Raw genomic sequence first — 288,358 nt, 5'->3', positions numbered from 1 at the left:
TAAAAAAAGGGAATAATAATATAGTAAAAATGATGATAATGTGTTAATAAAGAATAATAGTAGTAGTAATAATAAAAAGATAATAGTAATAAAAATAAAAATAAAAATAATAGTAATAATGATAATAATAATAATAATAGTAATAAAACAGAGGGAAAAAAACAACATAACAATAAAAGTAATAATAATAACTATTATAATAATAACAATATAAAATTAATGATATAATAATGTAATAATAATAGGCAAATAAGTATAAAAAGAAAATATAATCATAGTAATAATGGTTGTAGTAATAATAATAACAGTAATAATAAAAATAATATAACAATAATAGTAATATAACTAAATAATAATAATATTGAAAATAATAATAATAATAATAATAATAATAATAATATAGTTAAAAATAATAGTAATAGTGTTAGAGGTAATGATAATAAAAAATAGTGATAGTAAAATAATGAGATTGGTACATAAATATAAATAGAGATATAATACTTTAAAATATAATAATAATAAAAATATAGGAAAATAAATTAGATAAAATAAATATAGATGAAAATATACTAATAGTAATAATACCATAGTAATAATGATAATAATAATTATAGCATGTTAAATAATAGTAGGAATAATAGTTATAATAATTATAAGAACAATAATGATAATAAAGATAAATAATAATACTAATGTTAATAATAATAAAATAAAAATTATAATAATAGTAATAATAAGAACGTAATAAAAAGAAAAAGAAATGATAACATGTAAATAGAAATAATATAATAATAATAATATATGATAGTAATGACAATAATAGAAAATAATAAAAATAATAAAATAAAAAACTATGTCAATAAGGATAATAGAAATAACAGTGATAATAATAATAATAAATATAATAATAGAAAACAATAATGAAAATAATTAATTTGAGAATAAAACAGCAAAATAATGAAAAAAGGACTAAATTGAACTTAAAGTAATAGATCGGGGCCAATTTAAAAATAAATAAAGACGAAAATGACCAAATCGAACCCGCAAACAACGAAGAGGGGCCAAATCGGGCAATAGACCCTCTCTCCAAAATGCTCAGCATCAAATAGGACCCGATTGAAATCTAAGCACAAATTCGGGGCGAATTTAAAAGGAATCAAAACTTAATTGCAAAGTCAAAAAAATGAAAGGACTGCGCACGTAAATAACCCAGAAACAAAAAACACGCCGATCCCTGGAGCGGGTCGGCTCAAGGCACGGGTCCTAGGTGAAACAACGTTGTTTTGGGGCTTATGGACGCCAACCAAAACAGCGTCGTTTTGAGTAGCTATTTAAATTAGATTTTTTTTTAAAATTACATTCTTTCTCTGTTTCTTAAAAAAAAAGCACCCCTCCTCTCATTTCTTTCTCTGCAGTAGCCCTTAGTCCGGCGAGAGTCCCGATCGTCAGCCGTCGCGTCGACCACCGTTCCTCGGCGCCGGTGCCGCCGTATGCGGCGGCGAAAATGCCAAAAATCCCCCTTTTCAACAAGATCGAAGGTAAATCCCCCTTTTTTACTTTTTACACACTATATATATGTATATTTATTTAAAAGGAGATTCAAAAAAAGAAGTAAAAGAAAAAAAGAGATGAAAAAAGAACCTTTTTCACACTGTTTTTGATCTTTTTTTTTTCTTGTTTGTTTGTTTGAATCTATTTCGAATTGTATTCCAAAAAAGAAGTCCTTTACAATGGATTTTTGAAGGCTTTTTATAGCCTTCTTTACACGATTTTTTTATTGTTTGTTGTCTCTTCTCCTTTAAATCCTTGCAGGTGCAAGTGGCGGTGGCAGGTGGCTGACAAGCAGTGGAGCAGGTGGTTGACAAGGCTAGGACAGCGGCTGCAGGCAGTGCAAGTGGGGTTAGGGTTTGGCATTTTTGTTTGACTATGGTTTGGGTATTGGGCTGTTAGGGTTTTTTTTAATTTTGGGTTTATTTTGGGTTTTGGTTATTGGGCTGTAATGGGTTAGTTGGGTATTAATGGGCATGGGCAAATTTGGGTACCTACAATTATCATTAGAGTTCTTTAACAGGTTTGTGCTAAATGGTAAAATGTGTTTGAGCTCTATAACATATATTACGTCTCTTATGTAATGGTGATTTATTAAATTGAAATTATGACTTGCCTTATAGTTTTATTCGGTTATGTTTAGTTATACCTACTTACATGTTTATATATATTTAATGGGTGTATTAGATAGCCTTAATGTATGACCTATGAATAACATAATAATTAATAAAGTAATGCCACATGAATAAATAAAAATGAAGATAATGACATTTGTTTTAATTAATGTAAAATTTGTGCATACGCGTGACATTTATAAAACAAGTCAATATTCAATAATGAAGTTATGGATGTGTTCCATGTTTTGTATATGTATAAAATGTTTAACTTATATATATATACATTTTGGGTCATACATTATTTATGCTACGTTGTGCATGTTAATTTTTTTTTTAAGATTTGATATTGGATTGAGTTATAAGCATATATGTGATCTGAATCTCGAATTGCAATTTATAATGAACATTTGTATGAATAATAGTATGACCGGTAATACCTCATAACCCTAATCTGGCGACGGATACGGGCTAGGGGTGTTACAATTTGCTTTGATGATTTTCTTTAATTTTTTCTCTTCAGTAGTACCATGCATAACTTTTGTTTAGTTGATTTTATTCTTGTCTTCTTATTTATTATTATTAGAACTTTGTTTGGAAGTAGCATTATGTTGATTAGTTTTATCTGTGCACAATTACTTTCTTTCTTAGTCCATTTGATGAGCTAACTTAGATTTTTTATTAGCTTGCATTGATTATATAGATTCGTTCATTTAATTTATTTTATTGCTTTATTGCAGGCACACCATGATAAAAACTCGTGGCAAGCCCAAGACTACCGTCCCCGCTTCGAAAAAGCGAAAGACCCATGGTGCGACTTCTTCCTCGAGTGCTTCCGTCGAGGCTCATCACCCCTATCTCTGATTTTTAGCGGGCTCCTAGGAGGAATTATATCAGCTCCTCCAAGAACAACTACTCGACCTTGGCCACTATATTGATTAGGCCGCATTGGAGCAGGTCCGACTCGCTGATAATATTCGCGCATTCATTACCATAGCTCCATGGGATAGATTTTTCACCATCGTCGAGCCCACCTATATGGAGCTTAAATTGGAGTTTTGCGCGACATTTCTTGTAAAATAGGTCATGACGGTTCATGACGAGCCAGGCACCATTACATTCTGACTTGGTGGTTTGGTGCGTCAGCTCAGTGTTCCCGAGTTCGGCGCTACTATGAGACTTTACACAGAGGATTTTATGAGCTTCAAGAACTTCCTTCGACTTTATCGACACATCCATTACGCTCCATCTCGTTGTTGGACTAAGCTTACAGAGAGTCAGACACCATATGACGCGAGCCGCTCAAAGGTGACTTCTCTCTCTCCATCATATGGTACATTCACGCACTTTTAACTCACACTTTGACAGGTTGAAGAGAGAGCGCCGGAGTCATTAGCACTCATGACGCCTATTTCTTATAGAGCATCGCCACCGGGCATATCTTTAACTTGGCGTACTTCATTGCCTTAGCCGTTATGTGACTCGCTTCGCTCGACACTTCGGTCTCTTAGACACACCAGAGCAGTCCTCTACACTCACACTATTAGGCCAGATGTCCCCTCAGGGAATCTCGAGCATGATACACATGAGGATGATCAAGCGGAGTCGTGGAGTGGACCCCCCTCAGTATCGATTGTTTCATTCTGATGCTCAGAATGAACCAGAGGACTTCACTGATAATGTTCCTTCCTATCACGAGGATCCACCACAGCCTCCACCTTCGAGTCACCGACCTGCTCCTTCTGTTGCCACTTTAGCAAACCTCACCGAGCAGTTCACTAGCTTCCATCAGTACTGCGATCAGAGGTTTCACAGTATTGACGCGACATTTCAACAGATATGTCAACATTTTTATATTTCCCCTCTAGCACCGACGACTCACGACACCAATGTGTCTGATGATGAGGACCATTGAGTCCACTTATTTTATTTTCTTTTAAATTTATTTTTAGTTTTAGTTTTAGTTTTATTTTTATTTCTATTTTTTTTGTTTAATGTATTTTCGTAGGCTTCTTTTGCTTTTTTATTTTGAACTATATTTTATTATGGTTGTTCTAATCGAGTTAGTAACCCTTTAATCTTCTTCAGCATTGTGTTTATTTTCTTATCAGTTGCTCAGAATCATTCATTACATCTACATTTACATACAATTCCGCTTTTCACTATTTTGGGGATTTCATCCAATATTCAAGGCAGTTTCAATTCTCTCCCTCTCTTATGATATTCTATTTATACTGTGTCTATTTTTTTGTATGTACGTTGAGGACAATGTACATCTTAAGTATGGGGAGGTTATTTATATGATTATTAGAAATCCCTGAATTATGTTTTGTGTTCAAGTAATTTTTTGATATTACTATTAGAATGAATTCTTATTGATTTATAATTTCTGTTGATGTGCTTTAGATTAAATTGATAGGTAATTGTGCATTGATTGTTTAAACTTTAAGACATGAGAGAATCAAGCATGATAAGTCTATTTTCAGAATTAAAATTTGTTAGGTTGTTTCCCTAAATTGAAGTATTACCTTGAAGTTTGAGATTTGCAAGATTGATATCAAAACCATAATTTTTTGTGAGATTTTGAGCCTTTAGAGCATTCACTTTTCTTGCTCATTTTATCATTGGTTGTGAGTGTGTCAATATTGATTTGTTATTCTAGAACTTGCTTCGATTATGCATGTCGAGATCATACCTTTGATTTGATATACTGAAATGATAAAGGCACTTAGGTTTTAACCCACTTATCCCATAAAAAGCCTATCTTCATAATTAACGGTTAGTGAACCCCTTTGAGCCTAACAAACCGTTTCTTAATTTACCCATTAATGTTAACCTATAACTCTTTTTTGATTCGTTGAGAATTGTTCCTGTTTTATTGACTCCCTTTTTTTGTCAAGATTTGATTTGGTCAGTTGCCTAACTATGTTCTTTTGTTTCAATTGTTAAATTATCTCTTATTATCCATTGTTCTAAAAACAAAAGTGAACAAAAAATAATAAATAAGTATATGTTGATTATTACTAGTTCTATGTTATTTGAGCTTAAACAGTTAATTTCATTTTTTAAGAAGAAGCTCGTGTTATTCTTGATAAGTTTTCAATTGATGTAATTATTCAACATTAGTTTATTTTTCTAGTTTGGCAATTTATCAATTTGATTTTGATTCTAACCCTCTTTTTCAGCCTTTATCCACACTTTTAACCCAAGCCCCATTACAACCTGTTAAATACCTTTTGATTTGTGTATCATCTCATTTTATAATGGTGGAGATTCAATTTTCATGCAAGCCTATGGTAATGACTTTTCATGTTTGACTATTGAGTGCTTATTTTTGAACCTTAAACACTTTGAGTGATTTGAGTGAATCTTTAGTGAGGATATCAATTCGTGACGATTTTTGAATTAAGGGTAATTACTTAGATAAAGGGAAATACCTATGTTTTCGTGCTTTAAAAATGTTCGACTTAGGTTGCTTGTGCCTTTAGTGCTCTTTTAGTTGAATTATCAATGTGTGATTATTTGTCAATCATGATAAAACATTATCGATGAGAATTATGAGTTGGGAAAGATTAGTTTTAATTGTGAGTTCAGGATTTTGCTTAAGGACAAGCAAACGATTAAGTGTGGGGATATTTAATAAGCCATAAAAGTAACATGTTTTAATCTCATTCTTGATGCGTTTTTGGATGATTTGTTATATAATTGAGTGAATTTGATGCTCCTAATCCTTTAATTTCATATTTATATACTCAAGAGAGCATAGGGGAGCAAAAGGAGTGGAAAACAGGCCAAAATCAGACAAAGCGAGCTATTTTCAAGAACCACATGGCCGGGCATTCCCACACGGACTGAGAACACGCCCGTGTGAGCCACACGGGCTAGCCACACGCTTATGTGCTAGCCCGTGTCACTATCGCTCATTGTTTCCCAAACACGTGAAAAAGCTAATTTTTAGGGTTTCTAAGCATTCTAAAGTTTATAAATACACCCTAGAAGAGGATCCAAAGGAGCACGCAGAGTAGAACGAAGAAATTACTCAAAGAACGCCGTTGGAATCAACTCAAAAGCAAGATCTCCTTCAAGATTGAAGATCTCCATTCAATTTCTCTAGAAGTTTTTGGGTTTCTTTATGTTTTGTTGTTTGCCTAATTTTGAAATGTTTTCCTCCCAAAAGTATGAACTAAATTCCCTAGATACCTAAGGAAGATGAAACCTATAATGGATCTTATTATTTAATTTTCTGGATTATATGATAAATATTTGTTCTTGTTCTCAATTATGTACGCTTATTTCTTGCTTTAATATTTTCAGGATATTAATTTAAGTATGATGTGCTTATTTTAGTGGAGCAAAAGTTTCTGTTTAAGAGTAGATCTAGCATAATTGAGTGGAGTTACATGCAATCCTAGAAACAGGACGACATAAATCTACCGGATTAGAGTAAAATCTAATATGAGAATCTATAGATCGAGTTAATGCGACAATAAGGGTTTTAATTAGAAAGAGATTTCAATTAATCAACCTAGAGTCAGTTGTTCTTACTCTCGAAATATATATTAACATAATTTAGGGATTTCTACGGATCAAGACAAATGAATAAATCGTCTAATTTAGATTCAGAATAATAAGTGAATTTTAGTTGGATTCTTTCCTGGGTTTTGTCTTTTCCTTTGATTATAATCAAGTATTTTCTCATTCTATTCTCTATCGCATTCTTAATAATTAGTTTAGTTGAATTTAGATTAAAAACATCCCTTTTAATTTATAGGCTAGTAATAAAAAAATAGTAATTACTAGTACTTTTAGTCCTCGTGGATACGATATTCCAGACTCACCATAGTTATACTACTATACAATAGGTGCGCTTGCCTTTATCGTGAGTTTAGTTAGTTTAGTGACGTCATCAGATTATGTGAGGGCCGCGGTGGAAACAGACCAGTTTGGTTGGCAAGGGGATATAGTAGATTACGTGCGTTTAATCGTTTGTATATAGTAGATTACTTCAAAAGACGCGGTAAGAACGGGTGGATATCACTTGGAGGAGTAGTACTTTGCATTACAGGTGAGTGCTTCCAGCTTTTACTTTATATCTTTTTGTTGTTTTGATCCCTTCCCTTTTACGTCTAAATTGTATGAACATTTGATGATAGGAACTGAGGCTATGTTTGCTGATCTGGGTCACTTCAGTGTTGGAGCAATTCAAGTAAGTTATTTACTTCATGCAACCAGTGGTTTGATAGGAAACTATTTTACATATATATTATTCAACACGCAAATTTATTTGATTTAACTTATACCTTATGATTTTGGTTTTAATTTCTATAACTTCCTTACTTTAGTTTATTTTTTAATACACAAATTTATTTGTAGTATAATTATTATTTATTAATATTTACATATTTATTCTTTCAAATTATTCACATACAAGACTGTAATGTAATGATTCATTTATATTAAATTATAAAAAAGTGTGGAACAACTAACATAAATTAATTCTACAGTGATTATTATTTAATTTTATGATTTAATTTCTAAAAATGTTATTTTTCAAACGGTATAAATTTTAAAATATATTTTAATACATTAAGATAATATTTTAAAAAATATTTTTAATACTATTTATATCTTAATAAACTTTTTTTTCATAATATTTAAAATATTACAAATATATTATATTCTAAATAATTTATATACATGGTAAACTTGTGCATCGTGTAGATAAAAAAAAACTAAATTATATATATATATATATGAATTTGGGAAAAATTTAAAGTGATATTGATACTATACATTAAATTGAAGTTGGATCTTAACTTGAATAATTTTGGATTGACATTAATGTTATATCTTAGCCTGGATGATGAACATCTTTACCTGACTGTTCATTACCATATCTATGGCACCTTATTTCCTTTTTTCAGCGATCGAAAGTTTACATTTGGAGCATTTTTTTTAATATATGTTATAAATTCTTATATTTTTGTATTTTTTTTATTTTTAAGATTTTATTTTTTATATTTTAAAATTTAAGTCTGATCATTAATAATGTTAAAATTATTTTATCAAATCTAGATTTGTTATAAAATCATTTTTTAATTACATAACTAATAAGTGAATATTTTTTTTTTACTTTAAAATGTCACATTAACAGATTTAAAAAAATAGTGTTAATAACTAAATTTAAAAAGACTAAATTTTTAAAAATAAAAATATAAAGAACATAAAGACTTATGGTATAATTTTACCCTTTATTTTTCAAATTTGGGAAAAGAAATACTCAGAGGCTTATACCATCTCGATACAGAAAATGATAATAATTTAGTTCAATTATTATTGTTTTTTTCTATTCATTTTTTATTTATAGGGTGGAAGTATTGTATACCCTTTCCAACGGTAGAGGTGGTTGGTTGAAGTGTACAAGTAAAAGTAAAAAAGGAGGTTACCTACGGCGACGGTATAAAGGAATCACTACTTTATGCAAATTTAAATCAGAATGGCTAATTACATCATGCTTACTCTAAAGTCGTTCAGTTTACACTTAAAAATTAGTTTCATTCCAAATCTTTTCAGAATAGAAAATTAATATAAGATATTTGTTAACGCAATTAAGGTACAATAGTGTTATGTTTACAGAGTTTTGCCCAATGAATGATTTTATTCAGTAATGGTCTATATCACTTATCTGTTTAAGTGCAATCTACACTTTCACAAAAGAATAGTTGCAACCTTAATACCATCCCAATCGTTACAAATCACTCGCTCAATATTCCTCACAATACATTCAATAAATCTCTCCAAACAATGCCTAAAAGATTACCACAAAATAACCATAAAAAATAACAAAATAAACAAAATTGTCAACAAAAACACTAAAAAAAACTGCTTTCAGCACAAGAAAGAAATAAAGGCTGATAATGAAAAAAACTCAAGAAAGCGAAATATTTCAACTCTCTGTCATTATTTACCAAGGGAGAATGAAACCTATTTATAGACTATTATAATAGCAAGATAAACTCCGGGATAGATCCTTAAAAAACTTCCTTGAATAAATATGATATTTATATCTAAAAATTAGTTCTTTAATCATCAAGATATAATAAGATTTCCATGCTAATTAAACCACCTCAAGGAAGTCTTTTGAGAGATTTAGTATCCAAGTCTACTTATGTTGTGTTTTATCAAATATATTACACTCAAGTGGACCGAATTAATTTAATCGAAAGATATAGAAGGCCCAGCACGATAACCAAATAGAGAAACAATTTTATTATAACAAAACATGAAGTGAGTAACAATAATTTCCCAAGTGAATTTTACAATTGTTTTGATTGGATATATATATTTTTAACTTTTTCAGCCAAATTAATACCAACAATTCATAATTTTTTATCAATATTTTTTAAAAATATATGTTATTTTTAATCAATATTACAGATTCCATACATATAATAAAATCATGTATAATATTTTAAAATAAATATGCTTAAAATTTTAATATTAAATTAAATTTAAAATATTAACATAATTTTTTTTAAAAAGTTAAAATATTTTTAAAAGGTTTAACTAGAATATTTTAAAACAACTTTATATTTTTCAAATTTTATAAAAGTTCACATAAATGCTTTAAATGAGTTTAAAATAGGTTAAAACCATGCTACTATTTGTTAATTAAATGTATATACATATTAAATATATTTTCTATTGTATTGTATTTAAATAAATATTCCACTTAAAACTTATTTAGATAAAATTTTCAAATTTGTTTTAAGAATTTTTAAAGCTTCATTTAAAAAATTTATAAGTTATTAAATATATTTTAAATTAAACACACTATCACATGAGCTAAAAACTAATTATATTATATTATAAATAAATTATATGAATTTAATTATGGAAAATATATTTATATTGCAATTGGATAGAATAAAAAGAGAGGAAAGAATAATTCCTAAGTTGCTTCAAAGAGTTTAGTATGTAATTTAAATTTAAATGTTTTAAAAGGATATTTTGATTAACCACATTTACTAGTTAATTTAGACTTTATACTTTGATAGATAGATATTACAATTGAGTATAGAAAGGAAATAATAAGTACTAAACTATTTCTAATATAAAATTAAATGTTTTAAAAGATTATAATGTTTGAACACATGTCATCCAAGATACCTAAGAGCTCTAACTATTGTTTCAATCAAGATTAGTATTTGGTAGACCAGTTATGTATTTTTTTTATTCCACAATAAGCTTTAAAAATTTTTCATGTATCTATTTTTTTATATTTTATTATACCCTTATAGGACACTTGCTAACTCCCCGACTCTCCTTGTGGAGTTTAAAAATGTCACAACCCAAAATTTAGGGGGTTAATTGAAATAATTAATCAAGAAATTGAATTGGCTTGATGGTTAACTAGTTAGTGCCTTCCTAGAGATCTTAGGTTTAAGCTTCACTCCCCTTATTTTCTTTTCATTTTATTTTTAGGAAACCATGAAAAAAACCACATTAAAGCATATATTGTTCGGAATAAAAACTAAAAATAAATGGATAGCAACCTAATGGTTAAGCATGAGTCTCTCCCCTTTGGTGATCTAGGTTTGAGCCATTCTATCCTAAATCCATTTTATTTTTATTTTCAACCCAAAACTTTGGGATAATTACCCTTGTCGCCCTAGGGTTTCCAAACCCTAAACTATTTAACCCTTCTTTTCCCAATTGAATTAGATTTTCCCCTTTTCAAATCCCAACCAGACTTCTTTCCATCTTTTTTATTTCTCCTCTTATTTCTTTTCTTTTCTCTTTTTTACATAAAATTTTACATCATTTTTGCTGTTGAACATTTTTGCTTACCGAATCAAATCAATCCTCGTTCAACTCGTTTTTCTTATCGGTTGGCAATTTCACCATTGATAGCATACGTTTCTTTTCATCAAAAGTTCGATAAGTACATTCGATCCAATTTGTAGAACTTGTATATTCCATATAACACCGAACCACGTTAATCTTTGTATTAGATTATGATCTTTTGCGATTCTTGCTAAAATCTTCCATTAATCTTGATTGAATCTTGATAACCAACGTTAACTCATGTATAACCATTGTTTGAAGGACCTGTTTTAGGTGCATCATATCAGATTTGATCGTGAGGGACGTCGTTCGGGCTTCTAGTGAAAGGTATGTGTTCTTTTACAAGCGAATGGGGACAAATCGTGCCTAGGATAAGGGCCACACAGGTGGACCACATAGTTTGTTAGACAGTCATGTACCTTTGAACCCTAGAACAGTTTGAATCTCCCACAGCCTACCACACAGCTTTGTCTCCCTTGTAGGTTAATTTTTGCAATTGCCACACAACCATAGTCTGTTACACGAGCTAGACATATGGTCGCATGCCCTCTGTTTTACAGTTTTGCCCAAAAATTTAAGTTATGTGCAATTCAGTCTTTGGATATTTCCTGAACTGTTTTTAGTGTTTTATTTCATTCAATTGAGCCCTTTACAATATGGAGAATGTTTGAATCCATGTTTTGATTAACTAAATTACTATTATATATGCATGACATGTGAAAAATATATATGTCATTTGCATATGTATTTCTAATAAATTATTACTGTATACGCATGATAATATTACATGCCATTTTCATCAATATTTATGAATGTATGTTTAGCATGCTCAATGATACTGTTAAACCAAACCTATGATAAACTTGTCTTTGCTACTGATTTGATTAAGTTAAAAGCATATCCAATATTGCTGCCATATTAATATGTTATAAGCATACCATATTGCATTACATGGGGTAGGACTCTTTGAAGGGAGGAAATTTTGACAGTTTAATAATATGCAACTCTGGTGGTACATCCACAGATTTTCTTGACAGATCTTATCTACAAATACGTTGTTCATTCACAACCATCTGACAGTATATTAACCTGCAACACTGGTGGTTCATCCACCCATTTTCTAGCAGCTCTTATCTACAAATACATTGTGCATTCACAACCATCTGGCCGCATATTAACCTGCAACATTGTTGGTTCATCCACCCACATTTTGGCAGCTTTCATTTGCAAATAAGTTGCGCATTCACAACCATTTGTTAGCATATTAACCTACAATTTCCGTGGTTTATCCACAACCCAGTATGTAGGTATGAACGAGTTCTAGGGAACTCTTATTATAATGTGTAGTGGTAGGGTAGGATTTTTTTATTAAATGAAAATTGTATTGCATTCATAAAGCATGTGCATACAATACTGAGATGATATATATATGTATTGTTGAGTGATCTGAAATATCAGTATTCTGAAATTGCTATTATGAGTTAGTCTATGTGTCGTGATCCAATATGCTTAACCGTTTGCACTGATTTTCTTGTCATGAAACTCACACTGAGCTTCATAACTCACTCTCCTTTTATTTCTATCTCTACAGATAACCTACTAGGTTAGGATATGGCCATGGCATTTGGAGGGACTCGACTCGGTTTTTTTATTTAAATATTTATATTTTTTATTTGATATTTTTGTTATTAAGAGACTTTATTGCTTTTTTTTTCCAATTAGTGGTGCAAGACTTAGGTTTTGAGTTTAAATAGCATGCATGACACTTAATTTAATTCTAGGATGTTGAAATTTGGTTTTTAATTATTTATACATAAAATTTGATTTTTATTAAATTCTAACTACCTCGAATATTACTTTTTCGCTGCTAGATTATAATTAAATTGTGAGTAATAAGTAAATGAAAAATTAACTAAGTTTTCTTAAAAGTAGTCATTGTTACATAGGAAAGTTAAACTAAATTGGTTTTTGATAACTCGTGAACTTTTCTGAAAAAAGACTAAGTTTTCTACTATAATAAAATAATAAAAAAGGTGTTTAATATGACCGTTTTATAAGTTTCGATAACTTTGCTAGGCCATTTCGGTGGCTAATGTAATCTTCCTATTTCGGGCTTAACATCTAGACCGAGTTGGGGAGGTTACAAAAAACTCTAGTGATAGCATACCAAATATTATTCCAACTTTGGTTAGTAAGACTTCTACAACATAAATTATTGGTCAAATCACTATTTATGGCCTTAACTTGGCAATTACTCCCATAGTGGGGTTTAAAAATTTTTTTTGTCCAAGTCAGTCCTTAAACTTGACAATTGTCCTCACATGGGACCTAATCTTTAGGGTTTTAAGAAAATATTGGTGAAGCTTGAACAAAAAATGTTAAGACCCAAATGTAATAACAATTGATAAATTTAGGCTCAAAAAGTGTATTAACGCTATAAGTCATTTAATACTACGGAAGGTGTTATACATAGATTATGTTTTTTATTAACTATTTAAAGAGTAAACTATACAGACAGTTACTTAACTATAAAAAAATTTCATTTTAGGCACCCAAAATAAAAAGTTACCAATTTAAGCACCCATATTACATAGTTCGATCAATTTGGTCACTCCCGTTAAAATCACAAACAAGTTGATGTGGTAGTTAAAAAACTCAGTATAATAACAAATTTAGTCTTCAACTTTTACATATTATATCAATTTATTTATAATTTTAAAAATTTATTTCTGGTTACCACTATTCTAGAGCCATGTAATTGGGGGTTCTAAGCTTGTGTGCCATCTCTAAGCTAGGCAATCAAATTCCTAATAGTAGATATGGAATACCAATATCCCCTAGAACAACTTAGTCAGTTTCATTAAGATGAAAATTTAAAAGGTTTAAGGTTAAGAACCAAAATCCCTTTCGAGTGCAATTCCAAAATCCCTTGCATCAAATTGGTCCCATAAATGTACACGTTAGATATATCAAATGTAAATTAATTACTCAGTTGTTATCTTAAGCATTAATAAGAAAAAAAATTACATAATGTTCCATCTATTAAGTACATCCCTTCAAAACGGAAGGCAACGAAAGCTCACCAAGGGTTTCCTCATAAAATTTCATAACAATACATATCTGCAAGCAAAGAAAACAAAACTCATTTCATAAAAAGATAATCAACTTTTGTCTTGAAAGCAAGATAATCTATATTAGCTGCAACACCCACATTTCCACATATAATAGAAATTTCCTAAAAAGAATAAATATTAATCACAATTGGCACTTGTAATATAAATCATCAATCTTATCCAGCAAAGTCCTCATATCATCCGGCTTAACGAGATGCAGCATCTTGATGGCAACTTCATGGTACTAATCATATTCGTTAGTCAAATGATGACAAGTTGCTAACCAAACATCGGCAAAAGGCCCCCTTCCAATTATATGCCTAAGTTTCAATACCAAATAGCCAATTCTTAAAATCAAAATTAAATCGATATAATATGTAAAAGTTGATGGTTAAATTTGTTACTATACTAATTTTTTAATTGTCGCGTCAGCTTGTCATTTGTAATTTTAATGGGAGCGACCAAAATGACCGAATTATGTAACGTAAATGCTTAAATTATAAACTTTTTTTTATTTTGAATACCTAAAATAAAAATTTATTATAATTGGGTGGCTATTAGCTTACCCCTAATTAAATCATAATTTAATTTATGCTCATCATTATTACCCAATTTTTGCTTATATTCTCTTGACTTAATTCCAGTATCAATTTTTTTTTTTTTGTTTTAGCATTATATTGAAATTATAGACATAAAGTCTAAATAGAAGAAAACAAAATATAAAAGATCATATAACATATGGATGCCATAAATGTGTTGTGCTTAACAACTGTGTGTGTAGTAACATTGCAATCTTTATTAACCCGAAGCAAAGATATATTTTATTGAGAAATTTACCACACTATACTTACATATATATTATATGTAAACTCACTCGGTATTTCATCAAGTCCTTTAAATCTCGTATGTCATTCCAACCCTTAGAAGTCTGGTTTGTGGTATCATCATCACTTTCTCCCCTTGCCTGAAGTTTCTCCTCAGAAAATTATAGCCATAATCCACAATCATCCTCTTTGTGTAGGAAGAATTGGGTTTAGCCATCACTTCAGCTTCTCCTAGGAGGTATATAATTCCTTCATCCTTTGCTTTCTGAACAAACTGAATCTCTTCTTCAGCTCCCAGTAAGGGTGGTGCTGCTGATACGATCCCACTCGACGAGTTATTTAATTTGGCCACATTGAATGACTGGATGGAGGCTGAGGAACGATGAGATTGGTTGAGTTGGTTCAGTGTTTCCTCCACAAAAACAGCCCTTCTACTACTTCCTTTATCTTTTCCTTGATTTACTAGAATATTGGAGCTCTGGGGCGGGTTCTCTACAACTGCGGCCTCTCCTTCAGCCATGAAATATTCATGACGAATGAATTCCTTCAGCTTCTCAACCAGTTGTTGCTCAAACTCTACAGGTGTTCCCATGAAATCCTTATAACCATATCTTACAACACAACGAAACATTCGATACTCTCTTGGTTCGACATGTCTGAAGAGAAAACGCTCCTCTGGTCTTACTTTACTGATTGGAAGTTTCTTAATGGAGACAAAGACTAGAACTGAATGCATGGAAGGAATGCTAGAAATGAAATGAGGAAATATGGGAGGTATGCCTTGAACCAACTCCGAGTACAAAAGACCGATTCCTGGTACCCGGTTGATCCTTGGATCGTCCACCAGTTGCTTAATGTATTCCTTTGAAACCTTATTGTTGAGCTCAAATTCGTATCTTTTTTGGTGCACGTAGTGCCATATTCCCATGATTGTCATTAGGATAAATGAGAAGGCCAGTGGAAGGTAGCCACCTTCAACGAATTTATACAAGACTGATGAGAGATATATGGCCTCTATAGTGCCGAAGAACACACAAAAGAGAGCGATCCATAATATGCTTGTCTTCCATATAACAAGCATGATAAGAGTAACCATACATGTTGTGATCACCATTACAGCTACAACAGCAATTCCTGTAAACCCAAGAGAAATGAAGTGTTATCCTTGATATTAATTTCACTTAACTACAATTCATATACCCAAATAAACTTTAGAATAAATGTTAAGTTTTGCATTTTAAATTTGTTGAAATTTGGGTTACAAGCTTAATTACCATATGCGTGACCGATGTTTTCTGTGGTTCTGAACCCAACAGTGACTGCAACACAGGCAATCATGAGCATGTAGTTGACTTCTGGTATATAAACCTGCCCCTCATACTCAGTGGAGGTGTGGACCACATTAACTCTTGGAAAACATCCCAGTGTTAACGATTGAGAGATAATTGAAAATGCTCCTGATATCATAGCTTGGCTTGCAATAATGGAAGCAGCTACAGCTACTACAAATGTTGGCCAATAGATTGGATCTACATAATATCCAAATAAATTACATTATTCATTACAGAACTTGTTTTCGAAGCATCCCTTTTCATACTCGTCTTAACAAAAGATGTTTACCTGGAATAGATTTGTAGAAAGTGTCCCCAACGTGTTCAGGGTGTTTTGTGAGGTAGGCAGCTTGGCCACTATATACAGTAAGTAAAGCAGGCAAGGTAATAGTGGAGAAACTAATCTGCAAATCCATGCACAAACAAATGTTGAATAATATATATGTACAATAGTTTCCTATCAAACCATCCTATTTTCTACAGGTTGCGTGAAGTAAATAACTTACTTGAACTGCTCGAACATTGAAGTGACCCAGATCAGCAAACATAGCCTCAGTTCCTATTGTCAAATGTCCATACAATTTAGACATAAAAGGGAAGGGTATCAAAATGATAAAAAGAAATGAAGCAAAAGCTGGAAGCACACACCTGTAATGCAAAGTACTACTCCTCCAAGTGATATCCACCCATCCTTACCGCGTCTTTTGAAGTAATCCACTATATACAACGGATTAAACGCACGTAATACACCCCAACCATATGTGAAGAGGTTGTACAAACCAATGCCACTTAGGAAGGTAAACCACAGGCATATGATTGGGGCAAATGAATATCCCACTTTGTCAGTTCCAAATCGTTGAACGCAGAACAGGATGACCAGAATTACCACAGAAATTCCCACCACAGCGTCTGAATATTATTCAATCATTTTACATCAATACGTGTATTTATGCAGGCAAAAAATGGTTGAAGAAGTAAGAGTTATACCTTGCCCTAAGGAATCGATGCCACCAACCGCAGAAAGAACTGTGGAAAAGAAAGAATATTATATTACTGTAAATGAGTTATAAGTAAAAGGTGAATAAACTCACTATCTTGATTGAATTGATGGTAGTGACAAATTGTGAGCAGATATGTAGGGAATACCTGAGATAGATGGGGTCAAAACCCCATCACCTATAACCATTGAAGTCGCAAGGATAGTGACCACGAAAATAGTAAGTTTGACTTTTAAACTGTTCTCCATCTTTCCTCTAATTTTATATGCTCGATTCAACTGGCTGGATGGAGTGTCCAACTGGTAGTTAGACAGCTCTCTATCCTCCGGTTGTTGATTCGGAAGTAAGCTCAGTTTCACATGTCGGCACAACAAAGAATACAGCGCAAATGTTCCACCTGATCATCAATCATATAAATTAACTATGGTAAATAGTGCTGACCGCGTAGCTAGGTAGGAATAACTCTATTTAATTTTACCTTCACCGTTGTCATTGGCTCTCAAGACAAGGAATGCATACTTGAAAAAAGGGATTAGAACTATGGAGTAGATGATGAGGGAAAGAACCGCAATAAGGTTATCTTGGTGACCAATACCGTCAGTGAAAGTACTGGCGTATACATAAAGCGGAGATGTTCCAATATCTCCGTATATCACTCCAATAGACTGAAATGCTAAACTCAACGTCCTCATCCAATCCACCTGTACAAAATTACATAAAGTAAACAAAAGCTTGTAGGTTTAGGCAATAAATAAATGAGTGTAGTCCGGAGTGAGAACCTTGGAATGGGGGGACTTGGTTGAAGAAAATGAAAGTCTGCCAGCCTCCAAATTGAGAGAATCCACACGGCGCAGCTTGGCCCACGAGAACTTTCGTTCTTTTAGTCGGTTTTTATCAGCTTCTGCTGCTGCCATCTCTATCTCCTCACCTTTCTCCACATTCTCGGCCATACCTGCTTTGTTCTCTTCCATAAGTTGCGATGACGGTGAGAAATGAAGGGTTGGCAATTTATTTATAGGCATTAAGGTCAAACGATCTGGATTCAATGTAAGCTTAACTTAATTTAATGGATTTATAATTTGATTTATGAATGAATGGCATAATATGCAACATGTGAACAGCATTAAAAAAATTATTTACAAATAGGAAAATTCTTTTTTTTTAAAAAAAAAACTTAAATAAGGATTTTAATTTCTAAGTCATCTCAATTTTATACCTTGATTTTCATCTTGGCATAGAAGTTAATTTGGAGTTTTTCTCTTTAGCATTTCTTTTTTGGAATATTTTATTATTTTAACATTAAATAAATAATTAAATAATAAATTATTTTGGTTAAAAAAATAAAACTACCATCTAATAACGCAATAAGATAATATAAAATAAGTTGATACTATCTTTTGAATTTACATGGTGCTGCAGAAGAATTTACTTATATACATATAAAATTAATATAATTTTTCACATCAATTAAATTTATCATAAATATATTTAAATATTAATCATATAAAAAATTACAACAACATAAATAAATGTCTTTCCAATAAAATAAATTACATTCAAACAATTTTTGTCAGGAGAAAATTATTAAAACTCAATAATACATTGCTGATGTATGCCAAGTCTAAAATAAAAATATAATAAATTAATTTCTTTTTTCCTTCTCTTTCCAAATAAATGTACAACGTTAGACATATTATTTTAAGAAATTAGTGTTGGAAGTGGTGATCCTACGTATGTCCTACGTTGTACCTTTAGGCTTGGAAGGGAAGATTATGTTATCATAGGATCTATTAAAAATGGCTTTCATAGAATAAATTAAATTATAGGAACATGATAACATTGAATAATAATATTCATACTTTATTTGATGCAGGGTAAGATTTCCATATGAAATAAAAATATTTCAAAACCTTTTTAGGGGTTGATATTATTATAAAAAAAATATATTATATCCACCTTTTAAAAGAGAATGTTGGAGTTAATATTAGAAGGAGAACCAAATAATATTAAAATAATGCTAAAAATACAGACATTGACTTTAAAAGCAATACGTGAATAGAAGCATCATCACCAACGGGGCCTAAGTCATTGAAAGAGAGATGGAATGAAAAAAAACTAATATATTATCCTGCATTATTGCAATAATTCTTCCAACCATTTTATATTCCTTTTTTTCAATACCACTACAAGACAAATATAGCTGAAATTCTCAATCTCGAATTTTGGACGGTTATACCTATTTTGGAGACTTTGATTAAAAATATTTATAATTTAATTATTTAAGTATTTAGGGGTTTTTATTTAAATTATTGAATTATTTAAAAATTTTTATTCAAGTTATTGGACTGTTAAATTTTTTTTTTTTAAAAAGTTTTGCCAGCAAACTCTAAGTCATAATTCAACAATCAATACGGTCGATCAATACCGATCGACGAGTAGAAGAATATAATTTATATCCAAGTTGATCCGATGATTAGTATTAAAGATTGGAGAACAAACTATTTAAATTTTGATTTGTAAATTCGTGACGTACAAAATTGTTTCATAGAAAAAACTGAACTGTAGAATAAAAGGAGAAAAAGAGTTTTCAATAAATAAAGCCATATAGAAGTTCAATGACTTAAACAAAACTTTTAATAATTTAATAATCAAATAGAAATTTTCTTTAACTAAGTGATTAAAACGAAAATTTACTCATAATTTAATTATTAATAATATAAATTATTTTTTTTCCACTTTGCTAGAGAATTCAATCAGTTTAGCAACCTCAAAAAAAAATCATTTTGTTCACCATCTTGATGGCGAATGACATTGACTTCTTAAAATTACAAAATAAAAAATGTAAAGTCAACTGAAGAAGTACGAAATTGTTGGAAGGTGCTGGGCAGTTTCCTCACGGGTCCATATCATATTTTTTTTTAAATCAAGAAATTTTTTATCGATAGTAGTGATTAATGTGAAAATTGAATATCGATAATGATAATGAATCATAAAGGAAAAGAGAAAGAAAAAAACACACAGATTTTACGTGAAAATCCTTTTGAGAAAAACCACAGATAATGGAGAAAAAAAATTCACTAACTGTTGAATTCAAACTTCTAGCAAGAAATATATCGAAGGGTTAGTGCTAGGTTAGCCAAAAATCAAAGTTTATCATAAGTTTAATCTAAAATTCCTGAAAAATTAGCCTTTTATGATTATATTGGCAATTATCCGGCAAAAGGAAGATTATTCAAAGCGAGTTCAATGGACAACAGGGATGGAATAGCCGTTGGATGGTTAGGGCACCCTATCTTTAGAGATAAAGACGGGCGTTAACTTTTTGTAGGTCATATGAATCCATCTGATTTAGAAGAGAAGAATTTACAACAGTATCTCAATTTCAATTCAAACATGGGTTTGATTCACACTCCATGTCTTGAGAAATATTTACCATTTGAAAAGCGGAAAAAACGGAGTCTTTGTTTAAAGAAATGCATGAAAAAGGATGGATGTATAAAACCTTTCAACGAGATAGTGCTTTTTCAACTCTCTCAAAATGAAATCTATTCCAAACATATATGCCATGGTTCCATATTTCCACAAGGTACAAATATCTAAATTTGATATTTTTAGATACTTTTTCAGACCTATTGCGGATACTAAATAGCAGTAAAAAATTTGTATCAATATCCAGAAAATTGCATCAGTCGAATGATACAAGAGGAGAGGTAATTACATCTATTTATAGGTTTAAAAATATTATTTTAATCAAAGTCTAATTGAAGCAATGCAATAAGGTTGAAACACCTTATTCAAATCAATATTAAATAGAATAATTGTACTTATATACAGATTCCACTTGCGTAGTCAGCTCTTGGCCTTCACCCCATAAATCCTCCTATCTTGCCATTTTTTTTAACAGGAATTTGAGTTACATAACTCTAACAATTAATCTTTTCATTACGAATATTCTTCAAAACTTAATTTAGTAATTTATCGTTAAAAACATATTTTATATTGATATTTTTGCTATACATTAACCCAAATGTTTGAACACCTTTTAACAAAATTTGAAGTTTATAAATATATATTGGTGAATTATTACAATAAAAAAGCAAAGCTCGAATAAGAAACATGACTTGCGCAACTCGAACCTAGATCACACCTGAGGCAGTGAATACCATTGACCATTAAACCATCACATGGGTTCAAAATTTGAAATTTTACTTGAATAATTATGCATTGATATTAATGTTATACATTAGCATCTTTCATTACCATTTTTATGGCACCTTATTTCATTTAACTTATTTCCCTTTCTCAGCGATCAAAAGTTTGCATTTGGAGCATTTTATTATTTTCTTAAAATATGTTACAAATTTTTATATTTTTTAAAATTTAAAATTTAAAATTTAGTTTTAGTATTTTTGTTTCTAGGATTTTAGTCTTTTTATAGATTTTAAAATTTAAGTTTAACTATTAATACTATTAAAATTATTTTATTAAATTTAGATTTATTATAAAATCTTTTTTTTAATTGAATGACTAACAAGTGAGATTTTTTTTTACTTTAAAATGTTGCATTAACATATTTAACAGAAAAAAAAAAGCAGCGTTAATAGCTAAATTTAAAATTTAAAATCTGAAAAGTAAAATAATTAAATTATTAAAAATAAAAAAAAATTAAAATAGCAAATACTAAATACTAAATTTATGAAGAATATAAAAATTTATGGTATAATTTAACCATTTATTTTTTAAAAAATTTATGGTATAATTTAACCATTTATTTTTTAATTAGGATTAAAATTCCTTCTCCAAATTTAGGAAAAAGGTACTGGGAGGCTTACATCTTCTGGATACAGAAAATGATAAATAATTTATTTCAATAATTCCACAAATATAAAGTATGGACGCCAAACTCAATTATTAATGTTTTTTATATAGTCATTTTTTATTGATAGGGTAGCAGTATAGATCCTCGTTTTTGTTATATACAATAGATTGTATACACTTTCCAACCCAACAGTAGAAAATCTTTTATGGGTTAAGAGTGAAGAGGTGATTGAAGTGTACAAGCAAAAGAATATGCCAAGGATAAAAAAGGAGGTTACCTACGGCAGCCAGATTTGATGGTGTTAAGGAATCATTATTTTATGGAAATTTAAATTAGAATGGCTAATTACATCATGCTTACTCAAAATTAGTTCCATTCTAAATATTGTTGGAATAGAAACGAATGGATAGATTAAATTCAAAATAATGTAATGAGTAAAGTAAGGAGAAAATTAATATATGATATTTGTTAACACAATTAAGATACAACGGTCTTACGTCTATGGAGTCTTGTCCAGTAAATAATTTTATTCAACAATTATTTGGATTATTTATCGGTTTTGTAACACCTTTTACCCGGTCTAGGCGTCGGACTCAAGCAATAAGGTGCTACTAACAAACACAAAACATTTACAAACAATTTATTGTTCAAAAATCTTAAATAGATATCAATTCATCACATATGAGCAATTATGTCATGTAGTTTAATCAATTTTGGGTTAATATCGAGCTTACAAAAGCTTAAAACTAACCCGACAACAAATAGTGATCAAATTGAAACTAAAACAAAAAGATGGGAAAAATTTGTAAACAAGAGTCACATGGTAGTGTCCCCTAATCGTGTGGAGATGCTAAAGCAATGTGAGATGGGACACACGGTCATGTAGGCAAACCATGCAACAAACTGATGTCGTGTGGGGTTGAAGTCATACGGCCGTGTGAACAACCGTGTACACTCACCAAGGTTGTGTGAGTCAATAGTGTAAATATTCGAAAATATGTCACACGGTCGCGTTGTTGGGCAGTGTAACAGACTGTGACCATGTGCACCAAAAATCAACCAAATCTTACAAGTCATACAATCGTGTCTTAAGCTGTGTAAGGCACACGGTCGTGTGTACCTAAAATTACCTTCCAAAACAAGCTATTCAACCTACATACACTTAGGCAACAAGCAACTATTCAAACCACATCCAATCCAATTCAAAAGCATCAAAATCAAACCAAAATCATCATTTATAACAACCAACCTAAATGCCTAGCCAATATGTCACAGTTGGCACCTCAATTAACAAATTGAAAACTAATCAAAGACCATATTCATACCAACCTAATAAACCTTCAATGGCACTTTCAGTATTACCAAATCAAGCATCTAATAACCATTCAAGCAATCTCATGTTTTAAGCATCAAACTTATCAATTCATTTCCAACACATAACCTAAGCATACCATCCACCATTCCATAACCAAGTATCAACCAAACCACATCACATAGCATAACATTTCTCAACCATTAAATCATTAGACATATGAACCAAGCTACCTGACAAGACAACAACATGACTATTTCCATCACATACATATACATCTATATACATAATCTCCAAAATGCCAACGAAAGACAAAATGATCATTTTAACCACAAACATCCTAGGTACCTGCCAAGACCAAAATGATCACATCACCAACATTTGAGTTCGGGATTGCCACTAGATGCTGAGTCGATGATCGAGTCATTACGTACCTAACCTACACACAGGAAAATAAAATCTTACACTGAGTACAACTCAGTGGCATTTCTATAATTTGAATATAAAAACAAAACATAATACATTTAAAATGCTCAAATTAAAATTAAATGATGCTATGCAATTAACATGCCAAATGCGCAAGTTCATTTATTCATTGATCACTTGAAATACATTTACTAATATTGCTGTTGAAACCTTTTTTTTTAAATCGACTTGTTATTATTATTTAAAAAAAACGAAGATGGAGTTGCCACCAATCATTTTTATTAGATGTGATTGAATCACCTCAAAATTTGATCATTTTAATAAAAGGTTAGATTTACTAAAATGATGATTTTCGGTCTACGAAATCCAGGAAATGAGTTCGGGAGTCGGTTACATACTAGGAAGGATTAGCACCCTCATAACACCCAAAATTGGTACCTAGTTGATTACTTGATATCTTAGTGTCAAGAATTGAGAATTCAAAGAAAATTTAAGATATGATCCTCTTTTTACATAATGTTATTTGATGACGCCTAAATTAAATTTTCATGAGGAGGTTTTCTTATTTTGGGTCGATCAAGACTAAAAGCCATGTCTCGTAAGTTAGGGCACAAAATCTCGAATTCTCAAAAAATAAGAACACTCATCGTTTAATTATTAACTAAACCTTATGAGTTTTCATTTTAAATGGGATATTCGATTACTTCAGTTCAAGGAGAAAGTCATACTCCGTAAGTTAGGAGCATGACCCCTCAGATTCCCCAAATAAAGAATACTGCCTCGGTCTTAAATTATTTCTTATGTGTTTGCGCAGAAAAACATATGAATCTATGTAACAATATTTACAATACACAATGATGGCAAAATTATGACATTAACAAAATAACAACATAAATAATAAAATAAAACGATAATAATATAATGAATACAATAATAAGAAATTATTATTATTCAATTAATAATACTATATAATAATAATGATAATAATAGTCAAATAATATAAAAGGTATGATGATAATATAATTATATCCAAAACAAAATAGTACTAATAGTATTAATAGTATTAACATTTAAAAATAAAGGACCAAAATAAAATAATCAGGAAATTCAAGGGTAAAAACATAAATTACGCAACTTAAAAGGGTAAAAATTAAAATAACAACAAGTATAGGGACTTAATTAAATAAGCAGGGACTGAATTGGAAGTGCAATAAAATTTAAAGTATGAATTAAGAAAAAACAAAAATAGAACATAAAGGATCAAATTAAAATAAAATAGAAAAGTACAATGACTCAAAGTGAAATTATACCAACCCATGTCATCTCCTTAGTTCAACTGTGGGTCAAAGGACTGATTTGCAAGGAAACTAAAATTATGGGGTAAAAATAAAAAAATAAAAAAGGAATAGGACGAAATTAAAAAGGGGTAAAAAGCAGAAGGACCAAAAAGGAAATTAGACCCTCCCCTTGAAAACACGCAGATCCTAGATTAATCCGGATCAGGTCATCGGGTCGGTTCTTAAAACGACGTCATTTTGGACATATGAAGCTAAGTCCAAAATAATGCCGTTTCAAGTGGGTTATATAAGTAAAAAAAAATTAAAAAAATTCATTTGCATCCTGTTTTTTTATTTTTTTTAAAATCTTTCTTTCTCCTGTTTGTTTTCTCTCAAGCCATCCTTAGGCCGGCCATGAAATCCAGTGAGCCTCCGCTGCAGCCACCAATCATCGACGACTACAGCTGCCGCCTCCAGTGGCCAAAAATTCCAAAAAAGTCCTTTTGAAGCCTTGGAAATAGATCCAAGCACTATAGCAAAACAGGTTTTTCGCAGCGTTTGTACAAAAAACGCCGCTATTGATCAAGCAAACAACGCCGCAAAATAATTCATCAACACACCGTCGTTTTTTGTTGAGCATTAGTGACATTAGCGGCGCTTTTTGAAAAATGTCTCTATAGATCGAGCATTAATGGCGTTTTTTAAAAAACGCCGCAAATTAATTCATCAACACGCCGTCGTTTTTTGTTGAGCCTTAATGGCATTAGCGGCGCTTTTTGAAAAACGCTGCTATAGATCGAGCTTTAGTGGCGCTTTGTCAAAAAACGCCGCAAAAAACCTTTTAACTATCTATTTATTATTTAAATGGTTTATTTATATTAATTAAAATGCAATTAAATTTTTAATTGAATATTTAAATTCTTCAAAAAAAATAATGAAACGTAAAAAAAATTGAAAATAAAAACATATAAAAATATATGTTAAAAATAAAAAATTTAAAATACTATTATTTAAAATAATTTTAAAGCTTTTTGGGTATATGACTGATTGTTTGTCAATTTATATATTAAATAAATTCTTATATAATCTTAAAAGAGATAATATTAATTTTAAAATATTGAAATTATCATTATAGTTTAAGGTTTATGTTTTAGGGCATATCTTTTAGGGTTTATGGTTTATGAGTTAATATTTTAAGGTTTATGGATTATGGATTATGGGTTTAGGAATTATGGTTTATGGTTTAAGGGTTGGGGTTTAGGATTTTAAGGTTTAAGGATTTATGATTTATGGTTTATGGTTTATGGTTTTAGAATTAGAGGTTTAGGGGGTAAGGGGGTAAGGGTTAAGAGGACAGGGGTTAGGGGTTTAGGGTTTAGGATAATTAGTGTAAAAAAATATATGTTAAAAATTTGAAATACTATTATTTAAAATAATTTTAAAGTTTTTTTTGGGTATATGACTGATTTTTTTAATTTATATATTAAATAATTTCAAATTTTAAAGATTTCAAATTTTCAATAATTTTCAAGATTTCAAATTTTATCTAATTCTTTTAAATATTAGTTAAATTTTAAAAATTATTTATTTAAATGAAAAAAATTGAAATACTATTATTTAAAATAATTTTAAAGTTTTTTAGGTATATAACTGATTGTTTTTTAATTTATATTGTTTTTAATTTATATATTAAATAATTTTAATTTTTAAAGGCATTAGCGGCATTTTTATTATAAACGCCGCGAAAGGTATGCAATAGCATTATGTTTTAAACTAAATGGCGTTGGTTTATCGGATTTGTTAGTGGCATTTTTTGTAAAGCGCCGCAATAGGTTAGGATTTAGCGGCGCTAGGGTATAAACGCCGCTAAAGATTATTTTGTTTAAATCAAAACGTCGACGTTTTATTGGTTTATTAGTGGCGTTTCGGTAAAACGCCGCAATAGGTTATTCTTTTAGCGGCGCTGTGATAAAAACGCCACAAATGTTAAATTATTTTGGGCAAAACAGCGTCATTTTGCTCTCTTCTTTTTTACCCACACGATAACACTTAAACATTTTTCCCATTCTCCTCAGTTCATTTCCCCTCTTTTCCCTAGCCCCAAATCCCTAAAGTATTATCACCCCTTTTCCCCAATTCAACATCCGAAATCCCTAATGTAATAACCCCTTTTTCCCCAATTTGAAATCCCTAAAATTCACTCTTCCCACCTGCCATTGATTTCCCATCTATACAGGGGCGAAGCCAGAAAAAAATTTTTGGGGGGGCCGAAGGAAATTTTAATTTTTTATAGTCTATATATTTATAATTTTTAAAGGATTAAATTGAATTTTTATAATTTTAGGGGGGTCAAAGTGTAATTTTACCTTTACTAATTTAAAATTTTAAAAAAATCTAAAGGGCCTAAATGAAAATTTCCCATTTTAGGGGGGGCCGGGGCCCATGCCTACCCCCCCTGGTTTCGCCCCTGCATCTATAGAAAATCGGATTAAGAAAGGCAAGGGTTTCAGAAGTTGGGTTTGGGGTTGAAGAAAACAGTTCAAGGTAAGAATTAGGGTATTTACTAATATTTGTGTATTAGCATTAGTTTTTGTTATTTATTTAGCTATTTTTTGATTGGCTTTTTTAATTTGTTATAGTTTTTGTTACAGAGGAAAGGCTCGCTGAGGCTGCAAGAATTAGGGTAAAATACCCAGATAGAATTCCATTACTGTTGGACGACGGTAAGCTTTGATTTTTTGTGTGATTTAATTGGGTTTTATCAATTTGCATTTGCGTAAAATGGAACTTACGGACTACGTGATTGGTAATGTTGTAACAAGGCAATATTAATGATTAAATACTTCTACTTTTGATAAAACGAAAAATCGATGATGGATTTAGCTTGAAAATATTATATTTCACCTTAACCCAAGACTGCATAGATTGGAAACTCAAGTGCAGCATCAAGGTTCTTAAATACTGTCACATGGGTTTGAATATAAAATGAGATTTTCCGTATGACATCATGATTTGCAGTTATTTCTATCATATATGGATCATCATAGAGCAATGATATCTTAATGTTAAAAAATTCCATGAACAAACTTTTCTATCAACTACCTAGTGGTCCAGCAGTGATTATAAATATATAGGATTCTCCCTTGGCTGCATCAAACTCATTCTTAGCTCTACGCGCATTACCATTGAAAAGAAACAATCCTTTTGTTTTTAGAGGAAATGGAGAAAATAAATAGAATAATGGAGAGTTCCTATCAATTCACTACTGCGATACTCCTCGTGGGGTTATATTTTTCCACTAGATTTAACATAGCAGAAACTGCTCCAGTTTGGTTGTTTTCTAGAGAATTACTAATATATTTAACTTCTTGTTTCTTGATGAGCAGTTGGATGGCCAGATATTGAAACCATGTCATGTTGGTAACTTAGCCTTTTGTTTTGATTTTTCGGTTTTAATTTTATATATGAAATTTATATTTGATTATAAATAACTAACAACATTATCGATATAATATGTACATAAACAATTATATAAATTTGGTTTTTATCCTTAAATTAAATAATTTATAACTTTTTGCTTTGGAAAATTCGTTAATGGATCATGTTTTTAATTCTTATTTAATTCTTGTTTATCCTTGGATTATTTTTTAATTTCATAGTTATTCATTGCTTGCAGGTGTAATTTAATTTGCTGGAATCGACTCTACCATCCAATTTACAATTTCTAAGAGGTATGTATGTTTAATTTTGCTAAATCTTTATTTGATGTCTCTCCATTGTATGTATAGTTAAAATTCACAATTCAAAAATAACATATAGAAAAAAAGAATTCATTTTTGTGCCAACAAGTTTATTGATTCTTTTCTAAGTTTGCTCAAAGTGAAATTCCTATATGACTACTAAATTTTAACTGTTGAATGCCATGTGCTTTGATCTTTAGCTGCACTATCTATTGAAAGAACTTGTAAGGAAGCTGATTGCTGAAACACACGATCTCAGGTTTTTATTTTTTCTATATTATATTGATTACGATTTATATATATTTACTATTTAGAGTTAAATCTGTTTGGACCAAATGATAGTAGTTAAATCTGTTTGGAGTTTTATTTTGCTAGTTGCTACTAATTTCTTAATCAAGTTGCATGCAAAATGCTTATTTTACCTTACAAAATACTATGTTATAGTATTTGTAACTAAAATTAATATTATATTATAAAACACTGTTTATACAATGTTTTTTTTTTGAACAAAACTATTTATCCAATGTTTTGTCTCTTATTGTAGGGGAAATTTTATATTATTTCTGTTTATAGTATCTACTATATACGTAATAATAATTTCATAATGTAGGACTGTGAGCGAGTTGGAACAAGCAGCAGGCAAAAACAAAAATTCATGCCTATAGCAGGGTCGAAAAGTTTTGCTTGTGTAGCTGAGGCCGAGGTATTTTGAATTTATTAATTGTGTCAAATATTAATTACTTTCTATTAAATAATATTTTTACTACTATATTGTAGGAACTCTGGTCCGATCAAAAAATTGGACACCTTCAGCTTTTTGACATTACACATAGGAAAAAAGATGGATCTCCAATGACTTCAGAAGCTGGAGAAATTATGGTATATTTACTTAATAAAATTTGATTTATTTTAAATATTTATAATGTTTAATTATAATGGTTTAATTTGTCGTTAGTAGTTTTAAATAATGTTAAGTTATGTTGCATTTGTTTTTATTATATATTTCATTTCTAACTTTTTGATTTATTTATTAGGAGAAACTAAAGGATAAAAAGGCGGAGCATGAAGCGATTGCTTCGAGTGATAGTTCTATTAATCTTGAGGACATTGATAACAAAATTATTATTGAAGTTTTGGGTCTTAAAAGGTATGGTCGAGTTCGAATTCAAGGATCTGGTGTTAACCCAACCCAATATTTTGGATCCAGCTCGCAACAATACATACCTTCGAGGAGTCAAGCTCAAGCTGAAGTTCAGAGGTTAAGAGATCAGATGGCTCAGATGTAAATGAGCACAGTTGAGCAAATTGCTTAACTTAAAGCGGAGGCAGCATCACTTAAAGAGGAGGCAGCAGCGAGGGAAGTAGAGTAAAACAGAAAATACAACAAATTCCAACTACAGCTTCAGAATATGATGCAGATGTTTCAGCAGTCCCACAAGCCACCATCTTAGACGTTTATTTCCTTATTGTAAGAATGTTTTAACAATATAACTTTTAACATTACTGTAAGAATATTTTTTTATTTCATTTATAAATATATCTTTCGTTGAATTTTTAAAGTATCATTTAGATTTGCTGTTATTGGTTGGATTTGATGTTGCAGGAAGGATTGTATATGAATGAAATTAGGATATTAGAAATCTGCTAAAATTAGTGGCCTTTTTTTACCAAAAGCGCCGCAAAAGAACATACATTTAGCGACGATTCAAAAAAAAGCGCCGCTAATTCTTTAGCAACGTTTGCTATAAAAGCGCCGCTAAAGAACGTAACCTTTAGCGACGTTTTGAAGAAAAGCGCCGCTAAAGGTCAAGTTCTTTAGCGGCATTTGTACAAAAAGCGCCGCTAAAGGTCACGTTCTTTAGTGGTGTTTTTACAAAAAGCGCAGCTAAAGGTCACGTTCTTTAGCGGCGTTTTCTTACATAAACGCCGCAAAATGTTAGCGGTATTATTTTTAGCTGTGTTTTTTGTGGCGCTTGTAAAAATGTCGTAAATAGTTTTAACGGCGCTTATAAACGCCGCTAAAGACAAAAAAATGCCGCTAAAAACCTGTTTTGCTATAGTGAAGATTAAAATACCAAAAAAAAAGAGGCTAAAATAAGAAGAAAAAGAAAGAGAAGAAACCTTTCGATTTCCCCTTCTCCGTCAAGGCCGTCGATGAACCCTAATGGGTTCAAAGACCCTTTTAATCGATAGAGAGCCACCCATAACGATGGTGGAAGATGAAGCGATGAAGTAAAGTTTTTAAAACTTGCTTTTTATTTTATATATATATATTGAAATAAAAAGTAAAAAGAATGACTACCTTTGTTTTTTTTTTCTTTTTAACTTTGCTTCTTCTTTTTTTATTCTATTGATTGATGATACTACAAAATTGTTTGTTTTTTGTTGGCTTTTATAGCTGAATACCATACATTTTATATTTGTTTTTTTTGTTTTCTCTGTTTTGTTTCTTTCTCTTTTTTTGTGCAGGCATCTGTGGCGGTCTTTGGCGATGTGAAACTATACCTTGCCATTTTGGTGAAAGGACGACAGACCTCGAGTGGTGCGTCTGTTGACATGGCAAAGGCAGTGGAGCTGCGACTGCTGGAGGCTTAAAGGAATTAGGGTTTTCTGTTTTAAGTTTAAGGTATTTGGGCTTGGGCTTAGGTGATTGGATATTTAGATTTTGTATTTGGGTAATATTTGGGTCGTTTTCATTGTAAATGGACTATTAGGGACTTTTATTTGTTTTTTTTTATTTTATTAGGGTCGGACAAAATTAGGTCCTTACATTTGAAACATGGCAATCTATTTCACAAATCATTTGACATCTTAATTCAGAAGATGATACTGATAGTCACGAAACTAACTAAAAATACGAAAAAAGGCAAGTGCACCTATCGGTAGATAGTATAGCTACTGTGAGTAAAGATATCGTATCCACGATGACTAAAAGTACTAGTCATTATCATTTTCATATTATTTAACCAAAAAATTGGAGTGATTTATTTAAACTAAAATCTACTAAATTAATTAACTAAAGAACTTAGTAAAGAATAAATCAGGAATTTAACTGAATAATAACCAAGAAGCTAAACAATACCCAGTAAAGAATCCTCCTAGACTTCATCTATCATTATAAATTTGAATTAAACGATTTGTTCACTTAATATCTTGATTCGTAAAAATCCATAAATTATGCTAATATCCCTTTCAAGATTAAGAGTAAATGACTCTAGATTCATTAATTGAAAATTATTTCTAATTGAAACCTTTATTATCACATTAACTCAGTCTGTTGATTCCCCTATTAGATTTGGCTCTAATCAAGTAAATTTATGTGGTCCTATTTCTAAGATTGCATAAAACTCCACTCAATTATGCTAGATTTACTCTTAAACAGAGACTTTTCCTCCTCTGATTTAAGCATATTAAACATGAATTAATATCCCCGAAATATTAAAACAAGTGATAAACACACATAACTAAAAACAAGATTTAAGTATTTATTGCGTAAAACAAAAATTAAATAACAGAATTCATCATAGGGTCCATCTCCCCTAGGTATCTAGAAAATTAGTTCATAATGGTAAATAAAAACATCTCTAAGACAGAATAACCAATAACCACAAGAAATAAACTCATAAAAACTTCAAAGAAATTAAAAGAAGGTCTTCAATCTTGATGGAAGTTTGCTTCAGAGTTGGCTTCAATGGTGTTCTTCAACTTGTTTTCTTCAATACTCTTTGATGGTTCCCTCTTCTCTTCTTCTATTTGATATTTATAAGTCTTAGAATGCCCAAAAATCTTACAAATTGCGTTTTTTCGTGTGTTTAGAATACGAATCGTGAAATCGACAAGGTCTAGCACATGGCCGTGCAGCAGACCGTGTGGCTTTTGAAATCTGCTCCAAATGTCCGATTTTCGCTCTTTTTTTGCTCATTTTTCTCCCAAATGCTCTCCTAAGTATAAAAACATGAATTTAAATGTTTACTTGTCAAATATCCCATACTTAAGCGTTTTCTTGCCCTCAAGAATAATCCTCAACCCACATTAAAGTTAGTTTTTCTCAATTTGTAATTCTTCATCAATAATGCCTCAAAATAATTCGCAAACAATCATGCATTGGCAATTCAACTAAAATGATGCTAAAAACTCAAACAATCCAAGTCGAAAATTTTAAAGCATAAAAACATAAGTGTCTCCCGTTATTTAAGTAATTACCTATAATTCAAAATCAACAACAATTGACATCCTCACTAAAGATTCACTCAAAGCACTCAAAGTGTTTAAGGTTCAAGAAATATGCATTCAACAGTCGAACAAGAAATGTCATTACTATAGGCTTGCTTAAAAATCAAATCTCCACCACTATATAATAAGATGACACACCAACCAAGAGGTCTTTAAGATATTGTAATGGGGCTTAGGTTAAGGGTATGGAAAAAGGCCAAAAAAGTTGGTTATAATCGAGATTGAGTTGAAAATATCAATCAAGAATAATCAACAACAAAAATGAGCTTTTCAACACGAAATGAAACTAATTATTCAAGCTCAATCACAATTTTTTTTTATCTTTTTTATACTGAGAACAAGAAGAAAAAAAGAACATAGTTAGGTAACTAACCAAATCAAATCTCAACAAAAAGGGAGTCAATAAAACGAGACAAAGTCACAACGAATAAATGGGTCATGGGTTAACATTCACGAGTTAATCAAGAAAAGGTGTGTTAGGCTCAACGGCGTTCACTAAAGGTTAATTCAATAGGTAAGCTTTTTTTACATGTTAAGTAGGTTAAAACCTAAGTGCCTCTATCATTTCAGTATATCAAATCAATAGTGTGGCCTCGATATGCATAATCGAAGCAAGTTTTAGAATAACAAATCAAGTTGAAACACTTATAACCAAAAATAAAATGAACATGAAAGATATATTCTCTATAGGCTCAAAATCTCACAAAAAATCATGGTTTTGATGTCAAACTTGCAAATTCAAAACTTCAAGATAATACCTCAATTCAAAGAAACAACCTAAAATATTAATTTCTAAAAAAAAACTTATCATGCTTGACTCTCTCATATCTTAAAGCTTAAATCAACCAATGCACAAATATCTACAAATTAATCCAAAACAGCATCAATAAAAATCCCAAATCGATATAAATTCACTCTAATGGAGGATGAGAAAATTACTTAATCACAACAAATAATTCAAAGATTTTCTAATAATTATATTAACAACCTCACCACATTTAAGATGTACATTGTCCTCAATATACAAACATATATAAGCACAGAATAAGAAAATCAAAATAAAAATATAGTGCAAAAAAAAAAACTAAAGAAGCCTAAAAAAATAAAAAAACAATTAAAAATAAAAAAAAAGTAAAACTGAAAAGAAAATAAAGAAAACATATAAAAAAATAGATCAACGATTGTCATCGTGAGATGCATCGGAATCGTGAGGTGCAGGCAAAGTAGAAGAAATGTGGAGATGCTGACAGATCTGCTGCAAAGTGGCATCAATACTGTCAAACTGCTCAAATTAGTGCTGCTTGAACCGAGTGAACTGCTCATAGAGGTCCACTAGTGTAACAACAGGGACGGTAGTAGGGTGACTCGGAGGTGAATGATGAGGTGGATCCTTATAGTGGAAAGGGACATCATCAGAGAAGTCATCATGCTCATCTTGAGGGTCTGAATGAAATAGTCAGTATTGAGAAGGACCTACTCCATGCTGGCATTCGATCATCCTCATATGACTCATAATAAATAATCCCGACAGGACCATCTGTCCAACCAAAGTAAAGGAGGATGACTGCTCTAGAGTGTCGAGGAGGCCGAAATGTGGAGCTAGACGAGTTACGTAAAGGCCTAAACAGATATGACCTTCCTACTATGCTCAGTCTGGTGGCAGCAAGCAAGGGCGACAAAGTAAACAAGATTGAAGGTCCGTCGCGTTGCCATACTCCAAATAAAATAAGCGTTGAATGTATCAACAACTCCGATGCTTTCCCTCTGACCAGTCAACATGTGGGCCAAGATAGCATGAATATATCGCAATACCGGAGGTAAGGAAGTCGTTTTTAATTGACTTGGGTTATATGGCGTCATACTAGCAGTAAGATTTATCCAGCATAAAGATGGTGAATGATGGATGTGCCAGTATAAGGTAAGGAACCCCCATTCATGAAATCCTCAGAGTAGAGTCCAATGGCAACTCTGAAGTCTAGGACGCTCAGATAACGCGTAGTACCACCGAGTCGGAACGTGATAGTGCGCAGCTCATCATGGCTCGACATTACATGCTGCAGGATGAAACAAAACTCTAGTGTAAGCTCCACATATGTAGGCTCGACGATGAATAAGAAGCAGTCCTATGGAGCTGTATCAAGTAGGGCCTGCACTCTATTAGCTAAACGGATCTGTTCTAAAGTTGCCCAATCAATAAAATGGCTCAATCCCACCACTGTCTAAGATGCTGATATAGGTCCTCTTGAGGACTTTGTGAAAATCATACACACGAATGGCATGCATCGTAAGTGGGGTTTGAGGAAGAGGTCGCCCTTGGTGCCATCCACCTTTTAGAGGCGGGAACTATGGCCTTAGATTTTCCTCTCGTGTTCGTCATGAAAGACCTAAAATAAAATAGAATAACCACATGTCATCATCAAATGAAACAAACAGATGAATCAACACAATAGGGGCAATCCAATAACCCACACAATAAAAATCAAATTTAAAGTCAACAGATTGATGGATAAAAAAAATGACATTGAACATAATAGAAACAAGAATAAGAAAATAATACTTGTAATAGGTCATTTTTGCTCGGACCCAACCAAATAACAAACCAATAAAAAAATAAAAAAATATTAAATGAGTCTAAAGTCCAAATTACAATACCAGCCCAAATTCCAAATTTAAAACCTAAATTACAAACCCACTACCTAGGGCCTAACTGGCCCAAAACCTTAACTACTTTCAGTAAAACAAAAACCCTATCCCCTTTTATCGTCGCAGCCTTGCCACATCGGTAGGCGTGCCGTCTGACACCCCTCTACCACCACTGCTGGCTTTGCTCTCTTTCGCCGCCGCCTGTAAAAAAGGACAAACACGCAATGGCAGCAAGAATAGTAGAAAAATAGATAAAAATAATAGTGTAATCTTGCTATAAAAAAGCCTGAAAACCGATTGTAAAATGGTTCCCTTTTTGAAAAACACAAAAAAATATACAGAAAAAAAATTGAATATAAAAATTACTAATCGATTCGAAAACAGTAAGGTTTTTTTTTACATTCATTCTTTTATTATTTTCAAAATATATATAGTAATAAATAAAAACAAAATCTTTTATCTTTTTGCTGGCGTCTTGCCCTTCGTCTTGGAAGACTGACGAACCGTTAAGGGTTCGTCAAATGGTTGTGACAGAAGTGAGCAGAAACGAAGGGTCCTTTGTTTATTTTTATTTTTGAGGGCTTTTCTTTTTCCATTTTAACCCCAAATCAAGGTTCTACTCGAAAAAAGAAACAAAAAGAGAGATTTTTGGACTTTCCGGCCACCGTGGACGGCGGCACTGTCACCGACAACCGATGGCCGCCACGGTGGCCGATGGTTGGAGCCAGGCCGGAGTTGGTTTTGTTTGATAGAAAAAAAGAGGCTTTCGTTTTTTTTTAAAACAAAACGCTGAAATAATTTTTTTTGTCAAACTTGAACTTATATACCCATATGAAATGACGTCGTTTTGAAATTCAAGTTCAGATGCCAAACCGGCATCTTTTTAACGCAACCTGTGGCTCAACCCAATCCATCCCTTAGGATCCACGTGTTTTAACTTGGAGGGGATATTTATGCTTTCGATGATTCGACTTTTATGGCCCGTTGTAATTTAGTCATATTTCGTTTTTTCTTTTAATTTTACCCTATAATTTTATTTTATTTCATTTTAGCTCCCTAGGGAACGACTTCATTTTGGGGACAGGGAATAATTTTCCAGTTAGTCCCTGCACTTTCACGTGTGCTATATTTTAGTCCTTTTGGGAAATGGTGTACATAAAGACAAGAAATATTTTCCTATTCGGTCCCTATCTTTTTTAGCGCGTTGCACATTGATCCTTATCAGTCTATTTTTTATTATTTGCAATTTATGACCCCCTAATTTCATTTAAATTTCAATTAAATCCTTTGTTTATTTAATTTCAATTTTATATTGTTTATTTATTTTAATTTTACCCTATAATTTTATTTTATTTCATTTTAACACAATGAGGAACAACTTCGTTTTGGGGACAAGAAATAATTTCCCAATTGGTCCTCGCACTTTCACGTGTGCTATATTTTAGTCCTTTTGGGAAATGGTGTACATAAAGACAAGAGATATTTTCCTATTCGATCCCTATCCTTTTTAGCGCGTTGCACATTGATCCTTATCAATCTATTTTTTATTATTTTTGCAATTTATGACCCCCTAATTTCGTTTAGATTTCAATTAAATCCTGTCTATTTAATTTCAATTTTATATTGTTTATTTATTTATTTATTTATTACTTCTTCTTTTTTTACACTTAAAAATTAAATTGTTTATACCCTCTTATTTGTGCATTTGTTATTTATTGTCGTTATTATTTAATTTTTTTTGTCTTGTGTACTTGTTACTTTATTATTATTTTATTATTTTTAATATTTTCATGTCATGTGAAAAAAACTCTCTGCAAACCAAGAGTGCTTTCTAAATAGTCCTAAAAAAAGCAGTAACTACTGTAGCTTGGGATGGAAGACAGCGGTGGCGATGACAGGGAGAGGAGAGATGAGATCTCTCTACTGGTAGAAGAACTCATCCAATTATCAGTTAAGTGGTCGATGGTACCGAATGCAAAACCTACCCTTATATGTTCAATATGGACAAAAAAGCCCTACAATCTAAAAAGCCTTTAGGGTGCAGATGAAAAGCACATGGAAAACTAAGAAAAAATTCGAGGTTCAATTGGCAGGTCAGAATCTTTTTTTAATTGTGTTGATTTAGAAGAAAATTAGGAAACAATTATGGAGGGACGTCCATGGTTGTTTAGGAAATACCTAGTTTTATTTGATCGGCTAAGTAAACCGATAGAGAGAAATCAAATCCGAATAGGCTCGTGTCTACCGAAATTCGAAAAAAAAATTTGGTGCATGCCATTGGTGTTACTTTTGAAGGAGTAATTAGATCTGAAATTATTAATGATTTATGTCGGTTAAGAATAAACCTGGATGTGCAGAAACCTCTTTGAAGAGGTCTTTTTGTTTCAAGCAATAATAGCTTTAAATCGTGGATTTCTTTTAAACATGAGAAGTTACCGATTTTTTGCTTTGGATGTGGAAGAATGGGACATAGCATCAACGATTTTCTTGTGCTAGATCCTACAGAAATAATTAAAATTAAAGACGATCCACCATATACTGCAGCACTAACAGCTGAATCAAATTTAATTGGAAAGGAGTATAAAATTAAATGCTTTCCCAAAGAAGACGGGGGTTCAATGCTCTTATATAGGGAACTTGGAAATAATGCATAATGGAATTAATAGATCTACTGAAGGAAATACGCATAAGGGACCAAAAGATAGACTTCAAGTGATGGGTTTGGAGGCAATATTAAAGAATCAAAAGGAAGGCTATACTATGATGCAAACTGGTGAGGAAAATAATAGATCTAGTAAGCTAGGGAAAAATTCAACTATAATGAAGAAATCAAGCTGAAAAAGAATAGCTCCAGGGATTTTGGTAGATAAAATAAAGGATGAAAGCATTATAGGGAAGTGAAAATTTCCAGATTTTGATGAAGGTGATAACATCGCAGAATTTTCATACGAAGATGGAGTAAAAAGATTAAAACAAGGAGGAGTAATTGATCGAGCAGAAGTTCCTATAGGTATGATGAATGAAGCTTTGGAACAAAATGATGTTCCCAACAGTTTTGGATCGACGGCTGCCAAATGGCAAGTCGACCGGGCACAATGAAAATTTTACGTTGGAATGTCTGTGGGTTAGGGAGTCCATGGTCTGTACGGAGGCTGCAACATTTGTTAAAGCAGCATAATCCCCATATGGTCTTCTTAATAGAGACTAAAATTGATAAAAAATACATATGGAACAGGTTAGAAGAAGGTGTTGATTTCTAAATGGGATTGACATTGAAGTTGAAGGGTCTCGTGGTGGACTGTGTTTAGTATGGAAAGGAGATATCACGGTTAATTTGAAAAGTTTCTCCAAGAATCACATTGATGTAATGATAAAAGAGGATTCTATTAAAGAAGATTGGCGGTTTACAGGGTTTTATGGTTCACCTTATTCGAACAAGAAGAATTTTTCATGGAATCTACTAAGAAAATTGTGGCAAGAACAAAACTATCATTGGCTAGTAAACGGTGATTTTAACAAGATTATGTACTCCTTTGAAAAAAGAGGAGGAATTCAAAGAGATCAAAGGAGAATGGAAGGCTTTCAAAAGGTTTTAGAGAAACGCCGACTAATGGATATAAGATGCTCGGGGGTTTGGTTCACATGGGAAAGGGGGAACTTGCCAGAAAAAACATAAAAGAGAGACATGATAGGGGAGTTGCAAACGAAAAGTGGATAAATTTTTTTTCGTTGGGAAGTATTCAACATTTACCTTATTCAATGTCGAATCATTGTCCTCTCCTTTTAAATACAAATAGTGGAATCATGTACACAAGGAGTCCAAAATTTAAATTTGAGGCATGGTGGACCATGGAGGAATCTTTTGAACAAGAAATAAAGCTTTCATGGGAATCATCAAAAAGCACGTTAATAAAGAAAATTGAATATTTGCAGGTTTGCTTAAAGAGATGGGCAACCACAATCAAAAGAGGCAGAAAGGGACTAAAAAAAAAGTTAACAAGGAACTTGCAATTCTGTTAGGAAAAGAAAGGGATGATGAAACAATGGTTAAAACTATTAATACTAAAATTCATCTTAATATGGAGATTGATAAAGATGAAATGTACTGGGAACAAAGGGCAAGAGCAAATTGACTTCAGCTTGGGGATAAAAATTCAGCTTTTTTTCATAAATGCGCCTCAATTCATAGACGATCTAATATGATTTAAAGGCTATAATTGGATGACGGAAGGGAAATCACTGACGATTCAGAGATTAAAAAGGCTGCTACTTCGTTCTTTTAGGAGCTTTTCACAACAAATGGAGTTGAAGATCCATCTCATCTTCTTAAGGGTATTGAAAACAAAATTTCTACAGAGGTGAATTCAACTTTAGTATCTCCTTTTACGGTAGAAGAAGTTCTGACAACTTTCAAAAGAATGGGGCCTAATGGCTTTCCATTTTTCAATGATACTAGCACATAATAGGTAAAGATGATGAAAAGTATTGCTTAGGCATCCTAAATAGGGACCATAATTTTGACTCTCTAAATATGACAGAAATAGTGCTCATTCCAAAAGTCCAAAGTCCCACAAAATTAGTTACCTTTAGACCTATTAGTTTGTGCACCGTCATATATAAAATTGTGGCAAAAACAATAGCAAATCGTTTACAAGAAGTTATTTGTAGCTGCATTAATAAAGCACAAAGTGCTTTTGTACCAATGAGACTTATTCGTGATAATGTACTTTTAGCATACGAAATTCTGCACGTTTCGGCAAAAGCAAACAAGAAAAAAGGATATATAGCAATAAAACTAGATATCAGTAAAGCTTATGATAGAGTAGAGTGGAATTTTTCATAAGTAATGTTACAGATGGGATTCGCAAATGGGGTGAGATTAATTTTGAAATGCATTACCACAGTCTCTTATGCAGCAAATATCAATGGAAGGAGGGGAAGAACTTTTCAACCTGCTAAGAGGCTTAGACAATGCGATCCCTTTAGTCCGTTTCTTTTTCTAATATGCAGCAAAGGACTTTCATTATTGATAAGATTAGCAATGGGAGAGGGTTTGATAAAAGGTGCAAAGGCAAGCAAAAGCGGGCCAAAGATATCTCACCTACTTTTTGCGAATGATTGCATTTTGTTTAGTGAAGCAACAATCAGGGGTGCGATAATTTTGAAAGGGATTCTCAAGGATTATGAAAGTTGTTCAGGGCAATGTGTGACTTTAATAAATCAACTATCTTCTATAGCTCGAATACAACAGAAGATAAAAAAAAAAAAGAAGTCTCGACACTGCTAGGAAGAAGAAGCTCAACAAATCTTGAAAAATATTTAGGTCTCCATAATGTTGTAGGCAGACGAAAAAAAAACTTTTCAGAATTTAAAAAAAAAAGGGTCTCTATTCAAATTGAAAACTGGAGCACTAGGTTTCTATCGCAAGGGGGAAAGGTCTTCATTAAATCAATACTACAGGCAATTCCTACTTATCGGTCTTGCTTTCTTTTACCAAATTCATTATGTGGAGAGATTGAAAATATTTGTGCTAGATTTTGGTGGCAGAAAGGCCATGGAAAAAGGGGAATACATTAGTGCCAGTGGAAACATTTGTGTCACCCTAAAGAGGAAGGCAGAATGGAGTTTAGAAGTATGGGCCAATTTAATATTGCATTACTAGCAAAACAAGGATGGAGATTCATAAATTACCCAAATTCGTTAGTTGCACAAGTACTTAAAGCGAAATATTTTCCATAAGATGGTTTTTTAAACTCGCGATTTGGAAATAACAGCTCTTTTGTATGGAGTATATTGGGTATTTTGGAAGAAGGATATTGCTGGCAGGTAGGTTAAGGCACGAGCATTTCAGTTCATGACAATTGGATTCCAGATTCAAGAAATTTTAGACTATCGTCAAGTAATTTTAATTTCCCAGATTTTAAAGTTGCTGAGTTAATTGATTCCAACGAAAGGAAGTGGAAGAGAGAGCTAGTTGTCAATACCTTTCCAGAAGTAGAAGCTGGAAAAATCCTTAGCATCCCGTTGGCGCAAGAACCTCATGCTGATATCCTGACGTGGAGCGGGGAACTTTCGAGAGAATATTCAGTTCGAAGTGCCTACAAACTACTACAAAATTCTAATCCTAGAGCTTACGCTTTACAAACCGACTATAAGTATTTTACAAAAAATTTTGGCTCCTAGATCTACCTACCAAAATTAAAGTTACAATTTGGAAAATCTCATGGAACTATTTGCCCACACGGGCTAACATGGTATACAGAAGACTAATAAACAGTTTCGCATGCCCCCGTTGTGGTGAAGGAGCAGAAACAATGGACCACCTCTTCCGCGAATGTCCTGTATCAGCATTAGTTTGGAGAGCGTTATCAACCTCGAATTTTATACAGTAATCTAATATAGCATTCGAACAGCGGTTTACCAGGGTTTTCGCTCAACATCCTTCCAGTCTCTGCAGAATATTTTGCTGCGCACTATTGGCCATCTGGGGAGACTGGAATGCTCGTATTCATAAAAAAAACAAACAAATCTGGTCAGGAGATAGCAAAATTTGTCCACAACTATATATCAGAGTTAAATGGCGTTGGACAAAGAACACCCAAAGGTTTAAAGGAGGAAATAAAATGAAAATGCCCACAATGTCAAACAGTAAAAGTTAATTTCGATGGAGCCTACGACGAGAGGAATCAACAGTCGGCATCTAGAGTTGTTGTCAGAGACAGTGCAAGGCTCGTCCTCCTATCATGCTCAGAGATTCATTAAAGAGTGCCCTCAGCCTTCGCTGCTGAAGCCCTTGCTTGCCTTAAAGCAACCCAGTTAGGAATCGACATGCAATGGCCAGAAATAATCATTGAGGGTGATTCTTTATCAATAATAAAGAAATGCAAGGCTAAAGGGTATGATAAATCGCAGATAGGGGCTTATATCCATGACATTCATCAGTTAAAGACTAGATCCAAGAATTTAAGGTTCGAATATACCCCAAGAATAGCAAATTTTTTAGCCCATATTTTAGCAACAGAAACTTTGAAGAGGAAGGAGGAGACGTACCTGGTTGAGAATGTCCCTGGATATGCCAAAAACCACATGGAAAATGACAGTATGAGAGAACCGGATTGAATAAGAAAGGAGATAGAGAGAAAGTAAGGAAGTTTAAAGATGAACAGTTCAAAAGTCATGAGGATTAAAGCTTCCTTTGGAAACGGTGGCCATTAAAATTGAAATGACAAAATGATGGAAAGACAGGCGTTAGAATTTTTCTGATTGGGCATTAAGTTGGTGGCATTATTACACTTCTAGAATTTTCTGTTTATTTTTAGTAGCTAAGATATTTTTATTTACGGGCCATTTTGAGTGTTGGGCCTTCAGTATTGTTTTATATTTTAATTGTTATATAAGCCCAATCTGATTATTATTTCTAAAAAAAAAATATTTTCATTTTATTTATCTTTTTAAGTATATGCATTTCCCATATTCATTTTTATTTTAAGTTACTCTATCATTTTAAATACACATCGTTTTAAATATTATATTTGTTATTATTCAAAAAAGATATTTTTAAAAATAGACAATGTTTCGTATTTAAAAATTCGAGAAGTCATACCTTAACTTACGAGGTTTCGATTTTTCCGTTGAACCTAAATGGTCGAATATCCTTTTAAAATTAAAATACATGAGATTTAAATAAAAAATAAAAAGACAAGCTTATTCTCAAGGATTTGAGGTGTCGTATCTTAACTTACGGAATGTGACATTTTGTTACCTCGAGATGAAAGGGTCTTTAACATAGTTTCGATTTATTCAAACAATTTTTAAGTAAAAATAACATTAATACAAAGAGGGATTGTATTTTAAACTCTTTTCAAGTTTTCAACTTTTGACACTAAAATATTAATTAATCAACTAGGTACCAATTTTGGGCATTACGAATGTGCTAATCCTTCCTCGTGCGCAATCGACTCTCAAACTCATTTCTCAAAGTTTATAGACCAAAAATTGTTGTTTTAGTAAATTAAATTGTTTATTAAAACAATCAAATTACGAAGTGACCTAATCACACTTTATAAAAAAATAATTGGTGGCGAATTCTATTTTTATTTTTATTTTTTTCGATTTCAAAAAAATAGTTTCCACAATACTAAAGTCAAAAAAACCAAATAATAATAGAAAGAACCAAATAAGGAACAATACTAAAAATAATAATATAATAGGAATAATCAATAACAGTAATAATAGTGCAAAGAAAATAGGTAACGACTTACTTGAAAATGAAACTAAAAGCTCGACTTACTTGAAAATGAAACTAAAAGCTTGAAAACCTTTAATGGCGTCCTCCCCTTTTTGATTTTTTCTTTTTTGGATGGTTGGGGAAGATGATAAATCCCCTCTCTGTCCACCAACTTCATATTTATACATAGATTAAGTCTTTAATTAGTTAATTAATTATGTTTTAATTTTAATTAACTTTAATTTATTTAATTAATTCACCATTATCATTACCATTCAATAACTTTTATTTATGCATGGTCTAATTGCTATTTTGGATATTTATTTAATTACAATTTAAGTCCTCAAGCTATTTCCTAATAAAGTAATTTATAGTGATTAGACTTTACAATTTGGGCTAAATTGATCATAAAAATTTAATTCTCCTATATAACAACTCCGTAAATATCCTTATTTAATATTTACAAACTTGGTTTACGAAAACGAGGTCCCAAAACTGTAATTTCCTATACCACTGGAAATTGTGCCGTTACAAAGAAAATGCGTAAAATTTATTTTATAGGGACAAATCTTAAAATTATACATGAACTTTGATTCAATGTGCAATTTGATATAAAAACTTTGATTTGGTACAATTATACACATCAAATTTTGACTCTGATTTAAATGTATACATAAAACTTTAATTTTAATTTAATTATGCACATTTAAAAAAATAAATACTCCAATTAATTTTTATATCGGATAAACATAATTATTTGTATATGCAATATATAAACATAAAGCGATGATATATCAATAATTGTGTGAATAGTTTGTAAAAATTAGATCAAATCAAAATTTCATATATAAAATTACTCACAAATTTCTTGATTTTTGAAAGTGAAAAATCAAAAGAAAATGAGTTTTTAAAAGAAAAGATTTAGGAAATATTTAAACCAAAGACAACTTATCTCCATAATTTAATTTGATTTTAATATTCACAAATGTGCATTTGGAATTTGGATTGAAATTTATAAAACATTTTGGAGGATTGGTTTGATTGATATTCAAAGAAAAATATGTGTGTTTCTTTTGAAAGAGAAAATTACCTCTTAAATTTATATCAAATTAATAAATAAATAAAAGGCAGTTGGGTAAACTAAATGTAAAATTATATGCATTTTAATATTGCATCGATCAAAATCATAGTATTATTATATTGTACAAATTAAAAGACCAATTAGAAAACTAATAAATAGATTAATAGGGACGTTCACCAACAATGTTCCCTGGAGGATCATAGTTGCAGGTGACGAACCACCAGCCACTGCTGCACTTAACTCTAGCACACCCCAGGCGGGTTGAATTTCGCCAAACCACCTGCGTATAATGCAAACACTCTCCACCAACACATTGATTGGCGTCGTAGTTGTAGTGAGGCTTCTCGTCCACCCACAATGTCACTGCTTCCGCACCACTTAAGGCGTAGGAGGCTTCCGCAAGGTTCTCACCATAGGGTCCAGTTGAATGAATCAAATCACAGTCTGCAATCCTTTTACTAGCATATTGCTGTGCATAGGCAGCGACAGTGGCATCCCAAGTCATTGGTCCAACCCCAACCTCTGCACGAGCTGCATTATGGACGTTAAGGTAATCTTCATTAGAGGGGTTTTGGGCAAGGGATACACAAGCAAGAGTGAAAGCCATTAGGCAAATAGCTACTGAAAATTGGGATCCCATTTCCCAATCTGTCTTTGGAAAAGCCCAGTACTGCTGATTGCAATTTTTAAATAAGACATGTGGTTTATAAAAGGACAGTTTTAATATTAGTTTATGAAATGTTTATTACTTTCCATTAGAGGATGCGTAATATCAGACCTTGATTATAAAAGGTTTAAATATCTTATTATAAAAAAGGATTAATTATCTTAATAATGCATAACTTACCATATATATATATTTGAAAGAATTACCATGTATATTGATGTACTATATCTTTTTTTTTGTTTAGGTTCTAATTATATTTGTTCTTTTTTACGCTTTTTAAATTTACTTATAATATTTCTTCAACTCATAAATAGAAGGATAATGCATCTTAGCATACTCGAACCCACTTCTTCCTGCATTAGCAATAACACTCATATTAATCGAATTAAAACTCAATCGGCTATCTCCACAAATTCTAATTTCCCTGACCACAAAAAAAACTCATTTTATAGCATCTATAAGCGTTGGTAAAAAAATAAGAAAAAAAATTTACTATAAATTTCACCAACAGTCCTTTAACCATCGATTGACCACAAGTGCCTGTAGGCTGTAAAATGTTAGTATTTGCCCATAAAAATTTTCATTTTAACTCTTGTAACATACTTTTCAAGATATTTTGAAGTACCAATAAAAATTATATTTAAATTTAAATGTTAATATACATATATTTATAGAAAAATTTTGAAACATTTATAAATGTTGCTAAAAATTATATTTACATGCTATTTTCATAATTCCACCATTGTTATTTGCTTTATCCGAAAAAGAAAAAAAAATACTTAAACAATAAATGTACCATGATATTTAAACATGTAAATATTCATAACAAAGTTGTATGGAAGATAACATACAAGAGAAGAAGAATAAAACTAACAACATCCAAGCTGAGATTACAAGAAAATAAAGGTTGTTGCAAAATACAAAATTTGAGTTGTTTTTTTTTTAAACAAAATTTGAGTTTTAAGCATTATGAAGAACATTCTAGCCATGTGAAAAGCTTTCATCCTTAGTTATTTGTTTGTATTAACACATTCAAATAAAATTTAATATGATTAAGATTTAAAGATGATCAATTGGAAATAGATATATTTAAGTCATATTGTATATAATTTTTATGTTACACATTTATATTTGATATATATAGTTTATTTGTGTTAATATACGTGATCAGTGATGAATTTAATTATGATATATGTAAAAGAAGTCTTCTTAGTTCTATGTCAACGTGGCTAATAGATGCGATTATTCAGGATACCTTCTAATTATAATAGTAAATTTTTGAGTTCGTAAGCTTATGATAAGATACAATTATAAGGTGATAAGTGTATATATATATGTAGTCAAAGTGGGGGATATTTGGATATTTTATGTACATAACATATGTAATAAGTAATAATTGTATGTATTTTACTATCATAAAAATGTTAGTTTAAATTAAAGTGATCTAATGTAGTTAAGGTTAATTGGGCTTAAGATATTTAATAAATTATAGGTAACTAATTTCTAATTGATGATGAGTTAATTATACATTAAAGTTAATATGCAAAAGTTACATATTAAGGTTATGGTTCTCAAATTATAGGTAACTTTTCTGATATCTCATCTTAAAAAAAGAGGGAGTCACCTCTAAAATTGTGTGCTAATTCAAAAGATCAAAACCATTAAACTTGAAGATTTCAATGTATTGATGGATTCAAGTAAGTTTTCACATTTTGTTTTTGTTTTTAATGATTTGACATGACATATTCTAATTTATCAAATTTTATTAAAAAAATTATGACTCTAACATGCTATTAATGTTAGAGTAAGGGTATAAATGAGATATTGGCATTTGTAAGCTATTTGAGTCTAATTTGAGAAGAACTTGAACATGATTTGGTAATTGTTGAGCCAAGCTCGAACTATCATTTGAACTGAAAAATACTCAACTCAAGCTATCATTTCAGCTAAATGATACTTGGCTCAAGCAACTTGGGAGCCTTATCAATCATTTTATTTTAATATATTATTAAATTATATTATTTCCATTGATATCTATTATTAAAATTAAGCTTATTTATTGAGCCAAGCTTGAGTATTAATAATACAAGCTTAATCAAATACAAATTCAAGCTTAAATATGAAGAATGATATACAAACTTAACTAAGTTTGACCACTAAAAGCTTAATTATATTTCCAACTAAACTCGAACTTTAAAAATAAATATTTGATTGAACTTGAATTTAGTATCAAATTCTAAATTTCGAGTCGAGCTTGGGGACTTGCAAACCAAGTGTCGCCAACTCGTGATTTCCTTAGCTCCCGTGGCATGCAAGTTGTGAATACTTGCCCTGACTGCAACCTCTAATTGGAGACACATTCTCAGACATTGCTGCCCCTCATCCTCTTTATGGACTAAACTTGGAATACCGCAGTCCATCAAAGGCTGCTTCTTCAGTGTTCCCTTTTCTGATTGGTGTGGGCCAGCGCAATTTCGAAAAGTTTGATGTTTTCTGATTGAAGTTGTGGAGTGTTGCAAAATTTAACTAGGCAAGTACAATACAAGAAATAAGTTTAATTATCAAAAAGAAGGAAAGAAAAATCATTAAATAAAAATACTTACTATAAACTAAAAGAATTATATAAAAAATAAAAAAAATAAAAGAATGATTCAACCTTCACTTGAATACTAAAAAAACTTATACATTTCCGCTTTAACTACTATAAATTATAAAAGTTTAATAAATATAATTAAAATACCCTAAAAAATTTTAGGGTTACAGGAAAATGAATTCTTGATAATTATGATAATTATATAGACATCCATTTTACAACAATACCAAAATTTTACATGAGTTTTGGTACATATAGCCATTCATATTTTTAATTCCTCTTTCTTCTATAACTTACAAGGAATGAAAGAGCAGAAGAAGTAGAACAGTGATGCTTAATAAGGACGCTGACCCTCAACATTTCCAACAGTATCATAACTACAAATAACGAAAACCAACCCGTTTGCACATTTGGCTCTAGCACACCCAAGGTTAACCGATTTGCTCCAAACAACCTGAGTATAGTGTAGGCAATCATCACCGCCGACTGGAATTGTGGTCATAGTCAGGCTTCTCACTAGCCCACATTTTTACGGCGTCGACGCCATCAAGGTTACTATGGCCCTCAGCAGGGTTTTCAGCGTAGGGTCCATATGAAGGCTCCATCTTGCAATCACCGATCCTTTTATTGGCATAATTTTGAGCGTAGGAAGCCAAGGTTTGGTTCCAAACGAGCGGATCTACCCCAGCCTTGGCTCGAGTCACATTATGCGCATTCACGAAATCTTGTAGAGAAATTTGGGCTCGCGAAAAATGAGATACACTTCAGGCCATTAAGCATATAGCGACTAAATGCTTGGTGAACCACATTTTGAATAGTTTGTAGGCTAAAGAAACAGAACAGTTTTTCTACTTTTTTTAGTGCTTTTTGATGTTTTGTTTATTTTATAATTTATAATGTAAAATGAGTGATGGCTTACGGTTTTATAGACAATATCTGTAGAAAGAAATAGGTTAAAAGGAGTTGAAACAACATGAATGTGTGATCGAAATAAAATTTGATTTTTCTCCGTAAATATTGCCATGATTAGGGCAATATAATATAGAAAAATAGATTTAGAGAGGGTGAAATAGAAATATCAATATATAGGTAATAAAAACTACTTTTCATATCAAAAACTTCAAAATATATTTTAAGTTTAAAATTATATGTAATATTTATTTTATATAATCTTAAATTTAATCTTTGGATAACCTCTGCCCGTTCTTAACAGAAAAAAAAATCAAGACAATACGAAGTTAAAGGGATTGAACCGTTGCTTCTCATCTCTACATCTAAGGGGTTGGGGCTCGGCCCCTCCCCAAAACGAGAAATTATATTTTTAGCATTTTAAAATTTGTAAAATTTTAAGTTAGTATACAATAAAATTATATTTGTATCCCTAACAATCATAAAATTTTTATTTAACCTTTTAAAAAATTTTAAATATATAATATATCTCTCAAAAAAATATTTTTTTGAGTAAAACATCTAGATCTTACATTCAATAAGACAAAACAAATCCAAAACAAATATCCCAAAACCAAGCCGAACAATCCCGGGCCAAAAAACAGAAACAAAATAAAACAACAAAAGATCCAGCAAAGCAAGACGGGTAGCTTTAGAGACTTCTTTAGCCAGCTGTAAACCATTTAATAAACCTATCCCTCAAAAGCAACAAAGCCACCTGTGAATCGATGCAAAACATAAATGCTTTCTTTAATTCTCAGCAAGAGCCATCATTTCCACAGAAAAACTTCTAAACATCACAAATCATCCTGGCTTTTCAAACTTCATCCTAAATCTTTCCAACAGCAAATCCAACGATTCAGTCCCCCAAAGAAACCCTCCAACTTTGATCGGCCACCATAGCTTCCTTCGCTCCAATCAAAACCATGCCCAGCAGATAAGTTGATTTGTTCTTCTATAATCCCTCTTTCGCTATGAAATGAGCAATTTTATTAGATTCTCTAGGGATAAACCGAAAAATACAGGATTCAAAGCCAAGGCTCAGATACTTTGAATCTTTAATGAAAACTTCGATTTCTGATCTGTCTTCCTTTCCTTTTTGCAGTTTCTGAATCACCGATCGCGAGTCACCTTTAATCTCAACCTCTCTCAACCCAAGAGATAACCCAAGATGGACCGCCTGGAGATATGCCATCGCTTCCGCAGCAAAAGCAGAAGGTATATTCTTATGAATAACTGATTTTGAGCAAATCACCTCTGCCCTAGCATTCCGTATTACTAACCCCGAGCATGACTCATTCTTCTTCTTATTAAAAGCAGCATCAAAGTTGATTCTAACCTACGGGTTAGTCGGCACGACCCATCTACCCGTCTGAAACCATTCACTGGTAAGCGCATACTCAACCCATCAAGTTCTTTGATGTAGTTTGTTATGAAATCTGCCATTTGAGTCCCAGATTGTTCTTAACCTTCATGAATAAACTTGTTTCTTGATGTCTAGATCACCCACATAGCAAATGCAATCACCCTACACTTGTTCAAAGAGTTTAACTCAAAAATACATTTAAGCCAATCTTTAAAACCAGTACTTTCCCCAAAAGTAGGCCAGTTAAAGCCTAACTTTCCCCATGTCTCATTTGTAATAGGACACTCCCTAAAAACATGCTCCTTCATTTCCGTCCTGTTTGGGCACCTTCGGTAAGTTGCGGATGCCATCATTCTTCTGTAATATAGATGTTGTAGGCCAATTTAAACACATTTACATCAAAACCCAATTTAACCTTACCTAACCCACCAAAATTAAACCTAAAACCCAAAATCTTAACTACTCAAAGCCTAATTTACATCAAAACCCCAATGGCCCAAACCCTAAGCCCAAATCAAAATAAAAAAACTCCATCCCACAACCTAAACTTTTCTCAACTAAATCCTAGCCTTTGCCACCACCAACTCCACTAGCCACACTTGCTCCACCACCTACTCCACTAGCCACACTTGCTCCACTACCTACTCCACTAGCCACACTTGCTCCACCACCTACTCCATTAGCCACACTTGCTCCACCACCACTTGTACCTACAAATGAAGACATAAACAATAAAAAATATTTGGTAAATAGCTATATAAGCCTTCTCATATTTTGTATTTAGGGGAGGAAGAAGTTTTGGGGGAGAAAGTTATTGTAAAGGATTTTTGAGAGGTTTTTTTTAGAGTTATCAAGGAGAAGAGTTATTGTAAAGGCTAGTTTTTGGAGAGGCTAGTATTTTTTTGGAGATTAATCAAATATCAAAGCAAAAGAGGTTTTTTAGTCTATTCTCGTTTTAAGTTCTTTTTTTGCTTATTGTTTTCCTTTCAGTTTTATTTTGTTTCTTTTATACGAAAGTAAAAATAAAAGGAGGAAGCTTTCTCATTTTTACCGAAAAAGTTTTTTGAGGTCCAGCTGCCATGTACGGTGGCCGGCCTTGTGGCCGGAAATCACCCACTCTCTCCCTCTCTTTTTTTTGTTATTATTATATTTTTTAATATTATATTATATATATATTCTTTTAATATATTAGGTATATTCTAAATTCTATATTACGTATATATATTATACTATTTTATGTATATATCTTTAATACTATATTATTTATATATTTTTTTTCTACATGTTATATTATGTATATATTTTAATTATATTATGTATGTATTTTTTACACTATATTATGTACATATTTTTTTATATCTATTTCATACATATATATATATTATATATATCTTAACATTACTAGTTATATTTTCACTATTTTATGTATATACTTCAAACACTATATATAGTATATTTCTAACACTATTACTATTTATAAATATATATATATTTTACGTACATACTCTTAATATCTTTATTATGTATATATTCGTTGTTTTTATTTCACATTGGATACTATTATTACATTTAATATATCGCATGCATTGTTATTGTTTTAATATTGTTGTCATATTTATTATTTGTTTCAATGTATTTCCAACTCGTTTATTTTTGTCTCCCGTCTATTTTATATCATTCTGTTCATTACTTTAAAGATTTTTATTCATGTTTTTACTAATTTCAATAAATAAGGCAATGTTTCGCATTTTGGAACATCGAAGAATTGTGCCCTAACTTACGGGGTTTCGGTTCTCTTATTGGTTCTAAATAGCTAAATATCTTTTTGAGTTTTGAAATGCACGGATTTCCAATTTAAATTAAAAGACAATCTTGTGCTCGGGAATTCATGGTATTGTGTCCTAACTTACGGGATGTGATACTCCGATATCTCGAGATAAGGAAATCTTTAAACAAATCGATTTAAGCTAATTCAAGAATTTTAAAATCAGTATTAATAGAAAAGATCGTATTTCAAGTCCCTTCCCGATTTTTAATTTCTGATATTAAGACACTAACTAATCAATTCGGTACCAATTTTTTGGGCGTGTCGAGGATGCTAATCTTTCCTCGCACGTAACCGACTTCCGAACTCATTCTCTCAAGTTTCGTAGACCAAAGGCCCTATTTTAGTAAACTAAAATTGATTTATTAAAATAAAGGTGATCCGATCACACCTGATAAAAGATTGGTGGAGACTCTCGTTTTAATTTTCACTTTCAAACAAAGTCGATCCCCGTTTTCAAAAGAATGGTTTCGACAGCTTGGCGACTTCACTGGGGACTTCGAGAGTCGAGCCTTAAATTGATTATTTTTTTGTCTTTTGTCAAAAATTGAAAATCAATTTTAAATTTACTGCATTGCATGTTGTCTGTTATTTTCGCGACTCTCTTCATAATATGCTTGCTTTAAGTGGTTTAATTCTTTGAGGTATCTTTGCATATCGCATCGCATTATTGGTTGATTTCACCCTCTTAAGTGGAAGTGAAAAACTACTCCTTCGTGAGGTATTCACCTCCGTATAGGATAGTGGATCGCTTTCGGGATACATCCGTACCTGCGTCTTCATGGGGTTTTCACCTCCGTATAGTCGTAGGAAAATGTATTCACCTGAATCGAACTCGGTCTGTATGAACCTATAATGGGTGAGGATCGAGGAATTTGCTGGTTCAGGTACCTTTACTTTAGAACCAAACTACATGTAATGAGCCCTAGGAGCCTAGCCTAAGTAGAACCACACCAAACCCTAGTGGTTACCTGATTAGGTGCTTATTTACTCACTATTTGTTTTGAATTCTATTCTTTGTATATAATATTAACTTGTTGTATTTTGATCATTTTTGCATGACATTTCATCATAAAAGGATGTTGATTTACGTTTGGTTACTAATTAGAAGAGTTTAGCATGAAAAAATGATTTCTTGATAGAATGGAGGATAATGCGGCCGTCCGAGTGTGGTCTGAGAGAACGCAACAAGAGAAAGGAGATAGTTTGACCGAGGGATATGAATCGGAGTTGTGGGATTTCACTCGCATCAGTGTGACTCAGAACGACCTGCAAGAGTTAAGGGATATATGGAATAGTCGGAATGGCGAAGTCAAACAACTCTTTTACTGTAACTACGATGACCTACCCTATTTACTCGATGTAAAGGTGGACAAGTACTTGTTTCGGGCCCTCGCGCAATTTTGGAACCCCGCTTACAGTTGCTTAACTTTCGGAGGAGTTGATTTAGTACCTACGGTGGAGGAAAACATGGCGTTACTTAATTGCCCGAAGATTCAGGCCGATAAGGCCTATTCAAGACCTGTTAATGTCCCTCTCTTTTTGAAGAAATTGATGAATATCACGGGGATGAGCGAGCAATGGGTTGCGACCCGCATCAAGCAAAAAGGTGATAGTAAATGTATTCATTGGAGGAATTTGAGGGATTTTATTCTTGCGCACCCGGATTCGAAGAAAAGGGTTGATGTTTTTGCCTTAAGTCTCTACGGTTTGATCGTCTTTCCTAAAGCACTTGGACACATAGATGAAACCGTCTCAGATTTATTCAATCAACTTGATAAAGGTACCACACCCGTCCTGACAATCCTAGCAGAAACTTTTCGATCCTTCAATACATGCCGGAGAGCGGGCGAGGGAAGATTTATTGGTTGCACACAGCTTCTTTTGGCTTGGTTCTATAGTCATTTTTGGAAGGTGGAGAAGGTCTCCTATCGGGTATTCTCTAAGGATTATTCCCCATTAAGAGAATTAGTGGCCACATCGAGGCGGGACAACATCTCCGAAGAGAGGTGGATAACTATTCTCCAAAATTTACGGACCGAAGACATTGAATGGAGGGCTCCGTGGTTGATTCCTGACGAGATCTTATATAGGTGCGGTGATTTTGACTGGGTCCCTCTGGTTGGAATATGGGGAGCCATTGGATACGCTCCACTGATGGTGTTAAGGCAGTATCAATCAAGGCAGTTTATACCGGTGACACAAGGGTTGGCAAAATGTGAGTTCCCCTATAAAGACAACAATTATAAAAAGAGGGTTCGCGAGATATCAGATGCATGGAACCAAACTCGAAGAATAAAAGTATTCACTGCAGGCCCGATGACGACCCCCGAGTATAAATGGTGGTGGGGTAGGAGAGTCAACGACAACATCCCTAGGCAGAATCAAGGGAACACACAACCGATAGAGGAGCATTTACGGGTCATCCCATTCGAGTTAGAGATCATTAAGCAAGATTTTGAGAAAAGAAACTCGGAGTTGGGGAATAAGATAGAGCAGTTAGAAGAATATAAAATGAAGTTGGGGTTAGACGTCGATATCCACAAGCTAGAGGCCGAGAAGTTAATGAAATGAAAGAATAAGGCCGAGGAAGATTTAGATAGTCTGAAAACCGATTACAAGAAGCTTCGTATAACAATAAAAATTGTCGGATTAGGTAAAACGTCGGAGCAATGGCGTCAAGAGATTAAAGAGGAAAAGACTAGAGCCGACCATTGGGAGAAAAGATTTCAAGATGCCCGAGTACGAGAGGACACTCTGAAGAAGAGTTTGTTAGAAACCCAAAATGAAAAAGAGAAGTTACGAGCTCAGGTGGCTGAATTGGAAAGATTACTTCAGCAACATCATAGCCATAATTCGATAATTAAGCTAAAGGCTAGTCTGAGCAGGATCTAAGAGTTGAAAGGAAAAATAGAAGAACTCGAGACCGCACTGCAAGATAGCAAAATTTGAGTGGAACTTTTTGAGACAAATAATGACCATTACAGAGAACAGCTTCACCACTCTCAAAACCAGATTAAAGATAGAGACTGTCATGGGCGAAGCTATAGCTCAGGTTCGGGAGATAACTGATCACTTGCAAACCTTGGCAGTTCAGGCTGATATATTGAGCTTAAAGTACGATTCGGAATCAGACCGAGGCCGAAGCTTAGCTTGGCTTCTTAAGAAAGTTAAGACTTTGGGCATTAGGGCGAAGTCGTATATGTAATCATCCGTTCTATGTAAAGAAAATTTTCTTCTAGTGAAGTTCTAATGAAATTGAATTGGAATCAACGCCTCTTTTTGCATCCATTCATCCATTCATTACATATACATATCCCATAATCATTCGCTAAGGTTAGAATCATATAATTCGCAGTTTTAACACTTCAAATCTGGAACCACACCATTCGTATAAAATGCGTCGACAAGCCAGAGCAATGGAGGCTGAGTTCAATGAAAGAATCGAAAGGATGGAAAGAGTCCAGAAGGAATTACAAGAACAACTGGCTAAGTTACAGTAAGAAACGAGGGATTTGATAGTAAGATCTCGGGAGGAATCACTTGAATAAAATGATCAAATGGCTAGAATGATGGAGATGATATCAGTTTTGGTTAAAGGAAAAGGACCCATGCAGAACCCCTACAGTATGGAACCTCAATCAAGAATTAATCATGACCAGGATCCACTCTATCCCCCAGGATTCACTCCACCACATTCTCACGTATCACAAAGAGGGTATACTCAAGGGGAATCCACAGGCTTGGAACAACGACCTATGCCATTTGCTCATCTAGTGCAAGGAACATTTAAGTCAAATCCCGAAACAACCCCTGCCAATCTTGTAGTTCCAGATTTAGATGATCCAGTCGAAATAGCCAAGTTGAAAATAGATGATCACGAGGCTCAAGAGAAGTATAGGAATTTGGAAGAAAAACTCAAGGCAATAGAAGACACTGAAGTCTTCTCGGTACTAGGTGCTAAATAACTCAGTTTGGTACCTGACCTAATCTTGCCTCCAAAGTTTAAGGTGCCTGATTTCGAAAAGTACGATGGGACAAGATGTCCAAAAGCACATCTTGTCATGTTTTGCCGAAAAATGACCAGTTACGTGAACGAAGATAAGCTACTTGTACATTGTTTTCAAGACAGTCTAGTAGGATCGGCTCTTCGGTGGTACAACCAGCTCAGTAAGGAAAAGATTCGATCTTGGAAAGACTTGGCGTCGGTATTCTGTGAGCAGTACAAGCATGTATCAGATATAGTGCCTGATCGGATGACTTTACAAATGATGGAGAAAAAATCGTCAGAAACTTTTAGACACTACGCGTAGAGATGGAGGGACATCTCAGCCCAAGTGGAACCCCCACTAATGAAAATGGAGATAACCGTCCTTTTTATCAACACCTTAAAGACGCTGTTTTATGACAAACTAGTGGGAAGCTCTACGAAGGACTTCGCGGATATTGTAATATCCGGTGAGCTTATAGAAAACGCCGTCAAGAGCGGTAGAATGGAAGGTGAAGAAAGTTCAAGAAGGGTAGCACCCATGAAGAAGAAAGAACCAGAAGCCCACATGGTGGGAATGGAAAGTCGTTATGCCCCTAATCCATATCCAAACCAACCCCGACCTCGAAGTTATCCACCTCTAAATTTCTATTATCCCCCTCAAACCCCTTGCTATCAAGCACCACCTCCTTCCTACCCTGTATACGCCACGAACAACCAAAGACCCGTCACCACATTCCCACAAAACACGGTACCCACTCAAAGCCAGCCTAGAAACGAACTAAGACCAGCAAGGCCTAATCCCGAGAGACCGCAATTTACTCCTATCCCTGTGTCGTATGGGGAATTGTACCCAAAACTTCTAGAGAAACAGCTGATTTCTCCCCATTACATGGCACCCCTTAAACCTCCATACCCAAAGTGGTACGATCCAAACGCTAGTTGTGCATACCACGCGGGGAACCAGGGGCATTCCACAGAGAATTGCCTAGCCTTTAAGAGGAGAGTTCAAGGACTCATTGACGCGGGTATCCTACGGTTCGATAGTGCCAGTAACGCAACTGGGAACCCATTCCCTAACCATGCTGAAGGGAATGTGAGCATAGTGGGGAAAGATGAATGGAAAGTCAGAAGATGTGTTTCAGAAATAAGGACGCCTCTGCAGAAAATCTGGGAGGTACTGGTTAAAAAGGATTGCTTTGTCACCCCGATAGAATCCTCGGAGAAGAAGGTCAAAGTTTTTGCAATTTTCATGGAATTGTAGGACACGACATTCAGTCGTGTGAGGAATTTAAAAGGTTGCTTCAAGACCGGATGGATAATAAGGAGATTAAGGTCCTTAACAAGAGGGAAGAGACCAACGAAAGAGAAGTATGCACCTCTGACAACCAGTCATCAGGTCTCCCTTATATCGCGGATCGACCGTTAATAATTTATTACGATGCGACGAAAGAGCCGGTGAAACCAAAAATGATAATCGAAGTACCGTCTCCTTTTTCGTACAAGGACGACAAAGCTGTACCATAGAAATATGACATCAATATCGTCACACCGGAAGATGAAAAGCTCAAAGCCATAACTGGAGATGTTGGAGAGGTAGGTCATTTTACCCGAAGTGGAAGATGTTATTCGAAAGAGGTCGAACCAGTGAAGAAGAACAGTGACTGGAAGCAAAAAGGGAAAGAGTGATGCATGAGGCCGAAGTCGAGCAAGAAATTCCACCCGTGCAAGAAATTAAAAAGCCTGTGGATGAGGAGGAAGCACAGGAGTTCTTGAAATTTATCAAACACAGTGAATACAATGTGGTGGAACAATTGAATAAGCAACCAGAACGAATCTTGATTTTATCTCTGCTGCTAAATTCGGAGCCACACCGGAACGCTTTGCTGAAGGTGTTGAATCAAGCTTACGTGGCAAACAATATATCCGTGGAGAAGCTGGACAGATGGGTGAACAACTTGAATGCGGATAATTTCATTTCTTTTAGTGATGATGAAATACCACCCAATGGTAGAGGCTCTGTGAAAGCACTACATCTTACGACGCGTTGCAAGGGCTACATAATACCGAATGTGCTTATCGATAATGGCTCAGAACTCAATGTCATACCTTTGGCCACGCTTTTCAGAATTCCGATAGATCTGTCTTATTTAAGGCCCTGTCATTCCACGGTAAGGGCATTCGATGGGACAATGCGTGAAGTTATGGGAAAGATTGATATCCCTTTAGAAGTGGGCCCTTACATTTACAATGTCGAGTTCCAAGTCATGGACATCACACCCTCGTATAACTGCCTTCTGGGAAGGCCCTGGATCTATTCTACTGGAGCAGTTCCATCCTCTCTCCATCAAAAAGTAAAGTTCATCATGGATGGTTGTTTGGTCACTGTCGAGGGAGAAGAAGACATTATCGCATCTATCTCTGCTGATGCGCCATATCTTGAAGTAAGCAAAGACGCAGTAGAATGTTCCTTCCGATCTCTTGAATTTGTCAATGCCACTTTTGTCGCTGAGGGAAATAGAATTTTGGTGCCAAAATAGTCGAGAAATACCAGAATGGGTGTCAAGTTGACTATAGGAAGGGGAGCTCGAGCGAGAAGAGGTTTAGGGAGATATCTGCAAGGAATAGTCAGGGCTCTAAAGCCAGTACACCACAAGGCTCGATACGGTTTAGGGTTCCAGCCGGACATGTGTCAAAGAAGAAAGCAGTGGAAGAAAGATCAAGAAAGAAGGATCGCGAGAACATTAGGCCGAGAACCAGAATGGGAGCCCATGAAATTCCCTCATTTGTCAAGAACATTTACGTCTGCGGGAATGATATACCCAGGGCAGTATAGTGCACAAAGCATAATGTGTTAATGATCGAAGAGGGTTTTCAGAATATCAGTATAAATGTCATTGACAAAAGAGCTGATGCGAATAAAGACGTCTCAAAGATACGCCCTTGTCCCCCGGGTTTCATGTTGAACAATTGGACTGCCGAGGATCTTCTTATAGTTTAAAAGTCTTCAGAGTAATGCTCAAACGTTAACATTCTGTTATGTCCTTAGATATAATAGAATTCTTTTGTAAGAGCTTGCATTCGCTCTTTATCATTTAAATGAATATTAATGAAGATGCATTTTGTCACGATTTTTCGCATTATCACTAATTCCATAATCATTTCATAGCCTATCTTTACATTTGCCTCATGCCATACCATAACATTTAGTTTGTTGGTTTCAATACTTGGATGCCCCTCTATAGTTTCCTTTTCCATTCAATTTTCAGGTGCTCAGATATCAATTGCCGAAGAAAATACTGAAGACTATGTCTCGTCTCCTGACTTGCTAAGAATGGTGGAACAAGAGGATAAACAGATTTTGCCTCATCAAGAATTTGTTGAAACAATAAACTTGGGAGCTGAAGAAAGGAAGCAAGAAGTGAAGATTGGGACCTCTATTTCAAGGGGCACCAAAAATAATTTGATTGCTTTGCTCCGTGAGTACAAAGATGTATTTGCATGGTCATATCAGGATATACCAGGATTAGATGAAGATGTAGTGGTCCATAAGCTTCCATTGAAGCCAGAATGCAAACCCATTCAACAAAAGCTAAGACGGATGAGACCTGAGATGTTGAAAATAAAGGAGGAAGTTAAGAAGCAATTTGATGCTGGCTTCCTACAAACCTCCAAATATCCAGAGTCGGTGGCCAACATAGTTCCGGTACCAAAGAAATACGGCAAAGTACGAATGTGCGTGGATTATCGTGACCTGAATCGAGCAAGTCCCAAAGATAATTTTCCCTTACCACACATTGATACGTTTGTGGATAACACAGTAAAAATTCATTGTTTTCTTTCATGGATGGATTCTCGGGGTATAATCAGATCAAGATGGCCCCTTGAGGATATGTAGAAAACTACCTTCGTAACAATGTGGGAACATTCTGCTACAAGGTGAAGCCATTTGGGTTAAAGAATGCTGGGGCAACATATCAGAGGGCTATGGTGACGTTATTCCATGACATGATGCATAAAGAAATAGAGGTTTATGTCGATGATATGATTGTTAAATCCCGAGGGGAAGAAGAGCATATAATGAACCTGAAGAAGTTGTTCGACAGACTGAAAAAGTTCCAGCTAAAGCTCAATCCGGCCAAATGTACGTTTGGGGCTACCTCAGGAAAATTGCTTGGCTTCATTGTCAGTGAGAGAGGCATTGAAGTTGATCCAGATAAAATAAAAGCCATTCAAGAGTTACCACCTCCGCGTACGCAAAAGAAAGTCAGAGGATTTTTAGGGAGATTAAACTCTATCGCCCGATTTATCGCTCAACTTACCAACCAATGCAACCCAATCTTTCGACTCATTCGAAAACATAATCCCAGAGAATGGAACGAGGAGTGCCAAGTGGCTTTTAACAAGATAAAACAGTATTTGTCTAGTCCTCCAGTGCTAGTACCACCAATGTCGGAAAGACCATTGATATTGTATTTGACTGTTTTCGAGAATTCAATAGGTTGCGTACTGGGGCAACATGACGAGTCCGAAAAGAAAGAAAAGGCGATCTACTACATCAGCAAAAAGTTCACTGAATATGAGGCAAAGTATTCGTCCATAGAAAAATACTGTTGCGATCTGGTTTGGGTAGCTCGAAGACTCAAGCAATATATGTTGTATTATACGACATGGCTAATTTCAAAGTAGGACCCAATAAAGTACATGATGAAATCACCTGCACTCTCAGGAAGAATGGCACGATGGCAGATCTTACTATCAGAATATGATATCGTCTATGTGAGCCAAAAGTCGATAAAAGGGAGCGTAATAGCTGACTTCTTAGCAACTCGAACAACGGAGGAATACAAGCCATTGAGATTTGATTTCCCAAATGAAGACTTAATGTGCATTATAGAAAAAGAATGTGAGTCATCAAAAGAAAAGTCATGAAAGATGAGTTTTGATGGTGCATCGAATGCATTGGGGCATGGGATTGGAGCAGTCTGAGTATCACCAGAAGGAAATCATTACCCACCCACTGCCAGGCTGAACTTTTCTGTACCAATAACATAGCAGAATATGAGGCTTGTATCATGGGACTTCGTGCAGCAATTGGATGAAACATCAAAAGTTTAAAAGTATACGAAGACTCAGCCTTGGTGATATACCAAATCCGTGGCGATTGGGAAGTGAGAGATTCGAAACTGGTCAAATACAGTGATCTAGTGGCAGAGCTGATTAAAGAATTCGAATAAATAACTTTTAATTACCTCCCACGAGAAGAAAACCAATTGGCTGATGCCCTGGCCACTTTGGCTTCAATGTTCAAAGCAAACAGAGAAACAAAAATAAGGCCTCTTCAAATGAGCATATATGAAGTCCCTGCACATTGTTTCAGCATTGAAAAAGAGCCAGATGGACGGTCATAGTTCCATGATATCTTAGAATATGTCAAGAACCAAAAGTATCCCGAACAAGCAAATGAGAATGACAAACAAACAATCAGAAGAATGACAGCGGGATTTGTTCTTGATGGGAACATCCTGTACAAAAGAGGAAAAGATCAAGTGCTCTTGAGATACGTAGATGCTATTGAAGCTAGAAAAATACTTGAAGATGTCCACGAGGGAATTTGTGGGACACATGCCAATGGTTTCACTATGGCCAGGAAGATTATGAGACTCGGTTACTACTGGCTGACGATGGAAAGCGACTGCATTAGTTTTGCAAGAAAATGCCACAAATGTCAAATTTATGGTGATAAGATTCATGTTGCCCCTTCGCCCCTTCATGTCATGACTTCTCCGTGGCCCTTTTCTATGTGGGGCATGGATGTTATAGGGCCAATTTCCCTAAAAGCTTCTAATGGACACCGGTTCATTTTTTTGGTTATTAATTACTTCACAAAATGGATAGAAGCTGCTTCGTTTGCCAATGTGACAAAGACTGCAGTTTGCAGATTTTTGAAAAAGGAAATCATTTGTCGATATGGTTTGCCTGAGAGAATCATTTCAGATAACGCCTTAAATCTGAACAACAAAATGATGAAGGAAGTGTGTGAGCAGTTTCAAATAAAGCATCATAACTCGTCACCCTATCGCCTGAAAATGAACGGAGCTATTGAAGCAGCCAACAAGAAGATTAAGAAGATTATTGGGAAAATGACTGAGACATATAAAGATTGGCACGAGAAGCTACTATTTGCTTTGTATGCATATCGCACATCTGTACGGACATCTATGAGGGCAACTCCTTTCTCTCTGGTCTATAGAATAGAAGCTGTGCTACCTATCGAAGTTGAGATCCCCTCTTTACGAGTCTTAATGGATTCGAAACTAGAGGAGGCAGAATGGGTTCGAGCTCGATATGACCAGTTAAACCTCATCGAAGAAAAACGTTTAAAGGTAATTTGTCACGGACAGATGTACTAGAAGAGAATAATCGCGGCCCATGACAAGAAAATACGACCAAGATAATTCCACGAAGGAGAACTCGTGCTGAGAAAGATTCTTCCAATACAGAAGGACTTACGAGGAAAATGGGCACCAAATTGGGAAGGACCATATGTCGTAAAGAAGGCATTCTCGAGCGGAGCTTTGATTCTCACTAAGATGGATGGGAAGGAGTTACCGAATCTAGTGAATTCAGATGCTGTGAAGAAATATTATGCTTAAAAAAGGAAAATCAAGATGAAAACCCGAAAAAGGGCATCTTAAAAAAAAAAGAAAAAAAAAAGAAAAAGAGAGAGGGATTAAGGTGAAAACCCGAAAAGGACATCTTAATTAACACAAAAGATTAGGATGAAAACCCTAAAGGGCGTTCTAATGAAGCAAGCACTGGCTTAAAAAGTAAGGCGTTTTGAACGATGGGTCAAACAGAGAGACTATAGTATTTGAAGCATTTTTGAAAACTCGAAATCTCTTACGCAAGAAAGCCATGCTTGAAAAGATTCTTGATTGAGGAACATGGAAGAGTTCATGCGTTGAATATCTAGAGCATTTGTATTTGTTGAAATGCGATCCCCTTTCTCTTTATGACACTTTTTTTTACTATCATTGATTAACTTTCTTTGTTTGCTACATTTGAAATGAATAAATGTGAGGTATTCTTTTGTCCCTACTTGACCATTTTCATGCATCTCATTATGTGGTTCATTTACATGATAAATAGTGAAATGACATATTCTAAACAAAAGAAGTGCTAAGCATTACTCGGACAAGAATTTGATAAGTACAAGAGCCTCAAAGCAAGGACAAAGTTCAACCAGGGGCAAAAGAACGATATCTGAGAAACGCAGATTAGTCGTGAAGCTAGAGGATGGGTACAGGGCCTGAAGAGAAAGTCAAGAGTCAAAGCAATGAACGCAGATCATCAAAAATCATGACGGAAAATGACATATGACAAGCAAGCCCAAGGCACATAGCATGATCATAAAGGCATTTAAGGCAAACATGTGCATTTCATGATAACATCATGCATGACATATACATGTATTTCAGCAGAACAAGACATTTCGATGATAGCTGTACTGAATCAAAGGAAAGGACACCTGAGTTCCACCAGATGACATCTTTTGGTGTTTTGATGTTTTTATTTCTATCTTTCAAAAAAATCAACTCATATTGCGAGAGGTGAGTTGGGCCTCAGGTCACACGCTGAGGTATTTTCAATTTCTGTTTTTTCAATTTATGCTTTTCAAAAATCAACTCATATTGCGAGAGGTGAGCTGAACCTCGGGGCACGTCGAGGTATTTTTAATTTCTATTTTTCAATTTCTGCTTTTAATTTGTTTTTCAAAAATCAGCTCATATTGCGAGAAGTGAGTTGAGCCTCAGGGCACGCTGAGGTATTTTCAATTTCTGTTTTTCAATTTTTGCCTTACAAATTCTGCTTTTCAAATCAACTCATATTGCAAGAGGTGAGTTGAGCCTCAGGACACGCTGAGGTATTTTCAATTTTCGTTTTTTTAATTTATGTTTCTAAAAAAATCAACTCATATTGCGAGAAGTGAGTTGAGCCTCAGGACATGCTGAGGTAATTTCAATTTTTGTTTGTCAAAACTCAACTCATATTGCAAGAGGTGAGTTGAACCTCAAGACACGTTGAGGTATTTTCAATTTCTGTTTTTCAAAAAAATCAACTTGATCCTCAGGACACGCTGAGGTAATTTCAATTTTTGTTTGTCAAAAATCAACTCATATTGCGAGAGGTGAGTTGAGCCTCAAGACACGTTGAGGTATTTTCAATTTCTATCTTTAAAAAAAATCAGCTCATATTGCGAGAGGTTAGTTGAACCTCAAGACACGTTGAGGTGTTTTCAATTTCTCTTTTTCAAAAAAATCAACTCATATTGCGATAGGTGAGTTGAACCTCAAGACGCTGAGGTAATTTCAATTTTTGTTTGTCAAAAATCAACTCATATTGCGAGAGGTGAGTTGAGCCTCAAGACATGTTGAGGTATTTTCAATTTCCGTCTTTCAAAAAAAATCAGCTCATATTGCGAGAGGTGAGTTGAACCTCAAGACGCTGAGGTGTTTTCCATTTCTGTGTTTCAAAAAAAAATCAGCTCATATTGCGAGTGGTGAGTTGAGTCTTGACTCACACGCTGAGGTATTTTCAAATTCTGTTTTTCAAATTTTGTTTTTCCAAAAAATCAACTCATATTGCGAGAGCTGAGTTCAACCTCAGGACACGCTGAGATATTTTTAATTTCTTTTCAATTTATGTTTGTCAAAAAAATCAACTCGTATTGCGAGAGGTGAGTTGAGCCTCAGATCACACGTCGAGGTATTTTCAATTGATTTTTTTTATTTTTTTTTCAATTTATGCTATGCAAAAATCAACTCATATTATGAGAGGTGAGTTGAGCCTCGGGTCACATACCGATGTATTTTTAAAATCTGTTTTACAAATTTTGTTTTAAAAATCAACTCATATTGCGAGAAGTGAGTTGAGCCTTGGCTCACGTGCTGAGCTATTTTCAATTTCTGTTTTTAATGTTTAGTTTTAAAGAGTCAATTCATATTGCGAGAAATGAGTTAAGCTCAGGATCACATGCCGAGTAAAGAATAAAGACTGGAATTAATCGAAGACACAGATTTTATATCCCTAAAGTTATAGTGAAGCTAATTGAAGTTGCAGTGGAGCTGATCGATGATATCAGATCTTACCTTTCTAAAAGTTGCAGAAGAGAAGACCACAAATTTTATCTGACTAAAGCGATGGAAGAGTCGATTAAAGCTGTAGATCTTATCTTTTTGAAGTCACCTTGGAGTAAATCGAAGCTACAAGACATATATCAGAAGATGCAGTGGATTTGATCAAGACAACAAGATACAGTGGTTTGGAAAGAGACTACCTGGATGAGAAGAGCACCAAAGAAGTCCATACTTAGTAAGACCAGACAAAATTGGCCTTTCTTTGTGTCTTTACTTTATTCCCGTTACATGATAATAAGCAAAGAGGGCCAGCTGTTGTAGGCCAATTTTAACCCATTTACATCAAAACCCAATTTAACCTTACCTAACCCACCAAAATTAAACCCAAAACCCAAAACCCAAAATCTTAACTACCCAAAGCCCAATTTACATCAAAACCCCAATGGCCCAAACCCTAAGCCCAAATCAAAATAAAAAAATCCTAGCCCACAACCTAAACTTTTCTTAACTAAATCCTTGCCTTTGCCACCACCAACTCCACTAGCCACACTTGCTCCACCACCTACTCCACTAGCCACACTTGCTCCACCACCACTTGCACCTACAAATGAAGACATAAACAATAAAAAATATTTGGTAAATGGCTATATAAGCCTTCTCATATTTTGTATTTAGGGGAGGAAGAAGTTTTGAGGGAGAAAGTTATTGTAAAGGATTTTTGAGAGGTTTTTTAGAGTAATCAAGGAGAAGAGTTATTGTAAAGGCTAGTTTTTGGAGAGGCTAGTTTTTTTTTTGAGATTAATCAAATATCAAAGCAAAAGAGGTTTCTTGGTCTATTCTCGTTTTAAGTTCTTTGTTTGCTTATTGTTTTCCTTTCAGTTTTATTTTGTTTCTTTTATACAAAAATAAAAATAAAAGGAGGAAGCTTTCCCATTTTTACCGAAAAAGTTTTTTTTGAGGTCCGGCTACCGTGTACGGTGGCACCGACGGTGGCCGGCGGCGGTCCAGTGACCGGACGGTGGTCGGCCTTGTGGCCGAAAATCACCCACTCTCTCCCTTTCTTTTTTTGTTATTATTATATTTTTTAATATTATATTATATATATTCTTTTAATATATTAGGTATATTCTAAATTCTAAATTCTATATTACGTATATATATATATTATACTATTTTATGTATATATCTTTAATACTATATTATTTATATATATATTTTTTCTACATGTTATCTTATGTATATATTTTAATTATATTATGTATGTATTTTTTATACTTATTATGTATATATATTTTTTTATATCTATTTCAGACATATGTATATATTATATATATCTTAACATTACTAGTTATATTTTCACTATTTTATGTATATACTTCAAACACTATATATAGTATATTTCTAACACTATTACTATTTATAAATATATATATATTTTACGTACATACTCTTAATATCTTTATTATGTATATATTCGTTGTTTTTATTTCACATTGGATACTATTATTACGTTTAATATATCGCATGCATTGTTATTGTTTTAATATTGTTGTCATATTTATTATTTGTTTCAATGTATTTCCAACTCGTTTATTTTTGTCTCCCGCCTATTTTATATCATTCTATTTTTCATTACTTTAAAGATTTTTATTCATGTTTTTACTAATTTCAATAAATAAGGCAATGTTTCGCATTTTGGAACATCGAAGAATTTTGCCCTAACTTACGAGGTTTCGGTTCTCTTGTTGGTTCTAAATAGCTAAATATCCTTTTGAGTTTTGAAATGCACGGATTTCCAATTTAAATTAAAAGACGACCTTGTGCTAGGGAATTCATGGTATTGTGTCCTAACTTACGGGATGTGATACTCCGATATCTCGAGATAAGGAAATCTTTAAACAAATCGATTTAAGCTAATTCAAGAATTTTAAAATCAGTACTAATAGAAAAGATCGTATTTTAAGTCCCTTCCCGATTTTTAATTTTCGACATTAAGACACTAACTAATCAATTCGGTACCAATTTTTTGGGCGTGTCGAGGGTGCTAATCTTTCCTCGCACATAATCGACTCCCGAACTCATTCTCTCAAGTTTCGTAGACCAAAGGCCCTATTTTAGTAAACTAAAATTGATTTATTAAAACAAAGGTGATCCGATCACACCTGATAAAAGATTGGTGGCGACTCCCGTTTTAATTTTCACTTTCAAACAAAGTCGATTCCCGTTTTCAAAAGAATGGTTTCGACAGTAGATTACCAAAAGTAGGCAAAAAATTACAAAAAAACCTCTAGTTTGTAATTTTAATTTTTAGAGTTAGATCAAGGCTCCACAATCTTTTGTAAAATTGCTCGTAATCTATTTGCATTTGATTCTGCTTGTCCTATAAAAGTAATTTATGCCCACTACAAACCATGTATTCCCCTGTCGGCTCTCCTTGCCAGATAATATGGTCTTCCTGCTAGTTCATGGACAAAGGAATGCATAAAATTCGCTCCACGTCCTTCTCTAGGCAGGTACTGTGTATCAACCCTGCTTTCCATTCTTTCATATTGTCATCAATTAAATCAGATACTGTGGACAAACTCAAATTGGCATTTAAATTTTGAACTCTGAAATCGTTACTTCCAGGTACCCATGCATCTCCTCAGATGGAGACCTTCTTCCCATCGCCAATCCTCCAACCCAATCCCTTCATATTGAGTCCTTTTGCAGACCATAGACTCTGCCAACTAAGAGAAGGTAAATTTCTTAAACTGGAGTTTAAGAAATCTGAGTTTTTAAAGTTTTGGGCTTCAAAGTACGCGCTAGTGAAGAATTCGAGTTACGTAACAAACGCCAACCCTACTTTGCCAATAACGAAATATTAAAAGAATTTAGATTTTAGAAACCCATCCCATCTTCATCTTTCGGAACGCATAATGATTTCCAGTCACACCAGTGCAATCCTTTTTTTCCATGACTATTTTGCCACCAAAAACCCCCAATTATATTTTCCATCTCTAGACATAAAGTTTTTGGAAGTAGAAAACAAGACATTGTAAAGGTAGGAATTGCTTGTAAAACTGCTTTTATAAAAACCTCTCTTCCACCTTGAGAAATATGTCGTATACTCCAACTATTAATTTTCTACTTCAATCTGTCCTTCAAGGTTTGAAAAGCCAATTTCTTACTTTTTCCCACCATATTCGATAATCCCAGATATTTTTCTGGCCCAGTCGAGCAACGAACATGGAAAGTCTAAACCACCAAGTTTTTATCTTGATCGTGTACATTTGAGCTAAAAAAAATCGTGAACTTTTCAAAATTTACACACTGGCCCGAACAAAGTTCATACTCTTTTAAGATCTCTCTAATCACCTGAATTCCCCCATCCGAAACCTCTCCAAACAGTATACAATCATCCGCAAACATGAGATGGTTGATTGGTGGAGACGTTCTACAAACCTTAGCACCCGAAATTTTTCGTTCCTGGTAAGCAAGTCTCATCAGCGCAGATAGCCCCTCTCCACAGAACAAAAATAAACAGTGACTTAAAGGATCTCCCTGAAGCAGTCCTCTTGATGGATTAAATTTAGGCCATTCTTTACCATTAAATAAATTTGAAAATTGGACAGAACTGATACAGTGAAGTATAAAATCAATAAAAGGGTCAACAAAACCCATTTTTGACATCATACCTTTAATGAATGGCTATTCCACATGGTCATAGGCCTTGCTCATATCCAGCTTAAGAGCCATCAAACCCTTTCGCCCTGTTCTTTTGTTCTTGAAAGAGTGAAGTATCTCGTATGCTAGCAAAACATTGTTTGTTATGAGTCTACACAGCACAAAGGCACTTTGAGAGTCGTCAATACACTCATCCAACGCTTTTTGTGGACGATTAGCAACTATTTTGGCAATAATTTTATAAATTACCAAACAAAGGCTAATCGGGAGAAAATTCTTCAAATTAAAGGGGTTCGAGATTTTTGGTATTAGAACCAATTGTGTTCTATTTATCTCATCTAAAGATTTTCCATTATTCAAAATATCCAAACAGAACATGCTAGTATCTTTACCAATAATGTGCCAATACTTTTGGTAAAAAATTACCGGAAACCCATCTGGTCCTGAAACTTTTGTAGGCACTATTCCAGCCAATGCCGCAACAATTTCCTCTTCCGTATAACTAACCATCAAGCTTTGGTTCATACTGTCAGTTATGCAACGTGATACCCCCGACAAAATATGGTTAAAATTTCCTATTTCACGAGACTCAAAAAGATCAGCAAAATAATCTCAAGCAATATTCTCAGTTTCATTACAATCTGTGGCAAGAGAACCATCATTCCTTTGCAAACCACAAATTTGATTTGTACGCCTTCTTTGAGAAGTGAACTTGTGAAAACAAAGAAGTGTTCTTATCCCCCAATTTCAACCAATTTGCTCTTACTCGTTGTTCCCAAAATCATTCTTCATTTTCTATCTCCATATTTAAGTGTAATTTGACATCAACAATCTCGACCATTGATTCCTCCAAGCGTTCGGCACAATTCAAAGCCTCTAATCTCCTTGTTAAACTTTTGACCACATGACCTCTATTAGCCTTAGTAATGTTTGCCCATTTTTTCAGTGACTTAGCAAGTATTGCAATACGATTTGGATAAGAACCCGAGCTGCCCACCCACAACTTTCAAATTTCTTCCTCACATGACTCCTCCAAAACCCACCACGCTTCAAAACGGAATTGTCTAGTTCTGTTACCCAAATCGCCTACTTCCGTCTCAATAAGTAAAGGACAGTGATCCGAAAAAGAGTGAGGAAGGTGTCTCAAAGAATACGATGGAAAAAGTTGAATCCACGCATCCGTGGCAACACCCCTATCAATTCTTTCTCTTATATTATTTTCCAATACACGATCCCTTTCCCAAGTGAACCAAGGTCCAGAGAAGCCAATGTCCACTAACTGACAATCGTCCAAAGTTCTGCGAAAAACTTCCATTCTGGTCTCATCCCTTAAATTCCCACATTGCTTCTCATTAGCAAAAAGAATATCGTTGAAATCTCTTCCAACCAACCATGGTAACGAATTAGTCCGCCCCAATCGTCTAAGCAAATTCTACGTGACAGCTTTATCTCTTACATCTGGAGCTCCATAGAAACCCGTGAATCGCCACCTTAGTGTCCCATCATCTTCTTGAATTTCCACGTCAATATGATTATTGGAGAAATTCTTCAAAGTTACCAAATGACCACCATTCCACCCAAGGCTTAATCCCCCTCAAGTCCCCTCCGCAGAAACATCGATACCGTTAAAAAAACCACAACGCCTCCTAACATTATCTATACTGGTAGCATTCAATTTTGTCTCCATAAAGAAGACAATATGGGGATTATAAGTTTTCATCATATGCTGAAGATGGCGTATTGTTCACGAACTCCCCAATCCACAAACATTCCAGCATAAAATCTTTATGGCTTCTGGTCGGCATACCCACAAGTAGCCGCCGATACAATTTTTGGGTGAGTTGAATACCCACCACTTATCTCCAACGAATCCTGAGCATTGGAAAGCTTGGAAATTAAAAAGTCAGACCTTTGTCTTTTCTTTCCCTCATCATTGGAAATTGGGTTCTCGTTTTATACATCTTGCATATTGTGAAACTTAGTTTAAAAAAAATTCCTTGAAACTTTCTCACATAAAAAGTCAGTAAAACACCTTTGCAAAAAAAAATATTTATTGAGCCCTAAAATTAAAAAATTACATCAATTAAACTTTTGATTAATAAAAATGTTATTAGTTGTTATTGTATTAGTGTGACTATTAACAAAAGTTGACTCAACCGTTATAACGTTGATGTGGCATTTTACGTCAATAAAAAATTCAAAAAATTAAAACATTTATAAAACAAAATTATATATTGCTAAAATATTATAAAAATTTTAAGAAATAAATTTATTTTAAAAATATTCAAAAAAAATTTAAAATATTAAAAATCAAAATTTTAAAAAAAGTATAACTATTTCAAAAAAAATTAGAATATTTAAAATTTGAAAATCTGAAAAAAAAAGAAGAAAAGGCTTAATAATTTTAATACAATTTTATAAAAGTTCAAAAAAATATTAGGAAAAATATAAATTATTTTAAAAACTCAAATATTAAAAGAAAAATTATAAGCTTTTTAACCCAAAAATAAGAAATGAAATGTGTGGCTGTAAACCGGAATAGACTAGATTTATACATAAGCTAATAAGATTAAAAGCACCCACAATGAGTTAAAACCCACAGCCACATGATTAACAACCTTGTGCTCTACCATCTATGTTAGACAAACTTATTACTAGAAATCTTGTTCTTTTCATTTACACAGTTTTAGTTTCTTCTTCTTCTTTCTTCTTCTGGAAATATCATTTTAATTGGGCTTAAGAGCTTGTGGTCTGTTGTATCAATTATTTATTTTATTTTATTTTTTATAAGGAGGGTAAAAGTTATTACATAACAATTAATCTAGAAAAAGATAAACCAGTAACATCATCATATAACACATTCAAAGCAAAATTAGGAGGTTGGGACCAAGAGTAAAAGACAATAACCATTCATTCTGCAGTTTTTCCTAAGTAATCAGCCATCCTATCGCGTTCTCGCTATACATGCCTAATACTAATATCTCAATCTCAACGCAACAGGTCTTGGATGGCATGAATGACATACGAATCTAGCTATTGTATCATCGGAGTACCCTTAACATGATGCAACGCTTCCAAAAAATATGTTTGTAACAACACATAACGACAATCATGGATTATCTAGAAAGATTATCAGGATTATCTAGCTGACAAGTCACTGATTCAATCCATTTAGACAACAATGAGCCTGAAGATTCGGCACGACCTTGTTTTTTCAGCATTTTAAACCCACATTTGGTTATCTCATGCATAGACGTACCAACCTCTTTATTGCATGCATGGGATCTTTTGAAGAAGAACCAATAGAGTGGCCTACTATGGTGTTGTTGTCATCAATGATCACAGCTATGTGATTCAATTCTGGTAAGGTAGTAGCACTAATAATAATCGAATTGAAACCAGGTGAGATCTGAGGCCCATTTCCTTACTTTCTCCTACCCCTACCTCATTGGACTGGTCTTTCTCAATAGTAGATTGTGACTCTTTTCCATTAGCCTTCGTAATTGACCCACTATTAATTTTTCCTTCATACGAATCCTTCACCAACCCCTCAGAATTTGATCTCTTTAAAATTTTTCACATTGATTCTTTCTCTTTCAACTTGGTTTTGTTTTTCATTTGAGAATATTCAGCTTTCTTATTTTTCATTTGATAATATTTAGTTTCCTTATAATAATAAAAAAACAGCTGCATTCTCATCACCATTATTTTCCAAGATTTGGAAGCGTGATTTGTTCATTTCTTTAACTAATGATTGATATTGTTTTCCTTTCATAATAGACTTTCCCAAAATATTTTGTCTTCGTCTATGGGTCGGAGCTTGCATCCAAGGTCTATATAGAGAAATCGAATCCTTCGTAGCACCTGCAATTGTAGCTGTTATAGTATCAATAGTCAGCACCACCGTTAGCTCTATCAAGCCCACTTTTTTTTCTCATTCCCTTGTTGTTTCGGACAACTCTCCTTAGTGTGCCCATAGCAACCACACTCATAACAAGTGACAAGCAAGCCTTTGTACTCTACATATTTAACATTACCATCAATACCAACACAAAAAATTAAAGGTTTTTTCAGATCAACACCTCTCTTCACTTCGTTGTGTTATAATAAACTTTTATAATCTTTCCCATCACTTTGGAGAAAATTCTCAACAAACCTTTAGTATAGTATCAATATGGAAGTCAAGGAAACCTTACCCAGACCACCATTTTCGAAGGATAACTTTCTTTTTTATTATTGAGTTTAACTAGGAAAAAATTGTTATTAAGGTCAACCACCTGGAATCTCCCAGTTAAACCTCATAAAGCTTGTAGACAACCTACCAAAGCTTTGTAACCAATTTTTTTTCCAAAGAGACGCGTTAGAACTGTCTTAGCCAAGCTCCTATCAATCCATTCATGAATCCGCTCGAAAAAAGTAATCTCAGGATACTTGCCTTCGGTACTAATCGTGTAGTCTTCTTCTTTTAACCCCTCTATCCTCAACATTCCCTACAAGTTTGTCTTGCCATGAAACCTTTGGGAGACCCATCTTTCATTACCACATCCTCTAGATCAGAACCATCAGGGGATTTATTCTTAACTTTCTTTGTGGCCCTCTCAAAGCCCGCAGGGACTAAGGACCCTAGTTGTTCCAACGAGACAAAAGAGAACAACTCTTGCGGTAAAGGAGAACCCATATCAAAAGATTATTAAAATGAGTTGTTTGACTTATTTTAATTTATAAGATGACTTAAAAATTTTAAAATAAGGTTTTCAATCAACTTTTTAAAGTGTGTCATTTTAATTTAATTACAAGTAGTAAAGTTAAGGGCAAATTATATTAATGGTCTCCTAACTATTAGCATGTTTCTATTTTGGTCATCCAGTTTTAATTTTTTTTAATCAGTAATTGTAACAGCCCAATTTTTAGTGGTGTCAGAAACAGTGATTCAAGATCACTAAAGTCGACGAGTGAGTTGAAAATTTAATAAATTAATACCTATGAGTCAAGTGTGATTATAGAAGTATTTTTTGTAATTAGTGAATTTTGTGATTTAAAAGAATTAATTAGGTAAATCGGGTTGAAACCAAGGTATCGAGACCTCAGATTCATAAACCGAGCCATAAATATTTTTATAAATATTTATGGAGTGTTATTGAGTTAGTATTAAAGTTTCGTTAGAAAATTTTAATGTTTGATTAGTCAATTAATTAAAAGGAACTAAATTGAAAATAGTGCAAAATTTGGTAAAGTGATTAAATAGCTTAAGTGACTAATAAGGAGGGATTTAAAAGGATATTAGACCCAAATTATATGGGCTGGACAGTTTGGGCAAGAAAATCAGCAAAAAGACAAGGAGAAATAAGGGCAAAATTAAAAATTTTGCAACTTAAACATACAAAACAAAGACAAAATTGAAAAAATCTAGAGATATCATCATTTTTCTTCAGCAAAAACGCCATAGGAGGTTTGGAAGTTGCTGGTTTTTCATATTTTGACATATGTGAGTTTAATTTTTACTTTTTCTTAGTAATATTTATGTTTTTGTGACTTTTACAATTAGGTCCCATTATCTAATTCATTAGTTTTTATTTTATTTGTGACTTTAAAAGTTACCATGAATAAGTTCTGTATGATTATGGTGAATTATTATGGAATTTAAGTTCTTATTTTATTATATGATGATTTTATTAAGTGATTTTGATAGAAATTAATTTTCGGACCTAATTGTGAAAAAGTTGTGAATTAAGATTTGGTACTGAAATTCTGATTTTCAAAGGTTTTATAGTAGCTTATAATGAATAAATAAAGTGTTAATTGAGAAAATTTAGCTCAATTGATGAGTTAATTGAGCAGGGATTAAATTGTAAAAATTGTTAAATTTAGAGAAAAAGTGTAATTTTTGAAATTAAAGGGTATAAACTGTAAAGTAGAGTAAAATTGAAATGAATGCTAATAAATAAATAATTTTACAATTATAGATCAAGAACCTAAAGTGAATTGTGAAAAAGAGAAAATAGCCGATTAGTCCCTGAACTTGTATGGCTTTTGCAAATTTTCCCAAGTAAGTTCTTACGGTTAAATTATTAAATTTTAATATTATTTTATGAATGGTGATTAATATTTATGTATGTTTGTAGATAACCAATTTTGCCCGGGCCCAATTAATTCATTTGCAAATAATAAACCCGAATAAATAAGTAAAATCCAAAGACTAAATGTCCAGTAAAGTCCCTTTACAATGCATGTACCAAAATAATTCATAACCCAACAAATGTTAAAACCCAATTCTATAAACCTAGGCCCTAAATCTAGCCCAAACCCGAAAAAGCCCAAAAAAGAAGGGTATTCCAGCAGCCAAGTATCTGGAACGTACTAGAACATTGCCAGGAAGTTGGGATTTACGAGCGAATTCCTCGCACGGTTCCGTTTGAGCATGCTTCTCTCCGTTTCTCCGTACGACCATCGCTCCATACCTGCAAAAGAATGTACGAGAAGAAGTATTAACAGAATACAATAGATGACAGCCAAAATGTATTTTTATTTATTTATTTATTTTTTCCTTTGCAAATCCGACTATAAAAAGCCGAGAAATTGTACTTTGGACACAGACATTTTTTGTACACCTGTAGAAATATACGCAAGCGCGCATAGAGAATAGAAAATCTTGATTAGAAAAGGTGATTTCAAATTTCATATTCTAGATCTAGTGTATTTTTTTTTCTTCTTCTCTCTTTGATTTAATTATTATTTTTTTAAAATCAATACCGATGAGAGCCCAAAAAACCTTGAAATACAGAGGCAAGGGCGAGGGATTGATTATTTTCGAAATGATCTTTGAGTCATGGATTGTTTGCTCTGTTAAAAATCATGAGATTGGAATTTTATTTTCAAAAATAAAGGAAAATATAGAAAGAAATACTTACTGGATTCTTCAAGGTATGGGTAAGCTCCATCAGTGGTGTAATTGGAGCGTTTGTTTGCATGCAGTTGGTCACCAAATGATGGTGATTCAACAGAGGCTTGCTAATAGAACCATGCTGTTTGTTTTTAAGGGTTTTTGGCTTTCAAAAGGGAAGAAAATCGGCTGAAGGAGAAGGAAAGGTTAAAGGAAGGCTTGGGGAAGGTTTCGAAAACGGCGCCGTTCCAAACAAAGAAGGTCCACGCGTCGACCCGCTGGGTACCCGGATCCGCGCCTTCTTTGTTTAAATGGCATATTTGCACGTTAGATCCCCCCTTTGCATGAGTCTTCGATTTGTGTTCAGTTGGCTTATTTTTTATTTCGCAATTTAGCATGTTAATTTGTGCCTATTTTCATTTTAATCCGCGGTTCAGAAAAGCGTTGTGGTGATGGGGTATTTTTAATACCAATCCCTGCACATTTCATAGGCGTGACACATTGACCCTATTTTGCAATTTTTTTATTTGTAAATGGATTCTCTGATTTTAATTTTGTTACAATTAAATCTTGTCATCATTATTTTATTTACTGTACATAAATCTTAGTTTTACAACCATTGGTTGTGAGATTTTGTATTATTTTGGTAGTTGAGCTTTGTAATCTTTCCCTTTTAGTCTGTCATTTTAATATTTAATGTTGTATTTGTAGCATTGTTTACTCTAGTTTATATATAATGTTTTTAGAAATTCATTGATTTAATAGTCATTTAAATTATTAATAAATATATATTTTATATTTATATTTAATTTGTATCTATTATTAAGGATTTTTAAGGATTTGATATCTTTATATATAGATTTTAATAAACTTGTAATTAATTATATTTCTTCATTTATGTATATAATTTATAATAAAATTAAGTTAACCTTATAATTCATATTTTAATTAAAAGTTATTTTGACATATAATTATTTCTAACATTTTTACACGTATATGGCATATTTTAATTTATTTTTACTATGGTATATGTTATTATTTTTTCATATAACTTTTTGTAAATATATCTTCTTTTTAAAATTATTTATGTGTATAATATTTTTAAGAACTCTTTTAAATCATATAATTTATTGTATTTCTTATTTTCCTCATGTTTTTTTTCATATATATATATTTTGTTACTTATAATTCATATATTTACTTCATTTTATGCATCATTAATTTTATTTTTTTATAATCAATATTTATTTGTATATAAAGGTTTCATAAATTGACTTTGTATATTATTTTATATCATATATTGTTATACTTTCATATTATATTATTTAAATCATTTTGTGAATTATTATTTTTTGCATAATTTCGTGTTTTAAATATTTTTGTATAATTTGATTTGAACTTTGAGATTTATAATAACTATTTCAATAAATATATATCCCAAGTTTTATGCAAATGTGTCCACTTATATATGTTATATAATTATTCATTTTGTTTCATACATATTTTTGTACATCATTTTACTTTGTGTTATGACTATGTACGATATTTTATATTAATTATTTATTATCCATGCTTAAAGATTTTGTTTTGATTGTTAAATAAGGTTATTTGTATTTTGAGTATATTGTTTCATGTGTTTTTTACAATGTATTAAATATTTCATCAATTTAAAAATGAGTAAACATGTTTTTAAGCGGATTTCTAAGTTTTTGTTATTCAAAATTTTGAAATAAGGCAATATATAATGTTTGGGGAATTTGGGAGAATCATGCTCAGTCGTACTGGGTATGACTTTCCTGGAAAACCAAATATTTAGATAACCTCTTTTATAATTTTTAATTTTCCAAAAGTCGAAAATTGATCACATCTTAAAGGTATAAGGATCATATCCAATCGTACTGGGTATGAAACCGCATATCTTTGGAACGAGAGATTTTTATCACCAATTTGAGCTATTCAAACATTTTTTATATATTTCGGAAAATTTTTTCTTTTAAATTTTTCAAGGACAACTTCAAATCAATTTGGTACCATTTTTTTGGCGTAATGAGGGTGCTAACCCTTTCTCATACGTAACCGACTCCCGAACCCGTTTTTTTCCTAAACCAAATTTACTTTTTTTCATTAAATAAATCATTTTAATAGGTGATCCAATCATACCTAAATCAAAAGATTGGTGGCGACTCTACACTCGTTTTTTAAAGTCGATCCCCATTACTTTCAAAATAAAAAAAAAGAGTTTCGACAATGTTAATTGTTCAAAATAAGTAAATTATGTACAAAAGTTACGAAATTGAACTGAGTATTTCGGAGGAACAAAACGCAAGAAATAAGTACGATCGTTCAGTAAAAAAGATGAATTGAAGGTAAATTACCCAAGTAAACTGAGATTCAGCATTTTTTTTGAATTCTCGTGTTTGCTTTTCATTTAGCTCTTATGAGCTTCCGTTAACTCATATGAATTTCAGTTAAGCTTTTTGGGGTTTCAGTTCAGCTCTGATGAGCTTTAGTTAGCCTTCAGGCTTCCGTTTAACACTTGTGTGCTTTAGTTAGCCTTCGGGCTTCCGTTTAACACTTATGTGCTTCAGCTAGACTTCGGGCTTCAAATCATGATGTACTCAAATCCATAAGCCGTTCCTTGAATGGACAAATTGGTAAGTCGTAAATGTAACGTGTGGAAAAAGAAATGTAAGTAATGTTATCATTATTATTATTGAGCTAAATTAAGTAATTTTTTTTTAAAATGAGATTATGACTTACATGATGAAAGTAACTTACTTGAAATGTCCATATGATTTGAATTTTGAAAAACTAATATTCGGTAAGATTTATTTTTCTATGCCTATGAGCTTACTAAGCTTTCATAAGCTTACTCTTGTGTGTTAAATGTTATTTGTAGATTGACGTGAAATCGGTGGATCGGATCAACACATCAGGGCACACTATCCAGATTACTTCGGTAAATTTTATTGTGCATTTTAAGGTTTATATGGCATGTATATGGTTTAATTGAAAGGAAGTGAATGTGTTATAAACTTAAGTTATCAACATTTTTTACTAAAATAGTTTTTGGATAGCAACAGTAATCCAACTTTGAAAAATCACCAAATATTGTGGAAATCTACTTAGAGGTTGAATATAATATGAAATTAAAGCCTATTGAGTCTAGTTTTACATAGAAGGAACGGTGTAAGAAAAAGAGTCTTATTTTATGAGATATTTGAATTTTTGTGAGATAGAGTTAGAATGATTTCGAAATCCCCTATTTTGATTTGGGAAAATCATTAAAAATGATATAAAAATAAATATGGGTTATAATTTATATGATTAAAATACTTAATGAGTCTATTTTCAAAAGAAACAAACAAGAATATCATTCGAATTCCGTATGAGAAGATAATTAATTTTTAGTAAAGAAAGGTCGAAGCTATCAAACAGCATAACAGGGGTAACTTTGAAGAATAAACTATACTTATTAGCTAATCCAAAATTCTGGAACTTTTATGGTAAGAAAATATGTGAGTCTAGTTTTAGGGAAAATTAGAGGATCTTAATTTTGGAGTTCTGTAGCTCCAGATATAAATAATTTAGTAACTATAACTTGAGAAGACAACTTGACTGGAATATGAGAAAATAGTGGAATTATGTGTAATTATTATGTAAACTCTGGTAACATCTTGTAACCCTGTTCTGGAGACGAATGTGGGTTAGGGGTGTTACAGTAATGTTATCGAATTTAATATTTTGGTAACTCATTTTTAAAATCACTAACGAAATATTCACGTGGTGTTTTGTCTTATCTACATAATAGCAAATTTAGCCCTCTAATGTCTACAAATTCTATCCATTTAGTCCTAATTCTACAACAAGTTTAACCTTCAACTTTATACACACTGTAAAATTAGTTTTGATACGGATTAGGGGTATAACGGCTTCCCATTCCCACCATATGGGTTTCTGGTTCTTTCTTCTTCATGGGCGCTACCCTTGAACTTTCTTGACCTTCCATTCTACCACTCTTGACGGTGTTCTCTATAAGCTCACCGGATATTACAATATCCGCGAAGTCCTTCGTGGCGCTTCTCACTAGTTTGTCATATAATGGCGTCTTTAAGGTGTTGATAAAAAGGACGGTTATCTCCGTTTTTGTTAGTGGGGGTTCCACTTGGGCTGAGACGTCCCTCCATCTCTGCGTATACTGTCTAAAAGTTTCTGACGGCTTTTTCTCCATCATTTGTAAAGTCATCCGATCAGGCACCATATCTGATACATGCTTGTACTGCTCACAGAATGCTGACGCCAAGTCTTTCCAAGGTCAGATCCTTTCCTTACTGAGCTGGTTGTACCACCGAAGAGCCGATCCTACTAGACTATCTTGAAAACAATGTACAAGTAGCTTATCTTTGTTCACGTAACTGGTCATTTTTCGGCAAAACATGACAATGTGTGCTTTTGGACATCTTGTCCCATTGTATTTTTTGAAATCAGGCACCTTGAACTTCGGAGGCAGGATTAGGTCAGGAACCAAACTGATACCTAGTGCAGAGAAGACTTCAGTGCTTTCTATTGCCTTAAGTCTTTCCTCCAAGCTCCTATACCTCTCTTGAGACTCGTGATCATCTATTTTCAACTTGGCTATTTCAGCCGGATCATCTAAATCTGGAACTACAGGATTGGCAGGGGTTGCTCCGGGATTTGACATAAATGTTCCTTGCCCTAGATGAGCAAATGGCATAGGTCGTTGTTCCAAGCCTGTGGATTCCCCTTGAGTATACCCTCTTTGTGATACGTGGGCATGCGGTGGAGTGAGTCCTGGGGGATAGAGTGGATCCTGGTCATGATTAATTCTTGATTGAGGTTCCATACTTTCGGGGTTCTGCATAGGTCCTTTTCCTTTGACCAAAGCCGACATCATTTCCATCATCCTAGCCATTTGATCCTTCTGTTCAAGTGATTCCTCTCGAGATCTCACTATCAGATCCCTCGTTTCTTGCTGTGACTTAGCCAGTTGTTCTTGTAATTCCCTTTGGACTCTTTCCATCCTTTCGATTCTTTCATTGAATTCAGCCTCCATTGCTCTAGCTTGTCGACGCGTTTTATACGAATGGCGTGGTTCCAGATTTGAAGTGTTGCAACTGCGAATTATATGATTCTAACCTTAGCAAATGATTATGGGATATGTATAATGAATGAATGAATAAATGTACAATGAATGCCAATCATGAAAGAAATGCAAGAAATTGGTATTGATTTCAAGATAGTCCCTATTTAGGCATTTCATTAATCAAAAGAGTCTATTACAAAACGTTTTGGTCATTTGTGTAATTGACTCCTTCATCAGAAACCCATTTTTGGCGATCAATCTCTAATCGACATTTTCCTAACAAGATGCCTAGTCGTTTGACTTTTGTCGGTTCCCATGTTAATTGAAATAATTTTACCTAATTAGGGTCCTTTTTGTGAATATCTAATGCATGTGATGAAATGCAATGCAAATGCAAGGGATGAATGCAAAAAGAAAGAGAGGCGTTGATTATGAATTCAATTCCATTAGAACAACTTTTCTAGAAAATAAATTTCTTTACATAAAACGGATTACATATGCAGTCTTGCCCTCATATTCCAAACGAAGACACCGATCTTTTTCTTCATATCCGGATGTTTTGGTCAAATCTTATGAATTTTTCAAAAGATGTCTCTATTATCAATAAATTTGTTATAATCCACTTTATCAAGAAATTCGTTTTCTTATGACAAACTGTTCTATTTAGTAATCAAATATGAATCAACACCTCCTTTCTATGATGATGTAATGCAATGCAGTCATAAAAAAACAAAACTCGTTAGTACAGGAGAAATAAATAACAGAGAAAGTACCTATTTGGGTGACCACTAAATTTGGGCGTGGGTCTACCTAAGGGTGAGCTCCTAGGGTTCTCTATATGTGGTTCGGTTCTAGAGAAAGGGTACCTGAACCAGCAGATTCCTCAGCCCTCACCCATTATAGGCTCATATGGATCAAGTTCGGCTCAGGGGAATACATTTCCCTATGCCCATGCGGAGGTGAAAACCTCACTAAGACATAAGTACGGATGTATTCCGGAAGCGATCCCCTAGCCCATGCGGAGGTGAAAACCTTACGAAGGCATAGTTTCTCACTCCCACTTAAAAGGTGTGACCACACGGTCATGCGATATGTAATGCGAGGGGACATAAAACATAGAACTTAAAAAAAAAGAATATAAATAACATGATGAAAACCATAAAACCCACGAGATGCAATAAAAGTATCGTATGTTAAAAACCAAATTTTAAATTTTCAACAAAAAGACAGAAAATGATCAATTTTACGGCTTGACTCTCTTTTGTCCCCAGTGGAGTCGCCAAGCTGTCGAAACCATTTTTTGAAGGATGGGGTCGACTTTGTTTGGAAACAAAAATTAAAACGGGAGTCGCCACCGATCTTTATTTGGTGTGATCGGATCACCTTTATTTTAATAAAACAATTTTAGTTTACTAAAACGGCATTTTGGTCTACGAATTCCAAGAGAACAAGTTTGGGAGTCGGTTACGTGCGAGGAAGGATTAGTGTCCCCGACACGCCCAAAAATTGGTACCGAATTGATTAGTTAGTGTCTTAATGTCGAAAATCAAAAATCGGGAATGAATTTAAAATATGATCTTTTCTATCAATATCGATTTTAAAATTTTTGAATTAGCTCAAAACAATTTGTTTAAAGATTTCCTTATCTCGAGATATCGGAGCATCACATCCCGTAAGTTAGGACACAATACCATGAATTCCCGAGCACAATGTCATCTTTTAATCTAAATGAGAGTTTCGTGTGTTTTAAAACTCGAAAAGGATATTTAGCTATTTAGAAATAACGAGAAAATCGAAACCCCGTAAGTTAGGGCTCAATTCCTCGATATCTCAAAATGCATAACATTGCCTTATTTGGAAAATTTCGTTTTTGAATAGTAGCGAATGCAATATTTAAACAACAAGTGTTATTTATTTAGGTTAACATAAGGTGATTTATTGGATAAATACATTGGGGTTTAATTTGAGGCAATGATATGGAATGAAGTATAGTGCGATATGGAACGATTATTCATGCATAAAATATTCCGCAAGCGTATGGCAATAATATGAATACGAGTAAGCAAATTTACATACATGCAATAGCAATAATTTCACAACATACATTATTTAACATTAAGCTTAATAAACATAGAAATGAAATAATAGCATGAAACAACTTAAATCAAATAATAAGATGATCTTAAATATGAAATATATATGAAAAAAGTTTAAGATAAATACTATAAAAGCAACTTAAAGTAAATGATAAAAAATAATTTAAAACCATTAATGCAAAGTCTAAAATAAGTAATACGTAAAAATAAATTTTAAAAAAATAATATACATAGTATATATAAAAAAACAACTTAACATAAATATATGTATATAAAGAATAAATAATGTATAAAGAGTTTAAGATAAAAACATAGGGAAATTCAAAAATAAGTGATCCATACAAAAAGAAGTTTAAGAACAAACGTTCTATGAACTTAAAATAATAAGCTATTCAAAAATAATATATAAAAAGAGTTTAAAATAAATAAATAAAAAGCAAATGTAAAGTGATTAACATATATATAATAATTCAAAATGACTTATGTAAAAAAGGGTTTAAAATAAATGATATGTAAGGTGATTTAAGATGAATAATGAAAATAAGTTTAAAATAAATATCATGTAGTGAGAAATTTAAAATAAGTACTATACAAACATTTTAAAAATAAATGGTATATAAAAAATAGATAATGCATATAAAAATTTGAAATTGATAATACATATGGGAAAGAAATTAAAGTAAACAATAAAACAATTTAAAATGAATAATACATAAAACAAGTTTAAAATAAATAATGTATAAAGCATTTTAAAGTAAAAGACATAAAAAGGTTTCAAATAAAGAATGTATAAAAAACTTAAAATAAATAATACTAAAGAAGCCTAAAATAAATAAATACAAAAGAAATTTAAAGGTGAATAACATGTAAAGTAGTTTAAATGAAATGCCATATGTGAAGACTTGAAATGAATAATAATTTAAAATAAGGAGTATATGAAATATTTTAGAATAAATATAATGTAAAAAGTTTTAAATAAAAAAACAGAATTGAAAATGACTACCAAATAAAATAGTATATCTAAGTAGTCATATAAAAAAATTGAGAATGGATAATATGTATATTAGACAATTTAAAATAAAAAGGTATTTAATAGTTTTCAAAATATATACTATTTTAAAACAAATAATGTATATGAAAGTTAAAAATGAATAATGGCCCAAAATATGTAAAAACTTAGAATACATGATGATAATAAAAATTTAAAGTACATAATATAAGAAAAAACAAGCTTTGAATAAATAAATAATAAAATAATTTCCTAAAAAATGAAATAATAAATAAATAAATTAAATAGATTAGGACTAGGCTGAAATTGAGTTAAAAATTAAGGTAAAAGTTGTAAGTAATGAAGAGAAGGCCATCATGGATCGAAATGAATCACGCTGAAATAACGAGGGACTAGCTGGGAAATATTCCCAGCCTTTTATGCCCAGTGATTCAAAGGACCCAAATGTGACCCAAACAAAATCTCAGAGCTAAATTAAAAAACAAAAGAAAATAGAAAATGGGGTCTGATTGAATGGAGTTGCAAAGGAGAAGGACTAATCTCACAAATCTCTCATTTGGGGATAATGCACACCCCCCACTCTACCAAATGTGCCGTTTCATCATCATCATTTAAACCAAAAAAAACTTTCCTTTTTTTTAATTCCATTACCAACCCCCAATTTTAAACAAAAAGAACAGATAGCTTCCCTGGTCTCTCCCCCTCCCCTCCCTCTTTTTTACTTGTTGGAGACTCGTTCCAAAAACGAAAGACAAGGGTTCAACCCCCTTTTTTAGACTCAACCACGCCGAATGGAGGGGAGGGCTCCGACAACGCGGCGACAGGGCAGGATCTGGTGAGAATCCTTCCTCTTTCCTTTTATTTTTTTTTGTATATTTGTTTAATAGATTTGTACAAAAAATAAAAGAAATATTAAAGAAGCAAGAAAACGAAAAAACGAAAATAAAGAGAACAAAATTGGAGATCAACCTTCTGTGTGTTTTTTGTTTGATTCATTGAAAAATATGCGAGTGATACAATTTTTTTGGATCCCCCTTTTACAATAAGTTTCATTTTGGCTTTATAGCCGATTCCCATATTAAAATATTGTTTGTTCTATTCTCTGCTACTGCTTGTGCTTCTTGTTGCCATCTTTTCCTCTTTTCCAAATGTTTGCAGGTTATAAGAGTGTCAGGCGCATTGAGGAGGAGGGCATGCGCGGGGTGTGGTGGCCCGAACAATGGTGGTGGCGCGCGTGATGGCCAAAGGCAGAGGAGGCATGCGGCTGAACTTTGGTGGCTGCATCCTGGGGAGGGGTTTGCTGCTGAAAAACCTTAAGCAAGTGGGCTGTTATTTGGACTAGGGTTTGATGTAAATTGGGCTATTTATTTTGGACTCTTTTTTTATTGTTTTGGGTTTTGTTATTTTTTATTTGTTTGGGCCAAAAATTGGCCATTACAGCATCTATGGGTTGGTGATTTTTCCTAGGGCTTTAAGACATGTTGATGAGGCAGTAACTGATTTGTTTGATCGTTTCGGGAAAGGAGTCACACCTGTACCTGCAATACTGGCTGAGACGTTTAGATCTTTGAGCATGTGCCGGAAGGCCGGGGAAGGTTAATTTATTGGCTGCGCACAGTTGTTAATGGTATGGTTTCATGGGCATTTTTAAAAAGTAGATAAGGTATCGTACCGAGTTTTCTCCGAAGGCTACTCCCCGTTAAAAGAAGAGATAGCGATGCAAAGGAGAGATAATATTTTAGAAGTGAAATGGAAGGAAATTCTCCAAAATCTCAAGAAAGATGATGTAGAGTGGAGGGCTTTTTGGATGGTTCCTGATGAAATCTTGTATCGATGTGGAGATTATGATTGGGTGCCATTATTAGGAATTTGGGGAGCTACTGGATATACTCCTTTACTTGCACTAAGGCAGTATAAGTCGAGGCAGTTCATACCTACGACACACGGGTTGACTCAGTGTGAACTTCCATATAAAGGAGACCACTATAGGAAGAAGGTTCGAGAATTGTCTGATGCTTGGAGGCAGATGCACAGGATGAAAAGGTTGACTGTTGGCTCTACGGTAACACCCGAATATAATGGATGGTTTAGGAAAAGGGTCAATGACAATATTTCTGGACCGATTTTGGAAACCGCTCGACCAATGGAGGAACAGTTACAAATTGCCTCGTCGGAGTTGGAAATTATAAAGCAGGATTTTGAGAAAAAGAGTTCTGAGTTCGGAAAGAAGATTGAGCAGTTGGAAGAAGAAAAGATGCACTTGAAGTTAGAAGTGGAGATTCAAAAGTCAGAGACAGAAAATCTACAAAAAAGGAAAGGTAAAGTTGAGGAAGATTTGGAAATTTTGAAAACAGATTATAAGAAGTTGCGTTTATCAATGAGAACTGCTGGGTTAGGAAAGACTTCGGAACAATGGCGCCAAGAGGTTCAAGAAGAACGGGCTAAGGCAGATCAATTGGAAAAGAGGTTCCAGGAGGCTCAAGCTCGGAACGAAGCTTTGGAAAGAGGGCTGTCAGAGAGTAAGAATGAGAAGGATGAACTAAGAGCCAGAGTGGCGGAACTTGAGAGATCTTTGTGTTTATACCAGAATCGCAATTCTGTGACAGAGTTGAAAGTAAGCTTAAGTAAGATTGAGGAGATGAAAGGGAAAATAGAAGAGTTAGAGACGGCCTTGCAGAGTTGTGAAATGAGGATTGAGTTCTTGGAGGCAAACGAGGAGCAATGGAAGAATCAGCTTCATCATCTCAAGACCAGGTGAGAAACAGGGACTACATCATGGGAGAAGTTGTAACGCAAATTCAAGAAGTAGCTGACTACTTGCAGTCCCTGGCAGTACAGGCAGATGTATTAAGTGTGAAGTATGAGCTGGAGTCAGACAGGGGACAGGAACTAGCTTCATTACTTAGGAAAATTAAAGCCCTGAGTGTTAGGGCGAAGTCGTATTTGTAACTCAGTTTTATGTAAAGAGTTTTATTTTCTAGTGAAATTTTCTAAAAGGAATTGAATCAGAATTGATGCCTCCTTTGCATTCATGTATTTGCATTACATTACATCATATGCATTAAAGATTATAATAAGATTCTAATTAATTAAAAATTATTTCAGTAATCTAGAAACCAACTAAAATACACCAAATACGCATCCCTACGGTACGAGGAAAAAGACTAAGTCAATGGACAAAAGATTGAAAAAGTTAGAGCAAATACAAAAGGATATGCAAGAGCAAATGCAATTACAGATGCAAGAACAGCTTGATAAGATGCAGCAAGAGATGAAAGAACAGATGATGGAGACACAAAGAGAGATGATGAGTCAGTTGTCCCAATTGCTGATGGGAAAATGGATAAGGGAAAAGGTCCAATAGATAATATGGGAGAAAGTAATGAAGACCCCCAATATCCTCCTGGCTTCACTCCTGTTCATGTGTAGACACAACCAGAAATTAATTTGCAGAAGCCATCTGTTACAATCAGGCCTCAGCAGTTTCAAGCCGGGGTTTGGGTTCCAATGAATTTTCAAGCTGGTACAGGTTATAATCCTGGTAATAACTCACATAATCCAATAGTCCCTGATTTGGATGAAGTTGCAAAAGAGGAAAGAGCAAAGGCAGAATCGCAAAGGCAGTTAGAAGAACGGTGCAAATGGCTAGAGGAAAAAGTCAGAGCAATGGAGGGTAGTGATAGACACCCTGGGATTGATGCAAAAGATCTGAGTTTGGTCCCAGACTTAGTACTGCCATACAAGTTCAGGATGCCAGAATTCAAGAAATATAATGGAACGAGCTGTCCTGGAGCTCATATCACCATGTTTTGCAGAAGGATGACAGGATATGTTCATAATGATCAATTACTGATTCATTGCTTCCAAGATAGCTTGGTGGGAGTAGCTGCTAAGTGGTACAATCAATTGAATCGAAACAGAATTAGTTCATGGAGAGACTTAGCACAGGCATTCATGAAGCAATACAGTCATGTGACAGATATAATTCCCGATAGAATTACTCTGCAGAATATAGAGAAGAAGCCAAATGAAAGCTTTAAGCAGTATGCACAGAGGTAGAGGGAAATGGCTATTCAGGTTCAACCACCGCTATTGAAAAAAGAAACCACGATGCTCTTCATTAATACTTTAAAGGCCCCGTTTATAACTCATATGCTAGGAAATGCTACGAAAAGCTTTGCAGATGTGGTCATGACAGGAGAAATGAATGAAAATGCCATAAAAAATGAAAGGATAGACGCGGGAGAAAGTGCTAAAAGGTCTGTACCACGGAAGAAAGAGAATGAGGTGAACAATACGAACGTGGGATACTCGAAGTCTATTACTGTGAGTCAACCAAAGGGAACAACTGCTAGTCAAGGTTCATCACGTCAAGAGTCAAGGACTGGGCAAAATAATGAGAAGATTCAATTTACACCAATTCCTATGACATACAAAGAGTTATATCAAAGTTTGTTCGATGCACATGTGGTGGCACCTTTTTACCTAAAGCCCATACAACCTCAGTTACCTAAATGGTATGATGCTAATGCCCAATGTGAGTATCACGCAGGAATTGTGGGTCATTGATAGAAAATTGCACCACTTTTAAGAAGCTGGTTGAGAGGTTTATCCAGATGGGTATTGTGAAATTTGATAATGCGCCCAGTGCTGAAAATCCAATGCCTAATCATACTGATGGCGGGGTAAATGTGATAGAGGAAGGATTTGGAAAATGGATCAAGAGGGATGTTTCGGAAGTAAAAATTCCTTTGAGGCGAGTTTGGAAGGAGATGGCAAGAAGAGGATTGGTTATTTCAAAAACAGAAGGAGAAGATAATGGGATAAAGAATTATTGTGAGTTCCACCATGAAGAAGGACATAGAATTCAGAAATGTGAAGAATTCAGAGCTGTAATTCAGAGCCTAATGGGCAGCAAGGAAATGGGGTTTTATGAGGAGATCAATGAGGAGGAATATATATGTGCGTTAGAGTCCACATCCAGTCCAAAAGTCAATTATCCTGTGGTTATTATTTTGCGTCCTAAGAATGAAGCAGGAGTTCAAATGGCGCCAAAGATTATAATTCAGAAGCCTGCAGTTTTTTCTTACAAGGATAATAAGCAAGTCCCCTGGAACTATGAATGTAATGTGACTATTTCAGGAAAGGAAAATTCAGCTAGCCCGTCAAAAGAGGATCAAAATGTAGGGTCTCACACACACAGTGGAAGGCGATATGATACCCGAACAGAACTGGTGAAAGAAAGAGAAATAATGGTTGAGTAAAAGAAAGGAAAAGCAGTAGAACTTGATGTACCTATTAACGAACCAGTGGAAGAAGAAGAAGCTAAATAATTCTTGAAATTTATGAAACATAGCGAGTACAGTATAGTGGAACAGTTGCGTAAACAGCCGGGCCGCATATCTATATTAGCTCTACTCTTGAGTTCAGAGGTGCATCAGAGTGCATTGATGAAGGTGCTAAATGAGACATATGTAACCAACGATATTTCTATCAGTAAGCTGGAATGGTTGGTTAACAACATAAGTGCAGATAACTTTATCTTTTTCAATGATGACGAGATTTCGCCAGGAGGGATAGGATCTACCAAACCTTCAGGTGATCAACTATCAGGTGTAAAGGGTATACACTGCCAGGGGTATTGGTAGATAACGGTTCAGCATTGAATGTGTTACCTTTGTCCACACTGAAAAAGTTACCTGTGGATAGTTCTCATATGAAAGGATGTCAGAACATAGTACGAGCATTTGATGGCACAAAGAGGAGAGTCATTGGGAGAATTGAGGTACCCTTGTTAATTGGCCCAACCACGTATGAGGTAGATTTTCTAGTAATGGATATTAAGCCCTCTTACAACTATTTGTTGGGAAGACCTTGGATACACTCGGCAGGGGCAGTACCTTCATCATTACATCAAAAGTTGAAACTGGTGTCAGAAGGGCGGTTGATAATGATAAACGCTGAAGAAGATATTATTGCGGCTGTAAGCAATGATGCACCATATGTAGAAACAGATGAGGAAGCCATTGAATGTTCTTTCTGGTCTTTGGAATTTGTGAATGCAACATTCATAACTGAGGGAAGTAGGATCCTGGAGCCAAAAATGTCCAAAACTACGATGATGGGTTTGCAGTTGACGGTGGGCCGATGAGCTATGCCAGGAAAGGGACTTGGAAGATGCCTTCAAGGAAAAATTGCAGCTCCAATGCTAAAAGACAAAAATGATCGCTTTGGTTTAAGGTTCAAGCCAGATGCAAGGAAAAGGAAAAAGGAGCTAGAAAGAAGACAAGAAAGAAGAAGAGCCCGAATGAGTGGTGAGGAAATCAAGTGGGAGCCCATGATAATTCCTCATATCTCAAAGTCGTTTGTATCAGGTGGCATTATTTATCCTGAACGAGGAATACTAGAGAAATAAAACATGGAAGAAATATTGGGAAATGTGTACATCAATGCTATATTTGAAGAGACAATTGAAGAGGGGATTTCGTCAAATATTCGTCCATATGAGCCTGGGAGTGTTCTAAACAATTGGACTGCAGAAGATCTTCCTGTAATTTTTAGAGCTTACTCAGAGTAATGTTCGAAACAAACTTGTTGTTATAAGCCTAGAAACAATAAAGATTTCTTTGTGAAATAGGCTCATGTTCAAACATCATTATTTCAATGAAGTACATTTTTTGCTATCATTTTGAGTAAATATTTTTCTTTTCACAAGCAATTGTGTTATTCTTTCTATCTAAATAATTATCTTAATTCTTTCTTCAATTCATAAACATATCATACAAAGAAATAATTACCAAATTCATTCATTCTTTGTATATTTTTGTACCTTAAATAGGTCCCTAGATATCAATGTTATGAGCGATGCTGTTACTGACTCAGAATTACTATTTGAGCGAGACATGTGTTTAGAGGGATCTCAAGATTTTGAAGATGACAGAGACTGCGATTTATCTCCAGATTTGTTAAGGATGGTAGAACAAGAGGAGAAGTAAATTTTGCCTCACAAAGAAACCGTAGACATGGTAACTTTGGAAGAGGGGAAAGTTGTAAAAATTGGAACATGCATAGCTGAAGAGACAAAGCGAGACCTTGTAGAGTTATTTCAGGAATTCAAAGATATTTTTGCATGGTCATACCAGGATATGCCCGGTTTAAGTCCTGACATTGCGGTGCATTGTCTTCCCATAAGAGAAGTTCAAGGAGGAAGTCAAAAAGCAGTTTGATGCGGGATTCCTTAGGTGATCAAGTACTCAGAATGGGTAGCCAATGTTGTGCCTATTCCTAAGAAAGATGACAAGGTGCGAATATGTGTGGATTATAGAGATCTAAATAAAGCGAGCCCAAAGGACAACTTTCCTTTGCCTCACATTGATACACTAGTGGATAATACGGCTGGTTACTCATTGTTTTCCTTCATGGATGGTTTTTCGGGGTATAATCAGATCAAGATGCATCCTGAAGACATGGGAAAGACTACTTTTATAACCTTGTGGGGCACATTTTGTTACAAGGTGATGCCATTTGGGTTGAAGAATGCTGGAGCGACGTATCAGAGAGCCATGGTGACTTTATTTCATGATATGATGCACAAAGAAATTGAAGTGTATGTTGACGATATGATAGCCAAATCTCGAACTGAAGAGGAGCACATCCAAGTGTTGAGAAAGTTGTTCATGAGATTGAGAAAATTTCAGTTAAAGCTTAATCTAACAAAGTGTACTTTCGGGGCTAGATCCGGAAAGCTATTGGGCTTTGTGGTCAGTGAGAAGGGAATTGAGATTGATTCAGACAAAGTCCGGGCTATACAGGAGTTATCTCCACCACGTACTTAAAAAGAAGTTCGAGGTTTCCTTGGTAGATTAAATTACATTGCGCAGTTTATTTCCCAATTAACGGAGAAGTGTGATCCTATATTTCGTCTTCTTAAAAAGCATAACCCATGGGAATGGGATGATGAATGTTAAAAGGCTTTTGATAAAGTTAAAGAACATTTGTCAAGTCCTCCAGTGTTATCACCCCCAAGTTCAGACAGGCCGTTGATATTGTATTTGACCGTGTTTGGTAATTCAATGGGATGTGTGCTTGGTCAACATGATGAATCAGGAAGAAAAGAAAAGGCGATATATTACCTCAGTAAGAAATTCACTGAGTGTGAGTTGAGATATTCGCCAATTGAAAAATTGTGTTGCGCTTTGGTTTGGACAGCACGAAGATTGAGGCAATATATGTTGTATCATACAACCTGGCTAATTTCAAAACTAGATCCTTTAAAGTATATGATGGAGTCAAATGCTTTGAACGGAAGAATGGCTAGGTGGCAAGTTTTGCTTTCTGAATTTGACATAATCTACACGAGTCAAAAGGCAATAAAGGGGAGTGCAATAGCAGATTTTCTAGCCAGCCGAGCCCAAGAAGATTATGAGCCCTTGAATTTTGACTTCCCCAATGAAGAGATAGTGTATGTAGCAGTTGCTAAAGAAGGCAATACAAAAGGGCACTTTTGGAAATTAAATTTTGACGGAGCCTCAAATGCTGTGGGTAATGGAGTTGGAGCAGTTCTAGTATCCCCAGATGGAGATCATTATCCATTTTCATGTAAATTAGATTTTGATTGTACAAATAATAAGGCATAATATGAAGCATGTTTCATGGGGCTCAGAGTAGCTATAGAACGCAGGATCAAATTGTTGGAAGTATATGAAGATTCTGTATTGGTAATTTATCAACTTCGAGGTGAATGGAAAACAAGAGATTCTAAGCTAATCAATTATAGAAGGCTGGTGTTGGGGTTAGTTGAGGAGTTTGATGATATTACTTTCAATTATCTCCCGCGCGAAGAAAACTAGATGGCAGATGCTTTGGCTACTTTGGCTTCCATGATCAAAGTAAGCCGACAAGAGGATGTGAAACCTATTCAGATGAGTATTTATGAGGGCCCCGTCTTATTGTTATAATATGGAGGAAGAAGAAAGAGATGATCATCCTTGGTATCAAGATATATTGCGATATGTGAGAAATCGTGAGTATCCAGATCAAGCCACAGAGAATGACAGAAGAACATTGAGAAGGATCGTTTGCGATTATGTTTTAGATGGAGAGATCTTATACAAAAGAAAGAAATATCAGGTACTTTTGAGATGTGTAGATGCCGTGGAGTCCAAGAAAATTTTGGAGGAAGTGCACGAAGGGGTTTGTGGAACGCACGCCAATGGGTTCACAATGGCCAGACAAATTATGCGGTTTGGATATTATTGGTCTACCATAGAAGGGGACTGCATCAATTATGCTAAGAAATGTCACAAATGTCAAATTTATGGTGATAAAATTCATGTACCTCCTTCGCCCTTGCATGTTATGACTTCTCCATGGCCATTTTCCATGTGGGGCATGGATGTCATAAGGCCAATTTCACCTAAGGCTTCAAATGGGCATCGTTTCATTTTTGTGGTCATTGATTATTTTACCAAGTGGGTGGAAGCTGCTTCGTACGCCAATGTAACTAAATCGGCAGTCAGTAAATTTTTAAAGAAAGAAATTATATGTCAATACGAAATGCCTGAGAAAATCATATCTGATAATGCATTGAATTTGAACAATAGTACAATAGCAGAGGTCTGTAGCCAGTTTAAAATCAGACATCATAACTCGTCACCATATCGTCCGGAGATGAATGGGACAGTGGAAGCAGCTAACAAAAATATCAAGAAGATTGTGGGGAAAATGACTGAAACTTGCAAAGTTTGGCATGAAAAGTTGCCATTTGCTCTTTATGCTTATCGAACATCTGTCAGAACTTCTACTGGGGCAACACCGTTCTTATTGGTCTATGGAATGGAAGCAGTTCTGCTTATTGAAGTGGAGATACCTTCTCTTCGAGTTTTGGCAGAATTGAAATTAGATGAAGCAGAATGGATACAGTCTCGTTATGATCAGTTGATCTTGATTGAGAAAAAGAGGCTAAAGGCTATTCAGCATAGACAGATGTATCAAAAAAGAATGATGTGGGCTTATGACAAAAAGGTTCGCCCAAGAGAGTTTCATGAGGGAGATTTGGTTTTGAAGAAGATTCTTCCCATACAAAAAGATTTCAGAGGTAAATGGATGCCGAATTGGGAGGGGCCCTATGTGGTGAAGAAAGCTTTCTCTGGTGGTGCGTTAATACTGGCCGAAATGGATGGAAGAAATTTATCTAATCCAGTGAACTCGGATGCAGTCAAAAAGTACTACACTTGAAAAGGGAGGGAAGCCAAAGTGAAAACCCGCAAAGGGCGCTTTAGGGCTTTCGGAAAAAAAAGAGAGGCTAAAGTAAAAACCTGCAAAGGGCACTTTAGGACCAAATAAAATGGAAAGGGCCAAGGTGAAAACCCGCAAAGGGCACTTTGAGACCTAATAATAAAAAAGAAAAAGAGAAAAAATGAGAGGCCAAGGTGAAAACCCATAAAGGGCGCCTTGTGACCAAAGGGGATTTGAGTTGAAAACCCAAAAAGGGCGGCTCAAATATGGATCCAAAGTGAGGAGGCTGTGATCTTGATATACTTGAATTAACCATGAAGGGAATATGTTGCATCTTGGGACATTGGCAAAGCGCTTCTGATCTCTTAAACACATGTTGAGTTTGAATTAGGCTTCAAGAAGTTTGTACAGAGAAGCTCAGGTTGCGATAACATGGGTGCCTAGTCTTCATTTTCAGTAAATTGGTTATTTTTATCCTTTCTTTTTCAAGATATACATTCATAAATTAATGGCCATTGTTGTTCTTTTGATAATTTACTTTAAATTTAAAATTAATTCCATTCTTGTTTATTATCACGATTTGATTGCAAGTATGTTTCATTGACATAATGATGAATGAACTAGTGATGTTTTCACAATAGAAGTTTTGCATATTACTCTAGAAGTTTCTAGATAATGCAAGAATCTGAAGTAGAATAATTGTTTAGAATACGCTCAAGTTCAATGATATATTTGGATAAATTGCCTTTTTGAGATCTCTGTCCAAATGATAATAGAGAAAATAGGCAGGATATAGTATTGATGATGCAATTTTATTCTCGAGAAAAAAAGAAATGACGTTCATACAGAGAGCAGAAATACACATTTGGCTATAGCACCTGAGAAGTGAGGTAGTAGATTAAATAAAGGGAAATTCAATTATGAGTTACAATGTCTTGCCTCAAAAGTAGTAGTAAAAGGGACGTTGGAATTACAGTGGGGCAAGTTCGCCAGACGAGATAGGTTGTTTCTTTGGGATACTCCTTCAAGATGATGGTTGAGCAAATGCGTCAGTAACAGCATATTAATGAGCAACGAGTGACGATACCCTAATTTGTTAAAATGGAATCATCCTCATTTTTGCATATATTATTCATAACACATTTAGTTAAGTGCATTGGGTCATTTCGATCATAGCATCCTAATTATTTGGGCATAAGCATGTGCATATAAAATGGAGTCTACAGGATAGGTCCCCTGGAGGGCAATGTAGCAACATTGGTAAAGATTAAAGATTTTATCTCCCTGAAGTTGCAGTGGAGTAGATCTTCACAGATGGTGAATCTTATCTCCATGTATCGGCAATGGAGCAGATTTTACTACCAAGCCTCATCTCTCTGAAGTAGCAAGGGAGCAGGTTGAAGAATGAGTTTTATCTTCCTGAGGTAGCAAGGAAGCGGACTGAGAATTGAAGATTTTATTTCCCTGAAGTTGCAGTGGAATAGATCCTCGCAGATGGAATCTTATCTTCATATATCGGCAATGGAGCAGATTTCACTACAAGCCTCATCTCTCTGAGGTAGCAAGAGAGCAGGTTGAAGAATGAGTCTTATGTTCCTGAGGTAGCAAGGAAGCGGACTGAGAATTGAAGATTTTATCTCCCTGAAGTTGCAGCGGAGTAGATCTTCACAGATGGTGAATCTTATCTCTATGTATCAGCAATGGAGCAGATTTTACTACCAAGCCTCATCTCTCTGAGGTAGCAAGGGAGCAGGTTGAAGAATGAGTCTTATCTTCCTGAGGTAGCAAGGAAGTAGACTGAGAATTGAAGATTTTATCTCCCTGAAGTTGCAGCGGAGCAGATCTTCACAAATGGTGAATCTTATCTCCATGTATCGACAATGGAGCAGATTTTACTAAGCCTTATCTCTCTAAAATAGCAGGAGAACAGGTTGAAAAATGAGTCTTATCTTCCTGAGGTTGCAAGGAAGCAGACTGAGAATTGAAGATTTTATCTCCCTGAAGTTGCAGCAGAGCAGATCTTCACAGATGGTGAATCTTATCTCCATGTATTGGCAATGGAGCAGATTTTACTACCAAGCCTCATCTCTCTGAGGTAGCAAAAGAGCAGGTTGAAGAATGAGTCTTATCTTCCTGAGGTAACAAGGAAGCAGACTGAGAACTGAAGATTTTGTCTCCATGAAGTTGCAGCGGAACAGATTGAAAATGGAATTTTATTTCCATGTATCGGCAATAGAGCAGATTTAATCTCATCTTCTTAAAAATGTTTGGAAAAGAGAAGCACTAAAAAGCCAAAAAGTTGAAACTCAACAAGACCGAGCAAAATCGGTTCTTTTGAAGTCTTTGCTCTATTTCCGTTACACGTCAATGAGCAAAGAGGGGCAGCTGTAGATAACCAATTTTGCCCGGGCCCAATTAATTCATTTGCAAATAATAAACCCGAATAAATAAGCAAAATCCAAAGACTAAATAGTCCAGCAAAGTCCCTTTACAATGCATGTACCAAAATAATTCATAACCCAACAAATGTTAAAACCCAATTCTATAAACCGAGGCCCTAAATCTAGCGCAAACCCGAAAAAGCCCAAAAAAGAAGGGTATTCCAGCAGCCAAGTATCTGGAACGTACTAGAACATTGCCAAGAAGTTGGGATTTACGAGCAAATTCCTCACACGGTTCCGTTTGAGCATGCTTCTCTCCGTTTCTCCGCACGACCATCGCTCCATACCTGCAAAAGAATGTACGAGAAGAAGTATTAACAGAATACAATAGATGACAGCCAAAATGTATTTTTATTTATTTATTTATTTTTTCCTTTGCAAATCCGACTATAAAAAGTCGAGAAATTATATTTTGGACACAGACATTTTTTGTACACCTGTAGAAATTGAGCTTTGTAATCTTTCCCTTTTAGTCTGTCATTTTAATATTTAATGTTGTATTTGTAGCATTGTTTACTCTAGTTTATATATATATCATTGATTTCACGTTATTTTGTAATTTTTTTTGTTGATGTTTTTAGAAATTCATTGATTTAAGTGTCATTTAAATTATTAATAAATATATATTTTATATTTATATTTAATTTGTGTCTATTATTAAGGCTTTGATATCTTTATATATAGATTTTAATAAACTTGTAATTAATTGTATTTCTTCATTTATGTATATAATTTATAATAAAATTAAGTTAACCTTATAATTCATATTTTAATTAAAAGTTATTTTGACATATAATTATTTCTAACATTTTTACACGTATATGGCATATTTTAATTTATTTTTACTATGGTATATGTTATTATTTTTTCATACAACTTTTTGTAAATATATCTTCTTTTTAAAATTATTTATGTGTATAATATTTTTAAGAACTCTTTTAAATCATATAATTTATTGTATTTCTTATTTTCCTCATGTTTTTTTTTTCATATATATATATTTTGTTACTTATAATTCATATATTTACTTCATTTTATGCATCATTAATTTTATTTTTTTATAATCAATATTTATTTGTATATAAAGGTTTCATAAATTGACTTTTTATATTATTTTATATCATATATTGTTATACTTTCATATTATATTATTTAAATCATTTTGTGAATTATTATTTTTTGCATAATTTCGTGTTTTAAATATTTTTGTATAATTTGATTTGAACTTTGAGATTTATAATAACTATTTCAATAAATATATATCCCAAGTTTTATGCAAATGTGTCTACTTATATATGTTATATAATTATTCATTTTGTTTCATACATATTTTTGTACATCATTTTACTTTGTGTTATGACTATGTACGATATTTTATGTTAATTATTTATTATCCATGCTTAAAGATTTTGTTTTGATTGTTAAATAAGGTTATTTGTATTTTGAGTATATTGTTTCATGTGTTTTTTACAATGTATTAAATATTTCATCAATTTAAAAATGAGTAAACATGTTTTTAAGCGGATTTCTAAGTTTTTGTTATTCAAAATTTTGAAATAAGGCAATATGTAATGTTTGGGGAATTTGGGAGAATCATGCTCAATCGTACTGGGTATGACTTTCCCGGAAAACCAAATATTTAGGTAACCTCTTTTATAATTTTTAATTTTCCAAAAGTCGAAAATTGATCGCATCTTAAAGGTATAAGGGATCATATCCAATCGTACTGGGTATGAAACCGCATATCTTTGGAACGGGAGATTTTTATCACCAATTTGAGCTATTCAAACATTTTTTATATATTTCGGAAAATTTTTTCTTTTAAATTTTTCAAGGACAACTTCAAATCAATTTGGTACCAGTTTTTGGGCGTAATGAGGGTGCTAACCCTTCCTCATACGTAACCGACTCCCAAACCCTTTTTTTTCCTAAACCAAATTTACTTTTTTTTCATTAAATAAAGCATTTTAATAGGTGATCCAATCACACCTAAATCAAAAGATTGGTGGCGACTCCACACTCGTTTTTTAAAGTCGATCCCCATTGCTTTCAAAATAAAAAAAGGGTTTCGACAATGTTAATTGTTGAAAATAAGTAAATTATGTACAAAAGTTACGAAATTGAACTGAGTATTTCGGAGGAACGGAACGCAGGAAATGAGTACGATCGTTCAGTAAAAAAGATGAATTGACGGTAAATTACCCAAGTAAACTGAGATTCAGCATTTTTTGTGAATTCTCGTGTTTGCTTTTCGTTTAGCTCTTATGAGCTTCCGTTAACTCAAATGAATTTCAGTTAAGCTTTTTGGGGTTTCAGTTCAGCTCTGATGAGCTTTAGTTAGCCTTCGGGCTTCCGTTTAACACTTGTGTGCTTTAGTTAGCCTTCGGGCTTCCGTTTAGCACTTATGTGCTTCAGTTAGACTTCGGGCTTCAAATCACGATATACTCAAATCCGTAAGCCGTTCCTTGAATGGACAAATTGGTAAGTCATAAATGTAACGTGTGAAAAAAGAAATGTAAGTAATGTTATCTTTATTATTATTGAGCTCAATTAAGTAATTTTTTTAAAAAATGAGATTATGACTTACATGATGAAAGTAACTTACTTGAAATGTCCATATGATTTGAATTTTTAAAAACTAATATTCGGTAAGATTTATTTTTCTATGCTTATGAGCTTACTAAGCTTTCATAAGCTTACTCTTGTGTGTTAAATGTTATTTGTAGATTGACGTGAAATCAGTGGATCGAATCAACATATCAGGGCGCACTATCCAGATTACTTCGGTAAATTTTATTGTGCATTTTAAGGTTTATATGGCATGTATAGGGTTTAATTGAAAGGAAGTGAATGTGTTATAAACTTAGTTATCAACATTTTTTACTAAAACAGTTTTTGGATAACAACAGTAGTCCAATTTTGAAAAATCACCAAAAATTGTGGAAATCGACTTAGAGGTTGAATATAATATGAAATTAAAGCTTATTGAGTCTAGTTTTACATAGAAGGAACGGTGTAAGAAAAAGAGTCTTATTTTATGAGATATTTGAATTTTTGTGAGATAGAGTTAGAATGATTTCGAAATCCCCTATTTTGATTTGGGAAAATCATTAAAAATGATATAAAAATAAATATGGGTTATAATTTATATGATTAAAATACGTAATGAGTCTATTTTCAAAAGAAACAAACGGGAATATCATTCGAATTCCGTATGAGGAGATAATTAATTTTTAGTAAAGAAAGGTCGAAGCTATCAAACAGCATAACAGGGGTAACTTTGAAGAATAAACTGTACTTATTAGCTAATCCAAAAATTCTAGAACTTTTATGATAAGAAAATATGTGAGTCTAGTTTTAGGGAAAATTAGAGGATCTTAATTTGGAGTTCTGTAGCTCCAGATGTAAATAATTTAGTAACTATAACTTGAGAAGACAACTTGACTGGAATATGAGAAAATAGTGGAATTATGTGTAATTATTATGTAAACTTCGGTAACATCCTGTAACCCTGTTCTGGAGACGAATGTGGGTTAGGGGTGTTACAGTAATGTTATCGAATTTAATATTTTGGTAACTCATTTTTAAAATCACTAACGAAATATTCACGTGGTGTTTTGTCTTATCTACATAATAGCAAATTTAGCCCTCTAATGTCTACAAATTCTATCCATTTAGTCCTAATTCTACAACAAGTTTAACCTTCAACTTTATACACACTGTAAAATTAGTCTTGATTCTTAAATTAAAAAAATAAAAATATTTAAAAGTTCATTCTTCAATAAAAATACATACATAATTATAGATAAATGATTGCCCATTTTTCTCTTTTTCTAACATGAAATTTATTTATTAAAATAATAATTTTCTAAAAAAAATTCCACAAACAAAACTTAAAACATATTCAAACTTTTTTCTCTCTCTCTTTTTTTTTCTATTTTTTACTCCCCACGGAATTTGTAACACCTAAAACTTATAGAGTTAGAAATTATTAAATTACCATGAGTTGAGCTATAGTATTAGTGGTTAGTAGTATAATAAAACTTGTAGGGAACCAAGGTTCAAATCCCACATATTGCATTTTTCCTCTTTATTTTCCAGCAACTAAGGATGAAAACCAAGCTAGCTTAAGTATTAAATGTCGTGAAAAATGATCAAGAATGAGCCTATTAGTTTAGTGGTATCCAAAGTTCTATCCACTTATTTCCCTCTTTTGATTTTTCCTTTAATTTCATCCATAAGGTCAAATTGCCAAAACAACCCTTGAATTGCATTTTTCCTCTTTATTTTCCAACAACTAAGGATGAAAACTGTAATGACCTAAATTTAAGGTTATTGGAACAGTGGTTTAGTAACCGCAAATCCGATTTAAAGAGAAATATATTTTAATATTTTTGCATGAATATTGATATGATAGGAAAATCGTATGAAAATATCGATATAAAAATTTTACCGATTTAGTGGTTAGTTAGAAAAAAAATTATTGAAGAAATTGGGTAAAAACAAGGTATCGGGACCTCGATCTCGTAAAACCGAGTTGGAAAAATTTTTATAAATATTTATGAAATTTTAGTAAAGTGGTATTAAAATTTTGTTAGGAAATTTTAATGTTTGGGTAGTGAATTAAATGAAAAGGACTAAATTGGAAAAGGTGTAAAAGTGGTTGGGATGATTAAATAGCTTAAGTGTCTAATGAGAAAGGATTTAAAAGGCAACTAGACCCAAAATTTATTTGGGCTGGATGACAAGGGCATGAAATCAGCAAGAAAATGGATGATTTAAGGGCAAAATTGGAATATTGCATAATTAACTAAATAAAATTAGGACTAGTATGGAAATATCTAGATTTCTTGTGATTTCTCTTCATTCTCATCAGCCAAACGCCATAGGAGGGGTTCTTTAAGCTGGTATTTCATACTTTTGCAGCAAGTGAGTTAATCCTTGCCTTTTTCTTATAATTTTTGTGTTTTTAAGACTTTTACAACTAGGTCCTACTATTAAATTCATTAGTTTTTGATTTCATGGATGAAATTGAAAGTCACCATGGTTGAGTGCTGTAAGTTTATGATGAAAGCATGAAATTGAAGCTTTAATTTGTTTATGAGATGATTTTATTAGGTAATTTCAATAGAAATTGATTTTTAGGACCTAATTGTGAAAATGTTTGGAATTAAAGTCTAGAGCTGAAATTATGATTCCAAAAGGTTATAAAGTAGTTTAAAGTGATAGAATAAAGTGTTAATTTAGAAAAATTAGCTCAATTGAAAGGCTAATTGAGTAGGGAAGAAATTATTATTTATTAAAAGCTTAGGGGAAAAATGATAATAAACATCTCGCACTAAAACAATTTTGAACAGTAGTAGTAGACTAACTTTGAAAAATCACCATAAATTGTGGAAATAGAATTAGAAGATGAAAAAAATATGGAATTAAAGCTTATTAAGTATAGTTTCATAGAATAAATGGTGTAAGCAATGGAATTATAAATCATGAGATATAATAAATTTTGTGAGATAATGTCAGAATGAATTCAGGTTCCCCTGTTCTGACTTTGAAAAATCATAAAAAATTTAATAAAAATAATTAGGGGCTTAAATTTATATTTTTACGATCTGAATGAGTCTATTTTCAAGAAAAATAAAGTAAAACATCATTTGAATATTTTATGAGGAGATAATTAATTTTTAGTGAAGAAGGGTCAGAACTGTCAGACAACAGAACAAGGGTGACTTTAAAGAATAAACTGTACTTATTGGTTAAACCAAAAATTTTGAAAATTTTATGGTAAGAAGATATGTGAGTCTAGTTTTAGGGAAAATTAGTGGATTTTAATTTGAAGTTCTGTAGCTTAAAATATAAATAATTTAGTGACTATGACTCAAGTAGACAACTTTGAATGAACTATAAATAATAGTGGAATTGTAGAGAATGTTACATCTGAAGATAAAATGTATTAAATTGACGATTAAATTTATTTATTTAAATTCATAAAATTCAAACACGAAGCTAGATCGAGGAAAAGAAAAAGTTCGGGATTAGTAGATTTTTGTATACGAACAAGTATCGAGGTAAGTTCGTGTAACTTGAATTATATTCTTAAATGCTTGAAATGTATGTTATTGATGTGAATATAATTTCAATGTTCATTGTATGAAAATTGATGAAACATTAAGGGGAAGAAATCCCGGTTGAATGAAAGGAAAATTTGATGGATCTCTGAAAAGGAATTGACGGTAAAAAAAATCTATCCCGGACGGGTGATCCTATCCTAATATAGCCTCCCGAAGAATATGTGTAAAATGGATTTAGCCCGGACGGGTAATCCGAATTAGGGTTTGAATTTAGTCTGGATTGGTAATTTAAATCCAAGCTCATTAGAGTAATTGTCGTTGCAGGGGATTTAGCATGAATTGGTAATCCCGCTGTAAGGATGAGGTTCGCGGGAGTGTGCTCTCTGAAATGGAAATATGCGCACATGAATATGAATTGACGGACCCGGAATTGTACAGTAAAAGTGTACCTCTGAAAATCTATTGAAATTCTCAGAAATTCAACGGGATAAATATGGAAAAATAACAAGGGAATGGAAATCATGGTATTGATGAGCTCATCAATCATGATATATATTATTGATACATGGAAATTATTGGACTAACTTGAATGTTGAGTTTGTGCATGTTAGGGTAATAATGCATTGAATGGTTATTTGAATGTTTATTGCATTATATTAAAAATATTAGGTAAGTATAATTCTTGTTACATGAGCTTACTAAGCACAAAGTGCTTACCCTGTTTCCTTTTCCCCTGTTTTATAGTGTTAAGAGCTCGGAGGTCGGATTCGGTGGGAGACATATCACACTATCAACCTCAAGATTTTGGTATATAAAGAAACTTTATTTTGGAAATCAATGGCATGTATAAGCTAATATAGTAATTGTTAATGTGAAATGATTGTAAGGTCATGATATGTGATATTCGTGACAGGTTTTAAATATTTATAATGAATCGTTCTTGAAACTAACTATTATCACGATGAAGGCAAGTGTACCTATCGAACAGTAGTATAGCTTTAGCAAGAATAGATTATCGAACCCAAAGGAACTAAAAGTACTAGTATTAACTTTCTTTTTATTATCGAGCCTGAAAATAAAAGGGTTTTGTTTATCTAACTAATTAATTAAACTAAGAAATCATAGAAAAGAAATTTGGGGAAAATACTTTTTCGAAAATTCTATTAATTAAGACAATACCTAAGGAAAAATTCACCTAGACTTCACTTGTTATTTGACTCTGAATCGGACGATTTATTCATTCAACTTGTTCCGTAGAGATCCCTAAGTTATATTATTATCTCTCTCGAGACTAACAACGTCTAACCCTAGATTGAATAATTGAAATCTCTTTCTAATTAACGCCCTAGGGTTGCATTAACTCGATTTATGGATCCCCTTATTAGGTGTCACCCTAATCCGGCAAAATCTTGTCACTCTATCTCTAAGCGCGCAACCAACTCCACTTAATTATGACAAATTTACTTTTAGACAGGGTCTATTCCTCCTCTGAATAAGAGCTTAACTTGAATCAATATCTTGGAATATCAAAACAAGAATTAAGAACACATAATTAAGAACAAGTCAAATATTTATCATACAATTCAGATAATAATAATAAGATCCGTTTTAGGTTTCATTCCCCTTAGGTATTTAGGGGTTTTAGTTCATACTAATGAAAGAAAACATCTCAAAAGAATAAAAATAACAAAACATAAGAAAACCCAAAACTCCTGAGGGAATTTGAAGGGATCTTCAGTCTTGATAGTGAATCTGGCTTCTGAGATGGATCAATAAGCTTTCCTTCAGCAATTCCTTGCTCCCTCCTGTACGTCCCCCATTTTCCTCCTCCTTTAGGGTGTATTTATAGGATTTGGAATGCTTAAGAGCCCTCAAAAACGGCCTTTTCCGAATAGGACTCTGCTTGGGCTTAATAGGGACATGCCTGTGTGCGATTACTTCAAGCCGTGGTCAAGCCTGTTAAATAGGCACGGGCATGTGGTCTACCCGTGTGAGTCGTGCTTCGATTCTGCCAAATTGACACAGCCGTGTGGTCTGCCCGTGTGAGGAAGTCCAGGCCGTGTTGATTTCGTACGTTGGCCCATTTTCTCCGTTTTTGGCCCGTTTCTCGTTCCTTTCACTCTCCTATGCTCACCTAAGCATAAAACATGAAATTAAAGGATTAGGAGCACATAATTCACCATATCTAAGGAGAATTCATTCATAAAATGTGTTAAGCATGGGGTAAAAATATGTATAAATTACAGTTTATCAAATATCCCCACACTTAAGCATTTGCTTGTCCTTAAGCAAAATCCTCAACTCATAATCAAAATAAATTCTTCTTAACTTATAATTTCTATCGATAATATCTCAAAATAATCCATCGGTAATCATACATTGAAAATTCAACTGAAAGAACATCAAAGTTTCAAACATTCCAAGTTGAGCATTTTATCATGAAAACATAGGTGTCTCCCCTAATCTAAGTAATTACCTTTGATTCAAAATATCACAGAGTTTCACATCCTCACTAAAGATTCATTCAAATCACTCCAGGTGTTTAAGGACAATAAATGAAGCACTCAATAGTCAATAATGAAAAGTCATTACCATAGGCTTACATGAAAATCAAATCTCCACCACTATAAATTGAGATGAAACATCAATCAAAAGGTCTTTAGAGGGTTGTAACGTGGCTTTTGTAATAGCCTAAATTTGGGTCTAGTTGGAACAGAGGTTTCGGGACCACAAAATCCGAGATAGAAATAATTATTTTATGATTATTTTGAGGTCTATGATATGATTGCATAATTGTGTGAAAATTCCGTGAAGAAATTTTATGCATAAAGTGCTCAATTTGAAGTTAGGAACTAAATTGAATAAGTTGCAAAACTTGCATTCTAGAAGTTTCTAGTATGAAATTGCTTTGAAATATTAATTAGGAGGTCTTAAATATAAATTTGACCAATTTCTAAGTGATGGACAAAAATTGGACATAAGGAAGGGCAGTTTGGTCATTTGGTAATTAAAAGAAATAAAAAGGGAAAATAAAGCCAAAATTGACTCATCTTTCTCATGGAGGCCGAAATTAGCATGGGGGAAGCCATGGCTAGGGTTTTCAAGCTTTCCAAGCTCAATAGTAAGTTCGTTCTAACCCTGTTTTTTCAAGTTCTTTACGTTTTTGGAATCCCGGTAATTTGATTAAGCTTATTCTAGCAATAATTTAAGCTAGGGTTCATATTTGGAAAAATATCCATAGATGAAATGTGTTTATTTTGGTGTTTTATGATAGAATATGAGGTTTTAAATTATGTTAGACAACTTGTGCTACTCGGTTTTGAGTGAAAACGACTAAAAGGGCTTAATCGGTAAAAATACCTAATAGTCATAAGTATATGTTAGACTGAGAATTTGATGTTTCCATAGAAGGGAAAAGTGATCAGCATGTCATAAAACATAAGAATAAGGGATGAAGTTTAATTCTCGAGCCTAGGGGCAAAAGTGTAAATATGCAAAAGTTTAGGGGCAAAATTGTAATTTTTTCAAATTTTGAGTTAATGACTGTTTTGAATAGTACATTAATTAAATAAGTAAATTATGATGTTTTAGATCCCAAAAAACGAGATTTGAACCTAGAATGAGAGAAAAATCGAAAATTGAGAAAGTTGGTAAAATGACCGTTTTAGTATCGAGGTAAGTTCATATGTATAATAAGCATTAATTTATGCATGTTTCAATGTAAAATTGATATATTCATTATGATTTTCGAGGTGTTGAAAGTATGTAAGTTGGTATGATAATAATACAACAATAATGCTGTAATTTATATTTGAAAGTTAAATTTAGTGAATTAATTGAATTATATTAAATTAAATGATTATGGTGCCAAGTTTATGAATTGATTTAAAAATATGTCTATGGTACATGAAGTGCATTGAATTATCATACATAAATTTGATTTCTATGATTATGGATATTATGGGAAATTGTAAGTTCATATGATTTTTAATAAGGCAATGTGTAATTTAATGTTATTGCCATGATATTAAATGAGATGTAAGTTTATATGTATGTAATACATCAATATTACTTGTATTATGATATTTTATAATAATATTGGAAATATGTTTGTGGATAATTACTTGATTGGTGAAATTGTTGGAAAAGAGAGAGAAATCCCAGTTGAACCTTTGGAAAGATTGGATGATACAGATAGTATGTAGCTAGGTCACATGTATGGTGCTGAGTGCACATCATGTGTACAAGAGAGCTACAAGACATTATGATGTAGCTAGGTCGCATGGGTGATACTATGTGTACACCATGTAGACAAGAGAGCTACGGGATATATGTAGCTAGGTCGCTTACGTGGTTCCAGGTGAAGGACACCATGTAGACAAGAGAGCTACGAGATAAATTGGCTGGGTCACATGGGTGGTACTGAGTGTTCACCATGTGTACAAGAGAGGCGAACTATATGATGAGTGGAGCTATGTGCTGAAACCACCAAGTATGGAGGATTGATCCGAAGTGTTCAACGGGAGACTCTCTATGTATTGCTTTGTGAGTTTTGTGATGAATAAGTGCAGGAACTTGGTTATGTGAATGATGTGTACATTAAGTGACCGGGATGTGGTAAGGTTATAAACAAGTAAGTTATACATGAGGATGATTTTATGGTGACCTTGTGATCATGGACCTATACTTGTGATGTATGAAATGTGGTGAAAATGATTTGTGATATGTATGTTAAAATGAGGTTAATACAAAGAAAGTGTGAAAGAGTGAATTAGCAATAAAACTGTTTTGGACAATAGCAGTGACGTGATTTTGAAAAATCACCAAAAATATTATAAATTAAATCAGAGACTGAATAAGATATCAAATTAAATCTTAATGAGTCTATTTTCATATAAAAGAAACAGAGCAAGAAAAGGAGTTCTATATTTTGAGATATTTATGTTTTTGTGAGACTGGTTTAGAATGATTACGTGATCCCCTGTTCTGACTTTGGAAAATCACAAAATTTTGGATAAAAATAATTAGAGGCTTAAACTTTTATTTTTAAAATCCCTAATGAGTCTATTTTCAAGATAAATCAACAAGAACATTATCCGAGTTCTGTACTGTGAGATAATTAATTTTTAGTGAAGAGAGGTCAGAACTGTCAGAAAGTGAAACAGGGGAAATTTTAATGAATAAACTGTACTAATTGGATAAACCAAAAATTATAAAAAACTTTTTGTGGAAATATATGTGAGTCTAGTTTTAGAGGAAATATATGGATCTTAATTTAGAGCTCTGTAGCTCGAATTATAAATAAGTAAGTGACTATGACTCGTGTGGATAGTTTGATGTGAGCATTTATTAGAAAATTGTGCAATCGTACTTACAAGAATGCTATATACATTAAGGATGTGGAATGGAGAGGAGGAGGAAAATAAATATATGTGGAATACATGGAAACTATGGTATATGAAATATTGATATAATGAAATAAATGATATGTGTTTATAAGAAAACAGAAAGAGAATGGTATGTATCATGACATGTATATATATATGACTAGTCTCAATGTAATGCTTGTTGGGTATGGAGTTGAATTGAAATGTTTCAGGAAAACATGTTATTTTGCGTATCTGAATTGTGGTATTTTATAAAGATATGATCTAGTTTTAAATATGAATGCTTGATGATTAAGCTGAAGATATTTTGTAAGATGATAATCTTGGTATAAATGTATAAGTGGTACTATAATAAACAAGGTAAAATGAGTATGAGAGACACATGTATGATGACATACAAATGCTATGTTTGTGGTTTAATTGAGAATATTTAATCATTAAATGAATACCATGTTATATGCTTTTGATTTTGTATAAGTGTGTAAGAGATTAAGGTTGACCAAAGCTTGGAAAATAGCCTAGGTATATTCCACACAGGCAGAGACACAACCATGTGTCTCAACCGTGTATGGAACACGACTTTGGGACACGGGCGTGTGGAGCCTTAAAGCATGAAATTTCCAAGATTTTCGTAAGTTCTCGTTTAGTCCCGAACCCTTTCTAAAGTATGTTTTGGGCTTCGTAGACTCAAATAAGGGACTATGTGTAAGTGAATGAACGTTTTGAAATATGTATGAAATTTTATGGCCCGTATTTTAGTTTAATGTTCGTATGTTTTTCCGGTAACGCCTCGTACCTTATCCCGGCCTCGGGTACGGGTAAGGGGTGTTACAGCTTTGTTTAGATGGTGTGGTTATAAACTAAAATAAAGGGTTAAAATCGAGATTGAATTGAAAAATTGCCTAACTAGAAAAATGACTAGTCATCAATTGCGTACAACAGAGCTTTTTCTTAGAATATGGAATTTAACTTCTTTACCTCAGAAGATCACTACTACTAATATATATACATGTTTTTTTTAAGAACAAGTCAAATTACAAAATAGAATAAAATATAGCTAAGCAACTATTCCAACTCAAATCTCGACAAAAATCGGGATCAAATTAATTTAAGAGATTTCAACAATAATGAGATATGGGTTAATATTGAGGGTAAATTAATGAATGAGTTGTTAGGCTGAGGGGGGTTCACTAAAGGTTAATTGTGAAGGTAGGCTTTTATGGAGTGAGTGGGTTAAACCTAAGTGCATTTATCATTTTGACATATCAAATCAAATGGTGTGGTCTTGACATGCATAATCAAGCAAGTTCTAGAATAACAATTCAATACTGACACACTCATAATGAAAGTGAGCATGAAAGAAATAGTAGATACTCTAAAGGCTCAAGATCTCACAAAAATTATGGCTTTTTCATGTTTAAACTTGTGAATTCCAACTCAAGGTAATACCTAAACTTGGGGGAACAACCTAAAAGTTTTTAATTTTTCAAAAATCAACTTATCATGCTTGATTCCCCCATGTCTTAAAGTTTAAACAATCAATGCATAAATGCCTATGTTTTAATTCAAGATATATCAATAAACATTATAGACTAATTGGAATTCATTCTAATAATGATATGATAAGATCGCATGAGAATAAAACAAAATTCAGGGATTTTTCTAACATAAAAGACCCCCTACACTTAAGATGTACATTTCCCTCAATGTACAAAGGTAGATATATTGAAAAAGATAGATTTATAATCATAAGATAGGGAGAGAAGTGAAACTTCCTGAATGATGAATGAATACCTTGAACTGGAGTTTTGGAGAATAAATGACGTGAGAGTGGAGGAGGATACTCCGGTGGTGGTAGAGTTTCATTAGTCCATAAGTCCTGTGCCAAAAGAATATTATATCTGGTGGTAGCTATGGTCGTGGTCAAGCAGGACATGGTAGTCGTGGAGAACCTTTCCCGGTGGAGTTTTTAGTTCCTATGTGATGATGAGCTGAAGAGCTCTTTATAACTGTGACAGAATCAGGAACTTTTTAGGAAATATAAGGAAGCATAATTACTTGTAATGGAATGGCTGAAATTGATAATTGTAAAATAAAAATTTTAAAATCTAATAAAAATAAGCTTAAAGAAAAATAAAAAGTAGTTTTAAAATAGAATAAAATTAAAAACATAAAATAATAAATAAAAGTTTTTAAACATCTTCATCGCTAGGTGGTTCGCGAGGTGGGGGTGGCGATGAGATGTGGATGTGCTGACAAATCTGCTGTAAAGTAGCATCAATGTTATCAAAGCACTGAAAACACTATTGCTCGAATCGGGTAAGGCGCTCAGAGATGTCAGCGTTTGAAGCCGCCGTATGAACTAGACAAGAGGGTGGTGGTGGCTAAGATGGTGGTTCCTCATGACGTGGAGGGACATCATCAGTAATGTCCTCACGGTCTCCCTCATCGGCTAATTGGGCGAGGCGATACTGAGGAGGGTGGGTTCCTTGGCGCTTCTCGATCATTCTCATACTAAGCATGCTCGAGATACCTTGTGGGGACATCTGGCCAATAAGATTAAGGGAGGATGACTGGGCTACTGTGTTGATTAGCCCGAAGTACCGTGCCAGTCGAGTCACGTAGGGGCCAATGGAGATGACCCCCTTCCGATGCCGCTCCGTCTGGTGGAGAATGGTGAGGGAAATAAAGTAGGCGAGGTCGAGTACATACCCGTTCGCCATGCTCCATAGAAAATAGGCGTCGTGAGTGTTGACAACGCCAATGCTCTCTCGACGTCCTCTCAAAGTGTGTGCCAAGATGACGTGTAGGTACCTCAAGGAGGGAGAGAGAGCCGATGCCTTGGAGCGGCTCAGGCCGTAAGTGGTTGAACCGGGGACCAAAGCATACCAGCACGTCGAGAGAGAGTAGTGGATGTGGCGGTGGAGAGTGTCGAGGTCATTCTCATCCATGAACTCCTCTGTGTACAGGCCCAAAGCTATATCAAACTCGGGCACACTCAACTGGCGGACTAAACCACCAAGATGGAACTGGACTGTTCCAGGATCATCAAAGTTGGTCATGACGTCTTGAACATGGAATGTCGAGCAAAGTTCAAGTGTGAGCTCAAGGCACGTCAACTCGATGATCGTAAAGAAGAGGTCCCATGGATCAACTGTCAGGAGTGCTCGTACATCGTCAGCCAACTGGACTTGTTCAAGCGCTGTCCAGTCAATGCAGTGGCCCACACCTAAAGGTCAAGCCCGTAGGATTTGGAATAGTTCCTCCTGATTGCCGGGTGGAAATTAGAGGTATGGGTGGCGAATTTTCAAGATAGAGCTTGAGGAAGACGCCCCTTTCTACTTTTTCGAAACGAGAACGGCAGTTTTCTTGCCACGTGAGCTTGACATGGTATACCTGCAAGAAGAACAAAGAATATAACATAACTAACTAACTCAAGAAGTAATAATAAATATAGTTAAACTAACCAGTCCAACCAACAATACTCAGCAGTTTAATATAAATGATAAAAGTTTATATAGCAATTGACATAATAAAATCATGATTATTTTCAATATAAAATGACTGAACTAGACTCTTATGGGAACACACGAAAAGAATAAATGTATTAGAAAGCATTGACTAAAATGGAAAAGAATAAACGTATAAGCATGACTATAGTGAGAACTATGAATATAAATAAAAAATATGCCAAATAAAACCATAAGAATCATAAAATTAATAAAAGTGATTTAGAAAATAGAGAGAAAAGAGTAAACAAACGCTAAAAAGATGAGAATGGCTGTCAAAAATAGAGTTGGAGGCGGTGCACGAGCGTGGCAGGGAGATCATGTAGACTTGCAGCGACTAGGGTTAAGGATTTTGACTGAAGAAGATGATGAATAGTGAAAGGTATTTATAGATTTTGGGACACACGGCCTGGGGACAAGCCCGTGTTCCCCAATTTTTTCCCGTGTGATTCGCGAATTTTGAATTTGGGTGCGTCTAACATTTGGCCCAAGCCCGTGTTCCTTGGGCGTGTGGGTGTAGAAGGCCATGTCGCACGGCTGTGTCTATCTTCACTCGCTTCTCCCATGCCTGTGTATGTAAGCCCACGCCTGTATTAATTTGACAGGTTTGACCATGGGTTCTAGACACGGGTGTGGCGAATGCCAGTGCTATTTTCTCAGGTTCAACCACGGTTCTACGACACGGGCATGTCGCACGCCCGTGTTGTTTTGGAATATTCGCCCACGGTCCTTACATACAGCCGTGGCAAATTATCGCATCCCGTATTGGGGAAAATTTCGCCCTGTTTTCACACGGCCTAAGGTACGCCCGTGTGCCTAGCCATGTGTGCTTTAGAAAGCTTGCGTTCCATGAGTCGGTTAGTATGTTAGATGTTAAAACTAAAATTTAAAGAAATTAATATTGTTAGTGCTCGGGTTGCCTCTTGAGAAGCGCTTATTTATAGTCTAAGCTTGACTTACCTCTCTGGTGTGTGATCATAGTGGATCGAGGAGTTTACACTCCTCATCCCTGCTATAAATTTTATCAACATAAGGTTTAAGACGAGTACTATTTACCTTGAACGTGCCGAATTCGAGGTGATTTACCTCGATCGTACCGTATGGAAAAATGCTAGTTACGGTAAGAGGAGTTTCTTTATTCGGTTCAGAAGTGGCGATTCGAGGATCTGCTGCATCTAGTAGTACTTTGTCTCCAACTTGAAGTTGATTTGGTGAGGCATTGAGCTCGTTCTGGCGTAGTTTTGGTTTATCGTGTTTCTTCAGTTTAAATATCAGTCATTCATCTAACTCCTCGATTCGTAACCTTCATTCTTCATGGGTAGATTCTTTGTTATGGATTGAACATGGCTGATGTGTGTTCTTCGAACTTATTTCCTGCAAAATAGGTTTCACTGTATGATCAGTCTTAGTAGAACAATTTGTACAATCACCTTCAATTTTCGATGTGTTGTTCGGGTTGCAAGCTTGAAGGTTGATTGTTTCGTCTCCTACACGAAGTATGAGTTTACCTGTGCCAACGTCAATAATTGTTCTAGAAGTTGCTAAAAAAGGCCTTCCCAAAATTAAAGGAACATTACTATCCTATTCTATGTCTAAAACAACAAAATCAACTGGGAATATAAATTTATCAATTTTAACGAGTACGTCTTCAATGATACCCCTAGGAAATTTGACAGTTTTATCTGCTAATTGAATGCTCATCCTAGTTTGTTTGGGTTTCCCTAGACCTAGTTGCTTAAACAATTTGTAAGGCATAACATTAATACTAGTCCCTAGATCAGCCAACGCATTATTAACATCTAAACTACCAATTAAACAAGGAAACGTAAAACTCCCTGGGTCTTTTAGTTTGTTGGGTAGTTTATTCTGAAGAATGCCTGAGCAAACCGTATTCAGCTCTACATGTAGCCTTTCATCTAACTTTCATTTATTTGCTAGAAGCTCCTTTAAAAATTTGTCTGCGTTCGGCATCTGCGAAAGTGCTTCAATAAACGATAGGTTAATATGTAATTTCTTTAAAAGTTTAAGGAATTTACCAAATTGTTCATCTGAGCGATCTTTCCTTGTGGTATTGGGGTATAGCACACGAGGTTTATATTTTGTACTTACCGATTTTTGTTCGTTTTGGCCTACCCCATTCTTACATTTGCTTACCACCGGTTCTGGCCTTGGTTTTGCCACTAACCCTTCCTCATCTTGAATGGCAATTGCGTTGAGTTGCTTCCTTGGGTTAGATTCAGTGTTGTTTGGCAGGCTACCTTGTGGTCATTCGGAAATCAACTTGGTGAGCTGTCCAATCTGAGTTTCGAGCCCCTAGATTGATGCTTGTTGTTTTTTGAGTGCCATTTTGGTATTCTGAAAATGAGTCCCTGACACCAAGATGAATTTGGTTAGCATCTGCTCAAGGTTCAGCTTTTTCTCCTACTGGTATGGTGGTTGCTAAAAGCTTGGAGGGGTGGTGGTTTCTGATTTCCTTGGCCTCCCCATGAAAAATTTGGGTGATTCCTCCAACCTGCATTGTAAGTATTGCTATAAGAATTGTTTTGAGATCGAGGATTATTACCCATGTAATTTAACTGTTCGTTCTTCATGTTGTGGTCATAAGGTGGGTATTCTGAACTGTTCGATCCACCTCTACTTGCTTCGCACTGCATTACTGGGTGAACCTGTCAAAAACTAAGAAAATTATCAATTTTCTTATTCAAGAGTTCTATCTAATTAGAGAGCATGGTGACTGAATCGACGTTATAAACACCGGCTGTTTTCGTTGGCTTTGTCCTCATAACTTGCCATTGATAGTTATTCAATGACATCTCCTCTATAAATTCATTGGCATCTTTCAGGTGTTTTATTATTGATGGTTCCGCCAGCAGCTGCATCAACTATTTGTCGAGTTGAAGGATTCAGGCCATTATGAAAAGTTTGAACCTGTAGCCAGAGTGGTAACCCATGGTGAGGGCATCTTCGCAAAAGGTCCTTATATCTCTCCCATGCATCGTAGAGTGTTTCTAAATCCATCTACACAAAAGAAGATATATCATTACGTAATTTAGCTGTTTTAGCTGGCGGAAAATATTTTAATAAGAACTTTTTAGTCATTTGTTCCCAAGTAATGATTGACCCCCGCGGTAACGAATTCAACCACTATTTAGCCTTATTTCTTAACGAAAAGGGAAACAACCGAAGGCGGATGGCATCATCAAAAACGCCATTAATTTTAAAGGTATCGCAAAATTCTAGGAAATTTGCCAAGTGAGCATTGGGATCCTCGTCTTACAAACCATCAAACTGAACAAACTATTGTATCATTTGAATTGTGTTAGGTTTCAGTTCAAAATTATTTGCAGCAATAGCAGGTCTAACTATACTTGATTCAGTTCCTGTTAAATTAGGTTTAGCATAATCATACATAGTGCGTGGAGCAGGATTCTGATTTACTAGATCAGCAGCAATCGCAGGAGGTAGCGGATTTTCTTGGTTTTCAGCCATCTCCTCGGTTGTGGTTAAAGTGTCGTCCTCTTGTTAGTCCTCTGTGTATCTTAGGTTTCGCCTTATTTCTCTTCAGTTTCTGCGAACTGTGCGGTCGATCTCACCGTCAAAAAGTAGTGGTCCTGACGGGTTTCTTCTGGTCATAAACTAGAAAAACCTGTCACAAGAAAATAAAAAAAATAGAAAAGAAAATAAAAATTTAAATTGCAATAAAAGTAAAATGGCTAAAGTAATAAAAATCGAGTGTTCCTAATATTCGTGACAGGTTTTAAATATTTATAATGAATCGTTCTTGAAACTAACTATTATCACGATAAAGGCAAGTGTACCTTTCGAACAGTAGTATAGCTTTAGCAATACCAGATTATCGAACCCAAAGGAACTAAAAGTACTAGTATTAACTTTCTTTTTATTATCTAGCCTAAAAATAAAAGGGTTTTGTTTATCTAACTAATTAATTAAACTAAGAAATCACAGAAAAGAAATTTAGGGAAAATACTTTTTTGAAAATTCGATTGATTAAGATAATACCTAAAGAAAAATTCACCTAGACTTCACTTATTATTTGACTCTGAATCGGACGATTTATTCATTCAACTTGTTCCGTAGAGATCCCTAAGTTATATTATTATCTCTCTCGAGACTAACAATGTCTAACCCTAGATTGAATAATTGAAATCTCTTTCTAATTAACACCCTAGGGTTGCATTAACTCGATCTATGGATCCCCTTATTAGGTTTCACCCTAATCTGGCAAAATCTTGTCACCCTATCTCTAGGCGAGCAACCAACTCCGCTTAATTATGACAAATTTACTCTTAGATAAGGTCTATTCCTCCTCTGAATAAAAGCTTAACTTGAATCAATATCCTGGAATATCAAAACAAGAATTAAGAACACATAATTAAGAACAAGTCAAATATTTATCTTACAATTCAGATAATAATAACAAGATCCGTCTTAGGTTTCATTCCCCTTAGGTATTTAGGGGTTAGTTCATACTAATGAAAGAAAACATATCAAAAGAATAAAAATAACAAAACATAAGAAAACCAAAAACTCCTGAGGGAATTTGAAGGGAGATCTTCAGTCTTGATAGTGAATCCGGCTTCTAAGATGGATCAATCGACTTTCTTTGAGCAATTCCTTGCTCCCTCCTGTGCGTCCCCTTTTTTCCTCCTCCTTTAAGGTGTATTTATAGGCTTTGGAATGCCTAAGAGCCCTCAAAAGTGGCCTTTTTCCGAATAGGACTCTGCTTGGGCTCGATAGGGACACGCCGATGTGTGATTACTTTAGGTTGTGGTCAAGCTGTTAAATAGGCACGGGCATGTGGTTTACCCATGTGAGTCGTGCTTCGATTCTACCAAATTGACACAGCCATGTGGTCTGCCCGTGTGAGGAAGTCCAGGCCGTGTTGATCTCGTACGTTGGCCCATTTTCTCCGTTTTTGGCCCGTTTCTCGTTCCTTTCACTCTCCTATGCTCACCTGAGTATAAAACATGAAATTAAAGGATTAGAATCACCAAATTCACCATATCTAAGGAGAATTCATCCATAAAATGTGTTAAGCATGGGGTAAAAATATGTATAAATTACGGTTTATCAGGTCAGCCATTGGTATGGCTAACAAATCTTGGTTTTGGTATGTGATGAGGTTATCTTATAAATATGCATGAATCTATCTTGAAAATATGTTGAATTGGATTGGTTGATGTGGATTAGTCTCGGTTTAAAATTGCAGGGAAGGTTAGATATCTATAAAGGGGTTATATTAAGTTAAAAAAATTAAATTAATTCGTAAACTCGGGTAATGCCTTGTACCCTATTCCGGCAACGAATACGGGTAGGGGGTGTTATAAAAACCAAGCTAGCTTAAGTATTAAATTGGTGAAAAATGATCAAGAATGAGCCTATTAGTTTAGTAGTAAAGCCTTGACTAATTTCTCATTATCCAAAGTTTTATCCACTTATTTCCCCTTTTTTATTTTTCCTTTAATTTCAGCCATAAGGGCAAATTGCCAAAACAACCCTTAAATTCTTGTGACTTCAACTATTAAATCCCTTTCCTAATTACATAAGGTTTTCTACTTCATATTCAACCTTAATTGAAATTTTCCCCTATTTCTTTCCCATTTTTTCTTCATCTTTCCTTTTGTAACAAAAAAAAATCTCTCCTTCACTCGAATTTTATTTTGATCCTAAGTTGAAACTGAGACCCGTTCAAACCGTTCTTCATATTAATTTAGAGAAACACCGTCAATTTTTGTTCTAACAAGCCAAGATCGGTAAGCATTCTCGTTTTTAATTTCGTAAAACCCTAGGATTCTAAAATAGCATTGTTCTTAACAATATTTTACATCTGTTTTGAATACTTTTCAAGTTTTCCTAAAAATCTTGCTAAAATTCTATAAATCTTGAAATTATATTAATTTTTGCGTTTTTATTGATCAAAAGACCCGTTGTAGGTGACCTGGATTAGATTTGGACATGAGGATCATCGTACGAGACCTCAAAAGTTAGGTGTGTGTTCTTTTATGAGAAAATCGAGACAAAACTGAAACAACCCAAACCACATGGCTTACCGTATGGGCGTGTAAGTCGCTCGTGTAGATTGCACAGTATCACATATGACCATGTTTCCCCTTTGAAAATCTAGGTATTTGCTTCTTATACGACTTAGGACCCTCCACATGGCCTACTACATGGTCGTGTCTCCCTTGTAGGAAGGAATTTCAAATGCCACACGGCCTCAGACTCTCACACGATTGTGTACCCTTCTATATGGTCTTTTGCTTTTTTTCAATTAATGAAGCACTAGTCTCCTCACTACATGTCATAATGTTATAGTCTCCTACAGTGTCAGTTGTCCCACCATCATGAGTAATCCCTCTAGACATGTGTGCTACTAATCAGCCCTAATTGCAACCTTCATTATCTCGCAATGAAAGTCCCTTGAGCTTAGCTTCTTCAAGTCCTCCTATTGGGAACATTCATCCTATGGTTACCAAGAGCAAGGCTGACATATTTAAACCGAAGGCATACATTATAACTACCACCATTAGCCCAATTTAACCCTCCAACATCCATGAAGCCATGAGTATTCCATTCTGGCATAATGCAATGTATGAAGAATTGCATGCCTTGGTTTGTAATGGCACATAGGACTTAGTATCTCCCCCTTCTAACAAATCACTCGTCGGGTGTAAATGGATTTTCAAGAACAAGAAGAATCCAAATAGTAGTGTAGCAAAAAACAAGGTATGCATTGTAACTCAAGGTTTCTCACAAGCTGCAGGTATGAACTATCATGAAACTTTTTAGTCCAATGGTGAAAGCAAACACTGTTCGAACAATCCTAGGTTTGGTTGTATATATCCAACAAATGGCGGCTCTAACAAATGGATGTCAATAATTCCTTCTTGAACGGGGATCCCACTAAAGAAATTTATATGAAACAGCCTCTTGGGCTCGAAACTATTGATGAAAAGGGTAATTTAATGGCTTGCAAACTCAAGAAGGCACTTTATGGCTTTAAACAAGCTCCTAGAGCTTGGTTCCAGAAGTTCTATAACTTCTTAATTCAATAGTTACATTTCCAGTCATCCAAAGCAGATTCCACTTTTTTTTAAGAAAAAAACCTTCTAGTAACAATGTGTTTTTACTCGTATATATAGACGATATCATTCTCACAAGAGATTCCAACATATACATCGAAGTAGTCATTCAATTTTTGCATAATCAGTTTTCACTAAAGGACCTAGGAGATCTTAGTTATTTTCTCAGTCTAGAAGTAACACAACACGGTGATAATGTGCATATTTCTCAGCCCAAGTATGCACGTGATCTGTTAAACAATGCAACAATAGGACAAGCAAAGCCAGTGGCCACGCCTATGGTAAGCTCACCTACATTATGTTCTCTAGTTGGTTCACCTCTTTGGCACCCAATATCGACAGATAGTTGGAGGGTTTCAATACTTATGTTTGACGAGACCAGACATTTCTTTTGTTGTTAATAAAGTGAGTCAATACATGCACTTGCCACATGATGTGCACTGGACAATAGTAAAACGAATTCTAAGGTATATACGAGGGACACTGCATCATGGATTGGTATTTCAACCTTCAATGGTCACTTTGATAGGGTTCTCTGAGGCTGATTGGGCGAGTTCTCTTGAAGATCAAAAGTCAACGTTTAGGTTTTATGTCTATCTTGGTAACAACTTGGTTGGCTGGTCATCAAAAAGATAAGGGGGTTGGCAAATGTCCTTGCAGAGGTTACATGGTTTCAATCATTACTTAATGAAATAGGGGTACCATTACAGCGTGTTCTAATTATTTGGTGTGATAACTCGAGCACCATCTCACTAGCTGCAAATCCGTAATGCATGCCCGGGTCAAGCATGTGGAGCTTGATTTATATTTTGTTCGAGATAAGGTATTAAGTGGGAAGCCTTAGGTAAATCATGTACCTAGGAATGATCAAGTGGTTGATGTGCTAACAAAGCCACTAACCATTGGTGCCTTTTCTCGATTTCGCCATAGGCTGAATGTTGTTCCTTTTAAAGTTAGCTATTAATTAGCTATTCCATTGTTATCAGAAATGTGTATAAAAGCACACTCATTGTATCTCAAATGTTAAAGATACATATAAAATCTAAGATTTAGAACTATTTATTTTGACCTAATAGCTAATATCATTTGAATTCTCGTGGTTTCATTTCAAAAATTCTCTTATGACCCAATTTCTTACTTGTATTAAACTGCTGATCGGATATAAAACACTTAGTTGTTGAGTGTTCCAAATTTTTATGTTTGGATTTTTGTTGAAAACATCGCTCAATTATGTTAGGAGTTTAAAAGGTAAAGTAGAAAGAAAAAAGTTGAAATATATATATAGATGTATATATATATAGAGAGAGAGAGAGAGATCATTAAACAAAGATATAAAAGTTCACATGAATTATAGTCTGTATAAGACAACAGTTATGACATTCATATATAATTCCTTTTTCTCTATAACTTTTAAGGAAATTAAACACAGCATAGATTAAAGGAGGGAAAGAAGCAGAACAATGGTGGTTAATAAGGGCGTTCACCCTCAACATTTCCAACTGGATCATAGCTGCAAATGACAAAAACCCAACCATTGGCACACTTAGTTCTACCGCACCCAAGATGAACCGACTTGCTCCAAACAATTTGAGTATAGTGCAAGCAATCATCACCACCACTAACGCAGCTGTTGGAACTGTGATCATAATCAGGCTTTTCACTAGCCCACATTTTGACAGCATCAGCACCATCCAAGTTGCCATAGCCTTCAGCAAGGTTTTCACCATAAGGTCCATACGAATGCTCCATCTCGCAGTCCTTCATCCTTTTATCGGCGTACTTTTGAGCATAAGAAGCCACAGTTCGGTTCCAAACAAGAGGGCCAACTCCAACCGCAGCACGGATCACGTTATGAGCATTCACAAAGTCTTGAGGAGAATTTTGAGCTTCTGACAAGTGAGATAAACATAGGGTCATGAAGCATATAGCTGAGGAAAGTTTGGTGAACCACATCCTCACTCTATGTTTTAATGCTTTTGTTTTGTTTTTTTTTTTTCCTTCTTTCTTTTTTTGTACAATGCTGATGGTTTAGGGTTTATATAGGGAATATAGCTTAAGGAAGAAATAGTTTAAAGTGGACTTCAGGAAACATGAATGTGCGGTGGAAATAAATTTTGAATCTTGTCAGTAAATCCTCCCAAGATTAGGGCAATAATTTAGGAAAGATAAATATTTATTACATATATAAGTATTATATATTTAGAGTTGTATCCCGTATACTTAGATTCGAATCTTAAATTCAATATTAATAAAAAGAATAGTCACGAATCTAATTATATTAAATTGTATTTGATTTCATCGTTATTTTTTTTTAATTTGTAGAACAAAGAAGTAATTAGACACCATTTTTCAAAGAATAAAATAGGCCTCAGAGTTCACATGCATTGCATAAGAACAGTTAACATATTGTCGACTTCGGAACCAATTTCTTCACTCAAAAAAATTGCCTTTTTAAAAAAAAATATTCGTGCTGTTGAGCCTTGGCAGTTGGCAGTTGCATGTAAAATATATTAATAAATATCATTATCAGTAAATATAATAAAGATAAATATGCAACAATTAGTAGAGCATGTGATTAGGAGTTAAAGACTAAATATGCTTCTTGACGTATATTTAGCGGCCTTAATAAAGTATTTGACACGGATTTAGCGCATGTATGATGGATAATCATATTTTCCTTCATCAATGGGTTAATCATATTTTAAATCTCTTTGTAATCGTATTAGTGAATATATTACTTTATTCAGTATTATTTCAATATTGATATTAATATTATTAATAATGTAAGAAAATATGAATTCGAATATATTAAAATGTATTATTTGAGAATATTTTATTTTAAATTTATTTCTTGCAAAAATTAAAACATTTCTTCATTTCAAAGAAGAAAACTTTAGATTACTCGAATTTCAAAATAAAGTATACTTTTGACTATATGTAAATAGAGAATTAATCATGTGATGGCGCAGTTTGATGCATGAATTGGGGATGCGTACCTTTTCAAGTTTACTTATTTTCCTTTTCTTTGTTTAAAGTTTTAGACTTTGTTGGATAGACCGAATTGAAGATTAAAAATTGGAGTAAAAAATGAAAAGTTAGATTTTTTTTTAATTATTTGCATCTCTATGTTCCGTTGGAAGGATGGAAATTTTAAAAAATAATAATAATAAGGGAGAATGATTTTTCATCTTAATCCATAAAAATTAATTTTTTCAAATTGAAACAATGAGAGAAAATAAAATGTGAGATATTATACTAGTATAAAATTATACATTTTTCATTTTTGATAAATTACAATAACATAGTAAAACCCGAATAACAAACACGACTAACGAAACTCGAACTCAAGCTACACCTAGGGCAATGAACACCCTTAACCATCAATCCATCACATGGGAATTTCAAATGTTTTATTTTCTTTCATTTTATTTTTTAACTCTACCAAGTAATAAATTAAAAGAAAATTACATTTTCATTTTTCCATCTTTTAACACACCAATAGAAAGAAATTTTATATTTTTTATCTTCTATTTTTCTACCCTTCAAATTTTCTTCTTTCTAATTTTCTTTCCACTCTACAAAGCCTAAACTCGACAACATTTATCAACTAAATCACTAATTTAGTGATAAAAAGACTTAATTTAATTTTAAGTTGACAACAATATCTTATCCGAACAACCCTTTTATCTCTTTCTCTTTAACAAAATGGGCATTTTCAAAAAGAACAAATTGGGGTTCTAAGAGGTAGAAAGGCTCCCGCGTTTTGGACATTGCTTGTAGAGTTCGTTTTAAGGTGGCCCATTGAGCTCTTTTAAAACCACGAGTTTGTGGTTAACGTAAGCTTGATATTCAAAATTGGACCCAATGATTTATTGTCAATTATCACCTAATGAATTTTATCTTGTAATTTTGAGAACAACTTGGAATGAAGACAATCTATATGTCTTCAATATTGGTGCTTAGGTAGTTTGTTTTCATTGGTTCCTTGAACTTGCATTGGAACGAACACTTACGTTAGCCAAGCATAAAACCTTTGTTTGTGCCTTCACTTCAACGATTAAACAATTTTGGTTATAGAACTTGTATTTGCCTGTAACTACAGTAATGCTAGTCTTTTTCGCAACAAATAGCTAACGTACAGATTTTGACATGTGCATATTCGTGTTGTGATGATATTTTTTTTTGAAGTATTGTGTTATGTTGGTGGTATTTTATTGTTGTAATCATCCTTTTTATGTTGTGTTCCTGTCATGCAATTGTGTTACGTGTTTATGTCTTTCTTTGCACATGAAGTTTTGTTCACCCAACACTACGCCTCACAAGATCATGGACCTCACCAACTTTACGGCATCCTCTACAAGTAGAGCCTAACCCTTTAACCTCGTCAAATCAAGTGGTCAAGTCCAATCGTTGTCTAGTCGTTAGACCTATCAATCTAATTGTCGTTTGGCTAGAGAGCTAACTTGCTCCCAAATTTGTCAATTTAGACAAGAGCTTCTTAGACATATGTTAAGGGCTAAGAGTGGTTAGTAGGCAAACCTCTACTATAAATACCACACTCAATTCTATGAAAGGTAAGACTCTTCTAATATACCAAAAACTCTACCCAACCATCCAAAATATGCTCGAGTCTTCACACAGTCCCTTGCTACTATGTGAACCTCATCTCCACCCACGTTATCCTCTTTGTGTCAACAATTTTGTGTGGTGGGGGTGGACTGAATGAATCATCTTGATGAGCCTGAAAACCAAGTTACCATCAACATTCCCACCACCCAAGCATTCCAAATTTGTCGGCATAACCGATCTTAAGCAAAAATGCGCCCTTATAACCTTTACATTGACCCATATGATAACCAATACCAACAATATCCATGTCAACAACCAAGATATCATAACACCTTCCATTGACGTTCAAAGACAATAATGGAAAAAGGAATCCAAAGTACTAGCAACAATCCACTTTTCCTCAACAAGACCTTGATACTTGGCACAATGAAGTGGAAGCCCATAGGAGGGATATACAGGCTCTTAGGCATATTCAAGGAAGCCATCGATAAACTTGGTCATAAGGTTGAGAAGACAGCTGGATTGAAAAAGACTATTAACTCTAACGAGATCCCAACTGTGGGTGTGACACAAGAAGTTGAGCTACAAATTGGAGATTGGAAGGTCAGGTAAAACTAAGGTAATCAATTTGGATGACTGTGATTTTATACTCGGTTAAATGCTAAATGCTTGACTAGTTAACTTTGCTTGTTCCTTTTGCTAATTGCATACATATCTTGGTTATATATGCATGAATTGGGTGAAATTTATTAAAGATCAATTCACAAAAGCTACCATTTTTCAAGTTTGAAAAATTAGTCAACTTGCAATGACTTTTTGAATGGGATCCAGATATTTCTGGGTTGAGATGTGTCCATACTATTCGTAGAGCTAACTCTTAACTTCGAAATGCCCTTTGAATCACTCAATTTTAGGCCTGAGAGCTCAAGCTATGGTCGTTTTAGTGAATATAGAATTTTTTTAATGGGATTATTACAGAAAATTAAGAGATCCGAACTTTAATTCGAGTTTAAATCATATTGGTTTAGTTTTAGTGCTTAATTTTGATTATATATGAGCCAAATATTGTATTTATTAAGTTTTATATTATTATTTATTTATTTCAAATTTTAGGATATTTTTAAGTATTTTAAGTTGTTTAGGAATTTCTTTTATCTTAGTCAACAAGAAAGTTTAGTTCTACTAAAACTACCCATTGTTAACTAAACTTTCTAGTTTAGATTAATTAGAGTTTCATTATATTTAAGAGTTTTATTTTGATGTAATTAAGTAGCATATGTAAAGGCCTTAGAAGTGGTTTTTTTCTTGGTTTTATTCTTCAAGTCGTGGGAAGCACTCTTGGGTTTGGCCTTAAGGAGTTAGTTTGAAACCATTTGTGAAGTATGTTAAAGTTTTTTTTTTCAAAGGATGTCATACGACATCGACTTTTCATTACCTACCATCAATTTTTTTCCCATCTCACCCTAATTTTATCATTCTTGATTTTATGGTTTGTTTTTCTCTTTATTTTCATTGTTTCTAATGAGTCTTCTTCTTCTTTTCTAGAATTTGGTTTGATTCTTCTCATGCTCAACAACTTGAATTTTATCTTGGTCCACTATCCCCTATCATTTGGTATCATATTTAGACGTTTTGAGTTGCTTCCTTGTGCTGAATAAACTACTTTCATCAATTTGTTTAAACAACCTCTAAACAAATTGTTCTACCCAAAAACTTTTCAGAAAAACATCCTTTTCTGTAGGTAAATGAACTCGAAACTATCTAAAATTTTGTATGATATTTCTTGGAACTATGGTACATTGAAAAAAAAATATTTCTCACAAAACACAAAAAAGAAAAAAAGTGAAAATGTAGAAAAAGAGAAAACAAATCAAAAAAATATTTTGTAGGTTGAATTTCATATCCAAAATTTCTAGATCTTATATTTATCATATAAAGAGACTCTAATTTAAATTTTTTGATTTTAGTACATCGAGAACACTTTGAACGAAAAATTTAAGTTGTTTTCCATTGTTTTGGGTTTTTTGTTGGATAGTTTATTTTCTTTGATACTAGACTTAGGTTTTCATTTGTTTTTAGTTTTTCTTGTTCTATTATGCATTCTAGCACATTCTCACTTCTTGTTTAATAAGTACGAAAAGAGTTGCCTCTCCTTCTTCCATGCAACTCAAATTCTATTAAAGTTGAGCTTTTCTTTGGCTTATTAAAACCTTAAGATAGCTTTTGCTAGAGAGTATTCTCACGCATTCGTTCAGTATACTAATAGTATGTTTGGTTCATTGGAATAAAATAGGGTTGTAATAGAATAGTCATTCTGTGAAAATAGAATAAGGTTGTAATAGAATTGAATAGATATAACAGTGGTTTGGTTAGATAGAATGGAATGAGTATTGTAATAGTATTCATGCATTTGGTTGAAAGGAATAGATCATAAATGACAATTTTACCCTTAGATTGAGAAGACAACAAATAGACGAAATGTAGACTAAGATCACAAATCAAAGACCCAACAACTTCAAGAAACCCTAACTCGCCGACGAGTTTAGAGAAAAAAACACTTTCAAGAGCAGTTAATTCTCCTATTTAGTTGAAGCTATTATCAAATCCAATTACATCACTGCCGACAGTCATCGGAAGTTCATGACAAATTTCTCATAACATCAATTTTGGCTTGATTTTTTTTTTTCCTGAAAGCTTACCAATAAGCCTAGATCTATAGAAAAAATGGTTGGCTTTCGATGAATTTTCATGGTCCACCTCTCTATCTCCCCTCTCAAAATTTTATTTTTCGTTGTCTTCTCTTTCAAAAGTTCGAGCTCAACGCCCTTTATTTTTAGCCAAAAACCTCTTATTTCTAACTTGAATAAAAAAACCTAGAAAGTCTATTTCCTTTTTTTTTTTTGGTTTTATATCTGGTAATCCATTTGCAGATTAGGTTGAAGAACACCAATTAAAAGCTCAATTAGGTTTTCTCTTGTTTTGGCTTGAAATAATGTAGGGTAAAATTGAAAAACAAAATTTGCATTTATTCGTTATTGTACAGAATTGCTATTCTTTAATATAGTTAAAGAATAACTATTACAGGTGCATTCATAATCAGACTGTAATAACGTATTCAACTGAATAGGTAATTCAGTGAACCAAATGAATGAATAACTATTCCCTTAAGAATAGACCCGAAATTGAGATGCTATTCATCCCAACCAAATCAGCTCTAAATTGATTACTTTTTAAAATTTACAAGTGAGACATTATTAAATTATTTTCATTGTTTTTCAAGAGTTTTTTTTTATCGCGAGCGCTAATTTTGAAGTTTGTTTTACTTAAATAATTTCGTGTTTATGTTTGTGATCTTAGATTCTCATAATGATGCGCACACGAAACTGTTTAAATAAAATAAATCTCATTATTAACACTCGCAATAAAAACAATTCTTAGAGACAATATTTTTATATGAATTTATAATATATATATACACTAATAGATCAAACTCAACTTCCTTTTTATTGTTATGGTCACCTTTAACCCTGGTAACAAAGGTAAAAAATCACAATTAACTCGAGTGTCATTGAATTGGAACAAAAACCACAATTTACCCCATGGCAATGGATCAAAAACCATTAATCTAATTCGATGGCATGATTGAAACCGATTTCCAAGTACAAAATACATGTCGACATGACCCATGTTTAACACCCATTGGCAAGGTTAGAACATAACATATGAGGAGAAAATATATTTCTTATACAAAAATATAAATTGATGGCTTATTTTTTTAGAACACGCTTTATACTAAAATATAGTTGAGTGCCATATATATGCTAAACATAAAATCCGATAACATATTTCTCAAAAAATATTCACATTATCCAATTTAAGTATAGAAAAATATAACACTTAGATAATTCAAAATTATACATTGTAAATTTAAAAACCATACTAGTATCAAAAGATTTTCGAGTCACTTGGTCTACTAAATCGACACTGGAGCAATCACAAATCTCCTATTAGCCTAAATTTAAGAATGAAACTTGAAAATTAGAATCTGGTCAATAAATTAGAAGCCTAAAAGGTGTCACTTTTTATAATAATCCTAAAACATTTTGGTTGTGTGGCGATCCCTTTAATAAACTAAGATACAATTGTACAATTTAACAAAATCATATTTTTACCTTGAACGCAAATAAAACAAATTTACTAAACTACATACATATATAAGAAAATTCAATAAATTAATAAAACTCAATTAGTATGGTTTCCAACCAAATAATAGTATTTAAACCAAAAATATTTTTAAAAACAATTTAAAACTGAAATTTCAAAATTTTGAAATTTTAAACTTCATAATCGCTTGGTTTATTTGAAGCCGTTCAAACTTACAATTTACTTGGTATTTCAACAGTATAAAAACATGAATTAGGAGATTAAATGTTTTACTAAAACTTAGAAACTTTTTTTTGTCAAATTTGGTTACTAAAAACTCAATTTTCGAAAACCAAAACATAAGAAATGATCACAATATGTCTAAATTTTTTTTTGTGTTAACAGTTTCAACTAATCTACTTTGGGGCCTCATATTTCTTAGCACAAGAGTCATATGACCAAGATAGTAATACCAAATGAACATATATAGATAGATTTCTAGTGTGTCAAAGTCAACTATTAAAAACTGTTAAAACTCACATATTAGAAACTTCAAAAATTATTCTCCTAATTTGCTCAATAGAAATTAATGCCACACATACCATTTGAAAGATCTTGAAGAGAACTTTCATTTGTCATCAATAATATATCAAGAATCTCATCGAAATTTGACAATCTATAAAACTAATCCAATTATAAAATACATGAATTTTAAGAAAAATAGTTTAAAACACAAAGATTTCAAGAAATTTAAACCAAAACTCACCTTAACCATTAAAATCCAACATTGATTTGCAATTCCTCTTCCGTAGGGTTAGCTTCTCCCAAATTGTCATTAAAGTGAATCTATATTTTTTCCTTTTATTCTTTCAAAAAAAAATTTACCCTATAAAATACATAAATTTGGGCTTATAAAAAAAATGAACTAATAAACCACATAATTAATTGGGCATTTAAAATAATAATCAATTGAAAATTATGTAATACTTTTTTTTGAAAATTAGACATAAACTTTTAATAGTTGTGAACATTTGATAGTTCTCATACAATGTCATGTGTGAATGTGCTCATATTATTTTTTTTATTGCAATTATTTTCAATGTAATATATCCATATAATTTTTTTAATAATTTTTATGTTAATCTCAGCACATGTTATTACTCATATGCTGTTTATATTATTTTTTATGTTTTATCATATTTTAATTATTGAATCTTGAATTTAAAATCATATTTTTCGGTTTGATTTTTTTTTATTCTCCAATATAAACAAAATTTAAATTCATAAAATTGAAAATCATTAATTACAAACTAAAAGTTTTAAAAATTAGGTTTCCAGACTCCCAAGTGATTAATGATTATTCACATGTTCTCACAATTTTCGATGGAACCCCAAATTGCATTATCAAATTAAGATTTGCATTGTCAAATTAAGATTTGATGTAATATATATTTATATGAGTGTAACATTACGATTTTTGATATAATATTTAAAATTATTTATAATTACTCATCAATTTTTAAATAAGAGAATAATACACTTCAACGCACTTGAATTCACGTCTTCCTATACTAACAATAATATCAATACCAATTAAATTTTTCTCATTGTACATGCAAATAATTGACTTTTTATGCACTTGATTTATTATTGAGGACGAGTCGTCTCCAAAACATTATGTATCTCCACGCGTTTCAAAATGAAAAACATTATAAATAGACAAGAAAAATATCTTTTTTAAAATGGAAAATATTTTCGAGTCTAACTCTTATTTATCATTTAATATATTTTATGTAATATTTCTATTGAGTATAAATTTATTTATTTTTATTGATTTTCTTTTACAAATGTATAATTTTTTTCTAAATTTGCAATGGTTATATTTTAATACTTAAGAAATAATTTATATTAATTTTTTTATCCTGCATGAGTTAAATTGTATATATCAACTTTAATATTTTATATTTATTTGATAAAAAATTGTTATAAAATTTATAACATTTCAATAATACCATATTTGAGAGGGAAATTGGTTTTTTAAGGTTTTTGAGTTATTTTTAATTTAGGTCCCTTGTGGTTTTGAGAGTTCATCCTCATCTCCTTCAACACTTCAACTTCCCTGCATATGTTACCCACACCTTTAAATTCAAATTGTTCACCTCAATCAAATCATTCTTGTCTTTTATTGAATTCCATTATAATGTGAATAAAGTAAATATATTATATATTTTTTACTTAAAAGTTATAAATAATTGTTTTTTTTAAGCATTACTTAAATATGTTATGTTATTTTTTTATGATCTACATAAAATTATTATAATTTAATTTGAATGGAAAAACAATTATATATAATTTAAAAACTTAAGGAGTAAAAAAGTAATTTACCTAAAATGAAATAAGTGTTCTAAATGGAAAGTCACTTATCAAAAAAAAAAAAACCCCTTGAACATAGACATACTTAATTATTTAGACATATATGAAAATTAAATATTATAAACAATTTATATTAATTGTTTAAGAAGAAATTAAAATATTAATAATAAATTATTTTCTTATATTTTTTTATAAAAAAGTCATGAATTTAAGTATAAAATATAAGTTTTGAGGGGTGCGCCTAATACGCCACATTAGTATCAAATATGTCAGTGAATATATTACGTACTTAGATAGATTTAAAAGAAAATTATTGTGTGATCCCAATACCTGTAATCACTTCATTCAACAAGTTGGTATCTCAGACTAATGCCATCAACTGGCACGCAAATTAGCATCCAATGAAACAGAAACGTGATTAAAATGTCTTTCAACATATTTTTTTAAATAATAATAATTATATTCTAAATAAAAACATAGTGTTATTTTAATTTTTTGAGTAAATTAAAAATATTTTTTTCAAATTTTCAATTTTATATAACTTTTATGTTGTAAAGATAATATGAAAGTTTATTATATTTTCAAATAATAATAATATTTTTAAAAAAAAATTATATGCATTGAATTTTATATACAATTTATGTATTTTTAAATTTTAAATAATTATTTTTTTTTACTCTAGTAAAAGGTCTTGCTTTCCGAGCATGTTTCTATCTACTACTCCTAGCAGGTTCTTGTTTTTAGGTTTGTGTTCGTGTTGTGGTTCTCTCCAAGGGTCTAGACAGTGTTGTTTGTGAAAGGATATATGTTTTATTTTACTCGTTGGTTAGTCTGCTCTATGAAGATTTGAATCATGGAAAGAGATTTGGCTGCATTATCTCTAGATGACAAAGAAGAGGAAATTTTGTAGGCTCAGAAGGAACCTAATTTGGTTTTGGAGGAAGATGAATTCTGTTTGTAGAGTGTTTTTTAACAGCAAGTGTTATAGATTTCCCAGCGATGAGAAGCACAATGGAAAATCTTTGGCATCCGGTAAAAGGGGTACAAATCTCGGATATGGGGGAGAAAAGATTCTTGTTTAGGTTCTACAACAGAATGGATCTAGAGAGGGTACTAAAGGGGTCCCCGTGGACTTTTAATAACCATGTTCCACTAATCTTTGTGAATTTTGGGGTACAAATTCATGAAGTGCCCCTCAGGGTTTTTCTTTGAGGCGTTGGCAAGAAAAATTGGCGATTTTCTTGGAAAATTTGTAGAGTATGATAGTTCAAACCTGGGCAAAGGAATGTAAAATCCTCTGCAAATAAGGATTCAATTGGATATGAGGCGATTTCTGAGGAGCAAAAAGAAGGTTTTGTTTTCGTCTGGGAATTGTTCTTATGTTAGTTTTAAACATAAACAATTAACCTTATTTTGTTTCTTCTGTGGACAGTTAGGGCATAGTGATTCTTTTTGCCAACCTAAGATGAAGTTAGGGTTTGAAGTAGCTGAGATGGGCCGGGATTTGTCATTGCGAGCTCAATCTAGAAGAGCTCTCGTAATGAATAGTGTGTGGCTGCGAGATGATAGGGGAGGAGTAAAAAAAAGAGTTCTTTTGAAGGGCATGACTTGGGTAGACACAATTAGGAGGATGCGTGTAATACCCCTAACCAGTCTCCGTCACCGGATTAAGGTTACAAAGTATTACTGTACAATCTAAAACATTTAAATATTATATCATTCAATATTATAATCACATCATAAATCATTCATACACATCCATATTATCCCTAAATCGAGCCTTGGGGCCGTAAAAATAACTTAGAAATAATTTGGGACCAATTTGAAACAATTTGAAAAGTTTAGGAAAAAGATGCAAAATTTACAAAATAGGGGTCACACGATCGTGTGTCTCACATGGTTGAGACACATGGCCGTGTCTCAGGCAGTGTAACCTTCGAACTAGGGACATACGGTCTGTCCCAGTCTATGTCCTCACCCGTGTGACTCTAGTGTAACCTTCGAACTAGGGACATACGGTCTGTCCCAGTCTACGTTCTCACCCGTGCAACCCCTATTATACATGCCATTATAATCCTTGGCCAAAATACTCAAAAACTACTGAAAAGATTTTTGGATAGTGTGATAGATCTTCGATGAGCTTCCAACCAAATCGAGCTTCTGATAATCTATAAAACAAAGGAAAGAAACTTCATAAGCAACAATGCTTAATAAGCTCGCATCAACATAAACACAACTTACCATTTCCATAATACATATCATAGTTTAAAATAAAATTCAACACCAATGCCACAAGCTTAGAAATGTTTAACCAACATCATCAACTCATAAGTTAGTAAGTTTTTCCATGATATAATGAAATCAACCATATGTACAGCATCATGTAGTTCATATTTCCATTCAATAAGTCTTGATTCAATTTAATTGCATACTTACTTTTCCATTCCTTTTTCATGCCTGTTGAACCATCTAAAATTTCATCGGATACTCAGGAAAGCTCACACGAAGTGTGCCTTTATATATAACCATAACATTTCATTTACATCATTACTCACACGAGCTATGAAATAGGCTTGCTCACACGAGCTGTGGGTCGAAATATATAAAGGTTAGATAAAGGAGTGGAAAATATTTAATTTGTTTTCATCTACAGTGATCCAACATTTGCTGTAACACCCCTCACCCGTATCCAACGTCAGGATAGGGTTCGAGGCGTTACCAGACTTAAACATTCACAACATGCAAAACTGGGCCACAAAATTATCACAAAAAATTAAAACATCTCGAACACATGCATATCGTCCCTTATATAGGTCTTTGAAACTTATAATATACATTGAGGTGGTTCGGGACTAAACCAAGAACTTTGAAAATCTTTGGGCAACTTAACTAAATTTTCTTACTTCGGAGAGTCACACGCTTGTGTGAATTAGGCCGTGTGGTCACACACGTCCATGTGGCTTAGGACACGCCCGTGTCCTGTGCCTATGAAGCTCTATGTCCATTTGGTTATGAACAAGTAAGGGTCACACAGCCAAGGCACATGCCCGTGTGCTTAAGCTGTGTGTCACACACAGTCTAGACACACGCTCGTGTATCTATCCGTGTGGACAATTTCAAGGTTATTTTTCAAGCCAATAGTCACCCTTAATTACCTACATACACTTATACATTTCATAGCAATTGACATGGCATGTTTGAGTAATTATATATATATCTACAATCAAGACACAAGCATGGCATTCTCATAACAACACATAACATATTACCAACCATGCATGGCAAACAAGCATATGCACATCACCAATATCAGACATAACATGAATAGCTAGATTTATAAGTCAGAATCATTAGCTCACTAATGACCAATATATTTGGCCAAATTATAATAACACATGTTATAAAACTAGGTCCCTATACATACCACTCACTTGATAATTCTACCATATTTGTTTATACTCTCAAGGTGTTGGCTTGATAGTGTGATGCTGCCTCCGACGATTTCCAACCCCGAGCTAACCTGATGTCACTAAAAGAAATATAAAGGAGGGGGTAAGTTTTACACTTACTAAGCTCGCATGAAAATAATAAACAATTTACTAACATGCTTTTCATAGTAAAACTATCCCAATTGCACATTTACACATGTTCTGGTTAAGTTGTTTTCTTGAGTCACAGTCACTAAATCATTTATATTTGGAGCTATGGAACTTCAAATTAAGATCTCATAATATAGAATTCTTTTGCTTTCACCATTTCCTTTATGTGAAACTAGGCTCATTAAGCTTTAATTTCATATTTTATTAAGCTTCTAACTCAATTTCCACTATTTTTAGTTCATTTTCAAAGTCGGACCAATGCTGCTGTCCAAATCTGTTTTGGTACAATATAATGATCATTATCATAAGATCATTTCCAACTATCATGAACTTACCATTTCATGGATCCCTTACTCATTTTTCACAATGGAGCTCAATAATAATAATGATAATATTACTTACATTTCTTTTTCCACACGTTACATTTACGACTTACCAACTTGTCCATTCAAGGAACGACTTACGGATTTGAGTACATCATGATTTGAAGCCCGAAGTCTAGCTGAAGCACATAAGTGCTGAACGGAAGCCCGAAGGCTAATTGAAGCACACAAGTGCTAAACGGAAGCCCGAAGGCTAACTGAAGCACACAAGTGCTAAACAGAAGCCTGAAGGCTAACTGAAGCTCATCAGAGGTGAACTGAAACCCCAAAAGGGTTAACTGAAACTCATATGAGTTAATGGAAGCTCATAAGAGCTAAACAGAAAGCAAACACGAGAATTCGCAACAAATGTTGAATCTCGATTTACTTGGCTAATTTACCGTCAATTCATCTTTTTCACTGAACGATCGTACTCATTTCCTGCGTTTCGTTCCTCTGAAATACTCAGTTTAATTTCATAACTTTTGTACATAATTTATTTATTTTCAACAATTAACATACATAAATATTAATCACTATTTATAAAATGATATTGAAATTTAATAATTTAATCGTACGAACTTACCTCGGATCCAGAAATGGAAATTTACCATTCTAGTCCATAACCTTGTATTTTCTTAATTTAAGCCCAAATCTTAATTTCCTTGATTATTAAGCTTGGAAGCTTGGCCAAACCCTAACCATGGCTGCTCTTGGTACATTCTGCTGTAGCAAGAAGAAAGGGACACATTTGGGGTTTAAAATGTCTTTTAATTTATTTTACCCTTAAATGACCAAAATGCCCTTTTTACTATTCTTTCAAAATTTACCCAACCAAGGCCATTTTTGTCCAACAAGTTATACAATGGTTTAATTATCATTTAAGGACCTCCCATGTAAAATTTCATTACTATTAGACACCTCTAACATATAAAACTCAACTTTTGCACTTTTTACAATTTAGTCCTTTTTTACTAAATTGAGTGCCCAAATCTCAAAATTTTCGAACAAAATTTTCACGAAATCATTCTATGAAATCGTAGACCATAAAAATATAATAAAAATAAAATTTTTCTCATCGAATTTGTGGTCCCATAACCACTATTCCGACTAAGCCCAAAATTGAGATGTTACATTTGCCGCGCTCTTTTTCAGATCATTGCCCTTTCCTTATTCAAATAGACATAAGATTGAATAAGTTGTCTAGAAGGAAAGCCTATTTTAAGGCATGGTGGGTGAAGGAGGATTCTTTTGAGTAAAAGGTAAGAAGTTTTTGGCAGTCCACCAAAGACAACATCTTGGAGAAATTGAATAAGTTACAACATGGTTTAGTATGATGGGCGGCCTCGGTTAAATACAAAAGGGTAAGTCAAAAGAAGAATTTAAAGGAAAAATTAGAGGTTCTGATAGAAAGTGAAAGAATTGATGAGAATTTAGTAGAATTAATTGATATAAAAATCCATCTAAAGCTCGAGATTGATAAGGATGAGATGTATTGGGAGATAAGGGCTCGTGCTTATTGGTTGAAGTTGGGAGACAAAAATACAAATTTTTTCCATAGTTACGCCTCACAGAGGGAAATAAGGAATACTATTCAGAGTTTAAGGCATGAAGATGAGAAAAGACTAGTGATGAGGGTGAAATAGAGAACATTGCTTGAAACTATTTTCAAAATCTTTTCTTGTCAAAGGAGTTTGGGAATACTGATCATACCCTTTTTGGAATTAAGAGATGCGTCTCAGAGGAGGTAAATTCAAAGTTAATTGCGAAATATATGAATGAGGAGGTCATGATGGCTTTGAAGGAAATAGGTCAAATAAAGGCGTTTGGAAATGATGGATTTTCGGCTTTTTTTCAACAGTTCTAGCATATTGTGAGGAGTGATGTAGTTGACTTCTGTTTGGGCGTTTTAAAAAAAGGCATGCCTATGGAATCTTTTAAAGTTACTAATATTGTGTTAATTCCTAAAGTTTCTCATCCGACGAACTTAGGGAATTTTAGACCAATTAGTTTATGCAATGTTCTGTATAAAATGGTAATAGAGATGATTGTTAACCAATTTAAACACATATTAGAAGCTTGCATTGATAGCGCTTAAAGAGCCTTTGTGCCAGGTAAACTAATTTCAGATAATGTTCTACTTGCTTATGAGATTTTGCATACTTTTCAACAAAAGAGAATAGAGAAGAAAAGGTTCATAACGCTAAATTTGGATATAAGTAAAGCTTACGATAAAGTTGAATGGTCTTTCCTAAGGGTAATAATGCTACGAATGGGATTTCATACTTCGTGGGTAGAGAATATGATGAAATGCATCTCAACTATCTCATACTCAGTAATCGTGAATGAGAAAGCAGGGGGAATTTTTAAACCAAAATAAGGCTTTGACAAAGGGATCCATTGAGTCCTTTTCTGGTTTTTTATTTTTAGTGAGGATCTCTCGTCACTTATAAGTCTAGCATTGAGGGATGGTTTGATCAAAGGTGCCAAAGTAATAGAGGGGGCCCTCCAATTTCGCATTTACTATTTGCCGATGATTGTATTCTATTTGGTGAAGCAACTGAAGGGGAAGCGAAAATTTTAAAGTCAATTTTGAGGGAATACAAGAGATGTTCTAGGCAATGTGTGAATTATGACAAATTCACTGTTTTTATAGTACAAATACTTCTGAAAGGATTAGACGTGTTGTATCTGACATCCTTGGGGTAAGCAATTTGAATAATATTAAGCAATATCTAGGATTGCCAAATGTGGTAGGGAAAAATTAAAAAAAAGAAGAAGCTTCTTTTTAGATTTTAAAGGATTGCATGAGGCAAAATTGAAGTGTGAGATTTCTATCGCAAAGGGGAAATAAGGTTTTTATAAAAGCAATCTTGCAGGCTATCCCTACTTATTCTTTGGCATGTTTCTTACTCCCAAAGTCCTTTTGTTGCGAATTAGAAAGTATAATGGCTTGATTTTAGTGGCGTAAAAGTCATAAGAGAAGAGGGAGCCATTGGTGTGGATAGGACTGACTATGCGAATTAAAGGAGAATAGACAATTGGGATTTCGTAGTTTGACCAAGTTCAATGTTATTATTAGTAAAATAGGGATGGCACATTATAAATTATCCAAATTCATTATTATCCCGTGTTCTAAAAGCTAAGTATTTCCCGAATACTATTTTTTAAATGCTGAGTTAGGGAATCTAACTTCTTATACCTGGAAGATTGTGTGGGCAGGTAACGGTTTGCTGCATGACGGAATGTGTTGGAGGATAGGAACCAAGGAGAATTTTTCAATTATGGCTGATGCGTGGCTTCCAAGGGCTGCATGTTATAAAGTGTTGTCAAACATTAACAATGACAAGGTCAATATGGTTTCAGACTTAATTGATGCGCAATCAAGAGAATGGAAAATTAAGCTTATTAATTCTACCTTTTCAAGAGATGATGCAGTTAGAATATTAAAAATCCCCTTAGCAGTGGAAGCCCATGATGATATGATGGTTTGGAGAGAGGAGCCTTTAAGGGAGTTTTCCATGCGAAGCGCCAACGAACTATTACATGAAGGTAATTCTAGTCCTAGTTATATATAGACCGAGCTGAAATTTTTTTACAAAAAAAACTATGGAACATTTATATCCTAGCAAAAATTAAAATTTTAATCTGGACAATTTCCTGGAACTTCATCCCTAATCTAGCTAATTTGTGCTTAAAAAGATTGGTGGCGGAGGTAGCGTACCCCAAATGTGGAGGGGTTGTTAAGAACGTTGATCTCATTTTCCGAGAGTGTTATGTAACAATTAGAAGTTTGGGTAAGTTTAAGTCTTGATTGGGCATTGAAAGAAACAGACTTGGATAGTAGGGAGTGGCTTACTTGGGTGTTCAATAGTAGTACTGGTTTGCAATGCCAAATATTTTGCTACTCCTTATAGGCGATTTGGACCGATAGAAATAAATGGTTACATGAAGGGAAGAGGAGCATGGGTTATGGTATTGAGGCATGGGCCATAAGTTATGTAAAGGAAACGGATGAGTGTGAGATTAAAAAACTAACCAGGGAAAGTGTGAATATGGAATGGTGCCCCTCGAATGGGCCAAATATTAAAATGAACTTCGACACGGCATTTGATATGTCACAGGCCAAATCGATTTCAGGGGTGGTGGCAAAAAATGCTTCTAGAGAGATTCTTGTATCTAAAACAGTGGCTCACGAGGAGGTTGCTTCTCCGTTCGTAGTAGAGGCCCACTGTGTCTCCAAGCAGTATTATTGGGGAAACAGATAGGATATGCATCAATAATAATAGAAGGGGATTTGGCATCAATCTTAAAGAAAAGCAATTCAGATCTAGTGGATAGGTCGATTATAAAGGCTTTGATAAGAAACATACATCATAAAAGGTTCTTTCATCATATATTATTTAATCACATTCCAAGATCTGTGAATTTAATGGCACACGAACTTGCCAGGGAAGCTATGAGAGATGGGTTACAGACTTACCTTATTGGAGGACTGCTTGAGCACGACGCATCGAAGGTTGGATCGCGAAAGGGAAGAGAACCAGATTGAAGCTTGACTGTTGGATGCATCTCGGGTTGGGAAAAGAAAGAGGAAACATATGATGGTTTAATGGTTTTTGGAAATTGTTTCCTAGGGACTTGAACCGTCGAAATGAATAATGATCAAACTATGATTTTTTTTTATCTATTTTTCTGTTTTATTTTTGTATCTAGGTTATTTTGTTGGTTGGCTTTGTTTAACCCGTATGGTCAAATTAACTTTTTTGGGCTCCGTTGTATTTTTCATTGTGGGTCTGTCTGTGTGATCTTAAATTGTGTTCACTAATTTTTATGAATAAAATACGAGTATGATAATTTAAAAAAAATCTAAATAATTATAGTAAAATATTTCAAATCATTTTGAATTTCACCTAACTTTTATATCATAAAAATAATAAGAAATTTTTTATTTTTACTTTTACTTTAACATTTTAATTATTTTGAATTTTATACTATAAAATAAGATGAAAAATAAGAAATATTTAATGCGTAATTAATTGAATGTTTTATTCAATATATGTTGGGATAGCCTCTGTTTTTTGGTTGCAAAAAGTTGGTTCCGCTGTGTCCATTGTCTGTGTTGGGACACACACACTACCATGTCTGATTTTATTTGTCATTTTTTACGTCACCCATGGATGTGTCCGTCTCAACGGGTTTCCCCCGTTTATTGTTTCATAGCCCCTCAAACAAACCAAACACAAATACTACATGCTACCGCTTCAATATTATCAACTCGTGTCATAATCTATACTCATGCATCAAATTTATTTCCATCTAATTTGTTTACAATTTATTTAGAAAAATATATCTAATTTCTTCATATTTTTACTTTTTCTAATTTAAATTTTACATTTTGTTTTTTTTGTAATATTTTTTATTTTTAGATATATATTTTTTTTATAATTTATTTTATATTTAAAAAATTATATAATTATATATATTTTACTTTTAAATATTTTTATAAAAAATATATTATGGCATCATTTGTGTCACGTGTCACAATCTAAGAGTATTATATGTCTTATATTTAACACTGTTACAGAAAAATATCAAAACTCTTGACGGAATAAAAATTAGAGTGCTAACTTGGAAAAAAAAAACATAAGTACCAACTTGAGAAAATGTGTCAAGTTCAGTGATCTAAATGAATATTTGAGCTGGATAAATATAATTACATATAAATAAGATTGTATTTTGTACTTTTTCGTAATATGCAATAATCATTTAATTATATGTGTTTGAGGATCAAATTGATTAAATGTATAAGTATTGTTTGAAACTTAGATGATCAAAATAGAAATGGGTTGAAAGATGAGTGATGAATAGTGTAGTTTAATGAAAATATTAGATCCATTTTATGATTTTAACTAGAAAACAGAAATAGAGATGGGATTAATGCGGTTACAACCAAACATTAATGAAAGAGTATAAGTGGAAGTAATCTCTTCTCCTAACCTCCCCATTAATTGCTACCATTACCAACACTTCTTTTATCTTCTCCACAAGTTTCAGAGATTTGAACCCAAAAAGCCATGTTCATGTTCAGTCGAAGCATTTGTTGTGCAAAGTTGAATCAACTTTCAACATTTGAAACCCTCTTCTCTAACCTAAAGGTATTTCATTCTTCTTATTTACTTTAAACCTCTGTTTTCTCAACTCTTCTCTTCTTCTTTTTTTCTTAATATTTTGCAGCTAAGGCCTTATGCTACACCTCTCATTGGTCCATTACAGACTTGTGAATCCAGAATTTACAGGTAACAATGGCAATCCAATCAATAAAACTTGAGAATATTTGGTCAAATTAAGATCATAACTACACCTATAAAGCTGGCTATTTTTAATATATATATATATATATATGGTTGTTGAATGAAGAAATTTATCATTATTTAAGAAATCATAAAATTTACCGATTGAACTTCAATTAATTCTTGGTTTTATTCCTTGATTCTTTTTGCCAAAGTCTTGGTCTCAATTGAATAGAAATATTAATTTATGTTTCACACTAAGTTCACATTTTGTAGTTCATTCTTCCAGGTCCAAAGGAATCAACCATAAAGGAGTAATTAACTTGTACCTAACAAAAGAGGATTGATTAAAATATTATAATATAGATTGTGTTGGATTAACTTACTAAAAGCTTTAAAATAATTTTTCCAATCCTTTAGGTTGATTGATACAACTCTGAATTTTAAATCTAAATCCTAAACCTTAAAGTTAACTTTTTGATTCAGGGTTTAAAATTTAGAGTTTGAAAAAATTATCAAAATTATGTATAAATGATATAGAAAAAAATTATTGAGTACAAAATAACTTGTTTCGTACAATTCTTTAGCTTCATAAAAAATATAAACTATGCTAAAAGAAATATTTTATATTTTTCCTTTAATTATTATTCATAGTAATTTTAAATTATTTTCATTTCTAAATCTTTAAATTAGAAAATATTATTAAACATTTAAGCCTATTTAAACCCACAACCTTAAAGTTGTTGCTACAACACCGGTATTAGTTGAATTAATATTTAATTTTTTTTTTAAAAATTAATTTTTTTAATAAAAATAATCCTTAAAAGCTCATTTTTTAAAAATCAAAACAAATACAAATTTTTGATACATCAAAACAAAAACAAATGAATGCAGTAGTTTTTTTTTTCTTTTTAACATTGAACTTATCTAATGCATAATATACAAACAAATAGAAATCAATGCATGGACAGTCAAAAAGGGAATCTCCTCAGGTAGGTGTGAAACCATGAGAATCATTTTATATATATATATATATATATTTCCTTTTTTTGGTTAAAGAATTCAATGGAAACTTAATCCCACGCACCCTATTTCATATTTCCATTTTATAAATAAAATGCATTTATTTTTCCTCTATAAGCTCTTCAACACTCACTAGTTTCACAGTAAGTAAACAAAACCCAATTTGGTTTTTCCTTCCCATTTTCGTTTCCTTGCCTTTTCCTCAACAAAATTAACATTTCTAATGGGTTCTTTATCTAAACAAGAGCAGGTGGAATGGTAAGATTAACATTGCCTATATACATCGATTTGTTTTTCTTTCTGCTTTTTTTTTTTCTAATGGTTTTGTGTTGTTACAGCAGGGAGAAGGCTGAATATGCGAATGTGAATTGGGATGAACTTGGATTTGCTCTAACTAAGACTGATTATATGTACGTCATGAATTTCACTGAAGAGGAACAAAAGTTCTTCAATGGAACCTTAACTCGCTTTGGCAACATTGAGATGTGCCCTTCATCTGGAATATTAAACTATGGCCAGGTGAGAACTCATTACCGCTATTCTATGTCATCCGGTTCAGATATGGACACCTAACGCTAAAACAAATGGTGGCAACAGGGGTTATTCGAGGGACTAAAGGCGTATAGGAAGGAAGACGAGGGGATTCTGCTCTTCCGACCCCAAGAGAATGCTCTGAGGATGAAGATCGGTGCGGATCGAATGTGCATGCCATCACCAACCGTTGACCAATTCATAGATGCTGTCAAAAAGACTGTGCTGGCTAACAAGAGATGGGTATTCAACTTAAGACTTTACACTCTACCGGAAAATAATTTCTTCTTCTTGCCAAAGATTTTGTTTAGTGAGTAAATAATGTTTATATGATACAGGTACCACCTTATGGGAGAGGATCTTTATACGTTAGGCCTTTGCTTATGGGAACTGGTCGAAATCTGGGAGTGAAACCATCATCAGATTACACATTCTTAGTGTATGCTTCCCCAGTGGGCAATTATCATAAGGTATGCTGCTGTCTTGAAGCTTCATTAAAAGTCAAGCATGTATGGGAGTTAAATAATACTTCATTCTTGAAGGGTGATCTGAACCTGATGGTTGAAGACAATGTCCGTAGAGCTATTCCTGGTGGTACCGGAGGCATTAAAGCTGTCACGAATTACTCGCCCGTAAGAACTGCTTTTGCTGTTTCATTTCTTTTTGGTGCATGATTGTGTTAATGTTGGTTTTGTTGGCTATTTTTTTATTGTGCATGCAGGTTTACAAGCCATTAACTGAAGCAAAAGCTAAAGGGTTCTCAGATCTCTTATTTCTGGATGCATCGACTGGAAGCAACATTGAGGAAGGTTCTGCTTGCAATATCTTCATTCTCAAGGTAAAACTGATGGGGGTGTTGGAGTAGTTTGTAGGGTGGATGGTGAAGGACATGAGAAAAATTGCTAAAAAAGAGAAGCATATTAACAGTCATATGTGTATTCAAATACAGGGAAATGTTATCTCAACTCCAACAACTCATGGGACAATTCTCCCAGGAATCACAAGAAAAAGCATCATGGAAATTGCATCTGATTTTGGATACCAGGTAACTCATCAATAACTATCTATATATATGTGTATTCGCGTGCCTAGTAACCCTGGAGTCCCGATCTCTGGTTGTCAGGTTGAGGAACGAGCTATTCCGATCAAGGAGGTGTTTGATGCTGAAGAAATCTTTTGCACAGGAACAGCTATGGTTGTGAAGTCTGTTGCAAGTATAACCTACCAGGGCAAAAGGTAAGGATAATAATATCTTAGAATTCCTTTATTTGCTCAAATCTGTCAAAAGGATGATTGGCTGCAAATGTTTCAATTAAATACAATTTCATGCTGACTGCGGGGTTGGAGATTACAGTTATCGTTTTAGTTGCTACTTCCATATCAGTTTTTCTTATCGATCATATTAATGTAGGATCGAATACAAACTGGGAGTAGAAACACTGGCTCAGAAATTGCATGCAACACTAACAGGGATTCAAACTGGTCTGATCGAGGACAAGCTGGGATGGACCATGCTCATCGATTGACCTCCTCTTTTATGATGCAATATCTACATTTCGCGCTGGAAGTTGCCATTTTCGTTGCGGTTTTCTTTAGTTTCAATCAAAGGAAATGTTTACTTTCAGGCGCTCTGTGAAAGCCAAAGAATAATAATAGCTTAAAAATTTCCATTGACACAATCCAATCTTAAAGCTTTAATTTGACAGAGGCCCTTTTATATAGACCCCATTTGAGGAAAATATTTTAAGCCTCAACTCTCAAGCACAAATACACAGAGATAGAGAATGAAGACATGGTTGAAACAGAGTATAACAATTTGAACCATCACCAGAAATGACTTTAAAAATTAACAAATTTCTTCTTAACAGCATAAGGAATCAATATCGGTAAATATATAGAGTAAGATGTTAGTTTAATAATAATAATAGATCAGTTTCTAATTTTAAGACTGTTAAGATGAGTTACAAACAAGTCATTCCATGTATCTGTAATTCCCGGTAAGCACCAATGCATGCAATCATCATGTTTCTTTCCTCCAGTTGTGGAAGGATGGGCATCTGCTCTGAACTCGCTCATGCGGGTAATATCTAAGATGTGGAAATTTGATCCCTTGAGAGACTTGTACAGGTGTAGATTCACAAGGCGTGCTTCCACATTTGTACCATTTTTCGTCAATGAGAAGAGTTCTTCCACCTAAAAATGGATCCAAACCTTTTCAAACGTTGATTCCGAGCATAAACAAACCAACGCACGAGTAGTTTCTTCCTCAAAAATAGATGAAAGTAGTTGAACTTATAATAAAATGCAGGTCACACTTTAATTAACCAATTATAATGTTCAGTGTGACTAGAAAATAATAGAGATCATTGAAAGAGACTCACTTCTTTTGGTGATAAAGGCTGTAACCGCTGACATGAACCACCCTGGTCCCAATCACCTCCTTCAAAATGTCTGGGTGATTGTGTACGAAAAAGTTTAATAGCACTTGGTTGCATTGTTTTCTCCACAAACCGTATCTGCTAATCAACAATATAACACATTATGAGTGGGTAAACACACACATACACACATATGTATATGTATATGTATATGTATATGTATATGTATATGTATATGTATATGTATATGTATATGTATATGTATATGTATATGTATATGTATATATATTAATCAGGGATGTTCACATCATAGAAGTATATTATTATTTCCAAATTACTCAGAATGATGATCATAACAAAGGAAAATTAGTAGGTATAACTCTGCCAAAGCTGAGAGTTCTCTAGACAGAAAAGTATGCCTCTACGAGGACAAGGTATAGGAGCATTCAGTCAGTTCAGGCTCGATCCGAGTTTGTCCAGGCAGCAGCAAGCAAATAAGCTTTCTTTTGAAAGCACCCTGTGTGAATCTTATTAAAAAATTAAATTACATTAAACACCGTGTACGATAACATACCGTGTGTTTCAAAACCTTATCAAATCCAACATCGGGAGGAATAGGAGGGATCAAGGGCAGACCCCTTTCAAAGAAAAGCATGGGTGACTTGATTGGGTCAAATTTTGAAGGAGCCCACCACCTACGGAAGAAAAAATCAAAATGGTAATCTAAGTCTGGAATCTCTGATACTACATGGAAACATATGGATTGGAATAACAAGAAATTGTTGTGACCAGGAACCAACATATTCACAAATTACACAACCAGTGCCAAAACGCTTTGAGTATTGTATATATCTTGCTATATAGACATCCAAGCTCAACAACATTTTAGCATGTATTAGGATCCAATTTTGGCATGTTGTTTAACATGACCATAGAATCAAAAAGGAAAACTCAGGACCAACAAACAAGAACTTAAACATATGTTAACATATCATCAACAGTCTATAACATATTAAAATGGAAAATAAAAACTACCAGTGTCCTGCGTTAAAGATGAGTATATCATGGAAGCCTGGAGCCTTTTCCCAAGTGCCTTCCGGAATATCAACATCAACTCTATAACCCTCTTTATATCCAAGGTCTTCCAACTTGCCACCATTACTATTAGCTGACCAACTGCATTAAACAAGGCAGAGTGAACCACATTAATCGCTACCAAGAATAGTACAGTCACTCCAAACTCCAGTCCAGACCGTGGAACAAAAACACAAAGCAAAACACCCTACTAGCTATGGTTAAAAATAAAGGCTTAAAACAAGCTTACCTACCATAGCGTGCCAAAAGATTAGTTCGATGATATGCAATGGTAAGATTATAGTGAAGAAAAGTAAAGCCACGATCAGCTCCAGCCGGACGCCATTTCTTCACATCACCGGCCACACGTCTCAGAGCGCAAAACAAAGAAACAAACATGTTTCTGTTTAGGGAATCACCAACAAACCCTACACTGCTGAATATTGGTTAAGGGCAACTAATAAAAGCGCAACATAATCAAAACAGAGTCCATCATAACTAAAAAGAAAAAGAATAGACAATAGAACCCTAATTGCTTCAATTAGCTTCACAAAAACATACTAACAAACAACTCAATTTTGCTCGTACTTTCTCTAATTTCAAAATCTCGTGAGAGGTGAGAATACCGATATTAGTAACCCTGTAAGTGTGAAGAAACTTGAGAGGATCGAAGGGCGGGAGATGGCAGTTACGAGGTTTCCATCGCCACTTAACGATATCTCGACCGTTTGATTTTTTGTTCAGAATGCAATTCCATCCTTTGAATATTTCCTTGCAGCTACTGTCATATCGATCCAATCTCACATCCGGGTCGTGGATCCACGACCCGTCAGAGTAATCGCATGAAGAGCTGCTCGACGTATAAGGGAAAGATCCGGAGGTGGCATTGGGCTCGATGTTACCGGTGACCATGGTGGGTTTTACTTGATGGAAGTAGGGATGTGTTGGGGAAGAAGAAGAAATGGAGGCTTTTCTAGAAAGAGAGAGAAGGCAAAAGATTGAGATGAAGCATACGAGTGAGAATAAAGGGAAAAGAGATGAGAGCATATTTGCTGTTGCCATGGCGGCAATCGTTAACCTTTGAACACTAAATAAATTTGCTAAGCATTAACTACCTTTTCCTTTTTCTTTTCTGTGATTTTTAGGGCCGAGGCCCAAAACGATGAACTTGGGCAAAATGTGTAGAACACAAATATTTTAAGGAAAAAAAAAACAGAAAATTGGGATGACATAAAAACTCACTTGGAAAACAAAAAAAAAATTGTCTGGAGACTAGAAATAATAATACATGTAGTACACTTCAAAGTGAACCCACTTCCACCATTAAAACTTCAAGCAAAAATGTGAGTTACTCCAAAGGCCTTGTTAATCACAACACTGTTTGCCCTTTGGGTAAAAGGAGGATGCTTTTCAGATCGATGAGCCCGACTTGATTGGTGGAATGTCTCAACTTGATACCATTAATGTAACGACCTTAAGTGGAAAACTTGACAAGCTGGCTTGTATGACCTCTTCGTTGATGCTTGTTCAAACTTGTTTGCAGCGGCTTCATTCTCCTCTAGTTTAGTCTCAACAAAATATCTTATCCACCAAGTTGAACTTCGATATTTGGCCTTCACAAAAATGAAAAAAAATAAACATAGATTTCACAGTATCAGAAAGCTTCTTCAAGTTTAAATCCCACAGGTTTTATTCATTTGCATGGCAAGAAAATTCAGAGCACCCCACAGCATATTTGGCCTCATTGCTTCACTTCAAGCAAATGCTACTGCTAACTTATCTTAGCTCAAGTTGACCTTAGACTCTAGTCAAAATACAAAATGTGATCAATCACACTTACAGGACGACCAAATTTGGATAGCTCTGTAACCTTAGCTCTCTGCTGACCTAGATAACCTGCCCAAGGAATCATACATGCATCAGCAGGAAAGTACAGAACCTGAATTAAGTAACTATGAAACATAAAAGTAGCATGCAAGATTGCAATATTAAAGAACTTAAAAAAAGTCAGGTGCCATTAACTTTATGATATTGATTAGTATAGAAATTAGCAATCTCAGCCCAGTTAGTATTTCATCACATAAAGTAGCTAACGAAAGCTCCATGCCCTAGTCAAATCAGGTTTGAGTTTTGGTTTTCTTTTTAGTACATGCAGACAAATATTGAAAATAAAATATTATTTTATTTCAAACATACAAAACACAATGAGGACATTACCAGAAAATATAATAACACCATCAGATGATACCCTCGCCAGTTCTGGAAGAGTTCTATTAAGGTACCTAGGAGACAAGTAATCCAAGGCATCTGACACAATGACTAGGGAAAAGGATTTTGCACGGTATGGAAGAGGAAACTTGATATCTGCCACACGCACGATGCCTTTATGCACAAGACTTTTGCAACCAGCATCAGCATCATCTAAGTCATATGGCTCCACACCCCAGGCTTGAGTATCATCTTCTTTTAATAACTTAGAGACCACTGAACAAGTATCTGGGCCTACATGCAGTACCTTATGCATGCTGTCACCATAAGCCTTCTTCAGAACAGGTAGTGCTCTCTGAACTTCTAATGTGCATGAAGAACCACCTGCAAATTCATCAAAATGTGCAGTACGAACTTCCTCATCTTTCCTTTTGGGAAATGGACACTCCAACAATTTGGAAAGGCAGAGAATAAATTGAATAGTTGCAACCTTGAATCCTCAAGAGAAAAATTACCATTTCATTCTACCATTTACAAGTGCCAATGAAAGAAATATGCATGTAAAAGTAAATTTACCCTAAAGTGTTATCGAACTGCAGATGATTGATAAAGTTCCAAAATTTAGGAAATCCATTTAGGTGGGCATTTCAATATTGAGACTCCCATTTACAGATCATTTAGTAATATACAACTAGCAGAACACCAAACAGGAAATATTTGGAAACTTTACTGATTCATTCTAAAAGTCATTCTTGCATAACCTACTCATAGACTGCACTGCAGCATCATAGATCAACACCACTTCATACTCGTACCCCAATAATTCAGAAACTTGGGAACTATAATAAGAAGATAATATAAGCATTTACCTTCAACTTTACTTAGTGCCTCTTTTACACTGGTGGATTGCCCTGGAAACCAACAAAAGAAATAATTAACTGAAAACAGAAATAAAAGGAAGCACATAACTACAAGTCATGTAGGAAGACAAGAGCTAGTATTTTTCAATCTCAGTAGCTCAATTAGCCTGATATAGAGATTATTTCATGAACCATAATAACTCAGGTATTGCATCTAAGAAAAAAAAGTTCAAAAAGAGTGCAGAAAAAAGAAACCTGAACCATAATGCAAATAGCCAATCAGAAGAATTGCACCCTGAAATTTCAATAAGCGAGTTGATCATTATTCTTGCATTTTAGGTGCACTTTACAGTATAACTAAAAACATTCTATTAAGAAAGCTGACAGAGATGAAGAACAAGAAAATGAACATGGCAGCGAACCAAAAATACCATTATTGACAGTTCAATTCTAACACAAAGTGACATAAATGAAGAAAACAAAGACGACAAAAAGCAAGATGAAAGTTGAAGCTACCACAACCAAAAGCCCAATAGATAAGAATGGTGATGAACGTGTCTTAGACTGTACTGAGCCAACAAAAGGGATGCTTCCGCCATCAGCAAAGCGCCGAGCAGGATTTACAGGCCTCCTTGACATGGTTATATAACAGTGATAAGACTGCAATGTATTATGGCTTCTGTTGGTGACAAAGAAGTAACTATAAATCTTCAAATATCTTCATAAAAGGAAAAGAAACATTTCAAAACCCTTTAACTTTCAATTTGATATCATGATCTATGAATAAAAAAATCAATTATTTTCATTTATTTCAGTTATTCAATGCTTGATATCAGTGACATTCACAAACTCACTTCATAATTGCAAAAATTGTTCAAGAAGCACCTTATCAAGATTCTTATAAGACATTGTGTAATAGCTTATATATCAAAACCCTTCACCCTTTTTCTAATATCAAATATCAGCAACGGCAGTACTTGTGTTGTAATAAATAATAATATAAAAACTAAATATTAGTAAAAAGAATCACGACTAATAGTTTATTTCATCTTAAAGTTAAGCAAAACAAAGGTGATAACATTTATACTTGATTAGCTTTCGGAAAACTGGCCGTTTTTCATGTATCACAATCTACAAAGATATTACCAATGGAACTTTCATGGATTCTCTGGATCGTAAAAAGAAATTAAAAAAAAAAACGGGGCAGACAGTAGAATTAACATTCCATCTACCAACTTCCTTCTTCTATAAGCAAGTATAATTCATCAACCAACCAAATAATAAAATCCTCAACCCTACAAAACTGCTTTGGCTACACCAACAGTTCCTAAAGATGCTTCATCATGATCACAAAATCCAGTTCAAATTAACAATCAAATAACGATTAACCCCAATGAAATCCAATATCTTTCCATAATCTTCAACACCCAATTATACTTTCTCAATGAAGAAACAAGCACAATTATTGCAACAATCATTTGATAAATTTAACATGAAAAAGAAAAGGATAAAGGATAAGGATAATTCGAAGAATTAAAACAAAGACTTTAATAATAGTGTTGTAATCAAATACAAGCAACGAAGCAATCACAAAGCAGATTTACCTGAAGCAAAAAAAAAAAGATTTGAAGAATTGAAGTGCTACTCTTTTATGGGCTTTACTTAGGGCACGATCCAGATCTGTATCTGGTCTTCACTCCAGTATATTTTATGCACCTTTATTTCAATTTGTTTAATTAATAAAACAGATTGTTTTCTTCTTCTTCTTTTTTAATTACAGAATCTTAGATCCAAAAGTATATAAACACTTGTTCAATCCATTTGGCATTTAAAGGGAAACAGAAGATTCCCTGTCGGAAAATCCGAATAGCCAGCAGGTTTTATTAGTATGTCGGCCTACTTTTTTTTTTTTGAAGAAAAATATAAGTAGGTGTTTTACCCTAATAATATAAAAAATAAATTAATTACTTAATTATGAAAATAGATCAAATACATAGTAATCAGCCGGTGCCGCCTGACTAGTATTTTTTGCCTGGTTACTCTACATTATATCTATTTTTGTAATTAAATAATTAATTTATTTTATTTCGAATAATTTATTATTTTTTATATTATTAGAATAAATAAATAAAAAGTCAAAAAAAGGGTTCTGTCTAGCCAAAAGAAATCATTTCCACTTTTTTTTTTACCTTAATTATGATTGTATCTATGGATAGGGATGGCAATATGGAATGGTGGACAAATTAAAATATAATCAATTCATTTCGATTTCGACTTGATCTTGACTCTTAAAAAAATTTTATCATGTATCCAAACTCAAAATTTAATAGAACATTTGATTTTATCTTAACATGATCTATATTTAATTTAGTTGTTTTATTTTTTATTTTGAAGTAAATAAGATTAATTTTTTTGAGTTTAGATTTAAAACTTAATATGTTCATTTATTGAAAGCAAAAATTTAATATATATATTAGGAGTATTTTTACAAATATCTTGAGATGGAGCGGGATAGATTTACCCTGATCTCGACCTAACCCAACCTGATTATTTTTTTAATGTCACTTTACCTTCTTTGAACTCAATTTTTTTAAAAAAAAATTCTAATCTTAACGAATCGAATCAAATCAAAATGGCCAAAATCAGAATTTTTTACCATCCCCATCTATGGACCATACGTTGGCTTTACCTTGGGCTCAAGTTCGCTTTACCTTTAGATATCATGTCCGAAATTCAGATTTATTTTCATTACTAATAAACTTAGACATATTATTAAAACAGTAGTATTTTTTTTTTGGACAAATCAGTTCATCGTTTACCCCTTCTATGTATCAATAGGACTTCTTTTAAAGGACAAATATATGTAGGGCATACCAATGACAAAAATTGAGAGGATTCGAATCCAATTGGCAATTTAATTCAATTCAAATTTTTTATATTTTAATTTAATTTCGGTTAGAAAATATCATTAAATCACATCAATTCAATTTAATTCCATTTTATTTTATTATTGGATATTGAAATTTTTTAAAAAAAATTGTTTAATTTTCAAAAAAAAATAAATCAATATTTTAAACATATAAATCCGATATAAAAACCCATTTAAAGCACAAAACAAAACTCATTGCTTCAAAATTTTAAATATAGTTTTATTATACTCTTACATATTCTATAATAAAATAAAAGAATAAACATTAAATCTAATTTCAATTTTAGTCTCACGAATTCATTGTTTTTTTATTATTATTGTTAAAACTTTCAAGAATTCAAGTGTTCATCTCTTTTTTACTTGTTATGTACTGTGTTTTTTTTCTATTATTATTGTTGTTAAAATTTTGGTTATCATTATTAATATTTCCAAGTTGAGTTTTTTTTTTTTTAGTCATTACATATTAATGCCTACTTTGATTACTGGTGTAATAATATGAAGAAAATAAAATGAGAAAAAAGCTTATTTATTACGCATGTGTTACAATTGTTAGAAGTAAAATAAAAAATAATTAGTACAAATTTAAACTTGAAATTAGATAAATGAGTAAAAACTCTTTAAAATAAGTGAAAATTTTTCATTCTCTTAGCTAAAAACAAGTCATAGGAGTACCTAAATGTAACCGACTAAATTAGTTTATTGCTAACCCATATACTAAAGCATGTGTAAAAAATAATGTTCCTACCAAACATAGCACAAGAGTTATAAAATACAAATAATTTAACATTTGGTTATGTTTGGTGAAGATTGAGAGTGATTAAATTAGTGTTTAATTATATTTTTAATAAGCATTTATAATTATTGATTTTTGAGATTATTTTTTATATGAATATAGTACTTGATATTTTATGTATAATTGAAAAAAAATTAAAGTTATCAAATAATGTCTAATAAATCTAAAAAATAATTTTATCTAATTAAAGTTGAAAAGTTCAAATCCAAAAATAATTTTATCTAAATAAAGTCCAAAAGCTCAAAGTCCAAAAACAATTAGGAAACCCGAATCAAATTGATTTAATACGGTTCAGTAATAATCGATTTCTTATGTCTATTGATTCGGTTTTAATTCAGAAAATAAAAATTTTGAATAAAAAAACCGAAAAAATGAAACCGATCTCACTAGGAGTTGTCATTAAATTTAAATAATAATTTTTTTTTTGTTTTTTAAAAAATTTCTTAAGGCAAAGGCAGATCGTTATTGAAGCCATGGTGAGATTTTGGGAAATTCTCATGAAGCCCCTTATTATACCTCCTAAATTTTTTGAAAATTTTAATGATTCATTCAAAATGTTGTGAAGTCTTGTTAAGCAGCTTAAAATTTGTAAAAAAATTAATTAGACCCTAAAAATTTTTAAAAATTTTCATTAAGCCCTTTAAAAGTTTTGAAACTTCAATTAAACCCTTCAAAACTTAAAACTCACCGTAAATAATAATTAAATTTAGCAATAAATAAAATATTAATTCATTAACAAAAAAGTCATGGTTTAATTATCAATTGCACCACCCATTGTTCCTAGCCTTTGAATGTCAATTGTGGCCTTCGTCTCTACATATTCCACATTGAGTTGGTCGCCTCACCACCCTAGAGTCTTGTTAATTATGGTTAACCTTTCGGATCTTTATGTAATTCTAGATTCAAAAGTAATTATATGTTGAAAAAAAGAGTCAAAGTATACTTAGAATTTTAGATAGTTACAATAATAAATCATCAATACTCTAGTACTTGAATATATATTCATATGAGTTCGTAAGTTGAAGAAGACCTTTATCAATTTAAGTCAAAATGCTCCTCAAAGATCTACACACTTTTTATAAAACAATCTCAACTCAAACTACAAAACTTTGATTAGGTGATTCAATTGCACTTTGAGATATACGAGTTAATAAAACAAAATTGCACGCTAGTAAGTAGTGTTGCAATGACTTATCTGCTAGCAACATTTTTTCAACTATATATAACATGCAAGCTCTGGCATATCAATTAATCTCATTAGGAGTGGCATGGGCATATGATAGTGGTTTAGTGAATGGTTTCAACTATGTGAACTTTATAAGTGATTATTCTATATGGAAACTGTGCCCAATAATTTATAATATGATGAGAATAAGTAGAATGAACTCATTATCATTATTAATTGTTAGTTGATTGAAGGGTCTATTATTAAAGTTATAACTTTTAAGCGTTATTGTCACTTTATCACATGAAAAATGAAAGAGTTTCCATCTTTCAACTAAAGTGGCAAATAACCCTTGCACAATTCTAAAAGTCGCACATTTCTAGTATTCCTTTGTAATTTGTCTTCTATTTGCTCGTACAGAGCATCAAATTTCTATTGATGGCAGACCTGAAGATTTAAGGTTAACTAAAAAGTTTAGGTTGAGAAATTTAGGTGCAAAATAAGGGAGTGGGATATATATATAGGGTGCCCCTTGATAACCATGGTATGGGCAAAGCTAGGAATTTTGAGTTGGGAGCCAAGATTAAATTAAAATTTTTGGAGAGGCAAAAGTTAAATATTTTATGTTAAAATGGTTTAAATCAAATTATTAATTTTTAGAGGATTAAAATTTAATTACAAGATTAAAAATAATTAAATTAAAGTATTAGTTTCAAAAGGGACCTAAAGAGCAATTATATCATTTAACCAAGGGGCCAAGGCTCCACCAATGGATGTTGAGGTCGCATTGAATTAAATTGGGTGATTTGATCTATGAACAATATTTTAGGTCTAATTTCGACATCCACGAATGTTAAAAGTCTAGATTTATTTAAAAAAAACACATAATGAAATATAACAAAACAATATTTTGAAATATATAAAACAAAAGACATAGTGGAAAAATCTCATTGTAATTTCTCTAAAGGATTAATATGTCATTTGGTACTTGAATTCAGTTTTAATGTATAATTTGGTATTTAGATGAAATGTCACCAATTGCCTTGATAAATATTTGACACGCCTACTCTAGTAAAAAAATATAAGTACTTAGCTGGGATAAGAACTAGTTCAAGTATCAAATTAAATATTGAAACCAAACTCAAATACATAATTGAAACAAAAAAAAAATTATGTATCAAATCGAATATTAAAAGCAAACTTAAGTACCAAATACTATATTAACCATTCTGTAAACTAAATATGATAAATCTCTAAATCAAAGAGAGAATGGTGGGCATGGCTTAGCTTTGGTTACAAATGACTGATTACAATTTTCTTGGTTATCAAGAATGATAAATAAGCAGCAGGGCAGAGGTAATTGAAGATACTGAAAAAGAGAGGGCTAAGCCATGCAGTGGCCGACTGATGATGCCTTTGCCAAATGGATTTTCTTTGATGCTTCGAATCCGCTTTTGGCCCAAAAGAGAAGAAGACATCAAATCTGTTTCCAAATCCTTTTCTACTGTGCTTTTTTAATTGTCCATGCTTTGCCCACGTCATATAACTCATATATTTTAATTTGTCTTAATATAAGATATCTTTTTAAAAAATTCAAATGCTGTCGCAAATTTTAGATTATCTAATAAAGAGATCATAATAAGACACCCTATATTACAAGATGATCAAAATATTGAAATTTAAATATTGTAAAGTAATTTCAAAAAATAGCATTACAAGTCAATGAATTAAACAACTCTTTAGAGATTTCTGTATATTATAATAATATTTAGGTTTAATGTTTACTTTGGCTTTCGAATTATATATATTTTCTTGCTTTGGTGTTTTTTTTCTTCTCACTTTGATACTTAAAACTATATTTTATTATTCAAATTAGCCCACAACGTTAAAAAAATAAAGACTAACATATAATGTTATTAGAATACATCACGTCAGTCTTCTTTTTTTATTTTTTAATATTATCTATATTATATTAATTAAAATGTTAAAAATTTTATATATAATACATAAATAATTCAAATTTTTTAAAAAAATCAAAATTAAAATAATTTTTTTAAATAAAATTTTCTAAAATTAAAATATATATATATAAACGCAAATTTTAGAACATCATAATAATATATAAAAATTGAAAAAAGTATTTAAATTTTAGAAATTTTCAAAAATATATATTCTACACTAGTTGTAATAAATTTTAATTTTTTTTAAAAAGTTCTATATTCTAAAAATGAATAAAAAAATTTCAAAAAGTAGAAAGAGTTTAACTTATTGTCTAGAAATTGAAAAAAAAATTAATTCAAAATTTTAAAACTTAAAAAAAATCAAAATATATAACTGTAGATTTTTTTATTTTTTTTAAAAAATTGCAAAACATTAAATTTTTTTAAAAATTATGAAAATTTAAAAATATTTAAAAGTTAAAAAAAACCGGTCAATGCTGATCAATAATGGTCAACCTTGATCAACAATCAGTTAAAGTCAAAGTATTTTTAAAATATTTAATTTTTAATATTTTTTCTATTTTTGAATTTAAATTTATTTCTTATCAATTTTAATAAATCTTTTGGAGCGTGACCCATTTTAATTAGTGGATTTCTCACATGATATATTTTAATAGTTGCTACATGGTAATCGATTTTTTTTTAAACTCCGTTATAAAATATGTACTGAACCGTAATAGAAGATAATTTTAAGTATTAAAGTAAGATAAAAATAATTATTATTTTATTAAAAAGTAAAATATAAGTAATTTTCTAACATTATATAATAATATAGGTTGGGGTATTTTTTTTTCACCCGATGTGATAGAATCCGGTAATATTATAATTATTTGGAAATTGGGAAATACCAAATTCCAATTGAAGTCACGAAGCACAAGCTACAGCACAGCCCACATGTCACAATGTCACTCAAATCCACCCTTTTTAAGCCAAATCGGCCGCTTACTCCTTTCTTCTTCTTATTACTTTTATCAATCTTCTCTCCTTCCTCCCATTTTCTAATAAGACACACACCTCTTCACATATAACATGCTTTTAGCAATGGAATATTCATCCTTTTCCTAACTACAGCTCTACGACTTCATTTTGAATTTTATTTCTGTTTGGAGACAAGCAGATAAAATTCAACAATGGCGGTGGAGGTAAGATGTTGCGGAACCGATTTCATTATTCACATACTCATAATACTATTGTTGGTGTTGTTCGCTGGGATGATGTCCGGCCTTACTTTAGGCCTTATGTCCTTGAGTCTTGTTGATCTTGAGGTTCTTGCCAAGTCTGGTACTCCCACTCATCGTAAACATGCCGGTATTTCTTCATTTCCTATTTTAAAATGCGTTTCTATTTGTATTCAATAACAATGATTTATTTTAATTTATGAGAACGAATCATTAATGGAATCATAGAATGTTTATTTCTTGATTATTTAGCTTGTTCATTGAAATTTGTAGTCCACAGTTTTTTTTTTTTCCTAAAAATACTTCAAAGTTTGAAGGATAGACTTGGAAATCACATGACAAAGCTAAGTGATGATTAATGAAATTTTTGACATATTTTGCTTTGTATGATGGATGTTCAATAGTCAGAGTCAATGCTCTGCCAATGCTAACTTTATCACTTATTCACTCGTTCCAACAGCAAAGATATTGCCGGTTGTCAAAAACCAGCATTTGTTGCTTTGTACGCTACTTCTATGCAATGCCGCTGCAATGGAGGTATATTATTATAAATACATCTTCAACAGGTGATCCAGCTTCTTGATTTTGGAACCCTTTTTTTTGTTACTTTTATTCAGGCACTTCCCATTTTCCTTGATGGTCTGGTCACAGCATGGGGTGCTATCCTAATTTCGGTTACCTTGATTCTTGTGTTTGGTGAGGTGAGAATCCACTTTGATTAGATTACTCACTTTTGATGAACCTGGAACATGAGATTTTCCATAAGGTCCCCATACTTGGTTTAACAATTGTTTCGTGGTCTCCGGCATAAATTTGTTCTTGGAAGCGCAGATAATACCACAAGCTGTTTGTTCTCGATACGGTTTGGCAATTGGTGCAACAGTGGCTCCTATTGTTCAAGTTCTTGTTTGGATCTGTTTTCCTGTTGCCTACCCAATAAGCAAGGTGATGAGTGTTGCGATAATTCCTCGTATGCCATTTTAACTATGAGAGTGACAATCAAGCTTGTAATTCCTGCAAATAGCTCTCTTGACTGATCTTAAGTGATTTTCAGCTGTTGGACTTTCTTCTAGGCCATAGACATGTTGCACTTTTCCGGAGAGCTGAGTTGAAAACACTAGTAAATTTGCATGGCAATGAGGTGTGCTTTAACTGCTTTCTTAGTATCTTATTTGATATACTATAGGTACATTACCTTGTTTTGGAATTCAGTTGTTATTAACTTGGTTGTCATTTATCCCATCAATACTTGCTTTAAGAGAATCTGCTTTCTTTCATCATAACTTTGAGATTTATGATCCTTTATTAGGCCGGAAAAGGTGGAGAACTGACGCATGATGAGACAACAATTATTGCTGGAGCACTTGAGCTTACTGAGAAAACTGCTAAAGATGCCATGACGCCCATATCTGAAACATTTGCAATTGATATTAATGCCAAGTTCGACAGGTATGATTTTCTGCAAATCACCAACAAAGATAGATATATAGCAATTGCATCTCTTTTTCGACTTTGATTGCAAGTATAATTACATCTATGGACAGGGAATTAATGAGTTTAGTTTTGGAGAAAGGGCATAGCAGAGTACCAGTTTATTATGAGCAGCCTACAAACATTATTGGAGTCATTTTGGTAATCATTTTCTTTGGATACAAATTATTTTCAGCTCTTTCTAAGTGTTCCCTTTAACATGAATATGTCGTAAGCCCCTTTTTGGTACTTAATAAGCTTTTTCATATCCCTTAGGTTATTATTTTTCTAATTTTTGAGGGCTGATTGTGTTTTATTAAGTCATTTATCTTTTTAATCTTCAAGGTCAAGAATTTATTGACAATCCACCCTGAAGATGAAGTGCCTGTGAAAAGGGTTACTATACGAAGGATTCCAAGGTATCTTTTACTTAATGAACTCCAGAAAAAATAGACATATTCTGCAAAAACATTCACAATCTATCCCTTTTACTCATTGGTTGATAATAATATATATGTTTGCATGTTATAGGATTCAAGAGGCGTTGCCATTATATGATATATTAAATGAATTTCAAAAGGGTCATAGCCACATGGCCGTTATTGTAAGACGATGTGACAAGACAGAGCAGTCGCCATCTACTAACTCTGCCAAGGGTAAGTATTAGCCACTGGCATTTTTTTCCCCAAATTTTCACTCGTACGATGACTTAGCAGTCCATAGGGACATTTATAAAGCAATTTTTGCCACTTCAAAACAGGTCCCTTGCCGGAAGTGAAAGTCGACATTGATGGCGAGAAACATCCTCGAGAGAGTGCTTTAAGACGAAAGCATTCATTTAAGAAATGGAAGAGCCTTCCCGTCACTAGTAATTCTTTTAAAAGTGGTTCTCGGAGCAGGAAGTGGACAAAAGGTTTGAATTCAGACATCCTACATCTAAATGGCAATCCACTCCCAACACACTCTGAAGAAGAGGCTGTTGGCATAATAACAATGGAAGATGTCATTGAAGAGCTTTTACAGGTACCATTACCTCTTACCATATTTACCAAACTTGATTCCATTTTTGTCGACAGTACCTCACACATTTGCTTTAAAAATATGACCTTGGCCAGGAAGAGATCTTTGACGAGACAGATCATCATTACGAGGACTGATGACCATGTCAGACGTCTGGATCAGTGGTGGTATAAAATGAGATGAAAGAAGGAAAAGCTCAATATAGGCTTATGATGAATCAGCACCATGGGACAAGAAATAAGAAACTAGTAGTGTACATTAATTGTCAAGTACTCACTTCACTTGTCATGTTTACTTCTTTTCTGATCTTTCCTCTTATTTTTCCTATTTCTAGCTTTTTCTTCAGATTTGTGCTTCCTACTGTGCCTTTTATTTGATCTCTCAGGGTGGTCCTTTTCGTTCTTTCCATGTTCATGGGGATCTGAATCAGAAGAAGATTCATCAGACTTCAGGGAAGAAGGCTTTTCAGGACCCAACTTGACACGATCATCCATTCCAGTTCAGCTTGTTGACGGCTTCGCTAGGGACGCGGAATTTGTAGGTAGATAAGGTCTAGTTTCATCCATCCTAGAACCTATAGAACCTCGACTGCACTTCGCCCTGTCATCCTAAAATCGGTTTAACCATTGAACTTTTTACTGATAAAAATCTAAATCAACATATATAGCCTACGTGAGGGGTGACTTCACATGCAAAGAGACTCATCATGTGAATCCACTAATTCTCCCCCAACATAACAACTTTTTGTATAAATGTGGTACAAACCTTGACTAAAGAAATTCATCGATCTCATTGTCTCTTAGACCTTCATGTTCCCTTGAATAACTACCCTCTGCTACTGCTTTGCTTGATGAGCATGAAGAACTAACATTGCTCTCATGCCTCCTATTTCTGCTTCTATAAGGGATGCTAATATCCACATCAGTTCTGCTATTCCCACTATGGTCATTTGATCTTGACTTTAGCCTATCATTTAGTTCCATCTCCTTTTGTCGAACTCGCCACATCTCATTCACTTCAACACCTCTATTTGCTGAAAAAGAGGGGAGAAGAAACATATCCAGATAATTTACACACATTAGCATCAAAATGTAAAAGTTAAAAAATTCATTTATAGGGGATTCGTCATTATTCTTGAAGCACATGTTTCCAACATTTTGTCCGATACATTCAACATTATAACTGATCTTACTGTAAACCAAGCACAGTTGCGGCGAGGAACCGTGAATTTGGGCGACCCCTCACTTTAGGGTGCTGAAGAAAAACATGGATGCCATCCCTCTCTGCTTGTCGTCTACGTTCGGCTGCTTCTTTCAAAAGAATTGCAGCTATTCTGTTTTCTGTGATGCAGAAATAGCATTGTTCATAAACAGATTTCATTAACAGATGCAATTTTTTTTTACCAAGCGGCAATTTACCCATGTCAAAAATTGATCAGATCCAACCAAAAACTATGATCACATGTGCAAATCTTATCCTTTAATTGCTCAAAAAGAAGAAACTCTGATACGTTGGAATGCAATACTAACAGCTCAAACATTAATATAAACAACGTTCATTTGATCTAACTGATGCAGTAGAAATTGATTAACAGAAGACAAGAGAAAGAAGAGGAAGAGAGAAGAAGACACGGAATCCTCAAAAATTTTCCTCCATAATTCATCATTTCCCATGCCTTTCCTGTATATTGGCATAAGGAATGGCGGCGACAAAGAAGTTTGCTACAAGCGGAGCAGTTACAACAGTCCCATAAAACGCCCCGTGTCACTAAAAACACTCATCACCTTAAACGCTCCGTTTAAGATAACCAACTAGAATGCGTTCTCTTTTTTCCATATCCCCCGATTTATCGAACAGAATTCTTAATAAGAAACTGCTTTTTTTTTTAATCCAATGTCGTTTGACACGCTGGCTGTATCACCCTCAATTATGAGTTAATGATCGACTTTAAAAAAAAAATTTGGATGTCGTCACTGTATCAAGCAATACCAATATATATTTTTCGTAAACTAGTAAAAATAAGAGTATTTACTGTAGACAAATAAAGACAAAAAATATATATTTTTTAATGGGTCAAACTAGCGGCATCAGGAAATTTTAAAAAAACAATTTTTTTACGACGAAAGCACTAGTGATATTTAGAAAAAAAACTGTTGTAGAAATAATAATTTGAAGCTTTGATCATTGTTTCTAAAGATTTTGAACCGTTGGAAGATTTAAACCATATAAATCAACGAGAAAAAAGAAATTTCTTCTTTAATGTCGAAATCGACATGAAAAGTCACCGTAAATAACAATATCGGTAACTATTATGTACGATGTCTAGGGTTTTCAATTGAAAATAAAAACAAAACAAAAAAGACACCGCAAAAAGAAAAAAGAAAGAAAGAAAAGAATAACAAAATGGAAAGTAATGTAAATTTTAATGAGAATTTGAACCAAAAAAAGAAAGCATTTAATTCCTCTTATATATATATATTTTACGTCTTGAGTTATAGAAATTAAATACTTCTATTTTTTTTAAATTCTCAAAATTTCTTTATGATAAGGTTTATGTTGAACTGGCCAAGTATCCCATGAAGTAGTAACATCTGGAGGAGACCATTCTTCAAATGGGATAACTTTGTTAAGCTGGCAAAGAAACTTTCAGATTTCTCTATAATGAAAATCAGAATTTCTGATATCATCAGGAAAAATCTTGTAAATCCAAGCAGTAAGAAAAGATCCTAACCGAGTTGATTTTCTACATTGCATGAAATATTGGGGCTTGTAAAAGATAATTATCATATAAAGTCCCGATTTTTCATGATAAGACTGATTTATCATGTTTAGCCATTGTGGTAAAGGATGAAACCAGCTTAGAAAGGTGAAGATATTCTAATGTTCAGGAAATTAGATAGTAAAGGAGATCAGGAACAAGAATTGTATGACAATATGGAAAAGAAGTGTAAGGTACCATAAAAACCATTTTAATTCTTCTGGTTGTTCAACAAATTCAAACTTGATTGGGTGTATAAAAGGATAATCTAGATGTACACCCTATGGCTTGAGAATAAGTCCTCCAAAATTTTTAAAAACCTGAATATGATATTCAAACATCATTTCTTTAGTCTTTTGGTGAAAAGTTTTTTGATGAACAAGGTTCATAACTTTTGGCAGGAATTCTAGGTTGAGGTTAGGAGCAAATGATAAGAGGTATGAAAGGTTGAGGATGAAGAGGCTGGTCTGTACATTATTATAGGTCTGGGCCAAAAAGTTCTTTTGTAAGCAAAGATTTTTTTCTTGGGCCTGGAAAGGAAATCAGCAAGGATGTTTTCCTTTACTTTGATATGCTTAGTATCAAAAGAGAATTTTGAAAACCATTCAGCCCATCTAAGGAGCTAAGGATATGGGACTATCTTTTGTTTGAACTTGAGCATTTGAGGGAAGGATGACATATCCATTTCAACAAGGAAATGATATCCTGCAAGATGAAATTCAAACTTTAAGATAACCTTTTTTAACTGCCAGAATTTTCTTGAAGGTGGAATGATAATGGATTTCTCCTTCTGAAAATCTTCTACCTTTGAATCCACAAAGATGTATTTTGCCTTCTTTTTCTTCAAGTAATATTGCACTCTACTATTTATCATTGGCGTCTGTCTGTAAAACCCTTTTCCCATTGGAAAGAATTTGGAGTAGAGGTAAATCTTGTAGCATTTCTTTAAGCTTTTGTACTGCTCTTGTCTAAGAAGATGACTATGTAGGAGGCTCTTTCTTAAGCATTTTTCTTAGGGGATTAATATACTTAGAAACTTTAGGAATAAAGTCTCTAAGATAATTAACAATCCCTAAGAATTGTTGTACCTTTTTTTAGACAGGTTTTCATTTGGAAACTTAAGAAGCTCTTATGAAATATGAGGCCCTGGAGAGTACTGTCTATCTTTCAACTTCATTCCCATAAATTCAATTTCTGGTTTATTTATTTGCATTTTTTTCTGAAAAAATTATCCTATATTTGAAAATAAGGGATTTGAATTCTTCTAAGAGTCGAGCATGAGATTCTTCTTCTAGGCTATAGAGTAGAACGTCATCAATGTAGATTAAAGTATTTTTCATAAAAGGTTGGAAAATATTTATCATTGCTTTTTGAAACAGTGAAGGAGCAGTCTTTAACCCAAATGGCATAACTTTCCACTGAAAATGTTTGTTAGGAATACAAAACCCTGTTTTGGTTCTATCATCAGGGTGAATTCCTAATTGCCAAAATCTTGCATTGAGATCAAACTTGGAAAATATTCTTGCTTTAGCCAGGCTAGAAAAAAGAGAATTTCTATTTGGCAATAGAAACTTGTCATCTTGAAGGAAATCATTAAGAGGCTAGTAATTGATAACCAGTCTTAATTTTCCTTTGATTTGTTCTGATCTCTTATTCACATAAAAAGCTTCACATGCCTATTGGGAATTTGATGGTTCAATCAGATCTTGTTGTTAAAGTTCTTTGCATTCTTGTTCTGCTAACAATAAATGATCTGGATTCATTCCCATATGGCTAGCTTTTATAAGGTTAATGTCTTCATTTTTCTTAAACGGAAGGGTAATAAAAAATTTAAAATTTTTCCATAAAGGGTTTGACATTTGAGTAGGAATTCTGAATGAGAATTTGCAAAGGAATTTTCTTTTAACTCCTGAATGATTTGAAGAATTTTTTCTAACTAGATAGAAAAAAGCTTGGGTGTAGAGACAAAGGGTTGAAATAGATTTTTGAAACGTAATCCATCAGGAAGGATTCTCGAATATTAGGCCTTTGTGTAGAAGTCAAAACCTACTACAATGTCTTTTCCTGGGAGTTTTGAACCCACTATTGTAGTTCTAACACTACATCTTGGAAAGAACTTAATAGTGATGGGTTTACTGATCAAATGAGTAGCAAAAGGATGATCTGCAGCAGAATTAAAATACCTAACATATGGCTTCCACCAGTCTGGAGGTAACACATCTGGATTCATGATTGTTTCAGCTACTCCAGTACCTATAAAGGCAATTATAGTAATGGGTTTACTATATCTGTCTAAATAGATTTTCACAGGAATATGAGGAACATGTACAATACTACTATGGTTTTTCTAAACTTGGGCTTGCAGTAAATGAACATCTAAATTATCTGATCATGAATCTGAGATTTCATTAGAATGAACAGGAATAGTCCGATTTGAAGGTTCATCTTCAATCAAGCAAACGGACTCTATATCATCTTTCTATTGAATCTTTATTCCTGATTGTTGGATCATCTGTGTAACCTTTTTTGCTTTCTTCTTGCTCTTAGGATAGTTTTTTTGAAAAATGTCCTTTTTGATTACATGGCATCGGTCAGACTTTGTTGTTGATTTTCGCTTCTTTTTGAGATATCTCCATTATGGCTTCTTTCTCCTTTTCCATCTTAAAGAGATTGTGTTCTTTGAAAAAGAATACCTTTTAAAATGTTTCTTCTTCTTAGAACAACAATCTCAAAGCTTGTCTTTGGAGCATTTGTACTTTAGACGAGATTCATCACATGCTCGATCAATTCTTTTATCACCATGGAGATAATCTTTGAATATTTTCCTCCTGTTGCAAATGTCTTCTAAAGCAATAAAGACCTCTTGCTGGATTTCTCCAACTATTAACTGGAGAATGTCTCTATTTTATCTTTGGAGAGCTTGATTAACTGCAACTTAAAGAGGATCTGGAAGAGAGGAAAGAATTACTAGCTTTAAATTTGAATTTAGGCCTAAAGTATGAAATAATTTTATCATTATGTTAAAGTGCTTTACCAGATCTCTTCTGCTATATGAACAGCATTTTCTTTTGTAAAACTCTCTTCTTTTGAGGGTTAAAAGATCATATAGATTTCTCACAAAGTGATGTTAAATAATTCGAATTGGTTGGGCAAGATCTTGAAGAACCAGGAATTGCATTTGTTCTTGTTGACTAATAGAATTCCACCAATCTCGTAATATTCCAGTAAATCTAAATACAAGCTCCATGAGGATATTGTAATTACTTTTTTCAGTAAACTTGCGAGTTTCAAGCCAAGAATGAAATTCTTGAATTTTATCTGGCCATTTTTCTTGTGGAATGTCATCAAGAGTAAAGTTGGTTCTTCCAATGGAAGTTGTTTGTATAGAGCGTTGTTGTGATGAAGATGATTCTGGTGCTTCTGGCATATCTTCATCATCTGATTGTTCCACTTTTGAATGAGTTTGTAAAACCTTTGAAAGACTTTCTTCCTCCGATTGACTTTCTGATGAAGATTTTGATGATGAACTAGAATCTGACCAATCAGTATCTGATTATTTTTCTTGAAGCTGTAAAGCTGAAATCTTTGGAATCACCGATTCTTTATAGTCCTTTAAAAAAATTTTCAAAGGATTTTGATTTTGTTGGATCATTAAGGACTTAGAAGCTTGTTTTGGAGGAGGTGCCTTTGGAGGTGAATTGTCAACAATTGGTCTTTTGCAAAGTTTGATTTCTTCTTCCTTCTCAGCTATGCCAGATTCTTCAGTAGTTTTTTTCTTTTTCTTTTCAGCTTCTTTTCTTTTAATTTCTAGAAATACTTCATAAGTTCTTGGCTTGGTTCTTTTTGGAAATTTTGGGAAGGAAATACCAACTCCTTCAGCTGGAAGAGGATTCTTTTGTCGAATTGAAGGAAATAGCTCAATTATATCTGATCTTAGAGATAGTACTGGAATTTTCCCAGTTTCTTGGAGTGTCTTGATTTGTTCTTTGAGATTTTGTATTTCTTTTTCTCTTTGTGCTAAATGAGAAAAGAAATCTTGACCTGGCACGGCTGGTTCTTGTGCCACAACATCTAACCTTTTTTGCAACAGATTAATAATGTCTTTCACCATCTTTGTATTGTCATCAACTTTGGCTTCAACAGTTAAAATTTTTGAATCAATCTTTTTCAAAGCATGATTTTGGGCTAAAGCATTCTCAGTTTGCCAGTTGAGAGTGGCTTCTACAACACTTATCTTTGTCGGTGCACCAGAAATATCTGTTTGAATTTTTGAGGGAATTTTTGGTGCATGGGTGTAATTTTTCTCATTGTATTCATCAAGAGGTGGAAACTCCTTATCATATAATGTTTTTTCAGAAGGTTGCAACGCACATACAGCAGAAGTTGTTTTTTGTTCAGGCAAAGGATTTTTCTGAACCCATTTGTTGAGTTTTTTGTAACATGGTTGAGAAAAAGGTTTTAGTTTTCCTTGGAGAATGATATTTTGTGGTTTAGATGGTTTCTAATTTTGAGGAGGAGGTTTGCAAGGTTTTAGAGAAACTTTTTGAACTGGTGATGGTAAATTAGCTGAATAATCTACAAGATAAATAAATTTACCATTATCCTTATCAAGTGGTCCGATGTTTGGATCTCCCTCCATCCATCTTTTGTAAAATTATGACTGAGTGGACTTTTTGTTCTTCTTTTTTCATGGTTTTGAGGCGGAATTGTCCATACCATCAATCCATGCACTAATTCTACCACCAGCACATAATTCATATGAACAATGTAGATCCCGCAAACAATGTCCAATATTCTCATCTTTAAACATATACAAAGGTTTTCCATCAGCAGAAAAACTTTTTATAATGTTTTTTTCTAGACCGGGATCACAAAGGGCACAGCAACATTCAAAGTCTTCTCTATTATGCTCTGCAACTGGACTTGCTATTGGTTGCATCATAAGTTGTGTAGGAAAGATTGAAGGACCCTTAGGACTGTGAAGATGGCCGTGATCAAACTTTATTTATGTAGCTCCATCTCCCTTGGATGTAATCTAACTTTTGGTAGACTGAATGAGTTGACTATGCTTATGAATTTGTTTATAGTTAGTAACCTATTTTTCTGAGAGAAGTTTAATAAGCTCCTTCTTGGGGATTTGTCTAGGAATATGAACATAATGAGGTTGATCATTTGTGTTAACAGATATGAGCAAAGAATCTCCTGTTCCATGTCTTGATAGATTGAAAGCATGATCTTGGACTTTATGAACAATCTGATAGTGTGTAACAGTCCGATTTAGACCCTAATCAGAATGGTGGTTTCGGGACCACGAATTTGAGTCAAAAAAATATTTAAATATTATTATTCGTGTTTATTATATGTGAATTTGCATGTGTGAAAATTTCGTACGAAAATTTGATTGTTTGTGTGATTAATTTGATAAAAGGACTTAATCGCATAAGTTGAAAACTTGATAGTTTAAATCATAAAGGTTGATTTGATAGTGGCTTTTTAATATGGAGTATTTATGTTGCAAATAATCCTTTATTTTTGTAATGGCCAAATGTACATTTAATGCATATGTTTATGATATTATTTTTATAAGGTTAAATAAATAAAATATGTTAAATGTTAACATATAATATATTAAAACATAAAAAAATAATAATAAAGCCATGCATTCATACTTTGTTATTGCCGAAAATAAAAAAAAAGAAAGAAAAGAAAAAAGAAACAAGGTATTCGGCCATTGTTGGTTCAATTTTAAGGTATGTTTTGTTCTTGTTTTTAATGATTTTTACGTTTTAGAAATCGTTGCTTCAAATACTACTCGATCCATGCTTGAATTTTTGATTTTGGTGAATATTTTGTGTTATACCATTGATGAATAATTGTATTTTGTGATGTTTGATGATGAAATATTAAAAATATATTTTAGATTAACATATTTTATATTGGAGTTTTTGATGATTTTGAGTTATTAGTATTAAATTGCAAAAACAATAAATTGAAGGACTAAAATGCAAAATAAATGAAATGTATGGACTAGTATGAGTATGTTGAAAATTCGGCTCAACTATGTTGTTGTGATATTTGGTGTATTTTGTGTTTTGTGCAATTTGGACTAAATTGTAAAAGTATGAAATATCAGGGGTAAAATGGTAAATTTTCCATTTGTGTTTTTGGATTAAATTGAATGAAATTGTATTTAACTGAGGTTAATTTGAAATTATATAGATCAAGAACAAAGGAAATCGGACTTGGATTGGGGAAAAACCAAAATAGTCGAATAGCCGATTCGTAACGTCCATCGATATCCGAGGTAAGTTTTAAGCAATTAAACATGGATTATTTTGAAAATAGAATGTTTTACTGTGATGATTCAAATTTTATAATCTATTATTATGTTAGTGGAATGTGATATATATAAATGATTTAATGTAATTGAGTTTTATTTGATTGATTTGAAAACCATGAAAGTGTGTATGTATTACATGGAATGATTCTATAGTTTGGATACTAGGGCTTTGAGCCTAGCAAGCTTTTTGCTGGTGACATTGATCGGGCTTCGTGCCTAATAGGCTTATTGCCGGTGAATAAATATCAGACCTTGGGTCTAGCATGCTTTCTGTCGGTGTGTAATTAGGCTTATGCCTAGTAGGTTTTATGCCGGTGATTTGTTTTCAATTCTATGATTATAAGAGTTCAAGTTACTATGGATATTGAGCAAGTGAAATTCAGTTGAATGACGTTGTATATGTTCGGCCACGTAGGTAAGTATATGTGAGCTTATATTGAACTTGAATATTCGATTACATGTGAGTTTATATTGAATTTGTGTATTCGGTCATATGTGAAGTTAACTTGAATGTGCATATTCGGCTATATGTGATGTTCTATTGAATTTGAACTATAGGTTACATATGATGTTTTATTTAACTTTTATATATTAGGCCATATGTGAGTCCATTAAGAATTTTGTGTATTCGGCCATACATGTAAGTGCTAATGTGATAACATATTTGTTCTTGTATAATTGGCTATATAGGAAATAAATATATGGTGATATATATATATTCAATTTTGAACATTCGGCTAAGGTATCTTAATGTGTTAATAAGTAATATTATTGATATAATTCGGTTAGTTGAATGTTTTGATTATTCATTGAGTTGTTTATTGTGCTTAAAGCTTACTAAGCTAAGTTAGCTTACTCTGTGTGTTTGTTTATTTTGTTTTATAGATTTTGGTTGTAAGTCACGAGCTTGGGGATCATTATCGAAGTCATCCACACTATCATCAACTTTCGGTACTATTAAAAGTTTATTTTCGAACTTATGGCATGTATAGGCTAATATGTATTTTGTTCAACTTTGAATATGTATATATATTGAGCCATGTGAATATGGCTTATCTTTAGAGTTTGGATATGGTTATGTTTGGCAATGATTTATCTCATTTTGATTATAATGATATGTGAAGTGAATGAAAAGTAAATGTGAATGGTATTATATGTGCTGGTAATAGCTTGAAATGATAAGTGGAATTGGCTGTGGTTGGTCGCTTGATTTTGATATGTTTAAATATAAATAAATATGGTTTGATGATTTGATTTTGATGTATGTTTATTCATTTATAAACGTGAGCTCAGGTGTTAGCATGTTTAATGTATACTAGAAATGCATGATATGAGGCATGCCTATATTCGAATATGCAAAGATTAATCTAGTTCGGTTTGCATGGAAAAAAATGTATAAGTACTATAATTAGTTATGAGTTTATTAATGGTGAATTATTGAGATTTTATTGTTTAATAATGTTTGTAAGTGAGACATTGATAAATGACCATTTGAATAATGATTTTATACAATAGTACAACATGAGCATTATATATATATTTGCAAAATTGATAATTATGTGTACGTATATACATGTACTTTGATTGTTAATTCGAATGATGTTTTGGGTATATAATGAAAGTATATGCGTATGTTTATATTTGTTAATGAAAATGTGATTATTTGAAAGGTATAGATTCGGTTAAATTTTGAGGTATGATTCGTAAATGTAATATGATAAATAAAGCATGTTTAATATTTAATTAGCCATGTGCTTTATATATATTTATGAGTATGAATTGTATGAATATGTGAATGTTTGGAATTTTATTTTTGCTCAGTAATGCTTCGTAACCCTAATCTGACGACGGGTACGGGTTAGGGTGTTACATAGTGAAAGGTTGCAACTATTGTAGATGGTACTTCAGGTGCTCCAACTATCTGAATCTGACTTTGAGAGCTTCAAGCAAATTTGGATCTGCTAATGCCATCGTGAAATTTGAGAAAAGAGTAACCATAACAAGGCCAGAATTTAAAGTGGCTTCAATAGTAGCAATATAGACATGCTAATATTCCAAATATTTGGAATCCAACAAAGAAATTCTTGCTACTACAGGTTTGCCTTTTGTACCATGCTAATTTAGTGCAATCAAACTGCTTCAAAATAGATATGAGAGTAACCTGCTTGTAACCATTGTAACACCCCTTAACCCCGAACCGTCGCCAGAGCAGAATTACTAGGCATTACCGGACGTATCGAACGATTTATAACAATTCTTAAATAAATAACCAATATATTAAAATAATTCATAAAATTTATTAGTTTGTTTACCAAATGACTTCATTTTTTTTATAAAAATTTCGGCAGCATTTTTGCTTATTTTTACATAAAACCCCCTGCAAATTAAAACCATATAGTTCCCAAATATCACCAATTCATTTCACATTCACATTTTCTATTCTAAATACTTCTAATCAAACTCAATCTACACAATATCAATTTAAAATTTAACAATGTACTAATTAGATAAAATAGATAGACTTCTTTCATTAAAATCCATAAACTTTTAATACTAACATTTTTAACCATTATATATTAAAACATAATAACCTTTATACACAATCTATGTACATGCCACCTTTACCAAAGGAAAAATACATCACCAAGTTTTGCCGAAGCCGGGATTAATCTGGATGCTGAACCGGGACCTTTGACTTCTATCGACCTGCGCACGGAAACAACCGTACGCTGAGTAATTCATACTCAGTGGTATTACCATAATTCAAATTATAACAATAATGTACATGTAATGCATAAATCGTATATACAATTTAAATTCAATATTTCAACAATAGCAATTCATCAACCAATATCGTATATCCACAATTTGAGTTTGAATAAATCACGAACCTTAGGTTCATTTCTCAATCTCATTTCACATTTCAATTCACAATTCAACTTTTTCATATCATTTCAATAGCTCGTTTGACCAACTCGTTCGGTTTATCATTTCATCATTTACCCTATTAACAAAACTTGGACTTTGGCGGATACACGGATCCAACCAAACACACCAGAATGGCACCCAGTGCCTCATCGGATAGTTCGAAGCAATAGTTGACACCCAGTGTCTCATCGGCAAAGCCGAAGAAAGTTGGTACCCAGTACCTCATCGAATCTATCCGAAGAAATATAGTGACACCCAGTGTCTCATCGACTCGAGGTCGAAGTATCCCTGAACTCTTCCAATCCTATGGCATGCCAACTATATCCGACTCAGCCCGACTAGTTAATAGGGTATTTAAATCACATATATTCTCAATTCAATCACAATTTCTTACACTTTCAATTCAATCATTTTTCCACCTTCAATCAATAATTATTTCACAAATTCACACATTTTCACAACTCAATACATTTCCATACAATTTAATACCATTCACAATTCGATTCAAATTCATTTCCCGTTTTCAATCAACAAACAATTCAAATATTAATTCATATAAACTATTCAATTTAATTCCCACTCATAATAATAATAATACTAATAATAAATTAATACTAATATTATACTTACCTCACATTTCATTTACTAGACACATAAATTAAAATTTAGCATTTAATAATAAATAACTTGAATTAGAGTAATACAAACCGTTATTCTCCCGTTTTAGTCCTCGATAACTTTCTCCTTTCCTTTTGACGCCGATGCCTCGGGTTCTTTGTTAGCTACGAAAATAATAATTTGTAATATTAATTACAGCACTAATTATAATAAATAATTGAATTTCTATTCAATTTCTTCCTAATTCTCAATTTAATCCTAACTAAATTCACTTACTTTCCTAATTCAATTCACACTCTATTTCTATTCAAATTTCATCCAAACTAAAATTTAACTATCAAAATTTCAGCATATTTTGGTAATTTCGAATTTCCCTCAATTTAGTCCCTAAAACATAAAACTTATAGTTTCTTTTACAATTTAATCCCTTTTTCAATTCTAACTTAAAATTCCTTCAAGTTAATCCCTAATTCATCTCTTTTGTTCAACATAAACTATACTTGAAAACCTATGAACTTACAAAATATCAACTTAATTCCATCAAAACTTTGTTTTAAAGCTTTTAAAACATTAGAATTAAGAGAAAAGGGCTAATTTGACTTACCAATCAAAGCTTTAAACCTTAAACCTTCAATTTTTCCTTTTTCTTTCTTTTTTCTTCTTTCTCCCCTGTTTCTTCTCTGTTTCGTCTTTGGCTATTCTGTTTCTTTCTTCTTTTGTTTCTTTTATTCTTTTATTTTAACTTACTTTACTTTATTTCCTTTATTTTATTTCTTTTGTTTTCTTTTATTTAATTACTTTAATATAATAATTAAAACAAATATCTATTTAGTAATTAAATATAAGTATTACAAATGTATGTATTTTATTAATACACTTGTATTAAATATCACCATACATTTGTCTTTATTTAATTTATTTCTTAATATAATATTTATAATATAATTAATTTAATAATATCCTTTATAATTAATTTATATATTTATATAAATAAATAATATAAAAATCTAAGATTTTTACAATGTTATGCCGCCTCAACTTCCAAATGTGGCTTAATTGCCCATTTGGTCCCTCTTATTTTCTTTTGATCTATAATTAAACATTTACCCTTTATTCAATTTAATCATTTTTCCTAATTATTCTTAATTAGATTAAATTCATCTATCTAAAACTTAATTAAACACACAACTAGTCTCGTAAATATTTCTAATAATTATTTTCGGACTCAATTTACTAAGACGGAGGCCCGATATTATACTTTTTCGATGCCCGTGAATTTTGGGTCATTACAACCATTCTCTAGGAAATTCTGACGGAATTTCAAGAGTAACAAACTGTTCAGAAGAGGAGGCAGAAATATGATAACAATCAAACCGTGATGCTTGAATATATTCTTTTACTTGCTTAGAAGAACTGTGGATCAAAGTCTTTATTGACTTAATGGGAGAAAATGGGGACTTTTTATAAGCAGAATAAGGATTTACAGTAGGAAGATTTGTAAGTTGGATCTTATCTTTCTTTTTAAGATAGTTTATTTCATATAAAGAGGAAATCTTTTTTTGCTGAATGAGACTTTAAAGGAATACTAGGCATTGAAAGAGAAGTGGAAGAGGTAGAAGGTCGTGACAACATTTTATCAGACATAATTGGAAAAACTTCTCTCTAAATTGTTCTTCTAAAAAAATAAAATTCATGAGTTTTTGAGTAGTTGCTGGCTCTGATACCAATACAGGTGAGAATCTTAGACTGAATTCAATAAATAAGAACTTGTAGCAGGTATGCTATGCCAAAAAATACAGACCATCCCTCTTGGTCATTTACACAGATACTGCTTTTTAACTACAAATACTTACTTCAAGAAACTTCTTGCAATTCTCGACAATATTGACATCTTTTGATCAGAGTTTTAACATTTCTGATGTGCAGGATCCATATATGGCAAGCACAGAGCATAATCTATTATAACTCTATAATTTAACTCATGTATCCATCTCTGTCTAAAAGAAAATTTAGATAGAAAGAAAGAAAGAAACTTAGAAAGCCATGGATTAAACACATTGATATTTTATTAGATAGAAGACTCAATGATCTTACAAGATAGAAAACATCCTCTTTTATAGATGGAGGAGATAAGAAAACAGCCAAAATAGTTATAATGAAGACACATAATTATTAAAGCAAAAGCAAAAATGAAGGACTCAAGCAACAGTAAAGATTCCTAATAATAGTACATCTTCTTGACATAAGTAAAGATAAAAGTAGATATTCTTCAGAGAACTTTAGCTATTGGCACTGGAATAAGGAAATTGTGCACTGTCAAGTGAACTTTCACTGTAATCATCTTTACACATATCCTCATATTCAGACTTATCTTCTTGGATCCTTATCTCGTTGAGATTGATTTGATTGCAGTACTAAGGATAGTCTTGAGACCATTCTGATGGATCTATTTCTTTTTTTCCCTTCTTCTTCTTAATTGAAAATCTTAATCGTTATACATAATTACACCAATGTCACTGTTTACGGTGGCTTTTCGTGTCGATTTTGACACTGGAAAAGAGATTTCCTCATTCTAGTTGACTTCTATGGTTCAGATCTCCCAATAGCCGACTCCAAATCTTCTAAAATAATGATCAAAACTTTAAACTACTCTTTCTACAATAGTTTTTTAAAATATCACTGGCGCCACCTGATATGATGACAACACCTAAAAAATATATTTTTTAAAAAAATTTAATGGTTGTAGTTTTGACATACCGACACACCAATTTTTTTTTTTAATAATTACTTGTTCTAACAACATATGGGCAGCACCAAAAAAAATTTTAAAAATTTTCCAGTGTTGCTTGACAAATCGGTAACACCCATTCAAAAAAATTTTCTCCACAATGAATACTAATATTTTTCACAGGTATTACGAAAAATACATAATGGTGTCGCCTGACACAGTAGCAGCACCAAAAAATTTCTTTTTTTTAAAAAAAAAATAATCAATCATTGACTTATCATTGGGAGGTGATACCACCGGTGTGTTAGGCAGTACCGACGGACACTGTAAATTTTAAATCATTTTCGTATATAATTTTTCACTTGAGTTATTTAAAAAAAACCATAAGAAACCCAATTCCTTTTTTAGAATTTCCCGAAGATGAGATGAAAAAGGGAAGAAATTTACCAATTTAACGAAAATGAACCGATGCAATGTGAAAGTAAAGTAAAGTAAATAAATTCAATTAACACAGCCACTTAGCTCTCCAAGAAGAACTGATCCTCTACCACCATTGATCATCTCTACCATGGTTAGGTTAGATATTTCTTAATTTTAATTTAATACAGTTGATGGTCTCTTCTTATCTTAGTTACTGACGGGTAAAAGTCATTTATCTATACAACTGTATTGATTTTCAGCATTTAAAATATTATCACTAAAAGTATAGTTCCAACTATGCATATTCAATTTTAATGCAAAAACCACATGTTGTAGTTGAAATTTCGTTACATCAACTCATACTGCCTATGTTATTCTCAATCAACTGGGGGAGCTCTGTAATATGTTGGCACTATTATAAGGAAAAACATTTTTCGAATTCTTTCAGCCTTGATAATGGGGAAAATGATGACTGTTGCACTCTAAAATACGTTCACAAAACATGTCAGATTTGCCTTTAACCATTTCTAGGTATCAAAATGTCAATAAAATAATGCTTAATTAAAGATAAACACCAAAATCAATCAAGCCCTAGTCCTTATACGTTTGGGGGCTATTTTACACATCTAACCCAAAAAAAATTAATATTTATAAAAATGACCCTAGTTCAAAAATAATTACCAAAATAACCTCAAATGAACAATAAGTTTGTGTTTGGGGAACCCAATGATTGACACCTTGTAACATCTCGAAATAGGGCCTAAACGGAACAGTGGTTGTGAAACCACAAATTCGAGGTAGAAAAATTTATTTTATTATTATTTTGAGGTTCATGGTATGATTGCATGATTGTGTGAAAATTTCGTGATGAAATTCTATGCATAAAGTGCTTAAGTTGAGGTTAGGGACTAAATCGAATAATTTACAAAACTTGCATTCTAGAAGTTTTTAGTATGAAATTGCTTTGGAATATTAATTAGGAGGGTTTAAATAACAATTTGACCAATTTTAAGTTCATGGACAAAAATTAGGACATGAAAGGAATTTTTTAAAGTTTAGTAAGGAGGGGCAATTTGGTCATTTGGATATTAAATGAATTAAAAAGGGAAAAATAACACAAAAATGGTCATCTTCTCAACTAGTTTCTGCCAATTTTTGCTCTCCTCCATAGCTGGGGTTTCTTCAATTTTCAAGCTTCATAGTAAGTGATTCCAAGCCCCGTTTTTAATGATCTTTACGTTTTTGGAGTCCCGGTAACTTGATTAAGCTTATTCTAGCAATAATTCAACCTAGGGTTCATATTTGGAAAAATACCCAAAGCTGAAATTTGTGTATTTTGGTGTTTTATGATATAATATGAGGTTTTAAATTATGTTAAACAACTTATGCTACTCGGTTTTAAGTGAAAACGAGTAAAAGGGCTTAAATCGGAAAAAAATACCAATAGTCATAAGTATATGTTAGAGTGTGATTTTGATATTGCCATAGAAGGGAAAAATGATCAGCATGTCATAAAACATAATAAAATAGGATGAAGTTTAATTTACGAGCCTTGACGCAAAAGTGCAAATATGTGAAAGTTTAGGGGTAAAAATATAATTTTTCCAAAGTTTGGGTCAAGGACTTTTTTAATAAATGTGAATATTAAATAAGTTAAATTTGCTATTATAGATCAAGAAGAACGAAATTCGGGAGAAGATCGGGGAAAAGAAAAAGTAAAGGACTAAATTGTAAAGTTTAGTCACATTTTGTATCAAGGTAAGTTGCAGTAAATAAATGCAATATTCTTTTATTTTACATTATTATTGTCAATTTCCAGCATTTATATATTTATGTTATGAAAATATTTAAAGTCGAATTTAAGGTGAAGTGACAGAGGAAAAGTGTTAGAAAGCCCCGGTTAAACCCTAGGAATGTTAGGATATTAGGGTTGACAGGACAGAACAGAAATGAGCCATGTAAGTCCTTATTAGAAATATGGCTTTGGAGACAGGATTGAGCCATGTAAGTCCATATTATATATGGCATTGGAGACAGGAATAATTCATGTAAGTCCATGTCAAAGACATGGCATTGGCAGGATATTGAAAGACAGGAACGACCCTAGTATTCTTAGTATTCCGAGTGGTTCAACGGGTCAGGGTACGAGTTAAATTACAGTGAATTAACAGAAAAGGAAAAGTAGATTATATTTATGAAAAGGAAAGGTCAGGTAAGAAAGAAGGTAAGGGAATAAAGAAGAAGATAGAAATTGAGAAGTAAAGAAATTTATGATGTTAGATGATATTATGCATAATTATCCATTATGTTGAATGTTGTGATTTATTTGCTTGTAAGATTTTTAAGCCTAGTGCTTAATCTCTTTATTTTCTTCTTCTTATAGTACTTATCTAGCCACTCGGGGATCGAAGGAAACGTCGGAGGCCGATCACACTATCAAAGAAATAACTCGGTATAATTAGATGTTTTGTTTTGGGTATGGCATGTATAGAAACTTAGCTACTTTTGATATAATATGAACAATGAATGATGTGTAAATACTTGCTAGTGATTAGCTAATAAAATGGCCGATGATATACATGTTTATTAATATGTATGATTGAATGGTGATTATCACATGAAAATTATGAAAAATGTGAAAGTAACCTAAAAATAGATTCAAGTAACAGAAATGATGTAACTTTGAAAAATAACTAAAAATTGTAGAAACATAGTTTGAAGATGAATAATATATGAAATTAAATCTTATTATGTCTATTTTCTTATGGAATAAGCAAAACAGGTAAAGGTTTTGTATTTTATAAGATATCTGAGTTTTAGTGAAATAGGGCCAGAGCGATTTCTGGATCCCCTATTCCAACTTTATAAATTCACCATAAATTTTAAAAAAATAATTAGGTGGTTTACTTTATATTCCTAGAATCCTTATTGAATCTAGTTTTAATAGAAACAAACGGTACAGTATATGAATTTTGTACAGAGAGAAAAGTGGTTCGTAGTAAGTAGAGGCTAGTGCAGTCGAATTCTGAAACAGGAGTAACTTTAACTAATAAACTGTACTAATTGGCTAAGTCAAAAATTCTAGAAAAAAATTAGTAGATATATATATGAGTCTAGTTTCAGGAAAAATTTACGGATCTTAATTTCGAGTTTTGAAACTCGAGAAATGAATTTTTAAGCAACCATGGCACAGAAAAATAATTTATTCCGAAAATTAAAATAAGTGGTTTAGAGTTGTTTAAAAGGTAAGATAAGTTTAGTAACACCTCAAGCTTGAATCCGGTGACGGTTTCCGGCATGGGGGTGTTACACACCTTCTCGTGGTTTGGCCCCATGATTGCCTGATGATTGTATTAGGCTTTAAAAAATTAATTTTTTTGGGACATGAATTGCCGGCATTAGGGTTTTTTTTAAAATTGTATCATATTGGTATACTAAAATACCAGTATTTAAAAAAAATTGGTATTGGATACCCAATGGCCGACACTAGAGTCCTTTTGAAAAAAATTCACCTTTTTTCCGTCCCAAGACAATTTTTTTTCTTTAGGACACTGGTGGTCGACACCACCATTTTCGGGTCTCGAAATTTTTTTTGTTCTGGGACATTGATGGCTGGTACCATCTTTTTTGAGTCCCGAAATTTTTTTATTTTGGGACACTGTTGACCGGCACCAACTTTATCAGATTAAAAAAATTTAGTTTTGGAACACTGATGGCTGACACCATTTTTATCAGATATATATAGGTGTTTTGTCTTCCATTTGAGTTTTTGTTTGCTTTATTAGTTGAAAATCAAGATTAATAATATCAGTTTTTTTTGTGAAATAAAAATTTTTGTAGATGAGTTCCCAGATTTTGTTTGTTTATGTTCATTTCGATGGAGAAATGATAAATACAACTGAAAAAGGTTATGTCTTTCAAAGTCGGAGAAAAATAGGAATGAGATTCAACAAGTGTGTTTCGCTGGCGGATTTAAAACAAAAAATCAGTACAAAAATAGCTACCCGTTGTGGGAAGCAAATGTTAAAACTTTTTTTTACAAATTTTCGGTTTCAACAGATTTACTCAAGTTCTTGGAAATGAAGCTTGAAGATGATAATGATCTAGGGACAATGATAGCAATTTATTGCCCCCTAAGATGGATAATCCTAGCCCGGTTGAGTTGTTCGTAGAGATAGCTGAACTGGATCCCATTCAAGTTGTAATTCTAGCAAGCTAATGTTCTAGTGATCAGTTGCGTTGTGGAGGTTCAATGCCAACTCCTAAAAATCCAAACACCAGTGGATGTTCGTATAATATCCCAAACTCTTGTACTCATCTAAAGATCCATCCAGAGGTGTTGGCCTCCATAAAAGATGGTGATAAAGAGTCTGATAATGGTGATCAGTCCCACTATAATCCTAATGATGATTTCAGTAACACCGATTTGGATGACATCCCTGAAGACATAGACGAGGAAGACCTGGTAGAGGGTGAAAATGTAAACCCTCATTCAACCGGGAACACAGGCCTCGGTATAGTTATAAGGAATAATCCAGGGTCCTTTATGACCAACGTGGATCCTGATGCAGCTCTTGCACGCGAGTTCTTGGAATATACAAATATTGTGTCAACTCATCTACTTGATAAAGAATTCGACGGTGAAGAGTTGTTCGTAGGACAACAATTTAATAACAAGAAAGGTTGTTTACATGCAATAAAAAAATTTAGCTTGAAGTTAGGTATAGAGTATAAAGTAACAAAGTCGACGCAGTTTTTGTAAGTCAGGGAATGTTGGAAAGCCTCAAGTGGGTCTAACTAGCATGTTCGAGCCGCGTTAATACAGCGGACACAAATGTGGATGATAAGGAAAATAGAAAGTCCACACACATGCACATCTGCTCATATGTCGCAAGACCATCATCAAAAGTTAGATGCAAAAACCATATGCAATTGCATCATTCTTTTAGTGAAAGACTCACCCACCATTCAAGTGTTGGTCCTTATTGTGGACATGTAAGCTCGATTCAAGTACAAAGTACTGTACCGGAAGGTATAATGGATGAAGCAAATAGTGATGTGAGAGTTGTATAGTGACTGGGATGCGTCATACAATAAGCTTCAAAGATGGGTAGTCGTGATGCAAGAGTATGTGCCTAGCACAGCAACTGATTTGAAAACACTGCCTCCTGAGACAATGATTGATTTGTAAACACTGTTGTATAAAGGCCTGGATGGGGAGATACAACCGGGGAAATGAGTTTTTCACCATTTTTTTAGACGTTCAAGCCATGTGTTAAGGCCTTCCCCCACTGCAAGCTGATGGTGTAGGTGGACAAAACCTAGTTGTACAAAAAATTCATGCAAATTCTCCTTATTGTTGTTGTACAAGACGACAACCAAAATGTACTTATGACCGTATTTTCCATCGTGGAGCATGAGTGCTTCGAGTCTTGGGAATTTTTCTTTAAAAATCTGCAGAGGCACGTTGTCAGAGAAGACAACATTTGCCTAATATCAGATAGATCGAAGGGACTACTTGTTGCGATAAGGCGATCGGGGGTTCCGTGGAGGTTTGTTTATTACATCTGGCACATTGCAGCAAACTTCGACAAAGATTATAAGAATAGATAATAGAAAAAAGAACTCGTGAACATGGGTAAAAAAATATCGTTTGTATTTATTTAAAAAATTCCTCTTCAAATTTTATTATCATGTAAGTTTTTAAAATAGTTCCAAATTGCAAATGTAGCTCATAAGTTAGAACCGCGAAGATTCAGGCAAAGGTTCGCGAGTCTTGAATCTCAGATGTTATCTTTACCAACTAACCTTCGGACATAATTAGGTAGCAAGTGGACTTAAAGTTACAATGAGGGGTTTCGGTATGGCCAGATGACGACCAACCTAGTAGAGGCGATTCGCTCTATCTTGAGGCGTACACGTCATTTGCCAATTTCTGCTGTTTTCTCGACAACATTCTATAGGTTGGTCACATTGATTCTTAGGATAGGGTTGAGACAAGCTAAGTAGATCGAGGCCAGAACGTGTACGTTGAGACTGTCTAAAAGGCCATGGTGGTAAACAAATCGAAGGGCGCAAGCGATAAACGCAGAATTGTATTCGCATGACTTAGAGACTTTCCGGGTTCAAGAATACATCGACCGCCATTCAGGGCTTCCGCCTAGGTCGTACACAGTTGATTTGCGAAATAGGCATTCCGAGTGCAGGATATTTCAAACTCTCTGATATCCGTGTGTGCATGCTCATGCAGCGTGTGCAAAAGCAAACTTAAATGTTGAACAATTCATAGACGATATCTACACGTTGCAACACACATTGCATATTTGGGGAAACAAATTTCCTATAATTCCCGATGTCTCAAACTGGGAAGTTCCAACGCCTACTTTTCGAGATGGTGCCTGGCTATAGTCTTTGTAAACATCCCAAAGGTCGATCACAATCGACGAGAATTCGAAATGAGATGGACGTCAGAGAGATGGGCGAACCCAAACTGTGCACCATGTGCCGAACATCCGGACACAACTGATCAAGTTGCCCACATTGTGTCTATGTTTTCGGTCAATCGTCTCGTAATGCCGGACTCGAAGATAACGAATGATATATTATTGAGCACATGTTCTTATAAAAACATTGTAAAAATATTTAAATTATACAAATGACATACATTATTCAAATTATACAATTGATTAAATATAATAATTAATACATATTTTTTCTTAAAAAAATAATATACAAATAATACAATCTACATACATATTTAATTTTAAACACGTTAAATATATTAATTCAACTGAAATTCAAATAAAGTAAAAAGTGAAATGAAAATGAAATTAAAATTGGGAAGGAAATGAAAAAAAATTGAAAATATATTTAAAAAAGATATATGAGTAAAATTTAAAAAAGAAATTGAACTTTTTTATCGAAATAAAGTTGAAATGAGAAATTAAAATTGGAATGAAATAAAATTGAAATTTAATAGAAATTAAAATGTACATATAATTAAAGAAGGAAAAAAATTTATTTCAAATTACGGGCCTACAAAAAATAGCCTTTGAATGGCTGGTACTAAGGTCAAGGCCCGCTTACCAAGGCTTGAATTGACATGACATGAGAAAAAGGAAAAAAATTGGGACCCGAAAAAGGTGATGCTGGCCATCAATGTCCCAGAACAAAAAAAAATTCAAGACTCGAAAAAGGTGGTGTCGGCCATTAATGTTCCAAAAGAAAAAAAAGTTGTCTTGGGAGACACGAAAAGGTGCTGGTGCCGGCCATCTATTGGCCAACACCCAAAAAAAAATTATTTAAAAGGACTTGCTATTAGATGGCCATAACCTAAATTTTTTTTCAAATACTGGTATTTTAGTATACCAGTATGATACGGTTTAAAAAAATACCTTGATGCCGGCCATTCATGTCCCAAAATAAAAATATATATTTTTAAAGCCTGACACAATCATCAAGTAATTATGGGGCTAAAATGCGAGGGGTGCTGGCCATTGGGTTTTCAAAACCCAAACTTACTATTGTGAATGTTTTAAATCAGGATCGTTTTTGTAAATATTAATTTTTTGGGGTTAGGTTAATAAAATAGCCATGTTTGGGATAAGGAAATGGAAGTAACAATCGTCCAACACCATATATTGCCACTGCAAATAAATGCAGTACGAGGCTTATCGGGAGAGGGTTAAGACCGGAAAGTAGAGATATCGGTCCATTTGAAAATATTCCCCCAAGGCTCAAATAGTCGAAACATGCTTGCCGCATTTCCTTCCTTGCTGGATCAGGGGAAGCACTGAACACTTTGTATAGTGCACCAGCCAATATGTTTATTGTAGATACCACTGTCTGCATATCACAACGGAGAAAAACCAAAAGCCCTCTAGTCATTATTTCCTTGTTAATATCAATGTTATTTGTCCATCAACATTTGAACACTGCATTTGAACCTTACCTTCCTCAAGGTGTAAAACAATTCTAGATATACACAGAGCGGATGCATCGTGTAGATCGTACAGGGGCCTTAGAAGATCCCTTATCACAACAATATCAAATAATGCAATTGTCATTTCCCCTCCAATTAAAGGGTGTCACATATCGAATGCATCACCCATTAAAAGTGCACCAAGAGTTGGGTCTGGAGCTACATGCATGCTTCTATTCGACATGGTTCTTATGTTCCCCTTATCGATTGTCGAGATAAAGGGGGCCTTCAATTCAGCAGGAATATGATAATCCATAATCGATTTGGTTATGAGTTAACAAGTTATCTTTTTCTTTGAGTTGGTTTTCCATCACTATAAGAGTAAAAATAAATATAAAAAGCACATGTGGGGCAACCACAGTTTTAAAGTAAAGGGCCATTTCGTCGTTAGAGAGTGAAGGTACTTTTTGACCAGGTATATCAACCAAGCAACGAATCTCAGTGCTGCTAATAGGATAAAACAATATAGGTGAAGGATATGCCAGTATGACATGTCCATGATTTGCATACGGAAGCTCACAGTTCTCTAGAACCAAACTGACAAAATAAGAGGGGACATTAACCTACATAACAAAACCCAAAAAAGAAAATAAATATCTTCTTGTTGTCTTCAAATGCAAAATAAAAAAAATGAACATGCTTAGAAAAGCTTGATTAACTCTAGTAAATGTTCAATAACCTTTAACCTTAAGGTCACAAAAAGAGCGTCGCAGATTCAAGAAAGAACTGTCGCATACAATAGTAAGGGGAGCATAGGTCTTGACTCTTGACCACCCTTAGTTTTGTACTGAACTCCTTTGATAGTCATATTTTCTTCAATGAGAGATGTCACTGTTCCTTGTTCAATACTTACACTGCATTATTGTAAAGGAAGAGAATTTAAACTAAACTTTCTTTGATGGTTATGAAAACAAGCTAATAAAGTAGAGAAATGTTGAATTGTTCGTTGATGGTTAAATTTATGATTGGAAAAAATAATTACTTGGGAAGAGAAGCAGCTTTGTGATGCATCCTTTGTATGAAACGTCCATTATGAAAGCTCTTTCCAGCTACATCAGATTGAAAGTGTTTAAGGGTATAAAACAACCTGGTGTTCTTCTCATTCTTGTATAGAACATAACTAAAGACTCGTTGAGCATCAATCTCATACACACAATCTGAAGTGAGAATCAAGTTTAGAAAGGGTATAAAAAATATAGGGGAAGAAGAAAGAAAAGTGACTAAAATAGGTTCCTGCATGCCTTGAAGACCTAGTTCAAGTAACTTGAGGTAGCCCTATGGTTGCAAAAGTTCACCAACAATTCTGTCAGGCTGGTTTGGATCTCTCTCGATCACACGCACTCGCCGTCCTTCCTGAAACGTGTAAGCTCGTAATACAATTAATCAAATATTAGTTAGATTTTGAATATAATTGAAGAAAGATGTAGTTGGATTGGGACCTTTCTAAGTATATAAGCAAGAGCAGAACCAGCAACACCAACACCAACTATGATTACCTCTGTAGCATTCCTTCTATCAACCTTCCCATTCCTTGTTTTGTTTAAGCAATATTCCCCTTGAAGCACTATTGAAGCGTTTGTGTTTTTAAAAAATCTTGTTAATAAAGTATTGTACAAGAAAAGAAGCCACATTAGAGAAGCTATCACTCCTTCAACCATAAAATTAAAAGCCATAATATGAAGAACAAAAAATGGGAAAACAATGTATTAGCAACTGCCCATATCTTTGAAAAGTCAAAGATATAAGTGTCAGAAAGTTGGAACCGAAAATAAGAGTATTTATCGCAACACAATGAATATTGGTATGGAAGAACAAAGGAGGAGGATGACAACTTTAATGACCTCGTCGTTTCTAATTGATGTTTTACGTGTAATTTTAGCAGGCGTTGCTGCCCTCTTAGACACGGTATGGCACTGGCAGGTGGCAAATACGACTATATAAGGTAAGTTATAAAATTTAATATTATATTAATTAATTGATTCTATTGGTTTGCTAGGTTGAGATGGTCTTTTATGATCATGATTGAAAAAAACTATTTTTTCTGTTTTTATTTTTTTTGCTATTCTCTTGTTATTTTTTCTCACTATTTTGCTACCATTTCACAATTATGTTGCTACTATTTTGTTGTTAATATTTAGACATTATATAAATATTATTTTATTGTTAATTTTGTTACTATTTTAGAGGCATTTCACATTTGCTTGTTAAGTTGCATTTATCTTAGTGTTATTTAAGTATACATATATTTTTTTAATTCAGTTTGTTGAGAAACATTTATTTTAATATTTTTAGTATTTTTGATGTATTATATTTTTTAAAAATATATATAAAAAAATTAATACGGACAGGCTAGGTCGGGCCCGAGTTTTAGCATTTTTATTTGAGCCGAGCTTGGGCAAAATTTTAGTCCCATTTTTCAAGCCGGGCCTAGCAAACGGGCCTAAATTTTTGTTGGGCCCGGCCCGGCCCGATCCATGGACATCTCTAATCTATAATAACATTTATAAAACAACTAGCCTTTTCCTTATTTTTGGGTAAACTATCAAAATAGTCACTTTTGTTTGTCTTAAGTTACATTTTAGTCACTGAGCGTTAATTGTCGTTAATGGTGTAACAGTACACTAACATGACACGTTAAATCATCATTCCAAATGAAAATTTGAGATTAAATTATACAATTGGTCACTATATTTTTTTGTTTTGAACAATTCAATATTTTCTTTTATGTTCTTTGAACTTTCCTTTTTTTTATCTTCCATTTTTTTCTCCTTCTATTTTCCTCCCTTCTCTATTTCTTTTAACGTAGTTTTTTTATATTTTTCATTTGAAAAATTAGCCTCTATAATTTTGTTTTTTTGAAAAATTTAATTTGTTTTCTTATTTTCCTTTTCTTCTTCCCATTTATTTTTCTCTCTTCCCATTTATTTTTCTCTCTTCTCATTTTATTCACTACAGAAACATGATATTTGTCTACCAAATAAACTAATTCACTACAGAAACATGATATTTGTCTATCAAATAAACTAAGTCCTTGTTTCTTTCATATGATTCCTAAATTGAATTTCACTAAAAATCAAATATCAATCATTCTTAATCAAATCTAGATTTGAATATAACCTAATTTTGAAACTAAAATTGGATCTAATTAATCTATATAAAAAACCATATCCTCAATCAAATCTAAACATAATTTGAATTCTTTATATTCTAACTTTTATAGAATTGTGTAGGTTATTCATTTCCTTTTCTTTTATTTTTTGACGAATAAAGCTAAGTAAATGATAAAATTGATCTAAACCTTCTTGGATATTCCCAAACAAGCTTGATTGGAAGCCAAGCATGGATGAACTAAAGAGAGAAAAGGAGCATGGAACCAAACTGGTTTGAGTAAAGTTGATAGTAAGTTTTGTATGGTGGTCATTTTAGTAATTGAGAGTGTAGAGCTAGTTTCAAAAATCCGTGAAACAACGTAGTTTCGAGAGGGTGAGAATGTTGTAGGTAAGATAGATAAAGTAGTCGTAGGGGTTGGTTAGGAGGTTAAGGGAACTGGCTCAGGAAACTTTGTTAAGAGTGGACTGTCATAAGTCATAATTGGCGAGGTTTTCAAATAAGGCGAGCTTGTGGATTAGCTCATTGAGAGATCTAAATTGGTTCATTAAAGCAATGATGGACAATAAGGGTTTGTAATTGTGGGGTGATAATATGTGAAATAAGTTTTATTTTGGTTTCAGCTTTTGCCTTTTCTTTTTTCATAAACATAAAAGAAATTTTAGCAAATGAAAAATATAGAAAAACTACAATAAAAGAGATGGTGAAGGTGGGAAAACAGAGGGAAAAACATAAGAGAATGGAAAATAATATGGGAACCTTTGTTCCCCCTTCTTTCACACTGCATTCAAAACCAAAACAATAATTAATTAAGTTTGCTTGTAACATATCATAAACGAAGTTCAAGGTTTCCAAAATCGAATCGATCAGGACATTGGTTTCCAATTCAATCGGTTAGATCAGTCAGACCAATTCGGTTACAGAAATTATTAAAAACAATTTGATTCGAACGATTCACGATTCAACTAGTCTAACCCCTTATTCCAAATCAATACCACGGATAGTTCTCGATCTAGTCGATCTGACCAACTAATCTGATTCTGAAAACAGTAACTAAACTTCATGCATTTAATTTAATAAAATATAAATATTCAAGATTTTCATTTATACCATAGGTTCCACAATTTTAATTTATAAATCATTGACTTTAAATTTATACCTAGTTAAGTCTACTTATTTAAATACAAATCAAATTATATGATTTTAATATTTATACAGTAAATAATATGATAAAGTTGAGAGTTTTTCTAATATTTTAACTTAAAAAATTATAAATATATAAAAATGAAAAGTTACATTTTATATTGACTTTAAATTTATACCTAGTTAAGTCTACTTATTTAAATACAAATCAAATTATATGATTTTAATATCTATACTGTAAATAATATGATAAAGTTGAGAGTTTTTTTTTAATATTTTAACTTAAAAACTTATAAATATATAAAAATGAAAAGTTACATTTTATATTTTCGACATGATTAAAAAAAACTCTTTGGAAGAATATACGCAATCTGTTTTATCCTAAATTGTTCATAAGAAATTGGAAAAGGCATTTTTTTCATTCAAAATCAAGGTTTTCAAAATCCAATCAAGCTACTAGCTTGCTAATCAATTGGTTCAACCGTCCAATCAACCCATTTATTTTTCTAACCAATTCATCTAATGCTTTTCTCCAAACAAGTATCCGATCATATTCAAAATTCTCCTAAATAATTAAATTTTAAAATTTTTTAAAATTAAAATTATTAGTCGATTGAGTTTTAACTCGATTGGTATAGACATTGTTGCCAATGTAAGGGAAATGGACTCGAATGCGTTGAAATATATTATCCTTCTATTTATAAAATTGTTAAAAATAGTTAAAATTAATTAAAATCTATATTTAATTTTGAATTATCAAAATAATGCTTGACTTTAAAATATCTTAAATCTCAAATTTGGAAATAATAGATTTAATAAATCATAAAATTTGAAATCCGACTTCGAGCAGTCAATTGTTCCTTAATTTCCAATATAAAATACAAAAAAATTGGGATTTGATTAGTAGTTTAGAGTAGGTAGGCCTGTAGGTAGTCCTTTTCAACCCCCCCCCAAAAGACCCCACCCCACCTAAACCTTAGGGATATTCTGGTGGGATTTATCAAGCTATTAATTAATTAATTAATCACAAGTTGAACATGTACTACTTAAAACCGTATTCCTTCTGTTTTAATCTTAAAAGTTTGACTTGCACAGTAAGTAAACAAAACCCACTTTGGTTTCTCCTTCCCATTTTCCTTTCCTCTAACAAAATTAACATTTCTAATGACTTCTTTATCTAAACAAGAGCAGGTGGAATGGTAAGATTAAATTTGCCTATATACATCAATTTGTTTTTCTTTTTTAATGATTTTGTGAACATAAACCCTTTGGTGTTACAACAGGGAGAAGGCAGAATATGCGAATGTGAATTGGGATGAACTTGGATTTGCTCTAACTAAGACTGATTATATGTACGTTATGAAATTCACTGAAGAGGAACAAATGTTTTGCAACGGAACCTTAATTCGCTTTGGCAACATTCAGATGTGCCCTTCATCTGGAATATTAAACTATGGCCAGGTGACAACTCATTATCACTACTCTTATGTTATCCGTATCAGAAATGAAACAAATGGTAGCAACAGGGGTTATTCGAGGGGCTAAAGGCGTATAGGAAGGAAGACGAGGGGATTCTGCTCTTCCGACCCGAAGAGAACGCTCTGAGGATGAAGGTGGGTGCGGATCGAATGTGCATGCCATCACCAACCGTTGACCAATTCATAGATGCTGTCAAAAAGACTGTGCTGGCCAACAAGAGATGGGTATTCAACTTGAGACTCTACACTCTACCAGAAAATAATTACTTCTTCTTGCCAAAGATTTTGTATAGTAAGTTAATAATATTTATGTGATACAGGTACCTCCTCATGGGAGAGGATCATTATATATTAGGCCTTTGCTTATGGGAACTGGTCGAAATCTGGAAGTGAAACCATCATCAGAGTACACGTTCTTAGTGTATGCTTCCCCAGTGGGCAATGGTCTCAAGGTATGCTGCTGTCTGATGCTTCATTAAAAGTCAAGCATGTGTGGGAGTTAAGTAATACTTTGATTCTTGAAGGGTGTTCTGAACTTGATGGTTGAAGATAATGTCCATAGAGCTACTCCTGGTGGTACCGGAGGCATTAAAGCTGTCACGAATTACTCGCCCGTAAGAACTGGTTTTGCTGTTTCATTTCTTTTTGGTGCATGATTGTGTTATGTTGGTTTTGTTGACTATGTTTTGATTGTGCAAGCAGATTTACAAGCCATTAACTGAAGCAAAAGCTAAAGGGTTCTCAGATCTCTTATATCTGGATGCATTGACTGGAAGCAACATTGAGGAATGTTCTGGTTGCAATATCTTCATTCTCAAGGTAAAACTGATGAGACTGTTGGAGTAGTTTGTAGGGTGGATAGTAAAGGACATGAGAAAAATTGCTAAAAAAGAATCAGCATACTAACAGTCATATGTGTATTCAAATACAGGGAAATGTTATCTCAACTCCAACAACTCATGGGACAATTCTCCCAGGTATCACAAGAAAAAGCATCATGGAAATTGCATCTGGTTTTGGATACCAGGTAACTCATCAGAAATAACTATGTGTATGTATTCGCGTGCCTAGTAACCCTGGAGTCCGGATCTCTGGTTATCAGGTTGAGGAACGAGCTACTCCAATCAAGGAGGTGTTTGATGCGGAAGAAGTCTTTTGCACAGGAACAGCTATGATTGTGAAGTCTGTTGCAAGTATAACCTACCAGGGCAAAAGGTAAGGATAATAATATCTTAGAATAATTTATTTGCTCAAATTTGTCAAAAGGATGATTGGCTGCAAATGTTTCAGTTAAATACAATTATCAATTTTTCTTATCGGTCATATTAATGCAGGATCGAATACAAACTGGGAGCAGAAACACTGGCTCAGAAATTGCATGCAACACTAACAGGGATTCAAACTGGTGTGAACGAGGACAAGCTGGGATGGACCATGGTCATCGATGGACCTCCTTTTTTATGATGCAATATTGACATTTCGCATTGGAAATTTCCATTTTCGTTTCGGTTTTCTTTAGTTTCAATCAAAGGAAATATTGTTTACTTTCAGGCGCTCTGTGAAAGCCGAAGAATAATAATAGCTTAAATATTTCCATTGGGACAATCCAATCTTAAAGCTTTGATTTAACAGACGCCTTTCTTTATATAGACCCAATGGGAGGAAAATGTGATTCTTGTCATCCGTATCCCTTTTCTAGAGGAGGATGACAAATCAGATTTTTCTTTTAGATTGGGTTCAAGCTTTTCTTAGCTCCTTCTCATTAATGGGCTCCTGACTATATGAAGAAGTGCGATTCGTTCGATAAATTCCTACCTCTCTATCTATCTCCAAGATGTTTGGATTTTTCAAAACTCTATGAACACGTTGAAGAGAAATGCTTTGTTCGTTCTGTTTGAAAAAAGGAAGGATCCCGAACAATCAATTTTTTTTTAGTTGTTGAATCTCTCTTTGATTGATCAATGTGTCATATTCCGAATCCTCATTACGAATGGAATCAAAACGATCTTTGGATTGATCAGAAGATCTTTTCAATCGGTGAGAATCTATTACTTGAACAAAACTAGATCTTGGCAAATTACCCATTTCGTGACTTTTGCATTGGACGTTCCAAAAATGGGTACTATTGGTCGGGTTAATTCAATAATAGACGTCTGGTGGAAAGAAAAGAGTGCATGATCCCGCAAATTACTTGTAAATAAAATTTTAAAATCATATTATAGAACTATAGCGTTTCATGATTCATATGGTACATCGACTTTAATTCTCTATTAACCAATAATCTGGACCATTAACATGGTTAAAGCCAAACCCATTTGAAGTTTAGATGCAGCAGGGAAATAAACAATTCGCACGCACCCCTTTCTAAAAAAGGTAAATAAAATATATTAACAATTAATTATAAAAAATTATTTTTTATATTCTTATTAAAATATCATAATATTAATTAATTTAAACATTATTTAAATATATATTTTTTATTTTATAATATCATATTTAAAATAAACATTTTATTTCTCAAAAATATTTTCTGACGATAATATTAAACATTTAAATTTTAAACAAATTTTTTAAAATTACTTTTTTGCATCACTTTTTTAAAACATTTCTTAAAAATAATGTTAAACAAACCCTAAGTCTTTCACTACCCACCACGCAGTATTAGCTACTTTGATTAGTACAAGCCAACGATACTCAAAACAGATGGAAATATAGTGGAATGATCCAAATATACTAAAATTATAAACAAAACAAAATTTAAACTATTTCATAATAATTTAAGTTTTATTTAATAAATTAAATATTAAATATTAAGTTTAAATTATAAAATCTAATCTCTATATTACTTAAAATATAATTAGACTTTATATATATAAATTTTAAATATTGAAAAGTATGTTTTGAATTTTATCATACTTATGGTTGAAGGTGAAGGGCAAATTCTGTTAACATATGTTGACAATTAATTTTATCATAACTCGAACATTAAACTAATGAGAAGAATTAATAAAAAGCCAAACATCTATCAAACTAAAAAGTATGACGATAAATCTATTCCTAAAAACTACAAAAGCAAAACTAATACTTGTAAAATAAAAACTTATTAAATAAAGGAAAACAACACAATACATATAAACCTTAATTATTTATAAGCCCTAACATTTACAAATGTATTAATTCTTGAGTAAACTATACTCAAATCTCAAGGTTATAAAACTATTAGTAAGTTTACATCTTAGTCACTTAACTTCAAAAAGTTGCAAAATGATCATTAAACTATTTGAAAATTTTCATTTAAGTTATTGGACTATTAAAATCGTTGTTCTATGCCATTCTCTGTTCGCATTATCGACAACAATCGAGAGCTCTCATTCTCAATCTCTTTTATAGTTTAGTTTTTTCATAAAACATTTTGAAGTCACAAATCTATAAACTAAAATCTAAATTTTCAAAAAACATTTTGAAGTCACAAATCTATAAACTAAAATCCAAACATCTTTCTTCTCCGATCCCCAACATTGACTATGAGATTGACTTGGAACTCAAGTACGTGCTTTTACTTGTCAATAGATACTGATCTACTATATTGATAATTAAACCGTTGCTTGAAGTTCGCTTGTCAAGTTTTTTTTTTTTAAATTAGTAACCCAATGACTTAAATAAAAACTTTTAAATATTTCAATAATCATTTTATTAAGTGACCAAAACATAAAACTACGAGAGTGTAGTTTACCCTTAATTCATTTACTACAAAGAAAGAAATATCTTTTATTTGTGGTCCTCTTTCTTATGTTGTAATAATAAGATGATCTAGTTGTTCCAGCATTCTATTGACGTGGTATTGTTAAAAACTGAAGGAAGAAAGAGAAGTTGAGATCCATACAAGATGAATAATGATCCAAAGCCATGGACTTTAATGCTTTTCTTTTTATATAAATGCATGGAAAAAGGAAAATTTTGACTTTACTCAAAACTGTGTGCTACTGCTATCTATGGAACTCACATTTTGATTCGAAGAGGTGTCTTCATTATTCATGGCTGAGTTTGAAGTTTGAATCCACGACATGTGAACTTTGGGCCCCCTTCATTACATCTTTTTTTTTCTAGGCATTAGGCAGGGGAATCGAACTGACATCATCATCATCCATTCTAGCATTTGGTCCCAGAAACATAGCATTTCTTTTATACATAACTGCACCCTTGATTACATTATTTTCTTGAGACAAAACTGCTGCAAATATATTACAAGAAAAGAAAAAGCTTCTACACTACATATTTTGATTTATCACCTGCTGTTGCTAAACTAGCTATCCGCTGCAATTTCGGAACTTGAAACTCCAAACTAACTTTGCTATATTTAATAAGCTGAAAAAAAAAAAAACAGCTTCCCAGTGCTTGGTGCTCACTCAGGTTTCCAAATTCCATGGAAGATCAATCTTGTATCATTTCTTGCCACTCTTGCTCCATTCCTCAGTGGAGGCTACTTTTCACCTTTTTCATGAACAATAATATCAGTAAGTTTACAAGGTTCAGCCTCCTCCAGCATTTGAACTACCTTTCTCATGCTAGGTCTAAGTGCCGGAATCTTTGCCGTGCAGTGGACTGCGATTCTCAACACCTTGATGGCATCTTCCTTTGATGCCATTGAGATTTTAGGGTCCACCGCCTCGACCAATGTTTCTTTGGTCTTCAGTTTATTGTAGATCCAATAAACTATGTCCTTGTTCTCTCCAAATTCAGGTTCAACCGGCCTTTTTCCTGTGACCAACTCCATCAACACAACTCCAAAGCTGTAAACATCGCTCTTCTCATTGATCTTGCATGTGTATGCATACTCTGCCAGAAAATTATGCAGCAGTAGATGTTAAGTAAGGCGCTTCAATCAACCGTTTGAACAAATAATATTGAACAGAACAAAACATGAATAAGGAACTTACCAGGAGCCATGTAACCGTGAGTTCCAGCTATAACATGAGTCCAATCCCCTCCACTGCCATTCTGCACAATCTTTGCAAGTCCAAAATCAGCGATCCTTGGCTTCCACTCTTCATCTAACAAAATATTGCTCGACTTCACATCACGGTGTATAACCGGCCTATCACATCCATGATGCAAATACTCTAACCCTTTAGCGGCTCCTATTGCAATGGCATATCTCATCTCCCAGTCCAGCTCCATCTTGTGACATGAGTGCAGCCTGTCCCACAAGCTCCCATTAGGTAGATACTCATAAACCAGTAGATTGCTATCCTCACTTGTGATACTACAGTACAGCTTCACCACATTCACATGCCGAATGGCACTCAATGCCGCCACCTCTGCGTCATATTCTAGTGACCCAGAGTTCCTTGAGTTCCTTTGTGTTAGCATAGCTGTACTGCTATGGTAGTTTTTACGGTTGCCAGAATCTGAGGTCCAAATATGCTTCACAGCCAGTTCTTTTCCATCTTCCAGTTCAACTTTATAGACATTTCCTGATCCCCCTTTACCTATCAAATTCTCCGATTTGATCGCATCAATGATATCCTTTTCAGTGAAACTTAGCATGCGATAAGATTTCATGTTCCAAGAACCCTGCTTCAATGGATGATCAAGGTTACTCTTCCTTACCTTAATAAACATGTAACATCCTAATGATACAAGCAGGACTAATGCTCCAGCTATGAAACAGGATAAAAATGTTCGAAGATGACTCGATGTACCAGGACTTGATGAACATGGCTGAAAGTCATCAAGATCCGAGCTGCATAGGCCTGGATTCCCCTTGAAGCAATCTTTAAAAGCCTGAATAGATAAAGATTTAGGTATAGGACCAACCAACCGGTTGTTGGACAAGTCAAGAAGGCTTAATATTGAAGGTGACAGTGTAGTTGGAATGTGACCGGAAAGTTTGTTTTCGGATAAATTCAAGGAGTTTAGATTACGTAAAGATCCAATACTCTCAGGAATTTTCCCGGAAAGTGAATTACCAGCAAGGTTTACGTCATTGAGAGAAACACATGAGCCTAACGAATCTGGTATTACACCAGAAAACATGTTTCCATTCAAATAAAAGCTGCCTAGGCGTTTTAGTTCTCCAATAGTTCCTGGAATTTGGCCAGAAAATTTATTTGAAGTAAGCTGAATTGAGACTAATGATGTAGCTTGAGAGATTGAAGCAGGCAATTCACCTGAAAACTGATTATTGGCCAAGAACAGTTGTGCAAGAGACTTAGCATTACCAATATCACCTGCCACTGGACCTTCGAACCGATTCATTGTAAGATCAATAATCAAGAGATTCGGCAAACTCCATATTCCAGCAGGGACGGTACCGGATAGCGAATTGTTGTTCACTCGTAAACGAACCAACGACTTACAGTTTGCGTAGCTTTCCGGGAGAGTGCCGGTGAAGTTGTTCTGCAGCAGAAGAAGATCAACCATTTTGCCATTCTTGCACATATCTGGTGGTATAGGACCTGTAAAGAAATTCTCCGAAACATCTATGAAATTGAGATCCGACCATGACCCAATTTTTGGGGGAAGCTGACCCGTAAGCTTGTTTCTGTAAAGTGATAGTCCTTCCAGGTGCTTGAATTCACCAAACTCCACTGGAACCTCTCCTGAAAATTGGTTTTCAAGGAGCTGCAACGAAACAAGGTTCTTCAAGGACCGCAACTCCGATAGGTCGCCTTCCAGTCTATTCATCGACGCATCGAAGTACTTAAGATTCGTGAGGTTTCCGAATCCAACAGGAATTTTTCCAGACAATGAGTTGTTGTAAAGCTCAAGTTGCCACAGTTGGTTGAGTTTCAAAATTCCGGCTGGGATCGGACCCGACAAGCTGTTATCAGAGAGTTCAAGATTTTGTAACAGACTCAGATTCTGAATTCCCTGAGGAATCTGTCCTGTGATGCTGCAATTCGTAAGATAAAGCCAATACAATTTCTCAAGCTTCAGTACCTCCACTGGAAATGGAGTTGCAGCAAAGGGATTATCACCAAGGCTTAAGAAAGTCAATTCCGTGAGATTTTCCAGTGATTTCCAGGGGAAAATCCCGGAAAATCCACTGTTGTTCAAATTCAAGAACTTCAATCCATTTAAAGAAGACAAGTCAGGCACTTCTCCGGAAAAAGCATTGCACCCCAAATCCAAGTACTGTAGGCCAGAACATTTCTTCAGGTCCTCGGAAATCTTGCCATGAAAAGAATTGTTCCCAACATCAATCTTCTCCAATGCCTGCAACTCACAGATCGAATCAAAAGGAAGATACCCAACAATTTGTTGTTGGGGAAGATTGATTTCGGTGACGAATCCGTTGGAATTGCAAACAACTCCGCTGAAGTTACATGCAGACTTCCCCTGTGTCCATGAACTGAATACATTAGAATCGGACCTTTCTACTGCGGACTTAAACTTGAGCAATATCTCCACTTCATCAGACTTTACAGAAGAAATAACAAAGATGAATAAGAAAAAGATAAACACAGGAGGCGGCCATTGATGGGAGTTTCGCCGGACCGACATGGCGGAGTAGTGATTATTGACTAGGAAGACAAGTGTTGAAAATGGAAACGCTATAGAAAGTGGCATATAACACCAGGGCGGCTTTATTTGTTTGAAAATTTGAGCTCAATTCACGTGTACAGATACGGATATACCAGTTGGTTAGCCATTTACATGAAAATTAGGATACGTAAGCTGAAGGAGAAAAAAATGGAAAATACATACAAAAGCAGTTAGGTACTCATTATACTGCTATATAATCAAGATTTGCACCACGTTTGGTAGGGAAAGGAAAAAAAAATGGGTTTAATCTCAGAATAAAAAACAATAATGAAATGAAGTTGTTGGTCAACAATTCACACTTTTAAAGGGACCGAATCCGAAATGGGCCATGCTCCAGCACTGACATTCACGAAATTGCGTGTCCATTTCCCATCGCATGTACAGTAGACTTGTGATATTATATATATATATATATCTGTATGTTTTTGTATTCTTTCAGGTATTGTCGACTGGGAATAACCACATAGAGAATTAAATATCCATCACTAGTCAGCTAATGTGAACCTGATCTGGTTGGTTGAGTATGCGATTAGACATTAAATTATAGGAATGTGTTTATTTTTATTTTAAGTTATTAGATGTAATAAATCCTTTTTTATCTTCAATATTAATTATTAGATTGATTTGACTTTAAAATATTTATATACCGTAATAAGAATTATTACTTAAAATTAATTAACAAAATTTTTTTGAAAAAAGAAAAACTTAACAATAGATTGAATTAAATAAAATTTTTAAATAATTTAATAATTTAAATAAAAAATTTTAAATAGTTTAATAATTAAATTATAATTTTTTTAGTAAAAACTTATCTAACTAATAATATAATTTACGAGTTTTATGATAAATAATTTTATGTGAGAGCATGTTTCAACTTTAAATTAAAATTGAAAAAGGAAAAGCATGTTATGTTTAGATTGTCTTGGGGTCCATAATTAACACACATGCTTGTCTCATTATAGGTTCTTTTTTCATTTTCTGTTTATTTTTCCAGTCAAAGAAAATAAAGTAATATGATTGATTTTTCTTTAACATTTGTGGAATAAAAAATATTACACTCAGCGAAGTGAGTCATGGAGAGAAGGAAGGGAAAAAGTGGAAAACTAGTTGCCGCCGCGTTTGACTGAGGTGTCAATGGTTGCCCTGCCATGTGGAGTTTAGAAACATTAGGGACGAAAAACCAGTGCAATTTCGTCCTTTGGATTAAAGCTCCAGATGATTGGACTTGTCAGTTACCGGCTTCAAAACTCACAATCAAAGCCTCCAGATATTGACTCCTTAATAAATCAACTTAGGTTTTTTTTATAAAAATATCCAAAACTTTTGATTATTTATAGAAATAACCATTTTAAAAATTATGTACGACTTGTTTTGAACAGTAGGCGTCGGTGGCGCCATTGCCATTAGAGTCACCACCTCCAATTTTTATTAAAAACTAATTTTTTTAAGTATTGTCGTTGTCATTAACGGCATCAAACTGAAGTATAATTATATAAAACATTCATAAACCTAATGAAACAATTATCCTTTTAGATTAGATGAAAAAAAGATGCCTTTAGAATAAAAATAACAAAAATAAATTTTAAAAATTATATAAAATTCTTATTTAAATTACTCAAATATATCCTAAAAAAATTTAATAAGTTGTAATGTGTTCCGTACATATTAACTTTTATTTTCTTAATTTAATACTTATATTAAGTATTTTATTAAGGTAATGTTATCTTTAATCGAATCAATTATAAAATTATAGAAACATTCCTTCTTTTAAATTATAATTAATATTATAATGGTGACATTTTTATCTTTTCATTTTTTATATCATCTTTAAATAAAACAATTATAAATTATAAATCCAATGATTGAACAGTGTTTAATAGTATTAAAATACAAGTTTATTACCGCTGCACCTATATTCTTTATAAAATAAATTTTATACTAAAAATATTTTCTTTCACTCACATAGTGGGCGTGACAAATCTAGTATTGGTAATGTTAGTGATTTAGTTGGTATCGCCGGTTAACTCAACATCAACTTAAGATTGATAATATCACCGAAGATTCTTAATATGATATTTGTGTGTTAAAATTTCATTTACTCATAATTTATTTTTTTTTCATTTTAATATCATACATATTGTATATGTTATTATTAATTAGTTTTAAACCATACATTTTATTATTTATCGTATTTTATTTTTAAATATCTCTATGTCCTAAATACGTAGTTTTTACACATGTAAACATGTGATATTATATATTATAATTTTAAGATGCTTGGTAATTTCTAAATATCAATTGCGAAACTCCAATATAGCATAAAATAGGGTAATTATTCTAAAATAAAAAGATAATTATGGAGTGGTATTTGGTATATTGATATTTTTTTTGTCAAAAACAAGGTACCAAATCGCCAGTAACAGAAACTAATCCTCTCATCACGAATAATTTTCAAATATATAAACGACTAGTTATATAGTGTGTTTCATTCGCATGACTAGGATCAAATCTCTAACCATATGATTAATGGACGAGATGAGCAACCAACACACCATATACAAAAAATTGTCAGTTGTCTTAGTCTTGGCAAAAAACCTCGAATCTCATGGGTTTTGACCTGACCCGATCCTTTAGGGTCGGATTCTTTTTTTGAAAATTCAAATTTAGGGCAGGTCAAGTTGGTGGAATTAAAAAAAAATATAGTCAAGTTGGGGTTGGGTCTAATAATCATCCGCCCTGATATATTTACAAAAATGTCTCATAATATATATTAACTTTTATGTCTAGACTAAAAAAAAAAATTCTTTGCTTCAAAATAAAAAAAAACATTTAATTAAATTCGGGCCGAACTTGGTCTCCTATTAAATTTCAAATTCAAGAGGTTTCTTTCATTGAGAGTCAGAGTTGGGTTGGAGTGAATTGGTCAAGCTTCGACTCCTACCCCATTATCATCCCTTGTACCACTCTTTAAGTCTTAACTTTATATGGAATTTTAAACTATAAACAATTATTTAACACAATAATTTTTTTATTAATAATTTTTTATTTTATAATTGAATTGAAATATCATATATTAATTTTTTATTTTTAAAAAAATTTAAAAAATAAATTATGGATAATTTTACTATCAATATATCAAATAAATATTAAAAAAAATTCTAAGTAGGGTTTAGGAAAAAAAAAAACCTCAACAAATCGAAAATTGATACAAATCAAAATATTTAGACGATTTATGGAATGCAAATTTAAAAATTGCGAGTATCCAAAATTGAATTGAATTTTTTTATTTAATATATAATTATTTTTATTTTTTATTATATAAAATTAAATATTTTATATTTAAAATAAAAAAATAACTTAAAATTCTTGAAAATTATTATTTTTAAAAAATATTTATGAAAAAGACCTTAAAATGTTGTCAAATAATATTCAAAAGCCATAAAACAAAACTTATTTTATCAAAATAAGCCTAGAAAATAGAAAAATCAAGAACCGAGCCAAACCAAATTATGGACGGTTTAAAGAAAATCTAAAAAACTCAATTGAACTGAATTAATATCACCCCTAGTTCTAAGTACAAGTATAATTGGGCTGAGTCAAGCTTGAATACTGCCAAGGTTGAGCTCAAGCTTGACACGAAATTCATAACTCAATACTCGACTCGAGCTCAATTGAATATCTATTTTTAAGCTCGAGTTCAATTAAGTTTGTTTACCAATTTCTATACTCAAGTTCGACTCGATAATTAAATTTAAAGTTAATAATATATATTAAGAATAATAACGTAATTTAATAATATAAAAATATGAAAAACTTGTTAAGACTTACGAGCTATTCAAATAAATTATTACTAAGCTCGATCAATAGCTTGAACTCAATTTTATAATTACCAAATTTAATTCAAATATTTTTAAAATGAAATTGGAATGATTTACGAAAACTCATTTAGAGCCTAACTTGTCACGATTATTCGTTGAAGGAACGTATAGCTAACTTGTTTTTTGTCAAGTTCTCAACACATTTGCGGAGTCAGATTTGTGAAATATTTTGACGAATGATTAAGAAATTGTCTCAATCTAACAAACCCTAACCCAGAAAGGTAGACATTGAAATCTTTGACATATCATATCACCTTTTTCCATAAATATTTTATGGATTTCTTTGATTGGGAACTTGCTTTTAACTTTAAGCTTAAATCATTCAAAAGTTTGCAATATTATAATGCTTACCACTAATGCTTTTCAATGATTCATACAACAGGTATACTATTTTTTTAAAATTTTCAAAATGTATTAATTGAACTCGACTAGCATGAATATTATTATTAATACAGGAAATTGTGAGTTTGAGTGTGACAAAATATATCATTCTCTTATTTATAAATTAAAAATAAATTATGGATAATAATTTAAATTCATAAAAAATTAAAATATATTTTAATATTTTATGTTTGATATGAAATTTCCATATTATTACAATTATTAAAACAATAAAATTATGTGAGTGAGTGACATGTTGTAGTGTTCTGAAATAAGATTCCCCTTAGGTTGCCAGCGCTACAACATTGAAATGAAATATTAGATGAAGTAAGTCTACTTCTACTAGTCAATATTATGAAATAACTTGTTAGACTTTCTGCCTCTACTTTGACTAACAAGCAATTTATAAATTTTAAATTCGATTGATGGGTTTGGATTTCATCCTGTTCAAAATTAGATTTAAAATATTGTTCAAGTTTAATTCAGATTAATAGATACTAATTTTGGGTCTGTATTATTTTTTAAAAATTATTTTATTATATAAAAACAAAATATATCAAATACTTTAAAAATACTAAAACAAATGTTTCCCATTAATTAATTTAAAAAATATGCATTGGTCTATTTAAAAAATAAATTTCATTTTTCGTCTAAACTCATATTTTAAACTTATTTTTATTTAAACCTTCCTAAATCTTTGAATCTAATTAAATAGATAGACTCATAAACAAGCCTCTGAACCCACTTTTTATAATTTGATGATTTATTGTATCATAATTTTCATCATTGCAAACCGACAATACAGAAAGCGTTCCTATTACTTAAAAGTTTTTATTCACATTCTGATTTCAATTGTTGAATAATTCTATAATTATTTTCTTTTAGAAAAAAAATGAAATTTATCCATTCATTTATCTATTTAAATGATTTGTTGAGGTTGCGTCATCAACTAATTGAATCTCAATTGTAAAATTATAAATCTTTTATTTTTATAAAATAATAAATGTTATTTTGTGGGTAGTATTGTCAGCTTGCCACCTTCTCTGCTCTATTGAGCATGTGCTATTATTTTTCCAGCTTCTCATGGCGTGTTTCTAGCTTTTGCTTGTCCCAAACGAGGTTGGATTTGGCTCGTTTGCGCAATGGTGGCAGACTGTTAATGAAAAATTACCCCAACTCCAGGCATCAAAGGGGCTGGAACACATGGCATCCATTTGCTGGGAGATTTGGAAGGTGAGGTATATGTGGCATTTTGATGGCAAACAGGAAGACCCTCTAAATGTTTGGGAAAAAAGCCTCGGCAGGCCACCATCAACTAATCGAGTTCATGACAGTCCAGCCTAACATTGCCATAAATTCGGAATGGACAAAACCGCCACCCCAAGTTGTAAAGATCAATTGTGATGCTTCTCCAAAAGGGAAAAATCGAGAAGCAAGGGTGTCTGCAATTGCCAAGAACAGCAATGGAGTTGTAGGTGGAACCAACGCGTTGACGCATGAGTCTACAGCATTGGCGGCTGAAGCCTAAGCTATACTTGCGGCTGATAACAACCGATTCAATGCTTATCGAAAAAGAACCAGTGGCCTTGGGAGATTTTTGCAATTGTTGAAGATATTCTGTCTATAGTTTCTAGACTTAGAGATTTATCATTTAAGTTTGTCAAAAGAAACTGTAATAGAACCGTTGACTGAGATGTTAAGAAAAACTAGGATTAATTCTTGTCCGTTAAACTGGATTCAAGTTCCACTTGTGGAACTAGGAACACTCTTGTAATTTGCTTGGCGTTATCATTTCAACTAAAGGGTGAATATACTTGAGAGGTCCCTTTATTATAGGGATTTGATTAAATTAGTCTATCAATTATTAAATATATCAATTTAGTCCATATACTATTAAAAAGAATCAAATAAGGACAAATTGAAATAAAGTTAACATTTACGATTTAAAAAAAACATTTATTGCATAGTAGAGTTAATATTTTTAAAGTATTTATGGTTTTATAGATGAAATCTTTTGTTTAAAATTCAAGACATTTTTATCCAATAACTGTTAGCTCTATCATAGTTTTGACTTATTTGATTCTTTTAATAGTACATGGACTAGTTGATCCAACTGATATTAGAGGGATGAATTTGATCTAATTCCTAGGATACAAGGACTTCCCAAGTACTTTAACATCAACTAACATATAGAGAATGGAAAAAAAAAGCTTAATTACAATATTAGACATCCATTGAATGTTAAAAGTTCAATTTAATCCATAAAAAAATCAAAATTCAAACTAATCTTGAAATTAAACTAACAATTCAAATAAGTTTATGGTCCATAAAAATATTAAAAACCCAAATTTTATCCTTTCATGTGAAATTTTTGAAATAATTTATTATAAAAAATTATCAAACTTATCTCAATTCAGTGCAAAATTCAAAAATCCAAAATTTTTGAGGCATTATGATTGTCACGCAAGAAGATAACTTGAATTAGTAGGTAGTCTAAAACGGTTGTAGTCCATAGGTCAGATTGAGAAAATGACTCATGTTATTACTATGATGTTGTTATAAGTCTAATTGGAGAGATCATTGTCTTGGTTATTGGAGTTGGATTGACTCTTAGAAATAGAGGCATGGATGTGATTGTTTAAACTAACAATACATCGGATAAAACCCATGTTTAATTTGTAACATCCCGAATTAGGGCCTAATCGGAACAGTGGTTTTGAGACCATAAATCTGAAATATAAATAATTATTTTATGACTATTATGAGGTCCATGATATGAATACATGCTTGTGTGAAAATTTCATGAAGAAATTCTACGCATAAAATGTCCAATTGAACTTTAGGGACCAAATTGAATAAGATGAAAAACTTGTGTTCTAGAAGCTTTTAGCATGAAATTGCTTTAGATTATAAATTAGAAGGTCCTAATTAGCAATTTGACCAATTTCTAAAAGTTTGGACAAAAATGAACATGTGTAGGAAAAATTTGAAAGAAAGGCCTTAAGGGCATTTTGGTCATTTGGTAAATAAAAGAATAAAAAGGGAAAAAAAGTCAAAATTGGTGTCCATCTTCCTCCCACATTGCCCAAAATCTCAAGGAGCCATAGCTAAGGTTTTGTTCATCTTTTCAAGCTCAATAGTAAGTATTCCCTAGCCCGTTTTTAATATTCTTTACAATTTTGAAATGCTCGTAGCTTGATTTACCTATTTCCACCCTTAATTTGAAGTAGGGTCTATGTATGAAAATTTACCCATGTGTGACATGCATGTATTTTGATGATTCATGGAGGAATATGAGAGTTTAGTGTGTGATAAACATCTTTCACAAGATGATTTTTTATGAAAACCACTAAAAACGACTAAATTGAAAAAGGTGTAAAATAAGTGATAAAAATCTGATTTTGATAAAAATATGGGCTGTTATGAGTACAAGGAAAATTCAGCTAGGCTTGGATAACAAAGAAAATGCATGCATTTCATTTTACGAGCCTAGGGACTGAAATGTAAATAAGTGAAAGGTTAGGGGTAAAAAGGTAATTTTATAAAATTATGAATTATGGATTGATTTGGACAATGTGATTATTAAACAAGTTAAATTTGGCATTATAGATCAAGAAAAACGTGATACGAGTCTTGATCGAGGGAATAATAAGGTTTTCGACGAATAGGCTCGTTTATCATCATTTTGTACCGAGGTAAGTTCATATGTAAATAATGTGATGTATTACATGTTTTAATGCTTTAATGTTATATGAACTTAAATGCTTATTTGCTATCATGAATTATATGCCTTGATATTCCATGAGTACATGGTTGGTATTATGGATATCATAAACGACATTACGAGCAAGTTCGACAGTGATGCGACAAGTAAGGAAACCCCGTTTAAACCTTAGGAATAGTCTAGGATACAAGTGACATGTAACTAGGAATTAAGGAATCCTAACTCATTGAGCAGTCTGGGTTCGTGATATATATATGTGACCTCTGAACTCATTGTGTGGTTTGAGTTCATGATGTACGAGGTACATGTAATTTGGTTCCGGGTACTGGTCTTGTGTGTCCTACTGGTGGCTAGGTAGTCCTGAGTGGTTCGGATACTTGACAGCTTGTGTGAGCAGCCCGTGTAGTTACACCTTGACCGATAGCTTATATAAGCAGGCCCATGAGTAGCTCCTTAGCGAGTGTTACATGTTATGAGTTAGCTTTGGCTACGTACGTATATGTGGCACTTATGTGCAAGTTTTCCGTGTATCCAATAGTATTCCGAGTGTCCAACGGATAATGCAATGGATGAGGTGATGAAAGTCCCAAAGAGGGCATGTTAAAGAAGGTATGATCATATGATATACTACGGGTAAGTACAAGTATGTACGCTAAACTCACGAGCATTGCCTTAATAAAGGATGAATTGTGATGAGAAAGTACATATATATGAACATTTGATAAATTAGTCAACATGCTTGAATGAGGACTAATCTTTATAGTTATGTTATTATGTCTTTGTGTGATGAATGCTTTCTATCATTGCATATTATTTGCATGTAGACTTACTAAGCTTTAATGCTTACACCATTTCCTTTCCATCCTTTGCAGTACTGCCAAGCTAGCTCGGGGATCGGAAGCTATCAGAGTATTCGATCACACTATCAAAAGAATATTGGGTATAGTGAATTTGATAACTTGAGTATGGCATATATATGGGACTTAGATATTTTGTGATTTGTGTCATGTAAAGTTGGCCAAGTTGTAAAGGCCTCTAATATTGATGATTCATTTTGTAATGGCCATGTGATATGGCTTATATTTGATTATTGGGTTGTAATCTAATTACTCATGCATGCATGTGCTAATGCCTTGATGAAGTAATATGTTATTGCTTGGTGAATGAATGATGAGGTGTGGAATAGATGCTAGGAGAAAAGAAATGACTTAATGACTTAAGATGATCATTGTCATGGATAAGTATTATGGAATTTGGATAACGAATTTGGTTATGCATGAAATTGGTGTGGAATGTGTAATACCCCTACCCGTATTCATTGCCGGAATAAGATACGAGGCATTACCGGAGTTTACGAATTAAATTTTTTTTTATATTCAATATAGCCCTTTTATAAATATCTAACCTTCCCTGTAATATTAAATCGAGACCAATCCACATCAACCAAATCAATTCAACATATTTTCAAGATAAATTCATGCATATTTATAAGATAACGTCATCACATATCTAAAACCAGGTTTGTTAACCATACTAATGGCTAACTTTACATTCATTTCACATTAACATTTACTTTGTTAGCTTATACATGCCATTGATTTCCAAAATAAAGTTTCTTTATATACCGAAATCCTGAGGTTGACAGTGTGATGTGTCTCCGACCAAATTCGACTTTCGAGCTCTTAACACTATAAAACAGGGAAAAAGGAAACGGGGTAAGCACTTCGTGCTTAGTAAGCTCATGTAACAAGAATTATACTTACCTAATATTTTCAATACAATACAATAAACATCCATATATCCATTCAATGCATTATTACCCTAATATGCACAAACTCAACATTCAAGTTAGTACAATAATTTCCATGTACCAATAATATATACCATGATTGATGAGCTCATCAATATCATAATTTCCATTTCCTTGTTATTTTTTTATACTTATCCCGTTGAATTTATCGGAATTTCGATGGATTTTCAGAGGTACATATTTATTGTACAATTCCGGGTCCGTCAATTCATATTCATGTGCGCACATATCCATTTCAGAGAGCACACTCCCGCGAACCTCAACCTTGCAGCGGGATTACCAGTCCAGGCTAAATCCCCTGCAATATAAACTCATAGAGTATTGTCGGGATTACCAGTCCAGGCTAAATCCCCTGCAACGACAATTACTCTAATGAGCTTGGATCTGAATTACCAGTCCAGGCTAAATTCAGACCCTAATTCGGATTACCCGTCCGGGCTAAATCCATTTTACACATATTCTTCGGGAGGGCTATATCAGGATAGGATTACCCGTCCGGGCTAGATCCTTTTTACCGTCAATTCCTTTTCAGAGATCCATCGAATTTTCCTTTCATTCAAACGGGATTTCTTCCCATTTTATCAAATATATCAATGTTTCATAAATTTCCATATAATGAACATTCAAATCATATTCACATCAAAAACATGCATTTCAAGCATTTAAGAATATAATTCAAGTTACACGAACTTACCTTGATACTTGTTTGTAAACAGTAAAAATCTATTAATCCCAAACTTTTTCCTTTCCTCGATCTAGCTTCGTATTTGAATCTTCCGGATCTAAATAAATAAATTTAATTATCAATTCAATACATTTCCTGTTCATATGCATCATTCTCTATAATTCAACTATTATTTATAGTTCATTCAAAGCTGTCTACTTGAGTCATAGTCACTATATTATTTATAACTTGAGCTACGGAACTCAAAATTAAGATCTGTTAATTTTCCCTGAAACTAGACTCATATATATTTTTACCATAAAATTTTCATAATTTTTGGTTTAGCCAATCAGTACAATTTATTCTTCAAAGTCACCCCTGTTCTGTTGTCTAACAGTTCTGACCCTTCTTCACTAAATATATATTATCTCTTTATACAGAATTCAAATTATGTTCTCGTTTGTTTCTATTAAAAATAGACTCATTCATAATTCTATACATATAAATTTAAGTCCCTAATTATTTTTATTCAATTTTTTATAATTTTTCAAAGTCAGAACAGGGGAACCCGAATTCATTCTGACCTTGTCTCACAAAATTCATTATATCTCAAAATTTACAAATCCATTGCTTACACTATTTCTTCTATGAGAAACTAGACTCAATAATATTTAATTCCATATTTTGTTCATCTTCTAATTCGATTCCTACAATTTTTGGTGATTTTTCAAAGTTAGTCTACTGCTGCTGTCCAAACTGTTTTAGTGTAAGCTGTTTATTACCATTTTTCCCCTAAGCTTTTAATAAATGATAATTTCGTCCCTACTCAATTAGCCTCTCAATTGAGCTGATTTTTCTCAATTAACATTTTAGTCTATCACCTTAAACTAGTTTACAACCTTTAGGAATCAGAATTTCAGCAATAGACTTTAATTCCAAACATTTTCACAATTAGGTCTCAAAAATCAATTTCCATTGAAATTGCTTAATAAAATCATCTCATAAACAAATTAAAGCTTTAATTTCATTCTATTTCATCATAAACTTACAGCACTCAACCATGGTGACTTTAAATTTCATCCATGAAATCAAAAACTAATGAATTTAATAGTAGGATCTAGTTGTAAAAGTCTTAGAAATACAAAAATTACAAAAAAAAGGCAAGGATTAACTCACTTGGTGAAAAAATTATGAAATACCAGCTTAGAGAACCCTCCTATGGCGTTTTTAGCTGCTGGAATTGAAGAGAAATGAAGAGAAATCTAGATATTTCCTATTTAGTCCTAGTTTTATTTAGTTAATTTTGCAATATTTCAATTTTACCCTTAATTTATCAATTTTTCTGCTGATTTCATACCCTTGCCGTCCAGCCCAAATAACTTTTGGGTCTAATTGCCTTTTATATCCTTTCTCATTAGACTAATAAGCTATTTAATCACTCTAGCAACTTTTACACCTATTACAATTCAGTCCTTTTCATTTAATTGACTACCCAAACATTAAAATTTCCTAACGAAATTTTAATACCACATTAATAATATTTCATAAATATTTATAAAATTATTTTTGACACGGTTTTACGAGATAGAGATCCCGATACCTTATTTTACCCAATTTCTTCAATAATTTCTTTTTCTAACTAATCACTAAATCGATAAAATTTTCCTATCAATATTTTCATACTATTTTCCTATCATATCAATTTTCAAGCAAAAATATTGAAATAAATTTCTCTTTAAATCGGATCTATGGTTACGAAACCATTGTTCCGATAACCTTGAATTTAGGCCATTACAGAATGTTTCTAAATGTGTGACTAATTGAATATGCATTAGGAAGATATTTTGAAGGCACGAAAATGCCATGGAATTGGATATTGAGTGTTTAAATATGTTATGTTGCATGTTATGAAACAAGTTTGAGTGTAGGGATGTTTGGGGGTGACAATTGGCTTAGAAGTAGTGACCATTTTTATAACAAAATAAAATGATGATCATAAGATAAAGTGATAAATCTAAGGGATTAAATTGGTTAATTTTTACTTTTTGAAGTCAATCGTAATTTTTGATTTAATTCAAATTAAAAGCAGTCCAAGAAACCCAAACCCAATTCCTTTGTGTAAATTGACGCAACAATTTCAACCAGGCAAAAAGCCCTGTGGGCTGCAGGGGCAGAATAACTATCACTGAGTGGAATAGCGCGAACCTGTAAACAAACAGTATGAGAAACTAGGGTTTTCGTATTCTTTTACCTTTCGTCTTTAGGGTTGGTTCAGTGTCGATTTCAATCACCTTGTCGATTAAAAAGAAAAAAAAATGTTGGACATCAATTTATTCAGAGAGGAGAAGGGTCATAACCCTGAGATCATTCGCGAATCATTACGGCGTCGTTACGCCAATGTTCAAGATGTCGATGCCATCATCGACCTTGACAAAGTTTATCGCCAACGTAACTATCTAATCCCTCCTCTCATTCTCCCATTTCGAATTGCTATTTTTATTTTTTTTTGTGTAATGCTAAATTTCCGGTACAGTGTTATATGAACTTGAAAATCTGCGAAAAGAGTTTAATAAGATTAACAAGCAAGTCGCTCAACTTAAAATTGTGAGTCTCTCTCACTCTCACACGCACTCTCTCTTTTTAATTAGTCGTGGGATTTTCTTTAATTTTTTTTATGTTGGAATTGATGTGAAAAAAGGCTAAGCAAGATGCAACGGAGACAATTGCAAAGACAGAGGAGGTTAAACAGAAAATGGCTGAGAAAGATGTTGAGGTTAAAGATTCTTGGGCTGTTTTAAAATCTAAATTGGAGAAAATTGGTAACCTTGTGCATGACTCGGTTCCCGTCAGTGATGATGAGGTGACTGACTCTGCAAATTTTATTCATTTCCTTGGTTTTTGATTGCTAATGCTTTAATCAGGGTAATTTACTTGACTACCAATATATTGCAGGCAAATAATGCTGTGATTAGAACTTGGGGTGAAAAGCGTTTGGAGCCAAAGCTGAAGAACCATGTTGAGCTTGTCGAGCTTCTTGGGATTGCTGATACAAAAAAGGGTAATTGTATTTTTCAGGGTTTAACATGCTTTGTTGTATGTAATGGAAATGGTGTTTATTGGTTTTAAGATGTGTAGGGTCTCTCTTTAAGCTACGAGATAATAGAACAGTAGGCTGTATTTCTCATGATGAACTTTGTGTTGTTTTATGCATGAATTCAGCTGGCAAATTGAATTGGATTGTTTCACTTGCCATCATTTTAATTGATGTTCCATTGTCCTGTACTATAGGTGCTGATGTTGCAGGAGGTAGAGGTTACTACCTAAAGGGAGATGGAGTGCGTCTCAATCAAGCTTTGATCAATTTTGGGCTAGACTTTTTGGAGAAAAGGGGGTATACAGCATTGCAAACTCCATTCTTCATGAGGAAAGATGTTATGGCCAAGTGTGCTCAATTGGCCCAATTTGATGAGGAACTTTACAAGGTAACATTTTTAGATTGCTTTAGAGATCTCTCTTCTTTCCATATACTAGGATGGTATTGGTATCTTTACAAATTGTGAGATTTGAACTATATAGAATTGAGATTGTTTAATTCTTGTTATAACTTTACATGCGATCAAGTGTTCTTATTATACATTAGGAAAAGGAAAAAAAAAACAAAAAAAAAACCTGTTCTTTATGGTTAGGATGTGCAAATCAGTATCCAGGCATATTCCTTTCACCAATTATTTCATATTCTACAATAAGAAAGCATGACTGGTGTTGTTGATGTTCATTAGGTGACCGGTGAAGGTGATGACAAGTATCTTATTGCAACTGCTGAACAGCCACTCTGTTCTTACCACGTGGATGATTGGATCCAGCCCTCTGAGCTACCTATAAGGTTCTAACTTCTAAGCATGCAAAAGAAGTGATGGCTGTATGTGTCGCAAAATGTTTTTTTGGTTGCTATTTGTTTATGTAATTTGTTTTCCCAGATATGCTGGATATTCATCTTGTTTCCGCAAAGAAGCTGGTTCACATGGTCGTGATACTCTTGGAATTTTTCGGGTTCATCAATTTGAGAAAGTGGAGCAATTCTGCATTACCAGTCCAAATGGTAATGAGTCCTGGGACATGCATGAGGAAATGATTAAAAACTCTGAGGGTTTTTATCACATGGTATAATATTTATTTTCTATGAATTGATTAATTACTACACATCACTGATTTCCAGTTTTTCACCTAATCCCATTTTATCTATAATTGGAGCTCTTTGAATGTTGGTTTTATCTGTACTAGTGAACCTTATCAGGCTAGAATTATATTTACTTCCCATGCCTTGTGGAAGGGTCATTTGTCAAGTAATCTTTTGGTTTTCATTGTGAAACAAAATCACTTTTAGATAAATAAACTGGAGCCTTTTCCCTTCAGCTCAAGGTGGCCCTAATCTATCTTTTAACAGAAGTTCACCATGCACATAAAATTTTCCATTGGAAGTCTTGAGGCTGAAGAGTCTTTACATGGATTAGTGTGAATTTTAATTTGCAGCTAAAGCTTCCCTATCAAGTCGTGGTGATTGTTTCTGGTGCTCTTAATGATGCTGCTGCCAAGAAGTATGACTTGGAAGCATGGTTTCCAGCATCTCAGACTTACAGAGAGTTAGTGTCATGCTCAAATTGTACAGATTACCAATCAAGGAGGCTAGAAATTAGATATGGGCAGAAAAAGGTTGGTTATGTCGGCTTGTCTTGTTATATATTGAAAGCAGAGTGCAAGTGTTTTGGAAATATATACCGATTCATACTTTTTTCCCCCCTTCATAAGAGTGCATATTGGTTTAGGAATAATCTAGAACTACTTCCATACTTAATACCTATCATTCTTGAGTTCTACCATTTAAATTCCAGTTCATGCTTTGTGATTGCTTTCTGTTGTTAACCTTCTTGCAGAACAATGAGCAGGTGAAACAATATGTTCACCTGTTGAACTCTACCCTCACAGCAACCGAAAGGACAATATGCTGCATCCTTGAGAATTACCAGAGAGAAGATGGTGTTGAAATACCAGAAGTTTTACGGCCATTCATGGGTGGGAAGTCCTTCCTCCCTTTCAAGACCAAACCAGCTGCTGAAACTAAAGGGAAGAAATCAAAGGCCTAGTTATGTCTCACCAAACCATTGGTTACCATTGAAGGAACAAGCGCTCAGATTGCCTGAAAACTAGTTTTGTTTTTCAAAAATTGTGGCCTACTGCCATTATCACAACACTGAATATATAAATTCAATTGTTTTGTAGTACTTTGCAAAAAGAAAACCCCAGCTATGATACTGTGACAGACATTATAGACTTGGTGTTTTAAGTTATTGGATATCCTTTACAAAATTTGTCATAGAACTGTAATCAAACTACCATAAATTTGTTTTAGTTTTCTTTCTGATGTGCAATATAATCGATTTTTCTTCTTTTTGGAGTATTACTGATACGTTCTTCTGAAACCTCACCATCTTCATATATTGCAATAGCCAATAGGTTATGGTACACTTTTTCTATAAAAAAAAGATGAAGGTAGCTTGCTTATTTGTGTCTCTTGGACTAGAAGACAGATTAGTGCTGATTATTTTGGTAATAAATAATAATGAATTATAACTTAAATGATTTGAGGTATTTGGTTAAGAGGAGTAGCAGCTGTTGAAGTAAATGTTTGATCATATAACCGTAACAGGTTACAACATTCAGGCCCCAAAAGTTTGAGCAGAAAAATAGACATCTCAAGTATTTTGTCACCCTGAAAATAAACCCAGACCAAGTCTTTTAGAGCCACATTTCTCTTTGCGATTAAAGATAGGATAAGGACTTCAAAAACTAGTTTCCACACAAACTGAATATATTTATGTATTTATGTCAACTTCACCGTTATCTCTTCTTTTGGTCTTCTGTTTAAATCCATTCATTCTTTCCAAGTAGTACGTAATATTTTAACCCTCAACCCCCACTATCTGTCCATCTTTCAGTAAGAGAAAGGAAATGGAGTTTAGTTCAGACGCTAACCAGCGCATTGCCAGGCTCGCAGCCCATCTCCAACCTCAGGTTCTCTTCTATGTTAGTACAAGTTTTATTAAATAAGGTGGCTTGCTTGTTTATTATATGTGTTGGTTGTAACAGATGGACGAAAGTTCTATTTTGAGGCGAGCTGACTGTAGAGCGAAAGGAGGGTCACCAGGGTTCAAAGTTGCTATCTTAGGAGCAGCTGGAGGCATTGGCCAGCCTCTTGCAATGTTAATGAAGATGAATCCTCTCGTCTCGGTTCTTCATCTTTACGATGTTGTGAACTCTCCTGGTGTCACAGCTGACCTCAGTCACATGGATACTGGTGCTGTGGTAATATTTACTTCTCCTCCAGAGACTTCAATTATTCAACAGTGAAAACTAGTTTTCTAAGATACCATAGGCTATGCTTTTGAATGAAGAGCGAATTATTATGTCAATTATATGTAAAAATCGAGAGTAAGTGGAATGCTTTATTGGTTATAGGTACGTGGTTTCCTAGGGCAGCCGCAGCTTGAGAGTGCGTTGACCGGCATGGACCTTGTGATCATACCTGCTGGTGTTCCAAGGAAGCCTGGAATGACGAGGGATGACCTTTTCAACATCAATGCTGGAATTGTCAAGACACTTTGTGAAGGAGTTGCAAAGTGCTGCCCAAATGCAATTGTTAATCTGATCAGCAATCCAGTGAATTCTACAGTTCCAATTGCAGCAGAGGTTTTTAAGAAGGCCGGTACTTACGATCCAAAGCGACTTTTGGGAGTGACAACTCTTGATGTCGTCAGAGCTAACACTTTTGTGGTATGCATAACCATTTTATTGTATTCCTCATTTTCTTACATAAAGCACCAAGAAATCACATAGCATGTAGCAGACCATTTCTAGTTTTCACTCCTTAGATAACCATTTTTTTGTTTTGGGTACAGGCAGAAGTCCTGGGACTTGATCCTAGAGAAGTTAATGTACCGGTTGTCGGAGGTCATTCAGGAGTAACAATTTTGCCTCTTTTGTCACAGGTCTTCAATGTTATCTACAAATTTCACTTATTTTCACTTTTGGTAATCTATCATTAGTTGAATTTACTTGATTTCAATCTTTGCAGGTCAAACCTCCAAGCAGCTTCACCCCTGAAGAAACGGAATACCTAACAAATCGCATTCAAAATGGTGGAACAGAAGTTGTTGAGGTATAATAATGTTCTCTTTTTCTTACATAGATTGCAGAACCAACAAATGAAATATACAGTAGAAGTTAGAACATGTTTTGACATTTCTTAGTCTGGTCTCCTGCTGCCAATACTTCAGTCAACTACTAAGAAAATCGCATAAGCCTATCTGTATGTTTGGAAGTTAATTGTTAAATGCATAATGGCTAGTAACTAAGACCAAGTTGTTAGATAAAAAGGATTGACTACTGATAAAAATTGCTTTATTATTGTTGTTGTTATGGGTGAATTCATCTTTTTCACTTATGCAGGCAAAAGCTGGGGCTGGATCGGCTACCTTGTCAATGGTTGGCCATTCTACCTTCACTTTGTACAAGTTTTTTTTCTTAAAAAGTAGAAATTAATGGATAAATTAAACTAAAGGGAAGCCTTTAAATGTGTATAGGCATATGCAGCTGTCAAGTTTGCAGATGCATGTCTCCGAGGCTTGAGAGGAGATGCCGGAGTCATGGAATGTGCCTTTGTAGCTTCCGAGGTACCCTCTCAAACAAATTTTTTTCATGCCAACACCATCTTGTTGGTTTTGCATTTCCACATGTTCTTTAACAATCTCGATCTCAGGTTACCGAACTTCCTTTCTTTGCAACCAAGGTACGACTTGGTCGTACAGGAGCCGAGGAAGTCTATCAACTAGGGCCTCTAAACGAATATGAGAGGTATATGTTTTTGTCAGAAATATAAATGATTGTTATTATTTTAGGTAGAGATAGCAGATTATGCAGTGAACACCTGTTTGATTGTTAATAGGGTTGGTTTGGAGAAAGCAAAGGAAGAGTTAGCTGGAAGCATTCAAAAGGGCATTGCCTTCATCAAGAAATGAAATTGTTGCTGCTGAGCTAATCTTTTAATATAATATAATATAAGCTTCTTATATCTGTTAAAAGAGCTTTGTATATGTTTTGGCACTTAAGAACCTCTATTGAGATCTAAATGCCATTGATATACTCTTCTGGTTAATGCAGTCAAATTTTATGCTTGTAAAAGATTAGCATAGTTTCACAAAATAGTCTGCATCTTTAAAGCTTATTATTTTGTTCACAAAAAGTTGAAATAAAATTATATAAATTCATCTTTACCTTTATATTAAATATGTTAATGAGGGCACACGGAATAGAATAATCGATTCATCTCACCTTTACCGTTCTGTATAACTATTTAGACTCTTGATCCTTTTCCCTCTAACAATTTACAAGGTGAAAGGATTTGAAGGAGTGTAAACAACAGGTGTGGAAGACATGGTCATGTTCCTTGCTAGCACACGTGGTGCAATTGCATCCTCCACAGCAACAGGGTTAACCTGCATGATTCTCTCCGGTATAACAGTCTCGCCATCAACCTTAGCCAGTACCTCAAAATGCATACTCACTATCTCAGGCTTTGTCCTCCACTCTGGAAAGCCCTCCAAATTAAACCCATCTCCTTCTTTCAACTTCTTCTCGATCCCAAAACCAATCTTCACAAATGTTTGAGCTGACACATCAGCCTTCAGTAACTTAAAGTATCCTTTCTTGTTTGCCTTTGAATCCAGCACAGACGATAGCAGTCTCTCAAAACCAATTAAATTAGCATTGGAACCATTGATGGACGCAAAAGGCCACATTGTAGAGAAATGCTTTGGGGTTAGAACTTCAGCGGCTTCTCCTTGTAAATCAATAGTGGAGAGGGCATCCATGGTCTTAGTTTTAGACATTGAAGATAATTCCACAAGACCAGGTGCAAGTCGCTTAAGCTTCAACTTGTTATTTGAAGAAGATGGGACAGTAAGGGAAGTTGGGCCAACAATGCGAAGAGAAAGGAGTGGGGCGTCTTGGCTGCAAGAAGCACGACGAAGATGCTCGGCAAGAGCCATAAGACCAGATGCGAATCCATTATGAGTTCTGTTAAGAGGTAACGGAAGATCAATTGGATGGCGCAGGCTAACTGATCTTGCACCCTTGACAGTTACCACAGCGCCATCTGCTAACATTACCTTTTTCAAGACACCAGCATCCACATCATGCTGCATGATTTAACCATCGACAAGATTAATCAATTGACTTCAAAAGATTACACACACACACACAAAAGACACATCTTATAGTCATACCTAAATGGGCAACGGCCCCTAAAAGAGAATCTAAATTCAAACGCAAAAGCGAAAAACTACTACGTTCTTAAAAGAAGTTACTTTAGTACATCTTAATTTGCAGAGTCAGCAAATTCCCAAAATCCAACTACGGTACCTTTTTTTTTTTTTTATAATGCTAAATGCTAGGATTCTGAAGCACTACATTCCCTAGATCAAAACCTCAAAGAACAATGTTTTTTTGTTATAAGAGAAAAGGGAAAAAGATAGAACTCACGGGCAAGGAGATTCGCATATCTTTGGCATCTTGGATCCAGAGTTCCATGGGTCCAGCCAGCTGAAACGGGGCCAAAACGGGTAATCCATTGTCCGATATCCTCTTATGCTCCACCAACCCATTTTCAACTCCGGGTCTAGCTGGCTCTTCCACCCTAAAAATAGGCAAATCAACATATTCCCAACGATTTACATCCTCCAAGAGCTTAAAAGGAATCACTTTGTTATCGATTTCAATGTCGAATTCATATGCCACAGAATGGCCCACAAGGGCATCTCTGAGATCGAACCCTGAAATCTTAAAATCATCGGCTTGGAATCCCAATCCCTTCACAACTGCCTCTTTTAAATCCTATATAAAAACCTCAAAACCAAACCAATCAAATTCATATTTGAAAAAAAAAAAGAATCCAATTGAAAAAAAGAAAGAAAGAAAGAAAAGCTTACAGAAATGGCCTTAGGATAGGGAGTGGAAACCAAGGCGCTGGAAGAGGATATAATCGCAAATAAAACGAAAACCAACAGAACGTCACAAGATTTAGGATCGGCGATCATGATCGTTGTCCACCCACCGCAAACAACCACCGTAAAAGAAAAGAGGAAACCGAATTCGGAGTCGAGGTTAGAAGATTGTGGTTGGATATTTCTATAATCTTTTGGGTTAAAAGTAGGTGTGGGTAGTAGGGGAGGATTATAGATGAGTGGTGGAGGATGTAAGGGGAGGTGACGTGGCGTTATACAACCAATTAGAAGCGAAGAAATGATGCGAATTGAAAATGTGATTGGTTTGGATTTGCATGGGCCCCGTTTCCGTGTTAAGCGGGTGGGAGATTGATTGATTAAAGCGGAAAATCAAGAAGGTTCGTCCATTCGGTAAAACTAAACAAATATTGAGAATGATTTGGCGTCGCCCGGACTCGAACCGGAGACCTTCAGTGTGTTAGACTGACGTGATAACCAACTACACCACGACACCTTCAGATACCAGGCTTGAAATATTTGCTATAAGTTGTTTTTGTTAATATTACGCTCATTGCTATTTATAATTAACATAATTAAACTAGGTTAAATCCTGCTATTAGTCCTTGTTTTTTGAAAAAATGTGGATTTAGTCTCTATATTTGAAAATTTTTAAATTTCTAGTCATCATCAAATGATAACTATTTAATTCATTAAGTTAAGTTTTGCTATTTCTAAAATTTGATGCGGGAAACATATTATCATAAATGTAATGTCATATCAACTTATTATTTCCATATATTACTAACTAAAAAATTAGTTAAGGATTAATGACCGTCATTTGCATCTAGATTGAAATTTCACAATTCAAAAAGTTTTGTAACATAGAATGATTTCAATTAGAAAATATGAACTAAATCTACAATTATACACATAGTACAAGATTAATAATTGAATTTAACTAAACGGATTTAACTACGATGGTTTGTTTCAAGACAAAAATTTCACATTTTGAAAAGTATAGAGACTAAAATTTACCAATTTGGAAAGTATAGAGACTAAAATTGATGAGATTAAAATACAAAGACTAAATCAACAACTTTCACAAAATACAAAGATTAAACTATTGTTACTTTTAATATATTATTAATTCATAAATCAATTTTGATTATTTTTTTTTGGAAGGAATGAAAAATTTTGATAATTTAATATATTTATTTCGACTACCAAAAATATACATACCAGTTTTTATGGTTTCCATTGAAGTATCTTGCAAAGCACTTATGCTAATTGATTTTATTTATTTTTTGGATGTGATATTTATATTAAAATATAAATAATTTATATATTGTAATTCTCAAATAAATGAACTTAGAGTTAAAAATGAATGATAATAATACAAAATATGTAAGAAATTAACACATTATGATAAATTATATAAAATTTAAGATGAAGTGAGATAATATATATATATATATATATATATAAAATCGGCATCAAAGAGTAAATTTATATTTCAATTGAATCATTATTGATAAACTAAATAAAGCGAGATAGATGCAAGAATAATATGACCACAACACTCATACCCAAACGTGTACAAATATATATAGAACGAATTATTAGCATGTATATATAATTCATGACACTTTGAATTTAAAAATTACAAATATTAACATATGCAAATTATATACATAAACACAATACGATAGAAAAATGTCATGAAATCGAGATAAATAAATTATTAACATGTAAATTTTAACTAATTTTATAATATTTTGATTAAAAAAATAATAGGATGCTGAATATTTTGTTCTGGTTTCTAAAATAAAAATTCTTTAAATAACTAATTTTATCTTACTAGAAATACCCTCTCTTTCTCTCTCATTTTGTAAGCTCGAGGTAAGTTGTTTTGGATGCCCACCAGTCTTCTTCTTTCTTCTCTCCTTCCTTCCTTCCTCCTCTCCCTCCCTCCCTCATTTTATTTTCTTTGTTTTGTTTTCCTTTTGTTTCTTCCCTCGTTGTGTCTTTTCCTCCCCTTGTTGATGGTAGGTTTTCCCTTTTCTCGGTGGCAAGTGATCTAGGGTGCCGACACCCACCGTACCCTTTTCCTCTGCCTCTCCCCTCCCCTCTTTTCTTCTTTCCCCTTTCTTCTTCCTTCCTCCCTTTTTTTTTCTCTCTATTGTTGGCTCTTCCCTTATTGGTGGTAAGGGATGGATTTCCCTTTGTTGGGTCATTTCTTGTAGAGGTTTTCTCGAGCCTTAAAAGCTCATGTTTCTCAGATCCTATGTGTTTTGGTTTCTTGAGTCTTGTATGGCTTGTTTTGGCTATTTATGTTGTGTCCACCACCACCACCAAAGCAATGACTTGGAAAGGGGCTCAACAATTAAATGTGACGCGTTTGCTTTGTTTGCTAGCAACCTTTGTCCCAACGTGTTAGATTCATCAAAGGAGTGGCTTGAGTCCTCCTTTGCTCTCTCCCAGGTGGTGGAGGCTTGTTACAAGGGTAGTTTACTTTGTCTAGTATGACTTGACTTTATGTCAAGTGTGCATATCGTGTCTTGGTTGTAATCTCTTCTAAACTTCCAATGTATCCAAGATCGATAGTATCTCTTTCTTTGTATTGATGTTACAATTCTTTAAAAAATCTCATTAGATTAAATCTGAATATGTAGAACATATGTGATAGGTTAGGATTTGTATGGGGCACATTTTTGTGTTAAACGGGTGGGTGATTGACTAAACCACATTGTTTGGTGTATACAGTAAATTGTAAAACAACATTTGTGATAACCAACTACACCACAGACACCTCATGACTTTTCTATTGAAATGTTCATTATAAGTGTTTTCCATAGCTTACACTCATTGCTATGCTACCTGTCATACCCTGTCACACTTGGCTCCCCTAAGGACCCGAAATTAAAGAAGAGTCTGCGAGCTAATTGTATATAAATAGAAATTTACGAGCTTTAATGAGATATGTAAGAACTTAGGTGGCTAATTGAGAATGGTTGGATTTCAATTATTGTTTAGTTAGATTGGAACCTACTGGTTCCATAGTGGGTAACAAAATTATAAGGATTGAGTGGTGGCATTAGCTTGTGGAAATCGTTTTATTTGACTAAGAACCGTAGTATGTGATAACTATTTTTAATTATATCTCTTAGGTTGAATGTTATTTATTAATATTATTTACTGTCATTAATTATTTATTTGTTAAGTGAATTAAACAGATTAATTATAATATAAGGATTATTGATTTATTTTCCCTTGCTAGAGTTTATGCTAGTCTTAAATTCATAAAATTGGGATAACCGCTTGCATGAAATAGGTTTAAAATTGAAAATTGTTTTGTAAAATGATCGATCCACCTCGGTGGAGAATTTGACCTCTCTAGCCTAGGTCTACTGTTTAGGCTAGGTTGGGGAGGTTACACATTTACTAATCAACTTTCAATTGCATGCATAAACAAGGAATTAATTCAATCAGTCAATTGTGATTTATTCCATTACTCACCTTATACTCACCGGTTAATCCACTTCTGGAGTCTACCAACTCATCCACATTCGTTTTGGCCTCTAAGGCTCGATTCCTTTTTGCTTTGAATAAAAAGATATTTACTTTCCATTTTCATATATGCACACATTCAAAATTTCGAGCATCATATTAGTTCATTTCAATAAAAACAATTAAGCTTATTATTATTTTTTTGTAACACCCCTAACATGTATCCGTCGCCGGACTAGGGTTAAAGGCGTTACTAGACACATCGAAACATTTCAGGAATAATTCACAAACATCATCCACAAATTCATTCAAAATTGTAGTCATACATTACAATAGAGTCCCTTATATAGGTCATCAAGACCCTAAACATGCATTAGAAAGGGGTCGGGACTAAACCGAGCTAATACAAAATTTTTCGAAAATTAAACATTTTCCAAAGTTACAGAGGTCACATGCCCGTGTGAACAGGCCGTGTGCCTCACACGGCTTTAGACATGCCCGTGAGTCTAGACCGTGTCAAATCAAGGCATACATACTGACTTAATCACACGACCACAAGACATGCCCGTGTGCCTTGGCCGTGGTCGAGACTAACTTGGGTCACACGGCTAGCCACACGCTCGTGTGCCTTGGCCATGCTCAAGACTGACTTAAAATAGTAAGTTACCCTAGGGGACACACGGCCATGCAACATGACTGTGAGTCGCACACGGCTGAGACACACGCCCGTGTCTCTGCCCTTGTGGACAAAAATAGGCCATTTGAAAAGCCAATTTGCCACCCAATTTGGGTCAAACCTACAAGCATCAAACCAAGCACATTTGCACTATAATTTCAGCCAATTTCAATACCAAAACATACATCATTCATGCCATATTATTAACAACCAAATTCAAGCTTATAAACTATACTCAATCATATCAAATTATAAGCCAAAGTCATATTAAATCATATAGTTTCATAATCTCTAATCATACAATCAAATCTCATGCCAAAACCTTACCAAATTCCATACTAGGCACATTCCAAAAACTTACCAAATTGACCAACTCTCTTGGCCATCCAAAACACTTCACACATACCACTATTGTTTCACATATCATATACCAAAATCAAACCATAAGTTCAACCATAATTAAGCCATATCACATGGCTAAATATACACTTCACAAAACATATTCAATTACCTCTAGCCTATACATGCCATACTTCAATATATACATTTTTAAAAGGTACCAAAATATAGTTTGATAGTGTGGTGACGATCCTCGGTGATCCCCAAGCTCCCGATAGCTACGATATCTATAAAACAATGCAAACACACACAAAGTAAGCTTTCAAAAGTTTAGTAAGCTATATACAAATAAACTTAACAATATAAACATATAAGCATCATAATATACATATAATCTTTAACCATATGCTATCACAAAACACATAGCTCAAATGCATTTCACATATTCTCCATTCATTTGCACATAATGTATATGTTCTTATAATTTTGTCACATATAATCACTTGATCATAAAGATACATATACTTACCTTTCAACATCAAATATGATATACAACTTCAAACGTACCTGAATCAGATACACATATCATATTATCATTCATTTCTCGGAATTATTGTTGAACCGTTCGGAATCATAAGGATACGCGGATAACTCGGAAAGCTAGTATAATGCCAACGTCCCAGACGTGGTCTTACATGTAATCAAATATCGATGCCACTGTCCCAGACAAAGTCTTACATGAAATCAAGTAGGATGCTAACGTCCCAGACATGGTCTTACACGTAAATCATAAGTCGATGCCAACGTCCAGACGTGGTCTTATACGATAACACATATCGGATACTATGTCATGAAGTATGTATCCTAACTATTCCTAAGGTTCGTACGGGGCTTTTTGGACATCAGAACTTTGTCGATACTTTCTCGAATGTCTCATATTCAAAGCATAAAGCCATTCATCATTGTTCAATAACATATACGCATAAATAAACCATTTCAAATACATTTACTTGTATATAGACTTTATAACACCCTTAATCCCGTCCCGTTACCTGAATAGGATTACAGAGTATTACTAGTCATTACAGTACATTTGCACATAAAAAAGTATAAATGCAATATTATCCATCTAAATATAACTTCAATGGGTCCACAGTACTTTACAAGTGTAATTAAAATAAAACGGGACTCGATCGGAAGCTTATGAAATTTTCGTGAAAATTTAAATTTTCTTCTTTTGAACAGTACCACACGCCCGTGTGGCTAGTTTAACATGCCCGTGCGACTTGGGACATGCCCGTGTCCTAAACTCGAACACTGACTTTTAAACACGGCCATGACACACGTTCGTGTGGCCTGCCCGTGTACTAAACTGACTTTAAGACACGACCATGGCAACCAGGGTACACGCCCGTATACCAGGCCGTATAGACTCAATAATGAGCCTTTCACACGTTACTATCTAACCCTGCAAATATCAATCCACAACCAATACAAATACCAATACTAAACCATTCTAAACGCATTTTATATACTATCCAATACTTAACTTTAAACACTTAACATGTATCATTATCAATTATCAATGTACTTATTTCACTATTACAATCACAATCCAATATAACATACTTAAGACATCCTAGGTACATGCCATTATCAATAATTAACATGTTTACCGTATTGAGTTCGGGATCATCCTAGGATGCTGATTCGACAGACTGTCTTTAACCTAACCTGCACACGGAAACAAATCGTACGCTGAGTATAAACTCAGTGGTATTTCTATAAACCAATACTTAAAATATAACATACACATAAATTCATATAATGATCATAATTATTTAATCATTCACTTCATATATAAACTATTTATAATTCACTTATTCTTTATCATTTATTAACTCGATTAGCTTTTCAAATGAATTCATAAATCATCTAAACATTAATACTTTCCATTCGTATGTTTTACTCACACTTCGGTTCCCAATTCAGTATCAATAAACATTTATAGTATCAATCAATTTATCGGTTTCATACAGTAACATTCCGGCACTCTATAATAGTCAGTTATGCAGTAACAGTCATTTATTCAACAACAGTCAATTATTCCATAGCAGTCAACCTTTAATACTTTTAATTACCCCTATTAACATGACTCGGACCTAGACGGATACACGGATCCAACCAACACACCAAGGATAGTATACGGTGTTTCATCGGTCGAAGCCGGAATACACCGTAACGGTAACAGTCTCAATCACAGTACACAAAGTACCTCATCAGAATGCATCTGGAACAGTCACAGTCACGGTACACTAAGTACCTCATCGGAACGAATCCGAAACAGTCACAGTATGGCGACACTTATACTGTCTCATCGACACAAAGTCGGAATATCCCTAAACACTTCCAATCCTATGACATGCCAACTATATCTGACTAGCCCGTTACTGTTAATAGGGATTTCAGTAAACTTTCAAATTCTCAGTTTCATTTCAATACACTTTTTCATATCAATCCACATGCAATTCAATTTCAATACAATATACATTTTTCAATTTTCCATTCAATATTCACATATTCTATTCAATATCAATAATCACTAATAATTCATGAATTTTTATTCAATTCAATACCATAATAATAATAATAATAATAATAATAATAATAATAATACTTACCATTCATATAAATAATAAATTCAACAAATGATTATTAGATTCGATTTATAGAAATACAAACCGTAATTTCCGAGCTAACTCCCGTTGTCTTTGTCTTTTTCCTTGCTTAGCCGAGATTTCCCGAGACAACATTAGCTACAGGAATTTAAAAAATTATACCATTAATTTTCAGCACTCATTATAACAATTAATTGAATTTCTATTCAATTTACACCTTATTTCCAATTAGGTCCTAACTAATTCATTCATTTTACTAACTTAATTCATTCTCCATTTCTATTCAAATTCCATCCAAACTCAAATTTAACTAATAAATTTTCAGCTTATTTCATTAATTTTGAAATTTCCTCAAACTAACCCCTACAACATAAAACTTATGAATTACTTTACAATTCAATCCTTATTTCATTTCTAACTTGAATTTCTATCAATTTAGCCCTTAATTCATCATTTTATTTAACATAAACAATATCTAGAAATCTAATAACTTTCAAAATCTTAACTTAATTTCATCAAAACCTTGTTCCAAGGCTTCTAAAACATCAAAATTAAGTAAAAAGGGCTAAATTGACTTACCTATTAAACTTCCAAGCTTCAAAATAGGGGTGTTCATTCGGTTAACTGACCCGAAATATCATTAACCGAATTAACCGACCTTTCAAAATTTTTAATCGTTAACCGAACTAAAATTTTTTCAAAAAAAATTAACTGAACCAAAATTTTTCGGTTAATTTGGTCGGTTAACCGAATTAACCGAAAATTATATTTTTTTATTTGTGGTTAAAAATTAACCGAATTAAACGAGTTAACCGAATTAACCGAATTAACCGAATACCCGAATTGAATCACTACATAATTAAAAACATTACATAAGTCTTTGAATCACTACATAATTAAAAATATTACATAAGTCTATGAATCACTACATAATTTAAAACATTACAAGTCTTGGAATCACTACATAATTAAAAACATTACATAAGTCTTGAAATTAACACATAATTGAAATGTAAGTCTTTAATATTTTCCATTTGTATCCATGTCTTCTCTCTAAAAGATCTCCTTTTGCATTAAATACACAACAAAAAAAACACATGTACAACAATTTAGCATATAATAGAAATATATCCATTTAAAAAAATCAAATAATATAAACAAACAAATAGATTATAAGTTAACAAAAATAAGATAGTAAGCATACCCTTCAACTCACGAAAGCTCATGAATTTAGGGTAGGCTCTGATGCATTCCAAGAAAAGTCTAAACATTGAATCAAATAAATAAGTAGGAGTGATATGGTAAAAAAATTGAAACTATTAAAATAAAATAATAAATATACCATTTTCAATCTTGTCAAGCTCTTGGATTTGTTCTTCAATCTTTTTGATGTCTTCTTGTGATGATGATTTTCGAATCCAATCTTGAGTACACACAAGAGCTTGTACAATTTTAGGAGTTAAAGAACTCCTATATTGATCAAGCACACGTCCCCCGGTGCTAAATGCAGACTCTAAAACAACCGTAGAAACCAGTATAGCTAACACATCTCTGGCCATTTTTGAAAGAGTGGGAAATCTAGGGCTATTCACTTTCCACCACAATAAAATATCAAAATCTTCAACAAATTCCTCAGTAGCCTCAGCTAGATATTTATCCAACTCAGATGTTTTATCCTCACCACAAATTTCCAACTCACGCTTTTTATACAAAGCTTGCATTCGGCTTTTCATTTTTTGTTATGGTTCATCGAGAGAAACGTGTGTTGACACACTCGATTGGCTGCAAGTACTATGAAGTGAAGGCTTATACTCATCAAACAATTCATACAAAAATTCCTTCAATTTTTGCATCATTTCAGAAGCTTTTTCAGAACTAGACATTTCACTAAGTGCAAATTCAAGATACTTTAGTTTTTGTCTAGGATCTAAAATACAAGCAACAAACATAAGCAAATTCATCTTATCAATATCACCCCAATACTTATCATACTTCTCTTTCATCTTGATGGCCATAACATTGAAATCAACATTACTATTTAACTGAGCATCTCGTAAAAGAATATCAATTTCAGAAAGCTCATCAAAAAAATTATTGGATGTGACATATGAAGTGCCAGATATACGCAAAGTGACTTCATAAAAGTGTTCCAAGAAATCCCTCAAGTCTCTAACATTAGTCCAATCATCCACACTAGGCCAACCCTCTCCCCTTTCAAGTTCAGCCCTAAAGTTTGTATCTTGCTCCTCAAATCTCTCAAAAGCTCTCTCAATGTTTTGAGCAGTGTCTAACATTAAGTAGGTCGAGTTCCACCTAGTACAAACATCAAGACACAACATCTTCTTGCACTCTATCTTTTCCACCACAACACACTCCTTAAACTTTTGTAATTTAGCTGGAGATTGTCTCACATATCTAACCGCCCCCCTAACACGTTCAACAGATTTATTCATTTCCTTTAAGCCTTCAACAACAATCAAATTCACAATGTGTGCCATGCATCTCATATGAAGATATTTACCATTTTGAACTAAACCCCTTCGAGGGTTCAATTTTTTTCTCAAATAACCAATAGCAACATCATTTGAACTTGCATTATCAACAGTAACAGTAAACAACTTATCAATTCCCCAAGTCAACAAGCATTTCTCAATCACCATCCCAATGGACTCACCCTTATGACTAGAAATTGGACAAAAGTTTAAAATCTTTTTATTCAATTTCCAATCGTTATCAATAAAGTGACACAAATAATTAACTCTTTGCAAAGAAGTCCATGTGTCAGTAGTTAAGCAAACTCTAGAACAAGAACTTCTCAAAAGTTGTTTTATCTTGACCCTTTCATCTAAATACAATTGATAAACATCCTTAGTCATAGTAGTTCGTGAAGGAATATGAAACCTAGGACATGCCACAAACATAAATTTCTTAAAGCCTTCACTTTCAACAAACTTGAAAGGTAATTTATCAATCACAATCATTTGTGCTAATCCTTTCCTACATGCTTCTTGATCAAATCTCCAAGTTGAAAGATGCCCTTCCCCCCCCCCCTCTAACTCCCTTTCTAGGTAAAACTAGTTGTCCTTGACTAGGGTCAACAACATTGCTAGGATTTTTCTCACATGAACCAATATGATATTTCAATGACCCTGTACCATTTTTTTTCACATCACAACAAAATTCCTTTTGACAATAATTACATTTAGCCTTACTTGTACCTTCACTATTAATAATCTTAGTGAAGTGAGACCAAACTTCTGACCTTTGAGGAGTGGCTTTTCTTTTTCCAGTAGTCACATTTGCTTGGCTTGAAGCTCCAACTCCTGAATTTTCAGAATCTATTGAAGTAGGAGGTGTAACACTACCCTCAATAGATGTTGGTTCGGTGGACATTCTACAAGAAAAAAATTATATAATAAATTAAAATACATTTATAATATTAAAATACATATTTATAATATTAAACAATTTTCATAAAATACGAGGATAAACAAAGTAAATAGAATACTTGTTAAATAAAATTTATAATAAAAATTAAATAAAATATTGGTACAATTAATGAACCAATTTTCATGCGTAGTTGAAAAGAAGTTGGATGTGAAGATTAATGAACCAATTTTAATAAATGATTTCTTTTCAATTAATGAACCAATTTTCACATTACAATTAATAAAGACTAATGAACCAATTATACAACAGTAGCAAAAAGCCAAAAAGAGAAAATGAGAAATGGACAGCAAGTTATAAAACAGTTGTAAAACAAATGAATATGACATTGACGCAATTGTTATAAAACAACAGTTATATGGAGGGCAAACGTTATTAACAGAGTTTGAATTTTGGTTGCTAAGTGTGAACAAAAGATCTGTTGTTCTAAATTTTTATGTATGAGTCCTATAAAAAACACAATTTATTTATGTATGGTAAATTGTGTCGTCTCTTTTTTTTTATATATTTTATATTAGTTTTATGGTTTATGTTTGGAGTTTATAGCTGTTTTTTTTAAATACTATGTTTAAAGTTTAAAATTATGTTTTTCTTAAAAATGTAATGTACCTTACTATTATACTTAACACTTATTGAGTTAATTGTGTAATTTTAAATATATATATTATCTGCTTTTATAATTTACTTATTGGATTTATTTTATAAATTTTGTAATTAAATAAATATATATAGTGGTTGAAAGTGAATATTGAAAACTGTAATGAGGAATAAGGAGAATAAAATAATTAAAGTTAGGAATGTAGCTATTAGGAGTAGTGGGAAGCATGAAAGGGATGACATCAAGCACGGTGGCCTCAGAATGTGTACTGAAAATGGTTGAAGGAGGAGAAATAAGTTTGATCAACGCAAGTGAGCCTCAACAGCTCGCACCCTTTGCCGCACATTTTGTTTCTAACCTTGATCTATATCAAGCTTGCAATTTCGCTAACTTTGCCGCTACTGGACAGCAAGTTAAATCGGGTTGGTTTAGAAATATTAAGAAACAAAGGAAAGTAAGGCTAAAAATTAAAATATTCTTCTTTTATTTTTGTTATCCTTCATCAGAAGTTCATCTCTTACCTATTGCTTTCTTTGGACCAGCCGACCAGCACTTTGTCCTTAGCTTCACGAGACACACTAGCGGGTTGCAGCAAGCCGTAGCTCCAGCCTCCAGCAGCTATGATACTTTTGAAGGATTTGGCCTTTTGGGAGATTTTGAAGGTTTTGAGAGATTTCAAATTTTTATTAGGGATTTCAAACTTGAAAAGTTGGGGTTTCTTTTTTTTCTATCGTGGGAGTGTGAGTGAGTAAGGCTGTAGGGGTGTTTTAGTTTTAGTAGATTTTTACTTTTAGATTTTTATTTTTATTTATTAAATTATTTGTATTGGGTTGGGTTAATTAAATTAGGTAATTGGGTTGGGTTTAAATATATTAGATTGGGTTTTATGTTGGGTTGGGTTTGGGTAAATATTAAATAGTAGACTAGTTATAAATTATAATTTTATATATTATTTTTTTGGTTAACCGAAAAAATTCGGTTAACCGACTTCTTTCGAACCGAATTAACCGTTAACCGAAAATTTAAAAATTTATTAACCGACCCCCGACCGAAAAAATTAGATTAACCAACCGATTAACCGAATTGGGTCGGTTAACCGAATTTTTTCGGTTTTAACCGAATTGTGCAAACCCCTACTTCAAAATCCCTATTTCCCCTTTTTCCTTTCTTTCCTTTCTTTTTCTCCTTCTTTCGCCCCTGTTTAGTTTCTTCTCTGTTTCTTTCTATTATTTTTCGTTTTCTTTTTCTTTTTCTTTTTCTTTGTTTTGTTTTATATATAATAATAATAATAACTTAATAATATACTTATATAATAAGTAAATATACATGTATTTTACAAACGTACATATACTAATATTATACATGTCACTATACATACCATACATTTGTCAACTTTTTATTTATTTTTCACATAAAAATATTATAATAATTATTTAATTAATAAATACTTTTTATAAATAATAAATATCTATTAATACTTAAATACAAGCATTGCAAGTGTATGTATTTTTATTAATACACTTGTACCCAATCATTGCCACACATTTGTCTTACTTTTATTTATTTATCATATAATATCAATTTAATAATAATAAATACATTAATATTTACTTAAATAATAAGCAAATACACACATGTATTACAAATGTGTGTATTATATTTATTACACTTGTATTTTATTTTTTCCATACACTTGGCACTCTTTTTGGCTTTTTTACTTATTTAGTCCTTTCAATTTTCTTTATTCTATACTTAAATTTTTACACTTCATTCAATTTAATCCTTTTATCCAATTATCCTTAATTTAAGCTAATTCACTTAATTAAACTCTAATTAACCACTCGATTAACTTCGTAAATATTTTTAATAAATATTTACGAATCCATTTTTCAGAAACGGGACCCAAAAATAAACTTTTCCGGTTACGGTAAAATTCGGGTCATTACAGACTTACCTCGTACGGATTCGAATTGACGGAATCGACTACTCAACGACTTTCGACTTTCCCTGATCGAATTTAGTTTTCTTTAGTTCTTGATCTAAATCAATTCAAATTTAAATCTTTTATGCACCAAATCATTCAAATCAATCCAAATATGCATATTTAGGACATTTTACAAATTAGCCCTCACATTTTCACATTTTAACATTTTAGTCCATAATTCATAAAATCACAAAATACACCAAATTTCTTTAGACATATGCTTGGCCGAATATTCCTATAGCTCATACAAGCCCACATATTTCATTTATTTCACATTCTAGTCCCTAAAAAACTCATTTTTACAATTTAGTCCATTTTACTTAAATTCATCAAAAATTCAAAGATAAAATATACTAACCCAAAACATATCTTTCATTTTCCATCAACTAACTTCGCAAAGCTTACAAAATCAACAATGGCATAACTCAAAATCATCATTAAAATCAGAAATTAAGATATGGGCTTGATAGTATACAAAGTAACAATTACAAAAACGTAGAAATTATCAAAAATCGAACAAAAATGCATACCTAATTAGCCAATATGAGTGCCGAAACCCTAGCAAGCTTTTTATTTTCTTTTTCTTTTTGATTTTCGGCAATATGAACACTAATGAACCAAATTTTATGTTTTGTTTTATTTATATTAACATAATGTGCTAATTACCATAATAACCTTAATGATAAAACATAAAACTCATTTAATTCATGCCCATAATAGTCCACTCAAGTTAATAATGGCCTATTAACAACATAAGGACCTCATAATTAAAGAGCCACAGCAATTAAACACTTCTAACATATGGCAAGCAACTTTTACATTTTATGCGATTAGGTCCTTTTTATTAAGTTGAGCACACCAACCATTAAATTTTTATATGAAATTTTCACAGATATAAATTCACATATAACAAGCATGGAAAATAATATTAAAATATTTTTCTGACTCGAATTTGTGGTTTCGAAACCACTATTCTGACTAGGGTCTAAACCTGACTGTTACATTTTCTCTATTAACCCAACTTGAACTCGGACGAATATACGGATCGTCCAACCAAAACACCAAATTGGCATTGAAGTGCATTAATATAAAAATCAAGTAAGGGAAATTGGCACATAATGTTCATATTGGTGCTCGAAGTGCATCCTGGTGCACAAAGCACATACTAGCACACAAAGTGCATCCTGGCGTGTAAGTGTATAAACCCATACACAATTCAATCCTATGACATGTTAATTATATCCAACTCAGCCCGACTAGTTAATAGGGTACTAATATTCAATTCGCATTACATTATGCACAATTCATCATCAATCTATCATATAAATAACATATTTTCAACTCAATTTCATACCAATCATACTTTATCAATTTAATCATACTACTTCCTATTTTATTCAATTTAGTCCTTATTTAGGTATTTAGACTCAACCAAATCAATTCAATCGAAACATTTCATATTGTCACCATAGAATTATCCTAGAAACTCATCAATCAATAAACATGCATACAAAAATCAAATATTTCTATCTTGAATCATAAAAGTACAAATCGAGGTTTCGCATGTCACTTGTTGACGATTTTTTATTTTCCTTTCCTTCTCGTCTATTCTGTATTGTTGATAGCTATGAATAATTATAAAAACACATTATATTATCAATTTCCAGCCAAAACAGAACCAAATACTAAATTTCACTTTCAATTTAGTCCCTAAACCCGATACAAGCAAAATTTTATATCCAGACCTTCAAGTTAAAACCCGATTTCACCAAAACTTGTTAAGGACCCTCTATTTTCTATCATATAAAAATTAATGCCATATTTTTATTTTATTCAATTTGGCCCCTAATTTACGAAACTAACAATTAAGCATTACAATTTAGTCCTTTTCATATGCTAAGCTTAATTTTTAAAAATTTAACACCTAAATCATTCAATTCTCAACCATTGAAACTTTCTAAAACTTTAACAGTTCCAAAAATTAGTACATGGGTTACTTAAATTAAGCTCCTATGATTCAATTTCCATAAAAATCAAAGAAAAATTACTAGGGACTTACTTGAAATTAAGGCAAAAAAGCTAGAAAACCCTACAATGGCATCCTCCCATTTTGTTTCAAAGCTTTCGATATTTAGAGAAGATGAAATTCACCTTTCCTTCCACTAATTTCACATATATATTGTCGAAACCTTTTTTTGAAATCAACTTTTATTTAAAAAAAGAAAAAGAAAATGGGAATTGCCACTAATCACTTTTAGCAGGTGTGATCGGGTTACCTCGTAATCTAATCATTTTAATAAGAGGTTTGATTTATTAAAATAATATTTTTTTTGTCCACAAAAATCTAGAAAATAGGTTCAGGAGTCAGTTACACAGGAGGAAGGATTAGCACCATCGTTACGCCCAAAATTGGTACCTAATTGATTACTTAATGTCTTTAGTGTCAAAAATTGAAAATTTGAAGAGATTCTAGAACACGACCCCACTTTGCGTAACGTTATTATTTAAATCGCTTAAATAAATCAAAACGAATGTAAAAGGCTCTCTTATCTCGAGACAACAAGAGGTCACATCTTGTCAGTTGGGACACAACATCTCGAATCCTCGAAAATAAGCTCACTCTTTATTTTAGTTACTATTTAAATCTCATATGTTTAAATTTTAAGAGGAATGTTCGGTTATCTTGGTTCAAAGAGAAAGTCGAACCCCGTAAGTTAGGGCACGACCTTTCGAATCTCTAAATACGAAACATTGTCTTAATTTTAAAATTTTCTTTTTATGCATCGAGCAAAAATTAACGTAACACTTAAAATGATATATATTTAATTTATTCGGGTATGGTATAAAAACGGAAAAATATGTTTAAATGTACTTGGCACGAATATTAGCACAATATAAGATAACGGGTAAAAAAATGATGACATAACAAGTAGATAAATCAATAAAACGAAAATAATATGCTAGTGAATAATGATAATACACTATAATGATGATAAAATAAATAAATAAAAATACCAATTTAATAATAATCGCAATAATTATACTAGTAACCGTCATAGTATTAACATAAATAATAACAGTAATAATAATAACGACAAATAATGCATAATAAGATGGAAATGCAAACATTATAAAAATAAAATAAGAGCAAAGAAATAATAAATAAATAAACAAAATAAGAAAAATGAAATGTTAAAATTAAATAAATAAAGGGTTCAATTGTAATTAAATTAAAATTTAGGGCATAAATTGTAAAATATAAATAAATAGTTAAATACGAAAATAAATAAAATAGAAATTAAATGAATTAAGTACTAATTCGGGGATTAAAGTGAACTTAAAAGCATAATTTTAAATAAAATAAGTATATAAAATATTAAAATAAAAATGCAAAAGTATTTAAAATAAAAAATAAAAAATAAAAAAGGGACTAAATGGGCGATTATTCCAAGTTTTATTATGCGCTCTATTTCTTAGAGACTAAATGGTCAATGACTGAAATAAAAAGAAAATAAACTTAAATGGATAAATTTTAAAAAGAAAAAAGGGCTGGAATTAGAACCAAAATAAAACACGTGTAAAGGAGGAGGGACTAACTGGGAAGGTATTCCCAAGCCCTCTAAACGCACCGTTCTATAGGGGACGAAAATGAAATAAAATCAAAATTTTGTAGTAAAAATTAAAAGAGAAAAAAGAAATGAGACTGGATTGAAATGCCATTGAAAAGAGGAAAGACCGAAAGCATAAATATCCCCTCCAAGCGGAAACACGTGGATCCTAGGGGATGGATCAGGTCCGGCCGTGGGTCGTGGGTCGCATCAAATTGACGCCATTTTGACGTTTGAAATGAAATCCCAAAACAACGCCGTTTTGCATGGGTTATATAAGTAAAAAAAGTTAGAAAAAAAAATCAATTTACCTGTTTTTTTTTAAAAAAACCTTAGCTCTCTCTCATTTTTCTCTCAACCATCCCATGACTGGCCATCAAGTCCGGCGAGGCCCATGACGGTCGCCGATCGTCGGCAATGGGCTCCGCCATTCCTGATGGCTGAAAAATTCCAAAAGGTCCCTCTTTTTGGCCTTTTTCCGTGGAAAACTCCGATTTGGAGTCAAATAATACTATTTTAAAGCTTAAACCCCAAATGAAAGAAAAACCTTTCAGTTTCCAATGCCCTCTCCGCCGTTGCCTTGGCCGAATCCCAAAGGATCCAATGACCTTTTGGACCAGAAGGGGTAACGACGGTAGTGCGAAGACTAATCGGCGGGTAAATGTTCTCTTTTTGTTTATTATTTCGAATCTAAAAAATAAAATAATCACCTTGTTTTCTTTTGATTTCTCATTGTTCTTCGAATTTTTTTTGTGATTTCTACTACCTTTTATTTTCAAAAGGAAAAAAGATCCCTTTCTGTGTTACAAAAATCAGTTTTTATAACTGAGAAAATATTACAATATATGTTTTTCGATTGTTTGCTTATGCTTTTTTTCCTTTTTTTTGTATTTCTTGCAGGGGCGGTAAAAGTCAACAATGTTGCTGTTGCCGTTTTGGTGCAAAGGGAAAGTTTTTGGGTGCTACGTCCACTGAGATGTCAGGGAGCAGCACGACAAAGAGGGCTAGGGCTTTTAGTTTTACTGAAAATGAGTTTAGGTTGTGGGCTTGTAATTGGGTTTTAGGGATTTTAATTATTTTGGGCTATTTTAGGTTTTAAATTTTTTTTTTTGTAAATGGACTGTTTTTAATTTGGACTTTAAAATTTTTTTATTTTATTTAGTTTGGTTTGGGCTCGGGCAAAAATAGCTTATTACAGCTGCCGCTCTTTACTCGTTGACATATAACAAGAATGGAGCAAAGATTAGGTAGGTTTTTACCTTCCATCTCGGTCAAGATCAACGCTCTTCCAAAAAAGACTTTCTTTACCACATAAGGTCCTTCCCAGTTGGCATTTACATTTCTCTAAAACTGTTTTGTATGGGAATGATCTTTTTCAATACCAGGTCTCCCTCATGGAATTCTCTAAGGCGAACATTTTTTTCATAAGCTCACATCATTCATTTTTGGTACATCTGACCATGACGGATAGCTTTAGTTGATCATATCGGGATTGAATCCATTCTGCTTCATCTAACTTCACCTCTGACAAAAATCAATGTAACACCCCCTAACCCTAAACCGTCACCAAAAAGGGTTATGGAGCATTACCGGAGTTTACAGAATAATTACACACAATTCTATTATTTTCTTATGTTCATGTCAAAGCTGTCTTCTTGAGAAGCAGTCACTAAAATATTTATAACTGGAGCTACGAAACTTAAAATTAAATTCTGTTATTTTTCCTTAAAACTAGACTCATATAACTTTCTACCATAAAATTTTCAGAATTTTTTATTTAGCCAATTAGTACAGTTTATTCCTCAAAGTTACCCCTGGTCTGCTGTTTGACAGCTTCGACCTTTCTTTACTAAAATTTAATTATCTCATAGCATAGGACTCGGATGATGTTCCTGTTTATTTTTATTGAAAATAGACTCATTAAAGATTCTAAGTATATAAATTATAGCCCGTAATTATTTTTATACAATTTTTAATGATTTTTCCAATTCAGAATAGGGAATTCCAAAATCAATCTGATATTGTCTCACAAAAATTCAAATTCATACCAAATTAGTCAAATCCTATTTTATACCATAACCAAACCTAAATTTATTTATTTCATCCTTACATTTACAATTTCAAAATGACACACACACAAGGCATCCTAGGTACATACCATTACCCATAATTAACACACTTTACCTCATTGAATTCGGGATCGGCCTGAGATGCTGATTCAACGTCCTATCTTTACTTAACCTGCGCACTGAAACAAACCGTACGCCGAGTATGGTATACTCAGTGGTATTTCTATAATCTGAACATTTAATAATAAAACAAATACTTAAGATCATAATAACAATTACAATTATTCAATTATTTATTTCATAGATAAATTTCAACTACTTACCATATAAATTTTATACAAATCATATAATAATCACAATAACATAATTGTTCAATTCTTAAATAAATCCATTATTATTTACTTCATTCTTCTCTTACTATTCGGTATAGCTTTCCTTAATTTATTCACAATTCAATATCAATAAACTATATTCAACTATGCATTTATCAATTATATTCCATTTTAATTCATTTCAATAACAGTCAATTTTATTTATTTCATATCAACTTACTATCTCTGATAGCTTTCACTATATACATATGATTCATATATCTCAAATCACATTTCAATTCATCAAGTGGCATCATATATCATCAATTCGAACTCCAATCATTTCATGAACCTTTGGTTCATATTTTCAATCTCATATCTAAATTTCAATTCTCAATTCAATTTCTCATTTCATTCCAATAGCTCAATCAATCAAATTCACTCGATTTATCTTTTCACTTATTTACCCCTATTAACAAACCCGGACTTTGACGGATACACGGATTCCAACCCAAACACACCAATACGGCACATTGTACCTAAAACGATACATAGTACCTGATCAGTATACAACACATAAAGTGCCTAAAACGACACACGAGGTGCCTGACACGACACACGAGGTGCCTAAAATACGATGCATAAAGTGCCTGATCGGTAAAGCCGGCAAATCCCATACACTTTCAAATCCTATGACATGCCAATTATATCCGACTCAGTCCGACTAGTTAATAGGGTATTTCATTCATTTTCTCAATTTAATAATTATTTCATCAATATACCATTCTGATAATCACATATATTCATCCATTTTCACAATTCATACAATTTCATTCAATTCAACAAATATATTTCAATTATTCACATTAATTCATAATTCAATACAATTCAATTCACTTTTCAATATCAAATATTCAAATATCACAATCTCATATATCCATATCAATTTCCTCATATTTCCAATCAATATAATTTTTCAATATAACATTCATTCAATATTCAAATTTTTACATAAATCATATATTATTATATATTTCAATCAATATAAATTCAATCAAAATGATTTCATTCAATATAAATTTGATAAATTCATCACATACCAAAATCAATCCATTTCAATTGTAAAACATCATAATTCTAACACTAACAATTGTCATATGTATATAAATATAACAAATAATGACTGAGTTCGGATTATAGAAATACAAACCATATTTTCTCGAGCTAACTCATCAACGATCTTTTCTTTTCCTTTAGATGCCGATGCCTCGTTTTCCTTGTTAGCTAAAAATCATAACAATATACATTATTAATTACAACATTAATTTAAATAATTAATTAAATTTCTACTCAATTTATGCCTAATGTTCGTTTGGTTGCAACTCCCAAATTTTCTTCATACTTTATCCGGAATTATTACTTTGTTGTTCTGGCTTCATCAAGAACTTTATGTTTCATCCGAATATATTACTTTATTACTCTAGTTTCAACAAGAGCTTCATATTTCATCCGGATAACTTAGTTCTTTTCTCTTTTTTTTCTTCCTGTGTGAAAAACCCAATAAAACTCTTGCTAGTCGAAAATTCATATATTTATTTCATACTTCAATTCTATTCATTTTCTTCCATATTCATCCTAACTATCAAGTATTCATAATATAACTCTAATTTAAAATTTCTTTTAATTTAATCCCTCTAATACAAAACTTATAGCTTAACTTACAATTTAATCCTTTATTAATTCTAACTTAAAATTTATTCAATTCCATCCTTAATTTATCTTTTTCTTCAACATGAACCATGCTTAGAAATCTCATAACTTTCAAAATTTCCACTTAAAACAAGTAGTATTTATCTCTAGGATTCCAAAAACTCAAAAATCATAAGAAAAGGGGTTAAATTGACTTACCAAATTAACTTGGAACCTTTAAAACCTTATTTTTCCCTTTTTCTTTTCTTCCTTTCTCCCTTCTCTATTTCGTCCCCTGCTATTCTGTTTCTTTCCTTCTTTTTATTCTTTTTGTTTCTTTCTTTTGTTTCTTATATATATATAATGACAATAATAACTATATTAAAAATCTATTTAATAACAAATATTTATTTAACACTTGTACCAATTATTTTTATACACTTGTTTTTCTTTTCTTAAATATATATATTTAATAATTTAACAATATACTTATATAATAAGTAAACATATATGAATTTTACAAATGTATGTATACTAATATTACACATGTCATTATACATACCATACATTTGTCATTCTTTTCTTTATTTATCAAACAAAAATCTCATTATTTAACTATTTAATTAATAAATATCTTTTATTCTAAAATTAAGTAAATATACAATTATATTCCAAGTGTTCAAATACATATACTACACTCGTACAATTTTATCATCATACATTTGTCTTTATTTCAATTTATTTTATAATATAATAATTTAATATCAATTAAATAATAATAACCATAATAATAAATTAATTAATTAATATAAGAAAATCCTAGACTCTTCCATCTTTTGCCGCCTAAATTCATACATTAGGCATAATTCCTTATTTGGTCCTTTTTATTTTCTTTTAATCTACAATTCAACTTTCATCCTTTATTCAATTTAGTCATTTTTCCTAATTACTCTTAATTAAGCTAAATTCACTTAACTTCATAAATATTTTTAATAAATATTTTCTAATCCATTTTTCAGAAACAGTGACCCGAAAATACACTTTTCTAATAACCTTAAAGTTCAGGTCGTTACAATCAAAGAGAAGGAATCTCAACTTTAATGGGCAAAACTGCATCCTTGCCCAGGTAGAGGTCCTGACAGACGTTCGATAAGCATAGAAGGCAAATGGTAGCTTCTCATGCCAATCTTCATAAGTCTCAGTCATTTTCCCCACAATCTTCTTAATGTTCTTATTGGCTACCTCTACCGCACCATTCATTTTAGGGTGATATAGTGACGAGTTATGGTGTTTGATTTTGAATTGACTACAGACCACCGCTATTGTATTGTTGTTCAAGTTCAATGCATTGTCAGATATGATCTTTTCTGGCATTCCATACCGACATATGATCTCTTTCTTCAAGAATTTGCTGACTGCCGACTTTGTAACATTAGCATTGAAGCAGCTTCTACCCACTTGATGAAGTAGTCGATAACCATAAAGATGAATTAATGCATGTTAGAAGCTTTTGGCCAGATCGGCCCGATGACATCCATGCCCCACATAGAGAAAGGCAATGAAGAAGTCATAACATGAAGAGGTGAATGAGGTACATGAATTTTATCTCCATAAATTTGGCACTTATGACATTTCTTGGCATAACTGATGCAATTCCTTCCTTGGTGGACCAATAATACCCGAATCTCATGATTTACCTGGCCATTGTAAAACCATTAGCATGCATTCCACTAACACCCTCATGGACTTCTTCTAAAATTTTTTTGGCCTCAACAGCGTCCACACATCTTAGTAGCACCTGATCCTTCCTTCTTTTATATAGGATCTCCTCATCTAAGACATAATCACTAACCAGTCTTCTCAACATCCTTTTATCATTCTCAGTTGCTTGGTACGAGTATTCACAATTATTCACATATCGTACTATATCGTGGTACCAAGGGTGATCATCATTTTCTTCTTCTTTGATGTTGTAACAATGAGCCAAAGCATCATAAATACTCATTTGGATAGGTTTTACATCCTCTTGTTTGTTCACCTTGACCATCGAAGCTAAAGTAGCTAGGGCATCAACCATATGATTTTTGTCTCGCGGAAGGTAGCAGAAAGTAATGTCATCAAACTCTTTAATTAACTCCAGGACTAGCCTTCTATACTCAATCAACTTGGGGTCTCTTGTCTCCCATTCACCTTTGAGTTGATAGATCACTAATGCAGAACCCCCATAAACCTCTAGCACTTTGATTTTACGTTCTATGGCTGCACGGATACCTATGATGCACGCTTCGTATTCTATAGCGTTTGACGCTCCGTCAAAATTTAGTTTCCAAGGATATCCTTCTCGATCATCTTCTTCAGTGGTTGCAACATACATCAAATCTTTATTCGAGAAATTAAAGTTTAAAGGCTCGTAATCTTCTAGAGCTCTACTGGCCAGAAAATCTACTATTGCGCTCCATTTTACTGCCTTCTGGTTCACATAGACTATATTAAATTCTAAAAGCAGAATTTTCCATCGGGTCATCCTTCCATTTAAAGCGATCGACTCTATCATGTACTTTAAAGGGTATATTTTTAAAATTAGCCAAGTTGTATGGTACAACATGTATTGCCTCAGTTTTAGGGTTGTCCAGATTCAGGCACAACACAACTTTCCAATTGGCGAGTATCTTGTCTCATACACAGTAAACTTTTTACTGAAGTAGTATATCTTTCTTTCTTTCTTTCTTGACTCATCATGTTGGCCAAGGACGCATCCTATGGAATTCTGCCAAGTATAGTATCAGCGGTTTATCTGGGTTAGGTGGCATCAGCACTGAGGCATTTGACAAGTAATGTTTGACCTTGTCGAAAGTCTTTTGGTATTCCTCATTCAGTTCTGAAATGAACCAGATGATATAATTTAATCTCCTTAAGAAACCCCAGACCTCCTTTTGAGTGCTCAGCGGAGGCAACTCCTGTAGAGCCTTGTCTTTATCTGGGTTGATTTCGATCACCTTTTCGCTGATTACAAAACCTAACAATTTTCCCGACCTAGTCCCAAAGGTACATTTTGACGGATTGAGTTTTAGCTGGAATTTTCTCAACCTCAAGAACAATTTCTTCAAGACTCATACATGCTCATTTTCTGTTTGGGATCTTGCAATCATATCGTCAACATAAACTTCAATTTCTTTGTGCATTATATCATGAAACAAAGTTACTATGGCTCTTTGATATGACGCTCCCGTATTTTTCAGTCCGAATGGCATTACTTTATAGCAAAATATTCCCCACACGGTTACGAATATAGTCTTTTTCATATCCTCTGAATGCATCTTAATCTGGTTGTATCCGAAAAAGCGATACATGAAGGAGAACAGTAAGTAACCTGCCGTATTGTCCACTAGGATGTCGATATGAGGCAATGAAAAATTGTCTTTCGGGCTAGCTTTGTTTAAATCCCTGTAGTTTATGCAAATTCGTACTGTCCCATCAGGGGCGAAGCTAGAACAAATTTTTAGGGGGGCCGGATAAAATTTTAATTTTTATAGTTTATATCTTTATAATTTGTAAAGGATTAAATTAAAATTTTATAATTTTAGGGGGGCCAAAGTGTAATTTTACCTTTATTAATTTAAAATTTTTAAAAAATTTAAGGGCCAAAAGAGTAAATTTACATTTTAGGGGGAGCCAGGGCCTATGCCAGCCCCCTTAGCTTCACATCTGTTTTCCATCTTTCTTAGAGACGAGGACTATATTAGCTACCCACTTCGAGTATTTAACCACTTGTAGGAAACCAGCATCAAATTGTTTCTTAACATTTTCTTTTATTTTCAACAAGACGTTAGGCCTCATTTTTTGTAGTTTCTGTTGAACTGACTTGCAGTCTTCTTTTATGGGAGCCAGTATACCACAATATTAGTACTTAGCCCAGACATGTCTTGATACGACCATGCAAAGACTTCTTTAAATTCTTGGAGTAACTTAATGAGGTCTCGCTTTGTTTCTGCAGTGATGCAAGCTCTGATCTTCACCTCTTTCTTTTCTTATACATCTCCTACGCTCACAACTTCTACTGATTCTTTGTGAGGTAGAATCTGTTTCTCCTCTTGTTCTACCATCCTTAAAAAATTAGGAGATAAGTTACAATTTCGATCATCTTCAAAGTCCTGAGGTTCCTTTAAACACCTACCTTGCTCAAAAGGAGATTCTGAGTCAGTAGCAGTGTCGCTAATATCATTGATATCTGGAGACCTGTTATAGGAATGAAGGAAGACCTAAAGAACAAATGAATCTAAGAATAACTATCTGTGTGGTATGAGTCTGAATGAAATGGAAAGAACAAAAGAATGTTTGCCAAAACGAAACACAAAGATGCATTTTATTGAAATAAAAATAGAGGGCATGTGCCTTTTTTCATAAAAGGATTCCTATTGCTCCCAGGCTTAGAGCAATAGGTGTGTTCCGAATATTACTCTAAAATGGTACTAAAAACTACAGGGATCCCCTCCACAGTCCAGTTGTTCAGAACACTTCTGGGGATGTAGGAACAAATTCTTGATAGGTTTTTTTAGTTTCTTCTTCAAAGGCACAAACATCTTTCCCTTCCGAACCCTCGATATCTTCAAAGAATTTCAACTCTTTATTATCCATCAGACTCTATACTAGAGTTCTAAACTCAACGTATTTTAGATTTCATGAAACTTATTGCATGAAATGAAATGTAATGTTAATGAATGGAAAAGATGCATGCCAAAAGGCGTTGATTCTAGTTTAATTCCATTAGAACAAAGTTATTAGAAAACATGTTTATTTACATAAAGCAGATGCATATACGGCCTCGCTGTCACACTCAAAACCTTAACTTTCCCAATAAACAAAGCTAATTCTTAGCCCTGATCCAACTCTGATTCATATTTCAAGCTTTGAACAGCTGGGGTTTGCAAGTGGTCAGCCACTTCTCGTACTCAGACCAAAGCTTTGCTCATAACGTGGTCCATATCTCTAACCTGCCCCTCTTATAGGTTGTTACCTTTCTCTTGTTGCCTTTTCCTGGACCATATTCGTGCGGCCGTATTGTCTTCCACTTTATCAAGAAACCCCTTTTCCATGACAAGCTCTCTATTTAGCAACCGAACATGAATCAACACACCTTTTTTTTAAATGAAAATACAATGCAATCACAGCCAAAACAAAAAAAAAACAAATCAGTACATTTCATACAAAGCTAAAATTTAAAGCAAGCAAGAAATAATAAATAAAGCACCTATTTAGGTGACCATTGGAGGTTCGGTATGGTTCTATTTAGGGTAGGCTCTTAAGGCTCATTATATGCGGTTCTGTTCTAAAGAAAGGGTACTTGAACCAATAGATTCCTCAATCCTCACCCATTATAGGCTCATAGGACTGAGTTTAGTTCAAGGGAATACATTTCCCTATGACTATACGGAGATGAAAATCTCATGAAGACATAGGTACAGATGTATCCCGAAAGAGATCCACTATCCTATACGGAGGTGAAAACCTCACGAAGGAATAGTTTCTCACTCCCACTTAAGAAGGGAAAAATCGAATGGTTATGCAAATGCAATATGCGAAAATACATCATGACACTTGAACCAATAAAGCAAATATATCATTATGTAACACTGCAAAAATGAAGGATGAAATGCAATAAATGGATCATAAATTTAAATCAAATCATCAATTTTCAACAAAAAGACCAAATGTAATCAACTCACGACGTAACTCTCTTATTTTATCCCCAGCGGAGTCGCCAAGCTGTCGAAACCATTTTTTGAAATCGACTTTTATTTTAAGAAAACAAAAAATGAGAGTCACCACCAATCACTTTTAAGAGTTGTGATCGGGTCACCTCGTAATTTAATCGTTTTAATAAGAGGTTTGATTTATTAAAATAACTTTTTTTTGTCTACAAAAATCTAAAAAATGGGTTCGGGAGTCGGTTACACACGAGGAAGGATTAGCACCCTCGTTACGCCTAAAATTGGTACCTAATTGATTACTTAATGTCTTTAGTGTCGAAAATTAAAAATTTGAAGAGATTTTAGAACGCGACCCCACTTTGCATAACGTTATTATTTAAATCGCTTAAATAAATCAAAACATATGTAAAGGGCTCTCTTATCTCGAGGTAACAAAATGTAACATCCCGTCAGTTAGGACACGACATCTCGAATCCTCGAAAATAAGCTTACTCTTTATTTTAATTATTATTTAAACCTCATATGTTTAAATTTTAAGAGGAATGTTCGGTTACCTTGGTTCAAAAAGAAAGTCGAACCTCATAAGTTAGGGCACAACCTTTCGAATCTCCAAATACGAAACATTGTCTTAATTTTAAAATTTTCTTTTTATGCATCGAGCAAAAATTAACGTAACACTTAAAATGATATATATTTAATTTATTCGGGTATGGTATAAAAATGGAAAAATATGTTTAAATGTAACACTTGGCACGAATATTAGCACAATATAAAAACGAAAATACTATGCTAGTGAATAACGATAATACACTATAATGATGATAAAATAAATAAATAAAAATAACAATTTAATAATAATCTCAATAATTATACTAATAACCATCATAGTATTAACATAAAGAATAATAATAATAACAGTAATAATAATAACGACAAATAATGTGTAATAAGATGGAAATGCAAACATTATGAAAATAAAATAAGGGCAAAGGAATAATAAATAAATAAATAAAATAATAAAAATGAAAAGTTGAAATTAAATAAATAAAGGATTCAATTGGAATTAAAATGGAATTTAGGGCATAAATTGTAAAATATAAGTAAATAGATAAATACAAAAATAAATAAAATAGAAATTATAAAAGATTGAAATTAAATGAATTAAGGACTAAATTGGGATTAGAGTGAACTTAAAAGCGTAACTTTAAATAAAAAAGTAAATAAAAGACTAAAATAAAAATGCAAATGTATTTTAAAAAAAAGAAACTAAATGGGCGATTATTCCAAGTTTTATTATGCACACCATTTCCGAGAGACTAAATGGTCAAAGGACTGAAATAAAAAAAAACTTAAATAGATAAATTTTAAAAAGAAAAAAGGTTGGAATTAAGACCAAAATAAAACACGCGTAAAGGAGGAGGGACTAACTGGGAAGGCATTCCCAGGCCCTCTAAACGCACTGTTCTATAGAGGATGGAAATGAAATAAAATCAAAATTTCGTAGTAAAAATTAAAAGAGAAAAAAGAAATGGGACTGGATTGAAATGCCATTAAAAAGAGAAATAATCGAAAGCATAAATATCCCATCAAGGCGAAAACACGCGGATCCTAGGGGATGGATTGGGTCGGGTCGCGGGTCGCGCCAAAATGACGCCGTTTTGGCGTCTGAAATGAAATCCCAAAACGATGCCGTTTTACATAGGCTATATAAGTAAAACAAGTTAGAAAAAAAATCATTTTACCTATTTTTTTTTGAAACCTCAGCTCTCTCTCATTTTTCTCTCAACCCTCCCATGTCCAGCCATCAAGTTTGGCGAGGCCCACGGTGATCGCAAGTTGTTGGTGACAGGCTCCGCTATTCCCGGTGGCCGAAAAATTCCAAAAGGTCCCTCTTTTAGCCACTTTTTCGTGTAAACTCCGATTTGGAGTCAAATAACGCTATATTAAAGCCTAAACCCCAAATGAAAGGAAAACCTTTCGATTTCCAATGCCCTCTCTGCCGTTGCCTTGGCAGAATCCTTAGGGATCCAACAGCCTTTTGGACTAGAAGGGGTAAAGACGGTGGTGCGAAGACCAATCGACAGGTAAGTATTCTCATTTTGTTTATTATTTCGAATCTAAAAATTAAAATAAATCACCTTGTTTTCTTTTGATTTCTTCTTGTTCTTTGAATTTTTTTTGTGTTTTCTATTTCCTTTTTTTTTCAAAAAGAAAAAAGATCCCTTTCTGTGTTACAAAAATCGGTTTTTATATCCGAGAAAATATTACAATATATGTTTTTGATTGCTTGCTTATGCGTCTTTTCCCCTTTTTGTATTTCTTGCAGGGGCGATAGAAGTCAATAGGGTTGCTGTTGCTGTCTTGATGCAAAAGGGAAGTTTTCGGGTGTCACGTCCGTTGACATGTCGGGGAGCGACGTGGAAAAGGGGGCTAGGGTTTTTAGTTTTACTGAAAATGAGTTTAGATTGTGGGCTTGTAATTGGGTCCTAGGGTTTTTAATTATTTTGGGCTATTTTGGGTCTGATTTTTTTTTTGTAGATAGATTGTTTTTAATTTGGACTTTAATTTTTTTTATTTGGTTTGGTTTGGTTTGGGCTCGGGCAAAAATGACTTATTACATATATACTTAATTAAAATTTAATTAGTTTAATTAATTATGTTTTAGTTAATTAAACTTGAATTATTTGAATTAATTAACATGCATCATGTTGTCCACTAACATATACTTAAAATAGGTCTACTTTATATTTTAGTCTTTTGTTTAATTTTTATTTAAGTCCCCAAACCTTAATCTAATTAAAAATTTATAGCAACTAGACTTTTATAATTTAGTCCCTGAGCCATGATTACTTACAATTTCAATTAAATCACTTAACTAAATTTCAATTCATCAATATAATAACTCCGTAAACATCTCTATTAAATATTTACGAAAATTGGATCCTAAAATAGTCTTTTCTAGCATGACTGAAAATCGAGTTGTTATAAAAGTCGTTATCAAGCAACACTTTCATTACCATATTATTAAGATATCAAGACACTAGAATTTTCTCCATTGTTGCGGTATGCCGACAACATGTCATTTCTTTTTTCAATCTTAATGAGGAGGCAACCATTAGATAACCTTAAAATTTGGATTTAAGAATTTTTAAATATATATAATAGTTTACAATATATAGAGGAAGAAATTTTGAGGTTTCTATGAAAAATAAACAAATGAGGTCGGTTGGTTATAGAGTTTAGAATTAGACTTTTGTTAGGGTTTTGAAATGGTTGTTTAAATTTTTTAAAATAATAAAGATATTATTTCATTAGGGTTTTTAAATATACATATCTTGGCACTGTTTAAATTATATTTACTTTTATGGGGTTAAGGTTTTGTTAAGTTTTTTAAATGAAGCCTACATCCACGTATGTTAGATCCATTTTAATCTTATGTGATTTTTTTTTAGTTTTATAAAAAATTTAAATGGAGCTTAATATTATAGGTGGCGAGATTCATTTAAATTTTTAAAAATATCATGATTTCGGTTCATTGGTAAGGGATTATAGAAAAAGTTTTGAGTATCAATACAAACCTCGATACCTTTAATTGTCAAGATTCATTTAATAATGAAATTCATTCATTTGATCACTTTCATAATTTTGATAAGCTCGAAAAACTTGACAACTCTTAAAACATAAAAGATCTCGACAATCATTAGGGTAGAAATATCTTTTTTTTTTAAAAAGAACACATATTTGAAAATAATCTCAAAATACATATTTCAGAATAATAACCTCAAAAACCATTTATTCGTTGCCATAAAAAAAATGTTGGGGGTCGATCAAAATTGAATGGAAATAATATTTTTTGGATTAGATAAATATAAAAAGATTGATAGAATCTGTAGGAATTGCTAATTTTTCTACCCTAGGCATAGGGCTAACAGCATCACTGTGATGTTTTGAGGGGACTCAGATTCTATCATACAATTCTATTACTAGAACTATTATTAACTAAGCTTTATATATTTCATTTCACTGTTTATGTTGAAATATTATTTTAAAATTTATAAAATATTAATTCAATAATAATTTGAATTAACTCCCTCAAATGTAAGATATTTTATTTTAAAATGTATTATAAATGCATAAGTTTTGTTTTAATAAATTTTGATTTTAAAATTTTAGATTTAGAGTTTAAAATTTTAATATTTGTCTATAATTAATTATTATTTAATGATATTTAAATAAATTTATTTATAAAATTTCATTGCTTTTTAATAATGATATATACGATGATATATAAAACTCATACGTGAATAATATATCAAATATTTTATCTTTAAATTCAAATCATTACACATAGAGGTAATTTCAGACAAAAAGCTGTTGTGTTTTCATTTTATGGATTGTCTAATCAATTGTTTGTTTTGTCTTCCATCTTTCAACAACTTAATAATCTAGAATTTGTTTCATTTTTGTTAATCTTATAGATTTTAAAGTTATCCTAAACAGTTTGTGTGAGACAAGAAAGGTTGGAGCAGATCAATGAATCTCCAAATCAAAATATAATCCTCAATCAATAACACTTCATCCTCATCAACTTTTACCTAAACTTAGTCCTGTAAAAAAAAATGTAAAATAAGAATTCGTACCAAATATCCTGTTAGTTTTGTTCAAAATGTAGAAATGTAAGTAATGGCTGTGGCCAATGTCCTATTAGGGGTCATAAAGATCCAATATCTCATGCCGTGGCGAAGCTAAGAAGCTGGCAGGGGCTCGGTCTCTCTTAAAATAAAAAAATTTTCATTCAAACCCTTTTATAATTTATAAAATTTGAATTTAGGAATAGTAAATTATACTTTAGCCTTTTCAAAATGTTAACATTTGATTTAATCATTTAAAAATTATAAAAATATATACTATTAAAATAGTGAACTTCTATTTTTACTTTCGTAAAAATATATAATTTAATTCTAACCCAAAAATGAAATTCTGGTTTGCCCCTAATATCACTGGACAATGATTAAAATGTACTCATGTTAGCTTGTAAGAGAGGAATTCAATTTCTTTTAAAAGAAAATTGAAATCCAATTATAATTTTTTTAGAAGTAAAAATATAAATTTACCATGTATTGATTTATGATTTTATCATTTTTAAGAAGACAAAATAAAATATTTTGTATTTTTTAGGATTAAAATAAAATTTTACAACATATTAATTTATATATTTATCATTTATGAAAAGACAATTTGGAGTATACCTCTCATTTCAGTCAAATTAAGACAAAAATAGAGAGCGACGTCGCAATGATGAAACAAGGGAGAAGCAGAAACGACGTGGCAACATGTCATGCAATTTCTCGATTTTCTTCTTCCAATCAAATTCTGATTATTTGTCCCCGTCGAACTCTGATTGGCATAGATTATTTTAAGATTATTTGATCTACAAATTTATCCTCTAAATAGGTCATTTTTTACCCTAGAAAGATTAACCCATAACACATTTAAGTATTAACTTTTACAAGCTTTCATGGAATTTTATGTTTAAGTTTTGAGGGTTCTTATTTTTGGTTTTGGGGTTAAATTTTTATCTCCATCTCTGTACTCTTCGTTTTTGCCGATTTAGTGTAATTATCTTTCCTAAAGACGGGTTTTTCTACGTAAAATTTGTGTGTTCAATCTTTTCAATTTCTTTATTATTTTTCTTATTCGTTGCTTACACGAGTTTATCCCCAATAGATGAATTTATTTTTTTGAGAGCTAAAACTTCTTGCTCTTGTAATATTTTTTTTATCAATAGTTTTACATACATATTCATTTTATATACATTTAATTTGTGTTTTCGATTTTTTTTGAAAAAGAATTAAATATATTTTTATAATTTTATAATTTTACTAGGTTAGAAAATTATTTAATTTCTTACTTGTATGAGATATTACATACAAGATTTAATTTTCATGGATATCAATGTTTGTTTAATTATCGTGATTTGGGTTTCCATAAGCTTTAGTAATACATTTTAAAAGATGCTGGTAGGTCTTGAAGGCAACCACTCATTTCAATATTTCTGGTGGCAGAGCTAAGGAGTCGTTGGCAAGGATTTCGTCTTCCCTAAAATGGAAAAAATTTTATTTAGATTCTTTATAATTTATAAAGTTTTAAATTAGTAATAATAAAATTGTACTTTGATGTCCCAAAAACAATAAAAATTTATTTTAATCATTTAAAAATTATATAATTTAATTTTGATCCCTCAACAAAATTTTCTAATTTCGTTACTAAATATGCTTTATAAGTCTAGATCTTGAACTCTATGTTTGGGTTGTTTCAAAAACAACTAGCAATGAAGATACAAGCAATTACCACTCCTCCAATTAGCTAGCCAAAGCATGTAATCTTTAGCATGTTAAGTGATGTTGTGAGAGTTAGTTGAATTGACTCTTAGACCATGTAAATTTCACTCCCTTTCCATTGGCTTGTTTGTGGAGTATAAACCTAACAATCCAATGAGTAAATCCACAACTTTAACATCAATTTTTTTCAATTATCGTACTACCATGGATTGGAAGGCCATTAATAGAGTTGCATCTCTTAACGATATTGTGACCTCATTAGATGAAAAATGAAATGTCGTTCAACATGAATAGAAATAAACTCTTATATCAGTTTGAAGTGGTTCATTTGGCTAACGATAAAGAAACCAATATCCCTATAAATGCTTACAGATTTGTGCATCCAACAAGCTTATTTTCTTAATCTCATCCCCTGAAACACACAATCTTTATATATTGTTATTGCAAATTGAGCTACATGTATTCGCAATCTCAATAAAGACATCATTATAAAATTTTAGGTTTAGGAAATTTTTAGTAAATAAGTAGATAAAATGGATTATATATAGTAAGATTTTTGTAGTTTTTTTCGTAAAAAAAATACAAATTGAGATGAATTATTTATAGATTTTAAATTAAGCTTCTATTACAGTTTAATCAATGATTTAATTTTGTGGAGTTTATTTAAACTTTTCTCTAAATTAAACAAAGTCTGTCTAACATGATCAAAATAATTAAAGCAAATTAAATACATAAATGCATGAGCATAAATATTCAATTAAAAATCACATAAAAATTAGATTCAATAATAAACTAAATTAAAGGCAAGGACTAAATTGAATAAAATTAATACCTAAAACACCAAATCTAAAGACTCCTTTGCATAACTTAATAATCATCACATCAAGGACTAAATAAAAAATATATCAAATTAGCACATATATTTAAAATCAATTTAATTGATAACTAAAAGACATGAATATTTTGATAAATAATAAAAAACCATTATTACTATAAAACCTCAAATTTATTCTTTATATTTTGTTGATCTTATGGATGACATCTACAAACACATCCTTTATATCAGATTTTATAATATCCATTCTAAATTTAAGGGAGAAATTAAAAGGGCAAAAAAATAACACTAAACCACCATTCATAACACGTTGAAAAACATGAGTTCACCTTTCAATAGGTTTCAACACTAAATAAAGAGAAAAACCAATTATGATCATAGAAGAAATGACACATCTTCTCTTTTAATAACGGGTTGAACAAAATTCAAAATCACCAGCACAATTTCTTTAATTTTTGACATAGCTTTTTCAAAGTACTCATCTTTTTTTTTTTTTACTTTTTTAACCTTAGATTTAAAATAAATCTCTAAACATCCCACTATAATGATATTTTAGCTTAACACCATCGATTCTAAAAATATATTTAGGGTTTGAAAGTTATCCTAAAAAGATTAATACAATAATTATATAGACAAAATCAAATCAATGAATCTCCAAATCAATATATATGCCAAGGTTTTAAAGTGTCTGATTTTGTCCCTATTTTCACAAACAATATCATGAAAGTATATATATGCCATGCATGTTTTTATATTTTCTTCTGCTTTTACAAATTTGGGAATTTCCCAAGACCACAAACATCATAAGAAAGTATAACTATACTTCATTAATGTTTTTTTCAAACTATTACAAAACCAGATAGTGATATCTAAGATATTATTACAAAGAAGAAAGAGGCTCGAGGTTCCTCTAAAACCCTCCAACAAAGGCCAGTTTGTCCACTCACCTAAAAAAAACCATGTTTATTTTTCCACCCTTTTCAACCTTGGAAATAAAGGGATACACGACATCATATATATATATATATATAGGTTTGGTTGAATTTTCAACCTCCCAAAGAAAAACCAAAGGAGCTGTCATGTCATACAACAAGAGGGAATTAACCCAACATGCCCAAATAGTCGGTCCATGCAAAAAGAAAAAAGAAAAAAGTTGACTGGAAACAACAATCCTCTTGTAAACATAAACCTGATCTGATCAGCTAACAATGGCTTGATGATGGTGTTCAATGGTGGAGCATTATAAGACCTTTGTTTTTCAGACTCTGAAACTATATATATGCATACCAAGATAGAAAAGCTTATTATTATACTTAATTAAAAGGGAAATTTGTTCACATGAGCGATTCAAAAGCTGAACGAAGCTTCTTCACAAGATCCTTTACTGTCATACAGAATTCTATATCCATCTGCCAAAAAAGAAAACATAGACATAATTGAAGAAAGTACATGAAATAATGATTTGTTCAATTATTGTCACCAAAAACTGTAAAAAATACCTGAGCGACAATTGTTATGTCAACAGCGGAACTCCCAAATGTGACGGTATTGCTATTGATGACAGTTAGGTGAGATTTCTCGAGTTCAGACATGATTTTCTCGGGGAATCCTTTTCTTTTCTCACAGTGGATTCTTACAAGAACACTTTTGTCACAAAACCTTGCTTCAATCTCTGGTAATGGCTGATGAAAGTCATCAATATTGTCCGCGGCAGAGAGATGGGATTTCTTCACGAAAACAACTGATTCCGTTGATTTCTTTCTAGTCAGCTCCTCAAGTGTCTTCACTTTCTCCTGCAGTTGTTTCAGGTACTTGATAGCATCTCCAAGCACCGACGCCTTGTCCATCTGTCAATCACTTTGCAACTTTAACAGAATACGTAAACCCGTACCAGTATGTATATGTATATATGTGCGTGTATATTTGTACCTTCTTTAAGCCAGGAACAATAGCAGAGAGAGCTATGAACCGCTGGCTGAGTTTTTCACGGCGTTTCCTTTCAGCCATGATATGGTCTTGTGTCTGAGAAATTCCAAGCCTCTTAGATCCATGGCAACCCTTAAGCACAGAATTCTGGGTTCCAAAGGGGTTTTGAGAGAACAAGATCTCAGAAGGGAAAGGTTCCATGCTCTTAGAACAAGCAGCTTCTTCTTCTTTAGGCTTCAAAATCCCCCTTGGATTTATTACGTTGTTGGAAGCGGCAAAAGAGAGAGCGTCAGGAGAAAAAACAGAAGCTTCAAGGTTTGATACATTGCATGAATCCCCCCAGCAATTGGTTTTAAGCTGCTTTGGAGGTCTACCAATGGCGCCACTGTAATCCGGATAGTTATCAACAGCAGCTGTTACTGGGAGGAAACTGAGCTCGTCAAGAGAGTTCATATGCCACTGATGGAACAAGTTAGGATCCTCCATTATTCCCTGAGGATTTGACATCTGTTGCAGACACACAGTACTTAGAACAAATGAATCAATAACATATAGGAACAAGAAATAACTTGAAAAGAGTCTTACAAATTCAGGTAGCTCTCTAATTGATGAAATCTCCATTGAAGGAAAAGGTAAATTTTCCCTTTAATGATTAAAGCTTTCTAAATGTCAAAAAAAAAAACAACCTCCAGTAAAGCAGGAACATGGGAGCACCAACTTTTAGAGCTGTCTTGCGGTCTTGCCTGTTTATATAAATCCACCAATACCTAGTTGTCTCACGGGTTGTTGATGTGAAAAGACCATTGAAAATGGACAGGACTACACCAAAATCTCTATACTTCTCTACATTGATGACAGCATAACAGCTTAATGCATATATAAATAAAAGAGTGGGTTGTTTTTGCTGACAAATAAGCCATTTGTTTTGGTCACCTCTTCCATTTTTGTTGTTTTGCAGACTTTTAAGGAGCATCTCCAACCAGTCGTTGAAAATTGATTCAATGTTAGAGATCTAAGTGACCCCAAAAAGTTGTGGTCCCATATCCATCTAACCAGGGGTGCATGCTGTTTAGAAACAATAGTTAAGGTGGAAACGGTGTCACACTTGAGTAAGGCAGTTGAAATTAATGTGATGGCTAACTATGATTGCCGGAGTTTCTAATTCTGAAGTTTCGGTTGACTAGGTTGTGATTTCGGCCAATGTGGTGGCGATATCTGTCTAAGAATGCTGCACTAGATTAACATACAGTCCGTCACACCGGCCTATAATGAGGTCGGCTAATCAGCGCCCATTTATGTGATAATGAAGCTCCCGAATTAGCAGTATAATCACCCCGGTTACACTTTGGATCCAGATCAACTTCTTTTGAAATGTAAAAAGATTTAAATATGAATATTAAGTTGAAAAATTAAAATATATATATAATATGGTGAATGATAGACTTTTTTATGGGTCGGGCTTGGGTAAAAATATAAGCCCGAAAAATAAGTTTGGATAAAAAAAATAAAGCCCGTTAAAAACGGGCAGGGCTTTGGGGTAAGACATTTTTAGTTTGGACCCAGTCCGGCCTAAATTCACTAAATGACAAAAAAAATCTTTCTTTTTTGTTTTTTAATATTATTTTCTTATTGTTTTCTCCCTATTTTGCTACCATTTTACTATTATGTTGCTACTATTTTGTTGTTATTGTTTGGATATTGTATAACACTTATTTAATTTTGTTATTATTTTAAAGACATTTGTTAATTTTGTTGCATCTATCTTAGTGTTATTTAAGTATACATATTTTTTGGGAAATATTTATTTTGATGTTTTTAGTATTTTTGATGTAATATATATATTTTAAAATTATATAAAAATAATATAAAAATTAATATGGGCCGGCCGAGTCGGGCCGAGGTTTTAACATTTTTATCTAGGTCGAGCTTGGGCAAAATTTTAGGCCCATTTTTTGGGTTGGGCCGGACCCAAGCCTAGTAAATGGGCCTAAAATTTTAGTTGAGCCCGGCCTGAGCAGGGCTCAGCCCATGCACACCTCTAGTGAAAGATATATTAAATATTAAATTAAATCGATTATATTTTTAAAAATTTTAAAAAAATATTATCGAATTTAAACAAAAACTAAAAAGCTTATTTTTGGAGCTATTAATATTATATATAAACTCGACTCGACTTATCCTTTCGCACATGACACTTTTAATATATACATGTATACTAAATCAAATAATTTTTGGTTTAATTTCGAGATCAAAATGAAAACCATGTTGCAATAATTTAAGGAAAAAGTTTAAGCTCTTAATATATGTTAAGATTCAAAATTGATAACAGCATTCTCTCCTCCATTTGTAAGGTATCAAAAGAATAGGTTGTTAAATCAAATGTCTCAAAAATTCCCAACAGGAATCTAAAATATAAAAAACACTATTATTTTAACCCAAAAAAAAAATTATAAGTTTGTACATGTAGTTTTCGATAATATTGTTTCTAAAATTTAAACTTGAATTTTTCTTTTAAAAGTACAATATATCTTACCATTACACTTAATGTTTTTAAATTTAAATCTCAAAATAGTACAAACAGAAGATAACACATTAGCTAATGTAACATATTCTCAAATCCATAAATTTGGTGGATGTTTTTCTAATAGAAGATTTGAATTATCAAAAAATTTTATGAATTTGATAAATTAATACTTTTTTTATACTTTTCAAATAGATACTATATTGAAACCCAAGCAATTTATACTAATATTTTAATATTAATAATTAAGCCTGGGGTTCATTGTCATTACTTGAAGAACAAGTTAGGGTTTGGGATCACTTGCCATGGGGCTCCTTAATGTAGTTGGTTTAAATGATTGCTCTTGTTATACAGTATTTGAAAAATGAAATGCCCTTCTTATCTGTTGGGTCTACTTGATGTGCGAATGAAGGTCTTTCTAAGGGAGAAAAAGGCAAATCATTGATACCTACTTGAAACCATATTTGATGTATTTTACCATTAACTAATTTGATGTTTTAAGTGGTGACTTCCATTAATTCATGTGGTTGAATATTTAAAAGCTTTCATATATATGTTTTTCTCATAAGAAGGAGAAGCCATGGCAGGGGGAACTGGGAATCAGCCTATATTAGAATTGAGTAACCCGAATTCTTATTTAAATAAAATACAGTGGTAAAATAAAATAAAAGTAAAATCCATATATAACTACACTTCTTTTATTTTATTTTAGAATAAAGTTTTTAAAACCTTATTAAAATCCATCTATTTGATATTGATTAGAATAAGGTATTTCAATCTTACTATACTCCTTCTGTTAGAATATAGTTTTATAAGCCTATAAATAAACATAGTCTACTCCTCTTGTAATCATTTTGAATTCAATATAGTGAATTATCTTTTCCTCTGCCCGTGGTTTTTTCCTGAAAAGGATTCTACGTAAAAATCTGTGTTCTTTATTTTTCTTTCTCTTTTTTCTTTGCGATATATTGTCATTACCAACGTTCTATTTTTTCACAAATTGGAATCCGAGCTTTCGGGTTGTTTTTCTCAATCACGATAATGGCGTCTTTGAAGTATAAAATTCCGCTGTTGGATCGCAACACCAGATTCTCGTTGTGGCAGATAAATATGCAAGCCATTTTAGCACAAATAGACTTAGAGGGCGCCCTGCTAGGGATAGATAAAATGCCTTCGATATTGACGGAGGAAGAGAAGAAACGTAAATATCGAAAGGCGTTAACACAGTTACATCTACATTTGTCTAAAGAAATTTTGCAAGATATGATGAAGGAAAAGACCGCCGCTGCATTATGGAAGAGACTGGAACAAATATGTATGTCGAAAACTCTAACCAGTAAGCTGCATCTGAAGCAACATCTTTATGCTCATCATTTGGAGGAAGGTGCGTTTGTACGCAAACACTTAACAGTGTTTAAAAAAATTTTTTCAAACTTGAAGGTCGTGGAGGTTCGATATGATAAAGAAGATCTAGGGTTTATTCTGCTTTGTTCGTTGCCTACGTCTTATTCAACCTTTAGAGACACGATTTTATATAACTGCAAGGCTCTCACAGTTGATAAGGTTTATAATTCTTTAACCTCATATGATAAGATGAAGCATCTTGTGGTTAAACCCGACTCTCAGGAAGAGGGTATCATTGTTCATGGGAGACAAGATCAAAATGCTGATGATGATCATGGAAGGATACAAGAACAGAATCCTCGTGGTAAATCTAAGGGTAGATCGAAATCTTCAAACAAAGGTAAAACTTGTAACTTCTGCAAGAAGAAAGGGCACATTAAATCTGAGTGCTATCAAATGCAGAACAAGATCAAAAGGGAGGCTATGAATCAAAAGGGAAAACAACCAGAAAAATCGGGTAAAGCTGATGTTGTAGAAGACTACAGCAATGGTGAATTTCTAGTCGCTTTTGTCAACAATTCTAAAGTAAGCGAGGAGTGGATCATTAATTCGGGCTGCACTTTCCACATAAGTCCCAATCAGGATTGGTTTACAACTTACGAAACAGTGTCTAGAGGTGTTGTTTTGATGAAAAATAATGCTTCGTGTAAAATCGCAGTTGCTGGAACGATTAAGGTTAAGATGTTTGACAGAGTTGTTAAAACACTTAGTGACGTGCGACATGTTCCAGAATTGAAGAGAAATTTAATTTCGTTGAGTACTTTTGATTCAAAATGGTACATACACAGCTGAAAGTAGGGTTTTGAATATTTCCAAAGGTTCCCTCATTTTGATGAAAGGTGGTGTGTCATTGGAAGCACCAAAAATAACATATCCCTATAAAATAATAAAAAGAATAGAGTAGGGTCAAATCTTCAGGGACTAGATTTGCACAAATTCTTGTTCTTTGAAATTCCGGCATAGTCGTACCCAAGAAAAAGCGGCTTACCTAAAAAAAACATAATTAAAAATACAGAGAGGTTAAAATTATATAAATTGAAATCGAAATTGTAAAGAGAAACAGAATTTAGAAAATAGATTCTTTGATTGAGAAATTCCAACCTCCGGTTATCTCGATCCTCCTTGGGTTCAATCCTAGGCTTTTAAGTTGTAACACCCCTTACCCGTATTCGACGCAAGAACAGGGTACGAGGTATTACTGGACTTAAACTCAAACAAACATTCAAAACCGATACATGAATTTCCACTAAAATTTAAAAATTTTCATAAGCATTCATATAGTCCTTACAACTAGCCTACGATGCCCAAAACATCCATTGGAGTTGTTTAGAACTAAACCGAGAACTTTAGAAACTTTCCCTACACTTAAAATTTTTTTCACTAAAATAGGGGTCACACGCCCATGCTTGAGACACGCCCACGTAGGCAGGCCGTGTGGTCACACACGCCCGTGTCCCTAACCCGTGTAACTATCTGTTTATGACGTCATCAACAAATTAAAGTCACACGACCAAGTCACATGCCCGTGTGCTTAGGCCGTGTGGGCGATTTAATTTTCATATTTTTTCATAAAATAGGTGCAGACTTCACACGCCGATGTCCCTGGGCCATGCCTTTCACACGGCTAAGACACATGGTCGTGTCTCTGCCTGTGTGGCCAATTCGAAGCTAAAATTCAAAATGCAGGGGACACACAACCGGATCACACACCCATGGGACAAGCCATGTGTCACACACGGCCTAGACACACGTTCGTGTGCCTATCCGTGTGGACAAAAATAAGGCTATTTACCAAGCCATTTTGCCACCCTTACTTGCACCAACCTACATAACAACAAGCAACACCAATCCAAGCATATTCATACAACCAATTTAGCCACAAACAAGATATCAATATATCATTTACATGCAACCATCTACCACATACAAACATCACCTACTTATCAACTCAATCTATGCAAATTCTTACATCCATGAAAATATCATCATATGCATTTATATACTTAAGCCAATATTAGCCAATTTCAATGGCCATTTACAAAATGAATTATCAACCATTAAAGCCAACACATTTGGCCAAATCAAATATGACACATAACAAAACGACCAAGTCCCTATACATGCCATAGCTCAAAATATTGTAATCATAAGTACCCAAAATGATAATTTGATAGTGTGAATGGATCTCCGACCGTCTTCAATCCCCAAGCTGGCTTGATGAGGCTATAAGACAAGGAAAAAAGAAACGGGAGTAAGCTTTAAAGCTTAGTAAATTCCTATGCAAATAATAGGCATCATATACACTTTAGCATAAATTTAACATGAAGTAAATTAACATAAATATCATTGTAAAATTTGATAATCAAAATTAACTTAGATGTTATTAAAACCTTAACATCATAACTTACTCAATCATACCACACTGAGGGTTCATCACATATCGAGCTCATTAAACATGAGTTTTATGTACATACATGTACCAACTTGCAACCTATCATAATCTTTCACAACATACCATAGTCTTTCAGAACTTAAACATTGCCGCTAAGTTTCCCGTTGAACCACTTGGAATACTAAAAGATACTCAGGCTATCTAACACACATAGTACCTTACCAATGTCATATCCCAGATATGGTCCTACATGGGATCTCATATTGATGCCAATAGCACAGCTGTGGTCTTATACAAAGTCTCATATCGATCCATATCCCAAATATGCTCTTACACGTAAACTCAACTAAACCTAATGTCATGACATTTGTATCTTAACTATTCCTAAGGTTCAACCGAGATTTTTTCTCTTGTCGAACTTTGTCAATTACATTCAAAGAGTAAATTAAAATTCATACGATATTAAAGAAACTAAAGTGTAAATAACGATGCATTATTTACATACGAACTTACCTCGGTACAAAAATAGTAGAAAAGGATCTAATGGTCAAACACCTTATTTTTTCCCGGATCAAGGTTTCGAACTTCATTTTTCTTGATCTATAATAGAAAATTTAACTTATTTAATATTAAAATTACTCAAATCAGTCCAAACATCATGTTACAGTAATTACCTTTTTTCCCCCAAAGTTTCATATTTTTACAAATTAGTCTCTAAGCTTATAAAATGAAATGTATTCAATTTCTTTGTTACCCAAGCCCAGCTGAACCATATACATGCGTATATCAGCCCAAATTTTTTATCAAATCATATTTTTACTACCTATTTTACATATTTTTACAAATAGGTCCTTTTTATACATTTTCATTAAAAATTACTTGGTAAAAGTTACGTATCACACCTTAAACTTACAATATCTTCCATAGAACATCAAAATACATACATGTCACAAATGGGTAAATTTTTAGACATGAACCCTACTTCAAAACAATGGTAGAAATAGAAAGATCGGGTGATAACGACTTCAAAAATGTAAAGAGCATTAAAAACGGGGCTAAGATGTACTTACAATCAAGCTTAAAAATTGAAGAAAAACTAGCTATGGTGTCTTGAAAATTTCGGCCAAGGTAGAAGAATATGGACACAATTTTGGCTTTATTTTCCCTTTTTATTCTTTTATTAACCAAATGACCAAAATGTCCTTTTCTCAAAACACAAAAATTCTCTTACCCCATGTCTATTTTTGTCCAACTTAAAATAAAATGGTCTAATTACCATCTAAGGACCTTTAATTTAAAATCTCATAGCAATTAGACACCTCTAGCATGTAGAACTCAACTTTTGTACTTTTTACAATTTAGTCTTTTTTACTAAATTGAGTGCCCAAACGTCAAAATTTTCGAACGAAATTTTCAGGAAATCATTCTATGAAACTATAGACCATAAAAATATAATAAAAATATTTTTTTATGTCAGATTTATGGTCTCGAAACCACTGTCCCGACTAGCCCCAAAATCAGGCTGTTACATAGGTAATCCTTCTCATAACAAAATAAGCCAATTATAATGGAAGAGGATGCTTACAACCACTAGCTCCACTTAGATTTTAGACTTACGATTTAGAAGAACCTGACTCTAGCCAACCGTCAATTTTATGGAACCGTCTTACATTAGATCATCATTTCTCAATGGTGAATGCCACACCATTTTGTCTTTTGGGCTCGACAACCACTGACGTAGTAAGCTAACGAACCGGCTGTGCAACCTTCCCAAAATATACAAAGCGGCCACCTTTGCAAAAGATGAAAAGATTACTTTTGGAAGGATATGGACGGAAGCGTCAATCCCGTAATAAGGAGAAACGATGAATACTCGTTGAGAAGGCTAAGTGCGGATTCTAAGCCTCATGAACCTTTTTTTGGGGATCTCGACAACCTTTGGCTAGATAAGTTAAGTGACTCATGCTTTTTGGGAAAAAAGAAATAAGTTTAATCAAATGGAATTTTATTAAATAATAAAAGGAACAAAAGCTAAGAGCTTTAGGGAGATAGAGTTTTTATAGAAAAGATGAATGTCAAATTGTGTCACTCCATCCCTTATTTATAGTACATGGAAAACTTAGTTTGTTCCTATTTAAACTCTAAAGGATAAATAAAGATAAATGAAGATAAAAGCTGAAATTAAATCTAAATAATAATCCTAACAATAATCCTAATAAAATTCAAATTTAAATAGAGTCTTATGTTTATAAATCTCTTCTTTGAATTTTTACCCCCATGTCTTCCACACTTTGTTTTTTTGACACACTTCTTTCCTATTTCACATGCTGGCCCATTTTGTCTTAAAAGTCATGCTTTTTGCCCCCAAATTTTCTTTTGCCTTCAATTTAATCCCTACCATATAAAAAACCATAAATAGCTCAAATTTATAGTATCATACTCAAAACAAATATGTAATTAATACATAAAAATATGTCATTTCAGAGTATTATCAAAAGGGCAGAGAAAGACTGTAAATTTATATGTTTTGCAAGGTTTTACTGTTACTAGTGATGCCGCTGTTACTTCCTCTTACTTGTCAGATGATGATGTTTCTAGACTTTGGCATATACGCCTAGGGCATATGAGTGAGAATGGCATAGCATAATTGAGCAAAAGAGGACTTCCTGATGGGTAAGGAATTTGCAAACTAAAGTTTTGTGAGCACTGTGTTTTTTAGAAGCAAAAGAGAGTTCGATTCACCAGAGAAATTCATAACACGAAGGGACATTAGAGTGTATTCATTCTGATTTGTGGGGGCCATCTAGAATGCCTTCGAGAGATGGATCTAATTATATGATAACTTTTATTGATGATTTTTCCAGAAAAGTTTAGGTGCTCTCGTGAAGCAAAAAAGCGATGTATTTTCCGTATTTAAGTCTTGGAAAACTATTATTGAAAAAAAACAGTAAAACAAATAAAATATCTTCGCATAAACAATGGCTTAGAGTTCTGTTTTGATTAGTTCAATAAACTGTGACCCGAATGCTTACTTAAATAAAATACAGTTGTAAAATAAAACAAAAGTAAAATCCGTATAGAACTACACTTCTTTTATTTTATTTTAGAATAAGGTTTTTCAAACTTTATTAAACTCCATCTATTTGATATCGATTAGAATAAGGTGTTTCAATCTTACTACAATCCTTCTATTAGAATATGTTTTTAAAAGCCTATAAATAGGCATAGTTTATTCCTCTTATAATCATTTCGAATTCGACATATTAAATTATCTTTTCATCTGCCCGTGATTTTTTACTGAAAGGATTTTCACGTAAAAATCTATATTCTTTATTTTTTTCTTTGTGATATATTGTCATTATTGAAGTTCTATTTTTTCGCAGCCTGCGATTCCCAAGCTTCTTCCTTCTGCAATATAGTAAAGAGAAAGGGGAGAATATTTTGAAGTTAGCTAATAGCTGGATATTTGGTCAATGGTGGTTGGCGTGAAGTAGTAAGTTAAGAAGGTTCTTCTACGTACCTACAAATATTTCAGCTTCATGAAACAATCATTTGGCTATACAATCATTTGGCTATCTATCTATAATATATATAAATATATGGATAAATTCCAGCTAGCTAGCATGCCTGTCCAATACACGCTTACGTGTTTTGACGAGCTAGCTGATTTAGCTTTTACGGCAGTGTACAGCTTAGTTATCGACAGTTAGGTTGAAAAGAATATCCCTCCTGCCCTGCTAACTCAACTTGTTCCTTTTCGGGAAATTGAAACCCGTGATGAATCCGACAATGGCCACTGAAATTCAACTCAACTCTTCATATCCACCTCTAATGAGTGTATACATACATTGAGCTTTAAAATATTTTAAATATATCTTTAAGTTATTGATATTATATTAATAAGATTTTTTCTTATTAAAACTGTTAAATTTTATATGACATAATTTTTAAAAAAATTAAATAAAAATAACTATTATAAAAATCCAACCAAATACTTTTAAAAGACAGAACATGCATAACGCGCCGCCAATATATATATACAGAGAGTACCATTTACATCAAAGACCAGGTATAGGGCAACCATTCTAGTGCCGCTCGTATTATTTTTCTGTCAAATATTTATACTTTTGCTATACTTATAGTTTGTGCTGTATAAACATTGATATATTATGTGTCTTCATATCACGTGTGTTTAAATTTTCATGCGATGCTTCAATACATTTTCTGGTATTAACAACAAAAATATATTTCATGGCACTGTTAGCAATTTCTTTAAAAAAGTAAATAAAACAAATAGCATGCAACTCTCATTCCATCCCAATTAAAATTGAGTAAATTATATATGAAGAGTACAATATAGTAGAAGGAAAATGGACTAATGTAACAATTTCTTCCATTGGAAAAAATCCTTCAAAGCTCCAAACATGAGCAAAAACAGTTCAAGTATAAAACGCAGCTTTTAAGAAACTTTACTTGCATACATGAGAATTGAGGCAAAGTGTAGTTTCCCAACAATGGAAATACCTTGATTTCTGAAAATGCATCCTCACTTCTTCATTTCCCTATCACTTTTTTGTATAACCACTTTCAAAGACTGACTATTTCCTGTGATGACTACAAGATTAAGCACACGATGTATAGATCGAACAGGCTTCTGTTTTCTCCCTCTTTAACCAGGAAGCAAATAGAAGAGGCTCATTTCTCTACGAAAGAATTTTAACTATTTGTATCTTTTTACCCTTTTCTTCTGCTTATGATGTGCAACGGGTTTGTATATTAACATGAGTCGGGTCTGGGATGTGTATATCTACTTAACAAACAACACAACAAGCTAACCCTAGTTGGCTCTAACTGGCAACACTCTCTAATGGAGGCCAAGCAATCTCATCATCTGTGTAACCACGAGTGAAGAAATCTGTACAATTCTTTCGGCAACCATGGTTATATGGATTCCGAAACCGTCCTTCAGGGCCATGGAGATACCGATAGCGAATGGCGTTTGATACTTCGTTAGTGGTGATATTCCGAGCTATCTGAATTAGAAAATAAAGGCTATAGTCAAATCATCTTAAATAGAAAGGGGACCTATTTGCTTCCAGTCTTTAATCAAAATCAATTTTGCCATTTCTACATTCCTTAACCAGCCTTAAAAATCTTTAAATAGTCCAGATAAAGGAAAATGGACTCTTCATTTACCTGGGTTGCCTGAATTATGGTCAAAGTTGTAGCAGAAATCAAAACAAGAGCATCCAGAAGGAGAAATGCAACAATACCAGGATGATGATCAATCACAAGATGAATCCATGTTTTACCAGCAGACAATACAGGTATTGCTGTCCATATCCCTAATGACACAGAAATATATTAAATAAGTTGAATAAAAACTAATTCGATCTCAATCACAAAAGGTGACAAAGACTAGAGGCTTATTTGTCTTAATTCACATACTTTGAACTGCAACAAAAGCACCAATGAATGAAGTCAAGGTTCCCATACATATGAAAACAAAGAAATCCCATTTGTTTCTCTGCAAGTGCACGGTAAGTAAAGCAGATAAGGAAAAATAAATTAACAAAAACAGTCAGATTGCAGTATCAGTTTCACCAAGAACATCTTGTTTAAATCATTCAGTATGAGATAAACTAAAATAAAAGGGGGAGGGGTTTTGTTTTTTTTTTGGGGGGGGGGGAATAGTATGTTCCAAACAAATTAAACAAAGATGCTAAAGATGGAATGGATTGTAGCACTTATGTGAAAGCTGGGCCACAGATTGTGTCATAGATGCTCCAAAGTGACATCAATATCATCCTTATATAAATACTCTTATTGATACTAAAAATAACATCTTTCAAATTGAAAACAACTACCAAATATTTAAGAGTCAATAAAAGGTATATGATCTTTACACTCCAATAATGTAAAAAAAAGAGTGATTCATTATATCATTATCTTCCACATTTAGCTCAACACTGATTTCTTTACCTTTCCTACGCAGTTAGATATCCATGGGCAATGATGGTCAAACTGTTCAATACAGTGCTTACAGATAGGACAGTGCTTAGAACGTACAGGTCTTATTATCTGACAGAACAGAGAAAATTGGGTCAAAACAGCATTGCAAGATGAGGAATATCCATGCAGAAAAGCAATAGATGATAACAAGAAAAGGTTCATCCGGAAACCTTGCAGGTAGGGCAAAGCTGATCCCAGTTTCCTGTCCATACAGATGCGTTGTTCAGCTCAATATTCAGCAAGGGATCCTACCAATTGAGAATATAAAAATGGCTCAATTAATAAAAAATAATAGCAAAAGTAAAGAGCTTAAAGTCTTTTTTCTTTTTTTAATTCTGCACTGAGTTCTGAAAAGGGAAGTTTGTTCCTTTACAGGCCACAATCCTATGGTCAGTTGATCGAGCTAGAAAATTTTTTTCCTAAGTCTGAAATGTGAAGGAATAAAAATACAGCCGAAAAATCATTTCAAGAGTCTAAGAATCAACTAGATGACATGCTTTAATGCAGATGATATGAACACCATCCTTCTAGTTCCCCTTCAAGTCCAGACAATTAACCAACCAAACTCTTAAGTCTACCTAAGAGCCCACTCCCCTTAACCCTACTCATGCCCCACACAAAAAATTTCTGCATCTCCGAAAGCTAGACCTTTTATACAGTCCGCCCTCAAGCTCTTTATTTACGGCATAGAAATGGCTATGCTAGAGAACTTTTAGTCCCTACTTCCCCCTTCTAAATGGGTACAAATAATTCCGATGACACCACAATGGACAGTCTACTTCCCCCTTCACCGTGAATGCTAGAAACAATCATGGCATGTGGAACTGCTAACTGTAAAAACTTTATAGAAAAACAATGATATATACACCAGGACCCAGCTCACTTAAAAGTTGCAGTTATTTGTGCCTACCAGATACAGCCTTCTCCACAGTACTCCTTTTATTAATACCTAGCTACTGTTGAAGGATTAAGTTAATAACTAATTACACAAACACTCTCATACCTCTGTATCTTCATAGCCATCTGATCTTCTAGATTTTTTTATATAACCTGGATCTTTGCTGCAGTGAATCGTGAAAGAAAATCAAGAAGAAAGCATAAAAAAGAATTTGGCCAAGAGTCAAAATTTGTTTAAATCAGACAATGGTTTCATTTACAGGTCACAAATTATGAATAAATTTTTTTTTACCTAGTAGTTTAATTTACAGTTCCAAATTTGTCAAATGTTCCAATTTGTCAAAAAAGCACTTGCCAAGCAAAGCCACATCTAGACGTCTATCAAACAATGCAATGTGCATTATAAACATATAATTGAAAGAGACCAAACATCTATATAATAATATTTCATGCACCAAGCTCCAAAAAGACTACTATATCAAGTAGAAAATCAGAAAAATTAAAACATGTGAAATCAACTCAATGAACATAAAAGTCAGAGCATAAATTATTACCTACAACACCTGTAGAACATTATCAACGAGCCAATACCAAGAGAAACACCAATCCATCCCCAAAGTCCAACAATGGCAGTTACCTTAGGAAGAGTTGGAGCTACATGCAACTTAAAGGGATTATTCATGATCAATGGCAAAAACAAACATGTTGATGGATGAAAGTATACTAATGTACTCACTAGCAAGAACTGAGTTGATGAAGAGGATAATTAGAACAATGATAACACAAAATAATATGGGAGCATAACCAACTTCCCCCATCTTCCCACCATGAATTTTGTCGAACAACCGTTTGCTATTGGCTCTTTCTGCTTTAGACTGAAAATCAAAATAACAAAATATTAAACAGCCACAAAATCTACAAGATTTTTTTAAAAAAATTAAAAGAATGTAACAACAGGGAATATCACTTGGAATGGTTTGAGAATTTGATACAGATATCAACAGTGTAAACCATCTTGTGAACTCCTCTCTAGTCAGACATCAACTGTAGAGCATGAAAAACATTAAACCATGGAACTAATAATACAATTCTATATTTTCATATTCACATTTTATCGGCTGTCGTGATGTTTTATACGGCAAAATTATCTATTGTACATATGCTATTCACATTCTTCATATTTGAAGCCAAACTATCAAGACTCAAACTCCACTACATCTGGCACAAACACACCCCAGAAAGGCAGCACCTAATATTAATGGGTCCGCAAAAATCATAACTAATGAGAATCCAGACACAATACTACTGGCAAGTCCAAATGCTCATTTCCTTATAGAAACCACATTCAGAAACTACAGTCTTCAAAATAAAAATGTAAAAAACACAACTAACAGTACGTACAAGGAGACGGGCAATCTGCCGATGACCTTTATCAGATGCAAGCTTAAGAGGGGTGTTTCCAGCTTTATCTTTTAGCAATAATTCCTGCTTTGTGCCTGCATGCACGAGAACCATGCATGCCTCTACATTTCCTCTCAGTGCAGCCCAGTGCAATGGAGTGCAACCTGGCAGCAACGAATATACAAAATCATTAAAAACTTCGTAGTAAAATCAAAGCAATAATTTCCAGCTTAGCACACTAAATAAATTGTAATTATCACAGGTTCAGTTACAAAATAGAAGATTCTCACCACCGTTAAAAATTTAAATCATAAAGATGGTTCCATACGGATTCATCACACAACTACAAAACTTGCATTTGAGACAGTGCAAAAATTAATTATCGCACAGTACCTTCTATGTCTTGTTTCCCTTGAAACGCATCTCGAAATAGAAGCAGTCTAATTGTATCTGAAAATCCCTTGAATGCAGCCCTGTTTAACAAATCATATGAATGAAAATTATAGTTAACAAGCATTCACTACACTTTTCGAAGAAAAGAGCTACTGCAAGAAAACATAAGTACCAAACATCAAAAGCCACTGACATTCAAAACAAAAGTTATGCCTAGAGTGAGGTCCTTTATGGTCAGCCCTATAAGGTACTCTTAACGTATTTGATGGCCTTGTTATTGGAATCTAGATAGGTAACTGGATGATTGATTTGCAACAGTTGCAGTTATTTGAAGGTTGTGAAGGAAAAAAACAAAATAAAATATAAAAATTAAATAAAAAAAGTAAAGAGATAGAATGAGTAAAAGATATAGAACATGATGTAAGAACTTGACCATTACAAGTTTCATTTAACCCATATAACTTTCGGATCTAATGATGTATAACAAGACCACCAAATTGAACGGTTCATGTGAGAGGACCTCAAAAAATAACACCAGAATGAACCTCAACCTAGGCAATGGTATTGCCTCTCCTTGGGTAAAAGAGGTTGGAACTAGGGACTGGCAATGCAGGTCTCATCCTGCTTGGGAATGTGACTAACATTGACAGTGTAACCAGAACCACATGTGAAAGCTTTCATTCTCCCCAGTATGCTACAACAACCAAATATAGGCCACTGCCGATATTGCGCCATATTGCGATACCCTTTTAGCACTAGCGTGTTTGTATAGTAGGGGAAAACCTCCTCTTACAAACATGACACCAAATTGCTACACCCTCTTAGTACTGAAAAGCCCCATTCAAAAAGTGATTATGGTTCATCCACAGCCAACCATAATTGTTTTCCATTCATAAAAGCATAAAGCACAGAGTAGAGCCAAAAATAAAAACATACTACAAACTATATTGAATGAATAATACTACTTATTTGGCTCCGTCCAAAAATGTAATTAATTGCCTATGTTAGACTTGAATGATCTCAAGCTCTAAACCAATAAATAAACATACCAATGAAGTGGCGACCTTCCACAGTTATCAGGTGCATCATATTCAGCGTGATATTTTGCAACAATATGATTTAAGAAGGCTGTTTGCCCATATTGAGCAGCAATATGAACTGCCTGCATTGGAAGAAAAAATGGTTCTGAGATGCACTGCAATAAAAGTAATTACTATTGCATGCATGGCGATGAAAATAGATTAATTTAAGCATAATATCAAACCCCTAGTGCAGTATTTTATTGGAGATACTTGATCCGGAGAGGTATAGGCTTTTAGATTCCCGTTAATAGTTATGGAAAACAAAGAATCAGCAGATAGCGAAAGATAAAAGCAAAAATAATTACACGATAACCATTGAGATCAGCTGCTTCCACCCGAGCTCCATTTTGCAAGAGCACATCTGCCACAGCAATCGAACCCTTAACTGCAGCCCAATGCAGAGCTGTCTGCTGGTTATTGTCAGTTGCATTTACATTTCCACCATGCTTTAATTATATTTTAAAAAAATAAGTTATTTAAGTCTCAAGAAAAATAAATAAAACCTGCCATAAAGTTTTAAAAAAAATTGCATTTACATCGATAATGTACTGAGCAATATCTGAGAAGTTGTTAAGAGCAGCCCACTGAAGGGCGTAATAGCTGTTACCGTCAGGTGTTGCAAGTGGGGCACCATCTTCTTCTACGAATTTTCTCAGTTTGTCAAAATCTCCATAGGCAGAGGCTGAGAAGACGTCGATAATAGCAATTTGTTGAGTAGAGTTTTGTTGTTGGGTTGTTTTCGGTTCTGATTCTGATGGTACCACCTCGATCTCTGAAGAAGCCATGTTCGACAAAGCTGAATGGATTTTAATCCAAAAATATTTAGAATTTTCGGGAAAAAAAATTAGGGATTTAGGGTTAATTAATCCAGCTGGTAGTTGCCATGTTCGATGATGATGACCTGTTTCTGCTTCCTTTTTCTTTCGGGTTTTTTTTTTCCTTTTAGGTATTTAATGAATCTTTTCTTTTTTACAAATGTATTTAATGAGATCATGGTTAAAATAATCATTAGTTACTAACGAAACAAACTATCTTTCTTCCTTTATTGAATCATTAATTATGTCTTAACAACTTATTTTTTAAACTTAATTTTTGACAGATGTGTAGAATTATCTAGAACTATTTTCAAAATGTATATCAACCCACTTAAATCTACGCCTTTTTATATTCGCTATAATGCTTATGCTAATCGAGTTAAAATTCAATCAGTAAATTAGTATTACAAGTTAAGAGAAAGGATTGTATAAAACTGCGATTCTACGACATCCTTATTCATTTCCAATAGGAAAACGACAAATCAGATTTTTCTCTTGATTTTTAGCTTTTTCCTCTTAAAAAATTCAAATCAAACTAATAACACTAAAAGCCAGGAGGAAAAATATGATTTGTCATTCTCCCATTAAAAAGGGATAAGGATGATGTGAAATTACAATTTTATAAAATCCTTTCTCTACAAGTTGAACACCGATTGATTAAGAAAAATTATAGAGATATTATTCTATAATTAATATAAGTTTTATTATTTGAAAGTATTTTAATATTTTTATTTTAACAAAAAACCAATAAGAATATGCATAAAGTGAGATTTAAACCCGTGTCAATTTAATTAGTAAAATCTTAAATCTATCGCTCAACTAAAACTTCATTTTTATTTTAATTAATTTTAAACCATATGTTTAATCACATATTTGTATTCTAAATTTGTGGCATCCACGCGCATACGTTCGTGATGAGATTTAATATTAACAATGTTGCTAATTTTGTGTCATAAATTAACTCGACACCAACTTAGGATTGATGTATGTATTTAGTATTTTTAATTTGATATGTTTATGTATTTAAATTTTGTTTTACTTACAATTTAATTTAATTTTTTTTATTTTAATATCGTACATTTTCATATATTAATATTAATTAGTTCTAAACTATACATTTTATTATTTATTATACTTTATTTTTAAATATATATTTGTATTCTAAATAACGATTTCCACATGCATACGGATTTTTAGTATTATTTATCAATGCGATAATTCTTTTAATTATATAGTAAATATATTTATTAAAATTTTATTTAAAAAAACAAAACTTTACGCATATTTTTTGTGATGAGTTGATTGAGTTTTGTTTGGGGTCATTTTCCCATGTACAGAGCAGTGGCGAATCTAGGAGGGCTGGCAAGAGCCCCGCTCCCCCCTAAAATAAAAAATTGTCCATTTAGTTCTCTTAAAATTTTAAATTAGTAATGAATTTACACTTTGGCCCTCAAAATGATAAAAAAAATTAATTTAATCCTTTAAAAAATTAAAATGATAAAATTATATTTTTACTATCATAAAAATAAAAGAAAACAAACTTCTCCCCTAATAGAAAGTCAACCAAATAATAACCAATTTCAACTTCTTTCTTTCTTTTTGTTAATTTCCATATTAATGAATGATAATGATATAGATTGATGCAAATTTTCAATTCATATTGATTGTCATCAAGAATCAACAATCAAAATTTCAATGCATATGAATTGAAATTTTGCATCAATCTATATCATTATCATTCATTAATATGAAACATAAACAGGAATTATGGTTAATAATTTGATTATCTCTTTTAATCATATATAATATAACTGCTTTATTATTTTTAAATGGTATGATTTAAAATTTTTCTAAATACAATTTTTTATTGAATTTAAAAAATTTAAATAATATTCTTTTTAAAATTATTAATTAATTTTTTTAAGAGAAAGAAATTATATATGATAATTAAAAATTAATTAATGCACTTTAAAGAAAAGGGGATAATGGAGAGGGAGAAACTTCTTTCCACAACTCTTTTTCCTATTGGAACTATAAAATTGCATTAAACTTTTTCTTCCCTTAAAACCATAAAAAAAACCATTAACTAAATTTATTAATGCAATTCCATATACAATTTTTTTTCTCTATTGAAACCTTAAATGTCCAACTCTCCATTTTTTTTCATCTTCTTCTTCTCTTGTTTCCTTCACTGTTGAATATTTTTTCATCATCTTTTTATAGTTTTCTTTGTCTACTAGGTATTATAACAAGTAAACTAAATTCAAAAGTATTTTACCTGATATGGGTGTCGACCACTACAATACCAACACAAAAAAATAAAAAAAAAATTATATATATATTTTTTGCAGTGCCGACCATATGGATGCCAGCACATAATAAAAAAATATTCTTTTTTGGATCAGGGAATATCTATATTTTTACAAAATACACGTGAAAAAATACAATACATGTGCCCACCATTGTCGTGTCGGCACCAAAATTTTTTTTTTAAACCCTCGTGCAATCAACAGCTAATGATTGGGGGTGATTGAGTTGGGTGTCGACACCGGCTGATATTGTTCATTTCAAGTCATTCACATAATTGTTTTTGAAGTTGAGTCATTCTTATAAATATTTAAATATTTATTTTTATGATGTGACCCTACCAAATTAATAATGAGTGTTGAGGCGAATTATAAGCATAAGGAGAGTTGATTCAACCTGTTAACGACAACGTTAACAAAATAGTATTTAGCATTTAACATTCAATCTATTAATTAAAAAACTTAAAAAAAATTTAAAAGTTAAATTCATTAATTCATTCAATTAATAGAACCATACAATTCAGAGAAAAAAATAGCAAATACTCGTCATAAATGATGAAGGATAATCTCCATCAACACAACAAATGCTTTAGCCTCAGCATCATTAGAACATTATGATATGTTGACACTTGGCTTTGTCACAACTCAAGTACGATATATCTGAAGTGATTGTAAGCACTTAATACCGTAAGGAAATTAGCTCCAGATAGTCGAAAATGGCGAGTAAAAATTGACAAATGAATCGAGTATTCACCAAACTAGAGAGGACGATAACAAAATCATCCTTAAAATCACTTGTAAAACTAAGATTACATGCATAAACAAGACTAAAAAATATGATACAAGAGTAGACAAAAACTTCTAAAACTCAAAACTTATTAAATAATGGAAAAATAAATAAAAATATATAAAACTTAAGACAACACAGATCCAAATCGACATGTGAAATCATTTATTATTCTAAAATACTCTCGGAACAGATTAAAAAGTTGATGAAGATCCACCCAATTTTTAAGAAAAACTAATGATGGCCGGTGGAGTTTTAGTGAATGACAGATCCCATCATCTATTTATCACAACTTGTAAAGACAATAAAGATACTCACAAAATAGATCTGTAAATTGAAAAGAAAGAAAACATGTGTAATAAATAAAAAGGAAAAAAAAAGAAAAAATATTAATAAGAGAGGAAAAAGCCAAGCGATAACCAAACCAAAATTAAGACCGCGGCATAGTAAAACAAAACTAAAAAGAAATTTAGATGGACTTCATTAATCTTTTGTAATACTTCAACCCAAAAAATATATATATATATATATATATAACAAATGAATACGAAATAGATTAGCAAAATAGAATAAATTAATTAATAATTCAAAACAGTTTTACCATATGAATAATGTTTTTCATTATCTTTTAATAATAAATACAATTATTACATTTATATTTTTTTAAACTGACACTATTCAATATTATCTAAAATATAGCTGACTAATTACTATTTATAGATTAAGAACAAATTTTTATTGCATCAACTCAGACTGGTAATCATCCATGTATGAAAACTACCAACTCCCAAACATTCCGGTTCACTGATTGAGCGTCCACCACAATACATAAATCAAACATGGCACCGACAACCATAGCCGCCGCTTCTTCTTGCATGCTCCTCAAAACACCCTTCTCTTTGAAACGCGGCAGCAAGGCTCTTAGCTTCAACAATGGCAGACTATTGTCCAAAAGATTATTTTCTTGCAATGCCATTTATAACTCCCAGGTGCGGATCAAGCGAGAAGGTCAGCCCGAAACTCTAAACTACAGAGTCTTCTTCGAAGATGCTTCGGGCAAGAAGGTATTTTTTTCACTTCGTTTTTTTTTTCTTTTGGGTTCCAAAATCTAGTAATATATGTTTTTAACGGTAATTGAGATTGGGTGGTGGCTTAGATTTCTCCTTGGCATGATGTTCCATTGCATTTGGGAAATGGTGTTTTTAACTTCATTGTTGAGATACCCAAAGAATCAAGTGCAAAAATGGAGGTTGCTACTGTTGAGTTATACACACCCATTAAGCAGGACACAAAGAAGGGCAAGCTTCGATATTACCCGTAAGATTATTTTCGGCACTGATTTTTTCTTGGATGCTTAAACTTTTCCAACAATGATGCAATTAGATTTTGCATTTGACCGTGATTTTTGGAAAAATAAAAATAAAAATTGGGCAATGCCATATTATAGCCATTGAATTTGAAACTTGTCTTGATTTAGATGACCCAAGTTCTTAGCTCACCGTAATTTACTGAAAATAACTTTGTTACTTGTCTACTAAACATCAGAGTGGTTAGTTGAGTTAGCTTCTAGTAGCAGCAAGTGAATTTAGGATATGTAAGATCACAGTTGTATTAAAGCACATTTCAAAATCTTCGGGTGATACTCGATTCGTATGACATGGGAGAGGACCATCTACTTAGTAAATATGAAGTTACAAAGAGTAAGCACATTTATGTAGGATTTTTGTTATTAGAATCTACTTGGTTTCAGCTTCTTGCTATAGATTGTAAGTTTTCATTGTCTATTGAGTTTCTTAGATACTTCAATTTTTAGTAATTCGATTAATTGTCCTCAGCTATAATATAAACTGGAATTATGGATTGCTTCCACAAACATGGGAAGACCCATCTTTTGCAAACTCTGAAGTTGAAGGAGCATTTGGTGATAATGACCCTGGTAATTCTAATCCATGTTTCAATATTTGAAACTTGTAACAGCATTTTCTTCTGTTTTGTTGTGAAAAGTTGCTTGTGAAATCTTGATGTTTTTGTTTCATCGAATCCGTAGTTGACGTTGTTGAGATTGGTGATAGCCGGGGAAAGATTGGTGAAATTCTGAAGGTTAAGCCTTTGGCTGCTTTAGCCATGATTGATGAAGGGGAACTTGACTGGAAAATAGTTGCCATCTCATTAGATGATCCAAGGGCTTCTCTTGTGGATGATGTCAATGATGTTGAGAAGCATTTCCCGGTATTGTTCTCCATAATTTGTTGGGTTTTGTTATAATTTTAAACTCTTAAGTTCATAATGGATCATGCCAACAACAAGAATAGTGAAGCCAGGATCTGATTTTGCTAGCTTATTTTACAATGGCTACCAGAGTTGAAGATGTCAGTGTAACCTGTTATGAAATCGAATTATTTAAACTAGTCTAAGCACAGTCATCTTTCTTACATTTCCCAAATAATTTTGGGTATCCATATGATGATCTTTTCAGGGGACACTGACCGCAATCAGGAATTGGTTTAGAGATTACAAGATCCCTGATGGAAAACCAGCTAACAATTTTGGTCTTGGCAACAAGGCAGCAAGCAAGGTGTGTATTCGTTTTGTTTCATTCTCCCTACTTGAGTGCCTCTCACCTCCTTCCGGTTTCTGCTCCCTTACGTTATGATGTATAATGGCAGGAATATGCTCTTAAGGTCATTAAAGAGACTAATGAGTCTTGGGCTAAACTTGTCAAAAGATCGATTCCTGCCGGAGACCTTTCACTTGTATAACTACTACTAGGAGCATTGGAGCTAATGCTTTCACTTTCAAACAATGAACTGAACTTTCTTCCCCTTTTTCAAGCAGGTCTTGGTAATCATATAATACTGTTACCGATGCATTTCTTTCTGCTTATTATTTGAACAAGTTAGAATACCTTTTTTAACCAGGACAGCATTTTACATTCATATGGTTGTTCTGTTGTGGATAAGTTCCAAGCACTAGGCTTCGACCTGATGGTTAGAGGTTAGAACCGACAAACCCAAATTAAAAAGGGGTTTTCATAACCTACATAAGCAACATTCAGTTCCATGTTGTCTAGAACAATGATGGACAATGTAGCGGTTTTGAAGGAATAAAATGTAGTTATTACAAATTGCATTTATAAAATGCTATTGTCTCTTGTAAACCTATACAACTCATGGATGATGATCAACTAGCAGAAGAGTCACTTGTTTCTGTAACTCTGGGTTCAAGCAAAGGTGTTGCATTTGATCTATCAACTTCAGTAACTTGTCCTTCACTATCTTCATTGAATCTATCCACACTATGCAGAAATATTCCTGCCATTGCAACATATGTTGTAATTATTCAACCATGGAATTTTCTTACCCTATGAATTAATGCTTTAAATGACCGACATGACATGTCAGAATACCTATAAACCATATTCCAGCTGCTGGAAACAAAATTGATGTTAGAATAAGAGAAGTTTCTCTCCAATTGTTGATAGCGTCCTGCAAAAACCATGTCAGAACAAAGTTATCTGTATATAAAATAGAGAAACCAATTTTTTTGTCAACACTGATTAAATATGCCAGATCTTTCGATTTTAACTTTTTCACTTTCAAACAATTTAGAAACAAATGTTAATCCATGTCAATTGGACTCTTCATTTTTGCTCAAGTATCCGTATCTAACATTGTACCCAAGAAATTGTTGAAAGACAAACCTGGAGGACCCCCACAAGTGGCGAAGAAGGCACATCACCAAATATGTGAATCGAAACAGTAGAGATAGCCATAGATAATGGCCTCAAACTCGGGTTAACACAGTGGAGACATATGTAATTTACAGGACCCTGAAAAAGGAGAAGTTTAGGAACTTCGTATCAAGTAAGTCTTCAGTTCTAGCTTCATAACATGTCATTTTTATAGTAATGACATAACTACACAAGTGGCAAAACTTTTCAACATCACTGCAAACAAGATTTCTAAGTTTAGTTTACAAATGGAACTCACCATTTAATTCCCATATATCTCAAAACCTTGGTTAACTAGTACTAAAGATGGCAAAACTAAAACAGACAGTTAAGTACATGATCTAAGCTCTGTCACCCTATGATCTAACCTCAATTTTGCATTGGGAAGGAGGTTACCTGAATGGCGAAGACCAGTAGTTCACCAACTGAGAAAAAAGCTAAGAAAGCATACATGTTCTGAAAACAAAAGGCAGTGAAACAAAAGATTGCCCCCAAAAATGTTGTTACAGAGAGAAGCTGCAAAAAAAGAAGAAAAAAGTACAGGGATTATGGTGATGAAGAGCAATCAAGAGAACGGCAACAAGGTGAAAGTGTATAATTTACTAATGTATATGCATAAGTACCTACTTTGAAAGCATTGGGGATTGTGGATTTCATCAAATCCAGAACATAGCCTCCTGCTAGTGTGCCCAATATTCCACAGACAATGGTTATTCCTCCAAATATCAGGTCTGCATCACTCTGCAAGAAGACCCTAACTTGAATTTTATCATATCACCAGGTTATTTTGTTCATTTACTTTTGTATGAATCTTGGTCCCATTCAGAATTTATAGATTTGTCCGAGATGACAAATTTTAAACAATAATGGATATCTTAGACGTTAATTTGTGAAGAAGAGAGACGGTCACATTAGCTCTAAAAGCTTACCATATTATAAATTTTGTAACCAGCCTTAGGTCCCCAATAAGAATAAGCACCTAAAACAAAGTTGTATGCACAATAACCTGAAAAATGGCTGCTTTCAAGTTAGCTTATATCCCAAAAAATGAAGTTCTTTGAAGAGTACGTAATTCTGCATGATATGTTTCAGGGATACAATAGCAGAACTTAAAGTGATCTGGACATACCTAAAACATTGACGACATAAACCTTGTCAACCAAGAGTGCTTTTATGTCTTTGATGAATCTTGAAAACTGATTCAAATCAATGCATGTGCATTTCATCCTGTCCAGATAAAGGTTTTGAAGATGTAGTAGTAGTAGTAATGCGTGCAGTAAAAGATACAATGAAACATAGATAATAACCCGACCGAAGCTTGTATGTTTGTCGAGTTACTATTATGTAATAAGAAGTTTCTGCAATAGAATAAGTAGCATAAAAAAAATGCCTCTCACTTGGAAAACATATGGCTGAATTTTTCCTTCGTGGGTTTTGCACTATGATTTAGAGCCTCTGTATCTTCACCAGGAATAATAAAAATGTCAAGTACATACAATAAGAGATCTTACACATAAGAAACCCAGTTTGGGGGGCAGATCATGAAATGAGGTTCATTTAATGATTAACTTCTGTTGAAACCTGGAATGCACACTTGAAAAGAAATTGTGACTAAAAGTAGAAATGGCAAGTAACTCATCAAATTATATTGATCGTAGCATGCAAACACATGAGGGTTAACCGAGCATCAATGCTTCAAACAGATTTTATATACTTCAAGGGTCAAAGCTGGTGGAAGGGGAAACATTACCTCCTAAGCAGATCTTGACAAAAGCACCAAAATTTAATAGATGGTTGGTTCATATTAGATTTTGAAAGTAAAACATTTTAAGGTGATTTATTTATTATAAATCATGATATGTTCTTATATGGTCAATAAAATACAGTTTCAAGAGGGAAGTGCAACAGGAATGTAAATTATGCAGCACCTTGGACTTCCTGTACAGCCATTTCTTCGGAGATCAGTGCTTGTTTAGATTCAGCAGGAGCAAAACCTGTATCACAGAAACGTTAGAAACTATCTGGAAAAGGGTTTGCAGGAAGAATCCTAGTCGGTAGGGATCCGAAGTGCACACCTTTCAAATTCAAAGGTTTCATAACAAAACCCAGAACAGCAAATGGAAGCATCAAAATGGCTTCCACCCAGAATGCAAAACGCCAATTCAAATAAGTGCCAACCTGTTTCAAAAGGAAGTTTGGTTTTCATTCATCATCTCAAATATAACTTAAGGGAAGAGTACAGTTCTCTTAGTTCTAAACTAGGCAGAGGATAAGGAGAGTGCTTCAAATAAGAGAAAAGAAGGCAATAACTATAAAAGAGCTAGTAAACTAAACTTACTAAGCCACCATAAACATAGCCAAGTGCATATCCAGTAGGTATACACATGTAAAATATTGCCAGCCATGCTGTTTTCTGAAACAAAGGAAGGAGAAGGATAAGATTCAAGGGGATGTTACCAACAAGAAACTTTCTGGCAAAAGATGAAATATTAAGTATAGACACAAATTGCATTTGCATAAAATTCCCAAACTTGATAGTTAATAGCAAGATGAATGTGAAGGACATGCATAATTAAACAATAAGATTGAGCTCTTTAAGGCTACTAAAATTTCATAATGGATCATACCAAAACAATTAACTTGTCTTTTTTCAACATCAAAAGCTGAAAATCCTTCTTGCACCCTTTCCGATCATGACAATTTTCGGAAAGGCCTGAATTCCTCAACATTTGGGATAAACTAAATGTCCCTTTTGGCCACATGATCTTAATTCAAATCAATAAGTAAGTCTACCTAAACATACATACATCAACTTTAGGATTCACTTAATAAGGGTCCTGTCATAGATCAGTAATCATTAATCAACATTGCAAGTGCAGTAGTCCAAAAGAGAAGAAAATATTAAACAACTGCAAGAGGTATTAAACTTACTTTAATATGAAACTTCACAAGAAGTTTAGATGAAACTAAAATAGACAAAACAAATGCAAATACCCATATCAATACCGGTAGAGAGCGGGCAGGTATGTCCCCTATTTGTCTCTATATTTCATACGAGAAACCATAGTAGATCAGGCATTAAATTAAGTACTCACAGACCTAACATCCCCACAGTTATTAGAGAGTATATAAATAAAGAAACCTGAGCAATAGGGGCATTGTCATCAATGAAAGGAGCTGCAAGACTGATAAATGAAGCTTCACCAACACCAACTAGCCTAGAAAGAACTAAGATTAGCACAACGATCCTATTACTTATTATCTCAGTGCTAACGTAATCACAGAGTAAACAATAAATGAAGAAAAGGAGAAGTAAGAAATCCACTTACATGCGGCAAATTGTGATGGACCAGAAATTGAATGAAAAGCCACAACCAGCTGTAGCCAAAGTCCATACAGACAAGCCAACTCCAATAAGTCTAAATGGATTGACACTGCAAAATTTTTAAAAATACATAAGGACTCAAACAAAACAATTTAGACCTAATTCATAAAACCTGAAACTTTTCTTGTTATAATCTCAAGTAACTTATATGGAAAACTGTGGTCTTCAAACACCATATTCATCCTGATCAGACCATATCAGACTACAACAAATATTAACACATAACAATTGAACATACCCTGGAAGCAACATTTATCTGACACATGCATGCAAGATTATTTGAAATACAGTAATGATGCTTCTATTAGAAGATAAACAAGAAAAGTATAGCTAAACCAAATGATTGAAACTTAAAAATATGTGGCCCATATTTATACAGCTTATGTGAGTGTGTGTATATATATATTCAATGAGTTTCTGGACTACTGAAGCTCCTTACCTCTTGGCTAACGATGCAAATATGGGAGAAGCCACAAGAAGTCCAACCATAAATGCAGATGACAGAACTCCATCTTCAAAATTGTTCAAATTGAATTCACCCCTATACAGAACAATGAACCCGGATAAGCCGAAGAGTTTAAAGATCTCAAAGAGAAACTGGCATGGTATTTACATCTCAATCAAGTGCATAGAGGTACAAGTTCTCAAGTGAAAAATGGTTCTTATGTCAAGGTTGAGCATCAGAGAATGGATAATAAACTATCAGACATATATGAGATGGTATTGTAAGTCTTTTCTGACAATAAATACATACATTGATCCAAAACTAATTCAGTCTTGTAGTCTAATGCTAAAAAAGAAAAAGAACAAAATCAGACAATATGAATTCCTTAATTTTTGTTTGTGACAAACTAATCTCTCAAGAGGCTCCAATGTCTCCCAATCTGGGGGGAAATTAAACAAATTAATGAGATATCAACCACCAAATGAATCAATAAAAAGAAAAATTGGAATTAGGGTCTCCAAGTCTTACTGTATTCCACTACCAGAAGTGCATGTACCACTGGATGTGCAAGTTCCCAGACTCCCATTGACACCATTGCTAGCTATTGTTCCTCGATCCACATAATTTAACATGTTTATAACACAAAAGATGACTAGCAGCCTGCCAAAAGAAGAAAAAAACCCATAATGTCCAAAGCACCACAATAATTTTCATGCACCATTTGCAAAATCTGCAAACTTCGTTAATCAATCCTAACATTGGCATTAATAAATTTGATCCATAACCCACAGTCATGATATACAACTATTGAATTTAAACAGAAGCTCAATATGCCACTCAACTTGTGTCCTCACTCTTACCTGCATAGCATATTAGAGTTCTACCAGGGGCGCGAATCCTTATGGGGGCTTCCCCCTAATTTTGGAAAGTTAAAATTTTTTTCTTGAAACTTTTAGAAAATTTTATTTCTCCCTTAAAGTTTGTAGAAAATTTTAGTTAGAACCCCTCAAATTTTTGAAAATTCTCATTATACCTTTTAATTTTTTTTAAAAATTTAATTAAGCTGTCTTTTAAGTTTTTTTGAAAATTCTTATTGTTCTCACAAAAAATTTAATTAAACTCCCAATTTTTTATTAAAAAAATTCTCATTAAACTCCTGTTATTTTACTATGCCCTCAAAACTTAGTCCTCTGTCACTGAGTTCTACAATCCAGTAGTATGTCTCTATGACAACCAAAAAAAGGAACATCCTTTCCTAGTCATAAAACTCCATATTTGCATAAAGTTCTTCTAAAAAAAAGTGAAAATCTTAAACATCCCGAATGAATGACAAGAAGGAAAATACCTTTGGGTGTGAAAACAAGAGAAATTAAAAGAGAGAGAGATAGAGAGAATATACCTTTTGGGGGTGAACCAAGAAGGGTGTGGAGCTGATAATGGCACTAAACTGCTAGCCATGTCTGTCTATGGCGAAGCCTTTGGCTCTGTAGAAGAAGCTTGTGATTATCCGGCTCTTCTTCTTGTTTCAGTAACTTAATAATGGAGGTTGTCCGTATCAACGTTGATATTCATAGACTTTTGGGTTGGTTTCAAAGTGATTTTCATCAGCTTTGACTTGCTTTGAAGGGTAGTTACTAAAAGAAAACGAAAAGAAACGGTGAAACGGGTGCCCAAGTTTAAATAAAAACGCTAGGAGTAAAAATAATTTTAAATAATAAAAAGAATCCTCCAACAAGCAGGTCCCGTAGCTCAGTTGGTTAGAGCGTTGGTCTTATGAGCCGAAGGTCGCGGGTTCGAGCCCCGCCGGGACCATTTATTTTCTTTTTTCACCTTCTTTAATTTTCTTCCCTTTTTCCCCATCACTAGTTTCAATTTCTTTCCTTCTTTTCACTATTCTTTTATTTTTTCACCATTTTTAATTTATACATTTTTCATCTTCAGTATTTTTCTTCCTTTTTTTTTATTTTCTTCTTTTCAGTATTTTTTTTTCTTTCTTTACCATATTTCATTCTTTTTTTACTTTCTATTTTTAATAATTTTTCTTCTTTTCACTATTTTTTATTTTTCCTTTTTTCACCATATTCCGATTTTTCTTTTTCTTTTTTGACCTCCCTTATTTTTGTTCTTTTTTTTTCACCTTCCTTATTTTCACCAATCATCAATTTCAATTTTTTTTCTTCTTTTTCACTTTTTTTTTTACTTTTTTTACCTCTTTTAATTTTTTTAACTGTTTTTATTTTTCCCCTCTTTTCCTTTTTTCACATTTTTTTAAATTTTTTTCACTATTTTTAATTTTTACCCTTTTTTTCCTTTGCTGTGCTTTTTCATTTTTTTAACCATTTTAAAATTTCCCCCCTTTTTTCATTATTTTTAATTTTCCCCTTTTTCCATTATTTTTAATTTTCCCTTTTTCCATTATTTTTAATTTTTCCCCTGTTGCAATATTTTTAATTTCCCCGCTTTTTCACCTTTTTAATATTAAATTTTAAATTAAAATGTTTCTTTGCTGTGCTTCTTTTTTCATTTTTCATTTTTCCCATTTTAATATTTTTCAACTTTTTTTATTGGCAGTGCGTTTTTTAATTTTGTTTTGCTTTTTTTCACTTTGCTGTACTTTTTTTTTTCCTTTGCTGTGCTCTTCGCATAAGACCTTTCTTACTCTATATTTTTGCTTAGCTGTGCTTTTCCCATAGGGCCATTGTATGGTAGGTGTGTGTAGATTGTCACTGAAAATCGTTTTGAACTTCTCTTCAAATTTGATAACTTCTGTTTCTGCTTTTGAGAGGATAATTTTTGAATGAGTAATAGCACTTAATGGAACAGACTCAGCTTACAACAATTAGCTGCACTACTAACATTTCATTTTCAAACTTCAGAAACGTTGAAGGCATAAACAGAATCAAATGAATGAGTAGAAAAAAGAAGGGTATTCCTTCTACATATTTGAATGTTAAACCTATAGACTGTAGATGAATTTCTCAGCTCACCTTCCGGCCATCTTCGCCTGCACTCTCAAGCTTCATTAACATCTAACATGTCACTGAGACACAAACCTCAACCGCAAAACCAAAACAAAAGAAAAAAAATTCAAAAACACCCATAAAAGGATATGCTACAGGCTTCAGGGTTCAATTTACAAACAGCAAACTCTCATTAATCAGGCATTTACCTGTATCCGGCATTCACGTTCTCACATAACGTTGTATCCAATGCACGCAGTGGAAGTTGTTTGGAAATTATCCAAGGTGAATATTTAAACAATTTGGTAAGATTCTCTTCACATTTCGTCATCCTGTCTCGAAGCTATTATGGATTAGTTGCACCAGTATATCAACCCATGTATCGGGAAGACCAGGTAGGCACCAATGCATGCAGTCCTGGCCCCAAATCGACACAGCATCCTTTTTTCCTAACCAAATTGCCGGATGGGCATCTGCTCTAAACTCACTCAAATGAGTCAGATCAAGTAACTGAATATCTGTGCCTTGCACTGCCTCTTTGATTAGATGATTAAGTGTCCTTGCTTCCTTATTCACTCCATTGTTGCTGGGATCAAACCACAAATCAAGCTGTCTAGGGTTTACTATCAAACTCAATGTAGATACACCAATACACATTCCAAAAATAGTTTTAAAATTCAAAAAGATGTTTCTTTAGACTGACGGTAGATTCTTTTCCAAACCAAACTAAATTAGGATTGAATTGGCAACATTATGCGACTAAACTAAATGGAGTATTAAATAAGACCAAACTTTAAGTTGCAATTGAAGAACGGATAAAAAATATCGACCGATACCTGGTCTTCTTCAAGGGGTCTGTCAAACAAGCAACTACCATTTTGATTCCAATCGCCACCATAAAAATGTCTTGGTGATTGCAACCGCCAGAACTTGAGAGTGTTCTTAGGAACCTCCTTTTGAATGTGGTGAACCATATTTTCAAGAACAACTTTAAAGCCATTCAATAATCCCAATGGGGGACTTATTGGTCGTCCATGCCGATAAAAGACAAGAGGTGTCTCTTTTGGGAATTTATCATAGCCCCACCTAACCAAAATCAAATAAAACATTATCCCAAGATGTTCTCAAAGAGAAATGGCCCAAGATAATTGCCATGCATGTATATATGAAGGAAAGTGTGTTATTTATAATTTAGCAAAAAGAAAAGAAGATTACCAATGCCCAGTGTTAAAAACAAGAACATGATAAAAGTCAGCAATGCTGCTCCATTCATCTGCCAGAATATCTACATCCACTCGGTATATTCCTTTTAGTTCATCTTCATCAGAAACCACAGATTGTTTCGGATTCCACCTTTTTCATTAAAGCACAAGCATGTGAAACATAAAACTAAGACAGACCAATGAAATAACATAAGATTGTGTATTACCTACAATCACTGATGCTAATAAACAAGCAAATAGTTACAAGTCATAGCACCGAAAAGAAAAAGTTGCAAACATGCAAGTCAGAAGCCAGTCTACTGATCAAAACACCATTTCAAAGAGGTCAGTCGTCCGATAAGAACTGCAATATCAACTCTGACACAACATTCCAATTCAGATCTCTTCAGTTCCAAGGTCATGCTACATCTCTTGCTATTAAAATTTAACTCAGGACTGAGCTATCCCAACCGAAAACTCATCACACTCATAGCAACTACAATGCAAACTGGTATTTCAAAAGACTTCCAGAGAACTCAAAAAATGTAACATCATTAGGATGGTCTACAATAGTACAAGTGTATAACATCATCAGGATGGGAAAACATAATTCCAAGAAACACTAGTTCAAAAGACCAGAAATAAGATCATTGATAGTTTTTTCTGTTAACAAGAGCAAATTAAAACCAAACAATATAAAGATTTAGAAAAAAATTCATGATCACAATTCACAACATTAGTGAAGACCCTAGAGAAAGTGCCTGCATTTACCAGTTTCCCCTAATAGATTGATACAAATATGGCCTTCTCATTGCTTAACACAGTTTAAGCAACTTCCTTTTTCTTATCTAATTTTGTGTAATTTCAAGCACAACAAGATAACAAATAAGACATAAATTTATAAAATGAAATACTATCAATGAAGTAAAAAAGATTAAAAAAAAATACTTGTATTTGGCAAGCAAGACAGCCCTATGATAGGCAACCGTGACATTATACTTGGGAAAATAAGCTCCTCTCCAAGCACCCTTTTTCTTCCACTTTTTAGCACCTTCATCAGCCACTCTAAGAATGCACAAAAAAGACACCAAAAAGTTCTCATTCAAAGAATCCCCAACAAACCCAATATTCCTATTCCTCATCAAACCCAAGAACCTCCAGGGATCAACCCTCTCCAATTTGCAATCTTTGGGTACCCATTTCCAGGAATTGATTATCCCCATGTTGTCCCTCTTGTTCTTAAGACAATTCCAGGCGTTTCGATGAAAGGGGCAAGTGTCATCGTAGAAAGGCTTGCCTTTGGTGGAGTCTAAAACCCAATGGCCCTTGAAAAGGTTACAAGGAGGAGAGGATGAAGGAAGGAACTTGTTAGTGGGCACTGAAGAGGAGTCATTATTGGTATAAAGAGGGAGGAAAGTGGAGTAAAGGAAGAGAAAAATGAGGGAAAGAAAGAAGATAGATGGGAAGATTGAAGAATAGAGCTTTGTAGGCATTTCTGAAGAATCAACATTCAATAGATTTTTCCACTTTGCAATCCAAGTAATGTTCTTCAATTCTGTTCATGTGTCCTGTTTGTGCCTTAGAGGTTGTATTGTCCTTTTGGATCTACAACCATTGAGTCTATACATTTTAGGCTAAATTGCATCAAGGCCACTGAATTATTAGTAAATTTACATTTTGGTCACTCAACTTTAAAAAGTTGTAGAATTGTCATTAAACTATTCAAAAGTTTCCATTTAAGTCATTCGGCTATTAAATCGTTGTTGTATGGCAGTCTCTATTTGCACTTCCTACATCAATCAAAAGATCTTCTTCCCCTTCTCTTCTATAGTTCAATTTTTTTCATAAAAACAACTTTAAACGTCACAAATTTACGAAGGAAAATCCAAACAACTCTCTCCTCCAATCTTTGGCATTGATTGTCAAATTAAATTGGATCTAAGATATATTCTTCTACTCATGGATGGGTATTGATCCATCATACCAATCATCGAATTATCATTTGAAGCTCATTAGCAGGATTTTTTTGAAAAAAGTTCAAATAGTTCAATGACTTAGATGAAAATTTTCAAATAATTCAGTGACCAGTTTGTAACTTTTTAAAGTTGAGTAGTTAAAACATAAATTTACTAATAATTAAATGACCTTGGATGTAGTTTACCCTATATTCTATTGATAGCAGTAAAGGGGCTTCAGTAACATAATGAACCTTCCATGGATCAATTTGAGGTCTTGCTTATTATTAGCCCAATTCATTTCATATTGGGTCTTCTTTAACTGGCCTGAGTAACCATTTGTTTATTTAAGATCAGACCAGCTATGGGGATCAAAAATTTGGACTGATAAGGAAACAAAAATCATGGACCACGCCGATTTTGATATATCTTCCCTACAAATGAAATGTCAGAAAAGCCAACCATAATACATAAAAAAAAAATGAGGTAAACTATACCATTATCATGTAATTTTTTTTGATAATTTAACTATTCGAAAGTTTTTATTTAAATCACGAAACTATTTAAAATTTTTTTATTTAAGTCATTGGGTTGTTAAGTTTTTTTTAAAAGTTTTTCCAACGAGTTCCAAATGACGATTCAATGATAGGTACTGTGGATCAATACTCGTTAACGAGTAGAATAATATACCTTAGATCCACGTCGATCGGGCGGTTAGTGTCGGAGATTAAAGAAAAAAGTTATCTTTATTTTAGTTAATAGATTCATGACGTCCAAAATTGTTTCATGAAAAAAATGGACGGTAGGAAAAAAGAAAAAGAGAGATTTCTATTAATACAGGCAATGTCAATAAAGAAATTCATATAACATCAATTTTAATAGCCCAATAACTTAAATGAAAATTTTGAATAATTTAATAATCAAATTACAATTTTTTTAATTAAATAATAAAAAAAATTAATGAATAATGAGATAACTTATATGTGAAGGTTTTTCAATTGTTTTGGGTTCTTATCTCCTTTCTTCTAGTATGGATCTTATTTTATGTTTTAATGGTTTGATAGTGGCTCACTTTGAATCATCACGTGGTAGATGGCCAGAGGCTGAATCACTTCCTATCAAGCCCTTTTGTCTTTATTTTTTAATTGATCGAGTTAAGTTATTGCCAATTAATATAATTTATGTGTTATCCTTAGTTTAGGAATACTTTTTAAAAGTATTTTCAAAAAAAATATTTTTGGTAGAAATTAAAATTTTTAATTTTTGAAAAAAAGCATTTTGAGGCTAATTTTTTATTTAGAAGAAATATTTTTTCTCTCAAAAAGTAGCTTGTTTTGAAATACATTTATCCTCAAAACACCTTTGAGAAGTATTCTTAAACTAAATCTTAGTTCATGTATCTCATATATTGTAATACCCCTACCCGTATTCATTGCCGAAATAGGATACGAGGCATTACTGGAGTTTACGAATTAATTTTTTTTATATTCAATATAGCCCCTTTATAAATATCTAACCTTCCCTGCAATATTAAATCGAGACCAATCCACATCAACCAAATCAATTTAACATATTTTCAAGATAAATTCATGCATATTTATAAGGTAACGTCATCGCATATCTAAAACCAGGTTTGTTAACCATACTAATGGCTAACTTTACATTCATTTCACGTTAACATTTACTTTGTTAGCTTATACATGCCATTGATTTCCAAAATAAAGTTTCTTTATATACCGAAATCCTGAGGTTGACAGTGTGATGTGTCTCCGGCCAAATCCGACCTCCGAGCTCTTAACACTACAAAACAGGGAAAAAGAAAACGGGGTAAGCACTTTGTGCTTAGTAACCTCATGTAACAAGAATTATACTTACCTAATATTTTCAATACAATATAATAAACATTCATGTATCCATTCAATGCATTATTACCCTAACATGCACAAACTCAACATTCAAGTTAGTACAATAATTTCCATGTATCAATAATATATATACCATGATTGATGAGCTCGTCAATACCATGATTTCCATTTCCTTGTTATTTTTCCATATTTATCCCGTTGAATTTATCGGAATTTCGATGGATTTTCAGAGGTACACATTTATTGTACAATTCCGGGTCCATCAATTCATATTCATGTGCGCACATATCCATTTCAGAGAGCACACTCCCGCGAACCTCAACCTTGCAGCGGGATTACCAGTCCAGGCTAAATCCCCTGCAATATAAACTCATAGAGTATTGTCAGGATTACCAGTCCAGGCTAAATCCCCTGCAACGACAATTACTCTAATGAGCTTGGATCTGAATTACCAGTCAGGCTAAATTCAGACCCTAATTCGGATTACCCGTCCGGGCT

General features: G+C 32.9%; 18 protein-coding genes, 4 long non-coding RNA genes, 3 other non-coding genes and 2 pseudogenes across 56 annotated transcripts; 9 read left to right on the top strand and 18 right to left on the bottom strand.

Moving 5' to 3' along the window:
• Window positions 1-14,840: 14,840 nt before the first annotated feature.
• LOC107925371 (potassium transporter 5) lies at window positions 14,841-18,273 on the bottom strand. The gene is made up of 9 exons (XM_016856033.2): window positions 18,055-18,273; window positions 17,754-17,976; window positions 17,424-17,672; window positions 17,265-17,303; window positions 16,926-17,186; window positions 16,784-16,836; window positions 16,567-16,681; window positions 16,221-16,475; window positions 14,841-16,080 (listed from the first exon to the last, which is right to left on the bottom strand). Exons 1-9 carry the CDS (start codon window positions 18,244-18,246, stop codon window positions 15,017-15,019), a joined length of 2,451 nt encoding a protein of 816 aa, XP_016711522.2. The 5' UTR covers window positions 18,247-18,273; the 3' UTR covers window positions 14,841-15,016.
• Window positions 18,274-45,141: 26,868 nt separating this feature from the next.
• LOC107925418 (basic form of pathogenesis-related protein 1) lies at window positions 45,142-45,673 on the bottom strand. Its single transcript, XM_016856082.2, has one exon. The coding sequence runs from the start codon at window positions 45,671-45,673 to the stop codon at window positions 45,194-45,196; it is 480 nt and encodes a 159-aa protein (XP_016711571.1). The 3' UTR covers window positions 45,142-45,193.
• Window positions 45,674-48,393: 2,720 nt separating this feature from the next.
• On the bottom strand, window positions 48,394-49,559 carry LOC107925419 (basic form of pathogenesis-related protein 1-like; annotated as a pseudogene).
• Window positions 49,560-49,872: 313 nt separating this feature from the next.
• On the top strand, window positions 49,873-74,278 carry LOC107925482 (gypsy retrotransposon integrase-like protein 1). Of its 11 annotated transcripts, XR_005927027.1 has the most exons (5): window positions 49,932-50,459; window positions 50,562-50,629; window positions 68,002-68,073; window positions 68,189-68,299; window positions 72,227-74,278. XR_005927027.1 is itself a non-coding variant. In XM_041113198.1 (4 exons), the coding sequence occupies exons 2-4, from the start codon at window positions 50,413-50,415 to the stop codon at window positions 60,316-60,318; spliced, it is 744 nt and encodes a 247-aa protein (XP_040969132.1). In that variant the 5' UTR covers window positions 49,898-50,178; window positions 50,347-50,412; the 3' UTR covers window positions 60,319-63,489. The 11 variants fall into 11 exon arrangements, 7 of the variants coding, with proteins under 7 accessions (XP_040969123.1, XP_040969132.1, XP_040969130.1 ...); XM_041113198.1 differs by lacking the exons at window positions 68,002-68,073; window positions 68,189-68,299; window positions 72,227-74,278 and adding an exon at window positions 59,690-63,489 and having other exon boundaries at window positions 49,898-50,178; window positions 50,347-50,459; XM_041113176.1 differs by lacking the exons at window positions 68,002-68,073; window positions 68,189-68,299; window positions 72,227-74,278 and adding exons at window positions 50,888-50,939; window positions 53,511-55,806 and having other exon boundaries at window positions 49,938-50,459.
• A 1,127-nt stretch (window positions 74,279-75,405) lies between these two features.
• Window positions 75,406-76,327, bottom strand: LOC121229298 (uncharacterized). Its single transcript, XR_005927032.1, has 2 exons — window positions 76,135-76,327; window positions 75,406-75,684 (listed from the first exon to the last, which is right to left on the bottom strand). It is a non-coding gene; the product is annotated as an uncharacterized lncRNA (long non-coding RNA).
• Window positions 75,684-76,908, top strand: LOC121229301 (uncharacterized). Its single transcript, XR_005927033.1, has 2 exons — window positions 75,684-75,888; window positions 76,264-76,908. It is a non-coding gene; the product is annotated as an uncharacterized lncRNA (long non-coding RNA).
• Window positions 76,909-114,903: 37,995 nt separating this feature from the next.
• On the top strand, window positions 114,904-115,010 carry LOC121206407 (small nucleolar RNA R71). The gene has a single exon (XR_005901462.1). It is a non-coding gene; the product is annotated as a small nucleolar RNA R71 (small nucleolar RNA).
• Window positions 115,011-120,392: 5,382 nt separating this feature from the next.
• Window positions 120,393-121,086, bottom strand: LOC107925405 (basic form of pathogenesis-related protein 1). Its single transcript, XM_016856066.2, has one exon. It carries the CDS (start codon window positions 121,013-121,015, stop codon window positions 120,530-120,532), a length of 486 nt encoding a protein of 161 aa, XP_016711555.1. The 5' UTR covers window positions 121,016-121,086; the 3' UTR covers window positions 120,393-120,529.
• A 10,744-nt stretch (window positions 121,087-131,830) lies between these two features.
• LOC121229289 (uncharacterized) lies at window positions 131,831-138,965 on the bottom strand. 2 transcript variants are annotated; one of them, XR_005927021.1, is made up of 3 exons: window positions 138,592-138,965; window positions 133,572-133,676; window positions 131,831-132,315 (listed from the first exon to the last, which is right to left on the bottom strand). It is a non-coding gene; the product is annotated as an uncharacterized lncRNA (long non-coding RNA). The 2 variants fall into 2 exon arrangements; XR_005927022.1 differs by having other exon boundaries at window positions 131,840-132,315; window positions 133,579-133,676.
• A 1,145-nt stretch (window positions 138,966-140,110) lies between these two features.
• Window positions 140,111-190,161, top strand: LOC107925432 (putative branched-chain-amino-acid aminotransferase 7). 11 transcript variants are annotated; one of them, XM_041113112.1, is made up of 10 exons: window positions 140,111-140,266; window positions 140,346-140,407; window positions 141,766-141,943; window positions 142,022-142,198; window positions 142,294-142,425; window positions 142,498-142,587; window positions 142,677-142,793; window positions 142,905-143,000; window positions 143,079-143,191; window positions 143,367-143,629. In XM_041113112.1, exons 1-10 carry the CDS (start codon window positions 140,186-140,188, stop codon window positions 143,479-143,481), a joined length of 1,161 nt encoding a protein of 386 aa, XP_040969046.1. In that variant the 5' UTR covers window positions 140,111-140,185; the 3' UTR covers window positions 143,482-143,629. The 11 variants fall into 11 exon arrangements, with proteins under 11 accessions (XP_040969046.1, XP_040969041.1, XP_040969054.1 ...); XM_041113107.1 differs by having other exon boundaries at window positions 141,763-141,943; XM_041113120.1 differs by having other exon boundaries at window positions 140,140-140,266; window positions 140,385-140,407.
• Window positions 143,765-146,491, bottom strand: LOC107925428 (protein trichome birefringence-like 13). Its single transcript, XM_041113096.1, has 6 exons — window positions 146,034-146,491; window positions 145,658-145,835; window positions 145,369-145,509; window positions 144,908-145,028; window positions 144,337-144,471; window positions 143,765-144,148 (listed from the first exon to the last, which is right to left on the bottom strand). The coding sequence occupies exons 1-6, from the start codon at window positions 146,467-146,469 to the stop codon at window positions 143,885-143,887; spliced, it is 1,275 nt and encodes a 424-aa protein (XP_040969030.1). The 5' UTR covers window positions 146,470-146,491; the 3' UTR covers window positions 143,765-143,884.
• LOC107925433 (probable pectin methylesterase CGR3) lies at window positions 146,628-150,394 on the bottom strand. 4 transcript variants are annotated; one of them, XM_016856096.2, is made up of 7 exons: window positions 150,080-150,394; window positions 148,992-149,154; window positions 148,731-148,770; window positions 148,485-148,526; window positions 147,625-147,999; window positions 147,248-147,303; window positions 146,628-147,020 (listed from the first exon to the last, which is right to left on the bottom strand). In XM_016856096.2, exons 2-7 carry the CDS (start codon window positions 149,112-149,114, stop codon window positions 146,868-146,870), a joined length of 789 nt encoding a protein of 262 aa, XP_016711585.1. In that variant the 5' UTR covers window positions 149,115-149,154; window positions 150,080-150,394; the 3' UTR covers window positions 146,628-146,867. The 4 variants fall into 4 exon arrangements, with proteins under 4 accessions (XP_016711585.1, XP_016711583.1, XP_016711586.1 ...); XM_016856094.2 differs by having other exon boundaries at window positions 148,992-149,193; window positions 150,080-150,386; XM_016856097.2 differs by having other exon boundaries at window positions 148,992-149,135; window positions 150,080-150,370.
• On the top strand, window positions 156,369-159,375 carry LOC107925429 (DUF21 domain-containing protein At2g14520). Its single transcript, XM_016856090.2, has 11 exons — window positions 156,369-156,670; window positions 157,001-157,077; window positions 157,158-157,241; window positions 157,372-157,485; window positions 157,595-157,681; window positions 157,850-157,989; window positions 158,085-158,172; window positions 158,356-158,429; window positions 158,542-158,666; window positions 158,771-159,033; window positions 159,126-159,375. Exons 1-11 carry the CDS (start codon window positions 156,493-156,495, stop codon window positions 159,165-159,167), a joined length of 1,272 nt encoding a protein of 423 aa, XP_016711579.2. The 5' UTR covers window positions 156,369-156,492; the 3' UTR covers window positions 159,168-159,375.
• Window positions 159,212-160,767, bottom strand: LOC107925434 (protein FAM133-like; annotated as a pseudogene).
• On the bottom strand, window positions 182,808-184,552 carry LOC107925390 (uncharacterized). Its single transcript, XR_005927023.1, has 3 exons — window positions 184,243-184,552; window positions 183,786-184,156; window positions 182,808-183,657 (listed from the first exon to the last, which is right to left on the bottom strand). It is a non-coding gene; the product is annotated as an uncharacterized lncRNA (long non-coding RNA).
• A 2,526-nt stretch (window positions 190,162-192,687) lies between the features above and the next one.
• On the bottom strand, window positions 192,688-196,523 carry LOC107925458 (receptor-like protein kinase 7). Of its 2 annotated transcripts, XM_041113085.1 has the most exons (3): window positions 194,703-196,523; window positions 193,470-194,618; window positions 192,688-193,368 (listed from the first exon to the last, which is right to left on the bottom strand). In XM_041113085.1, the coding sequence occupies exons 1-3, from the start codon at window positions 196,102-196,104 to the stop codon at window positions 193,013-193,015; spliced, it is 2,907 nt and encodes a 968-aa protein (XP_040969019.1). In that variant the 5' UTR covers window positions 196,105-196,523; the 3' UTR covers window positions 192,688-193,012. The 2 variants fall into 2 exon arrangements, with proteins under 2 accessions (XP_040969019.1, XP_040969014.1); XM_041113080.1 differs by having other exon boundaries at window positions 193,470-196,523.
• A 12,185-nt stretch (window positions 196,524-208,708) lies between these two features.
• Window positions 208,709-211,981, top strand: LOC107925486 (serine--tRNA ligase). Its single transcript, XM_016856203.2, has 9 exons — window positions 208,709-208,985; window positions 209,071-209,141; window positions 209,236-209,397; window positions 209,490-209,595; window positions 209,826-210,019; window positions 210,317-210,420; window positions 210,515-210,698; window positions 211,068-211,247; window positions 211,469-211,981. The coding sequence occupies exons 1-9, from the start codon at window positions 208,853-208,855 to the stop codon at window positions 211,676-211,678; spliced, it is 1,344 nt and encodes a 447-aa protein (XP_016711692.1). The 5' UTR covers window positions 208,709-208,852; the 3' UTR covers window positions 211,679-211,981.
• A 201-nt stretch (window positions 211,982-212,182) lies between these two features.
• On the top strand, window positions 212,183-214,772 carry LOC107925450 (malate dehydrogenase 2, peroxisomal). Its single transcript, XM_016856138.2, has 9 exons — window positions 212,183-212,606; window positions 212,682-212,897; window positions 213,051-213,365; window positions 213,491-213,580; window positions 213,667-213,750; window positions 214,041-214,076; window positions 214,175-214,264; window positions 214,351-214,445; window positions 214,537-214,772. Exons 1-9 carry the CDS (start codon window positions 212,544-212,546, stop codon window positions 214,607-214,609), a joined length of 1,062 nt encoding a protein of 353 aa, XP_016711627.1. The 5' UTR covers window positions 212,183-212,543; the 3' UTR covers window positions 214,610-214,772.
• A 73-nt stretch (window positions 214,773-214,845) lies between these two features.
• On the bottom strand, window positions 214,846-216,883 carry LOC107925449 (uncharacterized). Its single transcript, XM_016856137.2, has 3 exons — window positions 216,578-216,883; window positions 216,132-216,482; window positions 214,846-215,788 (listed from the first exon to the last, which is right to left on the bottom strand). The coding sequence occupies exons 1-3, from the start codon at window positions 216,683-216,685 to the stop codon at window positions 214,976-214,978; spliced, it is 1,272 nt and encodes a 423-aa protein (XP_016711626.1). The 5' UTR covers window positions 216,686-216,883; the 3' UTR covers window positions 214,846-214,975.
• A 149-nt stretch (window positions 216,884-217,032) lies between these two features.
• TRNAV-AAC (transfer RNA valine (anticodon AAC)) lies at window positions 217,033-217,106 on the bottom strand. The gene has a single exon. It is a non-coding gene; the product is annotated as a tRNA-Val (tRNA).
• A 3,884-nt stretch (window positions 217,107-220,990) lies between these two features.
• LOC121229266 (zinc finger BED domain-containing protein RICESLEEPER 2-like) lies at window positions 220,991-228,606 on the bottom strand. 4 transcript variants are annotated; one of them, XR_005926994.1, is made up of 4 exons: window positions 228,359-228,606; window positions 227,055-227,186; window positions 223,857-223,930; window positions 220,991-222,848 (listed from the first exon to the last, which is right to left on the bottom strand). XR_005926994.1 is itself a non-coding variant. In XM_041113064.1 (3 exons), the coding sequence occupies exon 3, from the start codon at window positions 226,771-226,773 to the stop codon at window positions 225,532-225,534; it is 1,242 nt and encodes a 413-aa protein (XP_040968998.1). In that variant the 5' UTR covers window positions 226,774-227,186; window positions 228,196-228,238; window positions 228,359-228,604; the 3' UTR covers window positions 225,207-225,531. The 4 variants fall into 4 exon arrangements, 2 of the variants coding, with proteins under 2 accessions (XP_040968998.1, XP_040968994.1); XR_005926995.1 differs by lacking the exons at window positions 220,991-222,848; window positions 223,857-223,930 and adding an exon at window positions 224,612-224,857; XM_041113064.1 differs by lacking the exons at window positions 220,991-222,848; window positions 223,857-223,930 and adding an exon at window positions 228,196-228,238 and having other exon boundaries at window positions 225,207-227,186; window positions 228,359-228,604.
• A 22,586-nt stretch (window positions 228,607-251,192) lies between these two features.
• LOC107925409 (transcription factor bHLH25) lies at window positions 251,193-253,123 on the bottom strand. Its single transcript, XM_016856070.2, has 4 exons — window positions 252,894-253,123; window positions 252,312-252,815; window positions 251,882-252,229; window positions 251,193-251,791 (listed from the first exon to the last, which is right to left on the bottom strand). The coding sequence occupies exons 1-4, from the start codon at window positions 252,927-252,929 to the stop codon at window positions 251,717-251,719; spliced, it is 963 nt and encodes a 320-aa protein (XP_016711559.1). The 5' UTR covers window positions 252,930-253,123; the 3' UTR covers window positions 251,193-251,716.
• Window positions 253,124-262,940: 9,817 nt separating this feature from the next.
• LOC107925495 (probable protein S-acyltransferase 23) lies at window positions 262,941-269,361 on the bottom strand. Of its 2 annotated transcripts, none has more exons than XM_016856211.2 (13): window positions 269,018-269,361; window positions 268,716-268,795; window positions 268,378-268,490; window positions 267,329-267,408; window positions 266,936-267,099; window positions 266,271-266,409; window positions 266,089-266,188; window positions 265,641-265,698; window positions 264,808-264,885; window positions 264,608-264,706; window positions 264,074-264,152; window positions 263,822-263,970; window positions 262,941-263,658 (listed from the first exon to the last, which is right to left on the bottom strand). In XM_016856211.2, exons 1-13 carry the CDS (start codon window positions 269,193-269,195, stop codon window positions 263,473-263,475), a joined length of 1,503 nt encoding a protein of 500 aa, XP_016711700.2. In that variant the 5' UTR covers window positions 269,196-269,361; the 3' UTR covers window positions 262,941-263,472. The 2 variants fall into 2 exon arrangements, with proteins under 2 accessions (XP_016711700.2, XP_016711699.2); XM_016856210.2 differs by having other exon boundaries at window positions 268,716-268,856; window positions 268,947-269,360.
• A 3,700-nt stretch (window positions 269,362-273,061) lies between these two features.
• LOC107925481 (soluble inorganic pyrophosphatase 6, chloroplastic) lies at window positions 273,062-275,631 on the top strand. Its single transcript, XM_016856192.2, has 6 exons — window positions 273,062-273,382; window positions 273,475-273,635; window positions 274,154-274,254; window positions 274,366-274,547; window positions 274,795-274,893; window positions 274,985-275,631. Exons 1-6 carry the CDS (start codon window positions 273,158-273,160, stop codon window positions 275,075-275,077), a joined length of 861 nt encoding a protein of 286 aa, XP_016711681.2. The 5' UTR covers window positions 273,062-273,157; the 3' UTR covers window positions 275,078-275,631.
• LOC107925480 (probable sphingolipid transporter spinster homolog 2) lies at window positions 275,334-281,519 on the bottom strand. Of its 2 annotated transcripts, none has more exons than XM_016856190.2 (16): window positions 281,278-281,519; window positions 280,407-280,538; window positions 279,873-279,974; window positions 279,378-279,482; window positions 279,191-279,266; window positions 278,387-278,461; window positions 278,124-278,226; window positions 277,977-278,042; window positions 277,446-277,509; window positions 277,178-277,275; window positions 276,978-277,054; window positions 276,676-276,789; window positions 276,445-276,564; window positions 276,019-276,147; window positions 275,725-275,803; window positions 275,334-275,629 (listed from the first exon to the last, which is right to left on the bottom strand). In XM_016856190.2, exons 1-16 carry the CDS (start codon window positions 281,334-281,336, stop codon window positions 275,499-275,501), a joined length of 1,530 nt encoding a protein of 509 aa, XP_016711679.2. In that variant the 5' UTR covers window positions 281,337-281,519; the 3' UTR covers window positions 275,334-275,498. The 2 variants fall into 2 exon arrangements, with proteins under 2 accessions (XP_016711679.2, XP_016711680.2); XM_016856191.2 differs by having other exon boundaries at window positions 277,446-277,503.
• A 97-nt stretch (window positions 281,520-281,616) lies between these two features.
• Window positions 281,617-281,690, top strand: TRNAI-UAU (transfer RNA isoleucine (anticodon UAU)). The gene has a single exon. It is a non-coding gene; the product is annotated as a tRNA-Ile (tRNA).
• A 1,018-nt stretch (window positions 281,691-282,708) lies between these two features.
• Window positions 282,709-285,632, bottom strand: LOC107925498 (protein trichome birefringence-like 12). 2 transcript variants are annotated; one of them, XR_001692016.2, is made up of 5 exons: window positions 284,989-285,623; window positions 284,054-284,191; window positions 283,675-283,924; window positions 283,048-283,447; window positions 282,709-282,931 (listed from the first exon to the last, which is right to left on the bottom strand). XR_001692016.2 is itself a non-coding variant. In XM_016856212.2 (4 exons), the coding sequence occupies exons 1-4, from the start codon at window positions 285,531-285,533 to the stop codon at window positions 283,166-283,168; spliced, it is 1,215 nt and encodes a 404-aa protein (XP_016711701.1). In that variant the 5' UTR covers window positions 285,534-285,632; the 3' UTR covers window positions 282,709-283,165. The 2 variants fall into 2 exon arrangements, 1 of the variants encoding a protein (XP_016711701.1); XM_016856212.2 differs by having other exon boundaries at window positions 282,709-283,447; window positions 284,989-285,632.
• Between the last annotated feature and the right edge of the window lie 2,726 nt (window positions 285,633-288,358).

Source organism: Gossypium hirsutum, chromosome A01 (genome assembly GCF_007990345.1).
Source record: "Gossypium hirsutum isolate 1008001.06 chromosome A01, Gossypium_hirsutum_v2.1, whole genome shotgun sequence".
Lineage (NCBI taxonomy): Eukaryota > Viridiplantae > Streptophyta > Magnoliopsida > Malvales > Malvaceae > Gossypium > Gossypium hirsutum.
This window is presented reverse-complemented; position numbering and strand designations above follow the sequence as displayed.

Coding starts and splice junctions, on each gene's coding strand:
- LOC107925482 (XM_016856193.2), top strand. CDS start 53,576: ATGGAGGATAATGCGGCCGTCCGAGTGTGGTCTGAGAGAACGCAACAA.
- LOC107925449 (XM_016856137.2), bottom strand. CDS start 216,685: ATGATCGCCGATCCTAAATCTTGTGACGTTCTGTTGGTTTTCGTTTTA. Junction 216,483..216,577: donor CCTATCCTAAGGCCATTTCT/GTAAGCTTTTCT, acceptor GTTTTTATATAG/GATTTAAAAGAGGCAGTTGT. Junction 215,789..216,131: donor ATATGCGAATCTCCTTGCCC/GTGAGTTCTATC, acceptor TAAATCATGCAG/CATGATGTGGATGCTGGTGT.
- LOC107925481 (XM_016856192.2), top strand. CDS start 273,158: ATGGCACCGACAACCATAGCCGCCGCTTCTTCTTGCATGCTCCTCAAA. Junction 273,636..274,153: donor GGCAAGCTTCGATATTACCC/GTAAGATTATTT, acceptor AATTGTCCTCAG/CTATAATATAAACTGGAATT. Junction 274,894..274,984: donor GCAACAAGGCAGCAAGCAAG/GTGTGTATTCGT, acceptor GTATAATGGCAG/GAATATGCTCTTAAGGTCAT.
- LOC107925480 (XM_016856190.2), bottom strand. CDS start 281,336: ATGGCTAGCAGTTTAGTGCCATTATCAGCTCCACACCCTTCTTGGTTC. Junction 277,510..277,976: donor GGCTGTACAGGAAGTCCAAG/GTGCTGCATAAT, acceptor TTCCTGGTGAAG/ATACAGAGGCTCTAAATCAT. Junction 276,565..276,675: donor CAATCCCCAATGCTTTCAAA/GTAGGTACTTAT, acceptor CTTTTTTTGCAG/CTTCTCTCTGTAACAACATT.
- LOC107925428 (XM_041113096.1), bottom strand. CDS start 146,469: ATGGCAACAGCAAATATGCTCTCATCTCTTTTCCCTTTATTCTCACTC. Junction 145,836..146,033: donor TTACAGGGTTACTAATATCG/GTATTCTCACCT, acceptor TCAGCAGTGTAG/GGTTTGTTGGTGATTCCCTA. Junction 144,472..144,907: donor ATAAGGTTTTGAAACACACG/GTATGTTATCGT, acceptor GTTGATTAGCAG/ATACGGTTTGTGGAGAAAAC.
- LOC107925371 (XM_016856033.2), bottom strand. CDS start 18,246: ATGGAAGAGAACAAAGCAGGTATGGCCGAGAATGTGGAGAAAGGTGAG. Junction 17,977..18,054: donor CCAAGTCCCCCCATTCCAAG/GTTCTCACTCCG, acceptor AATTTTGTACAG/GTGGATTGGATGAGGACGTT. Junction 16,837..16,925: donor AGTAGTACTTTGCATTACAG/GTGTGTGCTTCC, acceptor ATTTGACAATAG/GAACTGAGGCTATGTTTGCT.
- LOC107925418 (XM_016856082.2), bottom strand. CDS start 45,673: ATGGGATCCCAATTTTCAGTAGCTATTTGCCTAATGGCTTTCACTCTT.
- LOC107925405 (XM_016856066.2), bottom strand. CDS start 121,015: ATGTGGTTCACCAAACTTTCCTCAGCTATATGCTTCATGACCCTATGT.
- LOC107925409 (XM_016856070.2), bottom strand. CDS start 252,929: ATGGAGATTTCATCAATTAGAGAGCTACCTGAATTT. Junction 252,230..252,311: donor TTGTTCCTGGCTTAAAGAAG/GTACAAATATAC, acceptor AGTGATTGACAG/ATGGACAAGGCGTCGGTGCT. Junction 251,792..251,881: donor ACATAACAATTGTCGCTCAG/GTATTTTTTACA, acceptor CTTTTTTGGCAG/ATGGATATAGAATTCTGTAT.
- LOC121229266 (XM_041113064.1), bottom strand. CDS start 226,773: ATGATTGTGATTGATAAATTACCTTTCAAGTTTGTTGAAAGTGAAGGC.
- LOC107925495 (XM_016856210.2), bottom strand. CDS start 269,195: ATGGCTTCTTCAGAGATCGAGGTGGTACCATCAGAATCAGAACCGAAA. Junction 267,100..267,328: donor AGGGAAACAAGACATAGAAG/GTACTGTGCGAT, acceptor CGTTGCTGCCAG/GTTGCACTCCATTGCACTGG. Junction 266,410..266,935: donor GGCAGATTGCCCGTCTCCTT/GTACGTACTGTT, acceptor TTTGATTTTCAG/TCTAAAGCAGAAAGAGCCAA.
- LOC107925486 (XM_016856203.2), top strand. CDS start 208,853: ATGTTGGACATCAATTTATTCAGAGAGGAGAAGGGTCATAACCCTGAG. Junction 210,421..210,514: donor CCCTCTGAGCTACCTATAAG/GTTCTAACTTCT, acceptor TTGTTTTCCCAG/ATATGCTGGATATTCATCTT. Junction 210,699..211,067: donor CTGAGGGTTTTTATCACATG/GTATAATATTTA, acceptor TTTAATTTGCAG/CTAAAGCTTCCCTATCAAGT.
- LOC107925450 (XM_016856138.2), top strand. CDS start 212,544: ATGGAGTTTAGTTCAGACGCTAACCAGCGCATTGCCAGGCTCGCAGCC. Junction 212,607..212,681: donor CAGCCCATCTCCAACCTCAG/GTTCTCTTCTAT, acceptor TGGTTGTAACAG/ATGGACGAAAGTTCTATTTT. Junction 213,581..213,666: donor TTTTGCCTCTTTTGTCACAG/GTCTTCAATGTT, acceptor CAATCTTTGCAG/GTCAAACCTCCAAGCAGCTT.
- LOC107925433 (XM_016856096.2), bottom strand. CDS start 149,114: ATGTCAAGGAGGCCTGTAAATCCTGCTCGGCGCTTTGCTGATGGCGGA. Junction 148,527..148,730: donor CTATTTGCATTATGGTTCAG/GTTTCTTTTTTC, acceptor GTTGGTTTCCAG/GGCAATCCACCAGTGTAAAA. Junction 147,304..147,624: donor TGGTGTTATTATATTTTCTG/GTAATGTCCTCA, acceptor TTCCTTGGGCAG/GTTATCTAGGTCAGCAGAGA.
- LOC107925498 (XM_016856212.2), bottom strand. CDS start 285,533: ATGCCTACAAAGCTCTATTCTTCAATCTTCCCATCTATCTTCTTTCTT. Junction 283,925..284,053: donor GTTTTTAACACTGGGCATTG/GTAATCTTCTTT, acceptor GATTTTGGTTAG/GTGGGGCTATGATAAATTCC. Junction 283,448..283,674: donor GACCCCTTGAAGAAGACCAG/GTATCGGTCGAT, acceptor AACCCTAGACAG/CTTGATTTGTGGTTTGATCC.
- LOC107925458 (XM_041113080.1), bottom strand. CDS start 196,104: ATGCCACTTTCTATAGCGTTTCCATTTTCAACACTTGTCTTCCTAGTC. Junction 193,369..193,469: donor TCACGGTTACATGGCTCCTG/GTAAGTTCCTTA, acceptor ATTTTCTGGCAG/AGTATGCATACACATGCAAG.
- LOC107925429 (XM_016856090.2), top strand. CDS start 156,493: ATGGCGGTGGAGGTAAGATGTTGCGGAACCGATTTCATTATTCACATA. Junction 157,078..157,157: donor GCAATGCCGCTGCAATGGAG/GTATATTATTAT, acceptor ACTTTTATTCAG/GCACTTCCCATTTTCCTTGA. Junction 157,990..158,084: donor ATTAATGCCAAGTTCGACAG/GTATGATTTTCT, acceptor ATCTATGGACAG/GGAATTAATGAGTTTAGTTT.
- LOC107925432 (XM_041113107.1), top strand. CDS start 140,186: ATGTTCATGTTCAGTCGAAGCATTTGTTGTGCAAAGTTGAATCAACTT. Junction 142,588..142,676: donor CTGTCACGAATTACTCGCCC/GTAAGAACTGCT, acceptor TTGTGCATGCAG/GTTTACAAGCCATTAACTGA. Junction 142,794..142,904: donor GCAATATCTTCATTCTCAAG/GTAAAACTGATG, acceptor ATTCAAATACAG/GGAAATGTTATCTCAACTCC.